Source organism: Anastrepha obliqua, chromosome 1, assembly GCF_027943255.1.
Source record: "Anastrepha obliqua isolate idAnaObli1 chromosome 1, idAnaObli1_1.0, whole genome shotgun sequence".
Lineage (NCBI taxonomy): Eukaryota > Metazoa > Arthropoda > Insecta > Diptera > Tephritidae > Anastrepha > Anastrepha obliqua.
In genome coordinates this window covers 75,092,770-75,381,127 of record NC_072892.1, presented here as the reverse complement: position 1 = coordinate 75,381,127, position 288,358 = coordinate 75,092,770, and the positions used below count along the sequence as shown (strand labels likewise).

The window sequence follows — 288,358 nt, the reverse complement described above, 5'->3', positions numbered from 1 at the left end:
AGCAGCGGGAGTAGAGCGATGGCTCGGTAATGTGGGCTTAGAGCTAGCAGCTCAGAAAACAGAGGCCGTGCCTATAAGCGCGCGGAAGCAAAAAACAATTATGAGGATCACGGTTGGCGGACACGAAATATTCTCACAGGAGGCGATTAAGTATAGCGGAGTTATGCTCGATACGAAGCTAAGCTTCAAGCATCATTTTTCAGCAGTTAATTGTAAAGCAGCGGCTGTCAATAGAACACTCACAAAAATTCTGCCTAACATAAGTGGCCCGCAAGGAGAGAGGAGACGACTCATATCCACAGTGATGGACTCTATGGTATTATATGCACCGCCGATATGGGCTGAGGCTTAACATTAGCCATATGCGTGAGGTGGTTCGCACCCACAGGCGCAACGCACTACGTACTGCATGCGCTTATAGAACGATATCAGACGACACAATATGCGATGGAGTTCAATATTGCATATATGGAGTAAAAGAAGTGAAACCGACGATAGCAGTAAATGCGGTAGAAAGAGAGCGATCGATGGTCGAATGGCGAAGAATGTGGAGTGAGTCAACCAAAGGCCGGTGGACTTACAAACTCATACCAAATCTAGAAGGGTGGATGAATAAGAAACATGGCGATATTGACTATCACCTAGCTAGGATCGTATTATTTAATCTCTTATATATATTTATAGTAATCTTTCTAGAGCTCAGTTCATAATATGCCTGAGTGAAAATTGAAGCTGAGCTGGAAAGATCCCGTCTGGCCCCCACGATTTACATATATGGTTTAAATGACTTTACGACACAAGTTTTCTTCTAAGTAGCAAGCAATTTACATTTATTTCAAGAAAGTGCATATTTAATAATAAATCTAGAGACCCTTCACTTCCAATTTTTATGATGTTTTTGTAAGTATCCTATGGTGGGAGTGGAGCTTATAACCACTTTACGCAATCGTGATTTGTCAGCGCTGCTGTCAATGTCCCCACAGAAATTTTAACTTATCATGGTAACAGTCCCATTCGCTCTCAGTGTGTAACTACTTGGCTAAACTAAGCTGAACACTAGAATACGCTAGAAGCTTATTTAGGACTGGGGTCCGCCAAACGCATTCGCTGTATAGCTTGCAGGCTCCCTATTGTTGTGGTAGCAATATACTTATTCCTGTAAGCGTTGTGTACATCACGGGTCATCTTCATTTAGCTCATCTAACGGTAGGCCCAGGAAACTTACTGTTTCGACAGGTTAGGTCCAGAGGGAAAGCGGTGATAGATGAATGGATTTGATGCGGCATGTGAAAAGGTGGTTAGGTTCGTGCGAAGTGCCTTCACTTGCTGTACATATGTTTAGTATGTCGGGGTCCATTCTGGATAAGTAGAAATTTAACCTGCTACAGTTTCCAGAACCTCATTGTGCCAAGGTTACGCGGGTCTCTCGGGGTAGCTGGATATCTTCATCTGCTATGCTGCGGTGGTTGGACTCTGATTACGGCATTCGGGGATCGGGAGCTTAATGAAGGTGGTAAGTGTCTCGCGATGATTGTCGTTTACAGTCTGTCTGAACACTGCCCGGTCCAGTAATTATCGATCTGTTGTGTCCTGGATCTCGTCGGCGTAGTTGAATAGGTGTCTCCTCACATGCCTGGGAGGCGGCTTACGTTGAAGGAAGGATCTGTATGGATGAGACTTGCTGTAACACCCTATCAGAAATTGCCTGCTGAGCAGTTTATTGTGCTCCATTAAATGGAAAAGCTGTTCAAGCAAGGGTCTGCAAGGATGAGACTTGCGGTAGCACCCTATCAGAAATTGGTTGCTGAACAATTTATTGTGCTCCATTAAAGGGAACATCTGTGCAGGCATGTGAGGTAATTGTTCACTTTGGTGCACGGACCATGAATGTCATTGCTCGATGCCATTATCGTACATTCGTCGGCGTAGGAGACCGTGGAGACTCTCTTTGGTGGCGGGGGGAGTTTCGAGATGCAAAAGTTGAAAAGCAAGAGTGAAAGGACACCACCCTGCAGAACTCCTTCCTTTATCTTGCTCTGTTTAGAGCTTTGGTCTCGAAATTTTACCGACGAATCTCGGCCACTCCGATAGTTCGAACCACTTCTCCAGCTCTGGTGGGAGTGTCGACTGTAAAATGTCACCTAGTTGCGTGAACTGGCTGCCAGTATTGAAAACTTTCCTAAGGTCAAACGTTACTAGGACAGTCCTTTCGCAGGGGCGGTTTTTGTTAAGCCCGCGGTTGATCCGGGTGTTTACGGCGGTGAGTGTTGTGGTGGTATTGTTCACTCGTCGGAAGTCATGCTGACGTGGGGCTAGGGTCAGATGTTTCGCGTACACATCTCGCGCATATTTTTGGGTCCGACGAAGTGCAACCGTTGGAGATGATATCCACCTTTTCGGTGCGCCAGAGCTTACTCACACCAGAGGTGAAATTGGAGGTCTTCAAATGCTATTCCCACCAGTTGTCGAGTCTCCAAATTGAGATCCTTTATGCGGGGATCCCCGGGATTAGCCTGACTTAGGTGGTCACGCTCGTTTTCTTAAACGGCTGCTTCAGCTGGAAAATTGGGACGTATGTCGCAGCAGCTGTGAGCACCTTGCGGAACGCGCGTTCGCCCACTCGCACATCGGTGGGGATGGGAAGAGCGGCAAAGGTGTCCTCAGTAAATTCCGCGAAGCAAGCCCAATTAACTTTGATGAAGTTAAAGTATGGCCGGTAATTCGCGAAAAAAGTTGGCAGGTTTCTCAATCGAGACGATAAGGGGCAAGGGGTCTGGTAGACTTGAATTCCTAAGATCGTGATGCCCATTAAAGTTACCTATTACCAATCGGTTTTCACTTTTATATTTCAAGGTAATATCCTGCCGGGCAGTAGGAAAAAGGGGGTATACATATGTTGAAAATTTCGAGCTCGGCATCGCCTGACCGGACATCTATGGACATTCTAAGGTGCTGTCCCTGCGGTCGATGCCTTCATCGAGCTGGCGTACAGTTTTTCTTCTCACGAAGTCGACTATCTCATTTATGTTGCTTATGAACCCGTTGCAGTTGAGTTGAAGGAGCTTGAAGCTCCGCGGGAGTATTGTCGTAACGCGGGATGAGAAGGACGCTTGAGGTTGTCTACGTTGGTCCTGCTGTGCGTTCCGCAGTAGTTGTTGCGGCCTGATGGTAATGGGCGGCCGCGCTACAAGAGGCGGTTGTGGGTGCAGAGCTCTGCAGCAGGAGGCAACGTAGTCGCGTGTCCACTCACGGGTGATGCGCAGGCAAGAGCACCTCCGAAAGTGCCAGCAGCCATTGCAAGAATTGCACTTGACAGATGTCAGGTTCGAGGAACCCTGGTCTGACACACGGAGCAGTCTGTGCGGAGGACCAAAAGGTGCTGGTTTGTCCCCGCACTAAGGTTGGAGCAAGACCTAACCGTTAAGATTTAATTTATGGCGGCAGCTTGCAGTGCCGGCACATTCGATGGTATAACCAGTGAGGCAGGGGTCGATGATGTGTCTTAAGGCCTGAGCATGCCTTAAGATGGCACCACACGTTGCACTTGTTACACCTAACCAAGGTGGAGCTCAGGTAGAGCCGTTTGTGGCAGATGCAGCAGTGGAATACATGTAGTCCAGGGTTGGGTTTAACACCAGCCCTGGAGAGAAGTATTTGGAGCAAACTTGCTGCGTAGCAGTGATCCTGTGACGATGGATTGGGGGTGGGGTACGGTACATTAGGGCGGGCTATTTTACTGAGGTGGCAGCCCTTCAGGTAACGTAGAACCGGCTGCCATGGGAAGGGACCTACACCCCCGCTCCTTTCGCTATCAGCTGCACTAATTGCATCTAACTCATTATATGTCTTACCTGCGATTTCGGATTCAGCTGCCAATGCAAGAAACTCTGCAGTTTTTTATTGTCTCCCTCCCGTAATTTACGAGACCATTGATCTTCGGAGCTTGTGGTTCCCTAGTCTGAAGATGACTAACTTGTATGGTGGAACGTTTCGCTTCCGCGTTTTCATCAGTTCCTTCAATTTTTATAAACTTTCATTCATTCATGGGGAGTTTAGGGTCACTCGCGTGAAATATTTTAATAATCTCGGAAGGCTTAGTGAGTGGACGGAATCCAAATCCTAGCCCTCGGCCGTGAAAGGATATGATCTTCATCAATGACTCTCAGATTGGCGCCAGGATACATCTCACCTACTTCCGAGATGACAGCTTTATACAGTTCACAAGCCGTCGAAGTGCGGCTATGTGGGTGGTATAAAGGCGAAGGTGAATTCTTGACTATTGCGTACTTCTCCATTTCCGGGTCATGAACGTTTCCCTCAGCTCGCGAAGTTTGTAATCGGCACCAAAGAGGTTTGTGGCGTTGTTGCTGTTGATTTTCTGCGGGATCCACATATAAGAAAGGGCTGTACTGCTCGAAGTCTATTGGCAGGCAAATTTCCCAATATTGGGATTTTGCAGCTGCGACGTATAATGAAAGAAGTGTGTACACTTTCGAGTTGCACGACTACAGGCTTGGTGCTTTCGAAAATATAAGTACTGTAAGTATGTGGTAACGAAGTGCGGTTTCTTGCTTAAGGGCAGTGATATCTTGGCTTCATATGGGACTGGGACATTCAATAGGCGGCCTCCCTTCCAGTGTAAATTAACGGTGTGGAACGACCTAAGCGATTTTGAAGAAACTCAACCGTCAGTACTTTTGTAAATGTCACAGATGGGTCTCTCATACGACTATATACATATACCATATATAATTGACGCGTACACACCCTTTTTGGGTGTTTGCCCGAGCTTCTACTCCTATTTGTGGTGTGCGTCTTGATGTTGTTCCACAAATGGAGGGACCTACAGTTTTAAGCCGACTCCGAACGGCAGATATTTTTATGAGGAGCTTTTTCATGGCAGAAATACACTCGCAGGTTTGCCATTGTCTGCCGGGGGCGACCGCTATTCGCTAAAATATGAAGCAATTTTTGATGAGAATATACTCTTTCCAAAAGTTTCGTAATTTTATGCGATTCAGTCGCTTGAACAACTAAAAATGTTGCATTTCGTTTCCTCTTTGATTCTTTGTCTTTTGGAGAGCTGGGAGTAATTATTTGTCGGCCGGAACGCAGGGTATTGTAGGAGGAATCGAGGAGGAGATAGATCGCTAAATCAGATACAATTATTCACTTCATTCACGTTATAACCCCGCGATACTTGATACGTGGGAATTTGCTTAGTTGTCACATGTTGTCAAGTAGCTTTATCCATCAATTCTTCGATTTCGATGAAGCTATGGTCCACCACAGACTGTGAAGCTACGAGAGAGAGAGAGAGAGAGAGATAGAGAGAGAGAGAGAGTATAGCAGCATTCATATGCTGATATTGAGGCCATGGCATCGCGGAAATATTTTCTGTGGAAGCCAAACTGCAGGTTACGGGACGAGTCAAAGGTTGCGGTTGGCAAAGGACCTCTAGCTATTGACTTTATTGAATAAGTCCTTCTTCTTATTATTTTGCGCGATAACTGATTAAGCGATTCTGGCCGAATTTAACAAAGCGCGACAGTCGTTTCTTTCTCGTGTTAACCGGTACCAGTTGGAAACGCCAAGTGCAAGTAAGTCCTTCTCCACCTGATCTCTCCAATGCAAAGAAAGACTTCCTCTTCCTCTGCCACCACCAGTTACTACCGTATCGAGTACTTTCAGAGCCGGAGCATTTGTTTCCCCTTGGACAACATGAGCCAGCCATCTTTATTCTGCTGCCATCAACGTACAAAAGTCCAAAAATCTTCCGCACAATTTTTCTCTCAAACACTCCAAGGGACGCCTTATTGGATGATGTGACCGTCAAAGCCTCTGCACCATATGTTAGAACGGGCATGACGAGAGCCTGATAGAGTGTTAGTTGTGTTTGAATACGTCATGGGGAACGTTTAAGTAAAGGTTGTATTATATATTTCCCTAAGTTGACAAAAAATCAAAGATTGTGGTTTCGTAGGTCCAGACAAATGAAGATTCATCTTCTCGATCTACTCTTAGCAATGTTGGAAACGAAGCACGGGTCATTTGGTCACTTTTATCGATGCCACAAAAACTTTCTTTGGAAACAAGAAATGTGCCTACTATCGCGTTCAATAAGAATATTGTTGCAATGATATTTGTATTATAGCAAAACAAGAAAGTTCGCGAACCGACTGGCAACAAATACCGAGCGAATGCGATACTACAAAAAAAACAATAATCCGCCTTGGCAAAACAGAACAAAGCGAGACAGAAGTCGCCAGAACATTCCAAGGCCAATGGCCAAATATAGAAATTATGACAATTATTAAGCACATGTAGGTATGTACATATGTATTTACATATATAAGCAGAGATGCACGCACATAGTAACGTATTAAGTAAACTAAAGCGAACAAGGGCTCAAATTAAATAAAGCAAGTTGTGTCCCCACCAATTCTTTACTTTTATTTAATAATCCAGGGATTATTAAAGACGTTTCATTTTGATCAAAACGTAACAATTGGCGTCAGGAACGTAAAAATGGCAAAGGTGAGTGAACTTAAAATTTACTAATTTAGGAAGGAGTTGGAACAACGTGGTATGTCAACTTCGGGAACATAGCAGAGCCACAAACACGGCTGCGCAAGGCTATGGAAGCAGAGGCGTCGATATAGATGAATATGTGTTCCAGCTGGAACCTCTATAGAACGTAGCCAAATTTTTGGATGAGAACTACCTTTACTGATGACGACCACTGCAAACGAAATAAGGAATATGATTTGAGGGCATGCACCTGGAATGTCCGTAAGTTGGCATCACTGCCGTCCAAGAGATGCGATGGACGGGGCAAGGTAAGAAAAACATAGGACCTTGCGACGTCTACTACAGCTGCCTTGTAAAGGAGCGCAAATTCGGTGTCGGATTTGTTATGGGAGAGACTTTGTCGCCAAAAACTGTCGTTCACTCCGGTGGACGAGCGTCTCGCAATAATCTGCTTCAAAGCGCGATTTTTTAACAATTCGCTAATTTGCGCCCACGCCCCGACGGAAGAGAAGGACGATACGACCAAAGATTCCTTCTATGAGCGCTTGGAACGTTCCTATGAGCGCTGCCCCCGCCACGACGCTTGGCGACTTCAACGCCAGGGTGGGCAAGGAGGGAATTTTTGGTCCCATAGTCGGAAAATTCAGCCTACACAACGAAACATCCGGTAACGGACATAGGCTGATCGATTTCACCGGGGCGCGAAACATGATATTCTGCAGCACCAGATTCCAGCATAAAAAGATACACCAAGCTACCTGGCTGTCTTCTAATCGAAAAACGCGAAACCAGATCGATCATGTTGTGATAGATGGAAGACACGCTTCTAGTGTAATAGATGTACGTACGATCCGAGAACCCAACATCGACTCGGATCATTACTTTGTTGCAACCAAACTGCGCACATGCCTCTGTGCAGCAAAAAACGTACATCTACCTACGCAAAGAATGCTCGATATCGAAAAGCTGCAATCACAACAGGCAGCCAGAAGATTCGCCACTCCCAACAAACCGGCATGCACGAACAATGGAGCAATATTTCTCGTTCTCTGCGTACCGCCGCCTAAGAAGAAATCGAAATCCGGCGAGCCCGAAAAAAACAGTTGGTACGACGAGGAATGTCATGCTGCCACAGAAAGAAAGGATACTTGAGATGCTGGCCAATAGGAATAACGCCCGAAAATTCTACCAGAAAGGTTTTAAGACCAGCTTACAGAAGGTTTTAAGACCGGGGCGTTTCCTTAAAGAACAAAGACGGCGATCTGGTGACCGACGTACTGAGCAATCTTAAATTATGGAGGGAACACTTCTCGAACCTGTTAAACAGTGACAGCTGCCCATGTCACAGAGAATGTGAAGATCCCGATACTCCAATCGTTGATGACGGAATTGTCGTTCCGCTACCCGACCATGACGAGGTGAGAATAACGATAACGAGGCTAAAGAACAACAAAGCCGCGGGCGCCGACGGACCTCCGGCTGAGCTATTCAAAGATGGCGGCGAGGAGCTGGTAAGGTGCATGCATCAGCTCCTATGCCAAATCTTGGAAAAGATCCATGAAAAGAAAATCGACACTCACCATCTTTTCGTCGACTTCAAAAATGTATTCGACAGTACGGAAAGGAGTTACTTGTATGCCGCGATGTCTGAATTTGGTATCCCCACAAAACTAATACGGCTATGCAAGATGAAGTTGATCAACACCAGCGGCGCCATCAGAATTGGAAAGGACCTCTCCGGGCCGTTTGATACCAAACGAGGTTGCAGACAGGGTGTCTCGTTGTCGTGTGACTTCTTTAACCTGATGTTGGAGAGCATCGTACGAGCCGCAGAACTTAATCGCTCAGGCACAATATTTTATAAGAGCGTACAATTGTTGGCGTATGCCGATGATATCGATATCAAAGACCTTTGCACGTTGGCAACGCCGAATATTGCAGACGATGGAACGATGAGCTGTATGAGCTTTACGACGACATAGACATAGCGCAGCGAATAAAGATCCAGCGGCTACGTTGGCTGGGTCATGTCGTTCGAATGGATACAAACGCTCCGGCCTTAAAAGTATTCGATGCGGTAGCAGCTGGTGGTGGCAGAGGAAGAAGAAGACCTCCTCTGCGTTGGAAAGATCAGGTGGAGAAGGACTTGGCTTCACTTGGTGTGTCCAATTGGCGCCGGTTAGCACGAGAAAGAAACGACTGGCGCGCTTTGTTAAACTCGGGCAAAATCGCGTAAGCGGTTATCGCGCCAATTAAGAAGAAGAAGAAGTGTTGATGTTCTTTCACAAATAGAGGGACCTACAGTTTCAAGCCGCCTCCGAACGGCAGATATTTTTGTGAGGAGCTTTTTCATGGCAGAAATACACTCGGAGGTTTGGCATTTCCTGCCGAGGGGTTAGCTAGAAAGCTAGGATAAAAAATCCAGCATATGTCTGTTCCCATATTGGGCGGTGTGTTTGTCAGTGTCTGTTCACCATGTTAGGTACGACTGTATGTAAAAAGCATGCCCGGTATGCAACGGGACGCACTGGGAGTCCCTGGATAGGTCCTTATGGCTTTCCACCTGCAACCTCAAAGGGGTGATGTGAGTTCGCTCTGGCGATGAGTTAGCTCCGGTGTATATCAGTAACCAGCCGCCTTGGACCCTGGTCAGGAAGTGTTCATTGGGCGAAAGAGTAGTAGCTTTCATTGCTCCGGGCGAGCGCCGGTCCGTCCGTGTTTTCCGGGATCGGTAAAGCGTAGGTCGGCCTCAGGGATCCGGGGTAGGACCTTTGCCTCCGAGGGTACACCTGCTCTTGATTATTTCGGCAGGCCCCTCTGCACACGATGCGCTGGGTAAATAAAAAAGCATGGAAAAAATTATGGGAAAAATACAAAGAAAAGACAAACAGCAGAAAGCCATTAATGATGACGATCTAGAGCAGAGCGCTTTCGTAAGGAAACCTGGATTGCTTCGCTCGCCACTACAAAAAGCGAATACGCCTCTTACGAGTGGATCATTGCCAAATATAGGACAATCAAAGGCGGTCAATGAAAGAGCGGAAATGACGCTTCAAGAATTAGACGTAAGAGTAACGTCAAAAGAGGCTAAAAATACTGCAAATGCGCCGTAAATACCCTTGTAACTGCAAAGGACGCAAACACAGAAAGGGAAAGAACTCCATCTCCGCGAAAACAGTTTAGTCTCAAAATGCGAGCTGAAGAAGAGGAAGCCGCAGAGAAATGTTTGAGAGTGCTTAGATGAAGAGTTATATTGAAGAGTAGGAATACATCCACCGAAATAAAGGCAGAAGAGGTTGGATTCGAGCTGAGAAAACCGGTAAAGGTCGTCTCTTGCCGGACACATCAACGAAAGAAATCGGAGGTGACACCCCCGCAACAGCTCGAAAAACAGGTGTTGTCCAGGAGAGTACTCCTTTAACCGCAAAAATCGAGCCCAATACCGTGCCAAAAGGAAATGAGGGAGCATAGAACGATGGGGCAAGGAAGGCTAAAGCGAATTAAAAGAAGAATGAACGAATACCAAAACCAAAATCGGAGGTTGTGTTGGTAAAGCCAGTACAAATCCTCAAAACCATCCGATAAAAGACCATGCCAAATGAAACCAGAACGGTGAAAGGCATAAGAAGAACCAAAACTGGCGCTCTTTTGCTTGAATTAGAAAAGGGGAAAACAGTTAACCCAGAATTTTTGAAACAATTAGAGGAAACCGCAAAAGCGGCCGGTTCCACTACAACCCTCAGACCAACTTCAACTGTAGAGATCAGAGACTTGACGCCGTCACGGAGAAGAAGGAAGTTGATGACGCTGTGAGAAAAATGCTAGCCGGCACTAACGAAAATATCGATGCTAAAAGCCAAAGCAAAAAAGACAAATGGGAAGAGCTAAGAAACGATCTAAACAATAACCCATGGGGGTTGGACTACAAAATCGTTACAAAAAAGCTAGGAGCCAAATCCCCTGCTGCTGATATGGAAACCAAAATGGTAAGGAAAATAATCGGCACACTCTTCCCAACACACTATGCTGAAAGAGAAGAACTCGAGTATGAAGCAACGGAACCTGTCCCATTCACAGAAGAAGAACTTATAGATGCTGCAAAAGCAATGAAATGCAATAAAGCGCCAGGACCAGATGGCATAGTTGCGGAAATATTGAGACTATCGGCAATCAAACGCCCTCTTTTGCTGCTAAACATGTATGCCTAAAAGAAGGAATTTTTCCAGAAAAAATAAAAACTAGTACTAATCAGTAAAGGAAAGGCGTTCACTTATAGACCGCTATGTATACTGTATAGCGCAGGAAAACTCTTTGAGAAACTGATAAAGCATAGGCTGAAGCAGCGGTTTTAGCTATCAGCGGAACCATCCCTACAGATATTCTAGCACAAGAGCGCAAACGGAGATGGGAGGCAAAAAACACAGGAATCCCAGTACCACGTTTCTCCGGTATTAGAGTTCAAGCGCTCACACTTTGGCAGGTACGATGGAACTCTGAACGGTACGGTAGATGGACTGCGAGACTAATACCCGATCTGAAAAAGTGGGAAGGTTAGGTGAGGTTAACTATTACCTCACACAGTTTTTATCCGGACATGGGTCCTTCCGCAAGTATTTGTGGCGAATGGGAAAAGTGAGCCTACCAAACTGCATGTATGGAGATACTGAGTATAATGATGCGGAGCACACCTTCTTTAAATGCGAGAGGTGGAACGTAGGGCGAACATATCTGCAACGAGCTACTGGTGTATTTACACCTGAAGAAATTATAGAGAAAATGATGATAGACGAAGAAAAATGGAATGCCGTCGCAAATTTCGTGGAGGATATTATCCGAAAAAAAGAGGTTGTCTGTAAAGTCGGTTTACTGACGATAGTTTAACGTGACAACGTCATAAGAAAATATTGATGAAATGGTTGCATTTTTCAAAAGAAAATTTTAATTTTATTTGTTTGATAGATAATTTGTATGGATATGGAGGAGGAGGTAAATGGAATTGCAATGGAATAGGGCAAGTTACATTTACACAAACGTGAAAAATGACGAAACATTTATCAAATTCATGAAAGATATCTTCAATTTCGATTGTGCATCAGACGTTAATAAGTCAACAACACTAAGAGGCACCATCATCGATTTGCCTTTTTCAAGACACTTTACACTCGAAACACTCCCTTTCATTTCCTACTTTTTCTATCATCGTCCTATTCTCAACAGAGAAATGGTTCATTACCATGCACACAGGAAGAAGGCATATGCAAATACAAATATGTGAATTTTTATATCTACATATGCGCATATACATACATATATATGCTCACTCAAGTAGGACAGAGCCAGATGTTGAACGTTGCCGAACGCGGGGGCCGATTGTGCTCGTTGTCGTTCGTTCCGCGCTCTCGCTTGCAGTTCAAGTACATTAGCTTACATTTGCTTGTGTACGGAATAGATTCGTATATTTGATATGTCCATATGACTTGTGTGCATCTTTACATATAGATTTGTTCTTTTTGAAAATTGCGCGAAATTGTGTATGTATATGTATGTTTATATACATATATTAGTACACAACATATCTTATAAGGTATATGGTAAATATTACCATACATTTTTTCCTTCATATATAATAAAAAAATTAATAATAATAACATTAAAACAACAGGTATTATTAACAAACTTGGTTTTATTTTAAATTCTTCAAGTGAATCAAATTAATAATAATCAATAAGAAGGCATATGCAAATACAAATACGTGAATTTATATATGTACATTTGCGCATATACATACATATATACGCTCACTTAAATAGGAGAGAGCAAGATGTCGAACGTTGCCTTTCGTTTGCCTTGTTTGCTTTGTCGTTCGTTCCGCGCTTTCGCTTGCAGTTCATTCAAGGTAACGACAATGAGCAAGGTAACGACAAATGAGCAAGGTAACGGCAATGAGCAAGGTAACGACAAATGAGCAAGGTAACGACAAATGAGCAAGGTAACACTAATGAGCAAGGTAACACTAATGAGCAAGGTAACGACACATTTTTTCGTGCGTGCAGACTGTTAAATCGAATTATAAGACGTTATCACGTCAAAAAGAAGCGTGAAATGGAAAGTTATGCTGAAGAGCATTGATCATAGGTTTCTCAAAACAGGTGACTCTGGACGCCTTCTTAGGACGCCGTCTTGGCCCTCTACCTCGAAGCAATGCAGAAGCAGTCGCGGGGTGGAGAGAAAAATCCAAGTATGACGAGGACACTACGTCTACGCACGTTAACACTTAAATCAAATTATATATTTCTAATATAAATTCACTATTTTTTTCTATGGATATATACTATATATATATATAATTGGCACGTACGCCCTTTTTGGGTGTTTGACCGAGCTCCTCCTCCTATTTGTGGAGTTCGTCTTGATGTTGTTCCACAAATGGAGGGACCTACAGTTTTAAGCCGACTCCGAATGGCAGATATTTTTTATGAGGAACTTTTTTTTCTGTTTGTTTTTTTTTATGGCAGAAATACACTCGGAGGTTTGCCATTGACTACCGAGGGGCGACCGCTATTAGAAAACACTGTTTCTTACAATAATTTTTTGACCTTTCACCGAGATTCGAACTGACGTTCTCTCTCTGAATTCCGAATGGTAGTCACACACCAACCCATTCGGCCACGGCGGCCGCCGATCTATGGATAGAACTTGTTATTACTAAATACATATGTATTTGGATCCATCAAACAATACGTTATTTGTGATTGAACGTTCCTTTTAGTTTTATTAAATGCAATAAAAACTTGTTTTTTTTTTTTTGCAGCTCTATTTCATAGAAAAACTGTTGTTGACACAGCCAATCAGAGCATGCTATCTCGCCCAATGCCTACTGCATTCTCTGTCACACAATTTATCTGAGATGGTATGGAGCCGGCAATTGCATTGCCAAAGCTTGTCAAACTGTACAATGAAATATCGCGGCCAACTATTCGCTTCTAATAATTAATTAATTATTTCAGTTTGATTGTTTTTCCCTTTGATGGTTCATTTAACTAATTAGTTCACATTTTACTTTGAAAAAATCGCGGATGTGTACCTCGACTAAATATCACGATAAATATCACAAAAAATCTGCAACATCATTAAATTTTTTCTCATTGGTTCACACACATCAGAATGTACAATTTCTAGTAAGTTTCTTGCCTGATTTTCACTAACTTGGCAAATAGTGTAGCACATACAAATATATAATATAATATAATAATACAAAGTTCTGTATTCAAGCAGCTTTCTCGCTCCCACATAAAGAATCGGCGTCTTAATTGATCAACAATGTTGCTCATTCTTAAGTTTTCAGTTATTATAGTAGTAAAACGTTTTCTCTGGCGTTTCATGCCGACGGGCCAAATGTATGCGGTAGGTGGCTTCGAAGGTACATACATATGTGCTTATTCTTATTGGAATGGTGCTTCGAAGGCACTTGTTATGTCGCTAAATTCGCTGATTCTAGAGAAAATACCACATAAAGATAGTAAGTTCGGATTAATTTGTTTAAAAAATATTTTTCTAAATGAATTCCTTTATTATAATTCTTATGTAGTAAAATTGATTTGTGCGACGTTGTCTGATATCTTTGCGCATTTCTTGCCTATATAATGTAAAAAGGATTAAGAACCCAGCAAGTTTGACATTAGTTTTGAGAGATCTTTCCGTTGTAGCACTGACTTAAACACTTTAGTTACATTACCAATGCATGTAATTCCTAAATACTTCTATTAAAACACCAAATTGTAAATTTGCATGAATTAGTAACTGCTAGTGGTTACTCACTATCTTTCTACTATCATTTTCGCAAAGGGCGGTGACATTTTTCCCCTTTCTCTCTACTTCCAAAATTCAACAATAGATTCAAGAGTTTTAAATTTCACTTGTCATTGAATACAGAACCGTGTATATATCACCTATAAATAATAATAATAATATATTCTATATCTAATTGACACACATACATACATCCTTTCCTTGTTATGTGTCTTGATATTGTCCTACAAATGGGGATACCTACAACTTTATATAGCCTCCGAACGTCGGCTGGTTTTTATAATAACCTTTCCCATGGCAAAAATGCACACACTTTTCCTATTATTATACATATTTTATGTTAATGAAAATATTGCGCTACGATCGTGTGCCCCGACGAATGGTAGGCACGTACAATCTAACACCTTTTACGCTTTACGTTAAAACACTTCCTTTACCTTCTCCTTTTTGTCATTTGCGACATATAACAACAAATACATGTTCACATACCGTGCTTATCCACACCAAGTTGCATTCCCGTTCAGGAACTTGCATAGCATTGTTTAACTTCATTCTAAATTAACCGGTTTTTAAATGTGCACACTCGCACTTATTTTCGGCAAGTTATATACTAATTTGGCGTTCTTGGTATGACACAAATAATGAACGGTCAAAACTTATATAGATGCACCTTATATAGTTGCACCTCAACTGATGCACTATTGGTTGCGCTTTAACTCATAAGGAGTAATAAAACCAAAAACAACAAACATTTCCTACCTCGCCGCATTTGTCGGGATTCTCTACATTTCGCAGCAAACGCTTTCTTTCATTGCGGTTTCGGCAGAAAAAGCGGGCCTATGTATGATATTTGGAAACATCCGTCCATTCTTCCCTGCAAAATATAATTTGGGCAAGACGCGTTTAAAGTTTTCAGTACAGTACGCATCGAATTGAGAGGGTTTATAGGAAATTTTGAAGTTAACGTTAAACTCTACTCCTAAACACAGAGTTTACCATACAAATAATTTTCTTTAAACATGTCTTAAACATCAAATTTGTTAGGTATTAATGGACATGCAGCCCTATCTTTCTCTAAATTTAGCGGTATTGTTGAATATTTTTTATTTATATTTAAATATTTATTTTTAAAGGTGCATAAATTCTTAATGATTCTACTCGTCATCCAGAAATCGTTTTTCCAGAAGGCCCCTCATTGATCAATTAACAAAAACCAGGCAAAGTTTATACAGGCTTTCGAATTTCCAATACATTTCAAAACTTGATGAAAACGTTTTTTGTATTATAAAATTGATAGTATCAACTCTTGTTGCTTTATCCTCATCACTAAAAACTCAATGCTTGCATGGCAAACAGATATATTTTTTGCGCAAGATTATCAAATTCTAAATATTTCTAAATTGTTGTAAAATAAGTATATTTTCGCAATTAACAAATCAATCTTTATAACGGAAGGTACTTAGTTATTGTAAAAATAGGGGAATGCGTATAAGAAAAAGTAAACAAACGAGTGTCAAATTAAACTCTGAGTTTGTAAAACACTCCAAGGAGAACGGTTCATCTGTAAAGACAATATGTATTCCAGCTGACAAATGCACGCAGTTTGTGGGCACTGAAGGAGAACATTTAAGAATTAAACTTATGAAGGTATCAGGACACTGTGGTGTTCAGAAAATGAACTTGGAAATAATGGCTAATATTTATAAACATTTTTATATAATTCGTTTAAATTTAATTTAATTTATTTAAGTTTGTTGTAATTTTATTAAATTAAATTTAATTCCCTATGCCGAAAAAATGTGCCTATTTAATTAATAGGTGCTCTATAGGTGTTATCATTTGTGGAAGCTTAATATTTTCACGCTAAAAATTACATTGAATTGAATTAAGATCTCGTCATGACGATGAGACTTAAAAGATATTTTGAATCCCAATGCTAAATTGTTCAAACTATAAGTATTCATATCGCTTTGGATTTTCCACTGTAGGAGAGTTGAAATGTTTCAATATTTCTGCAACCAAGAAATTTTATTTACGGTGTGCCTGAAAACACAGGTACCCAGTGGAGAATAACAGTTGTCTTTGCTGCCGCTGAATGCTATTACTATGGCCTTAACTAGCTTAATATCCTTCTTACATAATGAATACGTTGGCTTTATGTTAGCTTAGGTTATTTGAAAATTTTGTCGTATTATCGAATAATGGCATTGCCAAAACCTACCAAAAGAAGAAAAGCTACCAGAGGAGTATTTGTGATAAGAAAACCCCAAAATCAGCAACATTTAATGGTATTAATACTGTAATCCATAATTTTAATTGGAAAATTGTTAGAGTAAAAAATGCACAATTGGATTAGTAAATGGGGTTTTCATTATATATTTTTTAATTATAAAAAAAGGATGAATATAACAAAAAATTTACTTGTGAACATATGATAATTTTAGGCGTTATACCTTAAATTGAGCAGCTTAGTTATGTAGACGTTTTTGAAAGGTGGAAAAGGATGTATAAAATTAAAATTAGCGGCAACACTTAAAAATTATATCCTGTTTTATCTTTTCCTTTTTTCTAAGAGGTATTTCATTCATATTGTTTAAAATTGGACGTAAAGGTTTATCCAGGAATTTTAAATCAGAGATTTTCTATTTAGAACTAATTTCCAAATGTTGTCTAAATTACTTTGTAATTAATAAAAATTAAAGTAATGAGTTAGGCATGTAAGAATATACCTACTATTTCCTTTTTGTAACTAGTTCTCCCTGAATGAAGTATCATATATGTATATATATGAATGTGAATTACATATCTACGTAAGTATTCACATAAGCGCAAATATGATATGTTTTAAAATGGAGCATTCAAGCCAGGGCAACACATCTTTTAAGCGTCCATGAATAGCCATAACATATGCCAAAGGGTAGAGTGGAATTGTCCAGTTGTCTGTTCTCTTCAGAATACAATCCATTACAATACACAACGGTATTGCCGTCTTATTTTGCTATATCACTTCCTTTGCTAGTATATATGCACATATGTAGAGGAGGGTGTGAATAAGACACTATAGAAAAACGAGTATTGAGCTACATCAGACGCTGTGCTTTTCTGGTTGGCTGCGTGGAATGATATGGCTTTACATACTAGAGCTACAGACGAATGTAAATGTGTGTTTACATATGTATGTATTTACTCTTGCTGGCGCAGTGACTGTCGTCAATGTGTCTGAGATTTTGCTTTCGTTAACTGCTCGGCATCGTTCCTGTTAGTGTTGTTCATACTATCGGCTAGATTTCCGCGCACAATCAATGCAAAGAGATAAACGATGTTAAAACGTGTTGTTGTTAAAACTATTTTGGCTGTTTTACCGTCGGATGATTTGTTTTTAATATCTAATGGAAAATTATGTGTACGTTTTTTTTAAACGTCTAAGCGTGCAAATCAGTTAAAGAAGTGCTTGTTTTCGAAGTCCAAAAAAATGCATTATTGCATACAAAAGTTTAAATAAGTGCCACTTTGAAAGCAGATTTGTTTAAACAGAATTATGCCAAGACCTTCGCGAGATTCATATGGCGATCAAAAGCCTCCATATTCTTATATTTCATTAACGGCTATGGCAATTTGGAACTCACCAGAACGAATGTTACCTCTCAGTGATATATATAAATTTATTATTGATCGGTTTCCTTATTATCGGAAAAATACACAACGCTGGCAAAATTCATTGCGTCACAATCTCAGCTTTAATGATTGTTTCATAAAAGTTCCTCGGATGCCAGACCGCCCCGGCAAAGGTGCGTACTGGACACTTCATCCACAGGCCTTGGACATGTTTGATAATGGCAGTTTATTACGCCGACGGAAACGTTTTAAGCTACACAAGCATGATAAAGACTATTTAAAGGAGGAGTTAGCCACGTTAGCTAATCTAAATCGTTTTTTTTTTAACAGTAGCAGTACAAATAATGCTCCAGTAACACCAGTCAAAGTTCCACTTGCCGGTGATTCTACACTATATTTATCGAATTTTCCTGTTACTCCTACATTGACTGAACATTCTGATGGATCAAGGCACCCTGTTCCGAATTCGTCTCCTCCCACTTCTTCATTAGGGATAGGATATCATCAAACAGCAATGGCCGCGAGTACTCCCACATTTTCGAATTGGTTACCTCAATCTCAGGCACTGTCTCCAATGCTGGATGTAACTACTGTTATCAGCAAATACCGACCAAAACGTTCTTTCACTATTGAAAGTCTTATAACACCTGACAGACTAGATTCAATGTCTATCAAAAGTGTAGAAAAACACACTGTCGAATCGAGCCGCCAAATTTTACCTCATCTCTGCTCTGCTATTAATGAAGAAATGAGCCAAAAATCATTGCCCCCGCTTCATACTATTACTTCGACTGCACCATTTCTGCATTATTCTACTGGAGTTAATAACATGAACGTGGACCACTGCAGAAATCCTACATCGATGTATGATATTCCTGTGCATCCCATTTTAATGATGAAATCGCCGCTTCAAGGCCTAACGCCTTTGTACTATGCGAATATAGATCTCTCAACAAGCCAGCACACAACAACTAGTACACAGCATCGACTGAGTTCCAGTCTACGAACTGTATGACATAACTAATTAGAACTATATATATGTACAAAAGTTAACTCAAGCATCCGTTTTTAGTTCCTAATGGCTGATAATCTATATGTAATGTATTATTTTTCAGATAATGTTTATTTGTATATAAGGTTTATTAAGAATGCAAAGACATAAATTAAATTATTAAAATTCTCGACTTTAAGATACACATACTCGCTATAAAAATGTCCACTTTTAATATATTTAAGAAATATCTAGTCGAATATCTAAAAAATATATATTGAGCTTGTACTTGTGCATGAGTGCATTAAAATATTTTTATGAAAACAATGTTTCGATTCCTTAATTTTTAATTTTACTTAAGTGTAGCGAATATTAACGTTTTAAATTAGCAAAAAAAAAAAAAAAATACAGGAGATAAGCTTTTAGTGTCTGACTTAGCGTTTTATTGTTATGTGTATGATGGTACCTACATTTGGTTATACCTGACAATTTTTGTAGTTCTAATGGTTTGATGCAAAATGCGTATAATCCTACGTACGCAAAAATAAAGTAGCTTCATTTATAATAGCATAACAATAAGCCTACTTGAAAGTCAAAGGTCAAGGTTGGTAGATCGTAATGATTTTCGTACATATCTATATGTAGTCACGAAACAAATCTTGCCTCCATAGGCTTGTATATATAAGAAAGAACCTGTTACGCTATTATTATTGTTTGTATTTGGCAATTACTTAATAAGCCTCTGGTCGCGTAATTGCTTTCATACTCAAGAATCGAGAATTCTTAACACCATATACATATTACTTGACTGAGCTTCTCCTGCAATTTGTGGCGTAAATCATTATGGTTTTCCGTAAACGGAGGCACCTACAGTTACAAGTTATTTTTTATAATAAGTTTTTTCAAGGCAGAAATTCACTTAGATATTTGCCATTGTCTGACGAGGGAGAGCCCTGGTAGAAAAAATCTTTTCTGCATTTGGTGTTTCACGCCCATAGTAGGTTTTGAACCAGGGCTCCACCGTGTGGTAGTCACTCACAAATTCATTCGGCTACTAATATGTATAATCCTTATACCCACCGTCCAAACGACTTAAACTAATGAATTTGCTATAAAAGATACGACTATTTATAAAATATTGGAAAATACACGCGGTACCCTTTTATTAAAAATGACTTATGCGACTTATAGTATATAGTAAAATTAAACAAACTCGATACACTACCATACTACATAATTGTATGTTCACTGCAGTACCGCCTCAACATTGTAAGGTGATGATTATTCATTGCGAATTACAGTGAAAGATCATTACGTGTGTTTATATATGTATATATGATATATATAATTGAAGCTTACACTCTCTTTTGGTGTTTGGCCGAGCTCCAGATGATTTTTTATAAGGAGCTTTTTCACGGCAGAAATATACCCGGGGGCTTGCCATTATCTGCAGAGGCCGCTATTAGAAAAAAAAATCACTGCAAGTAGAAAAATATCAAAAAGCCGAAAATATGCATCAAATTAATACAAGTAAGGAAGCTCGTTTCAATTTGAACTTTATATACCTGTGCACATTTAAGAAAAATTTAACTCGGGGTGGCTGATAATTTGTGGAATCAAACGAAATCATAGATAATAAGAATTGAAAGCATTGTTGCTAAGTTTATTTTTATTTAACAAATAAGAAGTAAATCATCAAAAGATCTTATTAACACTATATTCATACGTACATACTAACCGCCTAATCTTAATTTTTTATTTACAAAATGGCTTATGAAAACTTTAACATAACTTTAAATCTAGTTTAAAACTAATAAGCAATTTGCAATTAACGAAATTCAAGTTCAAATCATCATCACACTATTTACAAGTATATCTTGAGGTTTTTCACTCTTTAATTTCATTAACATAATCATCATTTAGTACGGAAGCTTCTGCTTTAGTGTGTGTTTTTATCCTTTTAACCTGTTTCATGGCAAGGAGAATAATTGTGTCTAATACAGCTTTTCAACCTAAATCCTTGCACATATATTCATTGCGCAGACACTAAGATACTTTTTAAAGTTATACGAGTATGTTTAAAAAATTAAATCTGAATGGCTACCTCGAGCAACTATGGTATAACACCTTCTCATAACATGAATCAATTTCCTGGAGTATTTTATGTCATTGCACTAAAATAATCTCTGCCTGAAAGTTTGAGTGTTTTTTGCAACTTTTTACTTGAAATATGCCACAAATTTTCTATTGAATTAACGTCTAGACTTTGAGCTGGTGTATCCAATACTTAACTGCAAAAAAAAGAAGCCACATTCTGACCACATGAGCCTCATGCTTTGGATTTTTGTGCTGATAGAATTTCAACTGAGATCCATTGTCAAAAATGAAGCCGAATTTTGTTGCACTATTGGTCAAATGGCATTGCAGAATATTCAAATATTATCGTGCTTTCATCTTATCGAATATTCATCTTCTATAAACAAAAAATCACCCATTCCCTTGCTGGATATGCATCCCCACACTATCACCCATGGTTTTACTGTCAAATTTCACTGTCGGTATAGTATTCCACCTTTCCAGTGCGTTTAATGACTACCTCTACACACTGTTGGGTCCATCGTTGTAATACAGTATGATTTTAGTCTCATCGCAGTAGCTATCTGGGTGAACTAGGTACGTTCTAGGGAAAGATAACCACTTTTCAATATGCTGTGCAGAGAGCAAAGGCTTCTTTCAGGTAACTCGTAAAGTATAATTGTACTTTTGCAAAACTTATCGAAATCTGCGGGGATTCGGCTACTTTTCCCAACAAAATACGTTCGGCGCGGTCGTCTTCCTATTGTATAATTATAATAGACCGACTGAGTTACCTCAAATGATGCCCGTTTTTCAGGCATTTTTGCGTTGGATTTGATATTTTGATCAACAGATCATTCGGTCGATCCCTTTATGACTGATTGATGACTAATCGGGTGTAACAATTCAGGGAGATAATGATATATCAAATCATCTTAGCAAATGATGCCGAAAATAGATATGTCAAATAATTTTCTTGATAGCATTCGTTTCGTTTTTGTATTTTTTGTTTCTGCTTGTTTTGATGGATTCATAAATTGTACTGTTACGACGTACATTAAGTTACATAAATAATATAATTTTGAAAGGTTTTAGTTGCAAATAACGTGCATATTTTAGTTTATCAAAACATTTTCGTGACAAACTATATACAGCTTTATACCTTTATGTAATTTTCTTGTTAGTGAAATCCACGTAAACTGATTTGGTTTCATTCAATTTTATACAATATTCCAAATTTCAGGCCATGTAACAACATTGCCAATGGATTTCTGCAATTTCATGATGGATTCGCTTTCGGTTGATCCAACATCTAAGATACAAGCATTCTCAGCAAACGTAACTACTTTGTACGTTTTCGGTACGGAGTAAGTACTGTATCGGACTAAATATACTATCTTGCATGGTGAAAATCCATCAACCTTGACTACCGTGTGATACTCAGGCCGATATTTCTCTCATTTCCGAATACGCTCGTTTTTGCTTTACTCTGAACTATTGCTTTATCTGAACTGCAATGGAAGCAAGGCTTTCAGTTTATAAAGCTGCTCTTCGCGCCAAACTTTATCAAATTCCTGGGCGACGTTTAGGAATATTGTCTCCCGAAATAATTTAAAAACGAAGTTCTTTTCCCGTTTTCCATAACTCGCGACCTTTAATCGTAGTTAAACTTAATACTAAGCACCTGTGTCTATTTACACATATTCTTTATATTCAAATCATTCACTAATGTACTTATAATACAAGTAGGCATACATGAACAGTATACGAGGCGTGTTAAAAAAATAAGGCAAATTTTCAAATTTAATTTAATTTTTTTTAAATACACTCGTCTCGAAGATATGTACACGGTTTTATCAAAATAGCATGTTTAGTTTGTTTCTGAGCGGCATAAATAAGACAAGTGTTTGCGGGTTCGGCGATTTTCTGCAATCGACTCTTGGCTCTCCTGACCATTGGGCTTTGGTTTCACCGTTATATCCAAATACCCATGATTCGTCACCAGTTATGACCAGTTATGATTTTTTTAAAAGCGGTCGCCCCTCGGCAGACAATGGCAAGCCTCCGAATGTATTTCTGCCATGAAAAAGCTCCTCATAAAAATAAAATATCTGCCGTTCGGAGTCGGCTTGAAACTGTAGGTACAACATCAAGACGAACACCACAAATAGGAGGAGGAACTCGGCCAAACACCCAGAAAGGGTGTACGTGCCAATCATATATACATACACATATATATGTATATAAATACATGTATGTAAGACGGAAGAAAGTGCTTCTTTGACTATTTATTTATTCATGCTTTTAATTCAAACTATTTTTTATAAAAATATATTTCATTCTATAATAAATGTTAGAAGGAAGACAGTGCTTGTTTTACCGCTCCCGACTGCTATTCTCTATCCTCGTTCGCCGAGGCTGCCTTACAGGTAGGGTTACCACCCTTCACTTTCGGCCATCCTGATTATCATCTGACTAAGATGTTTCTACTTCATCGACTTCAAATTGAGCCTAGAGCTTTATATTATCTATGCTGGTGGATGTAACCTGTGAACCTTGAAAGTCAGCTGCTTTTTCGACGTCGTATCTGCCGTTGCGTTTGGCTCGTATAATTTTGTATGGACCCATGAATTTTTGAACAGCTTTTTGTTTGAATTTTGTGTGAATTTAATTGCAACCAAATCCCCGTTTGATACCCATAACTACTTTTTCGTTTCTTGTCAAAACTTCTTGTGCTCTCTGAATGTTGTGTCTCGCCTCCTTTTGCAATGCAGTAATCAGCTCTTCTTCCAACAGCTTTATAATTTCAGTATTTGAATCAGTTCTCATTTTTCCCCAAAACATGACCTCAAATGGAGTGAATTTCGTAGACGAGTGAACGTGTGCATTTATTGATTTTTGCACTTGTGCTATATGTTTGTACCATTTGCTTGGTTCTTTCGAAGATAGCTTTCCTAGTATCGAAAGAATAACTCGGTTAACCCTCTCAATTTATCCAATTCTCCTGGGAACTCCTGTTGTAATTTCAACGTGTTCAATATTGTCTGTTTTGCAAAAATCTTTTAATATATTTGAGACAAACGCTGGCCCCTTGTCACTAACAATTCGCTGTGGATCGCCAAAAACTACAACCCATGATTTCATATGCTTAACAGCTTCGTTAGCAGTCGAAGACTTCGTTAGAAATAGCCACACAAATTTGGAAAAACCATGAACTATAGCGAAAACATACTTATAGTTTTTACAAGTTGCATCTAAAATACCCAGATGGCCTACGTGCATAGTTGCAATCAGAGAATCGCCTTTATCAATGCAATGTAAAAAATCGTCAGTTTGCCTTACTTGCAACCAACACAGTTGGTTTATGTGCTGGTTAACTTTATTTTCCAAATGTGGAATGAAAAAATCTTGTCGTACTGCATGCATATTTTCGGTGCACCCATATGCCCAAAATCGTGCGCTTTCCTGATTATTTCTTTTTCCATACTTCTTGGAACTACTAGTAAATCTTGGCCATTAATTTGTTTAAATATGACTCCACCTTTCACTATATAATCTGCATACGGTTTTTGCTAAAGAATTGAAGCAACTGCCATAAGATGAGCATCACTTTGTTGCGGTCTCTCTGACGTAACCAACATGACTGGAAAACGACTCAACCCATATACATGCTCCGTTCTTTCGCCTGCACGATGTTCGATGTTGAAAACAAAATATTGTAAATACATACGCCATTGGAAGGCTTCACGTGGAACTTCTTTCTTGGATGCCGTTTGTTTAAACGCTGCGCAGTCGGTAATTAAATCAAATTCTAGACCCATCAAATAGTGTCGTAGTCTTTTCGTAGCTAAATACGCTGCTTTTACCTCTAAAAAATAACAATGGAGCTTTTATTCTTGAGGTGACGTCTTTCGACTCCAGAAAAACACTGGATGCCGCTTACTATCATGTTGTTGCATTAACGTTGCATCAAACCCAAAATTAGATGCGTCTACATGCAACTGCGTTTTTGCATTTTGCTTCTATATTTTCAAAACAGGCCCTTTGGTTAATGCTGCTTTCAACTCTCTTATTGCTTGCTTCTGTCCAACATCAACTTTAAATTCGGCATTTTTTTTAAATAACTGTGTCAATGGTTTAACAATTATAGCATACCTCTCAATTAACTTTCTAAAATAACCCGCAATGTTTATGTTTTTCGGCACCGGAAAATTTTTGGATGCTTTGGTTTTATCTACGCCAGGTCAAATATTGCTATTTTCCACTTCATGACCCAGAAAGCTTATCCTTTTTCTTTTAAATTGGCATTTTGTCAATTTAATTTGAAGACCATAATTTCCAGCTTTCCGTAACACCTTCTTTACGTTTTGTAAACATTCGTCTGCTGTCCGTCCGAATACCACAATATCGTCCACATACATTTACATAGTGCCCTCGTTTATCAACTGTTGAAAAATATATGTTACATATATATATATATATTATATATACATATATATAATTGGCGCGTACACCCGTTTTGGGTGTTGGGCCGAGCTCCTCCTCCTATTTGTGGTGTGTTGTTCCACAAATGGAGCGACCTACAGTTTCAAGTCGACTCCGAACGGCAGATATTTCTATGAGGAGCTTTTTCATCGCAGAAATACACTCGGAGGTTTGCAATTGCCTGCCGAGGGGCGACCGCTATTAGAAAAACTTTTTCTTAATTTTGGTATTTCACCGAGATTCGAACCTACGTTCTCTCTGTGTATTCCGAATGGTAATCACGCACCAACCCATTCGGCTACGGCTTCCGCCTTATGTTATGTTACATACCTCACAAAAATCGCCGGTGAGTTACAAAAACCAAATAGAGCTTTCTTAAATTTATATAAACCTTCGTTGGTTACAAACGCAGTATATTTGCGGCTGCTTTCTTTCACGGGAACGTGAAGAAATCCGTTTCGAAGATCCATCACCGAAAAAAACTTGGCTGCTTGCATTTTTTCTAAGACTTCATCGAATATTGGTACCGAAAAACGATCTTGTAGCACGGCCGCATTCAATTTACGATAACCGATGAACACTCGGTAACTTCCATCTTTTTTTTATGTTAATACTACTTTACGTTTGATGAAAATTCGCGAATCACGGCCTCCTGCAACCATTCGTCCACTTGCGTCTTTACAACAGCTCGTTCCATAACTAACAATCGAGTAGGATTTCCATTAAAAGCGATGTGTTCCCCTTTCGGAATTACTTTCAACTGGATAAGATTCTGAGTCGGCGTCTTCGTAGGTTTGTAGTTTCGAATTAATTTAATATTTCGACGTGATAACGTCTTATAATTCGATTTAGCCGGCTGCACGCACGAAAAAATGTGTCGTTATCTTGCTCAATGGCCGTTACCTTGCTTGAACTGCAAGCGAAAGCGCGGAATGAACGACAAAGAGCACAATCGGCCCCCGCGTTAGGCAACGTTCGACATCTGGCTCTCTCCTACTTGAGTGAGCATATATATGTATGTATGTATATGCGCACATGTATATAAATTCACATATTTGTATTTGCATATGCCTTCTTCCTGTGCGCATGGTAATGAACCATTTCTCTGTTGAGAATAGGACGATGATAGAAAAAGTAGGAAATGAAAGGGGGTGTTTCGAGTGTAATGTGTCTTGAAAAAGTCAAATCGAGGTTGGTGCCTCTTACTGTTGTTGACTTATTAACGTCTGATGCACAATCGAAATTGAACATATCTTTCATGAATTTGATAAATGCTTCGTAATAGTTCACGTTTGTCTAAATGTAACTTGATCAATTCCATTACGATTCCATTTACCTCCTTCTCGTTAAACTATCGTCAGTAAACCGACTTTACAGACCACCTCTTTTCTTTCTGATTATACTGAGGCATAACATCTATATCAACTTTATCTTCAACAACGTTGTATAAACAATTATATTTCTCTTCAGCCTTTTCACTAATTGCCATTCGCATTAAATTCTAGTTGAAATTTCTGAATAAAATCATAACCAATTATAACCACAAAACTTATGTCTGCATCTGATACCACGAGTAATGGGTGCTCTGTCTGCACGTCTTCAACTTGAACATCTGTTATAAGTGCGCCTTTCACTCTTGTCAAAGTGTTACCGAAGCCAATAATTTCACTGCACTTTTCTGGAGAACAATGTTGCTAAAATGATTTTTGTAGAAACATTCTCGCATGAAAGAAACGTCTGCGCCAGTATCAATCAGACAAATAGCGGTTTTGTTTCCAATCAGCATCTGCTTACTTCATTTGTCATTTCTAACTTTGCTGAACACCTGATTCTGTTTTGCACAGTTTTTTGCGATGTGCCCATTGCCGTTACATTTAAAACATTTTGCTTCTGCCTTGCATTCTGCTCGTGCGTGCGCCGTCAAACCGTAGTTGAAACATTGTTGCCTGCGCGTGTCGTATTTGAAGTCGTTATGCTTCTGCGTATTTCTCTAGTTCTGCTTCTTCATGTGAGTAGTGCTGCTTTTAGCCCGTAAGCAAGGCGTTAATTTTTTTCAATCATTTCTTCATAAAATGCCTCAGATAGTTGCATTATGAAGCGTTGTAAACGTCAGCTGCGGCTCCGAGGGTGAGTTGAGCAGTGGTAGCCGCCCACACACTTAATAAAAAAAAATATTTTTAATCATTTATTCCCGATTAAAAAATTGATCAAATAAAAGTTGGACTAATATTTTGAAGAAATAAAATTGTCAGCTAATTATAAAGTGGTGGATTATATATTACATCAGCTGGTCAAACAAATATGAAAAAAATATATATGTGTTCAGTGATTTGCTCCCAAAAGAAAATTTATCAGATGTTTTTAATAAATAAATAAGTCAGCTGGCTATATGTAGGTGGAATTGTGCCAGCTGATGCCCTGAAGGTGTAACGTAGTAGCTAGTCGGAAACATTTATAGCCTAGGTAAATGTATCAGCTGACGAGTTTTCCCCAAACATACTGACAGCTGATTTGCTTTATTACTTACAGGATCTTGTCAACAATCCACACAAAAATTTTTTTTATTTGTAGTTATTCAACATTACATTTAATTTGCAAACTGAAATGTATAATTTTATGGCAATGTTTCGATTAAATCAAATTTTTTATGGAAACAAAAAGTTATTTAATTATGTTTGGTAATTTAATAATTTTCATTTTCGCTTCTTCTCATCTCACTTTCTTCTCTTTCTGACTTACTATCAGAGTCGCTGTGAGAGCTGTTTTCCACCATGTCTTAAATAACGAATAAAATTAAAAAAAAAAAATCTTACCTTCTTCTGATTGAGTTTTTGATCAATGGATGTTGGCAAATGAGTACCAGAAAACCACATGAATTCATATCTGTTATCTATTTCTACCCAGGCATAGTCAGAAGGCTCATTGACAGTTGATACTTTCAGGTGCGCGTGAGACCAAGACCATCAATACTTTTCTTAGGTAATCAAAACGAATTGGCATTATCAAGAAAATTGTATGTTTTTTGAAACAATGCTACTCTTGCCTCATTTATAAATTTTAATCGTTTCAAACCATATACATTACTTACAAACTCTTGTATGATATTTTGTCAAAAAAGCCAAATTAATTGTAATTAATATAGTATATAAGTACAAGCCAGTTTTGTCTTGCAACAGAATTAAGCTTCTTCTTACATTCTTGCTTTGCGCTCTCCAAAGCCTTTAGTGCGCGTAACAGTCACTAAAGACTCCAATCCGTTTCCCGAGAAGAGATGAATCTCAATTATTCCCTCGGTAAAGAAAATCTTTGTCAAAACTCTTTGAATGCACTCTGGATTACTCCATTTCTCACCTAAGTTTGACATGAAATTTCCTTCCAAGTGAAACTGTGGGTATAAGGTCGCCCTTAGGTGCAAAAAACAGTGGATACTGCTCAGATAGCTTCTTGAAGATCTCTGAGAGATCTCTGTACTCCGTCTTTATGTCAGAAAGCATATTTATGGAGCCTATACACGGCGACCGCCATAGCTGAATGGGTTGGTGCGTGACTACCATTTGGAACACAGAGAGAACGTAGCTTCGAAACTCAGTGAAAGACCAAAATTAAGAAAAAGTTTTTCTATTAGCGGTCGCCCCTCGGCAGACAATGGCAAGCCTCCGACTGTATTCCTGCCATGAAAAAGCTCTTTATAAAAATATCTGCCGTTCGGAGTCGACTTGAAACTGTAGGTCCCTCCATTTGTGGAACAACATCAAGAGGCACACCACAAATAGGAGGAAGAGCTCGACCAAACACCCAAAAAGGGTGCACGCGCCAATTATATACACATATATATATATATATATATATACATTACTTTTATTTCTTACTGTTGTATCTTAAGGTTCAAATGAAGCATATCATTTAGGGCATCTCCAGAGGTTGTACTCATGGCATCCTTAATGCATAAACATACACTTCCTTGCAGCCTTTATAGTTCCCGAAGCGTGGACTTAACCTTAGTCCGCCGCTACTAAGCCAACGAACGATATTTTTTTTTAGTGCTAAGATGGTGGCTGAGTTTGTTTCATAGACTTCACTTTGGAGGTACCCCCACAGAAAAAATTCCATAGAGGCAAGATCGGGCGACCTTGGTGGCGAAACGGTTTATCAGTTTTTTAGGGAAGAAATCTCGCTGTATCACTATGATCTCCATCTTACTAAAACCATGTGTGTGTACTGAGGGAAGGATGTTCTCTCAGTATTGATAGAAAATAATCGTTCGCCGATAAGAGTCACCGTCACAAGAAATAACTTGCCTTCGACGACTTTCACAACAATATGTATCAATTATTTCACTGCTTGACAATGCACACCAAACCGCCAGTTTGGGACTGTGAAGCTATTAAAATCGGCTATTTACCATCGCATATGTTGCTCGGAAACTTGCCACCCATAAATGAATCAAATCTTCACTTGAGCCTTCACGTAAACGTCGAATATTGTAACGTAAACAAAATCTGCGACGAGCTGTTTCACACGAGTCATTGGGCTCCAAATATGCCGATTTGAACGAGAAAGAAACGACTGGCGCTCTTTGTTAAACACGGCCTAAATCGCGTAAGCGGTTATCGCGTCAATTAAGAAGAAGACGCTATTCACTGATGTTAACATATATATACAGGAAATTTCGTGAGAAAACTGCTTTCCAGCAATCCCCTGGTGTTAACTCCTTCGCTAGATAAATTCAAACCGTCCCCCGTTCCATCTCTCAATTGATAAATGATTGATTTGGTCTCGATCTGGTGAATTGCAACGCTTCTTTATCATCCCGTTAATGCAAAGCATTAGACCGGATATTTAATAGGAAAAAGGAAAGTCCATACTATAGTTTGCAGAACTTTAATATTGGATACTAATAAAAAATTACTTATGCTAATTGGTAAATTTTCAAATTCAGTAAAGTGGTTTTTCTATGTTATCTAATTTTGGTGAGTTTATTAGATTGATTTGGCCAGAAATGGTTTATATAAAATTATTTACCCCTCATAGATATTGAAAGGTTGACTTACTTTTGATTTTGGTATGCTATTGTGCTTGGTAATAATTTCGTTAAGTCTGTCTATGTCTGTCTGTCGAAATTAATTTTTATTTGCCCATTTTATTGAATTTTGATTGTCAGTAGTAGCCGAAAAACATCGCAATCTGACGTTCTTGTCACAAATCAAATGCGGATCCTAAAAAATCGATAGATCTCATTATCCGTGGTCAGGAGCATCGCCGCTAGTGGCAATTTTCGATATTTCTGAAATCATTTGATTTGTTTGATCGACTATGGTATTGTATTCACTTAAAGTAGCTGACTTCTCTGTAAATTGATACAACTCCGTCGGGAATTCTCATAATATGATAATAATGAGATATCGACAACCTTTGATTTTACTTTTCCAAGCAAAGTTTGTCTGAGGTTACTTTTATAAATTTCTGTCCTATTGGGGCTTTCATTCCTAAACCAAAGTATTTATTTTTCTAAGAATACTTTATCAAACTTGAATTCTAAAAGTTTATTCCTATGTAAATACATCTTTTGGGTTAATAAATTTGGGCGCGTTAATACATTTTTCTGATTGTATGTCTCCTTAAGGTATTTTTTTTTCCTAACGGAATAAATTGAGTTTTTATAACGATTGGTTGCTAACGGTATTAGATCTAACGATTCTTATATAGGATTGCCATAAAACACTAATACATTTTGTTTGTTATTGCGACTAGCTCATAAATATTTATAAATACAAACAAGCAACTTAAATAATGACAACATTATGCAATTTTTACTCTACATACGTACATAACATAAAGAATTTTTATGTCTGAGCCTTCGTATTAATCCAATTAAATTAAATTATGTTCTTCTTCATGATTCGGTTATTAGCCTCTCTTTACGGGCTACTTCAATGTTGACGGAGTTGATTTTAAGGTCGCGTTCAATGTCGGAACTTCTGCAGTACAATGATGCCTTGACAATGCACATAATGATGTAATTGTGGAACTGTTGGATTTGGTTTTTCGTACTTGGACTGGTGCACCCCAATAGCTGCGCACCATAACTCCATACTGGTCTTAGAATCTGTTTGTAGATTAATAGTTTGTTTTCTATAGTTAGAGCTGATCTGCGATCCACGAGCCCTTCAATGTTTTTGAGTTTGATGTCCGATTTTTCTCTCTCTTAACATGTTCTTTCTATCGAAGTTTACAATCAAGTGTCATACCTAGGTACTTCGCAGATTTTGAGTAAAATGTCCTTTCTCTTTGGAAGAGAACATTTTTGTCTTTGGTAGTATTTAGTTATAATTTTACTAACACAACATAGTTTTCTATAATTTTATTTATATTACAGTACGAGCAAGATCTGTGGGAGTTTTGCACTGTAGTCTTCTTGGTTGAAGTTCCATTTCCGGTATCAGTCTCATTTCATACTTTTTATGCTCTAATAGTCGCAAGATATGCTTACTGCTGCTTCTGTTTTAGTGGCAGTGTCTATGCCGAGGTCGTGGTGAATATCGTCATTTCTTATGTACCAATTTGCGTTTGTGATTGTCCGTAGCATCTCAGATTGACTTCTCTGTATAATTTGTAGGTTTGATTTACTGGCAGTCCCCAAATATCTAGTCCGTAGGTCCATGACGGTCTAATTTTTGATTTATATATCATTTGTTTATTAAATAAGTTTAGGTTAACTGTTTTCCTAGTAGCCAGTAGAGTTGGAATTTGTTTTTCAAGTGTCGATGCAATTGTCGAGAAAAATTATCATTTTTAAACTTCCTTATTATCGGATTAAGGCCTTTGGTAATTTGTTTCGCCTACTTTTATCTATCGGTGCTCGAGCTTTATGAGGTGTGTTCAAAAATTATCGCGATTTTGTGTTTTTTCGAAAATTATTTATTTATTCATTAATATCTATTTTGTCCCCTTCCAAGTAATCCCTTGAGATATTATGCACTTGTGCCAACGTTTTTTCCAATCACTTTTTTATCTTGCTCTGCTCCTTTGATGCCGTCTTTATCTCGTCAATAGTGGCGTAGCGTTGCCAGTGGCTGTGCTATCATTAGTGTGCTGTTTTTGGCCAACAAGTCGCGCACAAACAACGATGTATGAGCAGGGACCTTATCGTGATGCAAGAGCCAATTTTTGTTCTTCCACAAATACGGGCATTTTGTTTTGCGCAAATTGCGCATAACTTGCAGGTAATATTTCTTATTGACAGTTTTACTCAGTGACAAGAATTCGTGATGCACGACGTCCCTGCAATCGAAGGAAACGGTAAACAAAACTTTTACATTCGACCGAACGTGGCGCGCTTTTTTCGGTCTTGGTTCGTGCGGCAGGTGCTATTGAGACGATTGAGCTTTGGTTTCCGCGTCATAACCATAAACCCACGATTCGTCACCAGTTATGACCCTCTGAAACAAATTTGGGTCGTTGCGGGCAGAGTCCAACATCTCATTAGCAATGTTTATGCGATGCTGCTTTTGGTCGAAATTGAGCAGTTTTGGTACGAATTTCGCGGCGACCCGTCTCATGCCCAAATTGAAAAAAGTCGAATGGCACGATCCAATCAAACTGTCTGGGTCCTCAGCAATTTCTCTAACTGTGGTTCGACGATTAGCCAATACCATTTTCTTCACTTCATCAATTTTTTCGTCTGTTGTTGAAGCGTTCGGGCGTCCGGCACGCTTTTCATCGTTCACATCTTCTCGACCGTGCGCGATTCGTTAACTACTCACCTGGAGAGGCTAAAGTTTTATCTTGAATCAACCAGTACATGGTCGATCTGGTTCATTGTTTTACCAGATCCACGTAATTTTGTGTATGTTCCGCCTATCAAACATTGTGCTGCCAAGCAAAATTGATGAGGCGAATACCATTGCCATAGCTGGTGTCGTGTAGACTGTGTATGCCGGTGTGCTTTCTATAGACATATGTGTATGTAACGGGTGATTTTTTAGCTATTATCTTTTTAAACAGTTGGTTTAAACAGCTGACGCACGGTTCGTGTTTTGTTTCACTGTCAAACATCTTCAGTTTGGTCTATAATTCAACCATGAATCGTCGAACAAACGAACAACGCTGCAAATCATTAAATTTTATTATAAAAACGCGCGCTTCTTCCATTTTATGGTCGGTTTAATTGACACACTGAAGCGGCTATTCGAGCTATTGTGACTAAATTTAGAACCGAATTTACTTATTGGACATCAAACCACCAACAATCTTACGTAGAGTGCGAACTGAAGAAAATATCGCAGCTGTATCGGCCAGTGTTAATGATGAGCATCAATTATCGATTCGTCGCCGTTCGTAGCAGTCTGTTACTCAACAACGTGGAAAATTTTGCGAAAGGATTTAGGTGTGAAGCCTTTCAAAATACAGCTGGTGCAAGAATTGAAGCCGAACGACCTACCGCAACGCAGAATTTTTGATGAATGGGCTCTTGGAAATTTGGCCGAAGATCCACTTTTTTATTGAAAAATTGTGTTCAGCAGCGAAGCTCATTTTTGGATCAATGGGTACGTAAATAAACAGAATTGTCGATTTTGGAGTGAAGATCAGCCAGAAGAATTGCAAGAGCTACCAATGTATCCAAAAAAGGTCACAGTTTGGTGCGGTTTATAGACTGAAGGTATCATTGGACCATACTTCTTCAAAGATGCTGCGAATCGTAACGTAACTGTGAATGGTGAGCGCTACCGTGAAATGATATCCAACTTTTTTTGCCCAAAATGCAAGAGCTTGACTTGCATGACATGTGGCTACAGTAAGACGGTGCCACATGCCACACAGCATACGTAACAATGGACTTGTTGAGAGGCGAGTTCGGTGAACATTTTATTTCACGTTCGGGACCTGCCAATTGGCCACCCAGATCGTGCGATATAACGCCTTTAGATTATTTTTTGTGTGCTATGTTAAGGCTCATGTCTATTCTGAACTTGACGGGTTAAAAATCGATTACATTTACAAGAAAGCCAATTCCAAAGATATAGTTTTTTGAGTTGCAGCTGAAGTGAAAGTCGTATTTTGGATTGCGCATAGTTCCTGGCCCTTTCCATCTAACTTCTTGTACTGCCACGATAGTCGCTTTGTAGTGTTAAACAGCGTTAGCCAAATTTTGAAGAGCCCTATTTTGATATAAAGTGCGAAAATTGGAACTAAATTATTTTGTGTCCTTTTCTTTGTGATCCGGGTCGTCCATGACAAAGTTTGTTGTTTTTGTATGGAATTAGGTTGTCAGCCGTGTACCCAAAAATTCTCTCAAGGAGGACCAGATCACTCTACTACCTTCGATCCTTTTCTGTAGTCAATTACCGTACGTAATTTCTCTTTTCGTTTATTTCAAGTATAAATCATATTTACTGTATTTACAGACCACTTAGATCTAATATGAGCTTAAATTACTACAGATAATTATTAAATAAATTAAAAAAAAAGAGTTCAAAAATCTATAAAATTCATTTTTTGAAACCGATAAGTCAAGAGGTATAGAACTCGAGATCTCATTGAATTGGGTAGGGGTCCGAAAGCATCGAACTATAACGCCGTATAAAACCTAAGGTTGAGTAAGAAGTGGATACAATAAAGTTAATGTGACAGTTGAATGAAAAATGGGAGTCAAAGATCACACCTAGATCTTTAAATTCATGAACAGGTAAAAGTAAAGTTTTATCAATGCTATAAATGACTGGAAAACATTTTGAGTGTTGGCGAAAGGGACCTGAAAACCTGTCTTAATACATAGAGAAATGCCAGAGTTACTGCACCAGCGGACGAGCACATTAATTCCCGTTTGAAGCATACCAGGTATACTCGTATAAGGTAGGAACATCCTCATTTTTTCTAATTGCAGAAAATATTTTCAAATCATCAGCACACAGAAGAAAGTTGGCAAATGAAAAGCAGGCAATACTCGTAATATCATTAATAAATAGCCTTTTTTTATTTACCACATGAACTGGTGAGTTATAGTATATGCAGAGGTTGACTTTCTTATTATTCCGTCTTTTACATAGTAAAGTTGCGATTATCATGTGATCGGTCAACAACGTTTGGGCATGAAAACAAAAGTTAGCTCGTGACCGGTCAACAAAGTAATAATATTGGAAGTACCCTGTTTGGTTCTGCAAAATCCTGCAAACTTTCTGATATTACCTGTGTAAATTGAGATTCGACAGTTTCTGGGACAGAATATTCATCTAGCAATACTGTATTCACGGCAGAGCAGGATATGCAACGTATTTTTTCTCGCCATATGCACATGAATAGATGTAGTTCACATTCTCCTTTTATATAAAATTTATGCCCCATATCCCTTACCCAATATCACCACAAAAGGAGCTAAAACGTTAGTTTTCATATAAAATATCAACTCTAAAATTCTCTGCTCTCACCAATGACCGATTTTATTTTAAAAGAAATATTAATATTTCCTTATCTTTATTCTGAGATGTTCCGGTATCTATCAAAAATCGGAGATCTTGCCCCATTTCATTCTTTCTGCTAAAAAAGAACTCGAGAACTCGTATTTTCGTGAATTGTGTCCAATTCATGTATACATGTAATTGACAAAACAGTGGGGAGATCAGGCAGTTTAAATCGCATAGGGGCGACGGAATAGGCCAGAAATATATATACAGGGTGGGATTGAAAAGTAATGAGCCTTATTTTTTTTTAAGCAATTTTATTAAACCTTTTGGCTTATACAACTAATATTCTTCGAAATAGGACCCTTGAGCGTCAATACACCGCTGGTAGCGGTCCTTCCACTGCAGGAAACATTTTTTAAACTCATCCGCCGGAATCGCGTTCAATTCGGCTGTCACAGTTTTTTGGATCGCCTCGATGGAGTCGAAACGCCTCCCATCAAGCTTTCTTTTCAGGCGCGGGAACAAGAAGAAGTCCGGAGGGGACAGGTCTGGGCTGTAGGGAGGATGGGGATGCACCGGAACCCCCATCTTGGCCAATGCAGAGGTGCAGAGGAAGACGGTGTGCGCCGGCTTATTGTCGTGATGAAGGGTCCAATTGTTGACGACGTCGGGACGAACCCGAGCGACGCGGTTTTTCAACCGAAGGAGCACTTCTTTGTAAAATGCCGCGTTTACAGTGCTCACGTAAACTACCACGACGGTCAATGTTCAAAAATTCACGAGCCCGGTTCACATCTTCGTTTGTTCCCGTCGTCGAAGGCCTTTCAAATCGCTGTTCGTCTTCGACGTCCTCCCGGCCTTCCTTGAACGACTTGTGCCACCGTTTTATCTACGCACTGGACAGAGATTGGTCTCCGTAAGCTTCCTTGAGTAGCCGAATGGTCTCGGTACTCGTTTTGTTTAGCTTTACGCAAAATTTGATCGAGTAACGTTGCTCCAACGATCGCTGCATTTTCGCCACTGCAAAATCCTACCACACTTTTAAATCAGCTTTCACGCGCGGAGCGATGTTGACTGCACCGCTGTTGCCAGCGAACTGGGACCGGTTTCTAGTGGAAGGGGAAGGTCCAACGATCATTTTCCCCCACCAGCCGATTCGGTTGATCGCTTGGCAGACGTTCTGCGCGGAAAGGCTCATTACTTTTCAATCGAACCCTGTATATGGTTTCGTGTACTTTTCATCAATTCGACAACTATATACGTAAAGAAACATATTATTTAATTATTTACCTACTGTTAGAGAACTAAAAATGATTGTTACGAAATGTTCTCTAGTGTCGAAATGTCCGGGAGAGAACTTTTTTATTAGCTACTTGTTGCTGTTTTGTGCATCGTACTGTACGCTCCTGCGCGCACTTGAAGCAGAGCAGCTACACTTGCCCAGCACTTAGAAGAGGGTTATGCTGAAAGCAGTGAATGACGGACACGTAGTCCCCTGTCAGCTGTTACGATCAAACTAATGAGAACCTCATGTAAATGAAAAATTCCTTCCTTCCGTATCGTAGATTTTATTTCAAGATATTTGAAAATTCCCGTAAACCCCTGTCAACTGATTGCTCTCTCACCACACAGTGTTGCCAAGCAGTACATTTCGAAATCATTTATAAAAAAAAACTTAGAAAAATTATAATTTTTATTAAAATAACTTAAAAACAATGTTGAATAATGTTAATTATAGATAAATGAACTATTTGCATTTGTTGGTTTTTGGCTTTGGTTTATTAAATAATGAAAAATTGTAAATGATAACGCGGATGTGTGAAAAAGTGTGTAAGCAAAAATATCAATGGCAACATTGTGTAGATACAACCAAACACATACACACACAAACCGATGTATTGTGTAAATATGTAACTAAAAGAACGCAGTTCTTCTCTACGGGATGAGTTTTTGTGCTCGTTAGGGGCTGCGGTAAGGGACTGCGTACGTTTTTCACTGTTTTCAGCATTAGAATAACTGGCAGTCCTTGACGAAAATCCCCATACAGCAGTATCATCATTCATGCATTCTTTTCGAATACGAGTATAAATATTGCTTTTCATAGATGACTAGATGGGAAATTCTTTTTCTCGCGAGAGCACTGAAAAATCTTCATTTTTATAACATTTGCCAATATTGCCACACCGGTAGAAAAATGATTTGGCTATTTTTTAAACAAAAATTGGGAAATTTTAGTTTCCACACCACCATTGTCTTCTTCGCCTGCTTCTTCTTCTTCAGGTCCTTAATCCCTCGTGGGACATCGGGCATCAGGAATATTAAACTTTCTTCCATAATTCTCGAGGAAACGGCACCTGGTTAAAAATTTTAATATTAAGAAAAAATCCTGTCATTAATTTGTTACACAACATAAAACAAAATGGGCCATTTTATAATTCGTGGATGGCGGAGCATAGATTGGAAAGAGTCGATATATCAGCAATATACCCAGCCCTGCAAGTGAGAAGGTTCGAATCTCCGTGCATAAACATCAAATAGAAAAAGCTTTTTCTAATAGCGGTCGCCTCTCGGCAGGCAATGGCAAACCTCCGAGAGTATTTCTGCCATGAAAAAGCCCCTCGTAAAAAATATCTGCCGTTCGGAGTGGGCTTAAAACGGTAGGTTCATGCATTTGTGGTACAGCATCACGAAGCACGTCACAAATAGGAAGTAGGCGAATTTAGCTGTCTCGAATTGTTAGATGCGAATCGCCAGGGAGTTCGCCACAAAATGGGGAACGAGTGTCGAAAATGAATTTTCTGTATTGCCATTGGCGAAAAAAATATATTCGCTTCGCCATTGCTGTCAAAATTTGGCTACGTTTATAGGTCTGTGAAGATGGGTTCGTTCCGTCCGTTGCGGCAACGAATTTGACTGACAGCAAATAAGATTATGTGTATTTGAGTCAATTGGCGCCACATACGTGCCGTACGCAATGTGGGAATGCACAAAAACTGTCAACTCTGCTGCGGCGAAAATTACAACTGTAAAGAATAAAAGTTTTGTATGGCGCAAATTTTTATCGGTGGTGTTTTTTATTAATATATATAAAATTAAATGCAGAAAATATAATAAATGGAATTTACATTATTTGAGTCGATTCAAATGCACCCTATATTTTCGATAAAAGCTTGAAAGAGTAGAGAAAAGGCTAGGCTTAACCAAGTTGTACTGAATGGAATGAATGTGCGTTCCGATTCCGAAGTTATGGTCGCACCCACCGTCTACAACAACTATAAATTCTATTAAAACCCTTTTTCGCTTCAATAAGCATCAGTTTTATAATACATTTCAAAACCAAGAAAAACCTGTTCATTCAAAACGAATTACGATATTTGTTTTCATGCTAAAAATATCTGATTCTTGTTTATACGCGGCAATACTTCCATTGTGGTGCCACGGTACGTTTCATATGTCACGCCAGTCAAATGTGTTGTCGCAACGGTCACAAATTACGATCAGAAATTACAAAAATGGTTAGATATACCAGAAAAATGTACGAGGTAAAAAAGAGGAACTAAACTTATTGGAAAGAAAAGAAGAAAGGAAAAAATAAGAAAACTTAAAAAAAAAACATGGCTCAAAGACAAAATGGAAACTAAGCAAAAGAAGCTTGACCTCAAATACAAAACATAGGCTTAGAATTAAGAACCACAGCGAATGACAATGAAATCAAAAGTAGTGAAGTAATTTTGAAGTATGTGAAGTAATTTTAAGTTTAATATTTTATGAAGTGAATGAATTAAGTTTGTGATTTTTATTTATTTTTTATGAACCTGGAATAATTTTTAACCTGTATATAATGTAAAATTCAAAAGTTTTTAAACGAAATAAAAAAACATAATGAAATAATATAAATGATTTTGAATTTTTGTTTGATTATGTGAATCATACTACAACAAAGCGGCAGCCGTTTGTCTGCTAAGGGCAGCAGCTCAGTAACATGCGTTCCATTTGGTATTCCCGATCCAGAGAAGTATTTGTTCCTTGCTTGTTGCTTCTTTTGTTCGGTCATTGCTGTGCTTATCAAGTGCTCCTTTAAAATAAGCGGAACTTTGAACTTTAATTCATTCCCTACAGTTTGTTGGTAACTGCCATGAGCAAATAATCTTAGCATACAACACAATTTTAGCTTTTTCGATGAAGTTTATCTTTAATTTTGACCAACAGATATGTATATCAGAGAGAGGGACTCAAATGATTAGCTCCTATGATGCTAGACTGAAACAAATTTAAAATATGGCAACCCTTTTCGAGGTGTCTTAATTGTTTTTTTTCGGTGATCTGAAGCAATTATCTACAGTCCGGGATAAATTTATTATTTCTATTATCCTAACGATGCTTACAGCACATGCGATTCTGGATTATGCCAGTTATTCAAATATTTTGAGTTAACCAAAATTATAAAGCAACAAGGAGATCAAACTTTTGCTATCGCATTAAATAATTTGGCATCTGGCAATATGACAAGAGATCACATATCTTTAATGGAAGGCCGCATGACTGATTAATCTTTCGAAGAAGCATCGACCTTTTTTGATTCAACGAGGAATCTAAAAATTTTACAGCACGTAGACTGAGCCGAATTCCTGCAGAGGCCTTTGTGTCAGTGGCAAAACGTGTAACCAAAGGATAAATAAGTTTAAACAATCAAAGGAAAAATCTCAATGAAGGAGTCTCAGTTTGAAAAAGCTATATAGATAAATATTACAAAACTACAAATATTAAAGTTACTGTAGGCATTACTTTTTAGACAAATATTATATATAGGCTTACGAGCGGAACTCTAGGAGTGTCTTAAAGGCCTACCGCGGAATACGTACAAAAAAAGCTTATAGCAATCTTGATGAATGGTGGATTTCCACCGCTAAAGTAAATGCCATAGTAACTGACAGCGACTGCTCAGTTATGAAAGTGAATGTTGTGTTGTTGTTTTAACAGTAATAGAAGCCCCGTCAGTGTAGGGTGTATCACCGGTCGTCTTCGTCTGGCTCATCTAAAGGAAGGCCCAGGAAACATGGTGTTTCGTCAGATTGGGTCCAGAGGAAGAGAGGTGTTAAATGAGTAGGTTTTAAAGGGCATGTGAAAAGGTGGTTAGTGTCGTGCGGGGTACCTTCACATGCCGGACATATGTTTGGTATGTCGGGGTGAATTCTGGATAAGTAGGAGATTAACCTGCTACAGTATCCGGAACGTAATTGTGCCAGTGTTACGCTAGTCTCACGGAGAAGCTGGAGCTCTTCATCTGTTATGGTGTTGGTGGTTGGACTCCGATTACGGCATTCGGTGGACGGTGCCTGGGAGGCGGCTCAGGCTCAAGCAGGTGTCTGCAAGGGTGTAACCTGGGGTAGCACCCTAAAGGGAACTGCTTGCTGAGTGGTTTGTTGTGTTCCATTACAGGGAGCAGCTGTGCCTCATTGTGAAGGTGTTGAAGGGAGGACATCAGGAGGCAACCCGTCGCTGTCCAACGCTATTAGGACAGTCCTCTCGCAGGGGCGGTTTTGGTTAAGCCCGCGGTTTATCTGGGCGTTTATGACGGTGAGTGCAGTGGTGATACTATGCACTCGTCCCAAACCATGCTGATGTGGGGCTGGGGCCAGGTGTTTCGTGAAGAGTGGGAGTAGGAGGATTTCAAGTGTCTTCACTACTGGGGAAAGAGAGTTATCGGTCTATAAGATTCCCCTTGGTTGGCGGGTTTCCCAGGTTTCAGTAGTGGGACCACTCTCCCTGCTTTCTACTCGTCAGGGATAAGGAGAGTGGCCAGAGACAGATTAAAGACCCTTGTGAGAAATCCAACTCCCAATGGTCCCAGGTGCTTCAGCGTCAGTGTATTTAGTCCATCAGGGCCAATGGCTTTTGATGATTTTGATTTGTTGATGCCCCCCTGAACCTCATCACTGGAGAAAGTAAGTGGCGCACTATCGTTCGTCAGTTTTTGCAGCCGTCTGGTGGCACGACGCTGTAAAAAGTCGGCTGAAGCAGCTCGCGAATCTCTTCGGGTCCGGCGAAGTGCAACCGATGGAGGTGATAGCCACCTTGTCGTTTTGCTTCGTCGGGTTCGACAGGGACCTAACGGTGGACCAGGACTTACGCACAGCAGTGGTGAAATTGCAGGTATTCAGATGCTTAACCCATTTGGTCCGCTTATGAAGATCTACCAGTTGCCGGATCCCCAAATTGAGATCCCTTATGCGGGGATCCCCGGGATCGACCTGGCGTTGAACTTTCCAGCAGGGACGAAGCGAGCCGCATCTGCTGTGAACACCTTGCGGAATGCGCGTTCGCCTGCGCGCACATCGGTGGGAATGGGAAGAGCGGCGAAGGTGTCTTCAGTGAATTAAGCGAAGGCGGCCCAATTAACTTTGATGAAGTTAAAATATGACCGGTGATTCGCGAAAAAAAGTCGGCAGGTTTCTCAATCGAGACGATAAGGGACAAGGGATCTGATGCAAACGAGAGCATAGGACGCAAGGTTATGTTATTTATCGGACCAGCGCTAGCAATTATTATTTCAGGCGAGTTGCTGCAATTGCCTACTACCCTGGTATACCTTGACATTCTAAGTGCTGTCCCTGCGGCCGATGCCTTCATCAATGAGACGATACTGCACTGTGTGGTGGACTATGAACGCTAGGCCAACACCATTGTATCGCTCGCGAGTACGTTATAACCATCCCTGGTGATCAGAGAGGACCTAGCGTGCAGCTTGCTTTCTTCTACCACAGCTATGGGGACACTGTGTCGGCTCATAAAATCAACTATCTTGTCGACCTTACTTGTGAGTTCATTGCAGTTGTATTGAAGAAGCTTAAAGCTTCTTGGTAAGTTTGTAGTAACACGGGCGTGAGGGACACGTGAGGTTGCCTACGTTGGGCCTACTGTGCATTCCGCTGTAGTTGTTACTGCCTGATGGTGGTGGGCGGGCGCGCGCGTGGTTGCGGGTGCAGGGCTCTACAGCAGGGGCAACGTAGTCAGTTGTCCACTCATGGGTGGCCTGAACAGGTCTTAAAGTGGCTCCACCCATGGCACTTATTGCACCTAACTGATGTGGAGTTCGGGTGGACCCGTTTATGGCATACGCAGCAATAGAATATCTCTGGCCCAGGGTTGGATTCAATTTAATTTTTTCGATATCGCACATATTGATGCTCTATCTATGATGAAGGATGAAACTGATAAATATTTTCGTCTTTCACAACGTGAGAAAGGGCGTCCAGTATGTATGCTTGGAATTAACGAAACAGCAATTCTAAAAGATATACAAAAATTATAGTTTTCAAGGTATGAACAATGAGTATTGAATTTAATGTTTAATTAATTTAATTCACTAAATTTAATGTTATAAATAAATTTTGATTAGATCAAGAAATTTTTCTTCGTCCGAAAGCGATATCACAAGATGATCCGAAACTTGAAATGATGTATACGGAAGTACTGGGGCCATTGAGAAGAGGAAAAAAAATCCCTTACCCCGAGGCTTCTCGGATCTATGGAGAAGTGAACAATTTCTGATAGGTCGGCTATTCATTAATTTATTGCAGTCGCAGAAGCACTTGGGCATCCCGTTGATACACTTGTAATAAATCGCACAACATTAGAGGAGGAACCTAAGAAAAGTCGATTGAAAATATCTACATGTGTTAAAAATAATTTCAAGGTATGGAAAACTTGAACTTTTAAATGGTTGTTATTTGTATTATTTAATATATAAACATATTTTATTTTTGTATTGGTTGCAGCTGGAGTAGTACACTGGGATGGAAAAATTCTTCCTGAAAGAAAGAAATTGCTGAAGCTGTTCACGAGATATAATATTTGTTTACATTTTTAATATTTATATTACTATAAAATCATTATTTCTTAGAAAGTGACATAGTTTTAAGAACACAATATTCTAATTCTACAACTTCAATATTTCGAATAGTAAACATACATAAACTATTTTTATTTTACTTAACTTGAGATTATTTTTAAAAAATACCCATTTTTCTTTATTTTTCGACTTTAGGCACTAGTCGGAACCTCTAGATTTGTTCCGATTGGCTTAAGATTTCATAATTTGCAGTTTTTTAGGTAGCCTTACTTTTCTAGAGGGTGTCCCGCAAAAAATAAAGGTGTTTTACTTTTTCCACATGAATAACGGCCACCCTAGTGAAGAGCATAAAAAAACTAACAACTGAAAAGTGAAAGAATTGAATAGTGAATATTCATATATCTCAAATATAACACCAGTAATTACAAAAAAATTTACCATTTGTCCCGTGGATTATCATTTTTTTTTTAAATTAACCAGTTTTTTTTAGAAAATGGGTCGAAAGTCGGATTTGACATCGGGACAAAAGCAACAAATTGCAGAAAGCTAGGAACCTGAGCTATGCAGACATAGCAAGAACCGTTGGAATATCTAAGGCGTCTGTGGTAAATGTTGCCAAAAAGTGGAAAAATACCAACAACGTTTTAACTTGAAAGAATCGTCAAAATTGTCGCCGAGAACGCATCACCTCATCCAGACAGGATCGCAAAATCGTCCAAACAGTTCTCTGGAACAGAAATGCTTCAAGTCGGATGATTTTAAGAGAGGTTCAGGAATCTGGAGTAAATATAATACTTCGAAAAGAACGTTACGACGACGCTTATACGAAAATGGATTTTTTTGCAGACGACCAGCAAAAAAGCCAAAACTGATACCGTGTATGCGAAATCGGCGGAAACTTTGAGCACAACTTCACAAAGACTTCGACGCGGAATATTGGAAGAAAGTAAGTTTAAAAAAAACATTTTTTTCCTTTGTCATATAGCAGTAAAAAATGTGAATATTCACACTATTTTGTGGTTTTGTTTTTCTTCTTACAGATCATCTTCAGCGATAAATGCCGATTGGAAACGGTCACAAAAAAAGCAAACAGCGGTCACAAAAACACCGACAGTGCGTAACCTGTATGCCTCAATTGTTAAGGGTATTGAGGAATCCCTGTATCAGAAAGAACTCGCAGTTGGCGCCTCCCTCGACATCGAGGGGGATTTTAATAACGTTCTCCCGGAGGCAATCACTAAATCTCTGGGCAGGCTGGGGGTTGGAGCCGACCTTTCCAGGTTCATCTATAGAATGCTTAGCGACAGAACGGTCGTGACAGAGTGGGGCGGCGTCTCTCTCCGCCGATAGGTGAGTAGGGGCACGCCGCAAGGCGGTGTTCTCTCACCATTCCTCTGGATCATTGTTATCAATGACTTGCTGGAGGAGCTGGTGAGGAGGGGCTATAGCCTGATTGCCTACGCGGATGATGTGTCATTTATTGTTAGAGGGAAGTTTATAGATACCCTTTATGATTTAATGCAGGGATATCTGATTGTAGTTGTTCGATGGGCAGCATACTGCGGCTTATCGGTGAATCCTCTTAAAACAGAGCTCGTTCTTTTCACGAGGAAAAATAAAATGCCCAGAGCTCAACTCCCCTCAATAGGGGGTGCTCCGTTGGTGCTTTCTGACAAGGTGAAGAACGTAAGTCTAATCTTTGACAGTAAGCTAACGTGGAAGCCCAACATTGAGGAAAGAGTAAGGAAGGCAACAATCGCCTTGTATGGTTGCAAGGGCGCAATTGCGAAAAGATGGGGGCTCTCACCTAGAGTTGTATTTTGACTCTATAATACCATAATAAAGCCAATCCTGTTATATGGAGTCGTTGTCTGGTGGAATTCACTGGAGAGGACGACATCAGTTAAAAAGCTAGAGAGAGTTCAGAGGTCTGCACTCATTGGAATCAGTGGGGCGCTTCGAACTATACCTACCCTATACCTATGCTTAATGTAATGTCAAATGTGGTACCGATAGGCATCGCAGGCAGAATTGCCGCTGCACGTACCGCAATCAGACTAAGGGGCTTGGGCTATAAGCTCAATCTCACATATGGGCACTCAAGCATCCTCAGAAACTTTGAGCTCATCCCCTCGTCGACGGATCAGTGTGTGCCCTCGCTTAGTCCAAGCGGAACTTTCTCCATCCACCTTCCACCAAGGGAAGAGTGGACCGGAGGCAACACTTGGGGACAGGACCTAGTTAACCTGTTCACCGATAGACGGTAGGGTTGAAGGAGGAGTATTCTGCAAAAAGTTCCCCATCAAACTTAAATTCACGCTACCGGATCACTGCAGTGTGTTCCAAGCAGAGGTGGCCGCAATTAAAGAAGCAGCTGACTGTCTACTTACTTGCGTAATAACTGTTAAGAAGGTAAATATTTACTCGGATAGCCAAGCGGCAATTAGGGCCCGAGGCTCTATGATGGTGCATTCGAAACTGGTCAGGGAATGCCTTTTCTCTCTCTCGATTGCATCAGAATTCTTCAATATACAGATAATTTGGGTACTTGGTCACAGTAACATTACTGGAAACTGCGAAGCCGACGAGCTGGCCAGACAAGGAACCTGTGAGGTAGTGTGCCCACGAAAGGAGAGGATCGGGATCCCCTTGACAACCTGCGCTCTACTCCTGGAAGGATGGGCTTTGAACCACCTCAGCGAGCGCTGGGCAAGAATACGAACGTGTAAGGTCGCGAAATGCTTCTGGCCACGTTTGGATAGAAGGCGTTCGAGGGATATTCTCATCTCATCTCATCTCTCAAATTTCGTGGGCATCCTCACGGAGCACTGTCCGCGAGGTATATATGTATGTATATAAGACTCAGAATTACTTCGAGTCCTTTTTGCGTCAGCTGTATGGAGGATGAGGAGGAATCATCTCAGCACTTGCTCCTCAGCTATCCAGCTCTCGTGGGACTAAGATTCAACCATCTTGGTTCTCACTTCTTTTCTGCGATAGCAGGTTTCTGATATAGCAGGTATTGAAAACAAAAGTCTGATGAACTTCATCAGCAACATAAAGAGGTTAACACAACCGCAGACTAGTCACCGTTCGTAGTCCACAACACTCAACCTTCCCCCATCCCTTCCCTTTCGTCCTCTTTTTTCCTTCACCTCTTTTCCCCTCTTGCAATGGTATCACAAAGGTTGAACCAAACTTCTTCGTCCAAGTGGGCCCACTCTCTGGGCAACCATCACTACCACTACTACCTGTATGCCTCAACGAATTGCGGCCATCTTAACAGCAAGCGGAGGAACCACGAAATATGAGATTAAAATAAATATTTTTAATGCAAAAATGTGAAGAAGCTTTTAGTAAAAACAACTTTGTAAACTGTTTTTAAATGCTTTAAAATCGCTTGCTTTTTATTCGCTCTCAAAGCCATATATATGTAATTTTTATCATCGGTCATAATTCAATGGCCAGGTACTGTATAAAAACAATTACGTGATGAGCGTGGAATATACGGTTACGGGAAATCAGTTCACTGAGGGATCCGAGAAAGACGATAAATAAATAATTAGCACATAAAAATTAAAAAATCAGTATAAGTGAAAATTACAAAACCAAAGTTGACTCAAAATTTCATATGTTTTTGTCGATACCAATCTCATCTATCGATCTCCATCATCTCCAGATCATCTATGGGATTTCCATAGAAATATGGAGTGACATGTGTACACTATTTTTACACTATAATCATTGATTTTTACCTTTGAAAAATAAATTGAATGTATTGTTGCGAATCGGAAACTTCGCGAACCGACTGGCAACAATAGCGAGCGAATGAGATGCTAAAATAAAAACATGAATTCGCCTTGATTACGTCAGCAGATGGTGGGCAGTACTCGCAAGGAAGATAAGAGCTGCCAGATCTAGAAATTAAGTTATTAAGCACATGTATATAAGCAGAGGTGCATGTGCATATGGAACCAAGTCTTAAGTTAAACGAGTAAGCGAATAGACGAAAAGTAAAAACGTGATTCACTAAAGCAAGTGGTGTTGACATTAATTTGTGACTTTCACGTGATAGTCCAGTGATCGAACTCAGAGGACGTATGTGATGTGAGGGATTTATTTAAATTTGAACGCAACAAATTTGTAACAGTATGTTATATGTGTTCTGGTTATTATTATATAAACAATTAAAACTATCAGTAATTTATTAAAAACATCCAAAAAATATTGATGGATTGTTCATAGACATTGATGTTTTAGTTTTGAACAACATTGGTATTCAAATATTCATGGTTTTTTGAGAGAATTTGCATTCCTTCCGCTTTTCGGCTGAGGTTGGCGATTGGCGGTTGGCTTCTCTTTGTTGTAAGAATTAAAGTAGAAATTATTAACTGAATAAAGATGTTTCGAGAAAAGTATGCCTTAAAATCTTTATAAAAGCAGCGTTATGAGTTTGATGGGCTCTGACAATAATATCAACAGAAAAGTTGGCCATATCTAGTGTGAAAGTATTCGAACCTGATTATGGGAATGCTTCCCTTAATTTAATTAAACCTCTGCCGAAATTTAAGGAGATGCAAAACGTATCTTGCCCAGCGCACGTGGTATTCCTGTATTGAAGGTAAAACCTGCACCAGAGCAACTAAGACTGCTACTAAATAAAGAGATAATAACAATTAATAACGTAACATAACATAACATAATACAACGAATGTTCAAGCGACAATGCTTTAAGCGTACAGGGTTTGATTGAAAAATAATGAGCCTTCCCGCGCGGAGCGTCTGCCAAGCGATCAACCGAATCGGCTGGTGGGGGAAAATGATCGTTGGACCTTCCCCTTCCACTAGAAACCGGTCCCAGTTCGCTGGCAACAGCGGTGCAGTCAACATCGCTCCGCGCGTGAAAGCTGGTTTAAAAGTGTGGTAGGATTTTGCAGTAGCGAAAATGCAGCGATCGTTGGAGCAACGTTACTCGATCAAATTTTGCGTAAAGCTAAACAAAACGAGTACCGAAACCATTCGGCTACTCAAGGAAACTTACGAAGACCAATCTCTGTCCAGTGCGTAGGTAAAACGGTGGCACAAGTCGTTCAAGTCGTCGAAGACGAACAGCGATCTGGAAGGCGACCCAAACAAACGAAGATGTGAACCGAGTGCATGAATTTTTGAACATTGACCGTTGTGGTAGTTTACGTGAGCAGAGTAAACGCGGCATTTTACAGAGAAGTGCTCCTTCGGCTGAAAAACCGCGTGTTCGGCCCGACCTCGTCAACAATTGGACCCTTCGTCACGACAATGCACCGGCGCACACCGCCTTCCGCTGCACCTCTGCATTCGCCAAGATGGGGAGTCCGGTGCATCCCCACCCTCCCTACAGCACAGGCCTGTCCCCTCCGGACTTCTTCTTGTTCCCGCGCCTGAAAAGAAAGCTTGATGGGAGGCGTTTCGACTTCATCGAGGCGATGCAAAAAACTGTGACAGCCGAATTGAACGCGATTCCGGCGGACGAGTTTAAAAAATGTTTCCTGCAGTGGAAGGATCGCTACGACGCTCAAGGGTCCTATTTCGAAGAATATTAGTTGTATAAGCCAAAAGGTTTAATAAAATTGCTTAAAAAAAATAAGGCTCAATACTTTTTAATCAAACCCTGTATATATATTTCTGGCCTTCGTCGCCCCTATGCGATCTAAAAGCCTGATCTCCCCACTGTTTTGTCAATTACATGTATACATGAATTGGAGACAATTCACGAAAATACCGGAACATCTCAGAATTAAGATAAGGAAATATTAATATTGCTTTTAAAATAAAATCGGTCATTGGTGAGAGCAGAGAATTTTAGAGTTGATATTTTATATGAAAACTAACGTTTTAGCTCCTTTTGTGGTGATATTGGGTAAGGGATATAGGGCATAAATTTATATAAAAGGGGAATCTGAACTACATCTATTCATGTGCATATGGCGAGAAAAAATACGTTGCATATCCTGCTCTGCCGTGAATACAGTATTGCTAGATGAATATTCTGTCCCAGAAACTGTCGAATCTCAATTTACACAGGTAATATCAGAAAGTTTGCAGGATTTTGCAGAACCAGGATTTTGCAGAACCAAACAGGGCACTTCCCAATATTTTCACTTTGTTGACCGGTCACGGGCTAACTTTTGTTTTCATGCCCAAACGTTGTTGACCGATCACATGATAATCGCAACTTTACTATGTAAAAGACGGAATAATAAGAAAATCAACCTCTGCATATACTATAACTCACCAGTTCATGTGGTAAATAAAAAAAGGCTATTTATTAATGATATTACGAGTATACCTGCTTTTCATTTGCCAACTTTCTTCTGTGTGCTGATGATTTGAAAATATTTTCTGCAATTAGAAAAAATGAGGATGTTCCTACCATATATACCTGGTATGCTTCAAACGGAAATTAATGTGCTCGTCCGCTGGTGCAGTAACTCTGGCATTTCTCTATGTATGTATGTATTAAGACAGGTTTTCAGGTCCCTTTCGCCAACACTCAAAAAGTTTTCCAGTCATTTATAGCATTGATAATACTTTACTTTTACCTGTTCATGAATTTAAGGATCTAGGTGTGATCTTTGACTCCCATTTTTCATTCAACTGTCACATTAACTTTATTGTATCCACTTCTTACTCAACCTTAGGTTTTATACGGCTTAATAGCTCGATGTTCTCGGACCCCTACCCAATTCAATGAGATCTCGAGTTCTATACCTCTTGACTTATCGGTTTCAAAAAATGAATTTTATAGATTTTTGAACTCTATTTTTAAATTTATTTAATAATTATCTGTAGTAATTTAAGCTCATATTAGATCTAAGTGGTCTGTAAAAACAGTAAACATGATTTATACTTGAAATAAACGAAAAGAGAAATTACGTACGGTAATTGACTACAGAAAAGGATCGAAGGTAGTAGAGTGATCTGGTCCTCCTTGAGAGAATTTTTGGGTACACGGCTGACAACCTAATTCCATACAAAAACAACAAACTTTGTCATGGAAGCAGAAACTAAGCCTCGAATCAAAAACGGAAAACCTTCTTGACGACCCGGATCACAAAACAAAAGGACACAAAATTATTTAGTTCCAATTTTCGCACTTTATATCAAAATAGAGCTCTTCAAAATTTGGCTAACGCTATTTAACCGTACAAAGCGACTATCGTGGCAATACAAGAAGTTAGATGGAAAGGGCCAGGAACTATGCGCAATCCAAAATACGACTTTCACTTCAGCTGCAACTCAAAAAACTATATCTTTGGAATTGGCTTTATTATTTCAAAAATAAGAAAATAGTAAAAATTTAATTGGTCTAATATCGTGGTGAGAGACGTGTTGTGCGTTGAGATGAAAGGTGTGTGGTGTTTTCAATTTTTGTGTGGGCAAACTCGGTGTGGTGTCTATAAAGTCGATGTTTTAAAATCCCTTACTGCAAATCTTTCAAATCTCAATTGTACTAAAAATAGTCAAGAGTAACATTTGCACCTTCTCATCTCATTAACATTCTTCGAAATTAGTACTCGAAAAAAGCTCATTTAACATTTACGCCTTCTTATCTCCTTAACATTCTCTGGTTAAACTTACCATATTTTTTTAAGTACTTAAAATTATATGGTGCCCATTGCCTGGTTTATTAAAAGAAAAAGTACAAAAGTGGCTTGAGAGTAGCTTTCACCTTACTTGTATAACTTATTTTATTTGCTCTTTTTTTTATTTATGCATACATACATTTGATATGAGTAATATTTGTGAAGAAGCTAAATTCAAAAAGTTAGGTCCTATTTTTCAAAGATTTAGCATATTATGCTTTTACGCGTAATACCTTGCATTAATTTTCATCATGTAATATAATATTAATGTAATATTTATCAGAGCAGTCAGAAATAACACATACTCGGGAAACATGGAGAAGATCTCAAATTTATTACATGATTTTATGCGAATGTGTCACCATCAAAGAATTGTGAAAATTAAACAATAATAATAAATTCGCTTATTTTCGAAAAATACAAATATTCGCTTTCCCTGCATATACAAGTATATTCTTAGATACACAGATGCGCTTACAATTAGAAGATAGTATCCATATACTTATACATAGTATATACAGTATAATAATTTTCACTATCTAGTCAAACCGCTTCAATATACGTAAATAGTTTTCAGTTGAGGTTTAAGTTCAGGTGGAATGGTTGGTGTTTCTTCCGATTTTTTGGCAACAAAGCGTTTAAATCGTCCACTAAATTGCTTCCGGAGACCTTTTAAGCTATGTTTTTCGTCGGTAGTGTCTAAAGCCTCCTAAAAAGAAAAATGTAGTTTTAATTATGTGATTTATCTATTATTGTTTAAAGCAGAGCGACTAAAGGTGCCTGCTAACAAATGTCATAAAAGGTTTAATTTATTTGTTGAAATTTACAAACAAGGTAAAACAAAACGAATAATTCCTCGCAATCTTGGGCAAAGATATGAAATTATTTGTACTTTTTTATTAGCAATATGCCAATATTTGTATTTAAATGTGCTTATAAATATTATATATGTAAGAAAGTTAAAAATATCCCATGTATAAATTAATAAGGTCCTCAATGTTGGTATATTTTAAATTAATTTTATTTCCCCGCATGTGCAAGGGCAGTCTGATCAGACGGTTATTAAGCAGTTATGATTAATTATTGTGGAAGCTACCCTTATATCTATCTTTAATGACCTTGAAACCTTGTTATAAAGGATCTTTCAAAAGATGCCTAGATGAGGTTTTAACCATTGAGAAGGCGAGTTTGAATGAGAAACGCTGTTTGGCGCGCGTGAACATTTTGCTCACATTACTTTCCCGTAAAATTATTATGCCTCTAGCTTATGTAGGCATTGTATGATAGTAAGTTTAGTATTGCAAAGTTAGTATTGTTAGTTAGTAGTATACTTGTATTTAGTTAGTATTGTAGGTAGTATTGCTAGTTAGTAGTATTGTAAAGTTATTTTGATAAAGTACTCGTAATAGTTTAGTTTCTAAAAAATAAATTTATTTCGGACTTTCAAATTTTAATAATTGCTTTTATCATAACACTAGCAAACCCGGCCCCCTTCGCTGGGCACACTAAAATAGAATAGATATGGTTTAGAACAGAAAATATATGATTTTCATATTATTTATTTCTTTATTCTTTATTCAATCGCTTTGGCGTAAACAATATTTTTTTGTTTTTCTATTTGTTTTTGAGTAAATCTTCTTCTTCTTAATTGGCGCGATAACCGCTTAGGCGATTTTGGCCGAGATTAACAAAGCGCGCCAGTCGTTTCTTTCTCGTGCTAACCGGCGCCAATTGGACACACCAAGTGAAGCAAAGTCCTTCTCCACCTGATCTTTCCAACGCAGAGGAGGCCTTCCTCTTCCTCTGCTACCACCAGCTGGTACCGCATCGAATACTTTCAAAGCCGGAGCGTTTGTATCCATTCGGACGACATGACCCAGCCAACGAAGCCGCTGGATCTTTATTCGCTGTGCTATGTCTATGTCGTCGTAAAGCTCATACAGCTCATCGTTCCATCGTCTGCGATATTCGCCGTTGCCAACGTGCAAAGGTCCAAAAATCTCGCAGAATCTTTCTCTCGAACACTCCAAGCGTCGCTTCATCGGATGTTGAGTAAATATAAAATATAAATTGAAGAACAGGAAAAAAGAAGATTGTTTTTAAATTTCAAATCAACGCATATGAATAAACAATCGTCTTTTTTCCTGATCATCCATGAATTTTTCGTTTCAATTTATATTTTTTATTAAGCATTGGAGCTTTTTTAACCATTATCCATTTATATTTTTCAAAAAAAAAAAAAAACGAAAAAAAATTTTTTTTCCACGAACACATAATTTCATTCGGATTTCACATTAAATTCTCAAATTTCGTAAGAAATTATTCACTGTTCCAAAATCCACTCCAAAAAAATTCACAAACAATTTTTACATGTTGCACTTACGTTTTTTCCTTATGGCATCCAAATCAGAAAGAAATATTGACACATTGTAACTCACACTGTCAATTTGACAGTTCAGTTCCGCCCCAAGCGCTAAAAAAGTAAGCGACATTATGGCTGGTTCAAAAGAACGCTGTACCCGTTGCCAGTGCTCCGAATTACAACCAAACTTTACGAAACCCATTTTCAATACTCACTTAACAATGTGCGTAAGTTTGGTTTAATTCGGTGCAAAGACACGGCGGGTCCACGTTTTGGCATATATTTCCAGACCCTAGTCATCAATAGGTATGAAATTACCCCGTATTAAAGCACTTATCAACAGCTTTCATTTGATACCCATATTGTACATACACAACCAAAGGTTACCCGGGTCCACGTTTTGACCTATATCTCGAGACCCCAGTCAAGGAGCGGCATGAAAAATACTCTGTACTAAAGCATTCACCAACAGCTTCAATTTGATATCCATATTGTACAAACACATTCTGGGGTCCACGTTTTGGTCTCTATCTCGAGACCCTAGTCACGGAGCGGCATGAAAAATACTCTGGACTAAAGCATTCACCAACAGCTTCCATTTGATACCCATATTGTACATACACATCCGAAGGTTACCCGGGTCCACGTTTTGACCTATATCTCGAGCCCTATTTCCAAAATAAAATATAATCCATGTTACTCGTGGATGATGTAGCTTTCGAATGGTGAAAGAATTTTTAAAATCGGTCTAGTAGTTTTTGAGCCTATTCATTACAACCAAACAAACAAACAAACAAAGTTTTCCTCTTTATAATATTAGTATAGATAACCATAAATAAGAGCATTAAGCATTAGATGAGATTCTTGTTGAAGTTGTTATCGACGCAAGTTGGAACACGTTTTCTGGTCCGTCTCGGACACAATGCGTAAAATCTAATCCGTTCAGAGGATTCTGAGTTGCTTAGTTTTTCTAATACTGGCCTATTATTTCTTTTAATGAATTTGGAATGCGTTTTTATAGGCTTCATTGCAATTTTTCAGAAATTAACTCCAAATTTATAAATAACACGGTGTGACAAAAAAAAAAAATTAAATATACTTTTATGGAGACCTAGCACGATTTGTGGCTATAGAAAAACTAAAAAAAATGGTATAGGAGAAATTTCCAATACACCCCCAAAATCTCATTTTATGGCCATAAAACCGTTTTTCAGTAGGTTGATGTGAACAATCCCTCCTAACTTCGCCAATTTCCATCCGATTTCGAATTTGTTTTTTTAGTTCGAAAGAAGAAAAACAATCCTTTTTGACAGTGTGTTGACATTTTTTCTGAAATGACAACTGACGAGACTGTAGACGGAAGTATTCGGAATTTTTTTATTTTTTCTCTATTTTTTCAACTTTGACATCATTTTTGCGATATTATCCGATATTGAGGATGTTTTTTAGTAGACTACTGTTATAGTGAATTTAATTCTGCGTCGAATGAGCTATATTTGACTGTAATTGAATTAAAATTCATAGAGTTGTGCGAGTTGTGCGAGTTTTAAGATTTTATTTTTTTACTAATTTTATAGCAAGTGTCAGTATAAACACATCATCAGTACGAAACAGTACAGGTTTAAAATTTTAAAAGATGTCGGGAAAAACTAATCTTCATTTCAAAAATGTTTGCTAGACCTGCTCCGTTTATAAGAGTCATCACTTGTTTTACGTTTCAAGGACCAGCAGTAATCAGCAAGCATGTTGATGGAGTTCTTCCCTTGAAAACGTTTTTCGATGACTCTAGCAAACATTTTTGAAATGAAGATTAGTTTTTCCCGACATCTTTTAAAATTTTAAACCTGTACTGTTTCGTACTGATGATGTGTTTATACTGACACTTGCTATAAAATTAGTAAAAAAATAAAATCTTAAAACTCGCACAACTCGCACAACTCTATGAATTTTAATTCAATTACAGTCAAATATAGCTCATTCGACGCAGAATTAAATTCACTATAACAGTAGTCTACTAAAAAACATCCTCAATATCGGATAATATCGCAAAAATGATGTCAAAGTTGAAAAAATAGAGAAAAAATAAAAAAATTCCGAATACTTCCGTCTACAGTCTCGTCAGTTGTCATTTCAGAAAAAATGTCAACACACTGTCAAAAAGGATTGTTTTTGTTCTTTCGAACTAAAAAAACAAATTCGAAATCGGATGGAAATTGGCGAAGTTAGGAGGGATTGTTCACATCCACCTACTGAAAAACGGTTTTATGGCCATAAAATGAGATTTTGGGGGTGTATTGGAAATTTCTCCTATACCATGTTTCTTAGTTTTACTATACCTACAAGTTGTACTAGGTCTCTATAAAAGTATAATTTCACTGTCGCACAGTGTAATCTACGCGTTTATACCAGCAATATTAATAATTGTAAAAAAGCGTATCAGCGAGCAGTTCCAAAGATCGAATGTGTTTCCTTTATTATAATAGGTATATTATAATTCCAGGTTTGACTTGTCATCCACTTTGTCGCCTCCATCGCCTGTATGAAAAGAGGATAACATATATAAGTACAATTGTTTCCCTTCTATTTTATACATATTTATACACTTATATTTTGCCAAATAAAACTTCCGCCTCGCGGCATTTTCATCAAGATGAAATGATGATTAGCACCCAACTTGATGTAAGAAGGTAATTCCGTGTCACTTTGATGATTAGCACCTATACTTTATTTGACGAAAACATAAAATCTTCTTTCACCTTGTCCTCGTCATCCAAAATTTCCTCCAACAAACACGCAATTTGTGAAGTATATATGAAGTATGCCATAGTATATATTAATTGACTTCCATTATAATGTTAAAAAATAAACCTAAATAATTGTAAGGATAAGTCATGTGCGTTAATTACAAACAAACAAAAAACACAAAATACTAACGTAGTTAGGCGAGCAATGAACAAAATGCCGCATACGACTATATACGATCAGCCTCTTTCTTTAATATCTATTCGTACCATGATGGAAAGAATAATGAGATGGCGCCTGTCGTTGTACCGTTACTTTGCTCTCAGCATATTTGGCAATGAGCTACGTGGTTTTAGCACCAGTATGGCCAGATTACCATTTTCGTAATTTGATGTAGCATTTTTTTTTTGTTATTTAGTCTTTCTTTCGCTATTGCAGTATTTCCCAGCTTTGGATATAAAAACGCACTAAAATGCCCATTTAAAGAAAATAAAAAAAAAACGACTTATTTGCTATATTTCAGGTTATTTAACAAAATAAAATACTCTTTTTGTAAAAATGTCGTTTTGGTTTTTTCAGTATTTTCTGGTATTTTTTTGCCTATTTTTACTATGATACTCTTGATGCGCTATATCCCACTACGCATTGAGGACCGGACGAAACGATTACACCTTTATGGTTTTAATTCGCATTCAGTAAATTCAAACGTTTTTTAAAATGTGTAAAAAGGTTTTCAATGTTAGGAAGTGTTGAAAGAAGAACATTTAATATTCTTGCATTAACTTAACAGGAGCAAAAATTAAATTTGCCCTTTCAAAATATCAAATTTTATAAGAACCAACAAATTTTCATTAAGACTAAAATCTTCTCAGAGTGACCTTTTTTAACATTCTTTTGTTTAATAATAAAGTTTTTTTTTTAACTTATAGTTTCGGGAGCTTTAAATTAAAAATAAGAAACAAACACCAAATTAAAAAATTTCGCATATTGATATACATATAAAAGGCACTAAATTTATTGCGAAGAGCAAATGGTTAGCAACACTGCACAACTTGGCAAAAGTGGTGTCACGCACTCTCTGATGGGCGCAATTTTGTTTTTATTATTCTTGTATTCGTACACTAACCGCTTCGAATTATTGCCACACAGGAAAAGCATTTACTTAAGGCACTCAGAGTCGTTATTTTAAAGTTAATCTGACAATTTTCCAATTGCGTGAGCAAATTGCTCATAGCACGCCGGAGGGCTAAAATAAAACACATAAAAATTAAAATTATTTCTGAAATTAATCGTGTGGTTTCTTCTCTCCGACAATTTTGTTTGTTGACAAATCCATCCAGTGTGAAATGAGCTTCATCACAAAAGATGAATTTGCAAGAAAAACCAAAACAAGTATGAGAACCCATTCACGAAATTTTTGCGTTGGTGTGTTGGCTTCAATTCATGTGCTAATTGAATTTTTAAGCATGCAGTTGCAAATCTTTGTGTAAAATCTGCCAACCAAACGATTCAAGATCCTCGAGATATCGATATTGAATGTTGCTTAGCAACACCTTGCGCTGCAGTATCAATATTCTCAACACAAAGTCCAGTTTTTGGTCGTTAGTCTTTCTCCTATCTTCGCCAGAACCAGTTTCTTGAAATTTTTTCACCAACCTTTGAATTGTCGACTGCTTCGGACGATTATTTCCATAAAAGAAAACGCGAATTTCATGATATGAAATATCAACCATTTTCACAATAAGCTTCAATCATTTCTTTACGCATAAATTTAACGCTTAACAAATGTCAAAGATGACATAACGAAGATACCGTCTAGGATTTATTAGCTTCTGACATCTAGGCGTCACCACAATTTTAAAAGACATTTTCGGATAGTTATTCCTAGAACTTGAGAACTTAAAATGATAACTGAAAATAGAAATATATTTGGGATAACTTTTTTTATTATAATTTGGCAGATAATTTCACTGCATTTATTTTTTTAATATGAATATGACATATATATGTCCGCACCGGCTACGAGTTACACAGTCTACTCGGTCGGTCCAATTTTTGATTAATTTTTCAAATAAATCTGGCCGTATGGCAACAATGGAGTTTTGGATATCACAATAAATCGATTGTTAAGCGCTCCGTTGGCAAGTTGCGTCTACCTTTTCGAACCAAATGTCGTCGATGTTAACTGAATAATTAATAATGGAAGCAAAAATTCAGTCAGCATGACTCGTTAGCGCTCGCCAGTTATCTCCTTCCTTATTTCGAAAGAAACAAGAGCCGATGATGCCGCCAGTGCTCTGCGAACTTCGCGAACAGATACATTTTTTTCAAAGTAATACACAATATGGAAGCGTGATTCTGGCGTTAAACGATTCACAATGACTTGATATTATCAGCTGTCAAACAATAGCTATTGATATCGATAGTTCTCATGCAGCTAAAAAAACACCCGGTACGAAGGCGAACAATTTTTGGCTTCATTCTATTATATCATTTCGAGTTATATACCATTCGACTTTAAATGGTAACAATTTCCGGGGCGGTTTGCATTTGCAATTTCGATAAATAAATCCCATCAATAGCTTCTCCTGGACTTAGTTTTTAGTGCTTATTCTTTTCAGTTGCACTTTTTCCTTCTCCAGCGGGTTTTCCGCTGCAGCACCCACCCACTGGTGTTTCCATGTATTAGTTTTTTGCTCCGTCTGAGCCTCCTATGCGCCGAGCTTTGGGGCAGTATGTCTTCGGCCCTTATTAGCTCTCTGGCGATGCATTTTATTAACGGCGTGCTGCATAGCTCCGGTTGCACTTGAGGCGTTCCTTTCATTTCCTCAGTACTAGCGGTGAGAAGATTGCTAAGTACCGATTGTGCCTCCTCCGGGGATCTCCGAGTAACCAAGCTCCTTCCAAAAGCTCAGCAGGTGGCTGTTTCATCGTGTTTATGAGGAGTCATCTCAACCCAATGTACGTGGCCACCAAAGGTGGCAACAGGCATTGAACGTATTGTGAGACTTGCCAAGTTTTAGTGGGACGGGGAGGCAGAGAACCCTTCTGTGAGTCGTTTCAGTTACACTCTACTTACTAAGATCACAGAGATTCAATACCACAGCCCAATCGCAATCTTCTTCAACTCCAATATGCCGTAATCAGGATCTTACTGGAATCTATCGTGATGACTCGCAAGCCCCTCCACATCATTAAAAAGATAGCCGCTCCTAACATGGAGAACAGACGCTGGCCGGGTAGCCGCCCACTATGAGTCAGTCGCTCCAGGATTTTTCTGTTGATCACCATTCTCGTGCATGGTAATGGAGATACTGTTTTTTTTTCTTTTTATTGAAGGCGGCGTCGAATCGCCTTTAACACGGAACCTCATCGAAATAGCTCTTATAGCGCCTTCTCTTATGCCGCGCTCTCCGTTTTTGACGCTTAAGGTAAGAGCGCACTCTGAGGGCTTCTGTTCCTCGTGGTACTGAAATGAAGTCTTCGGTCAGACCTTGCTCCCGAAGACACTACCAGGTGAGCTCCCCTTCTCAGGGACGACAGGCATACCTTACCTCGGGCGAATTCTAACCCATGACCCGCTGAACAATATCTGCGACATGATAAAGGATTGATCTGTAGTCGAGCGTCCGATTCTAAAACCGCATTGATAATCTCCCACGATCTTTTCTGCATACACATTTAGTTTCTCGTGCAGTATGCTTGATAGAATTTTGCAGCTCACGTTGCATGACATGTGGTTACAGCAAGACGGTGCCACATGCCACACAGCACGCGTAACAATGGACTTGTTGGGAGGCGAGTTCGGTGAACATTTTATTTCACGTTCGGGACCTGTCAATTGGCCACCCATATCGTGCGATACATGCCTTTAGATTATTTTTTGTGGGGGATTGTTAAAGCTCATGTCTATTCAGACAAGTCTGCTTCAATTAACGCATTGGAAGGCCACATTAAAGCTTTTATATGTGAGATACCGGCCGAAACATTGGAAAGAGTATGCCAAAATTGGACTACCTGTAATCGGATGGACCAGTTGAAGCGCAGTCGCGGTCAACAATTGCATGGAATAATCTTCAAACATTGAATTATATGGACTGTGCTATCGATTTAAATACAAATTTCGTGCATTTTTCTGAATTTTACGCGTGTTTTTTTGAAAAACTTTCCTATAGCTCTTAATCTAATATTTTTTTTTTTTAATTTCGTTTCGACGTTTAAGTCGTTTTCCCAACGTTTTTTCAATGTAAATAAAATTAGCTGAAATCAGCATTTTAGTTTAACTCTAAGCTACCAATATAAAAGTAATATATATACTAGAGAAAATGCAAAGAGAAACAGGGGGAGAAAGAGGTTACTAAAGCGTTTTTCAGTAAGAGCGCTTCAACTTTTTTTTTGAATAAAACACAAACGGTTTGACTTTTTTAACTAATTTTTTTTATTATCGAGCTTGAACATATACATTTAAGTATGAAATTCGATTTCTTTTGCATGACCACCGTGTGCACTTTTTACGAAGTCCAATCGTTGAACCCAATTTTCGACCAGTCTTTTGCATAAATCGGCCGAAATTCCAGCAATTTCGCGTTCAATATTGGCTCTGAGCTCACAAATCGTCGCCGGCTTGTTACTGTAGACCAATGACTTCACATAACCCCAAAGAAAATAGTCTACAGGCGTCAAATCACACGAGCACGGCGGCCATTCGACCGGTCCATTTCTGGAAATAATGCGCTCATCGAACTTACTCTTCAACAAATCAATTGTAGCGTGTACTGTGTGGCTTGTGGCCCCGTCCTGTTGAAACCACATGTCGTCTAAGTCCATACCATTCAATTGCGGCCAAAAATAATCGTTTATCATGTCGCGGTATCGTTTTCCATTCACAGTAACGTGATGATTTTTTCGGGATGCAACGGTGCCTCATGAATCACGTGTGGATTGCTTTCTGTCCAGTAACGCATATTTTGCTTGTTGACAAAGCCATTGAGCCAAAAGCGAGCTTCATCACTGAAGATGATTTTTCGACTTTAAACTTTCTTAACAGAACACGCATTTTTATAATAAAATTCAATGATTTGCAAGCGTTGCTCAAGTGTGTAGCGTTCCATGATGAAATGTATACTAATGAAGTTTACAAATGACAAGCGAAAAATAAAAAATATTGCGTCGTTCGTCGTCCCTATCGGAAAAGAGTTGAAGCGCACCTATTGAAAAACGCTTTACATAAAGAAGTTTGTAACTGCCGTTTTGAAGCATTTAGTCGATTTAATCTAGTAAAGAATTCAGCAGTGTGACAGCATTGAAAAAGAACAATATAGGGGCTGTAAGTATAAGAATAATATTTTGTATTTTGAAATGACGGAGCATAGTTCAATTATGAAAAAGATAGCCAGGTTGGCGATATCTGATTATCTTGATATTTTTTATCTTATAACGAAAGATGATCAAACTTAGGTTTAAAATATATACATAAATCTGGCAGCATTGTTAAGAGCTAAATTTAATTTAAGTAAGTAAGTAACAAAGTATAAGAGCCTGTACAAGTTAAAATGTTACGTTAATCGGTAGACGGTAACATGTATGCTATAGGTTTTTTTGATCTTCAATGTTGTTTGTACAAGTTAAACGTGCGTTTAAAATCTGGAGCTGTGGTTAGATTGAAAGCCATTCAAGCCATTTGTTTGCATTCAAATGCAACACTATTTGATTGGGAGTACACTTTTCAAAGATTTTTGATAATCACTGATGGGCCTATAATTTGAGGCGCGTATATTTGAGTGAGCCCGTAGAGAAAAATAGTTTTAAAAAGCGCACCATTTTATAGCATAGACACATTTAACATTTTCATCTTCAGTGTTAACATCAGCTGATTGGGATACTAGAGTTGAATTAATCTTGTATTACGAAATATTTGTTTGCTTATTTACTCCTTTAAAATTTGCGTACTGCTCTGACAACCTTTTAAGCAACTCCCTGTGTACTGATCCTCGGATGTCGTGTCACAATTAATGAAAATGCATTGAATCATTAAGTCCAGAGGTAGCATATCCTACTTATGCGTTCATAATGCCTAGACACACCCATTTTTTACAAAGGTTCTCTGATACTGTCCCAAACATTCAGCGCTCGATATACATATGTATATTCAGCTTAACGACAGTTTCCCATGTTAGCTACATATCTAGAGTTCCCCTAGATATTTCACTTTCTCAGAAGGAAGTTGCAGCTAGGAAGGTTGATGAGACCTTCCTTTAATATCAGTAAAGACTTCCATTTACTCCCCTACTTCCAGCTGCAGTCCGACCTTTGTCACAAAGTCATGTACAGCGGAAATAAACAAGCAAGTCAATAATCTCTTCCGAAATAACTGCATCGAACCTAGTTTTTCTAATTATAATAATCCATTGATATTAGTCCCGAAGAAAAATCCAAAGTAGCCAAAAATCTTATTGTGTTTTTGTCACATTAAATCAATAAAAAACTAATTTCCTTTAGCGGGAGTCGTCGACAACTAAGGACGAACAAAATGTTTTTCAACAAAAGATCTGTGTTCTGGTTTCCACCAGATACCTTTACATCCAAACTCTTTGTAGGAAGGGCTTACTTTTGGTTTAAACGTGGCAACACTTCTTTTTCAAGAACTGTGTTAGAAGCATTTTCTGGTATTTCGTCAAACCAAGCGTATATGTACATTGACGAACTTATCCAAAGAATTCAACATCAAGTAATATTCTCCAAAATTTTGCAACCAAACGTAATTCTCTCCGCTGTTTAGGAAAGTATGTACGAGCTTGCATTTGGGCAATTAAAATCAACGTTAATCTGAACTAAAATTTGGCAACACCCAGATTTCAGTTAGGATTTATTTATTGGTGCCTATGCAGTTGCGGTTTTATTAAGTCTAAAACAACTTCGACAGTGTGTTTATTGCTCGTGTAAAGTAAACACCCGACGTACCTTTTATCGTCTCTCTGCGCAGCTCATGTTTTTTTACGAAGGGGAAGCATCGAAAGCCTAACCCAGTCAGTGTGAGACATTAAACCGAACTAAACCTCCTGCCGTGAAAGTACCGATCCCCCCGGTACAACCGTTAAGTATTTCGTTGGGAGATGATTTGAGTATTAGACTGTTACTGTTCTGATGCAAAACGCCACAAGTAACATCTGGTTGTTACCACCCACTGTTTATTCTTTTCATTGCTTTCTACTCCTACACGTACATACTATACGTACATTTGATTAAATGTAACCCAGTAGGAAAAGTAGAAGAAGTAGCAATTGAGAAAACTGTAATCTAAATAAGATAGATATGTTACTAGTAATCTATGATATTATAATAGATTCAACTACCAACCAATTCTATTCCAATATGTTAGAACCGAGCCTAGTAAGGTTTTAATTAATGGTAAACTGGAAACCCATTTTTGATATGTTCATTTTGAATTGGTAAGATTGGTATTCTGTTACCTGAGTATGCAGCAGTGACAATCTGAAGAAATAGCTTTCAGGCTAATGCCAAGATTGCCCCCGCCCCGTTAAAACCCTGGCACGACTCAGAAAACGCTCTTTATTCGTTGTCATTAAGTTGGCCGCGTATGCTTAGTTAATTTAATCCTGACTAATATCAATCTGGTTCTGAACACAATTCTTCATAAAAAGATTGTGTGAACCCTCGCATGGCCTCTCTATTTACATAGATAACCACGGGATCAAATAGGTAACTATGCATACGAGTAAAGATAACGGCTCTGAGGGGACCCAAAAATTTAAATATAGAACAATTAAACCCAAACGAAAACAATGAACTAATAAATAAAGAAACAGAAAATATGCTTGCCTCGGAGGACATGGATCCCTTCAGGAAAAGCTCACGGTTAGCTCATTCACCGGCAAGATCTCCCACAGAGCGGACAGTGCAGAAACAAGATCTGGGAACGAAAAACTTATTTAGCAAGAGAACAAGTAAGAGCCTCGTGAACATGCTAAACGAAAATGAATGAAATCTCCGTATCATTCATCAACCTATGAGGAACGTTATATTTTAACATAAAATCCCTTTACCACCGGGCTGCCTCAGAAATGAGTCGTTGCAACTCGAGCATGATACTCTACCATGAGAGTATCACACACAGTTCTACCAAGCCAAGAATTACAACAGATAATAGACGCAAAAAGTGGAAAAATTCACCCGGTGGGAACAGCAATCTACAGATTTTAAAACTTATGTGGGCGCCACATTAGGTAGCGAAGCAATAGTGAAGGCGCTTACTCATCGCATCATAATAGAATGCAAGGACATCGATGAAATGACCTCCAAGGAAGAGATGCACAACGCGATTAAATCTTTACCTGGTTTTGACGATTTGGAGTTGGCATATATAACTAAACTCCGAACAGCATATGCGGGCACTCAAACGGCCACCCTTAGTTTGCCAGCTAAAAGCCAAACAGCTAATGGAGATTGGCAATGTCAAAATTGGATGGGTCGTCTGTCGCTTGCGAGAACATGTCTCGTTACAAAAATGCTATAGAATGCGGCCACATGTCGCGCAACTGTGCTAGTGCATTCGATAGATCTAATCAGTGCAGAAAATGTGGTTTTGACGGTCACTTTACCAAAAGCTGCCAAAATAGTCCGAAATGTATGCTCTGCGAGACCGACAGAAGGGAGAACATAAATCATTTTATCGGTGCCCGGCATTCAGGAGAGCTCTAACAAATAAAAGTAAATGAGAATCGATCAGATAAACCTTAATCTTTGTGAGGCCTCCCAAGACCTATTATCAGAAACAAGAAATTAGAGCAGATATTGCCATTATAAGTGAGCCTTACAGGTGTGAAAACCACAGCACATGGGCCTCCGATAGCAAAAACTGCGCGGCCATCTGACTGTGTGGAGGGCTCGCTTTCCAAGAGAATCATAGTGCTGGTGAGGGGTTCGTGCGATCCAAAATAAATGGAATACATTTCGCCAGTTGCTATGCAAGGCCCAGTCTGACAACAGTGCAGTACGAACAACTTCTTCAAAACATTGCACTGGATTTTCCACTAGAATCCACTTTAATAATAGCGGGCGATTTCAACGCCTGGGCAACCGAATGGGGCAGCCGGCGTACAAATTAAAGAGGACAGATTCTTCTTGAAGCATTCGCTCCATTCGACATTACTGTTCTAAATTGCGGGTCAACTCACACCTACCGTAAGATGGGAATGGAGTCAGTCACAGATATTACCCTGGCAAATGATTTCCTTGCTCAAAAGATCAAATGAAGGGTGAGTGAGGGCTACACCCACAGTAATCATCAAGCTATCATAATGGACTTTACTAAAAGGAGGCTTAAAATTGCACCAAAGCTGACAGGTTGAAAGTAGAAAGGTTGATAGCGACGTCCTTAAATATATGATTGAGCAATTTCAACTCCCTGCTGGTTCTGCCGAGAATAGGACGAAACTCATAGTAGAAGGACTAAGAGAAGCTTCCGATGAAAACATCAAATCACTAATCTTGTGATCTTTCCCGCCAAAAAAAGCCATTAAAACTAGCAAGCAAGAAAGTTTTAAGAACCTTTGTGAGAAAGCTGATATCAGCAGCTGGGGTACGGCGTACCCGATGGTATTATCCAAAGCGAAAAGCGTACTCACACCCCAAATTACTTGCCCAATAAGGCTACACAAAATTGTTACTACTCTTTTTCCTCAAAGATCTGAAAACATTTTGCCATCCTGCACACAACACGAAACAGGTTACCTCCCTCCTGTCACAGAACAAGAACTCCAAGCGGCGTGTAATAAAATAAAGTCTAAGAAAGCTCCAGGCTCAGATGGTTTTCCAAATAGAGCCCTGAAATTAGCGATTTCCAAACGTCCAGACATATTTCAAGCTGTATTCTAAACCTGCCTTAACGAAGGTACTTTCCCGAAGAGGTGGAAGAAGCAAACATTTGTGCTTTTACTCAAGGGCAACAAAAAACTTGGCGAACCGGAGTCTTACCGACCAATATGTCTACTAGATACAATGGGAAAAATTCTGGATATTATTATTTGCCACGGATTGTGATCTTTCCCTAAAGATAAAGGAATTCTATACACATACTAGTTTGGCTTCAGGAAATGCTGCTCAAATGCGTGGTAGATTTAGCAACAGAAGCCGTTGAAGGTCCGCAATGGTGCGGCGGGAAAAAAGAGTACTGCGCTGTGTTAACCCTGGACGTTAGAAACGCTTTCAACACAACTAGTTGGCAAGGTATACTAGAAATCCTCCTAAAAATAGGGTCGCCTAATTATATTGACCATTATGAATAATTAAGAGCTATTTCACGGAGCGTAAACTGTGGTTTAAAAGCGACAAAGGCGCTGAGGAGTATATCGTGACAGCAGGGGTACTGAACATAAATAGCTGCACAAAAAACTAATAGCCGTCTATCGGCTAAGCGCTGTGCGGACTATCTGCGGCTTCCGCATAATGGAGAAACAAACTTCCATCTAACCCAGTCCCTTTCAGGGTAGGGGTATTTCAAAACTACCTCCATAGATTCGGTTAGGACAGTTCACCCAACTGCCCAATCTGCACGGAGAGGGAAGCAGACGCTGATCACGCTTTGTTTCAATGCCCACGCTATGCTCCTGAAGCCTGTAGCATATTAAACGGAGATAATGTTATAGATTTTATGCTAAGACGCCCCGCTTCTTCCGAGACCGTTCTGAAGGCAGATCATACTCTAAGTGTGCACAAACGGTACGTGGAATTTATGCTTCATGCATATGTGGTGCGTTTAAGGTCACCACTCCAAACTCTCGCACCATAGAGAAGGATAGACCTCACCACTCATATTAATACCTGTCTTGCCAGCTGCCTTGGTCCGCCGATATTTGCTATTATTCTGGTCAATGTTACCCTTGCAACCGCAACTTTGCTGCTAGCGTACTCCTTGTGGTAACGGAAGCTAAGTCTGTGATCTATCAGTACTCCTAAGTACTTCACATATGGCTTAGACTCAATGATATCGTCGCCAATTCTGAGCTGCACCTTTTCTACCCTCTTAAGGCTGCTGATGAGTACGGCCTCTGTCTTATGAGTAGCCAGTATGAGATTTTTCTCGCCCAGTCATTTTTGAGCCGCTTGTATAATATGCTGTGCAATGGTAACTACCTCCGTGAGAGTTTTTGCGGCCACAACGATTGATGCATCGTCCGCAAAACCAATAAGGCCTATCCCTTTGTGTACTTTTAGCCGCAGAATGCCTTCGTACATGATATTCCACAGCAGGGGCCCTATCTTGAAGCCTTGTGGCACGTCAGCTCTGACTTTGTGGTTGATAACTCCAACGTCGCTGTCGTAACGCAAAAATCTATCAAATAAATAGAGATTATTCTCTGTAGGTAGCTAGGCGCTTGTAGCATGCGGAAGGGTGGGAATATTTCTCTCCAACTAGCACTGTTGAACGCGTTGTAATCCAACGTCTAACAGGACGACCAAACAGTTCTCTGTAGTTTCACCTGGCCATCGCTTGCCATCACTCGCCTTTTCGGATATTTGTTTTACAACCTCTGGAGTAGATCACTTTTTCTTGAAACCGAACTGGTTCCTTGACTGTAGTCCATCTGCAAAAGTTTCTTGCCGGTTTTTGATGATTTGCTCGAACAACTTGCCAGTACAGTCCAACATACATAATGACCGATATGCCGTGGAGGACCCAACGCCTGAGGTTTTTGTTATAAGTACCATTTTTTGCAGCTTCCAACTAGTTGGAAAAATGCCTTCTTGCAAGTACATATTGAAAATGTTTGGAAGTATGTGTGGATCAGCGGTGCCCCACAGGGGCCAGAGCCAATAATCGCAATCAGTCCCGCAGGAATCAAGAATTGGATCAACGATTATGTAGGCAATCTACATAAAGAGCGATGGTCCGGTCTGGAACGCTGTAGAACTGCAAAGTGTTTTGTGACAAGTCCGAACAGAAAACTGTCAGCATATGACCACCATTGGAATCATCGAGGACCCGGTATGCCTGTCATGCTTGGAAGAGGCGGATAGCACTGAGCACTTTCTCTGTGAGTGTCCTGCCTTTGCTAGAGCGCGACTACGAGTATTGGGTTCCGATATCATGAGAATGAGTAATATTCGTTCTCTAAAACTGGAGGATATTTACAGATTTGCCAAAGAATCTGGAAAATTCTCACAGGACTAACTATCTCTATCTCTGTCTCTATTTTTTCCTATCTCTTTCTCTGATACTTTTCTTCCTCCCTCCTTGACTATCTACCCCCTTTCCAGAGCTTTAAATACAATGGGCTCTTTAGCCTGAGTGTTTTAGGAGCCACCAAATCTCCTGGTGCTCCTTGGCTCGACCTTTTCAAATTCAAAATTGAATGTGTGGATGTAGTGACACTGCTTTCTTCAGCGCGATGTTTGGAATGCTCTCTGGTCCTGGCGCTTTTCGAGGTGACAATTTGTTGCTTGCTCCGAGTACTTCTTCCACATTTACCGCAGGAATGTTAGTGACTGGTTCACGTCCAAGGTCTCTATCGAAATCAGCCTGCATAGGGAGGAATTCCTGCACAATTTGAGCCAAAAGAGTTCATTCTCTTATATAAGCAGAGCCCCATGGGTTATTATTGAGGTCATCGCATAATTCTTTGAACATTCTACGCTTGCTTTTGCGGATGGCTATTTTGAATGACTTTCGCTTTTTTTTAAAGCTCCTTCTAAGCACTAGCTAGCATAGTCTTCTGGTCCGTTTGCATTGCGCTTGCCATCTTGTAGTCCTACTAAGCCCCTGCTTATAAAAGAGGGCTCGATGGCGGAACCTGCACCATTTCTGCTGAAAGTATTTTCGCTGCCGCTATTAACTACGACCAAATCAAGCTCTGCAAGTGCGTTGGAAAGCTCTCTGCCCTTTGGGTTCGTTCTGCTGCATCCCCACTCTACTGACCACGCATTAAAGTCTCCTAAGGGCCGTACACATTTGCTTAGCGTCATTAACCAGCTCGTCAACAATGGTAATAAAGGTACGCAGATCCCTACTGGGCGGTATAAAGCAGCTGTATTCATACATATCTTACGCATATGGCAAACACGAAGCCAATTTTGGAGACGGGTTTCCCTAGGTGGATCGGGTTGCTCCCACAGCTCCATATAGCACAATTGCTTGTTGCGTAGCCGGCCCGAGTCTCCTCGTATTTATTTTCATACTCCTCACTTAGTATTGCAACATCAATGTCCAGCTCGTAAATAGTTCGGGTAAGCAGGCTTTGTGCTGCTTCGCAGTAGTTAAGATTTAGTTGCGAGAACTTCATACTATGTTCTGGATTGTCGCCCCGTGCTTAGCTTTTGCCCTCTGGAATACGGGACACGTTCTGTCGCCTGAAACATGGTTTGAGTCGCTTTTGCCTTGCTTAAGTCGTAATTTGCACTTCGACGCGTTTGTTCAGCATTTGGTCTGTTGGCCTTGCGCGCCATATCTAAGGCAGCTAGTTGTGTGATCTTCTTCGCTTTTATAATTTCTTGCCACATGATCAAAATCGCAGCATTTGTAGCACCACCGGCAGTAAACCCACCCAACTCGAATTTTGGACAAGCTTAGTAACTTTTGTGTGGACGCTGACGGCAGACAAATTGTGTATGTCTGCATGCCTGTCTGACTTTTCCGTTAGGTAGACTATTTCCTAACGTCTCTAAGACTTCCTTCTTGGAAGTAACCACCTCGATGTCTTTTATTTCGATGGTAGTTTCTTGAGCTAAGGAGCGGACCAAAGCGCTTTCGCCAAAGCAGCACAGTAATCGCTATATATATTTCTTTTTCCGGGATGACGCCCGTGATGAGGAAACTCTCATGAGTACTGCTATACTATATAGCCGTATGCACGACTTGTAGCCTCAAAGCTATACCTACATACGTACTAAACATCTCTCCACTATCTATCACTCTATCGCGGAACTGTCCAAACAGGAATTACCTCACGGGGTTGGTTAGCTCATAGGCTGCTAGTTATTTCATCTACAACCCTCTGTGCGTCTTAGACTATTGTGGATATATTTTGCATACGCGCTGATTTTCTTCCAGTTATCACCCGATTTTAGCAAATCTAAAATATTTTCTACCTTTACGTGTAATATACTACAGGTTCGGGAGCATAGCGTAGGCATTGGAACAATACGTGATTAGCGTCTTCTTCCCTCTCAGTGCAGACAGTGCAATATGCACAGCCAAATAACCACAGTCGTGTCTTAATTTTCCACTGCTACCAAAAAATTAAAGACTATCAGGTTTGGTCATCCGAAGCAAGTGTGAGAGTAACTTCGGCTGCCACGTCATCGGGACTTCGGCAGTAGAATTCCGCCCTCTTATTTCCCGTATTCACACACTTCTCCAATCAGGCATTGTTCAGACGGCAACGAAGTAATATAAGCGATGGCTGCGTTGATGTTTCTTTATGTATCAACAACACAATCTCAGTTTTTTCGTAAACATACCGCCGTTACAACCACCATGGCGTGAGCAATTAAGCTGATTCTTTCGAAATCACTGAAAGCCGGTTAACAATATAATGTTGTCCAAACTCTGCATTCCTTACATCGTAATTGCTACTGTACCTCAAGGTTAAATTAGCGGTGCCATGACCATAACCACATAAATCTGCTGATTGAACCAACCTCTGCAAAGATGATAGAATACATGGTTGCGCCTTCCGCCATGAATAAATGAACAAAATGAAGGGGAATTACTAATTTTTGAAGAGGAAGAGCAGAGAACGTTAATGTATAGAGAAGTCTGAATGACAGGAATGCATGGAATTTTGAGGGGGAAAAAATATACTCAACTGGTCAAATTAAATAGCAGTTGAAACAAACATGGAAAGTGACGTAGAAAGAACAAATCATCCAAAAAGATATATGCACATATATTATGTTTGGCTAAGGCATCCTCTGTTAAAACTTTGTTGAATTCCTTCATAGAGAATTGCTTCATCACCAGGCGCACAGGAAGATGGCATATGCAAATTTAATTATTCTTTTTTATATATAAAGGGTGATTTTTTAGCTGTTATCTTTTTAAACAGTTGGTTTAAACAGCTGATGCACGTTTCGTGTTTTGTTTTACTGTCAAACCTCTTCAATTTGATCTATAATTTAGCCATGAATCGTCTTACAAACGAACAATGCATTTCAAATCATTGAATTTTATTATAAAAGTGCGTGTTCCGTAAAGAAAGTTTAAGATCCCCATTTTTATCGAAAAATTGTGTTCAGCGACGAAGCTCATTTTTGGATCTATGGGTACGTAAATAAACAGAATTGTCGATTTTGGAGTGAAGATCAGCCAGAGGAATTGCAAGAGCTCCCATGTATCCAGAAAAGGCCACAGTTTGGTACGGTTTATGGGCTGGAGGTGTCATTGGACCGTACTTCTTCAATGATGTTGCGAATCGTAACGTAACTGTGAATGGTGCGCGCTACCGTGAAATGATATCCAACTTTTTTTTGCCCAAAATGCAAGAGCTTGACTTGCATGACATGTGGTTTCCGCAAGACGGTGCCACATGCCATTCAGTACGTGTAACAATGGACTTGGTGAGAGGCGAGTTCGGTGAACATTTTATTTCACGTTCTTGACCTGTCAATTGGCCACCCAGATCGTGCGATATAACGCCTTTAGATTATTTTTTGTGGGGCTATGTTAAATCTCATGTCTATTCAGACCAGTCTGCTTCAATTAAAGCATTGGAAGACAACATTAAAGCATTTATATGTGAGATACCGACCGAAACATTGGAAAGAGTATGCCAAAATTGGACTGCCTGTAAGCGGATGGACCATTTGAAGCGCAGTCGCGGTCAACATTTGCATGGAATAATCTTCAAACATTAAATTATATAGACTGTACTATCGACATAAATAAAATTGTCATGCATTTTTTTGAATTTTACGTGTGTTTTTTGAAAAACTTTCCTATAGCTCTTAAAAAATCAGCCTTATAGACGGATATATATATGCTGTGTGTATGTATGTATGGATATATGCTGCGTGCACTTGCCACAGCAAAAAATATTACGGTTGGGTAAAAATTATCAATTCTAATGTTCATGTATGTACATATGTTTTTGTACACTTTTTATCAATTAGAGAACAACATACGTAAACTAATAACTAATTAACTTTTATGAATGCTCGTTTTATGAGAGTACTTTGCTCATAGAAATATGAGCAATGATTTTTTTTTTTTTGTTGTGCTGTAGAATAGTTGAAACTGTTCAGCGCCACCGCGACTATTTTAGACTGCTCAGCACCATGGCACCTAGAATCATGGCCGCTACTGCTGCGCATATTAATTCATTCTCCGTTATGCGTTCTTGTAGTTGCTAGGCATAGAATTTTAACATTGGACGACATACACATTTAGAGGAACAAAGTGAGTACATACAAATATGTACCATTTGTTACATGCATGTTGTTTAGGCCACACCCTAAATTCTCATAAATTTTTAGCCACGAAGACGACAGGCACCCTTGCAATTTTGTACACAAATGCGATCCTCTTCCCTTCACCAATATTTAAGTTCCTCCATTGTCACCCGACAACACTAAATTACACTCTAGGAGCTGTAGAGGCATATTTGTGTCACAATTTCTGGTTGTCTTTGCTTCAACGTTCCCGATCGATAATTACTCCGCATAATCTAATTGAGATCACATGATTTTTAGTGCATTTCAATATATTTTGTTAATATAGGGTGGGCCATGTATAAATTTGCTTTTTGAATCGGCTATAAAGAAAAAACAAATTAATATTTTTTCAAACTTTTTTTTTATTTTGAAGATTGAACATTGTCATTTATGAATGAAAAATAATATCATTCAAATGATTGCCACGACTGGCTTTACAGTAGGCCATTCGATCAACCCAATTTTTAAGCACATTTTTGATTGTTTGGGCTCCAATTTCATGAATGGCAACTTCGATTTCGTGTTTTAAAGCATCAATCGTCTCTGGATGGTTCGCATAGCATTTGTCCTTAACGGCTTCCCACAAAAAATAGTCCAACGGGCTTAAATCACAGCTCCGAGGCGGCCATTTGGTATCGGAATTCAAAAACGGTCGCCAAAAGTTCGAGTGTAACTTTGGCAGTGTGACAAGTTGCACTGTCCTGTTGAAACCAAATGTCGTCCATGTCATCCTCTTCAATTTTTGGAAACAAAACTCGTTGAGCATGTCACGGTAACGCTCGCCATTTACTGTAACCGCGGAAGAAGAAGAAGACTCACCACTTTGGAAATAGGTTTTCAATATTTCCCAATTTTGTTCAAGCGTATAGCGTCCCATTTCGTAAACGTCAAACCTTTAAGTAAATTATGAACACATTTGACATGTCATTTGTGTTACCATTCTAAAAAAAATAGATGGTTCGAAAAGCAAACGCTATATGGCCCACATTGTACTTACCGTGCGAGAAAAATTACTTGAGCACACGTCCTTTGGCCACTTTGCAAAAGTAAAGAATAGCCGTAAAGCGCAGCAATATTTGATTAACATCAACGGCTAACGCTCCATCAAAAGTATCGGCGCCACATTCGAACAGAACACTAGTTTGTTTTAATGCGTTCGAACTGCCCTTGATCCCATCTGTGTTTTGTCCGAGTAATGCATACAGAGCATTGTGATTTATTGCTGCAGCATTTGATAACATGTGTGACGTTTTATACTTTTCTTCCGTAAAGTACACTAAATTAAATAACACGCGCGAATTTTCTCTATTTAATGAAAATAGCATTAACACCGATAACAATGTCAGCCTTGAAATCCAACGTAGAATCTCTCTTGCCAACAAGTTCTACTTTGGGCTAAGTAGGCAACTGAGCAGTTAAGTCCTCTCTCGACGAACAAAACTAACACTTTACAAGACTCTTATCATGCCCGTCCTAACGTATGGCGCAGAAGCTTGGACGATGACAACATCCGATGAAGCGACGCTTGGAGTGTTCGAGAGAAAGATTCTGCGTCCTAACGTATGGCGCAGAAGCTTGGACGATGACAATATCCGATGAACCGACGCTTGGAGTGTTCGAGAGGAAGATTCTACGTAAGATTTTTGGACCTTTGGACGATGACAACGGCGAATATCGCAGACGATGGAACGATGAGCTGTATGAGCTTTACGACGACGTAGACATAGCGCAGTGAATAAATATCCAGCGGCTACGCTGGCTTGGTCATGTCGTCCAAATGGATACAAACGCTCCGGCTTTGAAAGTATTCGATGCTGTACCAGCTGGTGGTAGCAGAGGAAGAGGAAGACTTGGGTGGAGAAGGACTTGGCTTCACTTAGTGTGTCCAATTGGCGCCGGTTAGCACGAGAAAGAATCGACTGGCGCGCTTTGTTAAACTCGGCCAAAATCGCATAAGCGGTTATCGCGCCAATTAAGAAGAAAAATGAAAATGAAGAGAAAAAAAAAACAAATGACTACTTATTTGGCACGCCAACCACCTCCTGCTGACACCTCAATATGCCTTCACCAACAACTAAAAAGCACGACCGTTTACCAATATCACCGAACCGACGCTTACACGTGTCAAAAAGATATTGGCCGGGGTCAGCCATTAGGTTCTAAAAAAATAAAAATTTCCCCACAGGAATGATATAAAAGGATTCCACATATCCAGGAATAGTTTGCGTAAAGTAACGCAAACTACGAATAATAAATACATTAATTATGTAAGAAATAAATGAATTATTCAAACATAATACATTTTACTCTCTTTTAGTGTGCAATAAATTGAGTCATGTGCTTAATATTTATATCTTTTCAGCAACTATTGAGACGACTCCTTCGGCCTCAGGTGTATTACAACAAACAAAACTGAACGTTGGCTGACACCGCCGTCCTAGCATACTCATTGCTGCTCATTTAACTGTGTTTAACCAGAGATTGTTAATGGAATGCGAAGGCGCAAATGTTACTGTTAACTATTTTTAGTACAATTGAGATTTGGAAGATTTGTAGTAAGGGATTTTAGAACATCGACTTGATAGACACCACACTGAGTTTTGCCCACACAAAGATTGAAATCACCACATATCTCTCATCCCAACACACAACGCAACTCTCACCTCGACATTAAATCAATTCAATTTTTACTATTTTCGTATTTTTGAAATAATAAGCGAATACGTAAAATTTATTACACAACATTTTTTTCGCTTACATTAAAAAATAATAAATTAAAAAAAAAATTTCAAAATGCTCCTTTTCTTCCTCCAACCACTGTTGTATCTGCTCGTCACGGCTTTTAAAAGTTCCGGATGGTGTTCTTTTGGGAGAGTGTATCCTTTGATTTGCATTTAACTGCTCCATCAAATCAAAACTAAAAGAAATATAAGGTAATGAAACAATTTCACTGATACGTTGCTCAGGAGGCACTACGAAAATATAACAAAAATACTGAGGTGATTGTTTCTCAGACAAGCCTTTCTCTTCCTCTGCTACGACCAGCTCGTACCGTTCATCGTTCCATCGCCTGTGATATTCGCCATCACCAACGTGCAAAAGTCCATAAATCTTCCGCAGAATCTTTCTCTCAAGCACTCCAAGTGACACCTCATCGGATGTTGTCTTCGTCCACACTTCTGCGCCATACGTTAGGACGGGCATGATGAGAGTCTTGGAGAGTGTTAGTTTTGTTCGTCGAGAGAGGACTTTACTGCTTAATTGCCTACTTAGTCCAAAGTAGCACTTGTTGGCAAGAGAAATTCTCCATTGGATTTCAAGGCTGACATTGTTATCGGTGTTACTGCTGGTTCCTAAATAAACGAAGATTTTTAAAACCTCGAAATCATAACTGTCAACAGCGACGTGAGTGCCGATATCTGAGTGCGCCGACTGTTTGTTTGATGACAGGAGATACCTTGTGTTGACTCGTTCACCACCAGACCCATTCACTTTGCTTCTTTATCCAGTTTGGAAAAGGCAAAACTCACAGCACAGTTGTTAAGACCGATGATTTCAATATCATCGCCATATGCCAACAATTGTGCGCGATCAAGTTTCTGAGGCTCGCACGATCTTTTCCAGCATCATGGTAAAGAAGTCACACGACAGCGAGTCACTCTGTCTGAAACCTCGTTTGGTATCAAACGGCTCTGAGAAGTCCTTCTCAATTCTGGCGCTGCTGGTATTGAGCAACGTCATCTCGCATAGCTGTATTAGTTTTGCGTGGATACCAAATTCAGACATCGCGGAATAAAGGTAACTCCTTTTCGTTCTGTCGAATGTAGTTTTGAGGTCAAAGAAAAGATGGTGAGTGTCGATTTTCCTTTCGTGGGTCTTTTCCGAGATTTGGCGTGTTGTGAATATCTGGTCGATGGTGGACCTTCTAAGTCTAAAGCCACACTGATAATTGCAATGAGTTGGTTGACGTTGGGCTTCAGCCTTTCACATAATACGCTCACTAGAACTTATAGGTGATATTTGGAATACTAATAATTGGTACATATTTAGTGATACACTTTACTGAAAATTAATTATTTCGCTTGTTCGCGTTTTTTTAAGTTGCAATGCGTCGAAGACATTCATCATTGCTGGAGTGGGTTTTGATAAACCACTTTCGATGATGCATAGCACTCGGCCAAACACCCAAAAAAAGTGGTATAAGCACCAATTATTAGTATTATTATATAAAGCCTATCCAGGCTAAAAAGTGAATGTGGTGAATGCACCCTCTATGAAAATTGTAATACATATAAGGCATTTCTACATTCAATACAATTTACTAAATCTTTTAAAACATAATAATATTATATCTATAAAAGTATTGATTGAAGCAAATAAACCTTTTAAAACACGTATTTCAGTACTTTTCTTTTCAATTTAAATATCGATTATACACATTATTTGCAGTTGCAATTCGTCGAAGACTCTCACAGTAGTGATTTATCCATCAAAACTCCTCATACTCTCATGTATCTTCCTCTCTGAGGTTAGGAATAGGGGATGTATCCAACCAGGTTCTCTAGGTAATACAATGAAGATATCAAGAATAAATTAGACAGATGTTGCCGTTGATGTTCAAAAGAGCCATTATGCCTACCTTGACAGATAAAGACGTATGCACTTATGTATCAAAATACAATATTTCAAACTTATAAATTGTTGCCTTGCAGGGCTTGCCGGACTATCTGCTGCCTTTTAATTTCCCTCGCAATCAACTGTTGTTAAAATAGTGTTGCCATGGTAAAACTTGTATAAAAGCAGGCCTTTGCATATAACATGCTCGCAATGAATGTAAATTTTAAATTATGTTAAAAAAATTCAATTAACAGAAATTGCTGGACTTCGGCTAACATTTCGGACTTTCTTCCGCCGGAGCTAAATGTTTGGCCGAATATGGAAATAGAATATGTCCAATTAATCGGCAAACCAAAGTAAAAAGGAAGTGAAAATAATGGTGGTTTAGTCAAGCCGGAGCAATCCCTGTAAGAATTGTGTGAAACCTTAAGCCACATGAAATATGGTAAAGCTCAGAACTTTTGAAAAACCTTGGTATTGACGGTAAGAGAGAACTACTAGAACTTGTAATAAGAGTGTAGAGAGAGGAGTGCTTCCAATAGGGTGGTCATGCGGCGCCATAACACCAATTCATAAAAAAGGTAGCAAACTTGCAAGTGAGATTATCGCGAAATTAACCTACTTTGGTCATATATACCCAGTTAAATCGAAGATACTATGTAGAACTTAAAAACTGAGTAAACATAATATGTTTGTTAAAAAATAAAAATTCTTTTGAAAAAATGGTGTCTTCGATTCTAACACGGGTACATATTGAGCCCCCCTTGTATTGCACACACTAGTATATTTAACAAAACTAACATTTTTCAAGGCTCTCATCATCTCAAGCGTGGACGATGAAAATATTTGATGAAACGTCACTTGGAGTGTTTGAGAGAAAGATTCTGTAGAAGATTTTTGACCTTTTGCACGTTGGTGATGGTGAATATAGCAGGTGATGGAACGATGAGCTGTATGAGCTTAACGACGACATAGACATAGCGCAGCGAATAAAGGTCTAACGGCTACTTTGGCTGGGTCATGTCCGAATGGATACAAACTCTCCGGCTCTGAAAGTATTTGATGCGGTACGACCTGGTGTTAGCAGAGGAAAGATTAGGTGGAAAGATTAGGTGAAGAAGGACTTGGCTTCACTTGGAGTCCCCAACTGGCGCCGGTTAGCACGAGAAAAAAACGACTATCGCACTTTGTTAAATTCGGCCAAAATAGTGTAGGCGGTTATCGCGTCAATTAAGAAGAAAAAGAAGTATATTTAAGTAGGTATTTTTGCTATTTTGTTAATAGGTGGAAGTTCGTGCGTATTTTACCCATAATTTCCTTTTGTACGATTTTTGCATACAAAAAATTATTCGCGGAATATAAGGGAACTATTTATATTTTCTTTGATATAGGTATTGTGCATCCAACAAGTGATTTTAATCGCGGATAGAAGCACGTGTTGTTAAAAACTAAAATGGAATCTTCGAACGTGTATAAGAGGCATATTTTGAATTTTTTTTTTTATAAAAGTGGTAAAAATTCAACAACTGCTGCTGCAGAAATAAACACTGTTCACGGAGAGGATACCGTGAGTGTTAGGGCTGCGCAAAAGTGGTTTTCAAAATTCCGAAATGGTAACTGCGACGTGGAGGATGCCCCGCGCGCTGGCCGTCCTGAAGTATTTAACTCCGACGCCTTGCTCGAACTCGTGGAAGCTGAGCCAAATTTGACAGTGGATATGATAGCTCAGAGTTTAAATTCATCGCATGGAACAGTTCACAGGCACCTGGTTCAGTTGCGAAAGGTTTCTAAGCTGGAAAAATGGGTTCCGCATAGACTTTCCTTCGCCAATCTTCAGCAGAGAGTGAATGTGTGTTCTCAGCTGCTGCAACGGCTTGAAAATGAAAGTTTTTTGAACCGTATCGTTACTGGTGATGAAAAATGGGTCCTTTACAATAATCCTGTTCGCAAACGCCAGTGGTTCGATGAAGATGAAACACCAGAACCGACCCCTAGAGATGTCCTTCACCCCAAGAAGATTCTCCTGTCTATTTGGTGGGATATGGCCGGTATTGTTTATTATGAACTTCTGGAACCAAACCAAACTGCTGATTATTATTCCCATCAGCTATCAAACATGAATGAGGCCTTTAACAAAAAACGACCGTCTTTAGTGAATAGACGCAAAGTTTTCTTTCACCACGACAAACCACAAGGCAAACATTAGGCAAGCTGAACGAGCTCGCATGGGAGCTAATGCCGCATCCACCATACTTTCTGGATATTGCACCTTGTGATTATCACCTTTTCCGTGGACTTCAATCTGATATGAGTAACAAGAACTACTCCTCAAAAGAATCTATAAAAAGGGATATCGAAGCGTATTTTGGCTCCAATGACGAACAATTTTTTGAGCAGGGAATTAAAAATTTGCCTAAATGTTGGGAAAACATTGTAAATAATGAAGGAAAATATATTATTGATTAATAAATACTTTAAACATATTTTTTATTAATTTTAAAACCACCATTAAAAACGCACGAACTTTCTGCTGATATATTGAAAGTTTTCATAGAGCCTTTGAGAAATACTGTTAATGCGGCTGATTTTTTGTTTGTTTTTTATTGCTCCCAAAAAATATTACACCTCTCTATATTTTCAATAAGTAATTTGTTTTAAAGATATGTAACTATCCCCACTGTAAGGCTCTGCAGGATCATTTAGGAATATCTAATTAATTTTTAATATATTTACTATGATATTCTAGATTAGTCCATAAGTATATGTATTTCTTATTATTTCATTACAGAGATCAGTTGGTTTATTTCCTTTAAGTCTCTTCTTATTGAATTTTTCTTCAACAGGAAGTTTCCTCATCGTTGGATTATGTGTGTCTTTTGCTCGCAGTTTGTATTGTTTCGTCAACAGTATCGATGTTTAAGTCGCGGTGAATGTTAGCGTTTGGTGCATGGTGCATTTATTATTCCCCTACTGAGCACATTGCAGTCAAATTGGAAGGCTGTGCCCCAAACTTCTACACCATACTTCCAAGTTGGTGCAATTGTGGTTTTTTAGATTAAGGTTTTGTTTTGCAGCGAGAGCTTTGACTGAGGCCCTAGCAGCCAGTACAGTTGCCGAAAGCGGTTTTTAATTTAATTTCTTTTTTTTATTATATGGTCCTTCCAGTTTAGTTTAGAGTCAATGTTAATGCCTAAGTATTAAGCTTTGGTACAGGTATACGCGTCAGAGTTTCCAATCTTTAATGAGTCTCTGATTACCTTTCTGTCCGTGTAATTGATTTCAATTGTTTTGTCGCCATTAATTTTTATATTCCATTTTTTTTACCAATCCATTGCGAAGCTCATACGGCTTTGCAGAATGACGTTGAGCAACACAACCAGCTCCGTCAAGGTAGGAAATAACCTCTCCGAGCCATTCAGTACCGTTCGAGGTTTCAGACAAGGTGATCCACTGTCATGCAACCTCTTCAACTTCGTGATGGAAGGGGTGCTCCGAAAAGCAGGTGTGCATCGTAATGGCACTATTTTCTACAAATGTGTCCAGCTCCTTGCGTACGCCGATGACATTGACATTATCGGCCGCTGTAAGCGAGATGTCACGGCTGCGTTTTCTGCTATCGAGAAGGAATCATCACGAGTGGGTCTGGCGGTGAACGAGGGTAAAACGAAGTATATGCTGTCTACAACGCGGAACACACGGCGTGTAGGAACGCACGTCATTGCGGACAACTATACTTTCGAAGTTGTGCCAGAATTTATTTATCTTGGCACCGCCGTTAACAGCAACAACGATATCAGCCTGGAGATCAAACGGAGAATCACTCTTGCTAATAGGTGTTACTATGGGCTAAGTAAGCAATTGAGTAGTCGAGCCCTCTCTCGCATGACCAAACTGACACTTTACAGGACGCGCATCATACCCGTGCTGCTTTATGGCCCAGAGGCATGGGTAGTGTCACAAAGCGATGCAGCCGCTCTTGGGGTGTTCGAGAGAAAAGTTCTTCGTAAGATCTTCGGTCCTGTGCGCGTTGGCGAAGACTACCGTTCAAGAATGAACCACGAGCTGTATGAGCTCTACGCCGACATTGACGTAGTTCAACGCGAGCCATCCAACGCCTGCGTTGGCTAGGGCATGTCGTGCGTATGGATGAAGAAGCTCCAGCAAAGAAGGTGTTCGAGGGCGAAGTCCAAGGGAGCCGACGCAGAGGAAGACCATTGCTCCGGTGGAAAGACCAGGTGGAGGAAACCCTATGCTCGCTTGGTATACAGAATTGGAGAAGGCGCGCGCAGAGCAGAGGTGCCTGGAGAGAGCTAGTGAGGTCGGCCGTAACTCGGTAACGGGTTGTTATGGCCACCTAAGTAAGTAAGTAAGTTTTGTAAATTTGTTTGTGCTACATTCGGGTCTCTATGAGATGCCATTAGTACAGTGTTATCTGCAAACGTCGCAATCATGCTGTTTCCTGAAGACGGTTCCGGTAAATCAGCGGTGTAGATGAGATGCAGTGTGGGTCCTAATACGCTGCCTTGGGGAATTCCTACGTCCATAGTTTCAATGCATGAACATGCGTCGTTATATTTAACATAAAATTTTCTATCTTGGATGTAACTTTTTAGCATTAGAAAGTAGTCATTTGGCAACCAAGATTGATGCTTGTACAGTAATCCAGGGTGTCATACTTTGTCGAAGGCTTTAGCTACCATGTCCTTGGGAAGTATTGGAGCTTTATAGCCGCGTTGAAAACATTCTTAAGATAAATTATTGCTCTGTCGGGCATATGCTTTACAATTTGTCCCTAGATGTGGTCATATCTAGGGGATTTGTTTTTTTTTTTTTTCAATGTCGAAATTAATTTTTATCTCTGCTAGCGAAGTGTTTTTTGATGATTTGCTCGTCTTTATTGCTCGTTGTATGAGTTAAGTCGAAGTCGGTGTTATTTTTATTTTTAAATATATTTTTGAAATGTTGAGCTAAAATAGTCGCATTTCCCGAGGATGCTCGGCCACTTTGCCCGTTTGTGGTTCTTATTGGTGGGAGGTGTATTGTATCTCCGACCATCTTATGTGTCGCCTTCCACAATGAATAGTTTGTAAATTTTTGTTGCATCAATATTTTTAAGGTAATTGTTTAGTTTTTTGTCTTTTTCATGTTTCAATAGTTCTTTAATTTCTTAAGTTAATTTAAGTTATCTGGAAATCTTGAAGTCTGCCATGTTTTCCTCAGTTTTCTCTTTTGTTTTATTTCTTTCGTATTGCGTCAGGAATTTTATATTTTATAGTTTTTGGTTGTAGAGTTGGTGTAGATCGGCTTATATATATATATAATTGGCGCGTACACCCTTTTTGAGTTTTGGCCGAGCTCCTCCTCCTATTTGTGGTATGCGTCTTGATGTTGTTCCACAAATGGGGGGACCTACAGTTTCGACTCCGAACGGCAGATATTTTTTTTTTTGTAGATCGGCTTAGTGACGTAAAAAAAGCTATTGTAGTTTGAATATCGTTGGTAATTTTTAATGGGATTTTCCAGGCTATGTTCCATTATTTCCATAAAAGCCTCCCAGTCTGTTCGATGATTATATGGGGTCCGACTAAGAGTTAGTTGCAGGCGTTTCTGAATTGTCGGGGTTATTGGTGAATGGTCAGATGAAAGTTCAAGTTCATTTATTTGTCAGCATTTTTAAATTTACTGATTTTGTTATGAAAAAGTCCAGCAAGTCGGGTACTTTACTAACACAAGTTGGCCAGTAAGTGGGTTCCCCTGTGCTTATAAAGTAACAGTTTGATTCTCTGAGGGCGTCAAGTAAAACTTTTCCCTTAGTTTGGTCAGTCTTGAGCCCCATGTCATGTTCTTTGCGTTGAAATCACCTCCGGCTATAAATTTGTTTCCAAGTATCTTTAGGTAGTCGACATAATGCTTTATTTTAATATTAAAGTTTGATGGACAGTATGCAGCTCAAATTGTCAATAAACCATGAGTGTCATTGATTTGAATTGTCGTTGTTTGGTCCATTTTGAATTCCTCCATTTTGTTATATGTAATATTTTGTCTTAATATAATAGCTTGGTGTGATTTATTTTAATTGTAGATTGGTACAAAAAATTGTAGGAATATCCTGGAATAATTGCAGAGGATTAATCACTAAAATGTGTTCCCGATTCCATTAGTATGTCAATACAGTTTTGTCTGATGAAGTATTGTATTTCCTACATATGTATTTTGGTTTAGTCCGTTTACATTCCACAAGGCTATTTATTGTCAAGTTATTTTCTTTAATCATCGATTTTGGTGACGAGAAATGTTATGATGTTTATCATGTTCGACATTTGATTGATTAGCTGACTTATCATTGTTTTAAATTCGCGTATATAATCGTTTTGAGGCATAGTATTTGTTTTATTTGTTACTTATGGTACTTGTGCATAAGTCCCTGAGACTTTTCTGGTGGGTTCGTTTTGTCGTTTTGATGGTTTGGGCTTGTCTCTGGAGCAGGCATTTCCTTTTTCAACAGAGATGGGAAACATTGCACTCCCAGGGATTTGTAGACCATGCAGCCTTTGTAGATTGCGGTGTGTTTCTCTTTACATAGGGCACATTTAATGTTATCGTCATTTATATTAATAGTACAGTTCGCAGTTTTGTTCGGGCGGGCACATTTAACACAGACTGGACTTCTTGTGCAATAATTATTTGTATGCCAATATTTCTGGCAATTGATTCACTGAGACAAAGTTCTTTTCTTTCTGATGCGGAGGTTCAAATTTTATTTTACAGTGAAGTAAGCTCGTCAAGTTGTATATATCTTAGTTATTTTCATTAAGTTTAAGCTCCACAGAGAAGAAGAAAGAGTTGGTTTTGTCCCGTTTTTAAATATGTTGTGCATATTAGTAATTATATGCCCGTATTCAGCGAGCTCAGATATAATGTCAATCTTATTTTTAGAGTGATGCATATTTCGTAGTAGAACCTTAAATCCTTTTTCTTCTTTTGGACGAAAAGTGTAATATTGTGTGTTTCGTTCTTTTTGTAGTTTTATTGTTGATGTGTAGTGTGTTGATTCTTTTGTCTGTATTTTTATTTCGTTGTTGTTAAGTACCTTAACCCTTCGTTGCACACCACTTTTTAAACCTTCGGTTGTACACCTCGGGTCTAGCTAGAATCCTATGTATTTACATGTATTTGTGTGGGAATATATGGCAAATGCGCGATCATTTATAAGCATCGCAGGTATATATTTAAAATTTCTTACCTTTCTCATTGGTTTTGGCATGCATTGAGCTACCTACAGAAGAAAAAATATTCGCTGAAAATATTTCGGGTTGTAAAGAAAAACCTTTTTTGTTCGTTTTTTTTTTGTTCTTTAGTTTGACTCATTTCTAAGAAGGTTGAAGAAACAAAATACGATAGCAATAAAATTTATGATGAAATATGAAATGATCTTTATTATGGGTTCGGGGTAAGGCAAGCAAAACATGTATACGAGACTTTTGAGTGCTGTTGATATACTGGATTCATGCTTGCAGTACAATAAAAGCGAGTTTTTCGACGAATTTTATCACCCCCCTTGTAAACAATGACGACAATCTCTTTTCGCTGCGATTGTATCGGCACCGGTTGGTTGATTAACTGCGATATTCACAGGGATATATATTTTTTTGGTCGAGAATTGTACTTTTTCATATCTGGTGGAAGACAACGTTTGTTGGATCGTATGGTGACACCTAATGCGAGTCCTATAGCAGCGAGACGCTTAGCTCCATTCAATGCGACGAAAAAATTATCGGCTATTATTGTACGGCCGCGGTTTACATATTGGTTTGATAATTGTAGCCTCACATTTTCCCCTTGATCAATTTCACGCTCTTCTCCTTCTGTTCGGCCACAATACAACTTTCCTTGAAACGGAAATTTTGTTTTGGAGTCACATACCCACCAGATTTGTATGCCGTATTTCGCCGGTTTTGATGAATTGCGTGAATTTTGTTCGGCCTCGATATGGAAATAGTTGCTCATCGATAGTAATATTTTCATGCGGGTCATAATTATCTTTGAGGTTTTCATTCAAGATATTCAATATATCCCGAATGGGCGCAGTTTTATCGGTTCTTTGGCGAAATTCACGAATATATCGTGTCAAAATTCTGAATCGATGATAAGACATAGCTGATCGAAAAATGGGAATGAATCCGAATGCCACAAAACTACCGCTTTCTGCATATTATTGCGTGTTACACCCATGGCCAAAAGAATACCAATAAATGCATCAAGCTCAGTGCTAGTCAAATTAATCCAAACTCTTTGTTTTGAATCAGGATGTGCTTCACTCCATTTTTGAATGGCCTCTCTTGCATATCGATTTGTTTCCGAAATAATAATGAATGAAATATTGGGTGTAAAAAATTTCTTGAATACCTCAATAGCAACGGAGTTTTGGTGCGCTAGCTGAGACCGAAATCGCACAATATTATGTTGACGAGTACGAATAGTCGCACATGGCTTATCTTTCTTTCATTCTGTTCCATCTCTGCCGTAGAAAGAATGCTCATTAGCACTTTGTTCGGCTCATGCAATAAATCGTTCTCGATTTCTTCGTCTCTGTCAAGTATTTCATTTGGTTCGATTATTTCTTCCTGCTCAATATCAGATGCATCTTCTTCAGGCAAATATCAGCATATCGATCATCATCATCACCATATGGATCCTCTTCCTCATTGTCTCCTTCATCTCTATTTTCACGACGAATATCACTCAACAAAGCCAATGAAATTCGGTTATAAAAATCAATACTCAAGGTTTTCCTACGTAATCTTGTGTTATAAACAAATCCCACTTCATCACCCATTATGATCAAAACAAACGAAAAAAATATCGCGGAAATGACACTTTTTTAAATAACTTTTTTTTGTCACTAACGAATTATATGTTCAACGTTTACTGGGCAACTGATGAACAGAAAGAGAAAAAGAAACGGCGAAGAATACTTATATAACCAATCCACACAATCACATAGGGTTCAGTTTCACTGTATTCGTGTTTTTGTTCATTATTTTCGCGCTATTTTGCTATGCGTTTAACGTTCATTATTCAGCACATGAACACAAGTCATAAGCTATAAAGGAAATATGTTAAATTCACATACAAAGGTCACGTCAAAAAGGTCTAGCCAGAACCGGGTGGACCACGGAGGGTTAAGCACCTAGTTATTTTGAATGCTATCATTCAAAGCATTGGTTAATGGGATTAAGTGTTGCACATTCTGCACATAAATATGTATATAGGTGGTGGTTTTGGTACTTTTTTTGTCGACCGTCTTCAATGGTAGCGGCCTTTGTTGTGGCTGATTTAACTTAATAATATTTTATAAACCGCTTTCTAAGTTTCTTATTTAGGAGCCTTCCTCGGCGAGAAAGAAGCAATGTAGAAAAAAGTTGACTGAAATCGAAAAGTCGATCTCAAGTTATGGCGTGACTGCGGAATAGGTTTATAGTGAATTTTAATAACTTCAATGCGTTGTTTAAGAATGTATCGCTCCATTTGTATTAATGGCGTAGTTTCTACTTGTCAAATATCAAAAAATGACAGCTTCAAAAGTGACATCTACCGAAATAGCGGGTTATTCAAAATAACACCTGTTAAGTGAAAACCCTTTAATAATACTTCATATGTAGTAAAATATGTATGATTGTATGCATTTTGAGTTTATACCTGCATTTGATGGGTATATTTAGATTTAAATAAAAAATGGCTTAATTTGTATGTACTATTTGATATATATTTATATGTACATACATGTTTTGTTTGAAAAAAATTGAGCGATTTTTTAATTCAAATTTTCACTACATTGTTAATATTTGATGGCGGCCGCCGTAGCTGAATGGTTGGTGCGTGACTACCATTCGGAATTCGAAGAGAACGTGGGTTCGAATCTCGGTGAAAGAAAAAGTATTTTCTCGGTCGCCCCTCGGCAGGCAATAGCAAACCACCGAGTGTATTTCTGCCATGAAAAAGCTCCTCATAAAAAATATGTGCCGTTCGAAGGCGGCTTAAAACTATAGGTCCCTCCATTTGTAGGGCAACATCAAGACGCACCTCAAAATAGAAGGAGGAGCTAGGCCAAACACCCAAAAAGGGTGTAAGCGTCTTCTAAGCTTTACGTAAATATATCCGAAGAGATTTTTTCAAAAAAATTTTTTTTTCATAATATAAACATAAACAAATGGTATGAAAGGAAGATTAAAAAAAAATTCATGATGTCTCAACGAATTGGCTGGACACGAGCAACCCATCGACATGGGATATAATATAAACAAATATTTCGCAACACAAAATAGCGTGTAATTCAACATTTTTAATTCGTCATGTGATTTCTTGACTAAAACTAACTAAAAGCGGGAAAATTAAGAAATGCATACATAGGTACATATGTTTTAAACTGTCGCCATTTGACTAAGCTTTGCAAAAAAACTCTATTGGCTGGCGAGAAGTCTAAGAGATAAATAAGGAAATGAAAACTTGCAAAAACTGAGTGTTGGGAATAACTTTTATTTTCATCAAGATAATGATCCCAGGCATACCACGGTGTGCGTATGTGGATCGTATATCATGTGCCTCACATTCTTCCAACACCACCATGGTCTTCAGACTTGAATCCCATCGAACATTTGTGGGATGAATTCAATAGGCGTGTCGCTAAAATTAACATAACTAGCAAAACTCAATTAAAGGAGGTACACCAACAGGAATGGCGAAATTTGAGTCCAAATGTGACTAAAATATTTGTTAACTCAAATAGACTTAATGAAGTCATCGGGCAAAATAACGCCTACTAAATATTCAAATTTCATTGATTTTAACATTTCATTTGTAAACTTGAATTGTTTGAATAATCTTGCCCCTTAAAAATATGAAGAATTCTGTGAATTTTGTTAATTTTCCATGCATGGAGTAAAGTTTGTTAAGTTTTTGTTAGTTTTAAATAAGCAATAAATTGTGTTTCTTAGAACAGCATTTTTTATTACATAATTTTTGAAGTGAAAACTTCTTTAGAATCGTTGGGAGTGATTTGAGAAAAAGTGAAACGAAAAAAGCGACACTCTTGGCTACGAATATTACATATAAACGTAGCGACGAACTAAATAACTTTTAGGCCAGCGCCGACAGCATGGCGCGATAGCCGAGCGGCTAGCAATGTGAGCTTCCGATCCAAAATCCTTGGTTCGAATCACAAGAAAAAAATTTTTTTTATACAGTTATTTTATTTTATTTTATGATATGTTTATGAGGAGCTTTTTTTCATGGCAGAAATACACTCGGGGTTTTGCCATTGCCTGCTGACGGGTGAGCGCTATTAGAAAAATAGTTTTCCTTAATTATGGTGTTTTCACCGAGATTCGAACTGATGTTCTCTCTGTGAATTCTGAATAGTAGTCACGCACCAACCCATTCGGCTACGGCGTTTGTTTAATTTTACTGATGCAAAAATGAGGAAAAATATATGAATAAAGTTTGCTTACTGTTTACACATTTTCCAAAGGTGACGGATAACCAAAAAAAAAGTCGATTTTCAAACAAATACGAGTGCATATGTGTAATTGTGTTAGAGTTTCGGTCACGCCCTAGGAAAACCTGCGTGCATATGTGTTTGTAACATTCAAAAAAATGTAATTGTGTTAGAGTTTCGGTCACGCAGGTTTTGCTGGGGACGCTCATAAAGCAACCGCGTGTGTATTTTTATATTCGTAAATATTTTCATTTTTAAATATTTACCGCAGTTATGCCGAAAAATAATGCAGAAAAGTGTCGTGAATATCGACAGAAAAAAAAATCAATAAATAGCATCACGGAATTCATTCACGAAAATTTAATAAAGTATACACCAGAAGTATCGCGGATACTTAGAAAAGATTACAATAAAGTTCAAATGATTTTAAGTGGCGATTTTAACGTAAATTTTGCATTGGACACAGCGGTTCCTTTAATTGACGTTCTCAATACAACATTCAATTTAAAAATGTGTAACAATCGCACTGAATCGACAACACGATCAAAAACAACCATTGACGCGGTATTTCAAAGACATGTTGACAACATCGAAACCAAAGCATTTGTATCATATTTTAGCTATCATAAGCCACTCGTATCATTTGTTGAAATTGAAAACATTGAGGATGAATAATAATAAAATGAATAAAATAAAATATGAACTTTATAGCAATATTATAATGAACCTATAATTATCTTGCTCCTAATGCTGCTTTCGTCTTATTCTCTCTCAGTTTGTTTTACGGAAGGTTTCACTTCTATCGCGTCTAACCGTTAGACTGGTGTTTTTTTTTTCAAGAGTGGTTGTGCGAATAATTTTGTCCGTGTGTGTACATACATATTAGACTGGGCCAAAAAAATCTACTATTTCTTTGTTCTTCACTATATCGAAAATCTTGTTCAAGGTGATCAAAAAAAATATTGCGAAGATTTGAGCCCTTAATATTAATATTAAGAGGTCTATCACCTTCAATTTTGATTTTTTATTTGTGCTTTCAATTTTGCGTCAAAGCTCCCAAGCTACTGAGGTGAAAAAATTTTTGTATAAATAGATTTTTAGTAAATTAAATTCCCATTGATGAATTTTTTTTTTTTTTAAGTTTTTTATTTTGCAATTCTGCAACTTATCAACAAATAAATATAAAAAAACGAACAATAAAGATTTATTTATAGTAAAATTACGTTTTCGTATAATAAATAGCTATTTACAGAAAATAGGTTTGGATATCTTATAAAATCTAGATATTTTAAGTGATAACATTGATAGAGTAATAATTTTTATTTAAATAAAATATCAATTTGTTCCACTGAGTATAAAAAATTGGTTAAACAACGAAAAAAACAATAATTTAATGTTTTTTTCATCTACAATTGCGAATAACTTTTGAAAGAGCGATTTTATAAAAAAATGTTATAGAACCTTTTTTGTATAGAATTGAATTTCCTTACAAAATCTTTATTGTTCGTTTTTATATTTATTTGTTGATAAGTTGCAGAATTGCAAAATAAAAAACTTAAATAAAACATATACATCAAAGGGAATTTAATTTACTAAAAATCTATTTATACAAAAATTTTTTCACCTCAGTAGTTTGGGAGCTTTGACGCAAAATTGAAAGCACTAATAAAAAATCAAAATTGAAGGTGATAGACCTCTTAATATTAATATTAAGGGCTCAAATTTTCACAATATTTTTTTTTATCACCTTGAACAGGATTTTCGATATAGTGAAGAAAAAAAAATCGATTTTTTTGGCCCAGTCAAATACATATGTGCTCCATTAATTACCAGGTAGTTAAATGATCTCACTTTCAAAATGGTTGGCCAAATGGAATCCTACTAAATAACATTTGCTTTTTTACCTCCAAATTTAGATATGTATATAAATTAACAAAGTCTTTGAGCTGTCAATTTGCTCTTAATTTTTGTGTAACAACAATTTATTGATTCGACACATCGGATAGAAACGTCGATGCATCCGAAATATCGAATACCATTCGATGGACCGAAGTTGAGCGATCTATCACTTTAAAAAAAAATCGATATTGGGAGTATGTCGGTCATCCCTACTCCAAAGTAATGCTTGTGCTGGTGCTGTCGCTCTTTCTTCTGAAAGCCAAAGCAAGAACAAAATATATATTCAAGAAATTTTAAAGTTTGAAACTAACAGATTTAAGTATTATTAGTATTTAATTTGAAACAAATATCATATAAAGACTTTGGTGATTCTGCAATTTAGCCACTTATGCTAAAATCGACCTTTCGGAGTGCAATTTTTTGCTAAAACGATGTGTTTCAGTCCCAAATTTAATACTCAAGTGTCGGAAAAAAGATCCTGCAAATATATAGTTTAATTATTATCAATGATTGAAACTGAAAATTTTGAAAATTCTACCAATAGATATATAGTACTTACAAACAGGCTCAGAATATATTATGTGCACATTTATCTGCATTTACTATTTACTACACCACGCGAAAAAGAGTTCTACGCAAAAATACTGTGGATTGCGTACCCGGAGTTGGACTGATGAGCGTTTTTTTTTTTTTAAGCGCGTCCGAAGGCCGCCCACGCGAAAAGGAGTTCTACGCAAAAATACTGTGGATTGCGTAGCCGGAGTTAGACATTTGCCAAGTTTAACATTTAACAATTTCCTATTTGCGTTAGAAATATATAATAATAATTGTAGGCTAGCTACAGGTTATTTTTTAATATGTCCCTTAATAATATACTTAATTTATATTTCATTTACAAATTTGTCTATCACTCTTGCATGCCTACACACATATCTCTCAATACATATGTATCATTCATTCTTTTCTCCACATTAAGGGTTGGTACTTCTTTTATAGAGCACATGATCTAGTTCAAGCCATGTAAGTCAACAATTATGCTATCACAAACGAAATTAAATTTAAAGCAACTATTTTCTGTCTCGTACGTAAACTTTTATTAATATCTTAAATATAGTCCCGCTACCCAAGAATCAAAAGATTGAAATTTCTTTAGTTTTTCTTGGTTTATCTTCACATGGAGGTATACTACTATCACGTGCTTAGCCACATAAATTCTGATATCTACACATATTTGTATGGCTTTATGTAAGTACATATGTATGTATTGTTGTACAAGCACATTTATTAAAATATACTTTCTAATCATTGCGTGCATCGGCTGTAATTATTTTACCATTTATTACTTACATCATCAGAACGATTGCAGATATTTGGCGTAGGAGCTTTTGGTGGAAACACCCATTTATTGTTGATTGAGGTGAATTCTTTAGTCATAATATTTGCCATTGTAATTCCGCTGGTTCTCACAAAAGAAACATGTTTGTGCTCAATAAAGAAACCGTTAGAAACTGTTTCATTAGATGAGATATGTTGTTCATGTTGGTAAGTGTGACTGAAGTCGGATCGAGGTGGATCAAAGTTTATATGCAGCATAGTTGATTTTTCTTTTGTGATCGGCGAAGACATTTCATCACGTTTGTGTAACTTACTGCGAACGAGGCGCATTTTAAAATTCAATCGTGCTATATAGGATTTTGTTTTTAAGCAAGCAATAACTCAACATTCGGTCATACTGAATATAATAAGGCATCTAATTCGTATGCATATTTACATACTTATGTATATGATTTTATTCCATCAAACAAGCTAATTCAAACGTCCGCACTTGACTAGAGCATTTATCGATTTTCTACTTTATAGTATATACATACATATGTGTACATATAAACAATGTCTAGTAATTTGACGAAACAGAAAAATAAACAGTCTGCTAACTATTTGCAACAAAGTATAAATTTAAGGAGTGCAATTTATTTGTTTCATTTAAATAACACTTCAATTTCTGTTCAGCCGTAAGAAACTTCATAGTTTTCCCTTCCGTACACTTTATTTAATCGGTAAAACTGCATCTATTTGTTTATTTGTCCCAGTGTCACACACGTAGATGATATAAATAGAAGCAGAGCTAATGTTGCCAATGCGCTGTAAGTCTTTACCACAAAAGTTATGTATTGAGCTTTTCACAGTGTTAAATATCTATCTCCTTCTATTGAATGGATTTTATGTTATAGAGATCACTGTGTGCGTTGATCTGCTATATAGAGTAGAAACCATGGAAAAGTAGCGCAGATATATTTACTTACGTTTATATGTATGTGCATATGTACATGAACAAGTCATACACTAAAACATGTAAATATTCCAAACACTGTTTCCAAGCACTGAAATCCATGTATCGGGTTTTCAAAAATTTGAATCAATTTGTATCTAACTCGATATACAGATTTTCATATTTATCTGTTTGTGAGCGCTCTTATGCGTATACATACTTACATATACATACCATATATAAAATTGTAGGGTCTCTTTGTGATTTTCGATAATAGCACAAACTTTTCACAATTGGCGAATAGTCATAGTCCAACCCGAAATCCGGCTTTAGTTAATAAAAATTATAAAAAGATTAAGAAGCAAAAACCAACTTTACTTGCCATGATCAGTTTTGTATATCCGTTGTAAAATTTTTAAAAATTGATAGAAGATGAACACCCTGTAAGTAATATTTATTTTCAAAATGTCATACATCGCTAGCTTCGAGTGGAAACTTGCTAAGTCCACTTTTTTTAAAGGAATCTTTTTTAATTCAAAACCCCAGAAAAATTCAAATTCATCGTTCCCTAAAATATCAAACTAACTTTTTATTTATAATCGTTTCTAATCAGCAATAAGTCCCAAATAATACAAAAACTTTTCTACCAGTTACGTAATTCTATGCTGCCAAACTAACGAACATTACCAAAGGGATCATAAATTGCATTTGCGGGCAAAATTTGTATCCGAATCATTATCATTGGCTAATAGAATACAGTTGACTGACGAGTTTTCTTATAGCTTCGGCACACGCTCATACATGTGCTGTCCAGCAGCTTATATGTATGTGTGCGTGTCGAGTGACACACGTACATACTTGCTTCGTTTCACCCATACTTGTTGTCGGCTTTTGCATGATGAAAATCAAAAATTTTAGATTTTTTCGCTTTGCATGACCGTGTCGCAGTCTGCATGACATGCAGTACTGTCTCAGTTTGTGCTGACATTCGAGATGAATAGGTCTGCGGAAGAAATTCAAGTAAAACTGCTGCAGTTACAAGCAACAACAAATATAAGCTGCTGGGCATGCATGCATGAGGGTGTGTCGAGCTATTAGATTATTCAGCTCCCAAGGCTGAATTAAATTTCTCTCCAAATTATAAACTCAAGGCAACTGATTTATCGTCCATGAATCAACACGCGGCAGTTTGTTTTCATGAGTTTGTTTAGTTTACAACTCACAAATCACAAATTACTAAGTTATTAACTAAATTTTCACTAACATGTACTTTCTCCTCCTTTTGTTTGTTTTGAATTGGAAAAGAGCCTGACGTCAGATTTGTCAAAATTGCGAAAAACAAAGTAACTGTATTCAATTCAAACTGAAATTAACATTAGAAGAATTATACTCATAAGTTATCCAAACAAAATTAAACTTATGTGGGCTTATACCTCATATGTATGTTTAATATTTTTATAATTGGTAGCTTTTACATTATCTATTGAGGCGTAGCAGCAACGCATGTTAGGTTAAAGGCTAAATTAAAAAAGATATGTTAATGACAAAAGTTTATTTCATATTAATTTTTTAAAAATCGCTGGAGAGGTGATGTCTGGATGTCATTATCCTCGCGAATAATTTTTTTTGTAATGCTGGTTACCTAATCGCTGGGTTTTCTTCATAGACTTTATTTTTGAGGTGTCCCACAAAAAAAAAAGTCCAGAGGAGAAAGATCGGGCGAATTGGGTATACAGAATATGTTACCGAAGCGGTTTATCAGAAATCACGCAGTATCGTCATAGCCTCTTAGGGCGTGTGCTGCGTTGCGCCATCTTGCTGAAACCATGTGTTTGTACTGGCGGAAAGATGTTCCTTCATTATCAGCAGAGACAGAGACACAAAATTGTTTGGTCTCGACGATTTTTACAAAATTTTTTTCCTCTGTAGGTTTGTAAAGTGGATGTAGATATTTTAGTTGTGGGCTCCGTTCTTTTGGTAAAAATGAGCTTCATCACTCCAACGATCTATTGGCGTACGAATCGCTTATCTTGTCTTGCAGAAATGTTTACGCAAATTGTAATCATTAGGCTTAAGCCCTTGCACGATGCGAATTTTAAAGGGGATCCTTCCTCAATACTTCTTGCGCAATAGTTTTTGGAAGTTCCAAGGCAGCCGATATCTTATGCATGGAATGACACGGATTATCATGCAAACTTGTAACGACGAGTTCAATATTCTCATTTGTTCTCGATGTTCAGCTGGCCTTCGGGTGTGGGCTGTTTGCCCGGAACATTCGCGTCATGAAGGAATGAAATCTTCACGTTGAATATTGCAACGTGAACATAATCTGTGGCAAAAAGTTGCACACGAATCATTGGCCCTCGAAATACGCGTGGATTGCGTACGCACGATGTTCGACCGTCCACTGTGACTAAATAAGAAAGCTAACGCGGTTCTCTACCTGCTTATACACTCAGCGTTTAGGAATAAACTTTAAATTTCGAACCTAATTTTCCCTCCCTTTATGTTAGCGATAGCTGTCCCTAATAGAGCGATTTGTAGTTGTTTTAGCTTCTGTACAGCAAGTGTGCATAGAAGCATACACCAAGATGGACAAACCAGCCACAAGTAGCTTATAAAGAAGTTCTGTCTCGGACATTTCGAAATTACTGAAAATTTCCAAGCCACTATTTATTGTTCTCTCATAGTAGATAAATATTAATACATTAATATATTCCTTTACTCATGGGATTGTCCACTTGATAAAAAGTGTACAGAAACAAAGTTAGAAACTTACTTTAGAATAGAAGTGCGACTTTTTTTGTCTGGTACTGTAAATATATTCAGTCTGTTGAAGAAATCACTACAATTTCTGCGAATTGTATTCACATACAGTAGTGTTTATGACAACAATCTAATATAAATGCCAAACATCTAATATTGAAGAACTTAATAACGCTTCTATGAATTGTATTTACGAACAGTATTATGGAAAACAGTATGCAGCCGCCGTAGCCGAATGGGTTGGTGTCTGACTACCATTCGGGAGGGCGTAGGATCGAATATCCGTGCATGAAACACCAAAATTATAGAAAAAGTGGTTTCTAATAGCGGTAGCCCCTCCGCAGGCAAAGGCAAACCTTCGAGTGTATTTCTACCATGAAAAAACTCCTCGTTCAAACTCCTCGCGTCAAATGGATTTTAGCTCAGAGTCGGCTTGAAACTGTGGAACCCTCGATTTCTGGAACAAAATCAAGACGCACGCCACAAATAGGAGGAGGAGCTCGGTCAAACACCTAACAGAAGTGTACGCGCCATTTATTTATTTTTATTATGGAAAACATAAGCAACCATACCCCCAAAAAGTTAAATCAAAATTTTTTCAATCAATATATACTTTTATTTGAAAAGTTTAATGCATAATTTTCCTCTTAAATCCAAAAATTCATATATCGAATAATAAATAAAAAGTTATCTGGAACGAGAGTCTTTCAACAAGAGCACTTTCTGAAAGCATGGCAAAGCTGCGAAATAGAGTCCGATCCGGCAGAGATGATGGCAGGAGTTATAGAGAAGCGACTAATGGCAGCATATGATGCATCAATGTCCAGATGCAAATCTCATAACAGGAGACAACCGGTGTACTGGTGGTCAGATGAAAAAGCAGATCTGTGAGAAATATGCAAAAAGGCGAGAAGGAGATACCAGAAAGCAAGGGGCAGACCGTTTCACGAAGAATTCCGAGCGCAACGCCGAAAACTAAGAAAAGCCATTGAATCGAGTAAAAACAAGTGCTTTAAGAAGATGATTGATGGTGCTGATGACAATCCGTGGGGTCTTGCGTACAAAGTAGTGATGGCAAAGGTTAAAGGTTTTAAGTCTTCTCAACCGACATGCCCTATTCTGCTAGAAAAAATAGTCGCAACACTCTTTCTTCAACAGGAAGTTAATATTGACGTGAACACGCACTTGGATGTATACGAGACACCTGCAGTATTAGTAGCAGAGGTGCTGAACACACTGGCTCGTATAAGCGATAACAAAACGTCGAGCCCTGACAGTATACCCAACATTGCTTTTAAGACCGCAGTTCGTGCAAGTCCATACGTGTTTGCTAACCTTTATAGCAGGTGTCTGACCGAAGGCACGTTCCCCAAGAGTTGGAAAAAACAGCGCTTAGTCCTTTTGTTGAAGCTCGGTAAGCAACCTTGCCTGCCGACAGCGTACAGGTCTCTCTGCATGCTCGACACTATTGGAAAGGTCTCTGAGCCCATAATAAGTCAGCGAACACAGGAAAATTTGGAAGCGCCTGACGGACTCTCTGACAACCAGCTCGGATTCCGCAAAGCCAGATCTACAATCGATGCTATAAGAACGGTGGTTGATATTGCAAAGGATGCTATCAATAAGGGGAAAAAAATGATGAGTGATTACGCTAGACGTAAAAAATGCGTTTAACTTTGCAAACTGGAAGAATATCCTCGCCGGACTCAGAAGCCTCGCAGTCCCATGTTATCTGATTCGTATCACTAGCAGCTATCTAAGCCAGCGAGTCCTGTTTTACAACACAGAAGAAGGTCCAATAAGATACATAGTAACGGGAGGCGTCCCACAAGGAAACGTTCTAAGGCCAACACTGTGGAATGCAATGCAAGATGGGATTCATAAGATTGTGATGCCAGCAAACGTAACTGTGGTGGGTTACGCAGATGATATTGCTCTAGTGGTAACTGATAAACGTAACGACTGTTTGAAGCATGTGTGCAATGATGCCGTTGCGAGAATCCAAAGGTGGTTGAGCAACGCTAACCTAGAGCTGGCAGCGAAAACAACTGTGCTGGTCCTTATCAGTAAATGTAGGTGGGGCGAGAGCCTCACTATATTGGTTGGAGGACATGACATTGCATCCCAAACATGGGTAAAGTATCTTGGAGTACACATCTATGAGAAGCTAACGTTCAAGGAGTATCTAAAAATAACCACAAACAAGGCAATGAGAGTGAATAACGCACTCTTGCGTATGCTACCAAACGCTGGAGGACCCCAAGAAAGTAGAAGAAAGATTATTTCAATGATCACTGACTCTATTCTCCTATACGCCACCCCAGTATGGTCAGGAGGACGAACGAGACGTTCAATGGAGATACTGCAAGCTAACATACTTAGCGCGTTCAGAACAGAACAGAACAGTATCTGATGATGCCATCTGCGTTATAGCGAGTAAAGTTGCCCTTGATATACGAGCAAAAGAACTTAAGCGACTGTATCACTCACATGGGCACAAACCAACATCTGAGGATAAAATAACCAAGCGCGAACGTACGATAGCAAAGTGGAAAAATAGATGCGATCACTCCTCCAAATTACGATGGACGTATAAGTTGATCCCCAAACTAGACGAATGGATAAGCAGAAAGCACGGCGAAATGGATTACTATCTAACCCAAATCCTCAGCGGAATTGTGCCAGAGCGAAGATGAGGGTGCAGAACACGTGACTTTTCACTGCACCAGATTTTATGAAGCGCCGCTTCGAGCTCGCAAAAGTCCTCGGCGTCGTCCCCAAACCAGATAACCTTGTAACGCAATTCTGAACTCGAAAGAGAAATGGAAAGAAGTAAAACAGTTTGCAGCAAGGATATTAATAAAACTATGAAACTTAGAATGCGAGCGCAAAGTGAAAGAAAAGCGAATGCGACCGATTAGAATACCCAACATATGTCCAGATGCGTCGCCCAAAGAAGCCATTTTGAAACAAATCTCCTGTGGGGAACAAACGACAAGTACGAACGCGTGAGGCAAAGCCTCAAGACGAACCTAAACAGACGACAAATCGATATCGAGTAACGATATTGCAATTTTCCGATGCCCTATTGGTGACAAATGGATGTTATCGACAGCTTATAACCCCAACACGCAATTAAGAGAGAATCCTGAACGCAGGTACCTGGTGTGTCTAAAAGGCATAAATACGGCTCCACCTTGATGAAATAGCTTTTAGCAGTCCCAGGGTGGAATCAGCCGAGAGGGGAGGGATGTTATAGGGTTAGTGGGAGCATGCTCTGCATACCACAGGTGTGACGGCACCTTTGATGATGTTTCTGACATTTTCGATTTTAACCTCCTCTGTCAAAAAAAAAATAAAGGCGGCTGGTTACTGATATACACATATGCTAACACATCGGTTAGACCGCAGGTGAAAAGCCATAGCGACCTTTCGTCCCGTTCCATACCGGTCAGACTTTTTACATAAACAGCCGCACCTACAATGATGATCACACACTGACCAACATACCGTCCAATACGGGAAAAGATATATGCTGGATTTTGTCATCTAACTTTCTAACTAACTCGTACAGTGTCGCTGAAGCGAGGGACATTTTGCCTTCTAAACTAACGGGTGATTTTTTAGCTATTATCTTTTTAAACAGTTGGTTTAAACAGGTGACGCACGTTTCGTGTTTTGTGTCACTGTCAAACATCTTCAGTTTGGTCTATAATTTAACCATGAATCGTCTTACAAACGAACAACGCTTGAAAATCATTGAATTTTATTATAAAAATGCGTGTTCTGTTATATTAGTTAGTTTATTTCGCGCTTCTTCCATTTTATGGTCAGTTTAATCGACCCACTGAAGCGGCTATTCGAGCTATTGTGACTAAATTTAGAACATAATTTACATTATTGGACATCAAAACACCAATACGCCTACGTAGAGTGCGAACTGAAGCAAATATCGCAGCTGTATCGGCCAGTGTTAATGATGACCATCAATTAGCGATTCGTCGCCGCTCGTAGCAATTGGGCCTCTGTTCCTGAACAACGTGGAAAATTTTGCGAAAGGATTTCGGTGTGAAGCCTTTCAAAATACAGCTTGTGCAAGAATTGAATCCGAACGACCTACCGCAACGCAGAATTTTTGGTGAATGGGCTCTTGGAAAATTGGCCGAAGATCCTCTTTTTTATCGAAAAATTGTGTTCAGCGACGAAGCTCATTTTTGGATCAATGGGTACGTAAACAAGCAGAATTGTCGATTTTGGAGTGAAGATCAGCCAGAAGAATTGCAACAGCTCCCAATGTATTCAGAAAAGGTCACAGTTTGGTGCGGTTTATGAGCTGGAGGTATCATTGGACCGTACTTCTTCAAAAATGCTGCGAATCGTAACGTAACTGTGAATGGTGCGCGCTACCGTGGAATGATATCCAACTTTTTTAGGCCCAAAATGCAAGAGCTTGACTTGCATGACACGTGGTTTCAGCAAGACGGTGCCACATGCCACACAGCACGCGTAAGAATTGACTTATTGAGAGGCGCGATTGGTGAACATTTTATTTCAATTGCCACTCAGATCGTGCGATATAACGCCTTTAGATTATTTTTTGTGGGGCTATGTTAAAGCTCATGTCTATTCAGACAAGTCTGCTTCAATTAACGCATTGGAAGGCCACATTAAAGCATTTATATGTGAGATACCGTCCAAAACATCGGAAAGAGGACAAAGCGGATGGACCATTTGAAGCGCAGTCGCGGTCAACATTTCCATGAAATAATCTTGAAAAATTAAATTATGTGGACTTTACTATTGATTTAAATAAAATTGTCATGCATTTTTCTGAATTTTACGTGTGTTTTTTTGAAAAACTTTCCTATAGCTTTTAAAAAATCACCCTTTAGTTTCTAAGTTTGAAAATGTTTAGCATTAATCTGTTTTTCATAGTATGTAAGAAATAATACATTTCTACATTATTCAATAAATAAATTATGAAACAATTTGGGATGTAGGGTGAATCGCCTTGGATAACGCCAATAATCCGTGGCCTTAACGGCCTCTCTCTAAATCTGAACTTTGGCGTCCCTTTTAGATTACCCCTTTCTTTTATATTAACACTTTCTTTACACGGAAATTTGATCATTGATCGTTGGACTGATAGTTGTAGTATTCTACCACCTAAGTACGCCGGGGTGAAACTCAACTGAAATATCTAATACCATGACTATCCTCATCCCGTTAAAACCCTGGCAGGTCTCGGAGTACGTTCTAAACCCGTCGCCAATAGGTCAGTGATATAGGTTTGGTGATGAGGTGAGGGAGAATTCGCTTAACTTTGGCAGGGAGCGACATGTGGAAACGTTTGCGGACCGTGGGACTGGAAGTCATGGGAGACCTCTCGGACGTCTTTTCAGCGCTCCTTTATTAGGCCAATATAGTAGCCAGATCAAAGCAGGAAAGCCCTCTTTGACCGGCGCATAGCTACAAAAATCCCGGAACGCTACAATGGCCAAATATTGGAATCGGAGGTCAAGTAGTAATGCTCTCAAGAGGATGCTTTCATCCAAAACTGATGGAGGACTGTCCAAATCATTTAGCCAAGTCGTTAAGCAGTCGAAGCCCCGTTTCAGGAGAAATGGGGAAAGTGGCATCCGCCGTGTCTGAAATTTGCATGAAGGTGCTAAGAGAGACCCTAGATCTACCTGCTTCTGAGAGTTCCGAGTTGCATTTTGACACTTTTAAACGGATTATATGTGCCAAGCTAACGACGGTTGATAAAAAGGATCTGTCGCTGCGTCAGCGTGTCCGTGTCTAGCTACCTCCAGAGAAGATGGAGGAAACTCTCTGCTATTGTCGCCCTAACAACAACAAAAACAACAACAACAATTATGGCGAGAGAATAGTCCTAAAAGTCCAAAAACCGATGCCAGGAGAGATGTCCCTGGTACAGTAAGCTCCCATGGGTTGGACGTTCAATCTGTCAAGTCAGATGGTAGTAGTGCTGACGACATTCCCTCTTTAATGAGGTCCGGACGGAGGAGAGGCTTCTGGCCAAAAGAATTATCAAAGGTGAATATTCTTCAAATAAATCTCCAGCACTTATCTCTTGCAGCTTCCGCCAATTTACTACTCAACCTGGATGAAGGTGGAGTTGACGTAGTCCCGATCCAATTTTTCAAATTATCAACATAAATATGTGTGTATATAAAAGTAAGAATAAAACATTGTAAATATTATTTCTGCACGTACATATATTTAACATATTTCTTTTATATATCTTATGGTCAATTCCGAATTTTTTGATCCTCAAGTTATAAAACTGGAAAGAGTTATAATGTCTGTTAGATGAAAATAGTTTCAGTGAACTTGAATACCTTTTATTGCAAGCTAAATCCATAAGAGAAGGTGCTACGCATTCAAGAGAGGCCACGTTGATACACAATACACACGATGGGGGGTGGATGTACAAATCCTTTGCACACAACACATCTAATATATTGTTATACACTCGAGAAAATTGCTTGGAACATAATAACACCGGCGGATGTAGAGCTTCATTAAAAGTACCCTGGTTTAAAAGTAAATTGAATAAAAGTGAATTAAATAAAATACTAGACTCGTATGAATATAAATAATAACTAAATAAAGTACACTTTTTGGACTGAACTGATTGAAATAGTAGACAAAATTATTTTCACGTATTCGTAGACAATGTTATGTTACATTGCACTTTATAATAACAACACAAATAATTTAGCAGTTTAAGAAATACATAAGTTGCATGGTGCTACAGTGAATCAGAACTTTTGAAGTGACATGATGAGCACTGTAGATCTAGCCGAGAACGACGCGGAACCGTGTTCAAAAAATTTTTAACACCCTCAAATTTTTTATTTATCGTTAAAAAAAACGTTTTTGGGTGTTTTCCGACACTTAAAAATTCGTAGCTCGTCTGCATTTTATCCGATTACCAATCTTGAAACAGTTTTCTTGAGGTAAATGTTAGTCCTTCTTACGTATGTCTCTTATTTTTCACGCTAAGCAAAAAAACCCACTGATTTTTAACACAAAACTTAAATTGTAGTCAATTTTTCCAATTTTTACGAGTTTAACGAGATGTTGTCGATAATATTGAAATGAAAGGTTTATTGATTAGTAGAAAGTCTTATAGCTGTGTCTATGCTGAATGTAAAAAGCATTTAATTTAAAAATCGATCAAAATGTGTCGAAGTAACGAAGTAACTGAAAGTTTTGTTCACTACTTTCATATTTGCAAATATAATGCGGTTCTCCGTTATTATTCTCGAAATACGTGTATAATTACGTATTTTGACTCATACCTGTGTCCATTCCGAATCTAGCAACCCAAGTGAAGAACGTTTTTGTAAAAAAAAATAAAAACAGAACATTCTTGAGTTGAACAGAGGCCGTAGAAGAATATTATAACGTCAAAAAAAAAAAACAAAAATAATAATAATGAAAAAAGTAAAGCCATTTGCTGACTTACTTCTGCAATTTTCTGACTTACCCGGACGTAGTATTACCTAACTAAACCTCACCTAACCTAACGTTATCGAAATCAATCCAACCGTACAGGATGTGAGACAATCGAACCCATTGTGCTGTTTTTCTGTCTTCTTTGTTGAAATTTTCTCGTCTTGAATTTTTCGTTAAGACTGGTTTGGAGATAGTTATAACGTTCGCATACTTTATACGGTCATGAGTTTTGTAGTGATTACCTGTGATGTTAGTCTGACAAAAGTAGCAATCTTCCTGCTTGGATCTTCTGATAATGCCAAACTATCGGAATCGTTATCGGCAAAAGACGCGTGTCGCGTTTTTCATATCTCCATTTTTTAATTGTAGTAGTGCAAATTGAACAAACATATTCAGGTTCAAACCACTGACTTTCAATGTATGTATGTATGTGCGTTTTGCGAATTCCAAACGATGCTTTGTGTCAACAAACATTCCGCCGATGTAACAAAAATGATTTACTACTTAATACACTTAGATAAGGTTAGCCTTACTTTTAGTAGGTTTTGATCAATCAAGAGTGATGATTTTTCACACCCATTAAATTGTACATGCTTACCAGCAAATTGCAAACGGTTTTGCTGTGTCATGCAAGCTTCGGTTGGTCAGTATGGATTGGGTCAGGTTGGGTTATAATGAGTTTTGATATGTTATTGTTTATTGCTGTCTCCCAACAAATGTGAAAATATGCTATTCCGTCCCCTTATCAAAAAATGCAACACTAACATAAAAAATTGGAAAAATTATAAAATTAAATCTAAGAGCACAAATACCACAATTCAACAAACCGATAAAGTCAAATACCTCGGCATATACTTAGATAAGTTCTTGTACTACAATCACCACATTAACAACGAAATAAAGAAAACAACTAGAGCATATTACGATTATAAGAAAATGTTCTCGACGAAATTTCTGCATAACAGGCTAAAATCAATTATGTATCAGGCATTGGTAAGACCTATACTCACATATGGGTGTCCTATTTGGTATAACTTGTCACAATCTTACATGGAAAGGATAAGAAAACTGGAAAGAAGGATTCTAAGATCATGCACTTACTTATATAGGACAGCAAAAAGCAACTACACCAAATATGTAACGAATGCAAAAGTATATAACACAGCCAAAGTATCCAGAATCGACTGTCATATAATAAATCTAACTAGGAGACACATAATGCGCTGTCTTTACAATAATAATAACACTCTAATAAGGGCACTTTACCATGAAAGCGATGAATATTTCCTGTCAACCATTAAAAATGGATTTACACCACCGGAAACATTCCTCTATCTTGATAAGAACGGTTTTATACAAAATAAGGACCATATACTGATAATTTATCACATTCATAGAAGAGCCAACGTTAAAACAGTCACGTCAAAAGCCAGAGAAAACCAACGTTTTGATACATACATCTCCCCCAGACACAAAATACAGGGTGGCTGATGAAAGCCGCTACCAAAAAAAATTGAATAACTTTTTTTCTTTTTAAGTTATCTGTTCCATTTTTGTTTTAATTTGCAGATTGATCTTTAAAATTTATTAAAATGGATAACTGGGACACGCAAACAAGAATTTGGATAGTCCGCCGCTATCACGCACTGGAGTCCGTAGTTTTGGTACAGAGAGAGTACAGGCGGATGTTTGGCGGCGATCCCCCGAGCAGATGGACCATAATGAGACTGGTGAATAATTTTGCTGAGCAAAAGGTCTTATCATCGAAGGCCGCAAGAAGGCCTTATCATCGAAACCCACCAGTTCGGACGGAGGAAACGATCGCTGCTGTAGCTGCAGCTATACAAAGCAATCCAAGGGTTTCAACAAGAAGCTTATCTGCTCAACTTGGTGTCAGCCGACAGTCTTTGCAAACAATAATGCACAAAGATTTAGACTTATTTCCCTACAAAATTCAAATGGTTAACAAACTGAATGCAGCAGACTTGCCGATTCGCTTGGAATTTTGCCAGAAGATCCTGCAAATGGTGGAAGAAGACCAAAACATGTTAAACTGCCTTTTCATGTCTGATGAGGCCCATTTCGATTTAAATGGCAATGTGAACAAACAAAATTGTCGAATATGGAGTACTTCTAACCCACAGATACTCCACGAGACGGAATTGCATCCTCTTCGCGTGACAGTGTGGTGTGCGGTTTCTTCACGCTGTATTGTCGGGCCTTATTTTTTTGAAGAAAATGGTCACACCGTTACGGTCACTGGACACCGTTATTTGAAAATGCTGAAAGAATTTTTCTATCCAGAACTACACCGAAAGAGAATTCCTTTCAACTCTGTGTGGTTTCAACAAGATGGGGCAACGTCTCACATAGCCCAGACTGTTATGACAGAGTTGCGACGAAAATTTCCCAATAAACTGATTTCAAGAAACTCTGAATTTCGTTGGCCCCCCAGGTCGCCTGACTTTACTGCACCTGACTTTTTCTTGTGGGGTTTATGTAAACAAGAAGTTTATAAAGCAAAACCAACAAATTTGGATGAACTAAAACAATCCATTCGGGCAACAATTGCGGCTATTCCTGTCGAAACTCTCAAAGCAGCAATGAACAACTTTTTACTAAGATGCCGGTTTTTATTGTAGCAAGGACTTCCTTCCATTTTCCATACAAATTTCATTATCGATTTTAATTTCAAAACAATTTTCGCACAGTTACTTTTTTTACGACAGCAAAGTGAATGGTACCGTCTAATAAAGTAATAAATTCCTAATCAAGAATTATGCAACCTGATCGTCGTTATTTTAAGAAGAAAGAAATAATAATTTAAAGGTGAAGTCAGCCGAAATACAAAATTAGATTATCTTACGATTTTTTAACTGTGAACTCCAAACTAATCATCGCTTATTAAAGATGTACTAGCCGAAAGTAATAACATATTTATTAACATCGTAATCGCCAATGGTGTCAAAATTTACTTACATCACGAGATATTCCGTAGTATTGCACTAATGGATGATAACTAACAAATTCATACTTTGCTTCTGAAGATGGAAGGAAGTACCCTTGTAGACAGTATGTAATGCCGTAAGGTATATTTTGCACATTTCCAATTGGCCGGTCCAATGTTCTATAAACAATTCGAGCTTCTTTAAGTGATTCAACGAATTGTGCAGCTTGTCGCAATTTATCATTAATATATTCCATACCATTGAATTCAGTGGATGATGATGACTGTAACTTTTTAGAAAATTGTTTGTCTTTTAAATTATATATGTACATGTGTGCGTATTTTGAAAATATGTATTCATAAAACAAATGAAATTTAATTTTGGATAGCTGTTAATTTTTGGAATCGAACAAACTTATAGATAATGAGAGTTTAAGATTATACCATCGGACGGGCGGATGGAAATTTAAGTTTTAATAGTCGGCTCCAGTAGCTGATGTGTTGGTGTGTGACTACAATTCGGTAGTGCCCGTGTTCGAAACAATGTGCACGAAATGATAGAAAAGGGTTTTTTCTAATAGCGGTCGCCCCTTAGCAGGCAAAAATAAACCCTAAAAAACCATGTGCTGTTTGGAAGCGGAAAAAGCTGTAGGTGCCTCCGTTTGTGGTAAGCCATAAAGACGCACACCAGAAATAGGAGGAGGAGCTCGTCCAAATACTCAATAAAGGGTGTGGCGCCAATTATATACATATGCATATTGTTACGAATCCTTTTACGTTAAAATTCAAATAAATCTCTTAAAATAACCCTCTGAGTTCGATCACTAGATTGTCAAATAAAATCATGAATTAAAGGTAACATACTTGCTTTACTTTTTTTCCAACACTTACTTTGTACACGTACACCTTAAGACTGGCTCACTCTATTACTTTTCGTTTATTCACTTACAAGCTCAATTTCCAACTGAATACCCCATGCGCATACATGTTTTAAATAACTATCGTAATATTTAGATGTGACAGCTGGTATCTTCTGGCGAGTTCTGTTGTAGCAGCAGCTTACTAGTCACTAGCCACCTGTCTTCTTCGTCTAATGCTGAAAACAGTGAACACCGCACGCAGTCCCTTACCGCAGTCCCTTACCGTGCACAAAAATTCACCCCCGAGAGCAACTGCGTTCTTTTAATTACATATTTACACAATACATCGGTTTGTGTGTGTATGTGTTTGGTTGTATCTACACAATGTTGCCATTGATATTTTTGCTTACACACTTTTTCACACATCCGCGTTATCATTTACAATTTTTCATTGTTTAATAAACCAAAGCCAAAAACCAACAAATGCAAATAGTTCATTTATCTATAACTAACATTATTCAACAGTATTTTTAAGTTATTTTAACAAAAATTATAATTTTTCTAAGTTTATTTTGTAAATAATTTCGAAATGTACTGCTTAGCAACACTGTATGGTGAGAGAGCAATCAGTTGAGTTGGTATTACGGGATTTTTTAACAATCGTGAAATAAAATCTGCGGTACTACGATACGGAAGGAAGGAACTTTTCATTTACATGGGGTTCTCATTAGTTTGATCCGAACAGCTGAGTCGGGATTACGTTTACGGTGTTCACTGTTTTCAGCATAACTCATCTATTGGTAGACGCAGAAAGCGTGCACTGTCTCGCTGTCGGTGGTCGCTCGCCATTGCTGCCAGTCGCTATTGTAACAATATATAGTACATATATACATATATGGGAGCTGTTATATGTTTTACTGTTAAATAAGTAATGGGTGCGTATCTTCTGTTAGGTGTTTGGTCGAGCCACTCCTATTCGTGGCGTGCGTGGAGGACCTACAAGCTGACTCCGAACGGCAAATTTGTTTTTTCTGCTTTTTCATGGCAGAAATACACTCGGAGGTTTGCCATTGCACGTCGAGGGGTGATCGCTATTAGAAAAAACTGTTTATGTCATTTTGCAATTCCTTGCTTGATTAATCAATTGAAAATAGAAAAAATGTAAGCGGCTTAAAAATCACGCCTTCCCGGCGCGCGTCAGTCCACTTCTACTGCTCCTTCTCCGCACCACTCGTCTATGCTATATTCAATGTTGTAGTTCTCAGCAGGATTTTGCCACCCGGTAGGGACGTAGATATTTAGCCTTCAATTTGAGCCCACCACCGAATTGTGTCCGTTATATTGCAACCAAATCATCAATCGCATACTTCCTAGCTTCTTAGCGTCGAATATTGTATGCTTTTTTTTCAGCCAGCATATTCAAAATTTGTTTTTTTTTGCGTGTTGACTAATTTCAGCTCTTGTCTCTTCATATTGTTGTCGCATATCTCCTTCTATTACGTTTTTAATGTCGAAGTCGTCGGTTGTCCGCATTTTAAGGCCTACCAGCAACTCAAATGACGTCATGTTGATGCTTCGATTATATGTGGAGTTAACGATATGTTGCACCCTGCCAACGAGCTTACAAGTATACCACTTGAATGAATCATCTTTACTCAGCTTTGATAAAATACCAAATATTACGCTTGAACCTTTCCACTTGGTTTTTGACACGTTAGTTGTTATTTTGCAATCTGAATGTTTTCCTCTTCGCAGTATAGTCGAAAATCGTCAATTCAATTAACTAGTTGTGCTTCAGGGCTTGTTGAAGAAGTAAAAATTATAAAAAACAAAAAATAAATACAATTTACCTTCAGTAAAAAGAGTGACTTTTTAGCTGATTTTGTTTCGTTAATTTTTATTAAAACACAGTTCGGTATTATTACATACATATATAACAAATATCATGTAATTCAGAGTTTCAAACTTTGTACAAAACGTATAAAAAATCGGTAAACTCATTCATTCATGTATAAAATAAGCCATCTTACGCCTTGGTTGGTTTTCTATGAATATTATCTTCTATCGCAATGTCGGTCGCACAGAACTTTATCTTCATATCGTGTAAAATCAAACGGGATTTAATTATATTCACTCGCAGTCTCGTGAAAGTAATGCAGCACCCGATGTTTGAGTAAGCATTTGAACCTTGTCTTCAGGACACCAAACGTTCTCGCTATACAATTTCAATGGCATTTTAATGACATTTTCTTCCTGAATTGAACTGTTATCATATTTTGTTATCAAAAGTCCATCACGATTAATATAAATGTCGTCTTATGAGCAAAACTCTTTTCCACTCACTACATCAAAGGCCACACACTTAACTTTCTAAGTTTATTTTGTAAATTATTTCGAAATGTACTGTTTGGCAACACTGAGTGGTGAGAGAGCAATCAGCTGACAGGCTTCTACGGGATTTTTCACAAATCGTGAAATAAAATCTACGATACGGAAGGAAGTAGTTTTTCATTTACATGGGGTTCTCGTTAGTTTGATCGTAACAGCTGACAGGGGACTGCGCTTACGTCGTTAACTGTTTTCAGCATTAGTATTGCAGTGTCATCATGGGTACTATATCGCCATAATTATCATTGGTTATGCCATCATTATATAGTATTGGTGATGTTTCGCTATTGGGTGTAAAGATTTTTGCTAGATAATCTGAAAATATGTTAGCTTTTTCTGTGTTTGTTTTCCCCCATCAATTATTGTCTATTATGGATTATGTTTAGCTGGCTGTTTAAGCTTTTTGGTGCATTCCTATAGTGAGTAGTTTGTGTCTCGTTTATTATTTAATTGCTGTGCGTAGTTTGTAAATGATTGATTTTTGTATTCTTTAATTTTGTGGCTGAGATCTTTAGCTGCTTTGTTCAAAAAGCTGCTTTATCAACAGGTGATCTTGTTTGATGCCTCCTACGACGCATTTTTCGCTTCTTTAGCACCATTTCTTTTATATATTTTCTGTATTTGTGGCCAGCGCAAATTTTCATTAAAGGAGGTGTGCTCGACCAAGCAGAGTGTTGTATTTCTCTCGTCAATTTTAAAACTTCGTCATCTATCTTTGTTGTTGAGTCCATTGGGAACGTATTGTCTTCTGATTCTTCTAACATTTTTCGGAAATAATGCCAGTCGGTAAATTGATTAGTTAGTTTGAGAACTGGATCACGTAACACTACCGTTTCGCTGAGAGTTAGATTAGCGATCACTCATTCACTCATAATTCATGTCTATATTATTTTCAATATTAAAATATGCACTGTAAACTTTTCTGGTGATGAAGAAATCGATAAGATCCGGATTTTTTTGTGGATCAGATGGCCAATACGTTGGCATCCATGAAGATGCAGTGTTACCGTTTGTTTGTTGAAGCGCCTTGAAGAGCTCCCTTCCTTTAGTGGTTGTGAGTCTAGATCGCCAATTGATATGTTTAGCATTAAAATCGCCGCCCATAATGAATTTTGTTTTATGACGCTCAATAAGATGGACATATTGATCGCATTTGATTTAGCGCCTTGGAGGACTATAAACAGCTGTCAATGCTAGATGACCTCCAGCATTAATTGTGATGGTGGTAGCTTGGAATTCATTGGTGCTGACTTTTTCTTGTTCGTAGTGTTTATTATTACTTCTAATAATTACGGCACTTGCGTCTCGTGCATTGTTGTGGTGGTAAGTTTCAAAGTTTTTGATTTTGAAACAAGTTTGATTAGTGAAATGCGTCTCAGAATTTAAACAAATGTTGATTTTTTCTGAATTGAGAATCATTTCCAATTCTTGCTGGTGCTTTGGGAGACCGTTCGCGTTCCATAGCATTAATTTTAAAAAAATTGTGCATGTGTAATTAATGTGTTATATTTTAAATTCAAGATTTTGCAACCTTTGCCCCAGAGATTTGTTAAGTTCTTGTTGTTCTGTTAGTTTTTGCAATATTTTTGAAAGTATATTTTCTTCATGTTCATGTTCTTGTGAATAGGTTGGTAGGTTGCTTGGCGCTGGAATTGGTATTGGTTTATGCGATATTGATTTTGTACTAGCTTCATCTTTATTTTTCTCGCTTCCTTTAGTTTGGCTTTCAGTCTCAGTGTTATTTTTCCGCTGTCCGATTTTTTTGTCGCGAATTTTTTATAGTTCTTTGGCTACTATGCAGCCTCTGTAGCTAGCAGGGTGTGCTTCTCCACGGTTGCAGCATTTTGGCAGCTGCTCCTTTGATTTTGTGCAGTCGATTGTTTTGTGCTTCTGCGCACATTTGACACAGCGTGGCTGCTTGCCGCAATAATTTTGAGTGTGTCTGTAGGACTGACATGACTTGCATTGAGGAATTAATGTTGTTTCTTTAATCGCTTCAATTCTGACAACCGCATGTAAGATTGTTTTTATTTCAAATATCTTTTTAATATCTTCAATTGACTCGAATGTGAGTAGAAACATATCTAGTGGTTCCTTCGTTTTCCATTTTAGTTTTTTAACTGCATTACTGATTTTTAGGCCTTGTTTTTTAAAATCTTGTATGATATCAGTAGGATCGCATGAATGACGAAGATTTTTTGCTTTAACTTTTATTAGCCTTGTTTGCTTATTTTCATAAGTCTACCAAGAAATGTTTTGTGTAGATAGCGACTTCGTAGTCTTTCTATAATCATCTGGATCAAATGTATTTATTTTATAGATCTTATTGTACAGAAGCTTAATAGAGAACGCATTGCTAGACCCGTTTTTTACGATGTTGAACAGTTTTTTGTATGAATGGGAGCTGTTACCATAATTGGTGGCTTTTTTATCATCTTGTGGTGTTTTATTGTTGGCTATTACTGTATTCAAATTAGAGTTTGAACCTAATTGTTCAGGTGAATTGACAACTTTTCTTTTTTAGATGGACGCTTTTTTAAGATCCAGCCCGTCTCTCGATCTAGCTCTTCTTCATCGGTTTCGTATTGAGAATAATTTGTGCAGTTCCTCTTTAACCACTGTCAGACGGATTCCGATGACCGGGTAGGAGGTCTTTAAGGCCAATTCAGTCCCCTTCCTGGCAAGCTCATCAGCAATTTCATTTCCCTCTATGTTACTATGTACTGGAACCCAGATCAGAGAAATGTTATCTGCACACCCAAGAAATTTGATCTCCTCCTTACAGCAGTTTACTAATTTCGTTCTGCACCATGGCGTCGTCAGAGCCTTAATCACGACTTGACTATTGGAGAACATCTTAATATCTCCCTCGCTCCCGCGTTCCCTAAGCATTTTGCATTCCTGCAAAATCGCAAAGATTTCTGCTTGAAAAACACTAGCAGTATTCGTCAGATTAAAGGAGATAGATACATTGGCTGATTTAGAGAAAACCCCGACTCCGACTCCCGATCCTAACCTCCGATAAGAGCTGGAGAACGTGGTTGTTTAATTTGGGAAGTCGAGACGTTTTTTTATTGTTCTGGTAAATGGCACCAGCTTAGAGTTGACTCGGCGACTGAGTACAGCCAGTGACCTTTCCGAAATCCTAGCTATGACTGAGGGAAACGATACCGATACCATCAGGATCAAGTCATCGTCTTATGCTACTACCTTAACCCCCCCATTATTTAGCATTATCAGAACTTCGTCAGTAGCAACTAGCCAAAGTAGGGGCGAAAGGACACCACACTGCGGCGTCCCCCTGTGAACGAATCTACTGACTTTAGCCCACTTGCGACCGCAGAAAGGTCTTTTCACCTCTAGTCTATCTAACGCAGAGATACATTTTCAGCGCTCTCACGAGAAAAAGAATTTCGAATATAGTCATCTATGGCAATAACTATACAAAATATTAGCAAAAGCCTAGGTATTGAAGTAAACAAGTAACACACTGAAGGAAGGTGACAAAACAGCTGGCGCAGTGAAGACAGCATAGTTGCCAGATAGGGGAAAATAACAAATTGTTGAAAAGTTGAAGAAGGTTAACACTAAAATAAAGATAGCAACCAAATAAAAAGATAAAACGTAGCACAGCCCCCAAGCTGCCGATCACGACTTTAACTCATATCTCGGTGCATGTTACGAAATGGCGAAAGGACAGGGAAACAAAGGCGGAAGCAAAGCGAGACAGATTATGACACAGATAACAAATGACTACATAGTTATTTTGGTCAAGATGTATTCGGATTTAGGGTGTGACTCCGGGTTATGCGCCCTACCCGTTACCTCAACCAGAACTTTCTAATGCACAATATGTTAGACCTCGTCTTATCCAACTTCTGCCGTTCCGTTTTCGGCTTTTGTTTATATTAAAACAACTTTCTTTCTTCAACGCCACAAAAAGTGTGTTCTCAATAAAAATAACATCATCTGGTTCGACTCGCTCTTGCGAGTTTTGCGTCCACATATTTTCCTTCGCCGATCCGTTGAAAATTTTGGTTTTATTTATTTTATAGCATGTTATATTAATATTTTACAAGTCAGTAATACTTATATTTTCATGTTTATTTGCTTTCATTTTTGTTGTTTGCATGTTTGTTTAATAGTTTTGTGCGAACATATTATTAACTTTCGCTGTTCATTTTGAAAATACTATCTGCTTCGAGCTTGCGGTATAGTTTGGATAGTACCTTGTCTTGTAATAATTTACTATACGACAAATTGCTATATACACATATGTAGACAAGGAATTCATTAATCAAATAAGTCAACCCACAGAATATAAATAAAAATTAATATGAAACAATTTCCTTTCCTTTCACCTAATCCGATAAGTAAGCATATTATTATTGAGGAACATTTGTAAGCTTTGATTGATACTAGGGCTAAATAATAAAATCAGTCTGTTCAGAAATCTTCTAGTTAAGTATATGTTTTTCTTTTTTAAAACCCCCTAAAACCCCTGCTAAAGTAGAACTAAAATTCGCAAGTAAGAACGAATCACAATAGTATGGACGCACACACATAGTAGAGAATGTAAACAAAGACTTGGACGAAAAAAGAATTGAGTGACTCAAAATTCGCTGACGACCAACTTTGTTGAAAGCGAAAGACCGTTTACACCAATCAACTGTTGTATTCAACATTTTTAGTTTTCCACTCAATAATTGCATTTAATCGACATCAACGATACCTCGGCTGCTGGGACGCAACCATGATTACAAAATTTGTATCAAGCGTATTACATAATATACATATATATATCATATATGGGGCACAAATATATGTAAAATTGGCTTATTCACCCTTAATTGAGTGTTTGGCTGGGCTCCTCCTGCTATTGTGCTATGTGTCTTAATGTTGTTCCACAAAATCTAAGGGCCTACAGATTTTATAGATTGCTGGATCACTCTTCGTATGAGTTGAGCACAGCAGATTTAAATTCATATCACACTTTCATCTGATCATATTTTGCATAGAACCTGATACGTGCTCTTTACCAGCCTTCGCCTCATTGTTTGAAAGAGACAATCGGTAATCCGGCGGTTCCCGGTTTATTGTATTCTAGCCGTGTTATTGTTATTCTCTAAAAATATTACTAATCGAATTAATAACGAAAATCGTTATATAGAAAAGGCTTACACGATATATTTTTATGTAATACTTTCGTGTTGAGTTGTTCAAAATATACTTGGCAATTAGAGGGAGATTTTTTTTTTTTTTGTGTAAGTATTTTATTTGCAATCTATCTTAATATAATGATATTCAGCAAATTAGGTCTTATAATCTAATAGCAGCGGTAGTATTTGCACAAATGCAAAACTACATATAAAATTACGATATTTGTTCTAAGATTTGATCTTAAATGTATTAAATTTCAGGGAGATTTAAGGCGAAAAAATCGACTAGATCAGATTGTGTAAATGAGCGAAGGCAATCAGATTATACATATGTATACTCGTATACATACATCATTATCGGGATTTGTTTCTTACCAGTTGTTTTAAAGATTCTCTGCTTTCAGTCAAGGTCTGCAAGACATATTTTGTATTTTCTTCTTCATCAACTTCATTATTTTCGATTTCGTCCGAAAATTTATCATAAATCGCTCTTTGTACAATATTTAGATGATTTTCAGTTCCACAAGAATTCTCACCAGCGCTTAGTCGTGTTCGGTAATTAATGCAATTGGATGAATCGTGGTTACTTTTCGAAGGGCAGCCAACATACTTGAAAATATGCAATTAAAATAAAGTTAAATTTTAAAATCACACTTTCACGAAATTTGCAAAAGAAATAAAAATACATGTACAAACTCAATTCTGACTTTAATATATTAATAAAAAAGTATCTGAATCGAGAATATATCATGTGAATAACGTGATGTTTATTAAAAAAACAAAACATTGAAAAATATTGGCTTGTTGCAATATTACGTTTGTTATTAGTTTCAGGTTTAGAGATACATTCCAACCTAAGTATCCAAGTGAACACAAGTTTTTCAAATTTGCCTTGCCCACTACGATTACAAATCGTAGAAATATATTTCCAGTTTCATATTTTGTGCGCCAATTGTGAACTAATAAAATTCAAATCAAATAATGTTAATTCCATTAATTTTTGAGAGGCCTACTTAATAAACCTTAAATGTCTCGAAAAAGAAATCCGCTTTATGTTCTTCGTTGTAAGATACCATAGAGCATTCATGACCAACCTTTAAAATGAAATCATATGTAGAAGTCACGAAACATATAGTTTTTGCCTAAACAGAAAAATTCAGAGCAATAGAAATATAATCTCTATATGTGACCTGGTCTACGAAAAGGTACCTTACGTGCGAAAACAAGTTTTCGAGAAAACAGCAGTTAAAGTTTAAACTTCTAAAAACCCTTGTAACTTTTTTAAATATTAATATTTTTCAATCCGGTTTGGCTTATTTTCTTCAGCATAGATCACAGTATCAATAAAATCACAGAAGCAGTGAAAAACATTTTTTTTATATATAAATAAATAAGAAAAAGTTAATGCAAATCGCAGAAATCGTTTTAAAAAATAAGTTAGTTTTTGTACCGACATCCATGCCAAAAAAAACTTATAAGACCCGGTGACAAAAATTTTTTGAAAACAGACTTCAGTATCGTATTCATTACACCTCAGACTGTCCAGGAATGGTTCAGTTTTTAATTTGCACAAATTATTGTCTTCGTTATTCTAATTTGTATCATGACAAAAAAAATTAGCCTTTTTCGTATTTGTACTTTTCTTTTTTTTTACTTTTAACAAACTTTTAAGCAAATTAAAATGGTTTTCACCATTTTAAAGAGCCTTTCACACACTATTCGAATCAACAAAAAAGTGAAAAATGATTTTTTGACACGTAAGGTACCTTTTCATAGACCAGGTCACATATACTAAGTTTTTGCCAAATTGGTCGAATAGCGATCGAATAATCATCATACGTAATATTATGTACCATTGGGCTCATAATACTTTTTACTATGTAACATTCTTTGGGCTATTTTTAAACGATAATTTCGCAACATAAGATTTATTTCTTCGCAAAACGCGAAGACTACCAGAACTGACTGGCAACTAAAACATTAATGGTGGAAACAGTCATCAACGTAAACGCAGTCCCCTGTCAGCTGTTACGATCAAACTCCCCAAACTGAGAACCCCATGTAAATGAAAAATTACTTCCTTCCGTATCGTAGATTTTATTGCAAGATTTTCGAAAATTCCCGTAGAACCCTGCCAGCTGATTACTCTCTATTTACAAAGTAAACTTAGAAAAATTATAATTTTTATTAAAATAACTTAAAAACAATGTTGAATAATGTTAATTATAGATAAATGAACTATTTGCATTTGTTGGTTTTTGGCTTTGGTTTATTAAACAATGAAAAATTGTGGCTGATAACGTGGATGTGTGAAAAAGTGCGTAAGCAAAAATATCAATGACAAAATTGTGTAGATACATACAACCAAATACATACGCACACAAACCGATGTATTGTGTAAATATGTAACTAAAAGAACGCAGTTGTTCTCTACGGGATGAGTTTTGCTCAGTTTTGTGCTCGTTAGGGGCTGCGGTAAGGGACTACGTACGTCGGTCACTGTTTTCAGCATTCGCCTTGACATCAGATCACAAAATAGAACAAGGCGAGACAGAAGTCGCCAGAAGATACGAGTTGCCAAATCTAGAAATTACGATAGTTGTTAAGCACTCGTATATAAGCAGAGGTGCATGCGCATAGGGTATTCAGTCGTAAGTTAAACGTGCGAACGTGTAAACTTAAAGTGAAGCAGTTAGGTGCTGAAATTAAATGAAACAACTTGCGTTGCCATTGGGTGTGAGTGTAATTTAGTAATCCAGTGATCGTACTTAGAGGAGATATTGTGAACTGTTTTAGTTGAATAAATATGTAAAGTATTGTAAAACGATTGCACAAAGTAGATGTGAAAATGGCAACAAGAAGCGATCAAATATGATACAACATATAAAAATTAAACACTCGAAGGTGGGAGGAAAACTCCAAAAGTAAAAGAAATAATTGTGAATGTTATTTTATTAAATTGTAATTAAATTAAATTATTTATTTTGCATAGAGCAGAGTTACGCTTCAGGCGGTTTTAAGATCCAAAAAATTACATAGTCGAAATGATTGTGGCAGAAAATTTTCCATTTTCGCATGTTGAAGGTAGTTGGAATTTTTCTGATAATTTTTCTATATTTGCCTATTTATGGTACATATCTATATCTAATGTTTTCTGCATGGAAACGTACAATAATATTAATCCCATTAATGTTTTTTTTTGGATCCACTTTTACAACCATACCTATATACATGCATATATAGTGAAAAAATGATTTCACAATTGGAATTTGAATTTATAAATTAAAGTCTATTTAAATATTATTATTTTTTTGATATAAATAACATTTTCGATAAACAATTATAACGTACCTTCTAAATATTCTAAAAGTGCTGTCAAATTTACATATGTTTGGAAGCACATAATGAGTATTAGTACGATCGCGTTCGTGTAGGCAAACATTTGTTGCTTCAACACGTCTTTTAGCTCGTGTTCGAAGGTTGTTAGCCCTTTGTGTTCTCGTTCTTCTCAATGTTGTTGTTGGCTATAAACACTAAAAGAGAATTCGCAATGTTGTACCGACAAAAGTTTGCACCTATGAACGTGGCCTAATGCAACTTGCCAAATATCAGAAAAAAGCCAAAGTTGGGAGCATTGAAAATAGTGAGTTATACCAGAGTTTTGAGATATAAGGCTTTTAACGCCAAACATTAGCAAGTGGCGAATAGATGGAGCAACTGGTATAAATGAACAAATCTTGGCAACGCTGATAAACGACTGGAAATTAAGGCCCGTGATCTCCACAACATTTAGTTCCAACAAGACGGTGCCACTTTCCATACCGCCCGTGAAACAATGAATTTGCTACGTCGTCGTTTCGGTAGATAGTCCATCAAGATCGTGTGATATCACACTTTTGGTCTTTTATTTGTTGGCCTTTTAAAGTCTGAATGCTTTGGGGATAAATCAGCTTCGATTTAGGCATTGGAAGACACCATTACTAAAGTTATTCACGAGATACCGACCGAAGTCCTCCAGCAAGTCATTCAAAATTGGTACTTACGGATGTCCGAATTGCGGCGCTGTTGCGACCAATATTTGAAAGAGATTATATTTAAAAAATAAATGTCATGAATGGTTCTACACAAAAATAAAAAATATTGACCAATCAATTTGAATTTTCGTTGCTTTATTTCAATTGAAAATCCGAGTAAAGTAAAGTAAATATTTCGAAGTGTCGGGCACACTACAGATACAAAATTATTATTGAAAGTAAATATTTATGCTGTTTTACGTGGGTTGGAAACATACCTATCTTCCTTCTAATACAATTTTATTGTTTTCATTATTTCCTAAGGGCAGCTGATCTAAAAAAATATCTTACCTTTTGAGATACCCGCTTAAAATCAGGTCCTGATTTCATTGTATTTGTATCTCAGTTAGTTAAATTTAGGTTGGGCTGGCTGTTAATCGTCGGATCTCAATGAGGTGGTGCGCAATACATATATACATATATATAATTGGTGCGTACACCTTTTTTGGGTGTTTGGCCGTTTTCCTCCTCCTAATTGTGATGTGCGTCTTGATGTTGTTCCACAAAGGGAGGGACCTGAAGTTTCACGCCGACTCCGAATGGCAGATATTTTTATAAGGAGCTTTTTCATGGCAGAAATACATGCGCAGGTTTGCCATTGCCAGCCGAGGGGCGACCGCTATTAGAAAAATGTTTTTCTTAATTTTGGTATTTCACTGAGATTCGAACCAACGTTCTCACTGAGAATTCCAAATGGTAGTCACGCACCAACCCATTTGGCTACCGCAATACATATACTAAGTTTTATGAAGTTGTTACCGAGATATACGCATTTACCCAAATTTGGTGTGGCTCCGCTCATTTCCTTGCAAGGTATTTATTTTTTGGGTACATTATTTGCAAAAAAAAATTGAATAATTTTAATTAATGTATATCAGAGATATGACCCTTTTTTCCTTTTTAGAAACTAGCATTATATGGATGGACTATTTTGCCCCATTTGCAACCTACCTTGAACAAAAAGTAATATGTGTGCCAAGTTTCATTGAAATATATTACGTGTTGCTCAAGTTATGGTACGCGCGGGCGGACAGACAGACATGACTAAATCAACTCATTCATCAACATTCTGTGCATTTTGGCATATATAAGTAAGTACTTAAATGCCCATATTTATATCGATTCCTTTATAACGTTAAATAAGCTGATAAGCTAATAAGCTGGTGCTTTCGCAGGAGCTTGAAACTTGAAGCACTGCCAAAATTTGTGGAAACAAATGGCACAATGTATTATGATAATTTTTGGATTAGTCTAAAGGCAATCAATGCGTTCCAATGGAATTTTGTCGATTGTTTCGTACATTAAAAAATTTTAAACAAACCTGAGATAATATGGTATCCTCCTTCTCATCCAAATTTTCGGAACAGAACTGCTTATTTCGATTATAGCGATTTTTATTTCCTGATAAGTCTGCATTACACACATCATTTGCACATTGCCATTCCATGCTTGCTGCTAGCAGATCCAAATCAAATGCTGTAAAACACTTACACCAGAAGGAAAACGGTAAGAGTATGAAAAAAATTATGTTTATAAAAAAGCGACGCCAGCATGAAGATTCATCATATTCCTTTCCAGGATGTACATAGTCGAATCCGCAACGATCAATAGTGGACGAACAAAAACGTCCAAACAACGCTTTTAGCAATCCTGAAAAAATAACATGTTATATATGTAAACATAATTAGAAATTAAGGAACCAGCCAAAATGTTCTATATACATACAGTGAATGCAGAGAATATTTATTGCCGTAAGAAATTTCATGGACTATAAAAAGAGAAACATGACAAAAATGAAGTCGATTGGCGTGGCTTAGTCGCCACATCCCATGATGTAGAGAATACAGAATTCGGCGCCCTTCTAAAATCTTTAGTTTTTTTTTTGACATATTTGACAACTGAGGGACGTTAAGAGGACAAATACACTTTTTTATTACTTATGTAGTTGTGAATATTTTATGAATGCCTTAATGAATATTGTAATTTTAAGATTAGTATGATAGTTTTTAAATTGAAGAAAGTAATCCATTGCAATAATACAATATTAATAAAAAAATAATACATTGTGAAATCACAAGTGTCAACAAAACCTCCAAATGCAGTTCTTATACTTCTCCTGCCGATGACGCCATGGGTAGAGTGCAAGCGTAATTTACATGAAGCACCTTACGAAAACAATCATACAAATCTTGTTAAGTACAACATAACTGCATTTTGCAATATTTCATTCAATAAAGTTTTAATCAAAACATTTAGCATTTGCCGAAAACCGATTACCGAAATGAGGTTCCACCATTTTATAATTGTGCTTGTGTGTGTATAAATACAATTGTTGGTGTTTGTAAGTTTCCACTTACTTTCGCTTACTCTTCTCTACTGACGCAACGGCTAACTTCTGCTGCACGTCACAAAACTACTCAGTAAGACACTAAATATGGCGGTCATCTTTGGTTCGACGGTAAGAACTCTTTTGCAAGCGTGGTATTGCCTATTTCTGAATATTAAGTTAATTTTTAGTTTTCGTTAAAGCTAAAGCGAAACTCCGCTAGCCACCATAGCGAGTATTCATGGTCTCCTACGCTGACGATTGGCGTCGGGCAACGTCATTGATGGCCTGTGCGCCAAAGTACGATTACACTACCTGTCTTTCTGGCTTTTTCACTGCGAGGAATCTATAACAACAACCAAACAACCCCAAAATTTTGGGAGCTACCTTGTACAGTTTGCTCTCCTTCTCTGCACAAACAACCGCAATTGCTACTAAAGTCCAAAACCGCAAGAAGGTTCTCAAATCGCTAGCTGGGAGCAAAGACAAAGGAATGTTACTTGCGACTTTTAAAGCAATTGACCGGCCAGTTCTAAGTTACGCTGCGCCTGTCTGGGCGCCTAGAACTAGTGATATGCAGCGCATAAAGCTTCAGGCATGCTAAAACACTGCTATTCAGAGAGCGATGGGAAGCCTCCGGATGCCCCCTCTACAACACCTACATAATGAGGCACAGGTGCTCCCTGAAGGAGCTTCACACACTGCTTAGCAAACAGTTTCTACTAGGGTGCTACCGCAGGCAGATCTTCTATCAGCTGCAAAATATTTTAGTCCGTAGAAAACGGTCTTTAATTCAAGTAGGTTAATGTGGTTTTGTAATTCACCTTATCGCTGCACCAAACAAGTGAGGATTTTTCTCCGCATGAAATTCCCATCCAGAAAGGGAAGCATCGGTGAAAATTTCTAAAATAAATTTCCTCTCTCTCTCTCTGATGGGGTTATTTACTAATCCATCACTCAAGGTCTTCGTGCAGGTGAGAATCAATATGAACCTTCTGTTCGTAATCTTCATTGTTGTTCTTTAGAGCTAAAAATTTGTGTCTTTCTAGTTGTTTTGTATAAAGTATCCCATAGTTAACAAGGTAACTTATAAATTGAGTCAAGTCCTTGGCTGCTATTTTGATTTTTTTACGTTTCTATAATGGGAGACTCTTGCAAACGCTATGTGTATTTATTAAAAATCCTAAAAACTTGCAGATCAGAATGGGTTCTAATTGAGATTTGTCTTGAAACCTAATTCTTGTTTCGGCAGACTAAAGGTGAGGGGCTGATCGTCAACCTCTCTATCGTAACTGCCTGATGACTAGTTTCATTACTCTGGAAAATACCAGGTTGTTCAATGAGTTTTGCGTTTTTAGTAGAATACCTAGCCATCTCAATGGACGGTGTGAGCAATATTTTGACTGAAGTATTGGGTTTCAGAAAGCTGTGTGCACAATCGGTGCCGCATCTGCTAACAATGGAACAAAACCACATTCGAAAGCGACTTCTCAGCAACATTTTGACCGAAAGGATAAAGTGGATTTTGTGCATCGATTCATCACTATGGATGAAAATCGGATCTATCACCATGAACCTAAATCAAAACAGGAGGCTAAAGAGTAGTGTGAACCTGACTCTTCGGCTCCGAAAGAGTTCGTGTCTATAAATCGGCCAAAAAGATGTTGGCAACCATTTTTGGGGATGCGAAAGGAATTTTTTTTTTCGTGGATTACTTGCCAACTGGTAAAACAACAAATTTTAAATATTATTGTAACCTTTTCGAACAACTGAAGGAAAAAGTTCGTGAAAAAAGACCCAGTTTGCAAAGGAAAAAATTATTTTTCATCAGGACAATGTACAAGAGCATTTTGACAATGGCTAAAATCAATGAATTGAATTTCGAATTGTTGGACTTCCATCTGTTTTCAGACCTAAAAAAAGCTTACATGGAAAGCGTTTTTCATCAAATAATGAGGTCATAACAGCTGTGGAAGCGTATTTTGCAACCTTTCAAGATTCTCAATTGAGGGATGGAATTCATAAATTGGAATCTCGTTGGAAAAAGTGCATTGGAGCTTAGGGAGACTATACTGAATAATAAAGTGCATTTCAAACCAAAAAAATTCTTTTTTTTGTCGAACCGATAGAAAGTGCCCTAGGAATAAATCTCAAAAATTTTCAGAGATCCTCATGAACCGGCATCAGAAAATAAGCATCCTAAAGGTCGATTGAGGGCAGAAAAGCGTTTCTGGAAAGTATTTGTATGCTTAAAATGAAGAGCAGCAATAAATTCATAAATTTTTTTCAAACGAAACGCATTGATCCTCACTTGGGATGCATGCACTATTTAGCCCTTTGCTCAGAAGATGTTTAATTTCAGCTTCACAGCCCGCAAACATCTCAACTTTAAAGCGGGTACCTGGTTTTGAGATAATCGTGAGCAAAATTGAATTTGCCCGCCTTTTCTAGCGTTGAGGTTATCTTAACTCGTTCAATGACTGACTCACCAAATAGAAGCGTATCGACCAGATCCTCAGTTGCAACGCTTTTGAACAACATGGTTAGCGGATAATATAAATGAGCGCCTGGTTGAGGATAGTTTTTAATGCAAGTCTGTTCAAATTCTGCTTGTTTCTCCTAAAGCTGCATTTATGATCTAGTTTCATCTTCCGGTCTTTGTTTGAATGTTTTTGAAACGCTTGACTCAAAGCGCTTAACGCCTCACCATGGTGTTTTTGAAGCGCTAATGGGAAACGGTTTCTGTTCATTTCAACTCTGGGCTGGTCAGTCTCGCGACACGCTCGCCATTCTGCTCGAAATTTCTTTGATCAGTCATGTGGCGTATTCTGTTAGAATTTTCACAAACTTCTCGAGCGGAAGAGCGGGAAGTACCCGAACTACAGGATGAATCCGAACGACATCTGGAACATGCCCATAATCTCTGCGATACGACTCTCGAATTGATTGATGCGAAGCATAACCGCTGCTTGAACTGGAGTTTCGGTTAACGGACCTGCGTCTACGTCGTTTGTTTTGACGATTTTTGTGCTTCAGATCGTAATGGCTCCTTCGACCATCACCGTCCCTAATCTACCTAATTCTCATAGAAAGGAGCAGATGAGAAAATCTTTTGAGAAACGAAATAAACTTAATACACGAAGAAATTTGGATACCACTGAGGTTATGGAACAAATCGGCGTGAACAACATGATTCAGCAGATGGCCAACTTGCAAGTAGTGCTTCAGAATATCCAAGCAGAAAATACAACATTAATTGCCCGGAAAGATCAGATCCAAGTTAACCCAGCAATAATTCCACAAGCAGCAGAACAATTGGAACCAGTCAACATAACTTATACAAATCCAACCGATATCAACCTGGATGTTTTCAAAGCATGGAATTAGTAATCATAGGAATTCCAACAGATACGCAGAAGCTCTATCAATTATAAAAACTAAAATACAAGGTGCAGCAGCTGTCGCGTTGACCAACCATAACACAATATTTACTTTTGATGCAATCAGGAATAGATTGGACTATACCTATGCTGATCAATGACCTTTATATGTGTTGCAGGACGAGATGAAGAGACTCACACAAGATAAACACAATTTAAGTGAATTTCATGACAACGTGAATAGAGCCCTGACGCTAATCACGTCAAAAATATCTATGTCTGGTCATAGCCAAGAAGTGACCAAAGTAATGACTGGTGGGGCAACACAAGAAGCGATGAGAGTGTTTAAGAATGGGATAAATAACTCATATATTCATTTCACCCTATACGGAAATCCTAAGAGGGATTTAGAGCATGCAATTGCAGTAGCCCGTACCATAGTGCATGATGACGAACATCGAAAGTTACGTCTAGGCTATGCACAACAGAATATTCATCCAACCAACACTAAACACTACTGTTACAACGCAGTGTTGGGTGCTTAAAAATGCATACTTGCCCTGCACTTCACGAGCTCGGTTCAAAGTAAAGCGAACGAAGAAAGCTCGTTCTTTTACTTTGGAGCCATCGCCGTGTGCAGACGAGTGCGCTAAAGCACAAATGTAAGTAACTATATACATATATATATATAATATATGCACTTATCTATATAAATTGTAAATGTATGAATTGTAAATTTAAACGAATTGTAAACTAATTTTCTAAATAAAATTGTAGATTTTAGCTGGCGTAAGCGCAAAATATTGAAATAAACAGCCGACGTTTCAACAACTACTATGAGAAACAACATCACCAGAGACGTCCCATGTATCAGCAGAAATACAATTATAACCAGCCGCCATCACAATTACCAAAACCAGAATTCATGGACCTAACGCCTGGAAACACAACATTAAGGCAACCAAATCAGTATCAAAACAACTACTACGACGTGAATAGAAACAATAAAAATTGGAAAAGACCCCGAGGTAACAGTGGCCAGTTCACCAATCAATACCAACAACCAAAACTCATGCGGAACAACATCCTAACATCCGAAGAAGACAACTCTAGCACAATTGTAGAGACAAGTAGACAAAATCGTTTAGTAATTAAGTATTTAAACTAATAAACGGGTTGCCCAGTATAGTAATGAGTGATGGGAAAGTAAATTATAATGTTTTAGTAGATACAGGCGCAACCCATAACTATGTTAAAAAAATATTCAATATAACCAAAAAAGTAAAACCATTACAAGTGATATCAGTGCATGGTAATTCTATAATTAATACGAAACAAATTATTAAGTTTATGAATGAAGATTTAGATTTTTTTGAGGTAGATGAGATAAATAGATTTGATTTGATACTAGGATGGAACGGAATAAAGAAATTGAACGCGATTATAAATTTGAACAAGATGACATTCGAGGTGTTAAGAAAGTCGGAAATTAGTGAAAAAAAATTATGCAAATTACAAAAATCGATAGGTTAATGAAGGACAATAATGTTTTAGAACGTTACCCTTCACTACAAGGATTGAAAGTAGCACAGGATCCTATATGGACCAAACAATATACAAGTAATGTAAATGACGTAGAATTCATAAATAAGGTAATTGACAAATTATTGAAAGAGGGAAAATACAAAAAAGCTACAGCTTACACTATTCACCCATGTTAACCGTTGTTGTTGTTGTTGTTGAAGTGGTTGAGTATTTTCACTGAAATAATCCTAATTAGTGACCAGCACCGTTTTTTTTTTGTTTTGTTGTTCTAAGTCAAATACATTTAGTTAGGTCCAAGTATAGCAACAAATTCTTTATCTTGATGTCTGAGATCTCATTAATTTGCTGCAGGAAAGGCTTACCAAAGGAGCGGAGTCGTGCCCTAGCTAGCCCTGGACATTCACATAAGTAGTGGAAAAGACTTTCCTTCGCACCTTCCGCTTGACAGCTCCTGCAGATAGGATTGAAGGGTAGATTGAGTCTAGCTGCATGATCCCCTACTTTCCAGTGGCCTGTAAGGGTTGCAGTGATGCGTGAGATGTTTGGCCGGGAGCATCCTAACAGATCATTCGTCCTTTGGATTTTGTATGACGGTCATGTGTTTCTTGTTGTAATACATGTAGTTAGTTGCTTCCATCTTCTTTTGGCTAAAGCATGATAGTGTGAAGCAATGGATGCCTTTAATCTGTTAAGTGGGGTGGAGACTGCTGCCGCCTCTGCTATTTCTAGTGTCGAGCCTCTTCTTGCTAGCTCATCCGTTATCTCATTACCTCGTATGTTCCTGTGACCAGGAATCTATATCAGCATGACTAAGCATTTCCAGCTTCTCTCTACACTGTAGGGCTAGTTTGGATGAAATGGAGTTGGAGTCCAAGGCCTTTATAGCTGCTTGACTGTCTGAGACGATAGCTACTCTGCACCAACTTACTTGTAGAGTTTTAGTGATTTGCATGCTTCTCTGATCGCTAACAGTTCTGCCTGGAACACTCTGGCATAGTCAGGAAGACGAATTGACTAGGATAGGTTGAGCGGCTCCGAATGGAAGCCAGCTCCCATACTACAGTTCATCTTAGAACCGTCGGTAAAGATTTCGATATCGTATCTTCCAATCACCTTCCCTTTGCTCCATTCGGCTCTCGGTGGAAAACGTATTGTAAAGCCTTTCTTGAAGTTTAGGTCGGGGACTGTGTAGCCTGATCTGTTTTTGAGCAGCGGGGGTCCCTTTAGGAGGATCTTACTGTGACAGTACGACCTTGTTGTCCAGCTTCCTATGTGTGAGTCTCACCGCGCTGCAAGTAGCTATTGTTTTAATGTGTAGATCTAATGGTAGCAGATGAGTTAGTACATTGAGCGCTTCAGTAGGACTGGTGCTAAGCGCTCCTGTAGTTAAGATACACGCTGCTCTTTGTATCTTGTTCAGCTTAGTTTTGTTGTATTTCTTTTCTGTTGCAGGCCAGCAAACTAGTGCCGCATATGTTAGTATCGGCCTTACAATGGCTGTATAGGACCAATTGGATAGTTTTGGTTGGATACCCCATTTTTTACCCAACATTCTCTTACACGTGTAAAGTGCTATATTCGCTTTCTTTACCCTGTACTCTACGTTGGACTTCCAGCTGAGTTTGGGGTCTAGGATAACACCTAGCTATTTTCCCTGTTGGGTTAGCGTGACACTGACGCCGTTTAGTTTTGGGAAATTAAAGTTTGGTACCTTGGTTTTCTTGGTGAATAGCATAACATTCCTGAGACCATAAGCACTATGTCGTCCGCGTACCCCACTACTTTTATTCCCCTTCGGTTGAAATTGGTAAGGGGGTGTTAGCGACTAGTAACCACAGCAGAGGGGATAAAACTCCTCCCTGAGGGGTTTCCCTGTTGACAGAGCGTTTCACCGTGCTGCTGCCTACCTCACCTATGTTAACCGTACATAAGAAAGCTATAGAAGAGAGCGGAAAACCCAAAAGACGTAAACCAGACATAAATATTACGCTGTAAAACTTAGGTAACTCCAAATTTTTCACTACACTTGATTTGGAGTCCCGATTTTCATCAAATAAAGATAAAAAGTGACAGAGAGAAAACAGCGTTTTGTGTGAATGGAGGTAAATATGAGTTCAATCGAATGCCTTTCGGATTGAAGAACGCCCATCTATTTTCCAAAGATATGTGGATGATATCTTGCGCGACTTCATAGGTAAATTCGCATATGTTTACATTGAAGATGTAATTATTTACTCCCCATCCTATGAAGAGCATATGAAACACATCCGAACTATTTTTAACGCATTAAATAATGCCTCTTTAAAAGTTTCCAATGAAAAGTCAAAATTTTCCATGGAAGAGGTGGAAAGAATACTTAGGTCATATTGTAAAGCACAATAGAATTTTAACTGATCCGAATAAAATAAAAACGATAGAAAATTACCCAATACCAGAAACCCTCAAAGACCTTAGAGAATTCTTAGGACTTACTGGATACTATACAAAATTCGTAAAAAACTCTGCAGCTCTAGCTAAACTCTTAACTTTACATCTTAAAGGAGATAATTCTCATATCGGAAAAAATAAAAGTAAGATCGCAAACAATTGTTTAGACCAAACGGTCATAGAAGCCATAAATATACTGAAAAACTGCATAAAAACTGCAGGTGGAATTATACCAGCCAAATTATGAGAAGGCTTTTGAACTCACTACAAACGCTTCCAATATAGCCATTGGGGAGCTGTATTGAGTCAAAATGAAAATCCAATAACAATCGCTTACTTACGCCATATCGGATAAGAATCCAAATCATAAACTAAAGAGATGGAAACATATTATCGAAGATTATGGAGCAAAAGTCGTGTATAAACCAGGTGCACAGAATGTTGTAGCTGACGCCTTGTCACGACAAATAATTAACACATCTTCTATAGGTACTGTACACTCATCTGATAGTTCATACAACGACATAATCAAGGCAGTACGCCAACCGCTAAATGCCTGCCGTATGCAAAAGAATTGATACCAAACACACAAAAGAATGAGACAAGTTCGCGTATTATATTTCAAAGTAAAATACGTCACACAATAACCTTCACTGACCAAAATTATCTGATATCTGAATTAAAAAGGTTTTTGCAGCCGAAAGAAATCGCAGCAATACATACAACAGCTGTGGATTTATTTAGATACGGACAAATTATAAAAAACACGTTCACAGATATAAAATTCGTATTTGGTGTATAGGCATAAACTCGAAGACATAACACAACCAGGTAGAACGTTAGAAGTTTAAAAAAACACACGAGCGAGTTCACATGGGATACCAAAATAATGTAAAAGAACTATTAGAATAATACTATTGGCCGAACAGTAAACAACAATGTAAGGCATACAACAAAGAGAACCATTAAAAGAATCAGACGTACCAACACAACCAGGGGAGTACATAAATTTAGATATTTATTTTAATGAACATAAAACATATTTAGTAGCAGTAGATTAATTCTCAAAACACATAACTATCAGACAATTAGACACAAAAACAGAAATGGACAAAAGAGTAGAAGAAATTCTTATCAACAGATAACGAAAGTTGTCTGAATACACCAATGTTAAAACAAATGTGTATAAAATACAATATCAACAAAATACAGACACCAATATATAAATCAAAGGCAAACGGTCAGGTACAATGATCGCACAATTCCATATCAGAATTGGCAAGAATATTAAAAGTAAAAAATTCAACATCAGCCACCGAGGAGCTATTTGTAGCTATAAAGGAATTGAACAACACAACCCATACCGTCACAGAAAAAAACCAAAGGATATACATTTTAACCTAATAACATACAGCTAGGACAACATAAAAATATATAAAATTCGCATCGGATAACACATTACAACGTTTAAACCAAGGAACTAGACACCGAACTTTCAAACAAGGAGACCAGATATTGGTGTTAAGGACTAACATCAGAAGTAAAAGCGACAGTCGTTACAAAAAGTACGTAGTGCGGGAAGATCGTGAGGACACGATTTTGACTAAGGAGGGAAGAGTAATTCACAAAGACAGCGCAAAAAAATTGCACAGTTACAGGAGACGAAAATGAATTACCTGATATTACTAGCCGTGGTCATCGTAATCGCAATTCAATCAGAAGGAGACACCAAATTAACAACCGACGATGCATATTTATTTGACGAATTCACATTTGCTTTCTATGTAACTAATTGACAAAAAATTAGCACATCATACGAACCAATATTTAATAAGAACTAAAAATCCTATCATTGCTAATTACAAATATCCTATCATAAATAATCATTGTAAACTATTTAAATTTACGCCGCTTAGTTCATGTAAAAATTTTCACCGATAAGGAAATTGCCCTTTGCAACAACACTGAATAATTGTAAAAATTATTTAGGCAAGAATAAGGAACAAACATCAATTCGGTATAAATCGGGACGATTTTATTTAGGAAGAGGAGAGTTAAGGAATGATTTCATTCACAAATAATAAATACAAATATCATAGTTAAGTAAATTCTAAGTATAATCATGCAGGGCTGAACAAATCCAAACATATTTTAAGAATACCAAAAGAGTTCTGTGTATGCCGCGATGTTTGAATTTGGTATCCCCACAAAACTCATACGGCTTTAGAAGATGACGTTGCTCAACACCAGCAGCCCCATCAGAATTGAGATGGACCTCTCCGAGCCGTTTGACACCAAACGAGGTTTCAGATAGGGTGACTCGCTGTCGTGTGACTTCTTTAACCTGATGTTGGAGTGCATCGTACGAGCCGCAAAACTTAGTCGCTCAGGCACAATATTTTATAAGAGCGTACAATTGTTAGCGTATGCCGATGATATTGACATCATCGACCTTAACAACCGCGTTGTTAGTTCTGCCCTCTTCAAACTGGATAAAGAGGCAAATCGAATAGGTCTGGTGGTGAACGAGGACAAAACGAGGTACCTCGTGTATTAAAACAAACAGTCGGCGCACTCGCGTATCGGCACCCACTATTGACAGTTATAATTTTGAGGTTGTAAAGGACTTGGTGTATTTAGGAACCAGCATTAACAACGATAACAATGCAGCCTCGAAATCTAACGTAGAATCTCTCTTGCCAACAACTGCTACTTTGGATTAAGTAGGCCATTGAGTAGTAAAGTCCTCTCAAAGTCCGAACAAAACTAACACTCTACAAGGTTCTCATCATGCCCGTCCTAACGTATGGCGCAGAAGCCTGGACGATGACAACATCCGATGAAGCGAAGCTAGGTGTGTTTGAGAGAAAGATTCTCCGTAAGAATTTTGGACCTTTGTACGTTGGCAACGGCGAATATCGCAGGCGATGGAACGATGAGCTGTATGAGCTTCACGACGACATAGACATAGCGCAGCGAATAAAGATTCAGCGGCTACGTTGGCTGGGTCATGTCGTCCGAATGGCTACAAACGCTCCGGCTTTGAAAGTATTCGATGCGGTACCAGCTGGTGGTAGCAGAGGAAGAGGACGGCCTCCTCTGCGTTGGACAGATCAGGTGGAGAAGGACTTGACTTCACTTGGTGTGTCCAATTGGCGCCGGTTAGCACGAGAAAGAAATGACTGGCGCGCTTTGTTAAACTGGGCCAAAATCGCGTACGCGGTTATCGCGCCAATTAAGAAGAAGAAGAAAAGATAACCATATGTATTTTAAGAATAACAAGAGATAAACATGTTTTTCCTAAACAGCAAACAAAGAAACTAATATACAGGTCGTGTAATTTTTTGTCGGACATTTTAAGGAGAAAATTTCGAAACAATTAGTTTATGTTCTCTTATAGTAGGTAAATAGTTAATTACAATAGTATATTACTTTACGCATGTATGTATATAGTACTTCCATTGATAAAAAGTGCACGAAAACATATGCATACCTATATCTGCAAGGTTTGAAATTTACTCTGAAGTGAGAGTATTTGAAGGTTACTGTACATATTTGAAGGTTACCATAAATACAATTCTGTGCCTATGCATGTGCGCTGGATTTCTAGAGAAGTTTTAGGGAATCGTAAAATATTTTGCTGTGATATGCTTGAAGAATTTAAAATAAAACCAATTGTATCATCATCATCCTTACCGAATTGATAATTAGTGACGACAAGTTGTTAATAATACCAATTGTTTTAAGGTGTTTATTATTATATATGAAGAAAAAAATGTATGGTAATATTTAGCATACACCTAATATACCTACATATGTTGTATGCTAATACATAAAAACATGCATACATACAATTTCGCGCAACTTTCATAAAAAACCAAAAATAACTAATCTGTTAACGTGCATACAAATCATATGGACATATAAAAAGAAGATATCTATTATGTGCGCAAGCAAATGCAAGCTAATGTAAACCACATTTTTTCATATTTGCGTGTCACTCTCTGCCTCTCATTTCTCTCCGGCAGCCATTTTAATTAATTTCCTACTGTTAACTTGTGGTGAAGTAATTCCTGAGTAGAATTTCTTACCTTAGTTTTGTTAGAGCCCAAAATGAGGAACGGGCCGGGACTGAACCTTCTCTATGAATTTCTCTGCGAGAACCTCATGAACAAGGAGAGCACAGTAAAATACTAAATATACATACATATGCATGTACTCTAAGTCTAAAATACTTTTAAATACAGAAAGAAACCAATTCTGTGTCTATTAGAGAATCCTAGAGATGAGAAATATTTCTTACCTAGTAAAAGCATAATAAGCAACAATATGCAAGCGTTTTTAATTAAAAAGAAAATCCCATCGATACCATTTTCCCGGAAATCTTTTCCGTCGCTGAAAGCAGTGATACATGAATCACTTTCTAAATTTTCATCATATGAACAGTTTAGAAGCATTCCTGCCTTCCGTTTTTCGTCATACTCCATGTTTTGACAATTGTTAAAATTTACATGTGTTTCCAGCTTTGCTGTACAATGACATTTACATTCCCAAATACAGAAACAACGCCTTTCTGTTTCAACAACCAACGTTCGTAAAGCGATCATTATAACTTTTTCTATGCCGGCATGGTCTAATTTATTTTTGGATGAATATGTTACTGGTTTACTTTGTTGAGCCCAATGTGTTTTCGTTTTCATTTCGCTAACCTTAGCCACAACTGAAAAGTAAAAAAACATTATTGAATTTTAGTTTTACATATGAAAAAAATTTAAAGACATTTTTTAAATATAAGAAAATGTGATTTTTTATATAACTACAATATTTATTTGCTAGTTCTGTGTATGGTGCTTAAAAATCTGACTATTGTTTTTAATTTGAATTTATAAGTTGGGAATAAAGATTTTTTCGTACATTCGTTTAAACTCAGGGCTTGCTATAATATTTCGTGCATTTTTTATTGATGGGATAACCCCATATGAGAGGGCAAAAAGGAATGGATTTAAAATTTTTAATATATATATGTAGTACGATATGTCGAAGGCGTAACCTTGTTTTAAGCCAGCGGCAACTTTTTTTTACATCATTAGTGTATGATTCTGCGCGCACTTGACACAGCAACTAAAACAATCACCATTCACGACTGTTGCTATTCTGTCCCGCGCTTAGAAGACATATTTACATACACATGTATGTGGCAGGCATTTGCCATGGTTGGTTCACCAAATATTTTTCTCAAGAAACATAGGCTTATGGATAGCTCAGACGCATGAGGGAAGATGTAGTGGGCTCGCTTTAAGAATGAACGAGCCTTGCTTTGACAAATTCTCTCTGGCGTTTACGAACGAAATATCTGTGACATTTGGGATGCCATTTCCGTTGATATTTGGGACGACTGCGATGACATTTGCGATATTGCAGCCATAATCACATTCATGTCTATTCCTGGTGACGGTCCTGGATTTTCTGCCTTCTCTTCCAATTTGGTCGATAAACAGTTGAAACACATATTCGTCTACATCGCCGCCCTTCCTCGCGCAGCCGTGATTGTAATTCTGCTTTGTTTTCAGAAGTTGACAAGTCACTTTGCCTCAAGTGTTTCATAAGTTCACTCAACTTGGCCATTTTTATTTTTAGCATCTCGTTTTATGGAACCTTATTCAACAATTCCTATTCTGAAACCAATTGCTGCGAAATCGTCCAATAGTTCCTCTGAGTTCGGTCACTGGATTGCTAAATATGTAAAAGTCACAAACTAATGGCAATACAATTTGTTGTAATTTAATTTCAACATTTAATCGTTTTACTTTAGGTTTACACCTTCATGCGCCTAACTTCATTAAGTAACACTGATTACTTTGTGCGCGTGAACCGCTCGTGCAAGTGCTTAATAACTATCGTAATTTCTAGATGTGGCCACTTCTGCCTTGCTTTGTTTTGTTTTGTCATCTGCTCTGAAGGTGGATTCATGTTTTTGTTTCAGTTTCTCACTCAATTGATTTTTGTTGCCAGTCGGTTAGCAAACTTTCGCGTTTTGTCACAATATTTTATTTCCTTAAATTTTATGACAAGAAGCTTTTTTATGGCTTTTCTCGTATATAGAGTAAACGACCCACAGCGACTCCATATAAAAAATTAGAAAAATAAGGGAAATGGATGGATTTTGCTAAAAGTGTATTCCTTAGTGAAAACCTTAGTGTGTTCCTCCCGGAAGCCAAATTGGTTTTTTTTTATAGATTTTTAGTTTTCGATGAAATTAAGCTTAAACTGCATAGTAGAAACTTTTTTCTTTTTGCAATATCTTCTTCTAAATTGGTGCGATAACCGCGTACGCGATTTTGGCCCAGTTTAACAAAGTGTACCAAACGTTTCTTTCTCGTGCTAACCGGCGCCAGTTGGACACACCAAGTGAAGTCAAGTCCTTCCCCCTTACCAATCTTTTGAACGCAGAGGAGGCCTTCCTCTTCCTCTGCCACCAGCTGGTACCGCATCGAATACTTTCAGAGCCGGAGCGTTTGTATACATCTTTATTCGCTGCGCTATGTCTATATCATGGTAAAGCTCATACAGCTCATCGTTCCATCGCCTGCGATACTCGCCGTCGCCAACGTGGAAAGGTCGAAACATTTTCCGCATAATCTTTATCTCAAACGCTTCGAGCGACGAAGAAGATTTTGAAAACCTCGAAATCATAACTGTCAACAGTGACGTGGGTGCTGATACGCGAGTGCGCCGACTGTTTGTTTGATGACATGAGGTACTTCGTTTTGTCCTCGTTCACCACCAGACCCATTCGCTTTGGCTCTTTATTCTTTGAAAAGGCAGAACTAACAGCGCGGCTGTGAAGGCCAATGATGTCAATATTTAGTTTTGCGGGGATACTGTACTGTCTAATGCAGCTTGGAAGTCGACGAAAAGATGGTGTGTGTCGGTTCCGCTTTCATGGGTCTTTTCCAAGACTTGGCGTATTGTGAATATCTGGTCGATGGTGGACTCTCCAGGTCTGAAGACACACTGATAAGGTCCAACCCGTTGGTTGATTGTGGGCTTCAGCCTTGCTAGAAACTTATAGGCGATATTTAGAAGACTCCTGCCGCGATAATGGCAGCCGTAGCCGAATGGGTTGGTGCGTGATTACCATTCGGAATTCACAGAGAGAACGTTGGTTCGAATCTCGGTGAAACACCAAAATTAATGCAATGAAAAAGCTCCTCATAAAAATATCTGACGTTCGGAGTCGGCTTGAAACTGTAGGTCCCTCCATTTGTGGAACAACATCAAGACGCACACCACAAATAGGAGGGGGAGCTCGACCAAACACCCAAAACGGGTGTATGCTCCAATTATATATATATATATAGTCCCGCGATAATTGGCACAGATTACAGAATCACCCATCTTATGTATTGGGCACAGCGCACTTAAATTCCAATTGGCGGTCATGCTTTCATCCGACCATATTTTGCATAGGAGCAGATGCATGCACCTTACCGGCTCCTCGCAGCCATGTTTAATAGCTCCGCCGGCAGTCCGCGTTATCGGTATTCTCACCTCGTCATGGTGCCATAATTTAAGTATGCTCTGGATGTCGGTCACCAGATCGCCGTCTTTGCTCTTGCAGGAAAACGCCCCGGTCTTAAAATCTTCTGTAACCCGCCGAATTTCCTGGTAGAATTTTCGGGCGTTTTTCCTATTGGCCAACATTTCAAGCTCTTCGCACTCACGTATTTCGGCCTCTCGTTTTTTCTTTCTGATAATACGTCTCTCTTCCTTTCTTAGCTCTCGGTCCTCGTATCGTACGTATATCTAAATCTGGTGCTGCAGACTACTATGTTTCGGTTCCCGGCGAAGTCGATCAGCCTCTGTACGATACCGGATATTTCGTTGTGCAGGCTGAATTTTCCGACTTGGGACCAAAAATTCCCTCATTGCCCTGGCGTTGAAGTCACCAAGCACGACTTTTATGTCGTGCGGGGACAACGCTCATAGAAGGAATCTTTGTTCGCATCATCCTTCTCTTCCGACGGGGCGTGGGCGCAAATGAGCGAGATGTAGAAAAATCTCCCTTTGATGCGGGTTACTGCGAGACGCTCGTCCAACGGAGTGAACGGCTATATTTGGTGTCGAAGTCACTCTCCTACACCAAATCCAACACCGAATTTGCGCTCCTTTACATGGCAGCTGGCGCTTCGCAAGGTCCTAAGTCTTTCTTGCCTTGCCCCGTCCATCCCTTGGCTCGCTCCCGAATGGGTGTTCGGAAGGTACCCAGAGGATACTTGGGCTAATCCCGGGAGTTGGGAGCTGCTTGAACCATTTGTAGAAGAATCGTTCTGGCCACTCTCAAGTGAATGGCGATCAGTAACTTTCCTGCGTGGACTTCTACATATGGAACCATCCTTTTTACCATATACCATATTTTAATTTTTATTTTTACATTAGTTCAAGTGCTTGAGAAAAAATATAATGATCTTATTGATTGTCGAGCGTGTCCATTTTTTCACACCAAAAAACCCATGCTGAAATAATTTTCCATAAATAATTTTTAGCTACGACGCGCCTGCAATTTATCGTTTAAAATTGTAAGTTGATAAAAAAATTATAAATAAATTTAAGCAGTTCTTTCAAGTGGTATAAATGTAAATGGACCAATAGCAATAGTTCAATTAAATTCCTTCTATCGTATATAAATTAGGTGCAGAACGAGGGTTTTGAAGTTGGCGAAGCCAATTATTTGGAATGGAAGAAGATATTGAATACAATTAAAATGATGTAGCGCAATGAAATATTTCATCGGTTTAGGGCCAATAGTTATACTTTAAGTTAAGTTAAGACTTTTAATCTCCTCTAGAAGGCTAATTTGGAATAATTGTGAACCTCTTGTTTTTTAGGTTTAGAATGGTCAACGGACGTGGAAGGTTTACATTTTTTGGAAAATTTGTTTACATTTCAATTTTTTTTAGTATGATTTTCAATTGCACTTGAATTCATTTTTGTCAATTTTCCCTAACTTTTCTGAGTTGGGCAATTAACCGGAAACTTATTGGCTATTAAACAACCGTCAATACTACTCATAGCCAAATGCTAGTATATAGAAATGTCTGTCTGCTTCAGAAGTTCCGTATTCAGTAGGCTTTTCAATTCGTAGAATAAACAGTAACTAGCTTGTTCTGCAGATTACGCGTTTAAAGGAATGGTATTTGACCGGTATTTTTGCAATGAAATCTGGTGGTTTCAGACAAAACAACTACTTTATTCAACAAAAGATAACTGAAGACGTTTTGTTCTTATTTTTGAAGATACAGTTGCATGCATGTTTTTATTCTCAAAATTGTGAGAAAAATGTGACGATGCGTATTTACGAAAAACACAAGTATTATTACTATGATATGAAATATACATGTAAATATATATATACAATAGTTATTAACGAATACATAAAAATAAGTTTTTACCGTCACAATTGAATTTTCTACGTTTTTGTTGAGTATCAATTAGTAATGGGAAAAAAAAGGTAATGGTCTCGCCAACGTATGGTAGTAAATTTTTCATGACATTTGATTTGGCAACAGCCCATGGTACTCCGCAGTTACTCACATATATTGAAAATGTTTTGGCTACTAAACTTTCGTTAATAACATCTATAGAAATTTGGAGAACATCTTTGGCTGTTGCATCCGTAATGATTCTTGCTATTTTCAATTTAGAGTTTTTTTGATGAATAATAACATTTTCTTGAAAGGGTATCTGTATTTTGATGCTGTATCCTGCAACGGATGAAGGATTTTTTGTTAATGAGAACATATACTCGTATAAGTTAGTGTGTCCCTTATATGACACAAATTTTTTTTCTAATCTGGAACATTTTCTACTAATGCTATAAGATACTCAAATATAGAATTTCATATATCCAACATAATTGTAACCAGTTCAGACTGAGTTCCAAAGTTTAGTAAAAATTGTGTTTTGTCCTCAAATTAAGTGAATAAAAGTAAAAATACGATTAGATGAACATCAATATTTAATTTAAAACCTAAAGCTGATAAAAGACATAAAGCTGATGATAAAAGTCCTTTAAAATCTTGCATTAGTTTAATAGCCCTTTCAGCAGTATCATTCATAACTCAAAAATGCCTTATTCTTCTTTTAGCTTAAAGAAAAGCAACATTATTATCCTAAAAAAATACATCAAACTGTCGTCGATTTGCAGCCGTGATAGAAAATGTTTGCTCTTCTCCAATATGAAATCATCCAGTGTTTTATCTGAAAAAAATAAATAACAAAACTAAATAAACAAAAGATTTAATGTCACAAAAAGTCAATTTAACTTACCATAAAATTTTGAGTCAGTTCTTCCTTGGACGGGTCATAGCGTTTGCTAAAATCTGAGGTTTTGTCCCTGTTGCAATCATTTTCTTTTTGGGTTGGTTATGAACTTCATCAAGCAGTGATAGAATGACTGTCTCTTAACACAAATACCACACGTGATGACTAAACTTGTTTATAGAAGCTTTATAAATTGTTGCGTCAACTTTTCCGTACTCTTTTAAAATCTTCAAGAAGTGCAAATCTTGGTTAGGCGCTTTGGTCACCACTATGCATTCGAGCCAAGTTTTAACATACAACATCACGACAAATATGCAAACATCTTGTAGAGCCTTTTTGTCCTGCATTGTGACTGAAGTAAACATATTTTTTAAAGAAGAGATCACTCTCACCACCCAACCTGCCTGAGGAAGGCCTTAGTTTTAAATGTTCTTTCATGATATTAAGAGATGGTTCAGTGTTACTAGAATCAATTTTTCTCACAATTATTTTCCAAAATATTCCCTTTATATATGTACATATGTACATATTTCTTTTCAATCAAAGCCTACTTATTTTCACAGAAAATTATAACAAATAACAAGAGTTGAAAAACATTAAAGTGTTTATAATAAAAACATATCTCACAAAAGTGGTAAGTTCTATGCATGTATGTAGGGGAAACAAGGACTTATTTTAATCGAATACAATAATAGGACTCAACACTTGGTTTTAAAGCTTTTAGGCCCAATTCATATCCATGATGAGGACAGGCGAAAAGCAGCAGTTCTCTTCCTAAAGTTTACTCCAAAATAGCACGAGCTCCATTGAAACGGTCAGTATTGGAAGCTGTTGTGTCGCAGCACATTATTTGTACTTTATCGTGAAGTATATGAATATGCGTATGTGCGTTATTCAGAACAGAACACACGTGTTTTTAAAACGCTCTTGAAAAAAATAGCTTATATTTATATTTAAAACTAATTCGCAAACTAAATCGGTCGTGTTTCACTTTAAGTGCGATTGGTTTGTTATATTTATATTATTAACAAATCATCTAAAGTAAACAAAAGTAAAACAAAAAAGTAAACTAAAAGTTCTCCGCGGACAGTGCGTGTTCGCCCAGCCAGTAATGATGGGAGCAGCAGCTTTCTGCAACGGGAAGAACAACGGGGATACAATTTCCCCGCTTGCAAGTAGAATTAATGCAACCGAAATTGCCCCTCTCTTGTAAACGAACGGAAAAACTACTGATCAAACTATGAGTACACTAAATACACAAGACTCAACAGAGGGAATCAGCAAATGCGTGGTCGAAGCAAAATGTTTCTCTAAGCATTATTCGAAGCAAGTTATTAGATGCAAACAATTTTCATGTTGTCGCTATTATGTCGCTAAAATCCAAATTTATGAGGAAGCAAATTTTAGGAAGATAGTAAACAATTTCGACAAGATGCAAGTGTTAAAGAAAGTGCGTGTGGCGTAGTACACATAACAGAAGTCAACTTTCAAGGCAGACAAAGAAAGAGGGAGGGACCCGAGAGAGAATGAGAGAGAGAGAGAGAGAAAGAATATATATATGTATAAATAAATTCACAACATTTGCAGAGAATACAAATAGACAAAATTTACAAAAATACAATAATTTTTGACGAGAATTCATAGAGCATACAAGTAAGTGTTGCTCAATATATATACACATATGTACATTATGTTAGTTATGTTTGTGCAAAAGTTCCATTACATCTCCAATTCTTATAGTGTTACATAGTATGTGCATACGCACTGCAGCAACCATGACCTACATTTTTTTCAATTTATATTTGATTACAGGGAATAATATATGTATGCATTTTCTAGATAGTATAAAACTTTGAAATTTAGAATAAATCAAAGAAAACGTCAAAGAAACGTGTTTGCATATATGGGACAACTAAGTTAAATTGCATCTTTATTAAATATACATATTGTTGCACGCATATGTATGCACTGAAGCAACGTGACCTACCTCACGAGCATCGCCTTATCATATTTCATGCAATAATTAGGAAGTATCCTAATGATAAAATTCCTGCTAACAACTGCTACAACAATTCTATTGTACATATGCATGTGCATATTTGTACGAGTATGTGCATATACACACTTGATGCCCTAGCCCAGGGGTCTCCCAACTACGGCCTTGGATTAATTTTATTTGTAGCAATTATTAAAAGAGATTTAAGATGCTGATCGGTTAATTCATTCTTTGTGTATTTCATCTTGGAAAACGTTTTCTCACACAAGTACGTCATACCAAAAACAGAAACAACCCACGAGCAAACTTATGCAAATTATCAAACTATGCCAGTGGAAGACTCTTATAAAATTCCAACATAGATGAATTTTGATATTTGTTCTTAAACATATCACTGCACTGTAAATCAATAATTTCCATTTGGATTTCCAGAGCCAGGGTTTCAATGTCAGAATCAAACGGATTTTGAAAAAGCTTAATTTCATTCGCAATGGCATGAAAGTCTGAGAAACAAATATCGAAATTATTGTTCAAAGCAAAGGGTGATTTTTTAAGAGCGATGCGAAAGTTCTTCAAACAAACACACGTGAAATTCAGAAAAATGCATGCAAATTTTATTTAACTCGATAGTACAGTCCATATAATTTAATGTTTGAAGATTATTTTATCCAAATGTTGACCGCGACTGCGATTCAAATGGTTCATCCGCTTAGTCCAATTTTGGCATACTCTTTCCAATTAAAATGTTCACCGATCTCGCCTCTCAACAAGTCCATTGTTACGCGTCCATTTCAGGCAAAAAAAAGTTGGATATCATTTCACGGTAGCGCTCACTATTCACACGTTTCACTACGTTTCATTACGTTACGATTCGCAGCATCTTTGAAGAAGTACGGTCCAATGATATCTCCAGCCCTTAAACCAAACTGTGGCCTTTTCTGGATACATTTGATCCAAAAATGAGCTTCGTCGATCGTTCGGCTTCAATTCTTGCACCAGCTGTATTTTGAAAGGCTTCACACCTAAATCCTCTCGCAAAATTTTCTACGTTGTTGAGTAACAGAGGCCCAATTGCTGCGAACGGCGACAAATCGATAATTGATGGTCGTCATTAACACTGGCCGATACAGCAGCGATATTTTCTTCAGTTCGCACTCTACGTAAGCGTGTTGGTGGTTCGATGTCCAATAATGTAAATTTGGTTCTAAATTTAGTCACAATAGCTCGAATAGCCGCTTCAGTGGGTCGATTAAACTGACTATAAAATGGAAGAAGCGCGCGATAAACTTTCTTAACAGAACACGCATTTTTATAATAAAATTCAATGATTTGCAAGCGTTGTTCGTTTGTAAGACAATTCATGGTTAAATTATAGACCAAACTGAAGATGTTTGACAGTGAAACAAAACACGAAACGTGCGTCAGCTGTATAAACCAACTGTTTAAAAAGATAATAGCTAAAAAATCACCCTTTACTTACAGTTTCGACTGCAAATTCTGTCTCTGGAGTGTGAATATTTCACATGTTTTAAATTTTGTGAAACATTTTTTAAGTAATTGCGATTGAAATAGTATTATTTTCTGCCTGAACTATTTGATATTGGTATATAAATCAGGGAGAAGATGATTTTCTCCTTGCAATCTCAAACTCAGTTCATTCATATAATTTGTCAAATCGACATAGAATGCAAATTTCCAAAGTATGCCACCTGTTTCCTAAATATGCCACCTGTTGTGGATAGCTGAAATAGATATGACGTAGTATAGTACATAGTAGCACTACTTGCCACTAGATGCCTGTTTGCTTAGGTGTGCAGAAAAATTAAGATTTTTTTGGCCGTTGGAATATTCCGAAGAAATTATTATGGGCCTAGGGTTTCAAAGTTGCGAGACCCCTGGACCTAAGGCTTCAAAGTGTGAAGACCCCTGCCCTAGCTTATGCACGTATATATTTGTATTCTGAACTTTCAGCAAAACAATGCTTATTAATATACACATATACATGCACATGCTAAAATTCTATGCCTAGCGACTACAAGAACAAAATGCATTAATAGGCGGAGCCGTAGCGGCCATCATTCTAGTTGCCATGGTGCTGAACGGCCTAAAATAGTTGCGGCGGCGCTGAACTGTTTCAACAATTGTACTGTACAACAAAAACTAATCATAAAATATATATAAGGTATAGCACTCTCTCTAGCTGGCGACCGCCGTAGCCGAATGGGTTGATGCGTGACTACCATTCGGAATTCACAGAGAGAACGTAGGTTCGAATCTCGGTGAAACACCAATTAAGAAAAACATTTTTCTAATAGCGGTCGCCCCTCGGCAGACAATGGAAAACCTCCGAGTGTATTTCTGCCATGAAAAAGCTCCTCATAAAAAATATCTGCCGTTCGGAGCCGGCTTAAAACTGTAGGTCCCTCCATTTGTGGAATAACATCAAGACGCACACCACAAATAGGAGGAGGAGCTCGGCCAAACACCCAAAAAAGGTGTACGCGCAAATTATATATATATATATATTAGGCCGGGTCGATTTGTGGGGAGGCAAAAAAAATCGCCCATTACTCTGTGAAAATCATATTCTAGGGATCAAAATAAGAAACTTTGCCGAAGGAACCATACCTCTAAAACGAATTCTGATGCCCCCCAATTTGGGTCGAACTTTTTAGTTTCTTTTCTCATGTAAAGGCCAAAAATGGTGATATTTTGAAATGATTGTATGGGAAACCCCCCAGGGGAGTTCCAGGGGGTGTGCCACTGGCATGGGTGGATCGGCCGTCGAAAGTTAGTGCGGGTCGGTCATACATTTGGACTCGATTGGAGCACTCTAAATGGGTCAAAGTGGGATTTTTCGTTCGACCCAAATTGGCGGACATCAGAATTCGTTTTAGAGGTATGGTTCCTTCGCCAAAGTTTCTTATTTTGATCCCTAGAATACGATTTTCACAGAGCAATGAGCGATTTTTAAATCTACCCGCCTTAATATATACATATAGCTCTCTCTCTCCTTTTCCTCTACGTTATATCTTTTTTCTCTCTCGCGGAACGAAAATGCCCAAAATGTTGCATGGCCTTGAAATTTTACTCTCCATTCTCGCTCGTCCATCGACGCCTGAGAAGTTTCACTTCAAAAATGTAGTAATTGTGGTGAAAACCACACTGCGAATTATAGGGGGTGCCCTGTATGTTTAGCGATAAAACAAAAAGAATTACTGCCAAATAAAAGACCTGTTCCTTCTATAACAGTAACAGCTGTAAATTCTATTAGTTGCCTACCATCAATATAGTCCAACCACAAATCCAATCATATGCAATGGTCTTAAAATCCAATCCAAATGTCGAAATAAATAACATGAATAATGACGGTATAGAGACAAACCCTCGTGCAAAATATTAATCAATTTATGGTTGGAATGCAAAGCATGATACAGTTAGAATTCAAACCCTTTTAAACAAACCATAATGTACACAATCAAAGTTTGTCATTGCAACGCTAACGGTCTCACCAAGCACAAGCTCGAAGTCTATAATTTCCTATTATTAAATAACATTGACATTACGCTTATATCCGGAACTTTCTTACAGATAAAAATTATTTTAGAATTCCGGAATATCTTTTCTATTCAGCAATCTTATTAAAAAACGTCTAAAGCACAGTATATTAGAGGAGTTTAGAGAAGTTCACTATTCTTCAACTTCAATTTTCCGGTACGATGACTATCGCAGCTGTGTACTGCCCACCTTCTCAAATGTTAACTGAACAACTTTTTTGCCAAACTTGGGTCAAAGATTATGGCTAAAGGTGACTTCAATGCCAAACACAACTACTGCGGTTTTAGGTTAGTCACACCTAGAGGGAAAAAAATTTTTAGTTGTATATTAAGTGCAAAATTTGATATTGTATCTACAGGACAGCGAACATTTTGGCCATCTGACCGCCAGAAAATGCCTGACCTGATTGATTTTGGCATTATAAAGGGTATTGATCGCAAGATTGTCACAGCATCTTCATCCCTAGCATTGTTCTCCGATCATTATCCATCTAGTATATTCATGGAAGGTAGTCCTTGCAAGAGAACAGCCCAATCCCAATCTTATAAACTGGCTTAAGTATAGGAAATGCATTAGTACTCATATAAAAACCAATGTTCACTTAAAGAATAATCATGAAATCGATAGGCAGGTACTTACATTGGCCACAAATAGCAAAAGTCGTGTTATCTCCCAGCGGAACGCTGATGAGACTATAGAATACTTAGTTAAAGAGAAACGAGAGCTGAGAAGGTCTGAGCAACAATATCGTTCTCCAAAATACAAGAAATTCTTGTCTGAATGCACAAGTTGCGTTGCGCTCTTATTAAAGAAAAGGAGAGGGCTTTTCATGATTTTCTTTCTAATCTTACTCCTACTGACCAAACAGATTATGCATTCTGGAAAACAACAAAAAATATAAATCGGACCCATTCCTATGGTAGTCGGTTCTACGTTACCGGAATGACTCGGGTTTTTCCCGACCAAGGGCTGCCGCCCCAGAAAACTAGCTCTGTCTAGTGTACCGTACCCCACCCCCAATCTTTCGTCACAGAAGCAATTCCTCGTAGCATGTTTACTACAAATACTTCTCGTCAGGGTTGGTATTGAACCCAACCCTAGACCAGAAGTATTCTATTGTTGCATATGCCACAAACGGCTCCACCCGAACTTCACATCGGTTAGGTGCAACAAGTGCAACGGGTGGTGCCATGTTAAGACCTGCTCAGGTCTTAACACACACAGGGAGGGGTCCACATGGTATATGACCACGGGTTGCTCCTGCCACCAGGTGGCCCCTGCCTCAACGGATATATCGTCAAATGCGCCTGCACGTCACACTGCCGCCACAAAAAAAACCTTAACGGCCCGGAGCCCACAGGTGCAACACAACTCCCTCATCGACCCACAACCCTCCTGCTCCAATCCCAGCACCGAAGTGCGCGCAGGCGGACGCGCATTCCGTAAGGTGATCACAGCTGCCGCGGCTCGCTTCATACCTGCTGGGAGGATCCGAGACATACGTCCTAATTTCCCAGCTCAAGCAGCTGGAGCTTAATCACCTACGCTAGGCCGATTCCGGGGATACCCGCATAAAGGATCTCAATTTGGAGATCTGGTAACTGCTAACCCAACACAAGCGGACCAAATGGGAAGAACACTTAAAGTCCTGCAACTTCAACTCTGGTGTGAGCAAGCTCTGGCCATGCTATTTTAGTCGGGAACTTATTCTGCATACTCTGACCGACAGATCCAAGCCTAGTGCCACCAGACGTCTGCACAAAATGACGTACAACAGTGCGTCACTTACTTTCTCCAGCGATGAGGTTCAGGGGGCCATCAACCAAATGAAATATGCTGGTGAGGAAAAGCTGGGTCCATTGGAAGTAGAATACCTCACTTGGGTCTTCAATATGTCTATGGTCACTCTTATTTTTTCTGACAAGTGGAAATCAGAGGGAGTGGTCCCTCTACTGAAACCTGGGAAACCCGCCAACCAAGAAGATTCTTACCGTCCGATAACCCTCCTTTCCCCAATAGTGAAGACTGTTGAAGCCCTTTTACTCCCACTCTTTACGAAACATCTGACCCCAGCTTCACACCAAGATGGCTTCCGAAGAGTGCACAGCACCACCGCGGCACTCACCGTCATTAACACTCAGATAAACCGCAGACTCCACCTAAACCGCACTTGTGAGGGGACTGTCCTAGTAGCCTTGGACCTAAATAAAGGCTTTCGACACAATCCGCCATGCCACGCTACTAGATGATATTTTACAGTCGACACTTCCACCAGGGATGAAGAGGAGAATCGCGAACTACCTGAGTGGTCGAGACCAAATCTCAAAGCAGAGGAAAATAAAGTAAGGAGCTCCGCAGGGTGGTGTCCTTTCACCCTTGCTGTTCAACTTCTATGTCTCGAAACTCCCCCATCTACCAGAGGGAGTCTCCCTGGTCTCATACGCTGACGACTGCACGATAATGGCGGCCCGTGCGCCAAGGTAAACGACTACCTCGCCTGCCTTTCTCGCTTCTTCACTGCGAGGAACCTACTACAGGTCTCATCCATGCAGACACCTGCTTGAGCCTGAGCCACCTCCTAGGCATGTCAGGAGACATCCCCTTAATAACGCAGACGAGAACCAGCACAGAACAGACTGACAATTACTGGATCGGACAGTGTACAGACAGACAATCAACAACATTCATCGGGAGACCCTTACTACCGTCTTAAGTTCCCGACCCCCGACCCCCGAATGCCGTCCTCGGAGTCCAACCACCACCCATTGCAGACGAAGAGCTCCAGCTTCATTGAGAGCCCCGCGCAACTTTGGCGCAATTACGTTCTGGAGACTGTAGTAGGATCAACTCCTACTTATCCAGACGACCCCGTCATACTAAACATATGTCCGGCATGTGAAGGCACCCCGCTCGACACGAATCACCTTTTCACATGTCCCATTAAACCCACTCATCTAACACCCCTCTCCCCCAGGAGCCAAACTGCCGAAACAGCAAGTTTCCTGGGCCTACCGTTTGATGAGCTAGACGAAGACGACCGATAATTACACTATACTGACAGGGCAAAGTTACTGCTACAACAACAATGACATAAATTGGCCCCAATTCGATAAGGGAATGGTAACTGTATGGAATGGGAAAAAGGGTACGAATTTGCTGAACATCTAAAATCTCTTATCACTCCCAATCAATATTATGCAACTACTTGTATACCACTAGAAATATTGCAACCACATAAAAGTCAATAAGATTTACAGCAAGTAACATAGTTTCAGCTATTAATCAACTTAAACCTAAAAAAGCACCAGGTTACAACAAAATCACTCTAAAGATGCTAAAAGAGCCTCCCAATATTGCCATGAAGAACGGTCACCCACATATTTAACGGCATCTCTCGTACTGCCTGCTAGCCGGAAGCTTAGATGATTAGTAAACCTGGGAAAGATTTAAGCCAAGCACCCTCATACCGGCCAATTAGTCTTTTGTCTGTACTCTCGAAGCTTTTCGAAAAGTTGGTCTTGCAGAAAATAATGCCCTTTATTCATGAAAACACTATTATTCTGTAACACCAATTTGGATTTAGAGCAAAACTTAGTACAACTGAGCAAGTTTATCGCATAGTGTCCTTTATAAGAAAGTCCTTTGAAAAAAACTGCGCTGCACTGTTCTTAGACGTAGCACAAGCAACGTATGGCACCCCGGCCTAATTCACAAAACTACTTGTTTACTGCCTTCGAATGTACATATATCTCTTGCTGCAAAACTACATTACTAATATAGAATTTGTTGTAAAGCAAAACTACTTCTTCTCTCGGCATTGTATGTAGAATAGACACTGTTCCATAGGGCAGCGTTCTCGCTCCTATTTTATACGTATTATATACATCTGACATGCCAACGACGAGCCAAACAATGATATCAAAATTGGCCGATGATACTGCAACACTTTGCACTCACAGAGACCCAAAAGTAGCAAAGTCTGTCCATACTACAAAGACATATTGATGCAATAGAAGCTTGGCTTAAAAACTGGAGAATAAAGGTTAATGAAACCAAATGTGTGCATATTACTTTTACTCTAAGAAAAGAAACTCTTGGAATTCAATTAGATAGAAGACTCACATGGCGGAATCATATTGAAAAGAAAGTGACTAATATCAAGCTTAAAATGAAAAACCTATATTGGATGCTTAATTTGAAATACCTCTAAAGTATAAAGTGTTACTATGATATTATATATTTACTTATGTGCTTAACAACTATCGTAATTTCTATCGTATCTTCTGGCCACTTCTGTCTCACCTTGTTTCGTTTTGTCATCTAGAGTCAAAGCGAATTTTGTTTTAGAATCACAATCGGCTCGGGAACTTTAATGTTTTGCCTCAATATGTACATACATATGTAAAAATATATGAATTAAATCCAATAGCAGTTTTACTTAATTGTCCCATATATATAATATATTTAAAGAACTTTATACTAACTAGAAAATCCATGTTTTATTACCTGTAATAATATGTGAATAAATAATATTTCCTGTTTAAAAAGGGCATAGAAATAAATACATATTAAAATGCCTTACAAAATGCCGTGGGCCTTTAGTCAATTTAGTTGCCCACAGAAGCACAAAATTCTGCACAGCCAACATACTTGGGATGACATCATAACCGCCGTTTGTGACAATTCCCATTATTTGTAGCCCTCAAGCGCTTCTGTATACCATTAACGTTCTCTGCGCAAAACAACCAATCCAGAAAGCTCAAGAGAAGCAGAAACAGCAATACAACAAATTGGAAAGCGTTGCCGGAGAACGCAATCCACTTTGCATTTGGACTCTTCGAACTAAATGTTTTGAGCTTATAATCTAACCTAAACAGATTTTAATCGAAATCTGATATTATTCACCCTAAATTTAAATAAAATCTCAGTAAAATTGAAATATTATATTAACAATAATAAAACCCAAATACTATTATATATATACTTGTTTACATAGATGGCGGACAATACGGCGAAGAAAAGCACTAATCACATCGTAATGTTCAACAAACTTACCTGGAACCTTGTCACCTAGCATATTTAAACACAAGCGACTGGAATTACTCGGACATTGATTTAAAATACTCATTGTTGAGGGGAGAATACCTACATCGGTTATGTTTCGTACACAATTTTTTATTAATTTCCTTTTAATACGTCCTTTTAATTTGATTGATTTTTCAGCTGAGCTTGAAGAAAATATTATTTGATGTACATATATTCAAAAAAGAGCATGGTAACTCGTTACTCACCGCTAGTATCACATATTTTAAAAATATTTCTCGACCGCAAATCTTTCGGGTTGAGTATATGGGCGTTGTTAATATCACCCAAATAGTTTATGTTTTTTAGGGCAGCGTTATCTTTCGGAATGAAAAGTTGTTGTAAACGAAGAGATTTCTCCAGCTGGATTATGTCCACATGGGAAGAGAACAAAATCGAGAGATTCGCGTTGGCAAACACTCCTGATAAGCTGGTCAGCCTATTTTTAATGAAATAAAAATTAAGTTAACTTTTATTAATTCTTCAGCTTGCCTCTAAGATTACAGTTCAATTTATCATGCCGATATAGGTTAGTTGATGTGCTCTTAAAAACTTGTAGTTTTGATCAAAGTGAAACAAAGCTTTTAGACAAGGATAGTTTTATGACATAATATAGTAACCTTTGTGAAATTAAGGCTGAGTACAAACTTCTTTGATACTGAATATTCTGATCTGAAATTATTTAACGTATTCCATAAAGATCGCGAGTTAACAGAAGGGTCTTACTTGTGGCGGTTGAATTCTTATTACAGTTCGGCTTTTAGTCTGCCAGATATTATTTTGCCTCATAATTTATCTAAACAACAAATGAAACCTAACTCAGTGATCGATTCTTATATCGTTGATAACATTTGAAGCCTTAATTAAGTTCAAATTAATTGTTTTCAAAACAAACTCAATATAATCCTAGACCTAATTTTTTCAGTGACTGTATCGATTTTAATATTTCAGTGTCTCAATTCATTTTTACCTACAGAAAAACATCATATGCTTTGGTAGTTAAATTATATTTTTATGAATTTACGACTAGTACGCATGAAGAAAAATTAGACTTTAACTAAAGTGTTTTCCAATAACAGGTATTTTGAATAGCCCGCTATTTCGGTAGATGTCACTTTTGAAGCTATCATTCTTTAATATTTGACAAGTAAAAACTACGTCATTAATAAAAATGGAACGATACACGCTTAAACAACGCATTGAAATTATTAAAATTCACTATAAAATGGTAAAAATTTTGCAGAGACGGTTCGTAAAACTCGAACATATTTGGGTCATCGTGAAGCACCTTGCCGGACTGCAATACAGAAATTGGTGAACAAATTCGAGCTGTTGTGGCAAGTTAGTGATGTGAAGAATAAAACCCGTGCACGTCGCTCAAGAACAGCCGAAAATATTGCTGTTGAAAGAAAGAAAAGAAATATTGCTGAAGAAAACCCAGGTGTGTCCATTCCTCGTCGTTCTTAGGAATAAGGCATTCCACAAACGTCATTACACCGTATTTTGTATAAAGATTTAGATCTTAAGGCTTATAAAGACCAATTAACACAAGAACTCAAGCCGACCGATCATCAACAACGTCGTGTCTTTGCTAATTGGGTCGTTGAAATGCATGAAAATGATCCGGAATTCGATCGAAAAATCATCCTGAGTGATGAGGCCCATTTCCACCTCGGTGGCTTCGTCAACAAGCAAAATTGTCAGATCTGGGGCTCAGAAAATCCAAGAGTTTTTGTTGAAAACCCTATTTATCCTCAACGTGTGACTATTTGGTGCTGTTTATGGTCCGGCGGAGTCATTGGACCTTAATTTTTCTCAAAAATGAAGCGGGAGCAACAGTTACGCTGAATGGATTGTGCTATCGAGAGATGATTAACGATCTTTTATGGCTGGAATTGGATGGTATTGTCGGTTATTTTCAACAAGACGGCGCTACGTGCCACACAAGCAACGAAACCATTGATCTTTTATCTAAATAATACCTCTTATTGGAAAACCCTTTACAATAACTGTGAGTCTTCACGCGTCGATACTTCTGTACTTGAAATTAACTAGGACATTTTGTAATGTTTCTATTTTTAAGTCTAAATATCCCTTTAACTAAAAACAGCGGTACAAGCTTATTATTTTAACTTAAGAATCAGGGTAACAAATTCTTTAAGAAGTTTAAAATAAACAATAAAGTTTAAAATAACAATAAGAATAACAATGCTTAAATATATTTCTATATGATAGTTATATTCAAAGCGCTGAAAACAATATTAAATATAGTCCCAAGTTCTTTGGCAATACATCAAATCTAGTCCAGTTCTGGTGTCCTATCTACTGTACTTCTGTATGATAAATTAGCTACCAGACCTTTTGAAGTAGTAAGCCTATTTGCTGATTGTTTTAAAGTATCACCAATTTGTATAAGTATTAAAAAAAAAACGTACTACCATATATAATTACAGACCAGTCTCGAAGCTCTCATAGGTATCTGAGTTATTTGAAAATATTATCGAAGAAGAAATGCATTTTCTAACTAAAAGCATCATATTACTATACCAGCATGGTTTTGTTACAAGTAACTCCACAATTACCAAGCCAGTCGTTTTCATTGAATTCTGTATTGCTGCTTCCTCAGGAGGACATGAAGTCTACTGTATGCACATATACTAGCTTTTCAAAAGCGTTCGATAAAGTATATTGTTACGAATATGTTACGTTTTTATCCAAATAAATCGTCTCATAATAATTTCATGGGGTTCGATCACTGGATTGCTAAATAAAGTCAGAAATTAATGGCTACACAACTTTACTATTCGTTTACACGCTCACACGCTTAACTTGAGATTGAATAGCCTATGAGCCTGTACAGTCCAGTTCACTCGATTAGGGGCAAATAATATGTACGGAAGAATATGGGTATTAAAAGTTATGAAAACGGATCGGTTTTTTAAGCATTCATCGTGTTTGTTAGACAATTTCATAATTCTAATAAAATGGGAAAGAAAGGTTTAACTGAGAGCGGAAAAGGATAAAACGATATCTTGACCTCAGAGAGACGTTAAAATCGGCAAATTGCCAAAACGAAGTCCAAACGCTGGGGATCCTTACCCGATACAAGGTGCCTCCTATGGTAAGAAATACAAAGGCAGAAGTGCGATGGCTTTGGCACCGAACGACATTCGCAAAACCTTTAGGGTCGCATCGAATTCCGCCCTTCCCACAACAAAATTTTAACAAATGGCAAAGGTGGCAGCCAGCTAATCCACCGTTCGAAGGGCTATTCTAAGAGCGCCACATCTGAAGCAAAAATAAATAAATTGAATAAATTTCACAAAGAAACTGGTGCAAGAAACTACAGGGCTTGGAGTTCTGTTGCAAATAACGATCCCCGTGAATGGAAAAAAGTAGTAATTAGTGACGAAAATAAATTCAATCTGGATGAGTCGAATGGATACAATTATTATTTCCATCACGAAAGGAGGAAAGGTACTTTAGTCGACATCACAACCGCAAACGTAGTGTTATGGTATGGGGAGCAATATCGTAGTATGACGCGTTCGAATTCAGATTAAAGCGAAACAATTCAATTAAAAATAATAATTTAACATAATTTAACATTCCTTAAAGTTTACAAATGAATAATTTTAGAGAATAGTTAAAAAGTTATTAAAAAATTAATTTAGTAACATTTTGAAGTGGTATTTTGTGGAAGAAAAAAAAATCTCGGTCAGTATGGTTTGAAAGCATAAGGAATTCTCTTCTTCTTCTTGTTAATTACGCGATTTTGGCCGAGTTTGACAAAGCGCGCTAGTCGTTTCTTTCTCGTGCTAACCGGTAGCAGTTGGGCACACCAAGTGAAGCCAAGTTCTTCTCCATATGACCGTTCAAACGCAGAAAAGGCCTTCCTATTCCTCTGCTACCACCAGCTGGTACCGTATCAAATACTTTCAGAGCCGGAACGTTTGTATCCATTCGGACGACATGATCCAGCCTACGTAGCTGCTGGATCTTTATTCGCTGCGCTATGTCTACAATGTCGTCCATCGCCTGGGATATTCCGCAGAGTCTTTCTCTCAAACACTCCAAGCGACGCTTCATCGGATATTATCATTGGAAGAAATTGGATCAGTGAAACGCCAAGAATGCAAAGCGTAGCTGGCAAAGACTTTGTGTACACGTTCAAGCCTACTGATATGGTCTCCAAATAAATGCGGCATATTCCAACTTCGAATGCACGGGAGAGGTATAATACATACTAATTTTAGAGTGTACAGATCTGGCAACGTACCAGTCATGCTGAGAAGGTGTAGCAGCTCTTTTAATAAGGACCGTTTCCCGGCCGACGTTTAGTTGGTTACCTGGAAAGTGAGATTCCATCAGCACGCTGAGTGCCTCACTTTGCCTCTCGTTACATCGTTAAAAAAAGTGTACGGAAGCTATTCTGCAAAACATTTTCGAAACTATTATTTTAGCTAACATAACGAAACACTGACTATGCCTATGCCAGCATAATTGAAAAAATCGAAAGACGTCTTCTGTTTCTAAATTGGCGCAATAACCGCTTTCCAACGCAAAGGAGACCTTCCTCTTCCTCTGCTACCACCAACTGCTACCGCATCGAACACTTTCAGAGCCGAAACGTTTGTATTCATTCGGACGACATGACCCAGTCAACGTAGCCGCTTTCTTTATTCGCTGCGCAATGTCTATGCCGTCGTAAAGCTCATACAGTTCATCGTTCCATCGCTTGCTATTGTATAATCGCCGCTGCCAACGTGCAAAGGTCCAAAAATCTTACGCAGAATCTTTCTCTAAAACACTCCAAGCGTCGCTTCATCGGATGTTGTCATCGTCCACGCTTCTACGCCATACATTAGGACGGGATGAGAGTCTTGTAGAGTGTTAGTTTTGTTCGTCGAGAGAGGACTTTACTACTCAGTTGCCTACTTAATCCAAAGTAGCACTTGTTGGCAAGAGAGATTCTACGTTGGATTTCCAGGTTGACATTGTTATCGTTGTTAATGCTGGTTCCGAAATACACGTAGTCTTTTACAACCCATATGGCAATTTTCTCGACCATTCGCTAATTTTCTCGACCATTCGAAAATAGTCAATATAGGAATATTACGCGTAGAATTATTTGCCAATATTTGGTAAATCTTGAATTTTTGTCAAGTCGAGTGCCTGCGGCTCCGTACATAGTACGTATGCATCAATTTACTATGTATGTCAATATGTCTTCTAAATGCTCGACAACCGCAGCTGCTGTGCGTCAAGTGCGCGCATAAGCATATAGTAAGTTGCAGAAAACTACAAAAGTAGCTTATAAAAAAGTTCTGTGTCGGACATTTCAATACTAGGAGAAAATTCCGAAACAATTATTTTATGTTCTCTGATAGTAGGCAAATAGTTAATTAGTATATTACTTTACGTATGTAGTACTTCAATTAATAAAAAGTGCACAAAAACATATGCATATATCTGCAAGGTTAGAAACTTACTATGAAATCAGAGTATTTGAAAGTTACTGTGCTTAGAATGCTGTGCCCATGAATGTGCGCTGGATTTCTTGAAAAGTTTTAGGGAATCGTAATATTTTTTGCTGTGAGAAGTGCACATACATACATACTTACAAGCAGCATATATTATATTTTTATATGCTCATATGTACCTACGTTTACGTCGGTGAATGCGGGCAGTACTAATAATTTGAACTTTTTTACAGTAAATTATGGGCACTGTTGGTGCAAAGGGTTCATATGAGCAATACAAAAATATAAAAAAAAGAAAAGTTTATTCATTCAAACATTAGCCACGTAATATAAAGCTCAGTTTTGTTTTTTGTTACATTTGTACGCAAATTTCACTTTCACTTCTCCTCATCCGACGTTTCCAGTGTAATTTAACAATTGAGAATCCATTCAGAGAAGAAGAGACCCTAACCCAAATTTTGAAGGTGTATTTGAAATTTCATGTGATATGAGGCATTGTAAGTTAATTTTCATTGTTACCTAGTGAAACTAAAATAATTTTAATTTGTCGTGTAAAATGTAGAAAGGTTCGGTTTTGAAATAATTTATACTTCTTACGTTATCGCTGGAGCAATTTTGAACCATGTGTTCTTCCTTTTGCGGAATATGCGTAATTTCGTCGTTAGGAAGGGCAAGGGCGCACTCATGTTGAATACTGAGTACCTGGAAAATATAAAATAACTTATCGAAATTAATTCAAGTTATTTATAAGGTCTACCAAGTGTCACAAATTGAACGTGGCAGCTTTTTGAACGCACAAGAGCATTCCTTTTTTTGTTTCTCACAGTTACATTCATTATCCATAGGCGCAACTTTGCGATCACTTTTACCCGGAGGCTTCTTGTTCTTTCCACCACATGAGTTACAAGGTCGAACATCTTCATCTAAATATTGGGATTTCGACTCAGATATTGAATTTGGATATTCAACAGCCCCGGAATTGTAATCGTTATCGTTTAGTATATTTTGGATTGTTATGCTGTCGAAAAAAATAAAACTTCTCTTATGTTTAGGGCCTTCAACAATTCCTTGCAAATCTATCGTATCAGCAGGCAATGAACCTAGAAGGGGACTCAGCTTGACAGCTTGTAAAAAGTTCTTCAATTTCGTTTCCGTTTCTTCATCATGTGGATTTATAACTTTTATTATTTTAAGTTTATCATTTATACTTAAATGTGGATCGTTAGTAATTCTTTCAAGCAGTAATCTCTGAGGATGATATTTGTAAGGTTGCTGTTTATGGAGTTTAACGGAGATATCTTCTGTTGCGGGTGGAGACGCTTTGAAATGATGGGAAGGAAAAGTCAATCATGTTATTTTAAAAGCCAATTAAATAACTTACAGTATTCTCTATAATTGCTATTAGAATCATCAGAATTCAATGAGTTATTATTTGTTTCGAATTTTTCTGCATTTATGCATTTTAAAATTTCACACGGGCTAAATCTATAAAATAATAATGCATCTATAGTAATTAACATATACGTATATATAATTCAGAAAATCAGTTTTGTTGAATGTACATAATTTAGTATATGAAGTAATAACAATATGATGTGACAGCGCCATTTCGTACGCTCCTAACTTAGTCTTGCATTTTCGAATTACCCGACACGGGAATCGGGGAAAAATTAATCCCGGATAGGAAATAGTAGTAGATTATTACATTTTCGTAAACTTATGGCACGTATTCTTCAATGAAAAATAGGAAATAAATATTGAATAACATAATATTTTCCAATTTTTCTTATCCAATTAAACTAATGATTTAATGACTTATTAAGTGGCGTGATACGAAAATGTATCCGGCTTTGAAAAAATAGTTTTTTTTGTCACTGGTGGGAGTACTCGTTTCGCTCATTTTTATTACATTACGTTTCAAGCAACGATCTGTCAAAAAAATAAAAAAACTTGTTCAAACTCTTTGCCGCCCGGGTACCCGGGTGCCCATCGGCGTACATTTTGTTGAATAAAAAAATCCAATCTCGATAACTCCATGGTTTTATACTTTTTGCAATTTTGTTTGTTATTTTAGATAAAAATCTTCAAGAAGTATACACAAATTTCAGAAAATACGCCACACAATATAAAGTTACACTAATAAAATATTAACACACGCGTGCTCACGTACGCTAAAGTAGCCAAACTATCTTAGTGATGACTGCGCACCGCTACGTCTTGTTTCTTCGACGATGAAAACTGAACTATACTGATTTTCAAAATGTTTAACCATATTGGTTTCAAAAGTGTTCTCGAACATAACTTAGGTATAAGAGATTAGGAAGACCGATCTTTTCGCTTACCTTTCAAGTTTAATCCACCTGACCTTCATAAAAACGAGAAATTTAGGGTGCAGCTGCCTGCGTTTTATACCTAAAATACGAGTACGAAAGTTGCTGTATATAATATTATTAATGTATTCAGTTAGAAATATGTTCTTACAACATAAATAAATAAATGCTTATCGAATGTATACAACTATTTCGGGATATAGAGGACTTATACCCAAAAAATTTTCGTCGGAGGCAGTCGCTGAGATGTTACGCCCTTTCTTTCATACAAATTACACGGCCGAATTTTTTTTATATGGAAAAAAAGCCTAGTCATCGTCACTAAAAACATTGTACAAATCTTAAAACTTTACGTTATATGGGTTTTGTTATAGTTTAAACTAATTTTTTGTAAAAAATAGTGGACTATTTATAATTATGCAACGGGATGTACATATATGAGAAAAAATCGTGGGATACCAATTCATATTGGTTATGGCAAGTGTACGTATATAATTCATTGTATTGATATAGATACGAAGGGCCACCGAAAAATGAGAACTTATCCCACATATCTGCGTCCCTCATCCGTGTTAGGAGGGCCCTCGCTCAACTGGACAAGGTATGTTCTATTGAGGACTCAAAATTAATTATTTTCTTCTATAATTCGCACAAAGCTAGTCACGAATACAGTGTTTTCGTCTATTAATTCTACAATTTCTCCTTCATGGGGCTCGTAACGGCAACTTGCATCTCCACCCTTGAACAGCCGCGACAGGCATCCATTTTCAAGAAACTTTTCGACAGAGTATATCTCGCAAGTGCCGAGGTTTAAATACGGCAGGACTTACTTTTCCAAAATTATTCGGTCAATCTCGCGCTGATTTAAAATGTTGGTGTTCACGACTCCCGTTCCGCCATTTGAGACGCCCTCACTATTTTATATACGGAGCAGGATTCAGGATTAGAGTTCTCGTTAGCATTAACATTTCTGGATTACCCGCATTGGTACCCTTCTCAATGTTATTGACGTAATTAGTTAAATCATTAACTCTTTCGATGGCTTCACTTGTAGCGTTGAAAAGGTATTGCTGATTATGGTTAGATATTATTTTGTTTCGGCTGTGAAATATGGTATCCCAATCGGTAGCATCGAGAGAGCCTGCAAGCCATTTTCACGCCGACGCTAATCAGTCTATGAGCGAGTTCTTCCTCTTCATGCTTTATTTATGTTGCAGTGCAAGGCTTCTAACGGGAGTTATAACTGAAGTTGCTGAATCTGCATGGATTGCTATCAGCATATCCTACAAATCGTTTGAAAAGGTAAACATGTATACATCTTAGAAATCTCAATTTCTAGTAATATAATTATATTAATAGTTAAAAAGTATGTCCTTCTTTTCGTTTTACAATTTGGTGCCTTTTAGAAAAATTTTACTTTAGCTTTTACATTCGTTTCTCATATATTTTCACATTATCTTGACCTTTCCTTTTACCTTTTTCCTCCAGTCAAATCTGAGTGACTTGGAAAAATTTTATTTTACTGTTTTTCTAATTCGTGTTTTATGGACCCTTTGCCCTTCATTTGTTGCTATTGTCATTCTGTTGTTTCTAACTACGATTTTGTAAAGCGCTTTCTGTTTCCCTTTATTTGCTTATATCTCAGATACATACACTACACCACCTTACTCTACTTCTTTTCTTATTGCCGCATACGTTACGTAATTCTTAATTCCTTTTAATTTGCTCTCTTACCTCGGAAAACGCCTCAGCCCGAAAGTCTGTTAGATTTTGGTATTTTATACGTTGAGTCCTGCTAAAGAAAATTTCGCTAGGCTTTTGCTAGTTATTGAATGAACCGAGTTTTTATAGCGATCAACTGTGAAAAGAGCGACCACGTGAAAGAGAAGGTCTACGCCAACAGCCCAGGGTCGATTCAAGATCTTCAAGATGGAATTCGTGAGGCTTTCGAGGACATGGGGCAGCCACTTTGCAATTCGGTTACACAAAATTTCATGAAAAGGATATAGTCCTGTAAGCATGGTCGTGGTGGTCATTTGCCTGATGTTAGTTTTCACTATTAACGGCATACCTTCATCTTAATAATGAAATAAACATCCGATCATATAGCATTTTTCTTTGAATATCAAAATAACACCTCTTATTGGAAAGCCCTTTATAATATCGACATTCCTGAAATGTTCGTCCTCTGAAGACATTTGATGTCGTATATGTATGCGTAGTAAATTTTTCGAATGAATTCTTTTAATACGTCCATCCGCTGAAAGATAGCGGGTGTGTTTTTTAATCCGAATGCAAGCCTTAAAAATTCTTATTTTTTAGATTTGATGTAAACCCGATGTAAGATCAATGGTTGTGAAGTATTTGGCACGGCCTAGACTGGAGAGAGTCGCATTAATATTCGGAATCGGATAAGCGTCCGATATCGTCACCGCATTCGGACGTTTGAAATCCATTACCATCCAATATTGTTTATCGCCTGAGGGCTTCGGTTTTTTTGGCACTACTCATATTCGAGAGTTGGCTCAAATAATAACCTCGTTCAACAATTCTGCCACCTGCCTCTATACTTCTTCCCTCATGGAAGCTGGATAAGGATAGCTTTTGGTGTATACGTGGTCATTTGTTACCGTTGTGATTTCGGGCTTAACCTTTGATCTCATTTTTGCACCAGCGCTTAAATAATTCGACTATTTGGAAATCATCTGGTACTTCGGATATGTAGATACCATTCATGATGCTATTCTTCAGAAGAATATTAATATTAATGGTTTGAATGTAAGGCTATGATTCTTGTGACTCACGACAGCGCCAAGTTGTTTTAAAGTATCGTACCTTATAATCCCATCGAAGGATATAAGGGAGTACATAGAAGGTGATTATCGTGTCGTTCCTTAGTTTCCCAACAATTTTTTTTGATTTGTCTATCGATTAGTATTAAGCCTGCAGCTGTTTGAATGAGAAAGGGTGTTCCAACGGGTGGTTGAACCATAGGCGAGTTCTTTTCTAACGAAAAGCTTGTTTGCACCGATGCCGATAAAGAAATCCAATGGCTTGCCGTCAGCCCCGCCGCAAGTGAGATACGGTATACTAGAGAATCGCGTGGATTTTACTAAATGACGAATTCTAGAGGACCGTCCTGCATAAAATTCGACTCCTCCTTATTGGCATCATGATCGTACTCACGGACGACTTGCTGCTGCAAGTTCTCCTGGCTGTTTGTCACTCTATCGCAAAACTTTTGGTCGTACTCATCGATAATCTGCTCGCGTAGGTCTTCGTCAATGTTTGCTCTCATGTTGTATAACTTATGATATTTTGGGAAAGCTCCACTCGTCGAGGGTCCTCGTTTGAAAGGATTATTTACCCTTCGTTAGTATAAAAAATTTATGTACCTTATTTCGCAAGCCTGTCGACTTCCAACTTTACAACGGGTGCTAAAGCCCTTAGTCCAGTTTGAAGAGCATTATTACTTTCCTGGTTTCGGAATCTAACCAGGTCCTATAATCCCCCGAATGTTTAGGACGATTTTTCCAACTTTGATTGATTCATCCACCTGGAGTGAAGTTCGGCTTCTTTGCGAGCACTTTGTGAGGACTGGATGTCTCATTTACTGGTACCGTAATCATGTTCCGTGTATTCGTTCCATGTATGGAATGCCTTCTACAGCTCAGATTCTGATTATCGAGGCATGCGGTGTAGGCCTCCTGCAGGGTCCTTGGTTTTTGGACTATTTCCATCCTTGTCAAGTCACCACTTAATCCTCTTATGAAATCGTCTAAAGCCCTATTTCGATATTTCGACCACCTCTGCTGAGGAATTCCCTGACTTGATTTTACTAATAACTAGAGATAATTGAACCGCCGTAGCCGAATGAGTTGGTGCGTGATTACCATTCGGAATTCACAGAGAGGTCGTTGGTTCGAATCTCGGTGAAAACACCAAAATTAATAGCGGTCGCCCCTCGGCAGGCAATGGCAAACCTCCGAGTGTATTTCTGCCATGAAAAAGCTCCTCATAAAAATATCTTCCGTTCGGCTTGAAACTGTAGGGCCCTCCATTTGTCGAACAACATCAAGACGCACACCACAAATAGGAGGAGGAGCTCGGCCAAACACCTAACAGAAGTGTACGCGCCAATTATTTATTTATTTTTTTATTTTAGAGATAATTGATGATTGACCCTGGCGCAAAATTCATGAATCTTTGAATTTACTTTGGTCAGCTGGTGGTGAATCGTTAAGCATTTAACTTTTTTTATTAAGGAACCTCCGTTCCACATTCGATTTTCATTTAATTTATTTCACGCTGCACTCGCTGCGGAACCCTTTTTATTATAAATTTTCTTTTTCCCAGATTTAAAAAATTGTACCATTGAGCTGCCACGTAGAACTGGCAGCTTGTTTTATTTGCTCTTTGCCTTTCCGCTTCTCTTTTTATCCTATCCATTTTATATAATTTTTATTTACACAGCGCAACACTTTTCCCCATCTCGCATCACCGACTCAGTCAACCAACAAGGATATTCACCACGCACTTTCGTTTGAAAGGAGGTCCCTGCTCGGGATGATCACTATGATGATTTCATGTAATCCCGAAAAGCGCTGAAACAAGCAATCATCACTTGTAACGGAAGAGCTAAACGCCAACTCCACGGCCCCACATCTAGACTGCGAGGCTATTAGCAAAATAATGGATAGATTGTTTCCCACATACTCTATGCTGTGCGGGGACCTGAGGAGGATCTTAAAACCGTGGCAAGAAGCCTCAAAAACAACAAAGCTCCAGGCCCAGCGGAACCGTCAGCCTGGCTTTCGCTTTGCAGGCTGGACAGCGCCAGTAAATTGCTTGAGAAACTCATACAGCGTAGGCTTGCAGAATCCGTTGAGAGTCTATAATGATTGTCAGCAAGGAAATACGGTTTTCAACGCTGAAAATCTATCCTTAGCGCAATGGAGGAGGTGGTAAGCAGCGCAGACCGGGCTTAATACAAATGCTACTACCCGAAGCGCATCGTCGTCCTTGCAACGCGTGATGTACGAAACGCATTTAATAGCATACAATGGATAGACAGTATAAAGACACTACCATAAATGTTTCGAATGCCTGCATACCAGCTAAGTATTCTCCAGAGCTATCTGAGTGAGCATGAAATGCTGTACAACATACCAGGTGGTTAGGAAACAAAAGCGTTACGTTTGGCGCACCCCAAGAGTCCAGAAATGCCAGAAGATGCATACCTAGTGGAATACGCGGACGACATAGCGGCTGTCATACCAGCCCGAGACACTAAGGACGCTAGGAAAAAGCTGGACCAAGTTATGATGATGAGCAAATATGGCTGAGTACCATGTCCTGGAACTCGCCAAACATAAGACGACGTCATCTTGATCACAAGCAAGGTCCCATGGGGTGATTTGCTAAATTGCAAAGCCAAACGCAAAGCACGCCGCGCAACGAACAAAGACACTCAAATTTGCCTTGGCCTGCCGCATTGTTTCTGGCGCAGCTGTCTTTCTGATTAGTGGGAGGTACCCGTCGGCTTTACGGCCAGGAACGAATGGATACTAAGGGCTCCAAGAAGAAAGACGCCATTATTACCATCGCGTAACGGAGATGTCACCCCGTGCTGCAGTGGCAAAGCCGATAGGGCACTGAATCGAGTGGCAGATAGACGGCGAAACTCATTCCATCAATAGGCATATAGGTCGAAAGGAGCTTTGAGGAAGTGAAATATTACCGCATGGGCAAGGTAAGCGATCCTAGTTGTGATATATAGATTGTGGAAGGAGATGCTCTGAGGAACCAGATTGGTGACAACGCGTCGAGCAACAACAATAAGCAAAATGATCGAACGCGAGGACAGCTGGAACGCGGTAAAGAGATACATTGAGGACCTACTAGGGAAAAAAGATAGACCTCGACACAGTGCAATAAAGCGATGCCTCACATACAGGGGCGCAAGAAGACGAGCGTACAGAATAAAACTTGGCTACAAATTGGCTGGACGTGAGTTTTTTATAGATGTCGTTCTGAGCACTCCCAAAGTATTGCAGATAGTAGTCCCGGGAAAGGTGTCTATTATTATTATTTTATATTTATTTTTTTTTTCGAGGACAAAGCATCGAAAGGTAAACCTCGTCAGAGTGGAACGATCTAAACCTTCTATCGTCAATGTACCGATGCCCCGTTACCGCAAACCACCTTCTGACGAAGTAGTACTACCGTTAAGTACTTCGACAGAAGGTGGTTTGCGCATCAGATTCAAAGTTCGTTTTCATCCTGATGCAATACCTTGAAAGTAGCAACTGCTACTGGATGGTAACCACTGATGAGTGAAGGGTAAGTTTCTATGTCAGGTATCGCCAATTTGTCTGCATTTTCGCGTTTGTTAGCTTAGACGCTTTCGTGGCTGTGCGTCGTTCTATGCGACGTTGCTTCTCAGCATCAGTGGCACTAGATTCTTAGACATTCCGATACAGCCGAGGTTATCTTCTTCTGTTTCTCTAAGTCTTCTGAGCAAGGTAGTAATCGACTTCTTCGTGCTTTCTTTCAAGCCATTCTTCAACTCTGGGGATAACGCGGTCCACCTGCCTTTTGTTGGACTATCCCATCGTGCAGATTTACCAGTTTTATGTGTTTCGCGCGCCGCGTCTTCCGAGACCGTTTTGACGGCAGAGCAGACTCTAAGAGCACACAAGCTGTATGTGAAATTTTTGATTCGTGCATGTGTAGCGTGTTTAAGTGTACCACTCCTGTCTGGTCTTGTCTTGCCTTGGTCCACAGATATTTGCCATTATTCTGGCCAGAACTACCGTTACAGCCGCAGCACGCGTACGGTAATCGTACATATATACGTATATACATATGTATATTCATTCGGGCATTTGCATGTACGCACATATGTAGCATAACATATTTGATGCTTTGGTAATATTTTCCGGTTTCGCGGAATATAGGGAGTTTGCGGGGGCTTAGCTGAAGGGGCCGCAGTCCCGGACAATCAGCGGGTGTTGGACCATAGATGTGAAAGGCCGAACAGTGGGTACTGTAAAGCCTGAATTACAAAACCCAACAATGCCAAGCTCCACACTGACGAGGCGAGTTGGTGTCGCCCCAAAATAAGCATCATGCCCACTAGCATCCATAAGCAGTAAATTCTTAGGAGTTCCTGCACATACAGATGGAAAACTATCAAACCTTTTAGAAGGCAACGGGAAGCCACTGAAGTATTATCCCCAATAGATTACATATAGATATTCTAGGAATAAGCGAAACATGGTGATCAGACTCTGGTGAATTCAAATCAGAGAACACTAGAATTTTCTATTCAGGAAATCAAAATACTAATCACAGAAATTGCGTCGGCATCATTTTAAAGATCATGTAGCTAAATGTGTTATTGGATTTATCTCTAAATCAGACAGAACACTTTTATTAAAAATTAATGCGAAGCCACTCATTACGCAGTCCTGCGAGGTACAGTTTCTAAAACGGCTATGGGTGTTTCTTGAAGGTTTTTTTGTGCTGAAAACGAATATGACCTTGAAAATGCTCCAGCACGTCAGGATTTTTGGCAATTTGCGGTTAAATAGTCAAAAAATGCAGATTTTGGCCATTTTTTTTAATTTTTTTTTAGCAAGGTAAAGTTTTTCTTACTTTTCCACAACGGCATCGCAAAGTACTACTCTTCAGCTTTAAAATCGATTTTTAAAAATATTTTTGCGATTATAATAATATAAAAAAGTTATACTATTTCAAGGTCAGCTAGAAGGGAAATAAGAGGCTTTGAGAAAATTTTAAAAACAGAATTAAATTAAAACTTTAATTTAAATTATTTCGTTTCAATTCGATTTATTTCAAAACAAATCATTATAAATATGTATAGCGCGGCACTTTTCCATTAACGCAAAAACCCACTGTTTTCGTAATTTTGGTGCCTTTTTCTGGCAGCCCGCCATTTAGTTCACCATATGGTAATCAGCTCAGTGATTGGCCGTGCTAAGAAGTACTCATAGCTTCCAGGGCGCGCTCTCACATAAAATGAGAGAGTTTCGCATCTTGTCATCTATGTTTCTGGGCAGGAGCGCAACAAATGGATGCACCATTCCACCTATATTCAGGTATATGTATGTATCTGGTGCTGTTTTAACTGCATGAGAACTATCAAACACGAAAACTATGGTTTGACAGCTGAGAACGACAAACAGTGTTGACATTTCTTATTTCTTTCGAAATGAGGAAGGAACTGCCGTTACAGTGAGTGACGAGCGCTATTGAGCCAGGACGTCTGAATTTTTGTTTCCAACATGACGGCGAAACTTAACATACAGCGCGCTGAACAATCAATTCATTGCACTATTCAAGATCCTATTGACGGCCAGATTTATTGAAAGAAGTAGGCAAAAATTGGGCTGATCGAATGGACCATGTAACTCGTAGCCGCGGCGCAGAAAATTGCATTGACGGTTTGGTCCGTTGGCACGAACCCTTGTAGACAGTTCCCTTGGAATCGTAAAAACAAATGAGCATCGAATTGATTTTTGATATCTCCAGACGAGATCTTTTGGGTCTTGGCTCGTCTGGGGCCTTCCATTCGACACTTTCACGCTTAGTTTCAGGTTCATGTTGGAAACACCACGTTTCAACGCCAGTTACAATGTCTTAAAGGAAGTTCTCGTCTTTTCTCGCCTCTTTAATGAGGTTTCTCAAATGTTGAATTGTGAGCAATTTTTGGTCCACGGTTAACTTGGGCGGAGTGAAACGTGCACAGACCTTTCGTAAGCCCAAATAATCAGTTGAAATGAATCGATAAATCGATGTTTTGGAGATATTCAACTCATATTCCATGAATTTCAACGATGATTTCGGTTCATTTTTGATCAATTTATTATATTATATATATGATTACTGATTTTGGACCCGTATGTTCATTGTCATTTATGCCCTCCCAACCACCTCTGAAACGTGTAAACCACTCATGAACTCTGGCACGAGACAATCATCGCCATAAACGTTTTTCATCAATTCGTTAGATGAGTTAGACTATGACGATCGGTGAATAAACAGCGTTAACAGGGCCTAGTGAACTGCTACAACACATATGTTGACCGCGACTGCGCTTCAAAAGGACCATCCGCTTAGTCCAATTTTGGCATACTCTTTCCAATGTTTCGGCCGGTATCTCACATATAAATGCTTTAATGTTGTCTTCCATTGCGTTAATTGAAGCAGGCTTGACTGAATAGACATGAGCTTTAACATAGCCCCACAAAAAATAATCTAAAGGCGTTATATCGCACGATCTGGGTGGCCAATTAAAATGTTCACCGAACTCGCCTCTCAACAAGTCAATTGTTACGCGTGCTGTGTGGCATGTGGCACCGTCTTGCTGAAACCACATGTCATGCAAGTCAAGCTCTTGCATTTTGGGCAAAAAAGGTTGGATATCATTTCACGGTAGCGCTCACCATTCACATGTTTCACTACGTTTCATTACGTTACGATTCGCAGCATCTTTGAAGAAGTACGGTCCTATGATACCTCCAGCCCATAAACCGCACCAAACTGTGACCTTTTCTGGATACATTGGTAGCTCTTGCAAATATTCTATCTGATCGTCACTCCAAAATCGACAATTCTGCTTATTTACGTACCCATTGATCCAAAAATGAGCTTCGTCGCTGAACACAATTTTTCGATAAAAAAAGTGGATCTTCGGCCAACTTTCCAAGAGCCCATTCACCAAAAATTCTGCGTTGCGGTAGGTCGTTCGGCTTCAATTCTTGCACCAGCTGTATATTCAAAGGCTCCACACCTAAATCCTTTCGCAAAATTTTCTACGTTGTTGAGTAACAGAGGCCCAATTGCTGCGAACGACGACGAATCGATAATTGATGGTCATCATTAACACTGGCCGATACAGCTGCGATATTTTCTTCAGTTCGCACTCTACGTAAGCGTGTTGGTGGTTTGATGTCCAATAATGTAAATTTGGTTCTAAATTTAGTCACAATAGCTCGAATAGCCGCTTGAGTGGGTCGATTAAACTGACCATAAAATGGAAGAAGCGCGCGATAAACTTTCTTAACAGAACACGCATTTTTATAATAAAATTCAATGATTTGCAAGCATTGTTCGTTTGTAAGACGATTCATGGATAAATTATAGGCCAAACTGAAGATGTTTGACAGTGAAACAAAACACGAAACGTGTGTCAGCTGTTTAAACCAACTGTTTAAAAAGATAATAGCTAAAAAATCACCCGTTACTTACCGCTACTAAGCCAAATTGCATATGTATCTATGTATTATATATAGATTCTGTTAGGTCTAAGCAATATAATTGGGTCGAGAGGCAAGCGCGACCGGCAAGTGGAATGAATTCTTTAGTAAACTAGCGCACTAAATAGAGACTAGATTTTCAGGCACTATTCATTCAGTTTTGTAATACGAGGGATGTATGATACCAGATATGGTGATATAGATTTTAAAAGCTAAGTCGCTGCGCGTTTTAGTTTGAAATTGATAGCCAATTAACAGAAATAACTTTTATGATTTTACAGCGATGGAAAAACTGGAGTATCGAGCAATGATAAAATATTGTTTTTGAACAAGAAAATCATCGAAATTAAAACGGAACCAAAAGCCATCGTTATCAACTATTTACAAAATATTGGACAGTTGAATTTCAACAAGAATTTTTATTCAAGACCGATCAGGCCCTAACTGGTGCTTTCATTTAATATTTTATATTCAATTACATACATGGTCGTATCACATAATAGATTAAGTCGAATGAATGTTTAATTTGTATGTTTTCTCATTCCAGTAAACAATCTTAACGTTAATTTCTTTTATGCCTATAAGAAGTACCTATCATAAATAAAAAAATTAGTTAATTAAGCATTTTAAGTTAGCATTTAATATATCACACCGTTGTTGGTTTATTAAAAACTATTTTCATTTTACTCTTATCTATTCACCTTATAGTATAGATGTGTAATTACTTACTTATGATTTTCTTTGAACCGAATATATTCCATATCTTTATTATCCTTTTTTCGGCTTTTTATTTCATTACTAATCCAGCTGGTTTCTCTTTGTTTAAGAAGATTATTTGTCGAGTAAACATTCTTACTATTTGGTTTACCCAAATTATATTTGCTGAAATCTTGTGAGATCTTATTTTTCAAAATCGGAATAGTAATAATTCATAATTATTATATAAATTTATCAAAAGCGTGACCACGAACCTGCTGTAATCGCTTCCTTGGGCATTGATTTGTGTTAATTTGTTTGATAGCGTCAGTCAGGTTAGAGTAATTTTGAAAAATTTCACTGTTTCCTTTATGTGCTTGCCGCAATTTTTCATCAAAAATTTTACTTTCTTCATTCAACGATTGTAATGATGCTGATATAGGGGCTTCATTATTTAAAGTAGAACAAATATTAGGCCAGGACTTCTTTGCAAACTAAAATTATGAAATATATATTTGAAATAAATATATACCCGAGGTGTGCTCAAAAAATAAGGCGGCTTTCGATTACTATTTGTTTTTATGTTGGTACACTCGTCTCGAAGATATGTTCACGGTTTTAGCAATATAACATGTTTAGTTTGTTCTCGTATACTCGTATAAGACAAGTATTTTACGTGTTTGGCGATTTTCTGCTATCCAAAAAATAGATCAAAGAAGTTGCATCAAATGTTGTGTAAAAAATGGAATTAAGTGCTCACTTGATATGTTGACAGTGGCACACGGTGAGAGTACTTTGAGTCGAAAAAATGTTTGCAAGTGGTACAAGCTTTTCACAGAAGGTCGAGAAGATGTCAATGACGACGCTCGCTCTGGACGCCCCAGCATATCAATAACCGAGGAAAATGTTGAGAAAGTGAAGAAAATTGCTTTGGAGAATCGTCGATTCACAATTAGAGCAGTTGCTGAGGATGTCGGCATAGCTATTGGTTCATGCCAAGCAATCTTTTCGGAAATTTTAGGCATCAAGTGTATGGCAGTGAAGTTTGTTCCAAAATTGCTGAATTTTTACCAAAACCAACGTCGCATCAGCATCGCTCAGGAATTGTTAAGTAACGTCAACGGTAACGGTCAAAGTAACGATCGGAGGTGGCGAGTGGAAACTATTATACTTGCGTTACGACCAGACAAATCTGGCCATCCTACAATCTGAAACAGACAAAAACCCTTATACGTCTTTCGAAACACGAACTAAGGCATATAACATCTCTTATCACCGGCCACTGCCTTTTGGGCACTCACGCACGTCGGCTCGGGGTTCCTCAAAACGACCTGTGCAGATACTGCGAGGACGAAGATGAGGAAGTATCGAGCAGACATTTGCTGTGCAGTTGTCCGGGTCTAGCCAGAAGTCGACTCGCTCTTCTAGGCTCTCCAACAATTGACAATCTTTCAGTACTCTCGGACCTGAAAATCGAATCTCTCATCAAATTTTCGAAACGAATTAATATCTTTGACCAAAATCTACAATAAAAATCTCGGTTAGGTGGGAAAATCATTTAAAATAATGAGCTCTAGGGCAACACAACGGACCCAGCTTGCGGTCTATGCGGGGTCACCCTTAAACCAACCAACCAACCCAACGTCAACGGTGATGCAGATTTGCTTAACAGAGAACGTTAAGGTATAGAGAAGTCTCAATGATGGGAACGCGGAATTTTGAGTGGTACTCGTTTTGCGCCCATGGTTCACCACATACATATTTTTCAGAAAAAGTTAACAGAAATATACTCAACTAGTCAAAGTAAACAGCAGTTGAGTAAAAGACGTTTGTATGAAGGAAGAAAGTAAATTAACGCTATAGGCTGCAGGGACTTATCATAAAAGACAAATATTCTAAGTTCAATAGTGACTTAGAAAGAGCAAATCATCCAAAATACATATAAACATACATACATGCAGTGGCTCAGAGCTATTCCATGCAGGCGAGCTACTAAAACTTCGAATGATATATTTTGAAAACTAAAACTTTTTCTGAAAAAATTTTAAATTCAAAGAATTTATACGCAATTGCAATATAAAAAAGGTACTTCATATATATTTTTAAGCTTTAAAAAAAAAATATGTATAAAAAACGAAAACACTGAACAGTACAAAATTTTATGTCACAGCTTATTTCATGCAGTATTAATTTTTTCTTAAATTTAAGTGAAACTAATGATTTAAAAATGATACAGTACTTTGTATGCTATCCATTGGCATTATTAACAGCTTTTAACCTTTCTGGCATTGACTCCACTAGCTTTTTCGTCACTTCCGGTCCGATTTTGTTCCACTCCTCCAAGATTATGGGTTTTAACTGATCTCTATTACTTAAGTGATGTGTGCGGATTTTTTTTTTGCTGTAATGACCATAAATTCTCGATGACATTCATTTCAGGCGATTGAGCCGATGGTTGCATTAAATGTGGACAGTTCCACATGAGCCATGTCTGCACGATTGCCGCTTTATTGTTAGGGTCATTATCTTGGTAGAAACGGAAATCGTGAGGTTTTCCAAGTTTCGCAGCACCTTGGAGTAAATTATCTTTTAGAATATTGAGGTACATTGTTTTGCCCATTATACTCTCGACAAACACTAAATTTCCTACTCCGGATGCTGACATACATACCATTACACTGCCACCACCATGATTGACAGTCGGTTTTATGTTGCTTTTGTGGAGCTCTGTATTAGGTCTCCGTCAGACGTAAGACATTCCATCTCAGCCGAATAGGTTGAATTTGGGCTCATCAGAAGATATTACCGTTTTACAGAAATCAAAATCTGTAATTTCGAGCTCTCTGGCGAAGGCAACTCGGCTCAATTGTTTTTGTTTGTTTACTTATGAATGGCTTCTTTCGTGCTACTCGACCATTAAAGTCCTTTTTACGTAGTACCCGTCGCACTGTTTCGATTTCGTTTAGCAGTTCTCGCGCCGATGGCATTGGGTTTTCTTTTATTTTTCGAACAATTAAGCGCTTATCACGTTTGTCAAAAATTGTATTTGGGACACATTGGTCTTTGTTCTGCACCCTATTTTCATGAACGAAGCGTTCAATGATGCTTTGTACTGTAGTACTATTCAAACAAACTATTTCCGCAATTTTTCGCTGCGACTTTCTTTGATGACCAGTACTCGCTGTTTAATCGTAGTACGTCGGCCCATTTTTTATTGTCCACTTGGCGATCTCAAAGATACTAAAAATTGCATAGAACAATAACTGTGCGCTAGTCACATAAACTAGAAATTCAAAATACCGTTAACCAAGCGACTAGCCGCTGCCACAAAATAAATAAGTGCTTGCATGAAATAAGCTGAGAGCAAAGATATCGCATTGTGGTTGTTTTTAATCCCGTAGTGTGATATTTCCACGAATTCTGCTGTACTCATTATGTTAGCAAATCATTTAACTAAATATTTACATTTAATTTTTTTTTGAATTGCGACAATTTTTCATTCAGCAATAATTTAAATTCATAAACTGAGACTGCATGAAATAACGGGAGATTTTTTAGCTATTACTTTTTAAACAGTTGGTTTAAACAGCTGACACACGTTTCGTGTTTTGTTTCACTGTCAAACATCTTCAGTTTGGTCTATAATTTAGCCATGAATCGTCTTACAAACGAACAACACTTGCAAATCATTGAATTTTATTATAAAAATGCGTGTTCTGTTAAGAAAGTTTATCCATTTTATGGTCAGTTTAATCGACCCAATGAAGCGGCTATTCGAGCTATTGTGACTAAATTTAGAACCAAATTTACATTATTGGACATCAAACCCCCAACACGCTTACGTAGAGTGCGAACTGAAGGAAATATCGCAGCTGCATCGCCCAGTGTTAATGATGACCATCAATTATCGATTCGTCGCCATTCGCAGCAATTGGGCCTCTGTTACTCAACAACGTGAAAAATTTTGCGAAAGGATTTAGGTGTGAAGCCGTTCAAGATACAGCTGGTGCAAGAATTGAAGCCGAACGACCTACCGCAACGCAGAATTTTTGGTGAATGGAAAAATTGTGTTCAGCGACAAAGCTCATTTTTGGATCAATGGGTACGTAAATAAGCAGAATTGTCGATTTTGGAGTGAAGACCAGACAGAATATTTGCAAGAGCTACCAATGTATCCAGAAAAGGTCACAGTTTGGTGCGGTTTATGGGCTGGAGGTATCATTGGACCATACTTCTTCAAAGATGCTGCGAATCGTAACGTAACTGTGAATGGTGCGCGCTACCGTGAAATGATATACAACTTTTTTTTGCCCAAAATGCAAGAGCTTGACTTGCATGACATGTGGTTTCCGCAAGACGGTGCCACATGCCATTCAGCACGCGTAACAATGGACTTGTTGAGAGGCGAGTTCGGTGAACATTTTATTTCACGTTCGGTACCTGTCAATTGGCCACCCAGATCGTGCGATATAACGCCTTTAGATTATTTTTTGTGGGGCTATGTTAAAGCTCATGTCAATTCAATCAAGTCTGCTTCAATTAACGCATTGGAAGACAACAATAAGGCATTTATATGTGAGATACCGGCCGAAACATTGGAAAGAGTATGCCAAAATTGGACTAAGCGGATGGTCCTTTTGAAGCGCAGTCGCGGTCAACATTTGTGTTGTAGCAGTTCACTAGGCCCTATCAACGCTGTTTATTCACCGATCGTCATAGTCTAACTCATCTAACGAATTGATGAAAAACGTTTATGGCGATGATTGTCTCGTGCCAGAGTTCATGAGTGGTTTACACGTTTCAGAGGTGGTTGGGAGGGCATAAATGACAATGAACATACGGGTCCAAAATCAGTAATCATATATATAATATAATAAATTGATCAAAAATGAACCGAAATCATCGTTGAAATTCATGGAATAGGAGTTGAATATCTCCAAAACATCGATTTATCGATTCATTTCAACTGATCATTTGGGCTTACGAAAGGTCTGTGCACGTTTAACTCCGCCCAAGTTAACTACCAAAAATTGCTCACAATTCAACATTTGAGAATCCTCATTAAAGAGGCGAGAAAAGACGAGAACTTCCTTTAAGACATTGTAACTGGCGATGAAACGTGGTATTTCCAACATAAGCCTGAAACTAAGCGTGATAGTGTCGAATGGAAGGCCCCAGACGAGCCAAGACCCAAAAGATCTCGTCTGGAGATATCAAAAATCAATTCGATGCTCATTTGTTTTTACGATTCCAAGGGAACTGTCTACAAGGGTTCGTGCCAACGGACCAAACCGTCAATGCAATTTTCTGCGCCGCGGCTACGCCTACTTCCTTCAATAAGTCTAGCCGTCAATAGTATCTTGAATATTGCAATGAATTGATTGTTCACCGCGCTGTATGTCAAGTTTCGCCGTCATGTTGGAAACAAAAATTCAGACGTCCTGGCTCAATAGCGCTCGCCACTCACTGTAACGGCAGTTCCTTCCTCATTTCGAAAGAAATAAGAAATGTCAACACTGTTTGTCGTTCTCAGCTGTCAAACCATAGTTTTCGTATTTGATAGTTCTCATGCAGTTAAAACAGCACCGGATACATACATATACCTGAATGCAGGTGGAATGGTGCATCCATTTGTTGCGCTCCTGCCCAGAAACATAGATGACAAGATGCGAAACTCTCTCATTTTATGTGAGAGCGCGCCCTGGAAGCTAAGAGTACTTCGCAGCACGGCCAATCGCTGGGCTATGGTAATCAGCCATGGTGAACTAAATGGCGGGCTGCCAGAAAAAGGCACCAAAATTACGAAAGCAGTGCGTTTTTGCGTTAATGGAAAAGTGTCGCACTATACATATTTATAATTATTTGTTTTGAAATCAATCGAATTGAAACGAAATAATTTAAATTAAAGGTTTAATTTAATTCTGTTTTTAAAATTTTCTCAAAGCCTCTTATTTCTCTTCTAGCTCCTACTTTTAATTCATCTTATGTACATACCATATATGTATGTATACATTATAGTATGCTTTTTATAAGAGCACTCTAACCACACTTTCCTGAGTACATTTTCCATATACAGGTACATTATGATTCTATTGTACACTGAATATTGGTTTATGTAAATATGCCCTTATATAACGGGTGGGTCATATAGCGTTTGCTTTTTGAACCACCTATTTTTTTGAAAATGGTAACACAAATGACATATCAAATGTGTTCATAATTTACTTAAAGGTTTGACATTTACGAAATGGGACGCTATACGCTTGAACAAAATTGGGAAATATTGAAAACCTATTTCCAAAATGGTGAGTCTTTTTCTTCTTTTCTGATGAAACTCATTTTCACATCGGTGGCTACGTCAATAAGCAAAATTGTCGGATTTGGGGAAGAGAAGCAAATGCATCCACAATGAGTCACTGTTTAACAATTTTACCAGCGAAACCAGGCTTGTACATAAGCGTGCGTTGCTTAGAAAGGCATCGCCAGAATTCTTAGCTTTACATAAAGCCTCATTATATAACATTGCGGAGTGACTTCTCTTTGAGTTTACAGAGGTGCCATCAACCATGGTTCCAATGGTGGACCTGAGCCTCCTGTAATTTATTGATAATTTAATTGAATTACAATTTTTTTGTTAATTTAATTGAATTATTGTACAATTTTATTGTTTGCGATCTCCTCGATCGCGTGCTCGTTTCGTAGCTCAGGGCATGGAGGAAAAGTTCCAAAGATTCGCATCATGGTGTGCACCGCGAAATCTCTCATTAACATTTGAAATTTGGGTACACACCTAGAAGAAAATCCGGCTTAGAGTATGTATAACATTCTTTGCAGTCGTTGCGGCCAGTTTGGGAGGAAGATGTCATTAAGAGGAAAGGAAAGAATTTCGGGATCATTAGAGTTGAGATCTGTAGAAAGCTTACCACTCATTTACAATAAATCAGTTTCAACGAACTTATTATTTTCCATTTAACTGAAGTAAACATTGATATTATATGAATGAAGTAGCACCAATGCCTTATTTTGAAAGTACAATTAAGATAAATAAAGGGTGTTTTTTTAGAGGTTAGGTTTTCAAGATGAAATAAAACGTATATAATTTAATGTTATGGCCAAGAATTTAGCTTTATTATAAAGATATGGGTTTGCCATTATGTTTTAAAAATGATTTCGGGCAAGTGGCCGCCGCGGCTGGCTCGAATAAATTCCAGCCGAGAGTCCCAATTTTCGACCACTTTTTGCAGCAATTGGGGCCGTATGTCAGCAATAACGCGCCGAATATTCTTTTCCAAGACGTCAATCGTCTCGGGCTTATCTGCGTAGACAAGCGACTTCACATAGCCCCACAAGAAATAGTCCAGCGGTGTTATATCGCACGATCTTGGAGGCCACGCCACAGATCCACGGCGCGAGATAATACGCTCACCAAAAGTTTCCTTCAATAAATCGATTGTTGCGTTGGCTGTATGGCATGTAGCGCCGTCTTGTTGGAACCAAAGGTCGTCCACATCAACATCGTCCAATTCAGGCACGAAAAAGTCATTAATCATGGCTCTATAGCGCTCTCCATTGACTGTAACATTATGGCCGGCATCATTTTTAAAGAAATATGGACCAATGATTCCCTCTGCCCATAGAGCACACCAAACAGTGACTTTTTGAGGATGTAACGGCGTCTCAGCAATGGCTTGTGGATTATGTTCACTCCAAATGCGACAATTTTGCTTATTGACATACCCATTCAACCAAAAGTGAGCTTCATCGCTGAACAAAATTTTCTTCGATGCGTCGCGCGAACCGAACCATTATTTTCGTAATAAATTTGCACGATTTACAAACGTTGTTCAGGTGTAAGTCTATTCATTATGAAATGGCAAACCAAACTGAGCATAAATCAAGTGCCAGCTGTCAAAAAGACCATCCACGAAAAAAGTAGTGCCAACATGAAAACCTAACCTCTAAAAAAACACCCAATATAATCTAAAAGTATAAATAAGAGTAAGTAAGTATTGCAAAAGGGAGCAATAATTTTTAATTCTAAATCTCCCACATCATTTATAAAACATTATTTGAATAGTTAAAATCAAGCTACGTACGAATTGAAAGTTTTCCATTTGATCTGCGGTATCTATGTTATATGTAGTATTTCTGCTTTTTGGAACAATTGGACGTTGACGAGATTTTGAAAATTTATTTTTGTTAAGGCGCTTCTTATCATTACGGTGTCTTAGCCTCATTCGTGTTTGCAGACTTCTTGATGCTGAATTTTTGTTTTGATCTAAAAACTTAGTTTCATGTTCATACTCATGGCAATTATCATAAATATCTGGGAATAGGTCTCTGGATCTTGGCACAATGCTAATTTCAGATGCACATTGTTGACTTGTTTTTCGCTTTAAATTCATACAAGTATGCATTTTAGATTCAATAACGCCCTTACTTTTATTTTTTTTATTAGTTATTTCAACATTTTTCATCCTTGACGGTATTGCTACCACATTTTTATTTTCATTGTATTTTCTGTTCGCTGTTGGTATTGTAATTTTTCTTTTAGGTTTATTTGCTCTCAAGCCATTGCCTTTGATTAAATACTCTATATCTGGTGTAATATCTTTTTTTATTACTTTATCCGTTGTTACTAATGAACTATTAAGTTCTGATAAGGAGTGACATTTGCCGCTGAATTTCGGAGCATTGCCCACAGTTTTTCTTTTCTTAAACATATTCTTAAATTCTATAAAAAGAGAGATAAAAAATACCTTTAATCTCATCTTATCTAGATATGTGCAGAAAACGTTAATAATATAAAGAAGTTTCACGAACTACGAATAGTGTGTATTCTCAAAAATGAAGTGTAACCGCGAAGACTTTTTCACCTCGCCTACTCGACAGCGGAGATATTCTTAACAGAGCAGATTATGTACATTGGCTCCACACAGTTTTTGGCTTCTGTATGAAATCAATTTGACTAACGGCACTTGGCATGGCATTTAAATGTGCAGTTACTTGTTCCTTTGTCAACTGAAATTTTATTCACTCTACATTTTATTACAGGGAATAATATACAATATGTATGCATTTTCTAGATATTTGCATATATAGGACAACTTAGTTAAATTATTATCATACTTACATACAATGTTTAGGGAGTTAATACCGGAATGATCAAATTCCTGCCTAACCTAATATAGCTGCGAAGCTAGAAATTTACTCTGAAATCACAGTGCGGCTTATTTGGAATTTACTGTACATACATTCTGCCTTTGGATCAAGCCCAAAGTGTCAAATATTTAATACTGAAGCTTCTGCGAGCTGTGCAACGCTGTTCATAATAACAGGGACCAGAGCCGAAAATTGTTAAACTAATATTTTTCAATCAATATGCTTTTTTATTTCCAAAAATTTTTACATACTTTTCCTCTTGAATATTAAAATTCACATATCCAATAATAATTTATTACGTAGATTTAGCCTGGGTCATGTTTGCCCAGCAATCGGGTGATACCCCCATAATATTATTTATTTTCGGCATACATATACCGTTTTTTGCAAGTTAGCCAGCCTTACAGTTCCCTAGTATATATCTGTGGCTTGGAACCCAGCGTAAGATAATACGATATTGTTTAGCTATCTCATTAAGAGATTGGCGACAGTGTAAGGCACTCCATTTTGTTATTTGAAATTCATTCAGGGCCCGTTGGGTAGCTTGGTTGTCTGATAGAATGTATGTAGATATCTGTTGATGATATTCTGTTCATGAACCTTCATAACCATTCCACGCGACAAGTCATAGGCCAAATATTCGAAATACATATTCGCGTTGTTCTTGTAAGTTGTTGTTAATATAATTTCATAGTTTTTGTTCAAACTACTAATTCCGTTTTCTCGTTTAATTTAACCACCCCCGTTTGGGGTGTTTGGCCGAGCTCCTCCTCCTATTTGTGGCATGCGTTTTGATGTTGTTCCACAAATGGAGGGACATACAGTCTCAAGCCGACTCCGAACGCAAGAAATTGTTCTATTATGGGAAGCTTTTTCATCGCAGAAATACACTCGGAGGTTTGCCATTGCCTGCCGAGGGGCGAACGCTATTAGAAAAATGTGTTTCTTTATTCTTGGTGTTTCGCCGAGACTCGAACCTACGTTCTCTCAATGAATTCCGAATGGTAGTCACGCACCAACCCCTTCGGCTACGGCGACCGACGAATCGATAATCGACAGATTAACCAAAGAGCTGATTTTGTTTATCGATTATCGCAAATAGCAAAATCATTAAAATTGTGGTTAGGGAAAGAAAACAACGCGAATATCGTTAAAATGTGTTAGTGAACCGCTGGTATGTGTACATATAAAGGGTGATTTTTTAGCTATTATCTTTTTAAACAGTTGGTTTAAACAGCTGGCGCACGCTTCACGTTTTGTTTTACTGTCAAACATCTTCAGTTTGGTCTATAATTTAACCATGAATCGTCTTACAAACGAACAATGCTTGCAAATCATTGAATTTTGTTATAAAAATGCGTGTTCTGTTAAGAAAGTTTAAGATCCACTTTTTTATAGTATCGAAAAATTGTGTTCAGCGACGAAGCTCATTTTTGGATCAATGGGTACGTAAATAAGCAGAATAGTCGATTTTGGAGTGAAGATCAGCCAGAAGAATTGCAACAGCTACCAATGTATCCAGAAAAGGTCACAGTTTGGTGCGGTTTATGGGCTGGAGGTATCATTGGACCATACTTCTTCAAAGATGCTGCGAATCGTAACGTAACTGTGAATGGTGCGCGCTACCGTGAAATGATATACAACTTTTTTTTGCCCAAAATGCAAGAGCTTGACTTGCATGACATGTGGTTTCCGCAAGACGGTGCCACATGCCATTCAGCACGCGTAACAATGGACTTGTTGAGAGGCGAGTTCGGTGAACATTTTATTTCACGTTCGGAACCTGTCACCCTGGCCACCCAGATCGTGCGGTATAACGCCTTTAGATTATTTTTTGTGGGGCTATGTTAAAGCTCATGTCTATTCAGACCAGTCTGCTTCAATTAAAGCATTGGCAGACAACATTAAAACATTTATATGTGAGATACCGGCCGAAACATTGGAAAGAATATGCCAAAATTGGACTACCTGTAAGCGGATGGACCATTTGAAGCATCAACATTTGCTTGAAATAATCTTTAAATTATATGGACTGTACTATCCATTTTAATAAAAATTTCATATATTTTTCTGAATTTTACGTGTGTTTATTGGAAAAACTTTCCTATAGCTCTTAAAGAATCACCATTTATATACATACATAGATGATATAATCATTTTGGGAATACAGGGCCAGAGGATAATGAAGCCATCAAAAGAGTGGTGGAGGTTTTCAAAAGTAATAATCTACAATTAAAAAGTACGATTGGAAAAAGACATAAGGTTTCAGGACATTTTCTATCTGAATAATGAATAGCACCCGACCCCGCTAAAGTAGAAACAAGCCTGCCAATTGGAATTTATGTGCGCTCTGCCCAATCCAGCAGCGCCGTCAGAATTGGGAGGGACCTCTCCGAGCCCGTTTGATACCAAACGAGGTTTATCTCTGTCGTTTGACTTCTTAACTTGTTACTTTAATCTGCTAGAGATAGTGAGAGCCGCAGAATTTAATCGCTCAGGCACACAGTTATGTTTTCGAGATTGCAAAAGGCTTCGTTTATCTAGAACTAGATTTAACAACGAAAGCAATGTTAGCCTTTAAATCCAACGTAGAATCTCTCTTGCCAACAAGTGCTACTTTGGACTAAGTAGGCAATTAGTAGTAAAGTCCTCTCCCGACGAATAAACAGAATAAGCAGAAGTAGAACAAATAAGCAGAAGCTATGAAGATGGCAACAATTGACAATGAAACAATCAGCTGTAAGAGCTTTAAAACGACATACACATTATTATTATTATGCTACTGCGCACTGCGATCAAAGTAGATCTGTCACTCCAGCAGCATTCCTCGTATGTAAATATGGGGCATGTTTATGCTGCTACAACAACAACAACATCAAAGTAGATCTATTGTGGAAAGCCTGCTGCGGTACCCTCTAATTTGAGGCTTTTTAAAAATTTTAACATATTCTGGGGTTTATTGATGTGTATAGAAGTCCATGTATAGAAGTCCACGCAAGTGGGGAAAGTTATTGATCGCTATTCACTTGGGAGTGGCCAGGACGATTCTTCTGCATATGGTTCAAGCCGCTCACAACTCTCGGGACTAGCCCAAGTATCCTCTGTATAGTTCCGAACACCAGTTCGGGAGTCAGCTAACGTGAGAAGGCGAAGCATTCCAGGATAGCGGTTGTGCGTTGGGTTTGGGAATGAAAAGATTAAATAAGCCTCGGATGAGAACTACCTTTACTGATGACGACCCCTGCAAACGAAATAAGGAATATGACTCCGCACCTGGAATGTCCGGTCCCTTAATGGGGAAGGTGCCTTTATCCGGCTGGTTAATGTCCCCGTGAGAGTAAAGGCTGACATCACCGCCATTCAAGAAATGCGATGGACGGGGCAAGACAAGAAAAATATAGGACCTTTCGACGTCTACTACAGCTGCCATGTAAAGTGGCGCAGAAAGACAGACCATAAAACTGGAATTTCTGGGTGCGGTCTACAAAGCAGGGTAATTGATCCTGCATTGTAAGAATGGCGCTTCCACGGACTGGTTAAAAGCGGCTATCACTGACGCGATACCATGGGAGGGTGCTTCATTGAGGGCCACAGAGACATTAAAAATACCTCACCCACGGATCGCAGTCTGGTACTTTCCTAATTCCCAGTCCTTGGAAACCCCGAAGATACTGGGCTTTTTGCAGGGTCGAAATAAAAGCCTCCACGTCGACATCTGGCGTACACTAAGAAGAGTTGAAAGAGGCTCGAACGTAACACTGGTTCTAGCAGTAGACCAGAAATCACCAGCCAGTTTGATGGAGTACGATGAAAGGTACAATGAAAGGGTAAACTACCGTTTCAATCAAGTGACCTTCAAGCTGAAGGCTGCACCCGTCAATGCTGATGCAAAATCTAATCATAAAGAGTTAAAAGCGTAATGCTGTACAGAAGTCTGGAGCAAATACTCAAGGTGCCTTGAATCCAAACTAACCAATACATGCCTTCTATAAAATCGAACGAAGAATTGGATGCCTCAGTTGTAAACCTGACTGACTCCATCACATCCTCATAACATGAAAGTAGTCCACTCAAGACGAAAACCTCAACAAAGAGAGTTGGTGGTACAAAGACCGTGGAAATTTGCGTCAACTAGCAAGATCAAAAATCAACGATGCAAAGAAATATCAAACATGGGATGAATATAGGAAAGCCCTTACATTGTACAAAAAGGAACTGAGTAAATTAAAAAGGAACTCATGGAGAAAGTTCTGTGAGGAACTTAACGATGTCCCAGGCACTGCAAGAATACAAAAATCATTCACCAAAGGAGTGATAAATACAATTGACCCACTAAAAGTACCGGATCACTAGAGCTTCTTCTCAGAAGTGATTTTCCTGACTGTAGGCTTGACGCAACCTGTGACACTGATCAAGGATTGCCAGCGCACACTCTGTTCAGATCAAAAAGTCCTACTATCTACAGAATAGTAAACTACGAAAGGATAGAGTTTGCAATCAGCTCGTTCAAACCCTACAAATCACTCGAACCCGATGGTATTTTTCCAGCCCTGCTCTCCAAGGGCACTGTGAAATTAATACAAATTCTGGTTAAAATATTTAGATCAAGTCTTAGTTTGGGTTATGTCCTTAAGATTTAGCGGGAGGTCAAGGTATTATTCCTACCAAAGGCAGACAATAAGCTTTCTGAATCTCCCTAAGTTTCCTGAATCTCCCTAAGCTTTCTGAATCCTATAAGCCAATCAGTCTTTCATGTTGGAAACCATCGAAAATCTACTGGACTGTTACCAAAGAGAGGAGGTTATTTCGATAACTCCACTCCATAAGCTGCAATTGGCATATCAAAAAGGGAAAGCCACAGTTACAGCACTACACACAATTATTCGCGATAAAAGGCCCTTGACCTAAAAGAAATAGCCCTCTGTGATTTTATGGACATTAAGGGTGCATTTGCTAACGTGAACTTTCACGCAGTATAACTGGCACTCTCCAATAGGGGAGCCGATCCAACAATTGTTAAATGGGTAAGCAACATGCTAAACCAAAGGATAACCACAGCCTCTCTAGAGCAAGTTAACCTAAGTGTTACAGCCGCGAAAGGATGTTCACAAGGGGGATACTATCGCCATTGCTCTGGTCTATCCTGGCTGACGATTTGGTACAAGCCCTTAACAATAAAGGGTATAAAACAATAGCGTATGCAGATGGCATATCTGTAATAATAAAAGGCAACCACGAAGGGACCATAAAGGACTTAGTGCAGGATGCCTTAAAAATAACCTGGGAGTGGTGTAGAAAAGAGCACTATTATCCCATTCACCAGGAAAAGGGTTCTAAATAAGCCCACCCTGGGAGTTAATGGAATAGATGTACCTCTTAAGGTAGGCGTTAAATATCTAGGAATTATCTTTGATAAAAAAACTCACTTGGGGGCGCACCTCAACTCTGTAATAAAAAAGGCAACGAAAAGCCTTTGAACAACATAACAAATCTTGGGTAAATTCTGGGGTCTGATCTCTAATATTTCCTTCTGGATGTACACCCAAATGGTAAGACCTATTGTACTATATGGAGACTTGGTATGGTGAGTTAAAACAAATCAAACTTCTGCTATATCAAAACTGTGTAAACTACAAAGGCAGGCGTGCCTAAGCATAACAGGGGCAATGAGAACTGCCCCAACTGCTGGCATGGAAGCGCTTTTAGATTTACCACCCCTACATTTAGCAATACAAGAGGAAGCTACTATGCAAGCACTCTCGTTTCATATGAAAGAAAAACTTAAACCAGGAGATCTTACTGGACACCTCAACATCTTGAACAGGGTTAACATGCAGTATGCATAACCCAGGCAAATGACCACACGGAACCCGTACACATTTTTATAAAAAGATACAAGGTTATCTTCCCGTCTAGGGAAGAGTGGAACACTAACCCAACATGGTTAAATGATGACTCACAAAAATGGTACACAGATGGTTCCAAAACGCTCTAAGGAATTAGAGCAGGAATAGTGGGGCCTAAAGCCCACAAATCCCTAACACTAAGTACAGTACCACGATTTTCCATGCGAAGCTCTTCGCCAACAGTGGAAATCACATCCCTAGAAGGTTCGAGAAAGTAAAAATTAAAATACTTTCGGATAGTCAATCGGTTCTCAAAGCCTTGAATAGCTTCATATTTAACATCAACAAACTGACCACTCATAATCAGGTCTCACTGATTTGGGTACCAGGACATGAAGGACACAAAAAAAACGAGAAGGCAGACTTTTATGCCAAAAAAGGGGCAGAAGGCTATTTATTGGACCAACTCCATTTTTGGGTTTTAACAAAAATAATATAAAACAGGAAACCAAAAAAATAGATCCAAACTAAAATCAGGGAACACTGGAACGGCACAAGCTGCTCAAAAATTTTGAACTTCAATGCCAACAGAGCAAAATTTGCTCTAACCATCGATAAAAGGGCATAAGATTACTCTTTGGAGCACTAACAGGTCACTTTGCTGTAGGGTTATCTAGTACAAGATAATTAAGGTTCTGCTGTGATGAAGAGGAGTCTATGGAGCACTTAATCACCAACTGTGGCGCATTAGGACACAGGAGAAGAAGAAGACCTACAATTGCTCCCTCCTAAGGAGCTGGTTCGATTCCTCGGTATACTAAATAATTAAAATTAAGTAATTAGAGGCGGACTATAGCTCAAACTGGGCGCAGTGCATAAAGGCCTTAGCCTAACCCGTACAACCATGACCATTATATTCGTCACTTGCTAATACTTGGGGCAAAGAAGAGGCCTATGTAACAACGAACCACATTATCGATCGTCGCCCAAATTTTTTTTTTTTTTTTGAAAACGAGCATAAATACATACCTCGCTTTAGAATCTCCAACTTAGACCCGTTTTCCATATGATGAGGAGATGACGTAGTATTACTTGATATTTCATTAAATTGCTGATTGCTCTTCACATCATTTAGTTTCAAGGACTAAAACACTATCGTTATTTAAAACCACACGTCTACATTTCTTTTCCACTTTACCTTAGAAAATTCAAGAGGGTACATCATAATAGGTTCGCCTCTGCTAATTTCAATCAAATAAGGCGACATTATCTTTGCTTTGGATCTCTTTTTCGTGTCAAATATTTCATCAATAATGAGAAATGTATCCACTTTTTCCACATGAAAGCTTGGGTTTACCCGTATGCTCACCATTATTTGTCTTCCATTCAGGCAAGATTTTCTTGTTCGTCCCTGATTATTCTCCATGCATAATTTGGGACGTTCTAGTAGTATGGCACTTATAACAGGAGCTGGACTTTTATCTGAATAATTCTCAAGACCACAGATATCCTTAAAGAGCGACAAGGTAATTAACAATACGCTGCCTCCTATTATCATTTCTGTTTGTAAAAAACTTTTAATGTAAAGTGTCACAATAATAGAAGCAAATAAAATACTCTCATTGTATCGAAGTGACTTTAAAATCTAGGTGGTGTACGAGTGAAATATTTTTTTTATTGGTTTAACCCAAGGCGAATTTATTGTAGGTGACAGCAACTACATATAAGTAAACCCCTACATGTATTTGTTGATGCCTTTGGTCCAAGCATCAAGTCAAAATCAGCTGTTCATTTTCAGTGTAATTTGCTTGTGAAACGTACGCTAGAAATAGTCACAAAATAAAAAGTCGACACATTTCCCACAGTTCATTGAGGATTTCGTATGTAGCTTATGTGCAAGGTGGATTTATTATATTTAAGAAATCATTTGAGCTTGCGGTATTTTAATTGTTAATACATACAAATTTCAGAATTTGCCACGGGCATGCATAAGGTGAAATTGAATGTGAGAGAGTGAAGTTTGGACGCGGAAAAGTTTAAAATAGAGAAGCATAACGCAAAAAAACTTCGAAACAATGGCAAAATTAAAGTCTCACTGCGTACAGAAAGTAATGTATGAAATATTGGGCTCAATTTTATTTGTATCACATTTTTAATTTGCAATTTTTACATAGGTAATTCTATATCCTCATAAGATATTGATGGCTATCAGAAATCCACCTTGGCTGCTAATGAGTATGATGACTTCATACTAAATACTGTTGATATGCGCATACCATATTGCATAAAAATGTTTGTTTCATGTTTTTTGTGGAAAATCGATCGCTATGATTGACATCTAAAACTGAACACTTAAAAATTCTGGATAACAAATTTGTAACATGCTTGTAAATTCATTTTATATAGCCTGTATTTAGAACATAAGTTCTTGAACATTGAAAAATTGATTAAAAATAAAGTATTTAATTTAATTAAATTTCATCTATTTGGATATTTTATTTGCTGTGCGCTGTATGGTATCGTCCTCTAAATTTGAGAGCTCCTATGATATAAAAAACAATTAATTATTTATGCCGATTATTCGAATTATTATTATGCATACCTGTTATACTCGATATCTGAAACTGAGTATTCGCTTTTAGCTTCCAAGAGTGCATGTGGTAATTCGGCAGCTTTAATTAAGGAATTATGTTTGACGAACAAATACAATAGCTCTGGACAGTTCGCCAACTGTTGGTATGCATGTTTTTAATAAATTACGTCAAACGTTTTCATAGCAAATTTCATACCTTGTAGTCATTATATAGCCATTGCGGTATAAAAGCGTTGAGACTTAGCAGCTTGTTTGTTATACTCGTATATTTACGTACGCTAGTAGAATTTTCTAACTCATAATCATAAATGAGTTTTTGTTACAGTGACCGGGCCATATTGGTTGCTTTCTAAATTATAGAAAAAATCATATAGGAAAGAAAATGTTTGTATAGAAACTGCTTTTTCTCACCAGCCATTTCATTTTCTTGTGACCAAGCTCACGCTTCATTGGCTTTCCTTGGTAATGTGGCGTACCCATATGGAAAGAGGTGATAATCCGAAGCCAGTAAGCAACAGATGCTTTGTATGATGTTTTAATTTTCAAATCCTGTAGTTATTCGACCGACAGTTTTCGTGTTTTCACCTGCTAATACTTCACTGGACAGCTACTTTATTTGAGCCTAAAACACAAATTGAATTGGATTAGAAAACATGTTTAAAAACATTACTTTAATAGGGTCTGCTTACTATTCAAAGATTAATTTTAATGAACTTTTTGTAGCCCATTATCCTCTGTTTCGCTTTCTTAATTTTCAACCGCTTGTTGAGATTGCGTATGCGGAAGAAAATCCTACATTTGAAAAAAAAAACATCTTCTGGGAAGTTCAACCTCCGCGTACAAATGTAAACAGACGAATGTAAACATACCAATACATACAAACAAAGCACATCATTTTGACGTAAGCCATATCTACGGCGAAAAATTCAGCTGGGTGAATGCTGTCACCTATGTATATAAATCCACCTTGCCTGAAAGCTTGTAGAGCTTTTGGTCACTGCGTGCTTGTAGAACTTTTTACGTTTGTATTTATGGTAGAATGTTTATGCCTGTCGCAATACTGTGATTTCTTCTGACTATAAGGGTTTAGGTACGGAAGAAAAATTCGTTCCAAGTTTATAAAGAAATTAAATCCATACAGAGCTAAATTTCGTTAACTGTTTCATCATATTAAAAAAAAAATTCAACCGGCTTTGAGAAATGTTGACAAGTGCAATTTGTGGTTTAGTTGAGGATTAGGCAAACACATAAAAATTCTGGTTAATGTAAAAAAATCGATGAGTTGCTCGACAAACTTTTGAATATAGTGTAGCTTGTACAACATTTAGCTTTGCTATGGCAGCTACAGGAAGTTTTAACAGTGCTAGCCATACTGCAACACTACATAAACAAATGTCTTTTGGTGGCAGTTATATATCAAGAACTGATGAAAATGAAGTTTCCGATGGCAGTAATATCAATAGTTCAACAAAACATAAGGTAAAATCGTTAATTTTTATTGACTTGTTGGATTGTGCCTTAGTCACTGCACTTATTATCAAGTGAGCTATGTTACCAAAACAACCATGTAATAATAAAGCGCAAAAATATATTTTTTTAAAAGAAAATTCAACAATAGTTAAATTAAATAAAAGTAATAAATATATATTTCTAGTTTTTTATTTAATGTCAAATACTCATGATTATTTTCTTTGGTGAACCATATACCTATATACAATTATAAATATGTATGTAAATACATATCTACATAGGTATATACAAGGTTACCATCAGTGAGCCTAGCTGCCTTTCAAATTTGTGGCGTGCGACTTGATGCAATAATATAGTACAAATGGAATGGTCTACAGTTATATGACGTCTCCAAATGGTAAATAGCTTTTATGACCAACTTTCTCGTAACACAAATGACATGTCAAATGTGTTCATAATTTACTTAAAGGTTTGACATTTACGAAATGGGACGCTATACGCTTGAACAAAATTGGGAAATATTGAAAACCTATTTCCAAAGTGGTGAGGCTACTTCTTCTTTTCTGATTTTCACACCGGTGGCTACGTCAATAAGCAAAATTGTCGGATTTGGGGCTCAGGAAATCCACGCGTTAGGGTAGAGAAGCAAATGCATCCACAACGAGTCACTGTTTGGTGCGGATTTTGGTCTGGCGGCATCATCGGGCTATTTTTTTTCGAAAATTGAAGAGGATGAGATGGACGACATTTGGTTTCAACAGGACCGTGCAACTTGTCACACTGCCAAAGTTACACTCGAACTTTTGGCTACCGTTTTTCAAAACCGCATAATCAGCCGAAATTCCGATATCAATTGGCCGCCTCGGAGCTTTGATTTAAACCCGTTGGACTATTTTTTGTGGGGAGGCGTTAAGGACAAATGCTATACGAACCATCCAGAGACGATTGATACTTTAAAACACGAAATCGAAGTTGCCATTCATGAAATTGGAGCCCAAACAATCGAAAATGTGCTTAAAAATTGTGTTGATCGAATGGCCTTCTGTAAAGCCAGTCGTGGCAGTTATTTGAACGATATTAATTTTCATTCATAAATGACAATGTTCAATCTACAAAGTAAAAAAAAAATTTTTTAAATATTGATGTTTTTTTATAGCCGATTCAAAAAGCAAATTTTACATGGCCCACCCTATATTAATAAAAGTAAAGATTATAAATAAATAAGCTAAAAGAAAGAATGCAAAATATTTATATACGCATTTTTTAATGAATTATAAATATCTTAGAACTAGAGCTCGTTACCGACTGTAATAAATACCTTACAATTAAGACTATAAATATATATTTATATACATATATATATAATTGGCGCGTGAACCCTTCTTGGGTGTTTGGCCGAGCTCCGCCTCCTTTTTGTGGCGTGCGTTTTGATGTTGTTCCATAAATGGAGGGACCTACGTATAAATACATGTATATAACAGATAAAGCAATTAAACTAAATTACAACAACAGTTAGTACAGTGCGCGGATCGTAGTCCTTGGTAGGAAAATATCGAAATCTTAAGAACTCCGATATATTTGAATGGGGGACGGAGGGAAGGGGGCGTGGCACCACCCACCACACCCATTAGAAAAAGCAAGGTCACACCATTATAACTGTGAAAGTCCCAACCTCCTAGGGTTCCTATAGGACCCCCAGGAGAAGTTTAAAAATAAGGTTTTTTCCGACCGCATTTGCAGCTTGTACTGAAATACAGTTGAAGAGAGGAGTATATACCAGTCGTCAACCCAGCAAGCATTTAATTTAGGTTTTATAATTGATAGCACTTATAAAAATGTTGTTTAATCGTAAAAGTTATGAGTGCCGCTGGCGAGAATTTAGGCTAAAAATTGTCCGATTTTGCACTATTTCACTATTTATAAACATTTTTTTCTGTAACATGTTATTCCAAATTTTCAGTATTTGTAAAAATATTTTTTTTTAATATATATGTACTATATTCGAAATCAAAAAAGCGCCCCTATAAATAAAAAAAACAATAATAAAAGAATTGTTCCCTTTTGATTGACTGGGTTTTTTTTATTTCGCTTTGTTCTTCTCTCTCTCCTCGTTCGTTTGACAGTTCGCTCCTCACAATTATTGGACACGGTATTACAAACGCAGAGAACGTTAATGTATAAAGAGGTCTCACGAGCTACGAATAGTGTGAATTGTCAAAACTGAAGTGAAATCGCGAAGACTTTTTCACCTCGACACCGGGGAACTTCTTAACAGAGCTGATTACAGTAAATTATGTACAAGTACATTGGCTCTGGTCAGTTTGTGGCTTCTGTATGAAATCAAATTGACGAATAGCTGACGGCATTTTGCAAGAAATTTCCTTGTGCATTTCTATGTTCCCTTGATAAACGAAAATGTATTCAATTTATATTTTCAAACAAATACAATGCAAATAAAGATTTGAAATTGTGCGCCAACATACTATAAAAACAAAGTAACTTTAATGTTTGTTGATTTAATTTAAAACGAAGAATTGAAACAAAATACATTATAAAACGACCTCACATTTTGTTGCGTGCGTTTTAGTAAATTTCATATAAATTTGATGAAAATTTTTATTAATTTTTCGAGTCGAAATTAATTTAAGACGAGAACTCATAGAGCATACAAATGCTGCTCAATATATACATGTGTACATATATTATGTTAGTTATGTTTGTGCAAAAGTTCAATTGCATGTTCAATTCTTATAGCGTTATATAGTAACTGCATACGCACTGCAGCAACCATGACCTAATATTTTTTCCAATTTACATTTTACTACAGGGAATAATAATATATATGAATGCCTTTTCTAGATAGTATAAAACTTTGAAATTTAAAATAAATAAAAGGAAACTTCAAAGAAACGTATTTGCATATATGGGATTAAGTTAAATTGCATCTTCAATAAATAATTATAGTGTTGCACGCATATGTATGCACTGAAGCAACCAAGCTATATTTGTATGTGCGCATGCACACTTGACGCCCTAGCCTATGTACGTACATATTTGCATTTTGAACTTCCAGCAAAGCAAGCTTATTAACATACACATATACCTGCACATGCTAAAGTTCTATGCCTAGCGACTACAAGAACAAAATGCATTAATAGGCGGAGCCGTAGCGGCCATCATTCTAGTTGCCATGGTGCCGAACAGCCTAAAATAGTCGCGGTGGCGCCGAACAGTTTCAACAAACACTCATCATAAAAAAATGCATCCGTAAATTCGAGCTCATGCTTCTAAGAGCAAAGTACTTTCATTCATTAAACAATGCGCCCATATGCCAATTTTCTCGACCATTCGAAAATAGTCAATATTGGAATATTTCGCGTTGAATTATTTGCCAATATTTGGTAAATATTGAATTTTTGTCAAGTCGAGTGCCCGCGTCTCTGTACATATGTATGCATCAATATATGTATGTAAATATGTCTTTCTAAATGCTCAACAGCTGCAGCTGCTGTGCGTCAAGTGCGCGCATGAGCATACAGTAAGTTGCAGAAAACAACATAAGTAGCTTATAAAAAAGTTTTGTGTCGAACATTTCAATACTAGGAGAAAATTTCGAAACAATTATTTTATGTTCTCTGATAGTAGGTTAATAATTAATTAGTATATTACTTTACGTATGTAGTTCTCCAATTGATAAAAAGTGCACAACATATATGCATATATCTGCAAAGTTAGAAACTTACTCTGAAATCAGAGTATTTGAAGGTTCATGTACATATTTGAAGGTTACTATACATACAATGCTGTGCCTATGAATATGCGCTGTGCCTATGAATGCGCGCTAGATTTCTTGAGAAGTTTAACCATTATTTTTTTTGATGTGGCAAGTGCACATATGTACATACACACAGCATATATATTGTATATGCGCATATGTATATAAATTCACAAATTCAAATTTGCGTATGCCTTCTTCTTCTTCTTAATTGGCGCTATAACCGCTTACGCCACTTTGGCCGAGTTTAACAAAGCGCGCCAGTCTTTTCTTTCTCATGCTAACCGGCGCCAACTGGACACACCAAGTGAAGCCAAGACTTCTCCCACTGATCTTTCCTCTTCCTCTGCTACCACCAGCTGGTACCGCATCGAATACTTTCAAAGCCGGAGCGTTTGTATCCATTCGGACGACATGACCCAGCCAACGTAGCCGTTAGATCTTTATTCGCTGCACTATGTCTATGTCGTCGTAAAGCTCATACAGCTCATCGTTCCATCGTCTGTGATATTCGCCGTTGCCAACGTGCAAAGGTTCACAAATCTTACACAGAAGTTTTCTCTCGAACACTCCAAGCGTCACTTCATCGGATGTTGTCATCGTCAAAGCTTCTGCGCCATACGTTGAAGACAGGAGGTACTTCGTTTTGTCCTCGTTCACCACCAAACCCATTCGCTTTGCCTCTTTATCCAGTTTGGAGAAGGCAGAACTAACAGCGCGGTTGTTAAGGCCGATGATATCGATATCATCGGCATACGCCAAAAATTGTACGCTCTTATAAAATATTGTGCCTGAGCGATTAAGTTCTGCGGCTCGTAAGATGCTCTCCAACATCAGGTTAAAGAAGTCACACGAAGGCAAGTCACCCTGTCCGAAACCTCGTCTGGTATCAAACGGCTTGGAGAGGTCCTTCCCAATTCTGGCGGCGCTGCTGGTGTTGGGCAACGTCATCTTGCATAGCCGCATTAGTTTTGTGGGGATACCAAATTCAGACATCGCGGCATACAAGTAACTCCTTTCCGTACTGTCAAATGCAGTTTTGAAGTCGACGAAAAGATTGTGTGTGTCGATTCTCCTTTCTCGAGTCTTTTCCAAGATTTGGCGTATTGTAAATATTTGGTCGATGGTAGACTTTCCAGGTCTAAAGCCACACTGATAAGGTCCAATCAGTTGGTTGACGGTGGGCTTCAGCTTTTCACACAATACGCTCGCTAGAACCTTATAGGCGATATTTAGAAGACTAATCCCGCGGTAATTGGCACAGATTGCAGGATCGCCCTTCTTATGGATTGGGCAGAGCACACTTAAATTCCAATCGGCAGGCATGCTTTCATCGGACCATAATTTGCATAGGAGCTGATGCATGCACCTTACCAGCTCCTCACCTACATATTTGATCGGCTCCCTCGGCTTTGTTGTTCTTTATCCGCGTTATCGCTATTCTCACCTCGTCATGGTCGGGTAACAGAACGACAATCCCGTCATCAACGATTCGGGTATCGGGATCCTCCCATTCTCTGTGACATGTGCAGTTGTCACTATTTAGCAAGTTCGAGAAGTGTACCCTCTATAATTTGTGTATGCTCTGGATGTCATTCACTAGATCGTCGCTGTTGTTCTTACAGGAAAGCACCTCGGTCTTGAAACTCTGCGTAAGCCTCCGAGCTTTCTGGTAGAATTTTCGGGCGTTTTCCTATTGAGCAGCATCTTAAGTTGCTCGTACTCACCTATTTCGGCCTCTGGTTTCTTCATTCTGATAATAAGTCTATTTTCCTTTTTTCCCTTTCCTTTTTTAACTCTCGGTAGCGATCCCACATGGCTCGCGATGCATCCGATCGTGGCATAACCTTATAGGCAGCGTCCTTTCTTCCTTATCGGCCAATCCGATTTCTTCTTCGGCGATACATAAAGAACGGAAAATGTTTCTCTATTGCTTCAGCATGCCGAATCGTTGGGCAGTACTCTTTATGAGCAGCAATGAAAGTCGAGTGGCGAATCTTTTGGCTGTATGTTGTGATTGCAGCTTTTCGATGTCGAACAATCTTTGCGGAGGGAGATGTACGTTTTTTGCCGCACAGAGACTTGTGCGCAATTTGGCTGCAAGAAAATAATGATCGGTGTCGATGGTGTGTCCTCGGGTCGCTCGTACATCTAAAACACTAGAAGCGTGCCTTCGATCTATCGCAACATGATCGATCCTTCCTTAAAGTCGCCGAGCTCGATTTTTAGGTTGTGGCGGGGTCAGCGCTAATAGAAACGTTCAAGGTGCTCATAAAAACAATATTTGGTCATATCGTCCTTCTCTGCCATCGCAACCATCCTCCACTCTTTTTTTAAACCATTTAATATCTTTTTAAATTTTTATAACGATATTAAAGGCAATACAACAATGTATTCCTACACTATTTGTGCAATTTTTGCGAACGAAACATATTTTTCTCGTTTTAACCACGAATGTTAAAAATATATATATACAACATTTTGTTTCGCCCCCAAATCACCAAAAAAAATTGTATTAAGTAATAATTTGTTCTTCTTATTATGTTTGCAGAAAGATACTATGGGATGGATTTGTTGCGCTCCTTGTATTTGGTTACGAACGTCCACAACAGTTCACAAAATTGCGATAACGGCAGCTACTTTCTTGGTAACGTCTTTGTTAGTTGCATCACCGATTTTGTTTCTGATAAGTACTGCTCCCTCGCGCCTTCCAAAGGAATGCTTTTCTAGCAATGATGAATGCAACCCCACGTCATCTCCACCACCAGAATGTTCAGAAGAAATATGTAGAAGCGTTGCTACAAGTATACAATCGAAAATTGATTGGAATTCGGAACCTTGTACAGATTTAAAGAATTTTAGCTGCTCATCTAATCTCCATAGTAATAAAGTAAAAGCAATGCAAAGTATTCAAGAAACTGTTGACATTCAAATGCAACGTATGTATACAAATTTAGTTATCAGTTTTTAGATATCCGCTAAGCTTAGTTGGGGTACACACCATTTGATAAATTTACTGTAACTTTACAGCTTATTTATATACGCTATTTGTTGGTTATTGTTGTTAAGATTAAATATATCTCTTATAAAATTACTCTTTAATGCACCCAAGTACGCTCATTGTTGTTATCAGATAACTTAAAACGTCATCTGCGCACTATATGGATGTCGTTCTAAAAGCAGCATAAACCTCTTGTGCCATGCGATGCAGTTTCAGGGAGTTTCCAACGTCACTAACTAAACTTATCCTTGGTTCATCGAGATTATCGGAAACCAAATTAGAATCACAGACTCTGATAATGACCAATCAACATACTCTAAACGATATTTTCATAAAACTGTTTCTAGCACTAAAAAAAACTACATCGTAAAGGGTACTGATGACTCTAAATCCTCAGACACCCCTCCATTTGCTGTTGTCATTAACACAGGAGATACAATCTGCCACTGATTGATTCTTAATGCCAATGACAATAATATCAGGTCAGTCCATAAGTTCGTGCGTATTTTACCCATAATCCCACTTTTGTACGATTTTTGCATACAAAAAATTATTCGAGGAATATAATGGAACTATTTATATTTCCTTTGATATATTGTGCATTCAACAAGTGATTTTAATCGCGGATAGAAGCACGTGTTGTTAAAAAATAAAATAGTATCTTCGAACGCGTATAAGAGGCATATTTTCTATTTTTTTTATAATATAAAAGTGGTAAAAATGCAACAACTGCAGCTGGAGAAATAAACACTGTCCACGGAGAGGATACCGTGAGTATAAGGACTGCGCAAAAGTGGTTTTCAAAATTCCGAAGTGGTAACTGCGACGCGGAGGATGCCCCGCGCGCTGGTCGTCCTGAAGTCTTTAACTCCGACGCCGTGCTCGAACTCGAGGAAGCTGAGCCAAATCTGACAGTCGATATGATAGCTCAGAGGTTAAATTCATCGCATGAACCAGTTCACAGGCACCTGGTTCAGTTGGGAAAGGTTTCAAAGCTGGGAAAATGGGTTCCGCATAGACTTTCCGTCGCCAACCTTCACCAGAGAGTGAGTGTGTGTTCTCAGCTGCTGCAACGGCTTCAAATGAAAGTTTTTCGAACCGTATCCGCATCCACCATATTCTCCGGATATTGCACCTTGTGATTATCACCTTTTCCGTGGACTTCAATCCCATATGAGTAACAAGAATTACTCCTCAAAAGAAGCTATAAAAAGGGAATAGGGATAACTTATGGACTGAGCTTATATTTTATATTGAAAACTAGTGATCAGTTTGATAAAAAGTAAATAAGCATAGTTTCGTTACAATATCATTAGAATCCTTCAATCATTGATTAAGTAATAAGATAAAGTCACAATCACAAAATTTTTAGCAAACGGTCTGTCCGAGGGAAGTCAGTCGGCGAGAAAAGTCAAATAATCGCGAAAAGTGCTGGAAGCGACGAACTATGACTTTGCGTGGACTTTGTTCGTATACACAAAAAAATTGCCATGAAGCAAGTGCAGTTTCGATTTGTTTTCGCCAAAGCACTGAGCAAGCGTATGCTAAACGTACATACATACATATGTACTTATATATACAGTCTGTTTAATGGAAGAGTAATCGGCAAAATCAAGCTTAGAGTTCCGTTATAAAAAAAATTAAACGCTGCTAAATATCGGTGCGGCCTCGGTAGTCTAATGTAAGTGCCCTGGCCTGCCATCCCAGAGGTTGTGGGTTCGAATCCCGCGTAAAGCACGTTCCTCGCACTTTCCAAACTTACCTGCTTTCCTTGTTTCTAGTTTCTAAAACAAAAACAAAAAACAACAAAAAAATTTCATTCCTCAACCCCAAAAACCTTGCCCTTACTCCCACACAAAAGTCAGCGCACAGTTACACATTGCATCAGTGGCGCCAGCAGGAAGGAGCGGGCAATCGCGGTAATAGAGCAGACACACCAAAATTTAGCGAAGTCCTCAACCATCTGTGTGATCCTTTTGACAGAAAAATGTGAAACACAGATGGCGCCCTAAACAGTTAGAAGGCGTTGTACAGGGTGGGCCATATAGCGTTTGCTTTTTGAACCATCTATTTTTTTAAGAATGGTAACACAAATGACATGTCAAATGTATTCATAATTTACTTGAAGGTTTGACATTTACGAAATGGGACGCTATACGCTTGAACAAAATTGGGAAATTTTGAAAACCTATTTCCAAGGTAGTGAGTCTTCTACTCAAACTGTGAGAAATTTGAAAAAAAAATTCTAAAAAAAAGATTTGCCAACAAGACAGCTTGTGGATCAATTTGTTAATCGTGTTTGTGAAAGTGGATCGTTAATGGATAAAACAACACGTGAACGTGCTCCTACATTGCGTACACCCGCTGCTGTAGCCGAAAATGTGCATAAACATCCAACAACCTCAACTCGTCATCGTTCTCAAGAATTGAACATTTCACGCACTTCTTTGAGAAGAATTTTGCATAAAGACCTCGGTACGAAAGCTTACAAAGTTCAATTGGTGCAATAACTGAAGCCTAATGACCATCCAATGCGTTTTTGGTTCGCTCAATGGGCAGAAAATCGTTTGACCGAAGATGAGCATTTTTACCGAAAAATCATATTTTCTGATGAAGCTCATTTTCACATCGGTGGATACGTCAATAACCAAAATTGTGGAATTTGGGGCTCAGGAAATCCACGCGTTAAGGTAGAGAAGCAAATGCATCCACAACGAGTCACTGTTTGATGCGGTTTTTGGTCTGGCGGCATCATCGGGCCTTTTTTTTTTAGAAAATAAGCGAGGAGCCGCGGTTACAGTAAATGGCGTGCGTTACCGTGACATGCTCAACGAGTTGTTTCCAAAAATTGAAGAGGATGACATGGACGATATTTGGTTTCAACAAGACCGTGCAACTTGTCATACTGCCAATGTTACACTCGTACTTTTGGTTACCGTTTTTGAAAACCGAATAATCAGCCGAAATTCCGATATCAAGTGGCCGCCTCGGAGCTGTGATTTAAGCCCGTTGGACTATTTTTTCTGGGGAGCCGTTAAGGACAAATGCTATACGAACCATCCAGAGACGATTGATGCTTTAAAACACGAAATCGAAGTTGCTATTCATGAAATTGGAGCCCCAAACAATCGAAAATGTGCTTAAAAACTGGGTTGATCGAATTGCCTACTGTAAAGCCAGTCGGGGCAGTCATTTGAGCGATATTATTTTTCATTCATAAATGACAATGTTCAATCTTCCAAATAAAAAAAAGTTTGAAAAAATATTGATTCGTTTTTTTTTATAGCCCATTCAAAAAGCAAATTTTACATGGCCCTCCCCATATTACGTAAGGACCTGATAGGGACCGAAAAGTTTATTATTTCTAGACTAGAGGACCAGTCAGTTTTCTGCTGATAGTATTAAGCAAAAAACAGCGACGAAATCGATCTTCTAGCTTCTAGCTGTTTGGGTTTAATTAGAAGTAAACGGGATTTACATATGTGATGGGACCGGATTAGAGAAATTAAGGGAGTTCAATTCTGTCAAAAGAGAATTGGTGGCAAAGCCAAGGTGGCCAAATGTATGCGGCATATTCTAATGTAGCTCGAACAAATTCCTCTGAAGTCAATCATTCGATTGTCAAATAAAAGTCACAAATGTATGGCAACACAACGTGCTTTATTTTATTTCCAATAGTTGTCTTCTTTATTTCACATGTTCACGCTCTCCTTACGATTGAATTATACTTATATTTATATATGTATATATAATTGGCGCTAACACTCTTTGTGCTTTATCCACACTCGAGAGTGCTTTATCAAAATCACGAGTCTACGAGTGGCATAAGGCTTTTGCAGAGGGCTGAGAAGTCGTGGAAGATTTGCCCGAATCTGATAGCTCATCAACGTCTTCAACGGTTGAAAACGTCGACAAAGTCAAGGAAATGGTGCTGGAAAACCATCATTTAAGTTTGAGGGTGGTAGCGCGTGACCTTAGCGTGCCTTTCGAATCAATTCGCAACATTTAAAACCATCAATTGGGCATGAGATAAGATTTAGCTTTACGCTTTTTGGATGGCCTTTTTTTCTTTAGGATCCAGTCGGTTTCTCCGGCAAGCTCTTCTTCATCAGTTTCATAAACTTCAAAACATGTTTTTTTGTGATGTTTAAATCAGTTTTATTATCATCAGCACATATAGCAGATTTAAGTTTGCCGTTTTCTAATTTAAGATGGGATATCTCGTTTTGTAGTGCGGAGCATACTTTTTCTAAGTCAACAATTTTTTTGCATTATGTCTTTATTACGCACTTCACTGTTTGTGTTGGAATGATTGGGCCCACCACCCTGTAGTGGAGAACCCATTTCATCTCGGTATTGGCCGTATAGTAACACTCTTTTCGTTGGTTCGATAATGCTGTCAACGGTGACAGCTGCTTGTCAGCCACACGAGACCGGCAGACTTCGTACTGCCTCAATCGATAAATAGAATACCTAAACTTTTGCATAAAATAATTTTAAAACAAACAAAACGAATCCGCATTTAATAAAAAAATCATTTTTTGAATTAAGTATGAAGTTTTATTATTATTTTCGACACATCATGTTGCTTAATTATGAACTAGAATTTTCTTGAAATACTGGCTATTTATAAGGTTTAAATTTGATATTGACAAACACACACTGTTACGATATAGTTTGTTAATCAATTTAAAGCTTTCTCATAAATTATATTTTTTGTTTTGTTTCGTGGTGCGTAAATAAACAAAGAAGACGACACGCGAACAAGCGACGTATAATTGTCCATGCGCGAAACAGGGAAACTCCAATCTGATTCCGCAAACTTCTAACGACTGTCCTTGCGATTTATTTATGGCCATCGCAAAGGCCAGACGTACTGTCCTTTAAAATCGAATGGTAAACCCGTTGGAATCATCGGAATCTGCGGTATCAAGGCATTCTCTCCTTTGTATTTTCCTTTTACGATTGTTGCTTTAATGACGTTGTTCATCAGCTTTTTCACAGTCAGTCTTGTTCCATTGCACAGTCAAGGTTGATTAATGTTAAATAGCATGATGACAACTGATCCTATTTTTAACTGCAAATTGTGAGGTGGTAATCCAAACAATTCCAGTGAATGTAAAAACTCCGTGGAATAGTTGACTACGTGATCTTGGTTCATAACGATGTCGCCTGATTTGAAGGAAGCCAACGGTCCTGAAAGAAAATTCTGAATGGTCGCATTGAGATTCTCGAGATTTTTATTTGTCGTTGCCAATATTGCTCGTTCACCCAGCCAATTATGGTTATTGAACTTTAGCGCTATATCTGGGAAAACACGCTGAATAAGCTCCTCTTTTGAGTCTGTGATTTGACAGAAATCTGTGGGTAACGTGATGAATCCGGTCGAGGTGTCCACTGCAACTTTATTATTTCCAATGTCTAACAACTGCTTTGGAAACACATTCGCAGTTTCATCTTGTTGCAAAAATACTCGCATGTTAGTTGTTAATTGCATTTAGTTCATTAGCAAAAGTTGATCGGGGAATTACTGAAAGAGTCTGACAAAAATCACCTGACAACAGTTTCATGACCAAAAATATTTAGGTTGTCACGACGATCTTTCAAAGTTCTGTCCAGTGACCTCTTATGGGCCCTTGTGCATACATCCCAAACAATCCATTTGCATACCTGTAAGATCTTGGCCATTGCGCTATTTTTGGCGATGTTGCAAATTGGTATTTCGGTGATTTGCATGTTTAATGGTAATTTCAAGGCAGAATGTGCAGTTCGCCCGCCTTCTAGCAGAGTCGCAGCTATTCCAGATGAAGCCAACGCTAGAGCTACATCATTTCGCTATCTGATCCTCGCCAAAAACAAAGAAATTAAGAACGTTTATTCGGTTCCTCCGAGAGCATCAAGGAAATAAATTGCACCAGATCCACTGTTCACAGCTTCTATTAAAGTGTTTTACGCAATTTTGTGTTATTGATTTAATTATGGAACATATGTATGAACTGTTTCGGCCAATGCTTCAATTTCGTACTGTTGTTCTCTTTGCAACTCATGGTTTAATGCATCGTGCATATGACGATTTGGCGCTGTCATTCCCAAACACGACAATAATTTATTTGCCATCAATAAACACACATATCTTCTATCATGATCAATATCTCATTGTGAATTCTGCAGTCATTTGTAGTATAGTATTCAAAGTTTGACGGCGCACACGATGCAAAACATCCTCATCCTTTGGATTCGAGGGAAAACATATCGATATGATAATCGCAAACAATGTACGAATTTGATGCGGCAATGAAGATATTACGGAATCCTTGAGCATATCATCCCAGTGCGAATCGTTCTCAAGTAAATGCAGTAGTTGACATACCTCACGGTAAGTCGCACACAGCTGTCCATTAACTGTTCTCAGTTATTCGGACCTTATATCGGACCTCGAACATTCACCAACAACGACCGCTAATAATAACATTCATCGTTATTTCGATGTACTGTGTAGATCCGACCCAGAGCGTCTAAAGAAAAAAACATTTGGATGTCCTTCAACTGGTGTTCCTTGTTTTCGACGCTGAAACGATTTCTATGGTGCATTCCAGGTGTAATATCGTGGCATGTCAGCATACAGCAAAGTGCAAGCAAAATCATCAGTTTGACAGACTGTGAAGAAACTTGTTAATGTTGTCGACGGTGGACATGCCGCTCTGTCTGCCGCGTTCGAATCATTACAATAAACTCCTTGACCGTTTTCTAAATGGACTACCAAATGGACTACTGTAGGGTGTCTTTCATGGATCGCAAATTAAAAGAACGCCAAAGTGCTTCGTTGCTACTTACATAGCAGCCCATCTGGTACTGTGATATTTCATCATTTGCATTGGTTACAGCGAAGACAGCCATATCGCTATCTTTGTTAACATATTTACATATGGACTTTATCGACTTCACAGAGTTACAATATTCTACATTGATGTGAGTCTCAAAAGCTTTGGACAATATTGGCGAGTATGGCACAATCCAACGATTATCTATATCAACATTTTGTCCTCTTATCGTCACAACTACCGATCGCCCATTATCCGCAATTGATCGCCAACGATACAATGGGTATCCATCATTTCCCGTTATGGTTTCAGCAAGCAGGTCTCTTGGTTATCGCTTGGAACACTGCACATGTGTTTGGTAAGTACTGCGTGCAATTTTGGGTCAACTGTTTCATCTGGAATTTGTCTGGTTTTATTTTGTCCACTAACCAGACTAATATGTGCGCTTGTGGCAATCCACACTTTTGTCATTCTACAGAATATATGCTTTATTATTATATTAAGAAATTCATGAGAAATTTTAATTTTTGTTTAAAAACTCTGGCAGTTATGTCATGTCTATCAACTGGTGTTTGGCTATGTAGCGATTCCCTCTTTATTTCGGAATATTTTGGGTTACATGTGAATGTAACAAATAAGTCTGGGCGGCCATAATGCCTAACATACGACATAGCATCCTGAGCATATTCATGCATGTGGCGTAGGCTTCCTATATAAGTGGCTGGCACAATTGTCATTCATCCCACATTATTCACGGAGATGAATGTATTCGTCTGATCGTAGCTGTCGTTGGCTCAAACGGATGTATGCCAATCGTTCAGTCTCAATTTTGACATATGTACATGTCAACTGATATATGAAATTATGTTTTACTTCACCTTGACGGATCATGAGTCTGTATGAATAGAAATTCATAGCATTAACTTTTTTGTTGGTTTCAGCACCTGCAATCAAAAATAATAAATGTTTAATTTGTTACTTATATGAATTGAATTAAAAATATTATTTAACCTTCTTCAATTTATTTACCTGTTACTTCATTTATAATTTTGATATTAAAATGGTATCCATCTTCCCCCCGCCAAAAGACCAAAGGATATTGTGATGCATTATAACTCCTGGTTGTTTCAGATACACGTTTTAAATCACTATTCCGACGATGAAGCACAATATCTCTAGATTGTAAATTTTCTCCCACAATGACAACAGCCACTTCGTCAATGGTAGGTGAATTAAAGCTCGAATCATAATTTTATGGCTATCGATCCAATGCTATGTAAACATGTTTACTAAATTGTTATTCTGATGAAGAAACATTTGTAATTCATGGACAATGGTTCTCTTCAATGTTGGATTGTGAGCACAACGATTATCAACTTCCGCATCTGAATTGCCTATAACATAAATTTGTAAAAATTGATAATCTGCATCAGGTACTGGTAACAGTGTCCCCAGTAAGTGATAAATTTGTTCTTGTATCTGTAATTTTTAAAAATTTGTCGCTTAATTATGTGCCATATATATATTTTAGTACATATTGAATATTATAAAAAAATATTCTCGTATAATGCCTTGAAAGTGGGCATGACATTGTCCTGTATAATATGTGCAGCGCCAAATGATGTCATCTGGAAACAGCTGTTATATTTCTGAATGTTGACCAAGAAGTGCTCAGATCCATTCCAATCCCAGAAATTAAAGATCGTAAAGAATCTGGTGGTGGGACCAATTGTGGTAATTTTACTTTGCCTGCAGCACAACAAAATCCAGTAGATTCTTGAGTGTATTTTAACGCCTTACAATATTTACAAATTAATTTCATTTCCCCAATTGTTACCGATTTGTCAGCACAATAATCGATTGCAGGATCATAGTGGTATGCAGCTCGTTCAAGAATAATAGGAGCATTCCGTCTGCGGATTCGCTCATTTTCATTATGTCGTGCTTGCTGTTGTTGTGTTTGATGTGCACGAACTCGTTGCATTCTAAGCCTATCTATTCATTATCACTCACTAAATAACGCAATTCTGACAGCAATACGACTATTTTCTTGATCCGTCTCTCTCTGGTCATCAGTGCGGTTAGCACGTTTGGCACATTTGATTGTCTGCGACGACCTAAATAAGGTCGTCTTCTCCTCGGCATCGTAAATTGTAAATAATCAAAGTGAGAAAATTTTTCGCTCGCTTAGCAGTAAAGTGTCACAATCACAAAATATGAAAAAAGAGCACATTACTTGGAATGTCACTCAGTTTCATAGGTGTAATATGTGGACCACGTGGATGAACACCGTGAGTGATTATAATTTAATAAGAACTTTATTGATATTCAAATTTACTCTAAATTTTATTTAGAAAACGTTTATATGGGAAGAAGAAAAGTGCTGCTTTTAGGGCTTCCCCGGCAGTTATTCGAATTTTTCTCACCTTTTAAACCTTCCCTAGACCTCCACGGACATTTCAAGACCAAGATAAGATAAATCCGTTCAGCCATTCTCGAGTGAGACTAACGAACAGCAATTGATTTTTATATATACAGATTTTTTCTTTACAGTTTTTTTTGTTTGGTTTATTAACGTTAATTTTCCACTAAAAATGAATGTCGCGATTTTAAATGCTTGTTATGTATTGTTATTCGTTTGCAGTTTCACACGCCTACAAATTCAGTCCTTGCAGTTGTAGTTTTTATTATTCCTTTTCTTCACCCTTTTTTCAATTCTCTTTGACATAAATTATATTTGTAACACTTTCACCCTATCGTTTGGCAGCTGCCATAATTTATGGGCTTTTCAAGTATCTTATTGTGGGGTTTTCAGGTATCTTAAAATTTTTTTCACAATTTCGCACCCGTCTGTTATTTTAACGATTTGTTTATATTATTGCGATATTTTTTCACCTATTTCAACATTAATTTTGCAAAATTCACGCAGTTGAAAACACAAAGACTACTTCGCACGACCGTTCAGTATCGTTTTTCCATGAGAAGTGGGAAACTTTTGCTTTTCACCAAATTCGTAAATTTAAAATTTTATCAAATAGGCATCTTTAATTATCAGAGCTGGATAAATGTGTTTGATGATTTTTATTAATTCGAAGATTCTTTAACTAAAAATGTACAAAAACTGACATATAGAACAGAGTGGGCTTAAGTTCAGTAAAAAATATAATAATTTTTCTAATGTAATATCTCGAAAACGGTTAACTTTTGGACATCATGTCACATAAAAAAATTAATCAGAAATCACCGAGATGATAGTGTCTGTTGTGTAGAAAAGTTGCAATGGCAACACATCGCATTCTGATATTTTCTCATTCCTCCCACATTCGCAAATTAAAACCGGCACAGCTAACGTTATTTTTCTCTTATTAATTTTCCGGTTGTTACATAAGGTATTTATAATAATCTTTTGTACATATTTAAATTTGTATCAATTGAATTGAATAACGATTTCAGCTCATTGAAAAAGAGACAATCGCGGACCAGAAAATGCCGTTTTCAATATATGTATATAAAAAAGGGCGCATAATTTAACATTTTCGTGGCTTGATAGTGCCTCTGGTATGTGTGTGTATATATTATGCTTCTCGTCCCCCATATCAACATTTTTGAAAATTAAAATTAATCCATTCTTTCCCATTTTTTCGAATGCTGATTTCCAATACCAGGGGCAAATCATTTTTAACGCTTAATAATATTTATCTCGCCATGCAATATTTTCGGAACTTAACTCTTATGGTGCGACATAGAATTCGAATACCTTTATTATTAGAACCATTTACCTATCAGAAAATCAAAAACAAGATTAAAATATTTTTTCATCGCGTTCTAGATCTTCTACAACACAATACCACAACTGGCCCTTTTCGAAAGCTTGGCCGCCTTTTTAGCAGTTGCCTTCGACAGACAACAAACTCCTCAACAATTAAATTGGTATTGGAACAGTTAGGTGGTTACCTTCCCATTGGAGCAGTTGGTCCTACATCAATTTCTTCTTTGATTTCGAAAATTTATACATTGGGTCCAACTCCTCTTGTTGATATATATTACGATTTAAGCTACGGTCGACGACCACAAGTTTTACTAATAATAGGCGGACCTGTATTATCAGCCCCAATACTGGAGGTAAGTGTATTATTCCAAGTTAAAAAGTAAATTTTTACGATGTTTTCTTTCTTTGAAATTAATAGAATAATATACGTTGGTTGGGCCCAAAAGCACCACCATATAAATATAGGCAAGGAGAATACCAGCAGCTTAATAAGCTGTTAGATGATTTTTTACCGAATGATCTTTCGCTTGACCAAAAGTCTGCGGAAAAGGAGGCGATATCAACCTTTATCAACGAACTTAATAGCGTAAGTGTTTAAAATGTTCATATAATTTATGACGTATTTGTACATAATGATATTATATAACACCGTGCGACAAAACTCTTCTTTTTTTGTTACCTGGGAAAATTGTGTATGCACTATGTATATACATATATGATATATATTATCTTATATATATATATTATCTTTCATCTATAGTTTCAGATTGTATACAAGTATAGTATACTCGGCTTTTTATTTTTTCATCAATTTAAATTTTAAAGAACTTTAAAGATGCTGTAATGAAAGAACTAATTCATACGGACAATAGTCATGTACTGTAGAAGGAGTGGTGTTAAAACAGTATGTGAAGTATTGTAGCCACTCATCCCAGTCGTTTTTGTCAATCGATATGTAAGATCTTATGTATTGATTGAAAGTTTTATGTGATCTTTCTATTACTCCTAATGTTTGGTGGTGGTAAGCAGTTGAATTAATTTTCTCTATTTTTAGCAATTCACATAGCTCTGTTAGTATTGAATTTTTGTATTCTGTACCCATGTCCGAAATGAACGTCTTCATTGGACCGTAGGTAAGAATAAACTTTTCAAATATTGCTTTCGCCACTGTCTTGGCGTTTTTGTCTTGGATGGGTATCGTGACTAAATATTTTGTCATGTCGCATATTATTGTGACTGCATAAGTATTGCCATTAATTGTTGTAGGTAGTGGGCCTATTGTGTCTACCATAACTGTATCAAATGTACCTGTAGGTGTTGGTGTTATAGTCATTGGGCTTTTTAAATGCTTTGTTATTTTGGTTTTTTGGCATTTTTCGCAAGTTTTTACGTACTTAGCAACATCTTTTGACATTTTATTCCAGAAGTAATGTCTTTTAATTTTCATAAGTGTTCTGAAAATTGCGCAATGACCGCCTTCTATAGGGTCATCGTGGTATCTTTTTAGAATGTCCATTACAGTTTTAGCATCATTGATCTGGGTCACCTCATTCAGTAGCGCTACTTTTACTTTATTTAATATCATATTACCCTTATTTTTAAAATCATTTATCGAGACAAATTCGAAAATTTTCTCGCTAGGTGCCACTTGTAAATTATTAATGCCATATTTGTCGGCCACTTCGTCGAGCCTAGAGAAGAATTGTCCTAAGTCAATTTTCCCATTAACAAATAAGTCATCAATTTTTATATATGCCATTATAGATTTTCCTCGTTTGATGTAACATCGCGTGGGTGTAATCTTTAATTTATTGTATTTCCTGACGTCAGTGTTATTAATTGGGACATATATTTTGGGCTTATCATATGTTTTAATGTGCTGCTGTGTAGTTGGACTGTTGTTATTTTTCGACATTGATCTAGTCACTATTTTGTATAAATTTTGATTCTTTTCATTTATTTCCTTTAAGTCATTGATTGTAATGCGAGACAAAGCGTCCGCGACGTGATTATCTTTTAAGTCATTTATTGTAATGCGAGACAAAGCGTCCGCGACGTGATTATCTTTTCCTTGATTTTTTTTTTTTTATGCATAGCATATAATTTTAATGCTAATTAATAGGGTTACGACTGTGATTATAATTAAGCAAATTTCTACTAAATTTAAGCCAGTATTAACGTCTACTTCGTTTACTACATTGGCATTGGGTTTATCAACTTTTGATAAAAAAAAATTAGCTATTGGGGGCCTTATACCGTAAATCAAATAATGTAAGGATATATAATTTTGTTTTTACATTACATATTTATTTATTTATATATATATATATTTTTTTTTTTTTTTTTAAACGACAATATGTGTATAAACATTTTGAAAAATTTTGTTTTTTTTTTTTACATTGGATTTATGATTTTTTTTTTTTTCAAGTTAATTCATTTATTAAGTAAGCATATTAGAAAGTATATTATATCAAATTCAAACATTTTCATAATTTAAAATGACTTTCCGAATCATTTTTTTTTTGCTTAATATATTCATTTACAGTTTCATCTCTAAATTTTTATAAGGCAAACATATAACCAACAGAAACCAAAGTGGTTTAATTCTCGCCATGTAAAGAAATAATTTATTGTATTTTTTTTTTTTTCTGCGAGCGGTTAACGCTTGTCAGCCTATACTGTCTGCATGAAACACGCACAGTTTTTTTTTGTTTTTATTTATTTAATTTGCTTACGCTGTTGCAGCAGGAATTCCAATTTTGAGATGCGTTCCCAAATGGAGCAAGCCTTTTTCCAAGGTGGTGGTGGCTGAGTGTTGACTTCTCGGAGGAGATATCCAATCTCTCGCTTAATGCGCTGGGTATAGCCGCCTCTGCGCTTTGGCTTCTTTATGATTGGGATGACTGGTTCTTGATCGGCTGGTTTCTTTAATAAATGGTTTCTTCTCCTGTACTCCTCAATGGAGATAGCTTTCGGCCCTTCTGTGGTCATCTATCTTCTGGTCTATTGGCCAGACCAGGAACTTCACGCAACTGGTAGATCTTATTGGCTGATCAATACCAGGACTTTGTTATTAGTATTCGCTTTCCGCCACTTGTGCAAAAATCTTAGCACCAAGCTGGACTTTGGAATAAGCATTTGAGCTTTCCGCCACTTGTGCAAAAAAATCTTAGCACCAAGCTGGCAGGATCGCCATGTAATGAAAGAATATTTATTTGAGTTAAATATATTTATTTAATTTATCGTTCCAAGCTAGGCATCCAGCTTGGCGAACGATTATTTTCTTTATTGTGTCTTACATACTAATTACAAGCGTTTTTATAGTAACTTTTATCAATGCAAGCCAACAACAATTTTTCGGTGTTTACTTGTGTAATATGATTCTAGCATTCACGCGCCGCGCATATAATAATTACGTTAGCTATATTTGCGTTTACTTTCAAGTGTAATGAACCTTTTAAGAAATATGATACTTTATTTAAACGGCACAGCACAGTGAATGCATAAGTGGACAATAAAATAAAAACCAAAACAAAATGTTTATGAATATTAATGTTAAGGCATATCCGACTTATAATCATACTACAATGCAAAGGGAAAAACGTAAACAAAACGCGGGTACCAGATGTCCTTAACCAATAAAGAAAACGAAACATTGATAACAGAATAATACAACTTGTTAAGTATATCGACAAAAATAATAGTACCTTCATAAGTATGATATTATTTTCAAGCCTCAATCAAAAAACCAAGGGGGTCAAAGATTGACATTAAGACCAGGGCGTGGTACCACGGTCAGTGCGTATTATTAAGATAGGATAAAGAAAATCAACAAAAATACCTATATCTATCAGGCAAGGTGACATTTTGAGCCCAGTTCTATTTAATATCATAGATGAGATCATCTCAACTGTAAATGGGCAAAGACTATTGTATATTTTCGAGCAATCGGCAGCTAAGTTTAAAATGCACATGCAAACAAGAATTTGGATAGTCCGCCGCTATCACGCACTGGAGTCCGTAGTTTTGGTACAGAGAGAGTACAGGCGGATGTTTGGCGGCGATCCCCCGAGCAGATGGACCATAATGAGACTGGTGAATAATTTTGCTGAGCAAGGAACAGTCGCAAGAAGGCCTTATCATCGAAACCCACCAGTTCGGATGGAGGAAACGATCGCTGCTGTAGCTGCAGCTATACAAAGCAATCCAAGGGTTTCAACAAGAAGCTTATCTGCTCAACTTGGTGTCAGCCGACAGTCTTTGCAAACAATAATGCACAAAGATTTAGACTTATTTCCCTACAAAATTCAAATGGTTAACAAACTGAATGCAGCAGACTTGACGATTCGCTTGGAATTTTGCCAGAAGATCCTGCAAATGGTGGAAGAAGACCAAAACATGTTAAACTGCCTTTTCATGTCTGATGAGGCCCATTTCGATTTAACGGGCAATGTGAACAAACAAAATTGTCGAATACGGAGTACTACTCCACGAGACGGAATTGCATCCTCTTCGCGTGACAGTGTGGTGTGCGGTTTCTTCACGCTGTATTGTCGGGCCTTATTTTTTTGAAGAAAATGGTCACACCGTTACGGTTACTGGATACCCTTATTTGAAAATGCTGAAAGAATTTTTCTATCCAGAACTACGCCGAAAGAGAATTCCTTTCAACTCTGTGTGGTTTCAACAAGATGGGGCAACGTCTCACATAGCCCAGACTGTTATGACAGGGTTTCGACGAAAATTTCCCAATAAACTGATTTCAAGAAACTCCGAATTTCGTTGGCCCCCCAGGTCGCCTGACCTTACTGCACCTGACTTTTTCTTGTGGGGTTTATGTAAACAAGAAGTTTATAAAACAAAGCCAACAAATTTGGATGAACTAAAACAATCCATTCGGGCAACAATTGCGCTATTCCTGTCGCAACTCTCAAAGCAGCAATGAACAACTTTTTACTAAGATGCCGCACTTGTGTCAACGAGCATGGGGGGCATTTAAATTCAATTATTTTTAAAACTAGTTAAGCTACATTTAATAAAATTTAATGACCTTCAACTTGAAAAAAAAAATAAATGAATTCCATACACTAAAAAAAAGTTATTTGAGTTTCTTAATGTAGCAAAATTCATCAGCCACCCTGTATATAATTGGCGCGTACACTTCTGTTAGGTGTTTGGCTGAGCTCCTCCTCCTATTTGTGGTGTGCGTCTTGATGTTGTTCCACAAATGGAGGGACCTACAGTTTCAAGCCGACTCCGAACGGCAGATATTTTTATGAGGAGCTTTTTCATGGCAGAAATACACTCGGAGGTTTGCCATTGCCTGCCGAGGGGCGACCGCTATTAGAAAAATGTTTTTATTAATTTTGCTTTCACCGAGATTCGAACACATGACCTCTCTGTGAATTCCGAATGGTAATCACGCACCAACCCATTCGGCTACGGCGGCCGCCGTGAGAGATATAGTGTGGAGAAATAAGAACATGAGTGTTAGGAGTAAAACACTTACATACAAAAGATGTACTCGCCCTATCATGACATATACAGTCGAGACCCGTGCAAATACGACCATAACACAGCGTATCCTTACCACCACAGAAATGCAAACGCTGACCGTATAGCCAAAATCGCAATGGAGAATAAACCAATTGTCAATAGACCACCTGGAAGACCACCGACGCGATGGCATGAGTGCTGGACGTCTGAATCGCAAAATGATTTAATTGTGATATATTAAATTGCTTACTAATTATAAGAATTGTATATTGTAATGTATAAATTTCCAACATTAAGAGAAATTTCTTAAAAATAACAAGATATAATCTTAAATAAAGTGGAAGAAGACAATGTTATTATGGAAATTATGGAAGCCCAAGTTATAAGCATGCATATTTCGCTTATAATAGGCCAACGACACAGTTACGGAAGTACTTTTTGTAAATCCATAGTATTCGCAGAAATTTTCTTTGGCTTTTTTCTAGTCCTTCGCAAGACAGTTCTTAGTTCTTTCGGCATTTGGTAAATGTACTATACATCAATGACTGTCTTTAAGATGTACTTTCTCTTCCTCATTCTTGCTTGGATTTTTCCATTCAGTAAATATAAATTATATGTAATTTCTTCAAATTTTTTACTATACCACTTTCATAATTAACACTAAATGAATTCCGTGTAACGTTGAAATTACATCCACTATCTATAGATTCATTTTTGACGATATCGTAAAAATTACATTAAATGCATATAGTTTATGATAATGTGGATGTGAAATAAGAGATAAACTCATTTTTTGGAAATATGACTTAGACCACTTTCATAATTATGGGTACATAGGTATAACACTGCGTTACAAAAACGAACTTTTTTTCTGTCCTATGAACCAAATATACTTTTTCGGAAAGGGGAGAAAAAAATAAAAATATACGTGTATCGGCGATTTTCATGAACAAGTCAGAATTTTTTTTTTATGTATAAAATATAGAGCTCGTAGTCCGCCTGTGTGAAAAACTTTGGATCAATTTTTAACCCTTTTTCCGTGATCCAATCGCGCTGAATTTCTGCAGGCAAACTCATGGAAATGTTTTTATTATGTAAAATTAAAAAAAAAAAATTATGAATTCTCAGATTTTCTAAATTTCGGCATAACTTGAAGGGACTCCAAATTTTCTGTTGCGCGAAAACGTCTTTCTGTATATTTCATCTTACGAAAAATGCAGTGCCCGACTCGAAATAACTTTTGTTACGTTTGTGGCTTATTCGCACCAAGTAAAAATTTTAAAAATATTACGAAAACAGTGGTTAATTCGTTTCAGAAAATATTCAAGACTGCTTATGTTCCTTACTTGTGGTATACTCCGGAAGTCGTGTGCGACTATTGCTATAGAAATTTATGCAAGTTTACTGATGAAAGATCAACAATAAAGTACTCTGTACCAACAATTTGGCTACCACGTACGGAGCACTGCAGTGAACTGTGCTAAAGGATGTTTTTTTAGAGGTTAGGTTTTCAAGTTGGCACTACTTTTTTCGTAGATGGTCTTTTTGACAGCTGTCACTTGATTCATGCTCAGTTTGGTTTGCCATTTCATAATGAATAGACTTACACCTGAACAACGTTTGCAAATCATGCAAATTTATTACGAAAATAATGGTTCGGTTCGCGCGACGCATTGAAGAAAATTTTGTTCAGCGATGAAGCTCACTTTTGGTTGAATGGGTATGTCAATAAGCAAAATTGTCGCATTTGGAGTGAACATAATCCACAAGCCATTGCTGAGACGCCGTTACATCCTCAAAAAGTCACTGTTTGGTGTGCTCTATGGGCAGAGGGAATCATTGGTCCATATTTCTTTAAAAATGAAGCCGGCCATAATGTTACAGTCAATGGAGAGCGCTATAGAGCCATGATTAATGACTTTTTCGTGCCTGAATTGGACGATGTTGATGTGGACGACCTTTGGTTCCAACAAGATGGCGCTACATGCCATACAGCCAACCCAACAATCGATTTATGGAAGGATACTTTTGGTGAGCGCATTATCTCGCGCCGTGGACCTGTGGCGTGGCCTCCAAGATCGTGCGATATAACACCGCTGGACTATTTATTGTGGGGCTATGTGAAGTCGCTTGTCTACGCAGATAATCCCGAGACGATTGACGTCTTGGAAGAGAATATTCGGCGCGTTATTGCTGACATACGGCCCCAATTGCTGCAAAAAGTGGTCGAAAATTGGGCCCCTCGGCTGGAATTTATTCGAGCGAGCCGCGGCGGCCACTTGCCCGAAATCATTTTTAAAACATAATGGCAAACCCTTATCTTTATAATAAAGCTAAATTCTTGGCCATAACATTAAATTATATACGTTTTATTTCATCTTGAAAACCTAACCTCTAAAAAAAACGCCCTATACTTTTGCGTAACTTTTACTCAAACTAAAGGGTACCAATACTTTCGCCGCAACAAAATTCGCTACGCTAATGTAGAATCGGTTATTCCAGCGGTTCTGTACTCACCAGAAGAACGTATAGCGGCTTCAATGGAGATTTTTGGCGATGTTCCCGAATTAAGGGATGGAGAACCAACAGTAGCACCAACAATGCTATCAACATATCTTGCATCGAATGCGAGATGCGGGGAACCAGAAGTATCGGAATTTGTACCAACACCCAGTGAGCTTGGGACTGCAGTGCCGCATTTAGTAACGCAAGCCGACTTCAATGACCTTGTACGAGAAGGAAATTTGTCAAAGAGAACAACCGAACTCTTTGCATCACGCTTTAAGCAGTGGAATATAGTGGCGGCTGATTTGAAAATAACAGCCGCTCGTGATCGACGTAGCAGTATTCCATATGACGAATTTTTTAAATTGCACGAAGATCGGGGAAAAAAACCTAGCTTATTGTTGTGATATTGATTCGATGTTTGAAAAAATTGGTTACCCTCATATTTCAGAGGAGTGGCGACTTTTCATCGATGCATCGGTCAACAGCCTTAAAGTAGTGCTGCTTCATATCGGTAGCAAACATCCAGCTGTCCCGATCGCATTTGCCACCAACCTCAAAGAAACATACGAAGGCATGGAATTAATATTATAGCTGATAAACTACCAAGAGCATAATTGGAAAATATGCTGCAATCTAAAAGGGTCGGATTACTCATGGGTGTTAAGCGTGGATTTCCAACCCACCAGTGCTTTTTTAGGAGGATGGTTCCATGTGTAGAAGTCCACGCAAGTGGGGAAAGTTACTGATCGCCATTCACTTGGGAGTGGCCAGGACGATTCTTCTACATATGGTTCAAGCAGCTCACAACGTCCGGGATTAGCCCACGTATCCTCTGGTTAGCTTTCGAACACCCGTTCGGGAGTGAGCTAACGTGAGAAGGCGAAGCATCCCAGCATAGCTGGTTGTGCGCTGGGTTTGGGACCCGCCACTTAAAAATCCCCCCCAATGAAAACAGCAACAAAGCCTCGGATGAGAACTTCCAAAACTGATGACGACCCCTGCAAACGAAATAAGGAATACGATTTGAGGGCATGCACCTGGAATGTCCGGTCCCTTAATGGGGAAGGTGCCTCTGCCCGGCTGGTTGATGTCCTCGTAAGAGCAAAGGCTGACATCACTGCCATCCAAGAGATGCGATGGACGGGGCAAGGCAAGAAAACCATAGGACCTTGCGACGTCTACTACAGCTGCCATGCAAAGGAGCGCAAATTCGGTGTCGGATTTGTTGTGGGAGAGAGACTTCGTCGCCAAGTACTGTCGTTCACTCCGGTGGACGAGCGTCTCGCAATAATCCGCATCAAAGCACGTTTTTTTTTTTAACATATCGCTAATTTGCGCCCACGCCCCGACGGAAGAGAAGGACGATGCGACCAAAGATTCCTTCTATGAGCGCTTGGAGCGTTCGTATGAGCACTGCCCCCGCCACGACATAAAAATCGTGATTGGCGACTTCAACGCCAGGGTGGGCAAGGAAGGAATTTTTGGTCCCACAGTCGGAAAATTCAGCCTGCACAACGAAACATCCGGTAACGGACAGAGGCTGATCGACTTCGCCGGGGCCCGAAACATGGTAGTCTGCAGCACCAGATTCCAGCATAAAAAAATCCACCAAGCTACCTGGCTGTCCCCTGATCGAAAAACGCGAAACCAGATCGATCATGTTGTGATAAATGGAAGACACGCTTCTAGTGTAATAGATGTACGTACGATCCGAGGACCCAACATTGACTCGGATCATTACCTTGTTGCAGCCAAACTGCGCACACGCCTCTGTGCAGCAAAAAACGTACATCTACCTACGCAAAGAATGTTCGACATCGAAAAGCTGCAATCACAACAGACAGCCAGAAGATTCGCCACTCGACTCTCACTCCTGCTCTCAGAGAGCACTTCCCAACAAACCGGCATGCACGAGCAATGGAGTAACATTTCTCGTTCCCTACGTACCGCCGCCGAAGAAGAAATCGGATTCCGGCGAGCCCGAAAAAACAATTGGTACGACGAGGAATGTCATGCTGCCGCAGAAAGAAAGGATGCCGCCTATAGAGCTACGCTGCGATCGAGCGCAACGCGAGCCATGTGGGATCGCTACAGAGAGCTGAAAAAGGAAGAGAGACGTATTATCCGACAGAAGAAACGAGAGGCCGAAATACGTGAGTGCGAGGAGCTTGAGATGCTGGCCAACAGGAACAACGCCCGAAAATTCTACCAGAAAGTTCGGCGGCTTACAGAAGGTTTTAAGACCGGGGCGTTTTCCTGTAAGAACAAAGACGGCGATCTGGTGACTGACGTACAGAGCAATCTTAAATTATGGAGGGAACACTTCTCGAACCTGTTAAACAGTGACAGCTGCGCATGTCGTAGAGAATGTGAAGATCCCGATACCCCAATCGATGACGACGGAATTGTAGTTCCGTTGCCCGACCATGACGAGGTGAGAATAGCAATATCGCGGCTACAAAACAACAAAGCCGCGGGCGCCGACGGACTGCCGGCTGAGCTATTCAAACATGGCGGCGAGGAGCTGGTAAGGTGCATGCATCAGCTCCTATGCAAAATATGGTCGGATGAAAGCATGCCTGCCGATTGGAATTTAAGTGTGCTCTGCCCAATCCATAAGAAGGGCGACCCTGCAATTTGTGCCAATTACCGCGGGATTAGTCTTCTACATATCGCCTATAAGGTTCTAGCGAGCTTATTGTGTGAAAAGCTGAAGCCCACCGTCAACCAACTGATTGGACCTTATCAGTGTGGCTTCAGACCTGGAAAGTCTACCATCGACCAAATATTCTCAATACGCCAAATCTTGGAAAAGACCCATGAAAGGAGAATCGACACACACCACCTTTTCGTCGACTTCAAAGCTGCATTCGACAGTACGGAAAGAAGTTACCTGTATGCCGCGATGTCTGAATTTGGTATCCCCGCAAAACTAATACGGCTATGTAAGATGACGTTGCTCAACACCAGTAGCGCCGTCAGAATTGGGAAGGACCTCTCCGAGCCGTTTGATACCAAACGAGGTTTCAGACAGGGTGACTCGCTGTCGGGTGACTTCTTTAACCTGATGTTGGAGAGCATCGTACGAGCCGCAGAACTTAATCGCTCAGGCACAATATTTTATAAGAGCGTACAATTGTTGGCGTATGCCGATGATATCGATATCATCGGCCTTAACAACCGCGCTGTTAGTTCTGCCTTCTCCAAGCTGGATAAAGAGGCAAAGCGAATGGGTTTGGTGGTGAACGAGGACAAAACGAAGTACCTCCTGTCTTCAAACAAACAGTCGGCGCACTCGCGTATCGGCACCCACGTCACTGTAGACAGTTATAAATTCGAGGTTGTAAAGGACTTCGTTTATTTAGGAACCAGCATTAACACCGATAACAATGTCAGCCTTGAAATCCAACGTAGAATCTCTCTTGCCAACAAGTGCTACTTTGGACTAAGTAGGCAATTGAGCAGTAAAGTCCTCTCTCGACGAACAAAACTAACACTCTACAAGACTCTCATCATGCCCGTCCTGACGTATGGCGCAGAAGCTTGGACGATGTCAACATCCGATGAAGCGACGCTTGGAGTGTTCGAGAGAAAGATTCTGCGTAAGATTTTTGGACCTTTGCACGTTGGCAACGGCGAATATCGCAGACGATGGAACGATGAGCTGTATGAGCTTTACGACGACATAGACATAGCGCAGCGAATAAAGATCCAGCGGCTACGTTGGCTGGGTCATGTCGTCCGAATGGATACAAACGCTCCGGCTTTGAAAGTATTCGATGCGGTACCAGCTGGTGGTAGTAGAGGAAGAGGAAGGCCTCCTCTGCGTTGGAAAGATCAGGTGGAGAAGAACTTGGCTTCACTTGGTGTGTCCAATTGGCGCCGGTTAGCACGAGAAAGAAACGACTGGCGCGCTTTGTTAAACTCGGCCAAAATCGCGTAAGCGGTTATCGCGCCAATTAAGAAGAAGAAGTGCTTTTTGTGTACATGGGAAGGTCGCAAAAGAGATCAGCATTACACTGAATTTAAGTGGAAGCCGCGAACATGCTACAAAGTAGGCGTAGAAAGTATAGGAAATCTACCATTAGTGCAGCCATCTCAAATCATTTTGCCATCACTGCACATTAAGCTCGGTGTCGTATCAAATTTTGTTAAAAAACTGGATCGTGAGGGCGAGGCGATTGCAAGTTTGCGCAATATTTTTCCGAAACTGAGCGGCGCAAAGTAGGTATTTTTTACGAAGGCTTTTAGTAACTTTATTTTTTTAATGATGTGTATAATTTAAGGTGTTTTTAGTGGTCCGCAGATAAAAAAAATAGTTGCAAGTTGTGAATTTTCATCATAATTGAATGCTATCGAACAATGTGCATGGAAAGGCACAGTTGCCGTTATTGAGCAGTTTCTTGGCAACAAACGAGCTGACAATTATAAAAATATTGTTGCAGAAATGATTTCGGCATATGGCGAAATGGGCATATTAATCTCGCTAAAGATCCATTTCCTTCACAATCATTTAGATTGTTTCCCTGGTGATTTAGGAGCTTGTACCGATGAGCATGGCGAAAGGTTCCATCAGGGCATTGCGGCTATTGAAAAGCGCTTTAAAGGACAAGACATTACGCATATGCTTGGCGAATACTGTTGGTCTATTTGTCGCGATACTGACACAAATGCTTACAAACGCAAAAATAAAAGGCCTAAGTTATTATTATTATTAGAAGGCCATTACGCACTGCGAGCAGAGCTGATCTATTGTGAAAGGCCTATTTTTTAACCCTAGAGTTTTAGGCTTTTGAAAAATTTTAGCACAATTTTGGGTTTGTTGTTCCAAAGATTGCATGGAGATACTACGATACCACCAAGGTTATGAAGTCTCTGTCTGCCCAACGCAGGACATTCACAAAGCACATGTTCTGAGCTTTCTATGTCCATTTCGCAAAAGCGGCAGACATTGGTCTTAGATAGACCAATATTATTTAGATGATACCTCAGGCTGCAGTAACCTGTAAGATATCGTGTTAAAAGACGCAGATCTACTCTGTTTAGTGAGAAAAGTTTGTCAGATATTCCTTTGTTGTGACTTAGGAATAGTTTGGCTTGACGCTGACCGGCAGTTTAGCCAGTGTGCAGCAAGTTTTTTTTCCTCCCATTTCCTAAGGAATTCATTAATGTGGCCTTTTGTGAGTCCACAGAAAGGCTCAGGACCAGTAAGTTGCATATTTGCTCCTTGTTTTGCAAGGTCATCAGCCATTTCATTTCCCTCATGTCCTTCATGTCCCTTTCCCTGATTTGAGTCGATGCAGGGGGAAGTTGGCTAAGTTGTTTTCCCTTATATACTGATCTACTATATTTTCCATTGTTTTAAGGAAAAACGAGTTGAGTCTAATTGGTTTCTATGGTTTAAGCAATTGTTCGGTTTTTTCCATGCCTTTAGAATAAATACAACCTTAACCACAGCCCATTTTGTAGGCAAATATCGTAGCAGTAAGCTTGCTTTGTATAGTCTGGTCAAATTAGGGATAATGTAGCTTGCACCCTGCTGTAAAAGACAGGGGAATATCCCATCAGGGCCAGGAGATTTGTATGGGCTGAATGTTGATATCGCCCATGGTACCCGCTTTTCAGGGAATAGCTTGTTTGCTAGTTTTAAGTTCTCAGCACTCGCAGATGTAGTGGTTACTTCTGGCACAGAGATCCCGTCCAGCACTAGTGATCTAGGCCACCAAATCCTCCGACCTGGCCTTTTCAGGGTACTAATACCGTTTGAGTGATCTTTTAATAAGGATTTTTGGATGCGAATAGCGTTTGGACTAGAAAGATGTTCAATGATTATTCCAAGTAGCTCTTTTAGATCTCCTCAATTCTTTGTTGAAGTTGGTTAGGGGAAGGAGGACCAAATCCCCGTTTCTTTAGCTCTATTCCATAAAGTTCTTGTTTCTTTACAAAGGTCGGAAAGTGTACTATTCCACCAAGGAACATTTCTTTGTGTCTTTTCACTTTTACTGGACAACTTTCATGAAACGCAGGCGTTATGTTTGAGTGTAATTCGTTTGATTCGAACTCAAGCTCTGATATAAGCTGGATATGACGCCTAGAGCAGCTAACACTTTGCTCTAAACTAAAGAGAAAGCAGTCTCAAATAGTTTTTCTGGGGTTTCTGTAAAATGTCATTTGTGGTTTGGTCGCATCTATATCAAACCTGATATGTCTGTGATCCGACATAGATGTTTCCTCTGACAGATGCTAATTTGAGACTTCAGACAAAGCAATATGACCCGAGAAAGTGATGTCAAGGTCTTCTCCACTGATTGCATTAATGAAAGTCGGTTCATTACCTCGATTTACCCCCGCTATATGGTGAGCATTTGCATTAAAGTGAGGATCAACCAGAGACTTGTTGGCAGTATTCCGCTAGAGATATAACCGCAGTAATCTCATCTCCTAGAAGGTAAGCGGAGGCAAGTACTACCTCATGCTCAGCTTTGCTCGTTGGCGCTTTTACTCAAATTGTCACCAGGTTTTTTGTAATAAACTGTGAAAATTGGATAAAAGTTAGTTGATTATTTATTATCACCGCCAACTCTGGGGCGGTTTTTGTTAGCAGCATATATAAACTTACAGTTTACGTTCTGGAGTCCCACAACGATGCCTTGACATACCCATGGTTCTTGAATGAACGCTACATCCAAGAGTTCTTGGTTAAATCTCTTCGTAAGCACGTCCGAGGCTGCTTTCGCGTAATATAGAGATTTATTTGAAGGCATCCGAGTTGCCTTTTGCTGTTAGGAGGTTTTTGGATTGGCCAGGTCATCTAGCGATCCTTCGTTTGGCAATGACTGTTTTTTTCTTGCCTCAGCTGCTTTTTAGTAAGGCTGCTTCCTCAGCGGAAATCTGGTCCCTTTTTCGAGCCTTGTTATGGCTGTGCGCTCTTTAATCGGCCTTCAGCGGGGGTCAAATGCAAATGCCGTCAGCCACTTTATCGCGATATGTGCTGGCTGTTGTTGGTTTACCAGCATCGTGCCTGGAGCAACTAGCTTTATCGCCCTGGGCTATTGAAGCCGTTGCTTTCGAAGTGCCTACTTCCTCCGAGCTCTGTTTTACCGAAGGCTCAGAATCCCTTTCGGTCTTCTTCGGCTGATTTTGGCTGCAGTTGAATTTCACCGAACCCATAATTCAGCAAGTTGTGGAAGGTTTTTATGACCTCTGCGGAGATTCGGTCGATAGCAACGGTAATTTCTACCACAGAACCCTTGCGCTTTCCGTTAAGCACCCGCCAGTCATTCGTTTTGAGGTCTTCATTTTGGTCATCGAGGAGGCTAATAATAACTTCAGTTGAGGAGCTGTCCAATTCAGGAAAGTGACCAACGAGGATTTGTGGGCGCGGTATATAATATTTACCTCCTGCACAATCTTCAGCTGTGCATCTTTCCACTGATTCAGCGTAGGAACTGCTTCCTTTAGCCAATTGCCCGTATCGTCGCAGCCGCATGGTATGTTTTCTGGACAAAAAGTCCAGCTATTAAATTTTTTAAAGAAATTGTATCTTCTTTTTATTTCCCTCTTCCTCTCATATTCTTTATTTCCGCTACTTAAACTTTCTCTTAACTCCTGTTTAACCATACTTCCTGTCATATTCGGTAATATTCGATTTTTAAAGGGTTTTATATGCACTGTTCTCTTCTTCACTTCTGTCGCCAATGATAGGTAAGGATAAAGAATTTCGCACGGGCAGAGATACCACTTTTAATATAATTCGAGTACTAAGTATGCTAAAATCTGGACTGAAAATATGTCATCTCAACGCTCAGAGTTTGCCATCTAATAGTCTTTCTTGCTCCCTGAAGTGTATTTCGGAAACTACGAACCTAATAGAATATATTTTCCTTGAAATTAAAACTAAGTATGAAAAAATCCTTATTGGCTGTATATATATATATATATATATATATATATATATATATATATAATTGGCGCATACAGCATGGGTGTTTGGCCGATGTTGTTGATGTTGTTACACAAAATGGAGGGACCTAAAGTTTCAAGCCGACTCCGAACGGCAGATATTTTTATGAGGAGCTTTTTCATGGCAGAAATACACTCGGAGATTTGCCATGGCCTGCCGAGGGGCGACCGCTATTAAAAAAATGTTTTTATTAATTTTGGTGATTCACCGAGATTCGAACCTACGTTCTCTCTGTGAATTCCGAATGGTAGGTACGCACCAACCCATTCGGCTACGGCAGCCGAATTAGATTAATTAGATTAAGTAAACTAAAATACTATGAGCAACAGTTTAGTACTGCAGTGGGTTCGAAGCAGACGTGGAACAAAATTCGTGCGATCGGGATTGGGAACAAAAATCAATCTATATTCGATTTATGTGATGTTAATGTAAATGTACTAAATGAGAAAATTGTGTACTTGCCCGGCTCTGTTTATAATATTTGTTATGATAATTACAATTCTAATCTTAACGTTGTGATGTCCAGTTTCTGTTTCGAATGTGCCGATTAGTGTGAAGTCGAATGTGGCCGGTCATCCAAAATTTCTAAAATGCCTGTCACGAAAGTTCTTAAAATATCTTACTTATACTCTAAATACCATCTTAACCACGTCAATCTTTCCCAACTCTTGGAAGAGAGCCAAAATTATACCAATTAAGAAACCGAAAAGAGACTACCGCCCGATTGCAATATTGCCGTTCTTATTTAAAGTTCTTGAGCGTATTATGCATCGCCAGATAAGCACGTTTCTGTATAACAACGCCTTGGTGAACACATTGCAGTCGGGGTTTAGATGTAGTGGAAGCTGCATCACAGCACTCCTGAAAGTGTCTGATGACCTAAGGCTCAACATTGACAAAAGGCATGCGACTTTTCTAACTCTAATTTGCCGTTCCAAGGCATTTGACTCCGTAGACCATAAACTTTTAATCTAGAAGCTTAAAAACGTATTTAGTTTTCGGCTTTAACTCTTATGGAAACATATCTTAGTGACCGATTACAAGCAGTATCAGGGGATAATACCATACCCAATTTTCTACCTGTAACCAGAGGTGTATCTCAAGGCTCTATCCTTGGCCCTCTTTCATTTGTCTTGTACATTAATGATTTGTTCAGTGTAATTAAATATGGTGATGTTCATATATACGACGATGACGTTCAATTATCTATATGTTAGTTGCGTCAGTAATTTCAGTATCATCAGTAATTTGAATTCTTACTTGAGCCTCACAAGCAAGTGAGCTTCTGACAACGGATTAATTCTTAATCCTGATAAGTCCCAATGTGTCGTTATATACAAAAAATATATCAATCTCGATAAAATTGGTAAAAATGTATGGGTTACTTTTAATAGAACTTTCACATGGAGCAACGACATCTTTATTGCCATAGGCAAAGTTTATGGCATGCTTCGAAATTTATGGACAACTCCACATTTTACACCAGTAAATATTCGACTGCTACTAGCTGAAAAGTATTTGTTACCAAAGTTACTGTATGGGTGTGAGTTATATACTCCTTGTGATAGTGTGTGTCATAGTAAGGTTAATGTATTGTATAAAAATATTTCAAGATACGTTTAATGTAAAAAACGTTATGACCATATTTCTGTTTTTGCGAAAAAAATTTATTCCGTATATTTTTACGACATTACTCCAGAAGATCAGAAACACTCAGGAACCCAGATACCTCAAAGATCAACTTATGTTTTCAAAGTCCTGCCGTTCGTTAAACTTAGTCCCGATGAAATACGGTTGTTTGGTGACTGAACGTCAATACTTTGTGTTCTCTGTCCGTCTTTGGAATACCTTACCTTACAAAATTCAACAGATAAAAGAAAGCTCGTGCTTCAAAAATAAATTGCTTCGCTACCTTGCCGAAAATTGCTGAATGCACTCAAATGGTTGCACTTCTACTACTACTAATAGGACTATGAATAAGTTCGTGCGGTTTTTTTTTCGAAATTTGAAACTTTATTGACGTAAAATGGTTACAAATTTAATATTCAAAGTATTGTCCATCGCTTACTACTACTTTTTCCCATCTTTCTGGCAATTCACGGATTCCCTTTGTGAAAAATTCGGTCGGTTTTGCCGCAATCCACGAATCGATCCATTTTTTGACTTCATCGTAATTACGGAAGTGCTGGTCAGCCAGGCCATGTTGCATCAATCGGAAGAGATAGTAATCGGATGGCGCAAGGTCTGGACTATACGGCGGGTGGGGTAGGACATCCCATTTGAGCGTTTCTAAGTATGTTTTGACCACTTGTGCAACATGTGGCCGAGCATTGTCATGTTGCAAAATAACTTTGTCGTGTCTATCGGCGTATTGCGGCCGTTTTTCTCGCAGTGCTCGGCTCAAACGCATCAATTGTCGTCGGTAGACATCCCCCGTAATCGTTTCATTCGGTTTCAGTAGCTCATAATACACAACACCCAGCTGGTCCCACCAGATACACAGCATAACCTTCAGGCCATGAATATTCTGCGCCGACGTCGATGTTGAAGCATGGCCAGGGTATCCATACGTTGCCCGACGTTTTGGATTGTCGTAATGGACCCACTTTTCATCGCCAGTCACAATTCGATGCAAAAAACCCTTTCTTTTGTGCCGTTGAAGCAGTTGTTCGCATGCCATAAAACGGCGTTCAACGTCTCTTGGCTGCAATTCATACGGCACCCAATGGCCTACCTTTCGGATCATTCCCATGGCTTTTGAACGTTTGGAAATGGTTGATTGATCAACTCCCAAAGTTTTTGCAACCTCTTCTTGCGTTTGAGCCGGATCTTGATCGAGCAATTCCTCCAATTCGGTATCCATGAACTTTGGCGGCGCACCCTCGCGTTCTTCGTCTTCCAAGCCAAAATCACCACTTTTAAAGCGTGCAAACCACTTCTGGCACGTTCGCTCAGCTAGAGCATGCTCACCATAAACTTCCACCAAGATACGATGACTTTCGGCTGCTTTTTTCTTCATATTAAAATAATGAAGAAGAATTCCCCGCAAAAACACATTATTTGGCACGAAATTCGACATTTTCAAGTGTGGTAAAAATATTGTTGTTTACGCTTCAAATAAAAAACTTATACTGACGTTTGTGCCTTACGACAGTAGCTCTCCAATGAATGTTTGGAAATGTGGATCGATGGAATAATAATCAAGTTACGCCATCTGTTGTAAAACCGCACGAACTTATTTTTATCTTACTTTCTTTTTTAATACCTTCTCCAACTTCACGTATAAGACAGTCTAACCAATTATGCAAACATTTGGATATATTCTCTAACTCACGAGAGACTTTCAAATCAAGACTTAATCTGGAGATACACTTAATCTGGAGATACACTTTTTGAATTGTGACACAGTATTGTTTACCATATATTATATTTAAGCTTTAATATTAGTAATCTATTTAAGTTATACTTTAATTGATGAAATAAATAAATAAATAATATGTGGTTATATGTTTTGCTATTCTTATCTACAGATTCGTGTGGAGCATTCTCTTCGGGGTTTCTGGAATAGTTCAGTTTTGTACAATATTTCGTCATTGCAGGAAATCTATCCATTCGTAAGTAAATTTGAGAAATGAACAACACATAAATATGTTTAACGTCCGCAAATATTTCTGGCAACCATCTGGACCATCCAAATTGAACTTTTATTCGTCCGAAAATACAACGTTTCGGAATTCGTTAGCCCAAAATGTATATTTTCCGGCAAATGCTAAATGAGCCTTAATGTGGCGTTCTAATAGTCTTGGTACCGGCTCTCGCAAACAATATTTAAGTGTGCCGTCCTCGATGATGTATTCGACTATCGGTGACCTTAAGACTTAAATGGTGTTTGATTTCCTTGCAAGGCATTCCTTTTTGAGCACCGTCGAATTTCTCGTTTTAGTCCGGGAGCCAAGGGTCATTTGGACCTCATCATTTCATGCCGACTGATTTTAATACTGAAGACAGAAGCCATCCAATGGATGACGAAACCATTCGTCAGCTGATCCAGTAGCGGTGGGTACGTGCGTGGGATGCTGCGAAACGTGTCGAAAAAAAAGTTTTACAAACTCATTTAATACCGGCGGAAATTTTTTTTGTGTATTGTTGACATTTAGTAGAATAAAAAAAAAAGGTCAGTTGCGCCGTAGAGGGGGGAAAACCAGTCAGCTGAACAGGTTAACTTGTAAAAAAATTGAAAAGTAAAACTACTTTATGCCGATTGAAATTTTTTTACAAAATTTTGGACACATATGAAAATATGTATTGTATAATAATGATGGTCAGCTGCGTTTATAGCCGTGGAAAGACCGGATAAATGTCTTCAACGTGGTATTTCACGGATTAACCCATCAATAATTAAATTATTCTTTGTTCAAAAGAAGTATTCTATTTTACTTACATTTTTCTTTATGATACCAATGCAAATAATACAAAATTTTTTGATAACTTGCTCTCTATGCTTGCCAAATCAATACTCATCTCTGATTGCACATACCATATACTTATTTTATATGAAAACTAAATCTCGCAACACAAAGTTGTAATAACGGTACTAAGAATAATGACTAAAGAAGAATTTTACAAGCGAATAGTTAAGTTGAACTGCAAAGACATACTTTGGCATACTAAACAAAAATGTACCGTTACTATCAAGAAAGATATCGGTATAAAAACTTTGCAGATATACTTATTTCTGTGAGGTACATATATTGTTATTATAGTTGTTATATTGTAATATGTTTTGAATAATGTTTTTAATCGTAGCTTAATTGGACTAATTTGATGCCGAAGGATTGGAATAAACCGATTATTGTCCGAAGCCCGGATTATTTAAAAGCAGTTGAAGAATTACTCTTAAAATATTCCTCACGCGTCGCTCATAACTCAATTCTTATACTCTTTACCCTTGGAATATTGCCACAAGAGTACCCAAATCCAACAGTTTGCACGCGAGCTACAATGTGGGCACTACCCGATATAACCTCTGCGCTTTTCGTGGCTCATCATTCAAACAGTGATCTTCAAAGCACTGTAAAAAGAGTATGGAATTTTATAAACCTACGTAATTTGTATTTTAATTTCAACTTGTATTTTAGACAGATCTTATTTTTAAATCGCTCAAAGCTTATCTGAAGAGAGCGCCTTCACTTAAAGGAGCTGCCTTAGTTAAACTATCTTCACTGCGAATTCAATCGGAACCCTGGAAAGGTTTTACAAATATCACAGCTGCTGCGAAGCAGTTGGAATCCATGGATATAACTTCTGACAATTGGTTTGAAAATATGCTGAAAATATTCGGAAGAAATAAACTCGACCCTAGTTCTGTGAGCGTGGACATAAATTCACATGATGCGTGAGTATAAAAGTGCAACACATATACTCGTACAGAGAACGTTAAAGTATAGAGAAGTCTCAATGACAGGAACGTATGGAATTTCGAGGGGTACTCGTCTCGCGAAGACTGAGCACCACAGACACATTTTTCACCAAAACTTAACAGTAAGGGACTGAATTATGTAAATTTGTTGGTGATTAGAAGGAAAGAATGTTAGGTAGCTTTTTAATATGACCTATATATTATATTTGATTCTTTTCCCAATCATCCAAAATTATATACATATGTTATGTCTGTCTGTCTGGTGGTGTCTGGAAAATTTGTTAGTTAATTCCCTTCAACTGAATCAAAATCCTCTATAGAAAACGCTTCATTACCAGGCGCACAGGAAAATGGCATATGCAAATGTAAATTTGTGAATTTATATACATATGCGCATATATAATACAATATATATGCTGTGTGTATGTACATATGTGCACTTGCATTAAAAAAAATAATGGTTAAACTTCGGAAGAAATCCAGCGCGCATTTATAGGCGCAGCGCACATTCATAGGCACAGCATTGTATGTACAGTAGCCTTGAAATTGTACAGGCACCTTCAAATGCTCTGATTTCAGAGTAAGTTTCTAACTATGCAGATATATGCATATGTTTTGCGCACTTTTTATCAATTGAAGTACTACATACGTAAAGTAATATACTAATTAACTATTTACCTACTATCAGAGAACATAAAACAATTGTTCCCAAATTTTCTCTTAGTATTAAAATGTCCGAATCAGACCTTTTTTTAAGCTACTATATTAGTTTTTTTCTGCAACTTACTGTATGCTCATGCGCGCACTTGACGCAAAGCAGCTGCGGCTGTCGAGCATTTAGAAAGACATATTTACATACATATGTACGAAGCCGCGGGCACTCGACTTGACAAAAATTCAAGATTTACCAAATATTGGCAAATAATTCAACGCGAAATATTCCAATATTGACTATTTTCGAATGGTCCAGAAAATATGAGCTCGAATTTATCAATGAATTTTTATATGATGAGTTTTTATTGAAACTGTTCAGCGCCGTCGCGACTATTTTGAGCTGTTCAGCACCATGGCAACTAGAATGATGGTCGCTACGGCTCCGCCTATTAATGCATTTTGTTCTTGTAATCGCTAGGCATAGAATTTTAGCTTTGAACGCCATACGCAATTTGAGGAATAAAGTGAGTGCCCTGTGTGTGCGGTTGTATGTACATGCAGATGTGTATATTAAGGGGGGAGCCTGGTTAATACCTAAGGTCAAAAAAATCAATTTTGTTTTTTTAGTTTTAAGCGATTCCTAATATATTTCAGAATATTCACACAAAGTTACAGGGCCTAATTCTCAATATTTCCGTAGATACAAAGCCAAAGGGAGGCGAGCGTTAGGTAGTTACGCTGTGACCGGACAGCTATAGTACAATCTTTATCTTCTTTTCTCGACTTTTGATTTTTATGATTTCTTTGAATTGGCGTACATGAATGAAAAAAAAACTAATGAACCTTTTGAAATGAATCATAGCTTGTTCCCTTCAGTATTAAATTCTCTTCTATTTGAACTAACAAAATAGACAAAAAAAAATTTTCAAGATTTTTATACCAAGTTGAAGTGAATTTTTTTTTTTTTGAAACCTCCAAAAAGTTGAAATTTTGGAATTTCTCTCAGTTTTCTTAGTTCATCTAGAATAAAAAATTATGATAATTAGAAATCCATTTGAATTTTTTGCTTTAGATAATAATTACGAGCTGTATCTTGTACGCCAGTTCGAAACACCAGCGTTCTACTAATTTCTATGTTAAACATTTTTTTCAACTCATTTTAACCAGTACAAAAATTTTTTATACTTTTTAAATGTTCATTAACAGATAAAAAAAACTTTGCAGTGCTAAATTAATTTTTTCCTTAAAAAAAAATCGCAAAGAGATGCAATTTTTAGACCTCATAAACCAGGCTCCCCCCTTACTAAGCATTGTTTTGCTTGAATTCAATTGACATATAGTATTTATATTTGTATATGCCACCTTTCTGTGTGCCTGGTAATGAAGCGTTTTCTATAAAGAATTTTTTAATTTGATCAATTATATATGTACATATGTATATGTCAAAACACATATGTATATGTACGTACATAGGCTAGGGAATCAAATGTGCATATACGCACATGCAAATACGCCGATGCATATGCAGAAGAAATTGTTTTAGCATTTGCAATAATTCGATCATTCGAATATTTACTCCCTAATTATTGCATGAAATATGATAAGGCAATGCGTCGTGATATAGGTCATTGTTGCTGCAGTGCGTGTGCACATACATTTGTAACACTATAAGAATTCAAGATGCAATTGAACTTTTGCACAAATATAACTAACTAGCAAACCCGGCCCCCTTCGCTGGGCATACTAAAATAGAATAGATATGGTTTAGAACAGAAAATATATGGTTTTCATATTATTTATTTCTTGATTCTTTATTCAAGCGCTTTGGCATAAACAATATTTTTTGTTTTTCTATTTGTTTTTGAGTAAATATAAAATATAAATTGAAAATCAGGAAAAAAGAAGATTGTTTTTAAATTTCAAATCAACGCATATGAATAAACAATCGTCTTTTTTCCTGATCATCCATGAATTTTTCGTTTCAATTTACATATATGTTTCATTAAGCATTGGAGCTTTTTTAACCATTATCCATTTATATTTTTCAAAAAAAAAAAAACGAAAAAAAAATTTTTTTCCACGAACACATAATTTCATTCGGATTTCACATTAAATTCTCAAATTTCGTAAGAAATTATTCACTGTTCCAAATCCACTCCAAAAAAATTCACAAACGATTTTTACATGTTGCACTTACGTTTTTTCCTTATGGCATCCAAATCAGAAAGAAATATTGACACATTGTTTGTTGTAAGTTTGGTTTAATTCGGTGCAAAGACACGACGGATCCACGTTTTGGCATATATTTCGAGACCCTAGTCATCAATAGGTATGAAAATTACCCCGTATTAAAGCACTTATCAACAGCTTTCATTTGATACCCATATTGTACATACACAACCAAAGGTTACCCGGGTCCACGTTTTGACCTATATCTCGAGACCCCAGTCACGTAGCGGCATGAAAAATACTCTGTACAGGCATTCACCAACAGCTTCAATTTGATATCCATATTGTACAAACACATTCTAGGTTCAAAGACACGGCGGGTCCACGTTTTGGCATATATTTCGAGACCCTAGTCATGAATAGGTATGAAAATTACCCCGTATTAAAGCACTTACCAACAGCTTTCATTTGATATCCATATTGTACATACACAACCAAAGGTTACCCGGGTCCACGTTTTGACCTATATCTCGAGCCCTATCCACCAATAGGTATCCAAACTATACGGAAACCATCTTCAATATCTTCTTAGCAATGTGTGTAAGTTTGGTTTAATTCGGTGCAGACACGGCCGGTTAGCGAACACACACTAAAAGTTGACTTTATTTTATTTTATATATAAGATTTTTTTCAGTTTGTGTCCGAAAAATCCAAATATCTTACGGAACCCTATCTTTTCCAAAATAAAGTGTAATCCATGTTACTCGTGGATAATGTAGTTTTCGAATGGTGAAAGAATTTTTAAAATCGGTCCAGTAGTTTTTGAGCCTATTCGTTACAAACAAACAAACAAACAAACAAAGTTTTCCTCTTTATAATATTAGTATAGACAAAATATATGTATATAAACATATATTGATATACATATATATTCATCAATATACCAATATGCTCTTTGAATTCTTGTCTAAAATTAATTTCGACTCGTAAAATTAGTAAAAATTTTCATCAAATATACTAAAACGCACACAACAAGATGTGAGGTCGTTTTATAATGTATTTCGTTTAAATTCTTCTTTTAAAATTAAAGCATCAATCATTAAAGTTACTTTGATTTTAAATGTTGGCGCACAATTTCAAATCTTTATTTGCATTGTATTTGTTTGAAAATATAAACTGAATACATTTTCGTTTATCAAGGGAACATAGAAATGCACAAGCAAATGCCTTGCAAAATGCCGTCGGCATTCGTCAATTTGATTTCATACAGAAACCAAAAACTGAGCAGAGCCAATGTACTTGTACATAATTCAGTGTAATTATCTCTGTTAAGAAGTTCCCCTCTGTCGAGTTGAGCGAGGTGAAAAAGTCTTCGCGGTCAGACTTCATTTTTGACAATTCACACTATTCGTAGCTCGTGAGACTTCTCTATACTTTAACGTTCTCTGACATATATTTACATATGAATGCGTTTATATGATATATACTTATATACATATTTTATCGGTAAATATATACTTAATGCGATTTTCCGAACTTTCAAGTTTGTATCAAGATAAAGCCTACGAGATATATTTTATCAAAAATTTAATAATCCGTTTGGAGAGGCGGAACAAATTTAGCACTTTTGCGAGAAACATAATTTTTTTTATTCATAAACTTTGGAGTTTTTTTCGCAAATTATTGCATAGCTAGGTTTTGGCTACCTCTCCTAAAATGAGTGGCATTCTTAATGGCTAACAATCGTTGATTTCTTTGCTGAAAATGCTCGTATGTATAATCTCATCCCCGCTGTGCGTGAAAACAGTAATAATATAAAATGGCTGATAGCAAAAGATTGATGCTGCAAACAGCCACCGACGTAATCGCAGTCCCCTGTCAGCTGTTTCGATCAAACTAATGAGAACCCCATGCAAATGAAAAATTACTTCCCTTCCATATCGTAGTATCGTAGATTTTACCGCAGGATTTTTGAAAATTCCTCTCAGGATTGCTCTCTCACCATACAGTGTTGCCAAACAGTACATTTCGAAATTATTTATAAAATAAACTTGGACTAATTTTAATTTTTGTTAAAATAACTTAAAAACAATGTTGAATAATGTTAATTATAGATAAATGAACTACAGGGTGGCTGATGAAAGCCGCTACCAAAAAAAAATTGAATAACTTTTTTTCTTTTTAAGTTATCTGTTCCATTTTTGTTTTAATTTGCAGATTGATCTTTAAAATTTATTAAAATGGATAACTGGGACACGCAAACAAGAATTTGGATAGTCCGCCGCTATCACGCACTGGAGTCCGTAGTTTTGGTACAGAGAGAGTACAGGCGGATGTTTGGCGGCGATCCCCCGAGCAGATGGACCATAATGAGACTGGTGAATACTTTTGCTGAGCAAGGAACAGTCGCAAGAAGGCCTTATCATCGAAACCCACCAGTTCGGATGGAGGAAACGATCGCTGCTGTAGCTGCAGCTATACAAAGCAATCCAAGGGTTTCAACAAGAAGCTTATCTGCTCAACTTGGTGTCAGCCGACAGTCTTTGCAAACAATAATGCACAAAGATTTAGACTTATTTCCCTACAAAATTCAAATGGTTAACAAACTGAATGCAGCAGACTTGCCGATTCGCTTGGAATTTTGCCAGAAGATCCTGCAAATGGTTGAAGAAGACCAAAACATGTTAAACTGCCTTTTCATGTCTGATGAGGCCCATTTCGATTTAAACGGCAATGTGAACAAACAAAATTGTCGAATATGGAGTACTTCTAACCCACAGATACTCCACGAGACGGAATTGCATCCTCTTCGCGTGACAGTGTGGTGTGCGGTTCCTTCACGCTGTATTGTCGGGCCTTATTTTTTTGAAGAAAATGGTCATACCGTTACGGTTACTGGAGACCGTTATTTGAAAATGCTGAAAGAATTTTTCTATCCAGAACTACGCCGAAAGAGAATTCCTTTCAACTCTGTGTGGTTTCAACAAGATAGGGAACGTCTCACATAGCCCAGACTGTTATGACAGAGTTGCGACGAAAATTTCCCAATAAACTGATTTGAAGAAACTCCGAATTTCGTTGGCCCCCCAGGTCGCCTGACCTTACTGCACCTGACTTTTTCTTGTAGGGTTTATGTAAACAAGAAGTTTATAAAACAAAGCCAACAAATTTGGATGAACTAAAACAATCCATTCGGGCAACAATTGCGGCTATTCCTGTCGCAACTCTCAAAGCAGCAATGAACAACTTTTTACTAAGATGCCGCACTTGTGTCAACGAGCATGGGGGGCATTTAAATTCAATTATTTTTAAAACTAGTTAAGCTACATTTAATAAAATTTAATGACCTTCAACTTGAAAAAAAAAATAAATGAATTCCATACACTAAAAAAAAAGTTATTTGAGTTTCTTAATGTAGCAAAATTCATCAGCCACCCGTTATTTGCATTTGTTGGTTTTGGTTTATTAAACAATGAAAAATTGTAACTGATAACGCGGATGTGTGAAAAAGTGGCAAAATGGCAAAATTGTGTAGATACAACCAAACACATACGCACACAAACCGATGTATTGTGTAAATATGTAACTAAAAGAACGCAGTTGTTCTCTACGGGATGAGTTTTGTTCAATTTTATGCTTTCTAGGGGCTCCGGTAAGGAACTACGTACGTCGGTGACTGTTTCCAGCATGATGCTACGCACACTAACCGACGTAAACGCAGGATCGTGTCAGCTGTTACGATAAAACTAATCAGAGCTCCATGTAAATGAAAAATTACCACCCTTCCGTAGCATTGTAGATTTCATTTTAGGATTTTGGAAAATTCCGTAGAATCGTGTCAGCTGATTGATCCACTCAGTGTTGCCAAGCATTACATTTAGAAATCATTTACAAAATAAACTTAGAAATTTTAATTTGTATTAAAATAACATAAAAACAATGTTGAATAATGTTATTATTATTATTATTATTTATTAAAATATAATTAAAATTATAGATTAATGTAATATACAGCTACCAGGGCTATATTTCTCAAATGAAATGAGAGCACCCAAATGTTTTGACCATTCGTCCAAGGCGCTTAGAGCTGTACAAATGATTTCAATATCAGCTATTTTCTTATTATTGCATATTCAAAATAAGTCGTCAGCGTATAGACAATGCTTAATGTTTGGTTGTAGGCTCATAATTTTGCTAACTTCGTCAAAAGTTATTAAGAAAAGAGTCACAGAGAGGGGAGATCCTTGAGGGATTCCATTGTGAAGAGAAAAAATGGGAGAAAAGCTGTTATTTTCTTTGCAACGAAATTAGTGATTGCTCAGAAAAAATTTTATGTAGTTAATTGAAGATTTTAGGTCCAACTTTCCAGCCTTCAAGCTTTTTGAGAAGTATGTGACAAAAGCATTAGCAAAGTCGATTGCAAGAACAGATGAGTGTTTTTTTTTTTTGGAGAAATTTGAAGATAATTATGTAGTGGTCAAGAAAAGGTAAGGCATCCAATGTGCTGAAACCGGCTTTGAATCCAACTTGGAATGATGATAGATGCTGATTGGTCGTTAAAAACCAAATTAGCCTTTTTGATATACTAATTTTCTCCATTATTTTGCTCACACGTGGTATTAGGGAGATGGGCCGATAACTTTCGATAAGCGATACTTTTTCTGTGGTTTTAATATAGGTACTATGCCAAGATTAAGAATTGAGTTGTAGAGTTGGAGTAGTCTATGTTTATTTGATCAAAGTCCAGGGTCTTACCTTTACATAGTTTTAAAGCAGAATCTATTTCATCAATGCTGATATTATATTAAAGGAAAGAGCAAGGTGGTCGGTGGCGTCGGTTGCACGCATGTAACGCATATTTTTGGAAGAGGCTATGAATTGGGGTGGAAAGTTGGATGTTTCCGAAGATTTTGAAATTTTCTATGCAAATTCTAATGAAATGGAGTAGGGATTTGTGATTACTGTGTTATCTACAGTTATTGAATTAATAAAGTGAGGATGATATGTTTCCGTGAGAGCTTGTATACCCTTCCTTATGTATCGAGTAGGGGAGTTAGGGTTTAGTTTTTTGGCAATTTCTTCAAAGCTTATGGATTTTGCCTTTCTGTTCTCCCTGTTAAAACGGGCGTTAAGCTTTTTGTAAATTATCAGTGAATCAAAAGTTAGGCACCTTTGGTAATCCCTAGGGGCTACCATTTTCTCCAGCCGTAGTTAACCTAGTTTTGGCGACCACCAGGGCACATTACTTGAGGGTTTACGGGGATGGCTCCGTGGTATTGCTAGGTTCGCTGCTATCCTCATAGCCTTGTGAATTGTTGCTGCTTCTTTATTAGGGTTGATGTTGTCGAAGTAAGCAAAATGCTTGTCACTTAATATATTATTAAATTTCTCCCAGTTAGCTTTGGTAGTGATGTACCTAAAGGGTTTTCCAATAAGAGGTGTTATTTTGATATTCGAGAGATAACACGGTCCGGAAACTTTTCCCGTAAAAGATCAATGGTTTCGTTGCTTGTGTGGCACGTAGCGTCGTCTTGTTGAAAATAAACGTTGTCCAGATCAATACCCTCCAATTCCGGCCGTAAAAATCGTTAATCATCTCTCGATAGCGCAATCCATTCACCTGTAATACCTGTTATTGGAAAACTCTATAGAAGTAATTTTAATGCTGGGGGTATTTGGAGTATAGATGGAAAAAGAGCAAGCTATCGGAAAGTGGTCACTGTTATGTAGCGGGTGCCAGGATACAATGGGGAATAGTTTTGGTGAACAAATAGTCAGGTCGACATGTGTGAATGATTTGTGGGTGGAGAAGTGTGTTGGGCTATTATTGTTGGGAACACACAAGTAGGAAGCAAGAATGAAATCTTCGACTATAGTGCCCCTTCGATTAGCGCTTGGTGAACCCCAAAGTGGACTCCAGCCGTTGAAATCGCCACATATGATTATAGGAGTACTTATTGAAGAGGTAAGTTGCAATATGTCTGAGTGAGAGAATGTCTGGTTTGGGGGAATGTAAACAGAAATAACAGTGATTGGATATTTAACATTGAATTCGACAGCAACGGCTGATAAATTGGAAGTTATATAGACTCTTTTGGGTGAAAGATTTTTGTGGATTAAAATTCCACAGCCTTGTTTAGAATAGTTAATGTTAGAGAAGTTATGAAAATATGGCGAATATTGTTTGGGTCAATATGGTGAGTAACTGGGTTTAATATGGGTTTCTTGTAAACAAAACTATATGTGGCTTGCGACTTTTGATTAGGGTTTCTAGTTGTAAGTAATTATTTTGATAACCTTTAATATTCCACTGAAGAATATTAACTATCAATATTGTACCTTTTATGCTTGCTATTAGTGTTATTTTCAAGAAAAAATAACCTACAGCCCTGGTTCTTTAAGCTCCCAAGGTGTAGTAGTGTTGTGCATCACGGATATTGTTGTTAGTAGAGACTGAGGGATTGTGTTGGGAGGAGTTGTGGATTCAATGTTTGCGGTGTTGTAGGAATTGTAGGGTGTAGTAAGAGGATTTAAGTGAACAGAAAATTGATTGGAGTGAGTTGTTGATGCATTAGTTTCGTCGTTGCTATTGTTTTGATTACAGTCCATTGTATTAATAGTTGGTGTAATTGGATAATGAATTAGAGAGACAGAGCGGATATTTGCTGTTGAGTGGATGCTGTTTTGATGGTTTGAGTTAGCTGAGAGAGATTGAGGTGTCGAATTGTGATGGCTATTGAAGGAGTATGAGTATGATCCAATGAGTGTTGAGAGATTGAATGGGAACTTGAAAAAGACGTGTTCGTAGATGTGTCGGATTGGTTAGTGGAGTTGAGTGGTTGAGTGGTGACTGTAGTGCCGTTTGAAGAGGTATGATCCATTGAGTTGTGAGCGATAATGTGGTGAGAAACTTGTGTTGAGTTTAGAAGAATTTAGAGTAAGATTGCATTTGGCTTAGGTTGATGGGGTTCGATAGTTTGTATAGGCTTCTTGCTTCAGCATAACTGCATTTGGAAATTTCAAACTTGAAATTAAAGAAAGTCCAGGATATATGACTTAACCTCAGCCAGTCTGCTAAAAAATATATCACCTAAAGCATTAATAAAACTAACTTCAATAATGAATGCATGCTTGAAATTCAAATATATACCCATGCACTGGGAGATTTCTGAAATTAAAATGAATCCAAAGCCGGGAAAAAACCCCAATGTTGTCACATCCTACCGCCCAATTGCATTACTTTCAGCAATCGGAAAGCTACTTGAAAAATTATTTTCCAAATACTTAAAAGAAATAATAGAATACAAGCAACTAATACCTACTCACCATTTTGGTTTTCTAAAGTGAAACATTCCACGATCGATTAAATACATCGCTAAGTATACACCATTGAGGAAGCTATAGAAAACAAACACGTTTATTCATTCGGTAAAGTCTGGCATGGAGGCCTGATCTGCAAAATAAAAACGATGCTGCCATACCAATACACCGAATTACTCGAATCATATATTGCTGAAAGGTATTTTATAGTAGAACAAAATCAGGCTTATTCAACCATTAAAAAAATCGAAGCGGATTCAGAGGTTCAAACAGAAAGTTACAAGCTTCAGTAGATGGCATTATAATGTGGACTAAAACCTGGAAAATTAAACTAAACGAGAGCAAATGTGTACACGCAGCAGGCTAAGGAACACGTCAAAATAAAAGCTAACAAAATTGACATAAAACCCTAAAAGGTTACCATAAGTGGTTGATTGGCAGAAACTCTGTCAATACAAAATAAATTACTTCTTTACAATCAAGTTTTAAAGCCAGTATAGACATACGGCGTTCACTTGTGGGGATGTACCGCTGCATCAAGCAACGAAATCATTCAACATAAGGTCCTCAGAGGCATGATCAATGCTCCTGAGTATATAAGGAATACTGATCTGCACAACGATCTGTCGATGGAAAAGATAGTCAACATTACAACTATCTTTGCTACAAAACATGAAAAAATGCTGGAAGAGGACATAAACCTAAGCGTGAGCACTAAGAGAAGCCATATACACAAGAAGACTACGAAGAACCAAGCCTCACATCATAGTTATGTTGTATAATCTTAATTGTTTGTATTATTATACCGAAAAATATTACTTGCTAGCTTTGCTAGGTGTAGGTAGGTAGGTAGGTGAAATGGTTGAAGTGCACCTGGCACTCCTCAAGTAGCACTAAAGCGCCGTTTTGATACCATTATGAGACCTTCAACAAGCAGATATCTACAGCCAACCAGAGCTGTTGATATAATGGAGAATATTGATTGGATTTAGGTTGGGGCACTGCCCTAGGCTGTCGAAGAAAGGAGCTCCCAGTGACCTTAGTCTTCTAGCTGTCAAACCCGGGCATTTACAAAGAAAATGCTCTACAGTCTCCTTCTCTGAAAGGTCCCCAAAGCTTCTGGATAACCCTAGCTTTTCCGCGTTTGTGCCGATCGTTCAGTGACCGGTAAACACAGCTACGAGTTTGGAAATTGAATGGCGTGAAGTTCACATGAAGAAATGGAGCCCCATCTTTTCTGCGCTTTCCTGAGAAATAATTTGCGCAGTTCCCCTTTAACAACTGTCAAGGGGATGCCGATGACCGGGTAGGAGGTCTTTGAGTCCAATTCAATCCCCTTTCTGGCAAGCTCATCAGCAATTTCCTTTCCCTCTGTGTTCCTATGTTTTGAAACCCAGATCAGAGAAATGTTACCTGAACACCTAAGAGATTTGATATCTTCTTTACATGAGTTTCCTAATTTCGTTCTGCACCATAGTGTCGTGAAAGCCTTAATCCCGCGTTCCCGGGTTCCTTAAGCATTTTGCATGCCTGCAAGATCGCAAAGACTTCTGCTTGAGAAACACTGGCACTGTTCGGAAATTTAAAGGAGATAGATAAATTAGCTGATTTAGAGAAAACTCTAGTTTGCAGATAGAGAGGTCTGTTCGAAGTTCGGAGAAATACGGTGTTAACTGCCCGAAAATGCTACCATGTCCCTTGAGAGATTGTCTCCATAGGCCAATATCCTTTAACCTGATTGCACTTTGAGCTGCGATGGAAATTACGGAAAAGTCGATGGGAAGTAAATGCAAAAGGGCATACAGGGCTGCACTGGGGCAAGTTTTACATGCTCCGGTGATGCCAATGTACGCAGTCCTTTGCACCCTCCCCAGTTTAGTGATACTATAGACGGTGGATATGATAGCTCAGAGGTTAAATTCAACGCATGGAACAGTTCACAGGCACCTGGTTTAGTTGGGAAATGTTTCAAAGCTGGGAAAATGGGTTCCGCTTAGACTGTTTGTCGTTAACCTTCAGCAGAGAGTGAATGTGTGTTGAAAATGAAAGTTTTTTGAATCGTATCGATACTGGTGATGAAAAATGGGTCCTTTACAATAATCCTGTTCGCAAACGCCAATGGTTAGATGAAGATGAAACACCAGAACCGACCCCTAGAGATGGCCTTCACCCCAAGAAGATTCTCCTGTCTATTTGGTGGGATATGGCCGGTATTGTTTATTATGAACTTCTGGAACCAAACCAGATGATAACTGCTGATTATTATTCCCATCAGCTATCAAACCTGAATGAGGAACTTAACAAAATTCGACCGTCTTTAGTAAATAGACGCAAAGTTTTGTTTCACCACGACAACGCAAGACCTCATACCGCAAGGGAAACATTAGGCAAGCTGAACGAGCTCGGATGGGAGCTAATGCCGCATCCACCATACTCTTCGGATATTGCACCTTGTGATTATCACCTTTTCCGTGGACTTCAATCCCATATGAGTAACAAGAACTACTCCTCAAAAGAAGCTATAGAAAGGGATCTCGAAGCGTATTTTGGCTCCAAGGACAAACAATCTTTTGAGCAGGGAATTTAAAATTTGCCTACACGTTGGGAAGACATTGTACATAATGAAGGAAAATATATTATTGATTAATAAATACTTAAAACATATTTTTTATTAATTTTGAAACCACCTTTAAAAAACTCTCGAACTTATGGACTGACCTGATACGTCCACAGCACGACCTGTGGCTTGAGTCCCAATTTTTTACCGAACATAAATAGATTTGCAGGACTAGAAGGCTATACTGGCCTTCTTTACCCGATTTTTAATGTGTAGCTTCCAATGGAGTTTGGAGCAAAATATCACTCTAAGATACCTAACTTCCGATGAGAGCGGGAGAACGTGGTTGTTTAATTTGGGAAGTCGAGAGGTTTATATTTTCTGGTAAATGGCTCCAGCTCAGAGTTGACTCGGAGGCCACAAGTGGCAGCCCAGCGTCTGAGTACAACCAGTGACTTTTCCAAAATCTTAGCTATGGCTGAGGGAAACGGTATCGATACCATCAGGATCAAGTCATCGGCGTATGCTACTCCCTTAACCCCACCCTTATTTAGCATTATCTTCACTTCGTCAATAGCAACTAGCCAAAGTAGGGGCGAAAGGACACCTCCCTGCGGCGTCCCCCTGTGAACGAATCTACTGGATTTAGCTCCTCTTGCGACCGCATTAATTTCCCTGCAGCCAAGCAGGGGCGAGATCCAGATACAGATAGGTATTTCCATCTCTAGTCTATCTAACGCAGTGATAATTTACTCCGCCCTGATGTTATTAAAAGCACCTCTCTATAACTATGAAATTTTTCCACAGTCCCTACGGCCTTTTGTAAGGCCGATTCCGTGGATTTCCCTTTCAGGTAAGCGTGCTGCGCTGGAGATAATTTGGATTTGATGTACCCTCGGATATGATAATCAATCAATCTTTCAAACTCTTTTAGGAGAAATCAGGTAGGACTTATAGGCCTCAAGTCCTTGGCCGAGTCGTGACCCCTCCTCCTTGCTTTGGGTATGAAAACAACCCTCGTTTTCTTCCAGTTGGCGGGAACGTGATTAAGCACGCCAAGTATATTTCTTGCAAGACAGGAACCACCGAGGTACTTGTTTTCTGAAGCATCACAGGCAAGATATCGTCAGAACCAGGAGATTTAAAAGGAGAAAAACTATTTATTGCCCACGTGATTCTGTCAACTGACAGAATAGATTCCAGAGAAACATCAAGTAGCCCTACCTGTTGACTCGTGTCGACAATGTCACGTGGGGTAATAGAATTTTCCGGAAAGTGATTATTCACCAGGATAGTCAAAGATTCTTCTGCAGATTCAGCTCACTCCCCGTCCTCTCTTTTTACAAGAGTTCTGCAGGAGTGATCTCTCGAAAGGATCTTGCTTAGCAAGGCCTTTCAGGAGTTGCGTTTCCCATATTTAATAACTTTTTTGTATTCATTCAATATTACACGGTAATTTTTAGTTTGGTAGCATAGGTTAAAAACCCTGCTAACCTTCTTTTTCAAGTCAGTCAGCGGTGTATTACTATAAAATGTCATAGGTGTAATACTATGAAATGTAAAGCTACTTTTTCTTCGATAAAAAAAATTGTCTACCAGATTATAATAGAAAAATGCATTCCAAAAATATTTTTTTTTGTATTATCATTTTAAGTTCTCAAGCTATAAAAACACCTACCATAGTAAATATTATGAGAGTTATTAATTCATCATACGATATAAATCGAATGTATGTTACAATTTATGTAGCAACAGGAAGCAATATTAACTAAATATTTTGTTTTCTCTTTATTTAGTTGGGCTTACCCGATTGTCGCCAGAATATTTTATGATACACTTAGTCATTCTATAGGTAAGTATGATGTATATGGCTGTTTTGGACAAAATAACGAAAAGAATTGAACAAGAAATAACTAAAATTTTATAAAACGGTCTTATTGGTGCATAGATTTTAAATTTGTCTACCATATTTTTCTGACTACCTGGCATTGTTTTATTTTGGAACCAAACACCATAGTTTTAATGCAATACGCAAAGGATGTAACTGTGCATAATACAGTATATGAGTTTGAAGAACCGATAATAAAAAAAACTACATATAATTTTACCATACAAACGTTTTACGTATCTACATTTTATCTTTTAGTCCTTGACCAATATGTACGAGTATATATAATTGACTCTTACACCCTTTACTCAGGTGTTTGACCGTGCTCCTCCTCATATTTGTGGTGTGCGTATTGATGTTGTTCCACAAATGTAGAGATCTAGAGGTGTAAGTCTTTTTATTTGGAGCTTTTTCATGACAGAAATATACTCGAAGGCATGCCATTGTCTGCCAAGGGGCCACCGCTATTAGAAAACACGCTTTCTATCATTTGGTGTTTCATGCACTGAGATTCGAACCTGGGCACTTCTGAACGACGGTCACGCACCAACCTATATATCTTCCTCTTCTTGATTGGCGTGATAACCACTTACGCGATTTTGGCCGAGTTTAACAAAGCGCGCTAGTAGTTTTTTTTCTCCTGCTAACCAGTCCTTCTCCACCTGATCTTTCTAACGCAGAGGAGCCTCTCCTCTTCCTCTGCTACCACCAACTGGTCATCATGATCACAATAACGAAAGTAATGAAAGTTTCCTTTTTTGGCTATCCTGTTTAAGCCCAACCGACGCTTTTTTATTCACTACAAAACCATCGAGGCGTACACACGCGTACACGACACTAAGTATACAGGATATAAGCAAATCAATTAAGGGATCATTATTTTGGGTAAGATTTATTTCCATCGACATTTTTCATTAATAACCCTTAAAAAAAATAAGTTTTTACGACGAAAACAAATAACCATTACGGGCTTCAGCTAACGCCGGTTCTTGCGGTTCTTCGAGCGCACAACAGTAAAGATATGTATATATATATATCATATAAAGGGTTTTTCAATTGGCGCGGGTCGATTTTGGCGCCCTGTGGCAGCCATTTTGTTTTGGTGACATCTGGCAAATCTTTTGTTTATTATTCAGTTGTTTATGGCAAATCATCATGGCAAGTTACACGATTGAACAGCACGTTCGAATGATAAAACTTTATTATGAGTGTCCATTAACGCAAACGTTGCGTGCATTGCGCCCAGTTTTCGGTAGACGTGGTGGCCCTTCCAATTTCTTATGGCCCATATTGAACCATATGGACCTAGACGACATGTGGTTCCAGCAGGACGGCGCTACGTGCCACACAGCAAACGCCATTTCATTCCATTTCAACATCTACCCGCCTTTATTGAAAAACCCTTTATGTATGTATAATATAAGGTTGTCAAAAAAGTCGTGCGGTATTTCCGGAAGCTTGTCTTTGCAAGCGCGTAGTTCTAGTTGTATTCGTCGCATCGGTTCACGCTAGAGCTTTTTGGAAAGCTATTTTCACGTGCTAACACGTGTTTGATTAATTGTTGTTTGCTTTTAGTCGTTCGTGAGTTATAGCGGCGCAAACATGGAGCAAAATAAAGAGAAAATACGGCATATTTTACAGTACTTCTACGATAAAGGCAAAAATGCATCTCATGCTGCCAATAAAATTTGTGCAGTTTATGGACCCGACACAGTTTCCATTTCCACCGCACAACGATGGTTTCAACGTTTTCGTTCTGGGGCAGAGGTGATCGAAGATGCGCCACGGTCCGGAAGGCCTGTTGTCAAAAATTGCAATAAAATCGCTGAATTGTTCGAAAGAGACCGGCATAGTAGCAGCCGTAGCATCGGCCAAGAGCTGGGCATAAGTCATCAAACCGTTATAAACCATTTGAAGAAGCTTGGATTCAAAAAGAAGCTCGGTGTATGGGTGCCACACGACTTGACGCAAAAAAACATTTTTGCCCGTATGGATGCATGCGAATCGGTTCTGAATCGCAACAAAATCGACCCGTTTTTGAAGCGGATGGTGACTGGCGATGAAAAGTGGGTCACTTACGACAACGTGAAGCGCAAACGGTCGTGGTCGAAAATCGGTGAAGCTGCCCAGACGGTGGCCAAGCCTGGATTGACGGCCAGGAAGGTTCTTCTGTGTGTTTGGTGGGATTGGCAGGGAATCATCCACTATGAGCTGCTCCCCTATGGCCAAACGCTCAATTCGGACCTGTACTGCCAACAACTGGACCGCTTGAATGCAGCACTCATGCAGAAGAGGCCATCTTTGATCAACAGAGGCCGAATTGTCTTCCTTCAGGACAACGCCAGGCCACACACATCTTTGGTGACGCGCCAGAAGATCCGGAAGCTCGGATGGGAGGTTCTTTTGCATCCACAGTATAGTCCGGATCTCGCACCAAGTGATTACCACCTATTTCTGTCCATGGCGAACGAGCTTGGTAGTCGGAAGTTGTCCACAAGAGAGTTCTGTGAAAATTGGCTCTCCGAGTTTTTTGACAATAGGGAAGCGAGCTTCTATAAGAGGGGTATTATGAAGTTGGCATCTCGTTGGGAACTTGTCATCGAACAAAACGGCGCATATTTGACTTAAATCGCATTATTATAACCAATTTTATGAACAATTGAAAATTCAATAAAAATACCGCAAGACTTTTTTGACAACCTTATATATAAAGGGTTTTCCAATACTATTTTTAATATACCATAAATGATCTGATGTTTATTTCATTATAAGAGGAAGGTATGCCGTTAATAGTGGAAAATAACATCAGGCAAATGACCACCACGACCACGCTTAGAGGACAATATCCTTTTCATGAAATTTTCCATAACCGAATTGCAAAGTGGCTGCCCTATGTCAATGATAGCCTCACGAATTCCATCTTTGAGGTCTTGAATCGACCATGAGCTCTTGGCGTAGACCTTCTCTTTCACGTGGCCCCAAAGAAAAAACTCACAAGGTGTTAAATCACAAGATCTCGGTGGACAATTGTGATCACCTCTTCGAGAGATAACACGGTCCGGAAACTTTTCCCGTAAAAGATCAATGGTTTCGATGCTTGTGTGGCACTTAGCGCCGTCTTGTTGAAAATAAACGTTGTCCAGATCAATACCATCCGGCCATAAAAAATCGTTAATCATCTCACTTGTTATTGGAAAACCCTTATATATGTAATATATATGTTTGTATATATATGTATAATAATTAAGAGTTGTTAACTGTTAACAGCAACAGTAAAAAAAAATGTAATTAAATTAAGATTCAAATTAAAGTATTAGTGAATTTTTATGGATTTTGGGAAAAATTATCAAATAGTTAAATACTTTTTTTTTTCTTAAATTTTTTTGCATACATATATTAACATCAACCTCCCTCAACATAGTTCTTGGTTTTTTTTTCTTTTTTTTCACGTCTTTAAAATATTTTATATTAATATTTTTTTCTCTTAAATGAAACCGGAATAGAATTAAAAAAAAATAGTTTTTTTTCATAAGATGATAATAATTTTTTTGAAATAATACGAAAGCTCATAATAAAAAGGAATAACCTAAAGCACGAAAATCTAGCAACACAAAGCGAGGAGGCCTTCTACGCATCGTTCGGCTACTATATCGACACCGAAAATATGTAAGTGCAATTGCTAATATTATTATTTTTTATGTTAAGCCAACCAGATCATCACAAGACCGATGAATCAGGCCATTGCAGCTATTTTTCATATTTACATTTTTTTTTTGCTTTTGATTAAAGCAAGATGATACAGAATGTTTTTTTCGCAACCTACTTATTTATAGCTTTTCAAGAATAGTTTTGATTTGTTGTTTTTTTTTTTTGCAAAGTAATCTTTATTGGATTTATGATAATATCGTTGAATTAATATTTTTTCAATACAGGGTATCACCAAATTTGATTGAGTGTACCACTTATCCCGTATATTTTTTTTAGTTTTTCTTTGTTTAGTTTCTATACGAGACTACGTGATTATATTGAATCGGAATTTTTGGAATTTTTGGAATTAGTACTTTTGTTTTGTGAAAATATTACAATTTTTTTTTCCAAATGGCCTTGTGTCATAGGCTAATGTGTGTAAAATACGCAAAGTCAGCTTTTCAGAACGTGATGATATTTTAATTACAGTTTGTTCCCATCGTTTCCACCGATCATGTCTTTTAATCTGGCTTGAAAGAAACTCGTCTTGTCAGATTACCGTGCCAAATGTAATATCAGAGATTTTTCACAAAACACTGGGGCGCGTACTAGGGCTAGAGCATTTCAATCAGACAATCCTATCAGCGACTTAGAATTGCCTGCTGTAGAACGTACTGAAAAACATCACTCTGATGGTGCAACAAGCTGGTAGATAGCTTTTTGTACCGCATTGAGTGTCAAGTGATCGATACGATAGGGGGAAATTTTGTCTTTCTGTGTGAGCATGTGCAAAGTTTATTTATCAATGAAGCGAATGATTGGTATTTGAGAAATCGTGGCTCAGTTGTTATATGTACAAATATATTCTATACCAGAATTGCGCAAAGATGAAAGCCTGGCAAACAAAATCAGTCAATCTACCTATTTTAAATGAGCCACAATACTCACGTCGTTATGTTAATGAACTAACAGTCGAAGATGAGGCTCGAGAGCAACTAGAATACGAAATCGATGAGATTACAAATTATCCTAGTCATTCTAAATTAATTTCGTGGAACAGCAAAGGCGAAGGACACAGATATTTTAACTGTCTTGCTGACAGAACTGTCTTTTGCTATGGTTGTGGAATGCCTGAAGTTTATCGACCAAAGTGCCCATCGTGCAGTCCGGGAAACTTGAAAAAGAGTGAGGTTTCAAAATAGAACTCTCGCAGCGACAAAAATATTCAAAGGTGAAGAAAGTGCTCATATGACGGGGCAAGTCCCAAAACGATGATTACGCAGCGTCACTCATACCTGCCGACAAATTCAATAAAACTAATCCGTACGTGCATACAATTACTGCATATGACGTTCGACTTAATATTTACTACGAGTATAAGATATGAAAAAAAAATGGTGATACTAACCATCACCAATTAGTAGCCGTTCTTCGGTATGCTGTAATAAGTTTTGGAAAACAATTAAAAATAATCGTAAAATCGTTAATCACCTTGGTTGTTCTATTAAACCCAAATCTTTCGACTTAAGGCGTTATGCCAAAATTAAAATTCTGGATTCCGAGTGTTTAGTACTTTTAGATGGCGGAGCTCAAGTTTCTTCTTCTTTAGCGGAAGACATTTGCAAACGACAAAAAATACTCAAGCGCAAAACATCTGTCTGCTATACTGCAGACGGAAATAAACAAGTAGTTTTTGGTACGGTAGACTTAAATGTTAAATTTGAAGACAAGAATCATATTATACAATTTTTTGTTGTACCGAGCGTTTCCCAAAAAGTTATCATTGGAGTCGACTTTTAAGGTAAATTTAAAATTGCTCCATATGTTATCTCTGAAATTTGTCTTGAAACAAAACGTGAGGAAAATACACTTTCTTTAAGTAGAACAGCATCGACAGCTAGACGTTGTTAAAAATAGATTTCCAAGCTTCGAGAAAGAAGGATTAGGAAAAACTTCTTTGATGGAATATGCAATTGAACTTCAATCTGGTGTCCGTCTGATAAAACAACGATACTTCCCAATATCCCCTGCAGTAGAAAAACTTGTTCACGCTGAAATCGATGAGTTGCTCAAACTAGGTGCAATTGAAGAATCTCCGAATAGTCCATGGTCTGGTCCGATTGTTTTAGTGAAAAAGTCTAACAAAGTCCGTCTGTGTCTGGATTCCAGTAAAGTGAATAGCGTTACTATCAAGGACACATATCCTCTTCCTCACATTGATGGCATATTAAGTAGGATACCGAAAGCAAAATGCATAAGTTCATTGCATCTGCGTCGTGCGTTTTGGCAGATACCTCTCTCGGATAGTTCTCGCGACTTCACCTGTTTTACCGTGCCTAATCGCCCGCTTTAAGGATACTGTGTCATGCCTTTTGGATTATGTAACGCCCCTCAAGAACTCTGTCGCCTAATGGATACCGTTATCCCTCCGCAATTAAAAAACCAAGTTTTTGTCTATTTAGATGATCCTTTAATTGTGTCAGAAGACTTCAACAAACACATGTCCGTCTTATCCGAAGTTGCTTATCACTTAAGGAAAGCTGGTTTCACAATAAATGTAGAAAAAAGTAAGTGTTGTATCAAAGAGGTAAAATATCTTAGATATATCCTTGGAGATAAAACTCTCAAAACTGATCCTGATAAAATTTCAGCTGTAACAAACTATCGCGTACCAACGAATGTAAAACTATTATATTACTACGTTTCTTAGGAATAGCTGGTTGCACCGCCGTTTCAAGGACAACTTTGCCGCATTACAAACCCATTAACGAATTTACTAAAGAAAGGTAAACATTTTTCTTGGAATGAGGAAGCACAAAAGTCTTTTGATCAATTGAAACGAATGATCAATTGCTCCAGTTCTAGCCAGTCTAAATTACGAGAAACCCTTTGTAATTCAAAGTGACGTCAGTAAGCGCGGCGTTGGTGCTGTGTTGTCACAAAATAGTGATGATGGTGTCGAAGTACCGATTGCTTACTAATTAAGTAAGGCTCAAAGTAACTACAGCGGGGGGTGAAGGGCAGATCGCCTCCACGTGGTGCACCCTGGGTAGCGCTAAATGATCTGTGGCCTCAACGGCCTCCTGAACCCAAAACCACCTCTCTCAGGGCAGGAGGAGTGAAATCATCTCCTAAAAAACTTACGCCCCGGGGGGTAGTCTCTAGACGTCGGAATCGACGTGTAGGGCAGTGGCCAAGGGGGACACCAAGGGAAAGTCGTAACCGAGCGCTACGGTGGCCAGAATGATCCTCAGTTATCTGAGAAGCATTCCCAGACGCTCGAGTGGGCCAGGAAGGTGATCAGAGGAGCAGAGGAGGGCAACGGAAAGGGAGTGGAAGCGAGTGCGCCACACCTGGAATCGGGAGTAAAAAGACAATGCTCCGAGGAGGATGTCTCCCAAGGAAAGAGACCCAAGATTGGTTTTGGCCCGCCAAAATCGTTTAGCAAAGTCGCTAAACAGGCGGGCTCCACCTCTAGGGAGGAGTGGAAGAGGGTAGCGTCGGCCATCTCCGCAGTACTCATGAAGGTAGTGAGGGAAAACTCTGGACCACCCCCAAGCTGTGAAAGTCCCGGATGGCACTACGATTCTTACAAGAGAATCGTCTGCGCTGACGAACGGTCAGCCTCAATGTATAGGGCGGCAGTGGCCTTGCTGGGAGAGATATGGGAGGGAGCTAAGCTGAAGGTAGTAGACAGAAGGGATCTACCTTTGCGTCCGCGAGCACGTGTCTGGCTCCCCTCCGAACCCTCTGCTCCGAAGGAGATGGAGGAAATCCTCCGCTATTGTAACCCCAAACTGGTTAAGGTGGAGAAGACTGAGGGATCCTACCGGCAAGCGCTGATTCTGCTAAATGCAGAGTCTCTCAGTCCTCTCGCTGAAGCAAAAGGGGTCATCAACTATAGCTTCGAGAAGGTAGTCCTTAAGGTCTACCAAACCGACGCCAGAGGAGATGACCCTGTACATCCGGAAGTGCTGGGAGAAGCAAGGCCCACAGTAGAGGGAGCTCGGAGGTTGACAATGCTGATGATGCCCGCTCTTTACCGGAGTCCATCATAAGCATCGGGTCGTTCTTCGACAGGGCGGAGGAGGAGAGACTCCTGACCTCGGAGAGCGAGAGCGCTGTCCTTGAGGTGATGGAGAGGATCTTGGGGGATGAATATTCTTCAGATAAATCTTCAGCACTCTAAGGCGGCGTCCGTCAACCTACTTATCCACCTTGAGCAAGGTGGAGCTGATATAGTCCTGATCCAGGAGCCGTGGCTGAACAGCAACGGCATTTCTGGGCTCAGGACGAAAGGCTAGAAACTGGTGGCGTATAGCAGGACAGGTAAACCAAGATCCTGTATACTCATCAGGAGGGAACTTAACGCATTTATTTTGCCTAATTTCAGCTATGAAGACATTGTGACGGTGAGCCTGGAAAGCTGTGGCTAATGTCCGTCTATATGGCACATGACGCCGAGGTGGAACTACCTCCGGCGCTGTTAAGAGAAACCTTGGCTGAAGCAAAACGCAGGAAAATCGTCGTTATCATAGGCACTGACGCGAACTTCCATCACACCTGCTGGGGAAGTTCAAACATCAATGCACGAGGTGCGTCACTTTTTGATTATATTTTAAACGAGGACTTGTTTATATGTAACAGGGGTATGGACCCCACTTTTATTACCGCAGCCAGAGAAGAGGTGCTTGACCTTACTCTGGCTTCTTCTTGACTGATAAACCGAATCTCCGATTGGAGGGTGCTAAACACTCATTCCTTCTCGGACCATAGGTATATTTAGTTCTCTCTCACTCAAACTCGTCCAATAAAATCCCCCTACAGGAACCTGAAGAGGACGGACTGGGATGCATACTACAGAAATCTGCTGAGCCTACTCCCCAAAGCACCAGGAGGAAATCTAGATCTATCGGAAGAAACGATCGACGAACTGGTGGAAACTTTCACCTCAGCTTGCAAGAAGGCCTTGGAAACCTCTTGTCCAATAACAGCTTTTTCCAGGAAGGAAAAACCGCCCTGGTGAATAACGGAACTATCTAAGCTTAGGGCCTCATGCAGACGCCCTTTTAACAGGGCTAAAAGAATTAGGTCTCCCTCGGGATGGGAGCTGTATAAAGCAGGGCTAAGAATATACAAGTCTGAAATTAGGAAGGCTAAGAAGGACTCTTGGATAAGCTTCTGCGAGAGCGTAGAGGGCTGCCATGAGTCCTCCAGGTTTTGGGGTACTTAAGAGACGAATTAGGGCGTTGAGCGATGGGCGATGGGCGGCGAGGAGTCACTGAAGTTACTTCTCGACGCCCATTATCCGATGAGCCCAGCACCTAGCAGCACCGGCCTGGATATCATTTCAACTTGCATTCCGGACCGGGGCTGGTTGCTGGATAAGCGTCGCCTGGCTTGGGCCAACTCCTTTAGGCCTTTTAAGTCGTCTGGTCCTGACGGCATCATCCCTGACCAACTGCAGAAATCTGTGGAGGTATCATGCCGTTGGTTGAGCCCTATCTATGCGAGCTGCGTAGCCAGGGGCTATATACCAAGATCATGGAGGGCCGTGAGGGTTGTCTTTATACCCAAGTCAGGCAAGAGCTCGCTTGTCTCCCCTAAGGACTTTAGGCCAATTAGTCTCTCATCTTTCTTACTGAAAACCCTTGAGAGACTGATTGACCTGCACATAAGAAGCGAAGTTCCTCGGGGTCAGCTGTCGCACACTCAACATGCTTATTGCAAGGGCAGATCGGTGGAATCTGCCCTACATACAATCATGGAACAGATCGAAGAGTCTCTTTTTCAGAAGGAGTTGGCGGTAGGCGCCTTCCTCGACACTGAGGGGGCTTTTAACAACATCCTCCCGGAGGCAATTACCAGGTCTCTAGGTAAACTAGGGGTCGGAACCGACCTTATAAGATTTATCCACAAAATGCTTAGTGACAGAACTGTCATGGAAGAGTGGGGCGGTATCTCCATCCACCGGTAGGTGAGTAGAGGCAATCCGCAACGTCCGGTTCTCTCACCATTCCTCTGGGTTGTTGTTTTAAATGACCTGACGTGACACTAATTGTTAGAGGAACATTTTTGGACACTCTGCACAACTTGATGCAGGGATATCTGAATGCAGTTGTTAGATGGGTAACGGATTGTGGCCTGTCGGTGAATCCTCTTAAGACGGAGCTCGTCCTATTTACGAGGAAACATAAAATACCCAGAGCTCAACTTCCCTCACTCGCTCCTCTGATGCTTTCTGACAAGGTGAAATACCTAGGTACTATCCTTGACAGCAAGCTTACATGGACGCCCAATATTGAGGAAAGAGTGAGGAAGGCAACAATCCCCTTGTATGGGTGCAAGGGCGCAATTGGAGTTGTTTTCTGGCTATATAATACTATTGTAAAGCCTATCTTGTTATATGGAGTCATAATCTGGTGGAACTCACTAGAGAATACGACATTGGTGAAGAAGCTGGAGGGTGTTCAGAGGTCGGCACTCATTGGAATCAGTGGGGCGTTTCCAACGACTCCTACTCTGGCGCTCAACGCAATGTTAAATGTGGTACCCGTAGACATCGCAGGCAGAATTGCCGATACACGTACCGCAATCAGACTGAGGGGCTGGAGCTATAAGCTCAACCTCACTTATGGGCACTCAAGCATCTTTAGAAACTTCGAGTTCATCCCTCTGTCAACAGACCAGTGTATACCCTCGTTTAGTGCAACCGGAACATTCTCCACTCACATCCCATCAAGGGAAGAGTGGACGGAGGGCTACACTTGGGGGCAGGGCCTGGTTAACTTGTTCGCGGATGGATCGAAGTTGGAAGGAGAGGTTGGCGGAGGAGTTTTTTGCGAGGGGCTCCCCATCAGACTCAAATTCAGGTTACCGGACCACTGCAGTGTGTTCCAGGCAGAGGTAGAGCAATCAAGGAGGCAGCTGATTGGCTGCTCAAATGCGTACTAACAGTCAAGAAAGTAAATATTTACTCCGACAGCCAAGCGGCAATAAGGGCCCTCGGGTCTATGACGGTGCATTCGGAATTGGTCAAGGAATGCTTGACCTCACTTTCGGCTGCGTCCGAATTCTTTGACATCAGCCTTATCTGGGTTCCCGGTCACAGCGACATTGTGGGAAACTGTGAGGCGGATGAGCTAGCCAGACAAGGGACATGTGAGGTGATTTCCCTGCGAAGGGAGAAAATTGGGATCCCCCTGACTACCTGCGGTCTGCTTCTGGAAAGATGGGCATCGCGCCAACTCAACGAGCGCTGGGCAAACACACAAACGTGTAAGGTCGCGAAATCCTTCTGGCCCCGTGTGGACCGAAGGCGTTCGGGCGAGCTTCTGAGGCTGACAAAATATCAGCTCTCCAATCTAGTGGGTTCTCTCACAGGACACAATGCGCGAGGAATGCATGCTGTGAGACGTGGAATCACCTCGAGTTCTTTTTGCGCTGGATCTATGGCGGATGAGGTGGAATCATCTCAGCACCTTCTCCTTAGATGCCCTGCCCTGGCGGGGCTAAGATCCAGGCATCTTGGCTCTTACTTCTTTGCCACGCCTGCTGATATAGCTGGCGCTGACATTAAAAATCTGATGAATTTCATCAGCAGCACAATGCGGTTGACGCAAACATAGTCATCGTTCGTAATCCGCACGCTCCTAACCATCCCATCACCACCTCTCCCCGCCCTCTCTCTGCATCCCATCGGTCTTTCCCTTTGGCCTCACCTCCTTCACAATGGTATCACAAAGGACGAATCTTTCTTCGTCCAAGTGTGCTCACTCCCTGGGCAACCATGCCAACCTAACTACAGCGTCACCGAACTAAAGTGCCTTAGCGCTTAGTTTAAAAAAGTTTACAACTTATGTGGAGGGGCAAGACTTCACTATTCTAACCGATCACGCCAGTTTGCAATGGCTCATGCGTCAAACCGATTTATCAAGCAGACTAGCGCGTTGGCCACTTAAGCTACAAGGGTATAGGTTTAAAATCGAACACCGAAAAGGTTTACTAAATGGTGTGCCAGACTGTCTGTCCCGTCAGAATTTTGATGAGATTAATGAGCTAGAAGTTCATCCGCTTGTTGACCTGAATTCGTCCAATTTTTTAGCTAACGAATATAAAAATTTAATAAATAATATTCGAAATAATGAAAGCCGCTTACCCGATCTTCAAATCATTGATGGTCATGTTTACAAACGAACCGAACATGTAGATGGAAACCCAGCACGCGATGCATTCAATTGGAAATTGTGGATACCAAAAACTTTAGTTCGGTAAGCAGTAGAACATGCCCATTGCCCGCCAAATAAATGCCAAGGAGGAATTGCAAGAACTTTAGAGCGATTACGGTTGAATCTCTATTGGCCTAATATGACTGTGGACGTAAAAGAATTTGTTGGTCAATGCGATATTTGTCAACAACGCAAAGCGCCTAATGTTACTTTACGACCACCGATGTATGTTCAATATACGGTCCAACGCCCGTTTCAAAAGTTATATATTGATTTACTTGGTCTATATCCCAGATATAGGCAAGGAAACACGGGAATTTTGACTGTCCTTAATCATCTCACAAAATTTCCCTTATTAAAGGTTATTAGGAATTTTAATACTTAAATTATCTGTAACTTTTTAAAAGAACATGTTTTTAGCATTTTTGGAACTCCGAAGATTATTCTAAGTGAAAACAGAAAACAATTGAAATTCTCCCAATTCTACTTGCCGAACGTGGTACTAGATATATGTGTGTACCGTGGTGCATGCACATTTTTCTTTTCTTCTACTTTCCATCCTCCTTATTTTTATACAAACAAAAGAAAAACAGGTATGTCTTTTATGTACAAATTAAACATAGCGAGAAAATGTCGCATCCGATCATGATCACAATAACGAAAAGTTTCCAGTTTAAGCCCAACCGACGTTTTCTTATTCACTACAAAACCATCGAGGCGTACACACGCTTAAAAATTAGAATACGCTAAAACAAGTCCATACGGCAATGAGCATACAGGATATAAATAAGTCGATTAAGGGATCATTATTTTGGGTAAGATTTATTTCCATCGATATTTTGCATTAACAACCCTGGGCCTTAACAACTGCGCTGTTAGTGCTGCCTTCTCCAAACTGGACAAAGAGGCAAAGCGTATGGGTTTGGCGGTTAACGAGGACACAACGAAGTACATCCTGTCATCAAACAAACAGTCGGTACACTCGCGTATCGGCACCCACATCACTATTGACAGTTATAATTTCGAGGTTGTAAAAGACTTCGTTTATTTAGGAACCAGCATTAACACAAATAACAATGTCAGCCTGGAAATCCAACGCAGAATCTCTCTTGCCAACAAGTGCTACTTTGGACTAAGTAGGCAACTGAGCAGTAAAGTCCTGTCTCGACAAACAAAACTAACACTCTACAAGGTTCTCATCATGCCCGTCCTAACGTCTGGCGCAGAAGCTTGGACGATGACAATATCCCTCGAAGCGACGCTTATAGTGCTTAAGAGAAAGATTCTGCGCAAGATTTTTGGATCTTTGCACGTTGGCAACGGCGAATATCGCAGGCGATGGAACAATGAGCTGTAGGAGCTTTACGACGACATAGACATAGCGCAGCGAATAAAGATCCAGCGGCTTCGTTGGCAGGGTCATGCCGTTCGAATGGATACAAACGCTCCGGCTCTGAAAGTATTCGATGCGGTACCAGCTGGTGGTAGCAGAGGAGAGGAAGGCCTCCTTTGCGTTGGAAAGATGAGGTGGAGAAGGACTCGGCTTCACTTGGTGTGTCCAACTGGCGCTGGTTAGCACGAGAAAGAAACGACTGGCGCGCTTTGTTAAACTCGGCCAAAATCGCGTAAGCGGTTATCACGCCAATTAAAATCGGTTTCACCTAACAGAATTTCTTCGAGGGTGTCGGCCGTCACTATACACCGTTACACCGGATTCATTCACACCGTCATGCATTTATAAAACGTCATGCGTTCATAAAATATCATCCGATCATAAAAGTTTTAACCTTAAAAAAAAATCAGTTTTTCAGCGAAAATAAACAAACATTACGGGCTTTAGCTAACGCCGGTTCTTGCGGTTCTTCAACCGTACAACAGTTAAGATATGTATATATGTATGTATATATATCATATATGTAGGTATATACAATACTATATAATAATTAACAGTTGTTAACTGTTAACAGCAACAGTTAAAAAAAATTTAATTAAATTAAGATTGAAATGAAATTAATTAGTGAATTTTTATGGAGTTTGGGAAAATTATCCAATAGTTTAATAATTTTTTTTTTTCTTAAATTTTTTTGCATACATATACTAACATCAACCTACCTCAACATAGTTCTTTGTTTTTTTTCTTCTTATTTTTGTCACGTCTTTAAAATACTTTATTATAATATTTTTTTCTCTTAAATGAATCCGGAATAGAATTAAAGAAAATAATTTTTTTTATAATAATGTTTTTTAAATAATAGGAGAGCTCATAATAAAAAGGAATAACCTAATGTAATTTAAAGCACGAAAATCTAGCAACAACCACATAGCGAGGAGGCCTTCTACGCATCGTTCGGCTGCTATATCGACACCGAAAATATGTAAGTGCAATTGCTAATATTATTTTTTTATGTTAATATTCACTCTCCCTCTCATTTAAATTCATGTAGACGTATGGAAGTATAGTATGTAACAATTTGCAATGACAGTTTTTTGTCTTTTTCCTGAGAGTACATAAATAGGTACGCATCGTAATGTCCATCCATACGTAGGTACCTATGTATTTATGACTTCATCTTTCTGCATATTCCATTTCATTCCTTCCGTTTCCCTTTTACATACATTGAATATAACTTAATATTTTTTCTTCGGGTTAATGACCACATATATATTATAGAAAATGTTGACGTAGGGCAGTTTTGGTTAGTTAATGTACCCTCACAAAATTATGTTAGTACACCATTGTTTTAAATATACTTATGTATTGGTGCGCAACTAAGGTCTCGCTGTTTTTTTATGAAAATACAACTTTAATCTCAAAAAATAATTACAAGTGAGTCATTGAAAGTATTGCCCATCGCTGGCTACTACTTTTTCCATCTTTCTGGTAGATCTCGTATACCGTCGCGGCAAAACTGTTAATCTTTTGAGGCTATAAGAGGATCAAGCCATTTTTTGATGTCTTCATATGAATGGAACTGCTGGTCAGCTAGACCATGTGCCATCGATCGGAACAGGTGATAATCGGACGGCGCAATATCTGGAAAATATGGCGGGTGGGGTAGGATTACCCATTTCAGTGTTTCCAGGTAGATTTTAACTGGTTTGGCAACGTGAGGCCGAGCGTTGTCATACTGTAGAATCACTTTTTCATGCCTCTCCGTGTATTCCGGCTGCTTCTCGCGCAATGCTCTGCTGAATCGCATCAATTGAAGTCGATACCGATCCCCACTGTTGGTTTCGTTTGGTTTTAATAGTTCATAATAAATAACACTAACTTGGTCCCAAACATAGCATAACCTTCGCAGCGTCAAGCATGACCGCGCAGTCCCCATAACTTTCTTTTCTTTGGATTGCTGTAATGAATCCATTTTTCATCACCCGTCAAGATGCGATGAAGAAAATCCTTCCTTTTTTGCCGCTGGAGCAGTTGTTCACAGGCGAAAAAACGACGTTCAACATCCTTGGTTTTAACTCATAAGGAACCCAAGTCCCCTGTTTCTGAATCATTCCCAAAGCATGCAATCGCTTGGAAATGGATTGGCGGGTAACTCCTAATTCTGAAGCAAGCTCTTCTTGTGTTTGACACGGGGCCTCATTGAGCAATGCCTCCAATTCAGCATCTTCGAAGGTTTTTGGCCTTCCGTCACGCGGACGGTCATCAACATTAAAATTACCGTCTTTGAAGCGACGGAACCAATCTCGGCACGTTGTTTCACTTAAAGTAGCATCTCCATAAAATTTTTGTAGCTCTAGAGGGTAGAAAGAGGAAAATCAACACTTTCCGCAAATGACAATTATTCGGCACAAAATCAGACATTTTCACAAAACCAAAAGTATATGATACCAAAAGAAAATCATAATGTGTCGAAGCAGTTTGTTTACCATATGTCTATGCTTGGTTTATGACGTTGAGGTTATGTTAGAATAGACTTGCACACACTGCTGGCGGCATCTATTGACAAACAGCGGGAACTTAGTTGCGCACCAATATTAATGTTGAATAGTTGAGTTGTCATGCTATGGAATCTTTAATAAATATTGCAATGAAAATGATTCACGAAGTTTTGCATAATTTTGGTCTGATTTCGAAGGAAGTGTAGATGATCTAATGGGGCTTTATTTACATCTACAAAACCAAAGTAGGGTACAGAGCAATCATACATAATACGCATGAGCTGCCAGGCTTAATCCTTAAGGCCTAGGCCTTATAGGACTATAGGTGAAAGTTATGAATGTTGACAAATTTTAATTTTCCCCGTGTGCAATTTATTCAATTTATCTTGTGAGGCGATAGTTATGATGTTAGCTGCTGCGTTTTCGAACCAACGTACTGAAGCTCCGGGACACAAACGAGTGCACACGGCGCAATGGCAGAACATCATCACAAGCAAGCCTAACAGAACTCATCTATGGTCCCATAACAAGCTTCTGCACCATGCGTTAGGATGAGCATAACGAAAGCTTATTAAAGTGTTAGTTTTGTTTCGTCGAGAGAAGACTTCACTACTCAATTGCCTATTTAGTCCAAAGTAACACTTGTTGACAAGAAAGATTCTACGTTGGATTTCCATGCTGCCATTATTATCGGTATTAATGCTGGTTCCTAAATAAATGAAGTGTTTGACAACATCGAAATCATAACTGTCAACCTCCAACTCATAATTGTTAAAAACTGTCGGCATACGCCAACGATTGCACGCTCTTATAAAAAATTGTGCCTGAGCGGCTAAGTTCTGCGTTTCGCACGATCTTTTCCAGCATCAGGTTAAAGAAGTCACACGACAGAATTACACTGTTTGAGACCTTGTTTGGTATCAAACGGCTCCGAGTCCTTTCCAATTCTGATGACGCGGCTGCAGTATTAATTTTGCGGGGATACCAAATTCGGACCTTGCGGCGTATAGGTAACTTCTTTTCTTACTGTCGAATGCAGCTTTGACATCGACGAAAAGATGATGTTGTCGATTCTCCTTTCATGGGTATTTTCCAAGACTTGGCGAATTTTGGATATCTGGTCTGTGGAGGGCTTTCCAGCTCTAAAGCCATACTGATAAGAAATCAGAAGGTGGGCTTCAGTCTTTCACACAATATGCTCGCTAGAACCTTATAAGTGATATTTAAAAGACTAATCCCGCGATAACTGACACAGATTGCAGGATCACCCTTCTTATGGATTGGGCAAGCATGCTTTTATCCGACAGTATTTTGCATAGAAACTGATGCATAAACCTCACCTTGTCCGTCGGTTCCCGCGGCTTTGTTTGTTTAACCGCATTATCGGTATTCTCACCTCGTCATGCTGGGGTAGCGGAACGACTGTCCTGTCGTTAACTATTGGGTGATCGGGATCTTCATATTTTTATTATTATTTAATAACTATCGAATAATAATAATAATAATTCAAGTAAGCTCTAAATGTCAGTCACCTGATCACCGTCTTTTTTATTACAGGAAAACGCCCTGGTCTTGAAACCTTCTGTAAGCCGCCGTACTTTCTTTATTTTATGTCTGATAATACGTCTCTCTTCCTTTCTTAGCTCCCGGTAGCGATATCACATGGCTCGCGTTGCGCCCGATCGCAGGGTGTCTCTATAGGCAAAATCTTATCCTTCTGCGGCAGCATGACATTCCTCGTCGTACCAACTGTTTTTTAGGGCCAGCTGTAATCCGATTTCTTCTTCGGCGGCGGTACATAGAGAGCGAGAAATGTTGCTCCATTGTTCGTGCATGGCGGAGAGAGTAGGAATGAGAGTTGAGCGGCGAATCATCTGACAACCTCGTTGCTTGGTGTATCTTCTTATGCTGGAATCTGGTGCTGCAGACCCAGCCAAGACGATCAGCCTCAGTGCGATACCGGATTTTTCTTTGTACGGGCTAAATTTTCCGACTGTGGGACCAAAAGTTGCCTCCTTGCCCACCTTGGCGTTGAAGTCGCCAAGCAGGACTGTTATGTCGTGGCGGGGCCAGTGCTCCAGGCGTCATAGAAGGAATCTTTGGTCGCATCACCCTTCTCTCCCATCAAGGCATGAGCGCAAATTAGCGAGCTGTTCAAAAAGATGATGTTCATTGTATCAGCTCGGATCAGTGCCGCATACAAAAGGATCAAGCTGACAACCCTTTTATACAGTATTCATGCTATGACTAGAGCCACCGTTGTTTGGCATTATTCGTACCAGACAGGCACACTCAATGCCTTCTTCACAGCCTAGGCGTTTTCAAATTTAGACGACTATCAATCATCACCCCTAGGTATTTAGTGGCTGGTTTTGAAATGATAGTTACAGTTCCAATTTTTACCTTCATGGAGTCTACTGCCTTCCTGCTGCTTATTAACTGATGTGGTTAGTTTTATGGTCAGCTAATACCAGGTTCATGGACGTCAACCAAGTCCTGATTCTACTTACTGATTCGCTGACGATCCTCTCAATTTCTTGTAAGTATTTTGCCACTATTACCACCGCGTTATCATCCGCGAATCCAATGACTTCGTTCTTGAAGGCACATCTAGTCTAATTACCCCTTCGCACATAAGGCTCCATAGTAATGCACCTAGAACTGTACATTGTGGAATCCCTGGTTTCGCATTGTACTCGTCAATGCCTTTGTCGGTTCTAAACCTCAGTTTTCGGTCCGAATTATTCTCGCAATATAACTAGGAGCCTCCACTTGTATGAGATCTTCTAGTATACGCTGTGTCAGAAGCGTTTTTAACGTCCAAAGTTACCACAGTGCAATATTCTCTTTTCCTTCTACGCCAACTCTTGCCCTCATTTGATTGTATCCACTGTTGAGCAGGATCTCCTGGTGCCGAACTGGTATGTGGACAAAATACCTTTAAATTCTGCGAAAGCTAATAGCCTCATAGATGATAGCGCCGCAGATATCTATGTCTCTCCAGCATTTTTCACATTGTATATAGTGGGCATATCGGTCGATCTATCGTGGGTTTACCAGGCTTTTTGTTTCCCTTGAGTAAAAGCACAAGGTTTTGCATCTTCCACCTCTTTGGGAAAGTGGCTTCGTTAAGGCAAGTTTGGAATACCACTACAAATATGTCTGGACGATCAGAGATAACGTGATTTGTAGAGGCGTATTTGGTATACCATCCTGGTCTGGAACTTTCTTGGATTGAATTTTATTGCACGCCTCTCGGAGTTCTCGTTCGGTAACGCAAGGGATGTCGCCTACTTCGTGTTGAATACAGTGTGGCAATATGTTTTCGTATCTTTCTCGTAAAAGAGCCTTTCTAGGCAAGTAATTTGGGGGGCTTGTGCGCTTTTTGTTTTGGATAATACCACTCGGTAAACAGTTCCCCAAGAGTTGGTATCAGCTACTTCCCAAGGTTTCATGAAACTTTCTCGTTTGCTAGTTTTTATTGTTCTTTTTAATGACGGCCTTGCGGATCTGAAATTATGGACATTGCCAGCAAAATCGGGTCTCCCTCTACTGCGTTATGGTGGGGTGTGTACGTGACTACCACTCGGTAGTTGAAAATAAACCTCATATTTATCATTCTATATAGTAGGTATAGTAGTATACAAGTATTTCTATCAGCTCAGATAAAAGGAAATTTAGAGAAACACGTTTTGATAAAGTCCAATATACAGCTTGACCATTTATCCATTACCGAGACTTCGCTGAAAATTCTTGTCATAATCATCAACCTAGTGCAACGCAGAAAATTTCCCATCAGAGTGTAGTGCCGGTCCGGGTCGAACATTGCTTCTTTGAATGTTTCTCAGTAAAATCGCTTCATTCTAAAGGGGTTGAGTATTGCAGCGTCCAGTCTGGGCCACGACTGGATGAATAAAATTTTAGTGGAAACGGTCTCCACCATAAAGCATCGGTCATGGTATTGATTTTAATATTTATAAAAAAAGGTATACTTGTAAGCAACTGCGTGCTACAAAAATCAACTTCTCCGTGTTTTTGCTCAATCCACCTCGCAATGTTTGGAATCAGTTCAAAAGTTCACATACCTTTCTCAGATTGCACCGCATCTGCCATTCTTCAATTGTTCGCAACCTTTCCTCGTTTTTAGCCACGCTCGACAGTTTCTGCCCAATGGTGTTATGTAATCTATACATCTCAACCGCGAGAAGGTCGATAAGTACCATTCCCGTTATTACATGGATTACGTCATATGAGACAGTGCAATAGACACTGGCTACTCTCAAGGCGCCAAGTCTGTGTGCGGCTCGTATCTGTTGGAGGTACGATGGCTTCATGTTTGCCCAGATTGGTGCTGTGTACAGAATCACTGAGCTCGTCACTGTTAACAGGAGTTTTCGTATACTTGCGCGAGGGCTGCCAATATTATAACGTGTTATTTATTCCTATGGCTTTTTCCCTGACTGACTGTAAATGATGCTTAAAACTGATTTTCGAGTCAATGAGTACTCGCAGTTTTTTGATATATGGCTGCGAACTTATGTCATGGTCAGCTACCGTAATCACTAACTCTTCACGTACCCGTCGTGTTGTCAGTAATATAACTTCAGTTTTTTGAGCTGTAAGTTCTAACTTCACATTACCAAGGCAAGACCCTGTTATCAAAGTAGCTTGATATGATTTTTTGCAGGCATGTCGGCACCGCGAAACCTCTCAGTGCACTAATAACACTGGTTTACAGCCAAAATGCACCAGAGACGCCGTTATGAAATTCCTATGTAAAATCACCGTCTGATTCCGAAAATCAAGGTTATTTTTTATTCTATGGTAACGTTTTTGAGATATTTACGAATTACCGTTATTTCAAAAAAAAAAAAAATTCGGCTCACTTAATCATATATATCTCGAAAACGAATTGAGCGATTCCAAAACCGTTGAAAGCTTTTAAAAGGTAATAAAATTTGCTATAAACTGTGTGTAAAACACTTTTTGCTAGGCCCTGCAGATTTAAAGATAACGAGCTATCATAACGGATTTTTTTAATTTTTTTTGTAAAAATATAAAAAAATTTGTACTTTGAGAGAAAGGATCTCGAAAACTTTTTACTTTTTCGTATATTTTTTGTTTTCACTCTAAGCTCCGTTTTATTACAAAAAAAATAAACTTTGATTAAACAAAATCGATGAACTAATACAAAAGTTACAAGCATTCAAGTAAATATATCCATTTAATACTTAAGTACCCTACAAATAATACCATATGTACATATGATTCTGTCTTAACTCTATGATCTTATTTTATAATTGAAAAAGTTATGTGTCTTGTTTTGACGCTTATTTATAGAAGGATCGGTTTCTCTTATGAGAAACCAACAGTAATCACCCATCATAGCGACATCCCAGAATCCTTGATACCTACTTTCAATCATTTGCATTTGCTGGTGAAACCTTTCGCCATGCTCATCACTTTCGTCGCCAAGATTTTGCGGGAAAAAATTTAAATGGGAGTGCAGAAAATGAATTTTTAAAGACATATTTACTCCTGAAAGAAAATTAAAAAGGGAATTAGATAAATACATAAGTGACACATTAGCATATAATTTTCTTAGGCTGGATTAATCTTCCAATTCAGAACAAATTTTGGTGGTTCTTGTTTGTTCGGAGCAGGGCAATAAATTCAGATTAAGGGCTATATGTTCTCATGTAAATTTAAAAATTTGCTTTCAAACTTTTTGTTTAGTTTTAAAGTTAACTGAGAAAATGGTCTTATATGTGTTTTTTATTTACCCATTTCCGCATAGTTTTTGATTAAATCGTTTACTATCAGCTCGAAGTTAGGACTTTTGTGTTTGCCTAAAAAAGAAGTAACGACCTTTTCAAAAGAGTCCCACGCCGCTGCCTCCACTGGTGACAATAATTCTTTGAAATGGGTATTGGCCATTATTTTCCTTATTTGCGGCCCCACAAAAATCCCTTCCTTTATTTTTGCTTCTGAAATCTGTGGAAAGATTGTTTTCAAATAATGAAAAGCTTCGCCTTCTTTGTCCAAAGCCTTGACAAAGTTTTTGATAAGGCCGAGCTTGATGTGGAGCGGAGGTAGAATTATTTTTTCCTTCTTTATAAGTGGTGAGTATTTTATGTTATCCACCCCAACTTGAAACTCGATTCGTTCTGGCCAATCCTTTATGATGTAGTGGTCTTGACGTGCCCGGCTATCCCATTTGCATAGAAAGCAACAGTATTTTGTGTATCCAGATTGTAGACCACATAGCATTCCAACGACTTTTAGATCGGCACATATTTTCCAATCATGTTCTTCGTATTTAATTAATTTAAGCAATTTTTGCATTGTCTCATATGTTTCCTTCGTATTTACTGCATGCGCGATCGGGATAGATGGCTTTTGGTTGCCAATATGCAATAATACGGCCTTTAAACTTAATTTATTGGCGTCTATGAACAATCGCCACTCTTTTGAATCATATGGTTCACCAAACTGTTTAAATAGACCAGCAATGTTTTTGCAATAACAAATACTGTCCTTCTTCGTATAGTACTGGGAGAATTGTTCGTGACGAGTCCTATAATATGTTACCTTAACATCGGATGAAACAAATTTAAATTGTTGCATACGAGAGGCGTGTAGTTCGGCCTTTTCTTTTGACAATTCCAAATCCCTTATCCAATCATTGAGTTGTGCTTGTGACAAAGGGTTTCTTTCGTTTTCCGTTTGCAATTCAGTACAACATGATGCCGCGTAATCAGATACTGCTGTTGACAATGAAACTGGAGCCGGAACTAAAGTTAAATTTGATGCTGGCAATCTAGCTTCCGTTGAATTTAGTTCTGGTAATGACACTGTAGATACGCTCGCATAGGTTACTTTTCTTGACTTTCCAACCCCAAATACTTTTGTAGTACAAATATAGCAGTCCGTTGAATGGCAAGTTGGTTCCCTCCACTTCATTGGTGTAATAAATTTCATATGTCGTCTAAATAGATAGTTTAAGAAACTTGTCAGATATGCATTAAAAGAGAGCAAACTCCTAATTTTTATGATGTACCTTTTGGTTCCGGTTTCCGAAAATATCAATTCGACTCGACATGTGGTGCACACAGTATTCGGTGTCCATGGTTTTTCATTGTTTCTAGGCTCAATTCCATAACACTTATGGTATGCAAATTTCAAAGGATTTGAAAACACACGTCGCATCCTTTTAACGATAAACTCCCCGCAGATGAAACAGAACATATCTGGATCATTTTTACACTCAAATTCTCGCGCCCTTTTATTCATATTATATTTTTAAGCAAATGACGGATTATAAACTGCAATTAAAAAATGAACAGTATCCGGCGATCCCTGCAGAAATTATGAAGGAACGAGGCACATGTACTATTATTTATACTTACATAGATCACCTACCTATACAAAAAGGTTCCCTAGTTATACATAGAAAACACTACCTGCCTTAAACATATGATCTTCCTTGAAATGTGTCTGTGCTTGAGATAACGACACTAACAATTTTTTGTATCTAATAACCCTTCCAAAATCTACCTGAAACTAACTGATCTGCGAATACTAACACATATTACCAGTAGGGTACTTAACACGTTCCCTGTCCGCTGAGCCACATATGGTTCAGGAAACGTGCGCCTGATAAGCACTGATACGTTCCTGAGCCATATGTGTGTCAGCATAGAAAAAATTCCCAGAACCACATGTGTTTCATGAACATGCAGAAGCAAAAATGGACCATATGTGTTTCAGGTAGAAATACCCTACATCCGTTTTTTTTTTAGTTATTATTATTACTAAAGCTATCCTATGACTACAGAAAAAACCTTGTTGGACTTGACGGTCAATTTTGCATTTTTGTATTGGGACAGGGAACGTGTTAAGTATTAAATGGATATATTTACTTGAATGCTTGTAACTTTTGTATTAGTTCATCGATTTTGTTTAATCAAAGTTTATTTTTTTTGTAATAAAACGGAGCTTAGAGTGAAAACAAAAAATATACGAAAAAGTAAAAAGTTTTCGAGATCCTTTCTCTCAAAGTACAAATTTTTTTATATTTTTACAAAAAAAATTAAAAAAATCCGTTATGATAGCTCGTTATCTTTAAATCTGCAGGGCCTAGCAAAAAGTGTTTTACACACAGTTTATAGCAAATTTTATTACCTTTTAAAAGCTTTCAACGGTTTTGGAATCGCTCAATTCGTTTTCGAGATATATATGATTAAGTGAGCCGAATTTTTTTTTTTTTTGAAATAACGGTAATTCGTAAATATCTCAAAAACGTTACCATAGAATAAAAAATAACCTTGATTTTCGGAATCAGACGGTGATTTTACATAGGAATTTCATAACGGCGTCTCTGGTGCAGAAAAAAAGCTGAAATTTGTGATCCAGTGTAATCTGGGGCCAGCCTTCGGAGTTGAACGCATTTTTTATGTCAAAGGTAACAACAGCGCAGTATTTCTTCGTGTCACCTTTCCATTTCCTGTCGCTAGTGGCTTGACGAGCTATACCCATAGCAGATTGAGTTGCATCCAAGCCTGAACGGCCTTTTCTAAAACCATATTGATTTGAGGAAAGCCTGGTTGGTTTCTCTAGAAACTCTTGCATTCTGTTACATATGATGCACTCTAGTACTTTGCCGAGTGTATCTAGCATACCCCGTGGACGGTATAACGATGGATGGTCCGGCGGCTTTGAGTGGCAGTATCAACCTCTGTTTCTTCCACACTTTTCGAAAAACTCCATCGGTGAGACATGTGTTATTCAATTAAGCAAAAACCTTTGTTGACTTAATTGTTGCTTTCACAGCTATATTTAGGAAACCATCTAAGCCCGGAGCTTTGTTTCCAGCAATGCGCTGTACTGTGTGGTGACTTCTGGGATGTTAACCGCCATCACCCTTGAGTCTGTTGTGGAATTGACTCCACCTGATATGAGCACGTTAGCTGTGGTCCTCTTGGATTCTTAAGGGTCGTCATAACACCCTTATATCCCATTTCCTAGGGAAATTAAAGCAGCGATTTTTGCTAGCCTGTATAGGTTCTTTAAGCGCAGCTTTACAGGTTTTATGTTCCGCTATGTCGACGGCTGGTATACCGCGTGCTCGCTTCAGCTTTCTGTGCACCCTATTGCAGTCTCCTGCTTTTTTCGCGATGTGACTATTCCACCAATACACTGATTTTCTGTGTGGTCTCCCCAATAAGCCAGGCATGGTCGCGTCGCTAAGACAGTTGCTTATGACATTGTTTTCTTATGGTGCTTATGTTTTACGTTTTTGGAGTTGTCTGTTGCTTCTCATATACTTCCATCGGTGTGTCTCCTTTTTATAAGTGCCGATCTTTGTTATTTCATGGTGCACATTGTGACGGCCTTTGTAGTACCCCAGAAGAGAGTCACTAGCTTCTCCTAGACTCATCATTTTTACTTGTAGTGCCTTCTCCTTTTCAGTTGTACTTTTTCCTTCTCCAGCGAGTTTTCCGCTGCAGCACCCACCCACTGGTGTTTCCATCTCTTTGTTTTTTGTTCCGCCTGAGCCTCCTATACGCCGTGTTGTTGCGTTATCACGCTGCTTTCGGGAGGTATGTCTTCGGCCCTTATTAACTTTCTGGCGATTCATTTTACTAACTGTATGCTGCATAGCTTCGGTTGCACTTGAGGCATCCCTTTCGATTCCTCAGTATTGCTAAGTACCGATTGTGCCTCCTCCGGGGACCTCCGAATAACCGAGCTCCTCCTAGAAGCTTTGATGCCACCTGCTGTTACTATTTCAGCGTTTTTATTTAAAAGTTTAAAATTTTTGTCCATGCTATAAGGGTCCCAATTCACGACCGCTATCTCCGCTAGTATATGTAGTTTCCGTAAGTCCCATGGATATCTATGAATTCAGGGAGCCCATGCGAGGGTTGACACTGCCCTTTATGGGGTCCAGTGTTCAGAGCCAGACTTCAGACCGGAAAGGTGGCAACATGCATTGAACGTATTGTAAGACTTGCCTAGTTTTAGTAGGACGGAGAGGCAGCAAACCCTTCCATGAGTCGTTTCAGTTGGATTCCACTCCACTTACTAAGATCACAGAGGTTCACTATCCCGGCCCAATCGCAATCTGCTTTTGTACGGGCGTTCTCTTATACCGAGCTCTCCGTTTTTTACGCTTAGGGTAAGAGCGAACTCTAAGGGCTCCTGTTCCTCGTGGTACTGAGATTAAGTCTTCGGTACGACCTTGCATCCGAAGGCACTACCATTTGAGCTTCTCTACTGCTCAGGGACTGGTCATCCTAGATTTTAGACGCCTTTTACGACAGGCATACCTTACCGTGGGCAAATTCTAACCCCTGACCCGCTGAGTCACAACCACACAGTTTTTGGGAAACGAACATATTTATGCTTTCGGTCCATATGCCCTTTATGCATTATTTATTCAATGAAATTTGCCGTTCCCCAAATATTATACTAACAAAAGCAAAATATTTTCATCGCACACGCAGCGCGATGGCCGCATTCGCCGCGAAGCATTCTAAAATGTTCTTTAATATAACAAAAACTACTTCATTCATAAACGCAAGCGGATATTTCTCAAAGCTAGGCTCGATCATTCATTCCCTCACACGCCTAAGCCGTTCAACACCATATTTCTCTTATTCTTAAAAGATTTTGGTGAGATGTCAAATTTAACGATTTTATTTAAAAACAAATATGCGAGTAAACGCTGTCCCCAGGGTTAAGTGGGTTAGCCTGCTTGCAGTATGATAGGGGTGGTTTCTAGGGGTTAGGGCTGTGTGTGACTCGGTACCCAAAGGTTAGATAGTGTAGGGATTTGGTGAGTTAGCACACTTATGGTATAAGAAAAATAAGACTCAATTCAAGAAAATTAGTAATCGACTATATCATGTCTATGTTATCTTAATCGATTTTCAGGTGTAGGAAAATTTAGAAACATGAAAATTTCAAAATGCGATATCTCTGCGAAAAAAAATTATATTTGAGCAAACTCAACGCCATTTGAAAAAAGAAGGCTTGTATTAAAAGATGTCATCCTTTAATTATGGTGAAAGAAAACATCTGCAAGGCTACATAACCTCAAATATGGGCAAAAACGGTGTTTTTTGCACTTTTAGGTTAGGATATCTCGAAAACCAGAGCTGATAGAGCAATTCTGAGGCCAGGTTTGGATTCAGCGCATCATAATCCTTCGGAAATATATAGTCTGGTTTCTGGGTCTGAATGTTGGTTAAATTTTGTCGGCCTGTGTTATTGTACAGATTTCGGCTGGCGTTAAGATTGTGTTAGTGATATACAAAAAAAATCAACACGGTCTCTTCTCATTTGCTTCGTTCAGGTCTAAACATCGATTGATTGGACGAGTGTGTGAATACATGTGATATGATCCTGCAGAATTCGGCTTTCGAATACCCCCGTGCCGTGTCAGCAGAAGTTCCCCTCACAATTTTTTTTATCACCATAGTTATTGGCCAAGCCATGGAAATCTATCAGAGGTATATCAACAAGCTCATGAGAAATTTGGTGAGTGCAGTAGATAAGAAGCATCAGAGAGCACTTACCATGCACAACATAGCAATGCCACACAGTGTGTGCACCAATAACAGAACTGAATAAGCTGAGAACAATCTCAAAAAGCCCAAAGAGAGCCCGCACTGCTCACGATAGTGACCGAGATGCGCGACCGAAGTTAAAGTGCATTCGTTTAGAATTGCCAACAGAGCCAATAATCGCGAAACTCAATCAACAACAACGACATATCAACCAATCAAAAGGTGACGAGGAGGCAAGAAAACATGGCGCAGGAGCTAAATGCATGAACGCATCTATAGGTGTGAAAACCACCCAATCACATGAAGGCTGGACAAAATTTATAAGCTTAAGACCAAAACCAAGCAAAGTAAACCAACGGAATCACATACATTACTTCTGAAAGAAGTCGATGAACTTTCATACGCGGAAACTTTTAAAAATATAAAATAACAACCTGAGCTAAACGAGATCAGTCAAAGCTTGAACGGCATCAGTAGGAGAGCAAAGTACTAACTCTTGTTTGAACTAAAACGGCAACCAGATCTGACCACTGACAAACTCAAAGTAGGAGCTGTCAATGAATTTTTTGATGATGAGTTTTTGTTGTACTGTAGTATAGTTGAAACTGTTCAGCCCCGCCGCGACTATTTTAGAATGTTCAGCACCATGGCAACTAGAATGATGGCCGCTACGGCTGCGTCTATTAATTCATTTTGTTCTTGTAGTCGCTAGGCATAGAATTTTAGCTTTGAACGACATACGCTTTTAGAGGAATAAATTGAGTGTCCTGTGTTTTTATGTGTTTTTTTTTATTTTTTGTTTTTTACGAGGAGGGAGCATCGTCAGTGTAAGACCTTAACTTGAACTAAACCTCCTACCGTTAAAGTGCCGATCCCACCCGGTACAACCGTTAAGTATTCGTCGGGAGGCGCTTTGAGCACTAAACTCAATGTCAGTTATTGTCCTGAAGCAATACGTCGGAAGTAGCATCTGCTTGTTACCACCAACTGTTTAGGTCATTTGATGAGAGTGCCACCCCTGTCATAACCCACCATGTCTCTGTCCATGCCATAGACTGGTATCGTCAGTTTACCTGAATTCAAATAAGTTAATCTAGGAAAATGGTCTTACCGTTAGTAACCGTAAGTTACTACATCACAGGAAAAGTGGAGACTATTATATTACAGAACTTCAGCTACTTAGTGCTATGCTTTCGCCCTTTCGCCTTCTCTCCATGTGTCTCCGATCATTGAGTACGAACGCTGACAATTTTTTAATACAATCAGGGCCATACTTGGGGAGATATTCTCTAAAACAACCATGTCCTGTCAGGAACTACGTCATATAAAATTCGACATTACCATGTTTTCTATCGACCCATGCCTGCACATTAATAATGAGTCGATATGCCCATCTCCCTTTGGTTGCTATATCTCAACGTCTTTGCCATTTAGGTAGAGTCTCGTATCTGATTTCTTTGCGCTCCTCTGCTATTAACGATCTGCCAAGACTTCGGCTTTTGTCGTATATCCTCTTACTTTCCAGAGCCATTAAATCTGGGGGCATTATGCCAGAAATTACCCCGATAGCTTCATGTTATACAGTGCAAAAAGCGCTTTCAGCTCTTATAGCACTCAGTCGAAACAGAGATTTTGTAATCTTACCGTATGTTTCGTATTTTAACGCTTGTCCCCACACAGGTGCAGCATACTTTACAATGGATTGGGTAACTTTTGCCAGTAGTATCCCTCTGTTCTGACTTGATCCTTCTATGTTAGCAATTATTCAATGTGCGCTTTGAAGCTTAAGCGTGCATCAATCATGACTCCCAAGTATTTCAAATACGGTTGGGTGTTGATGTTATGCCCGTCTATGATTAGTGTGATATTTTGAATTTTCTTCCTGCTTGTGATCAAAACTGCTTCAGTTTTTTGGCCGGCAAGCTGTAGGTTTGACGATGTGAGCCAATTTTTTAGTTTGTGAACTGCCGCACTACATATGGCCTTGATTTGTTGAAGCTCTTTTGCCACTATTGTCAACGCAATATCATCCGCGTAACCGATTAATTGGGCTGAGTTTAGTATTGCGAAGCGGAGGATTCCGTCGTAAAGCACATTCCACAATAGAGGGCCCGGAACGGAGCCTTGTGGTACTCCCCCAGTAACTCAATATTGCTTAACTCCTTCGTCTGTCTCATAGAGTAGTATTTTATCTGACAGGTAGCCTTTTATCAATCGCAAAAGCTATGGTGGCGTTTCCAGGTTCCCTAATGCTTGCATTATGTGGGACCAGCATGCAGAGTTAAATGCATTTTTTACGTCCAATGTTATGACGGCACAATACTCCTTGGTACCAAGCATTTATCTTCTTCCTTCAATGGTATTTTCCGCAAATGATGTAAGCTTTTTTATTGCATCAATAGTGGAGCGTCCCCTGCGGAAACCATATTGGTTGTCGGACAAGCCTTCTTTTTCACTAAAGTGCTGCTCCAAATGATCAGCAATAAGCCGTTCTAAAATGTTGCCCATCGTATCAATCATACAGAGTGGTCGATATGAGCTTGGTTGACCCGGCGTTTTATTAGGTTTCGGTAAAGAACAAGTCGTTGCTGTTTCCAAATTTTTGAGAAAACACCAACTCGACAACACTTTTGATACGTCTCCTTGAAGGGTTTTGCGTCTTCTTTCAGCGCAAATTTAAAAGCTCCGTTTGATATTCTGTCTAGTACAGGCTCTTTGGTGCTTCCAAAACGACCCAAGACTATCTTTACTTCTATTTCCGTGATTGTAGGTATATTTTTTAAAAATTATGCGTCTGCTGTTAGTCGGTATTCCCGCTGGCAGGGACACGCTTGGGGAAAGTGTTTCCACAACCTTTTTTTTTTGATAACAGGACAAGTCGGCGCTTTTCCTTTGCATCCACTAATCTTAGACATCGCCAACTTATACGCTCCTCCCCACGAATTTTCATCAGCTGTGGCACACAGTTCTTTGAAGCAGGAATCCTTGCTTTTTTAACCGAATTTTTGAGGCCCTTCCGTTTCATTTTGAAAGTTTTCCGTAACCTTTCATTTTCACTTGTTCCGCTGCTTCTTTGACATTGTCGTCTAGCTTTGTGGCAAGCGCCTCTGAGTTCAGCTATATCGCTGTTCCACCAGTATGCCGGTTTCCGCACGTAAGTAGGTTTTTTCCTGATCATTGTAGCATCACAGGCTTTGGTCAGGCGTGTTACCAGTTGTTGTGCTTGCTCATTGGCGTCGTTTATGTTGGTTGGATGAGCGTTTAGCATAAGCTTAAAAACCTCTTCGTCCATGGTTTCGATCTTCCACCCTTTCGTCGTTTTTAGCAGACTTGTTCTTTCCTTTACCTTGTTTCGGATTTTTATTGAATTCAAGCAAAACAATGCTTGTTAATAAACACATCTGTATGTACATACAACCGCACACACAGGGCACTCACTTTATTCCTCAAAATGCGTATGTCGTTCAAAGCTAAAATTCTATGCCTAGCGATTACAAGAACAAAATGCATTAATAGGCGGAGCCGTAGCGGCCATCATTCTAGTTGCTATGGTGCTGAACAGCTCAAAATAGTCGGCGCTGAACGAGTTTTAAACGGCGCTGAACAGTTTCAACAAAAACTCATCATCAAAAAATTCATTGATAAATTCGAGCTCATATTTCTACGAGCAAAGAACTTTCATTCATAAAACGAGCCGCTATATACCAATTTTCTCGACAATTCGAAAATAGTCAATATTGGAATATTTCGCGTAGAATTATTTGCCAATATTTGATAAATCTTGAATTTTTGTCAAGTCGAGTGCCCGCGGCTTCATACATATATATGTAAATATGTCTTTCTAAATGCTCGACAACCGCAGCTGCTTTGCGTCAAGTGCGCGCATGAGCATACAGTAAGTTGCAGAAAAAACAAGTAGCTTAAAAAAAAAGTCTGATTCGGACATTTTAATTTACAATAATTTAATTTTAATAAATTTGGAAACAATTGTTTTATGTTCTCTGATAGTAGGTAAATAGTTAATTAGTATATTACTTAACGTATGTAGTTTTCAATTGATAAAAAGTGCGCAAAACATATGCATATATCTGCATAGTTAGAAACTTACTCTGAAATCAGAGCATTTGAAGGTGCCTGTACAATTTCAAGGTTACTGTACATACAATGCTGTGCCTATGAATGTGCGCTGCGCCTATGAATGCGCGCCGGATTTCTTCAGAAGTTTTACCGTTTTATTTTGAGCTGTGGCTAGTGAGCATACATACACACAGCATATACATATGCTCATATGTATATAAATTCACAAATTTACATTTGCATATGCCATATTCCTGTGCGCCTGGTAATAAAGCGTTTTCTATAGAGGATTTTGATTCAGTTGAACGGAATTCAAAAAGTTAGACACCACCAACCAGACAGACATATAACATGATTTTGGATGATTTGGAAAAAAATCACATTATAGGTCATATTAAAAATCTACCTAACATTCTTTCCTTCTAATCACCAAAAAATTTACATAATTCAGCCCCTTACTGTTAAGTTTTGGTGAAAAATGTGTCTGTGGTGATCAGTCTTCGCGAGACGAGTACCCCTCGAAATTCCATACGTTCCTGTCATTGAGACTTCTCTATACTTTAACGGTCTCTGCTTTATATTAATTTGTGCTTTATCAATATGACACACACAGCACTTTACTTTCATTTGTTTGATTAGTTTAACTCTCACAAATCTCAATGCTACCAAGTCATGCACCAATTTTCATAAGGATATAATTTCTTCCCCTTTTGTTTGTTTGTTTTATATTGCGAAGGGAGCTGACGTCAGACTTGTCAAAATCGCGAAAAATAAAGTGGCGCCACCTTTGATACTCAATTCGCCTTGTCTATGACCTGTATTCCTGTGAATTCGCCTTGACAGAGTATAAGCAAGGAATGTATGAATACTATTAATTTTATAAGCCACTCACTTCAGTACCCATCTTGTAAAGGTGTTACATCTCTTCATTTCTGCGAAAAAGGTGTTAAGACCGGAGCAAAAGTATACCAGGGGGATATCCTAGAAGGCGTGGTGAAGCAGTTGAGGAGTACTCTCTTCAATGGAGAATGTTGGATCTTCCAGCAAGATTCTACTCCAGCCCATAAGGCGAAAACCCAAGCAGTGGTTAAAAAACAATATTCCTGGGTTCATAGTCGTAGAAGATTGGCCGGCTTAAAGTCCAGATCTTAATCCATTGGACTGAATCTCAGACCTCACAGAAATTTAGAGAGTCTCAAACAATCTGGTTCCAGCTGCGACATCAATATCCATGAAAACCGGGAATGCTGCAATAGCTGAATACCATAATCGTTTAAGGCTTGGTTAAAATCAAATGGTTACCATTTCGAATGAAAATTTAAATTTTTAATATTTACATGATTAAATAAAACTAACTTCATAAAAAAAGTATTATAATTTCAAATCTATAACGGACTTATCTTGTAACAGAACTTAAGACAGGACTAAGTATATTCTTTTATATATATGTATGTACATTCGTTTCAAAGATTGTGCTTCTCAATTGAAATGTTCTTATTTAATTTTTATCATAGTGGTTCCCCTGTCTGTTATAATGGTGCCTTATTTCGACGATGGACTACCGCCATACCTGCAGTATGCATCAGTTGGCGTGCACATTGCTAAGGAAATTTTGAGATCTATCACAAAAAGTTTCGAGGATAAAGCGATGCATTGTGTGCCTGACTCTGTAAAAGTTTTCTCTAATCATAGCCAAATGGACATACTTATTCACTCTGGAGGTATGCAGATATCGTACCACTCCATGTTGTCAATCACTGGACCAATGAAAGGAATGGCTCGTTTACCAGGTTTAAATTTGACTCCTACGCAAATATTTTTTTTACTGTTGGCGCAAGAGATCTGCATGGAATCCGAATACATAGGAATAGATACAGAAGCAGCAGACTTTGAGCACATGTAAGAATAAAATAATATTTATGTTAATTTAACCTTTTTTAGCAGCAAAAATATTATAAAACAGTTATTAAATTTTATATGGGAAAGATGGAAATTATTTATAAAGCTAATGAGAGCTCAATTGAGTTTGAGTCGCGACGGAATTTCCATTTTGGAATAACAATGATGGAGTAAAATTTGTGTAAAATTAACATAGAAGAAGAGTCCGAACACTTTATTAGCTACACAAAAAAAAAAAATAGGGTATCATGTACATACTGCATTTAATCGGCGCATCCATGAAAGTCACTATTTTATGCTTAGGGTATAAATTACTCATGTGCAGGCTGTTCGGTGGCAATATTAAGAATTACAAGCTAAATAAAAAAACAAAAACTTTAATATGGGAGGTTGAATTAGTTTTAAAGGCTTTTTTCGAAGATTTGGGGCTTTATTGTGAAAAAACGGTACAAAATATTTTATTCGAAGTATTGGCCATCGCTAGCTACAACTTTCGCCCATCTTTCGGGCAATTTCCGGATGCCGTTTCTCCAAAATTCTGGCCGCTGCTTGGCTATCCATGACTCAACCCATATTTTGGTAGCTCGTACGAGGAGAACCGCTGGTCCGCCAAATCGAGACTCATATGCCGGAACAAATGATAATCGGAGGGAGCTATGTCTGGACTATACGGCGGGTGGGGTAACACTTCCCAGCCAAGCGTTCCAAGGTATTTTTTGACAGGTTGAGCAACATGCGGCCGAGCGTTGTCATGTTGCAAAATAACCTTGTCGTGCCTTTTTACCGTTTCCGGCCGTTTTTCTTTCAATGCCCGGCTTAAACGCATCAATTGCAGTCGGTAACGATCCCCCGTGATTGTTTCGCCCGGTTGGAGCAGCTCAAAATATACGACGCCGACCTGATCCCACCAAATGCAGAGCATGATTTTCTTGCCGTGAATATTCTGCTTGGCCGTCGACGTTGATGCGTGGCCGGGCAAACCCCATGATTTTTTGCGTTTTGGGTTATCGTAGTGGATCCATTTTTCGTCGCCAGTCACCACCCGATGCAAAAAACCCTTCCGATTTTGTCGCTCGATCAGCAATTCGCACGTAAAAAATCGCCGTTGACGTCGCGCAGCTTCAACTCGTACGGGACCCAATGTCCTTGCTTTTGGATCATTCCCATTGCTTTTAGACGCTTGCAAACGGTTGATTTATCAACGCCCAATAATTCACCAAGCTCTTCTTGGGTTTGGCACGAGTCCTCGTTTACCAATTCCCCCAATTCCGCGTCCTCGAACTTTTTGGGCTGGCCAAGATGCTCCTTGTCTTCGGTGTGAAAATCACCACTTTTGAATCGTCGAAACCAGTACTCACATGTTGAAATCGACGGAGTATGGTCTGGGTAGGCCTCCTGTTGCAATTCACGGGCTTGGGCTGTATTTTTTTTTTTCAAATTGAAGCGGAAAAGCAAAGCTTCCCGCAAATTGCGTTTCGACGGCACGAAAGTTGACATACTCGGAGCACGAAAACACTGCGTTGTTTATACTTCAGCGAAATGACAGATACTGATAAACAAAGCCTAGGGATGAGGCTTTGTCATGAATACATATTCAGTATTGCCAACGCGATAAAGTGATAAATAGCGCCATCTGTGTGTCACCTTTAAAACTAATTCAACCTCCATAAAAGTTTATTTCAATAACTTTTGCTTAACTATTGCTACTGAAAAACTGCAGCAATACACGAACGCATAAAATAAATGGTAAAGCAATTACAATAGAGTCAAACTACTAAATACCTGGGAATTCATTTGGACTCCAAACTATATCGGAATCACCACATAAAGCAAAAGGTCAAACAAATAAAAGAAAAACTTCGACAACTTCATTGGTTAGTCTGCACAAAATCCAGACTTATTATACAGAACAAGCTGTTAGTGTCCAAAACTATGATTAAACCGATCTGGCTATATGGACTACAGGTATGGGAACGGCTAAAAAAAACTCATATAGTAAAAATTTAATGACAACAATCGAAGATTCTTCGAATTTTAACCATGTCTGACTAGTACACAAAAAATGATGACATCCACAGGCCTTTTAATCTAGCAAAGGTAGACGAAGAAATAAAAGAGATAGCAACAAGGAACTTTGAAAAAATACTCAAACGCAATAGTGCAGACACAAACTTATTGAAAGGGGGAAAGTAAAGCGTTTTTCAGTAAGAGCGCTTCAATTTTTTTTTTTGAATAAAACACAAACGGTTTGACTTTTTTAACTAATTTTTTTTTATTATCGAGTTTGAACATATACATTTAAGTATGAAATTCGATTTCTTTTGCATGACCACCGCGTGCACGTTTTACGAAGTCCAATCGTTGAACCCAATTTTCGACCACTCTTTTGCATAAATCGGCCGATATTCCAGCAAATTCGCGTTCAATATTGGCTCTGAGCTCACAAATCGTCGCCGGCTTGTTACTGTAGACCAATGACTTCACATAACCCCAAAGAAAATAGTCTACAGGCGTCAAATCACACGAGCACGGCGGCCATTCGACCGGTCCATTTCTGGAAATAATGCGCTCATCGAACTTACTCTTCAACAAATCAATTGTAGCGTGTGCTGTGTGGCTTGTGGCCCCGTCCTGTTGAAACCACATGTCGTCTAAGTCCATACCATTCAATTGCGGCCAAAAATAATCGTCTATCATGTCGCGGTATCGATTTCCATTCACAGTAACGTGGCGATCGTTCTCGTCAACGAAAAAATATGGGCCAATTACGCCGCCGGCATGTGAACCGCACCAAACAGTCACTCTTTGTGGGTACATTGGTTTTTCGGCAATCTCTCTTGGATTATCTTTCGCCCGAATACGGAAATTCTGCTTATTGACGAAGCCACTGAGGTGCGTCCTCACTGAAGATGAAGTGCGCGATATGCATTTTGATTTGAACGCCCGTTTTCATAATAAGCCTGAATAATTTTAACGCGTTGCTCAAGTGTGTAGCGTTCCATGATGAAATGTATACTAATGAAGTTTACAAATGACAAGCGAAAAATAAAAAATATTGTGTCGTTCGCCCTCCCTATCGGAAAAAAGTTGAAGCGCACCTATTGAAAAACGCCTTATATAAAGACGTCTAAATAGAACTCGACCAAGCGACGCTAGAAAACAATGAATATGTAAAAATAGTTAGACTGCTGTTATATTGTTGCACAATTATAATTATGCAAAGTGAATCTTGTATTGTACTATATGCGTATTATTTAATTGTACAAGGTCCCGCACTCGAAGTGTAACCGACTTCAGACCGCTCGTGCAGCTGACACACGAGCATCAGATGTCTGATAGTTGGCTAAATGACAGTCCAGAGTATTGTTTACAAGAAGCATTTTTCCGAAAGTAAATGCTAAAAGAAATCAGTAATGGATTTCCAACTTAATAGTGTGATTGCATTATATTTGGCTGGAAAATCACAACCAGCGATAGTTCGTGAGCTCGAGCAAAAATACCTTTACTTTTTCTCATTGTGTCTTGAGATAAATCGGTCTGTAAAATCGGGTTCACCAGGCTTTTGGTTGTCCTTGGGTAAAAGCACGAGTGTTTGCATCTTATTAACTTTCTTGCTTGCTAGTTTGATTGCCTGTTTTCAACGACTGCCTGGCTAATCTGAAATTATGAAAATTTACAGCAAAATTACACACCTAACTAAAGACATCGAGATACCGTCACCTCTTAAAAAAGGCACAGAAACAGCGAGACCCCCAGTGCGTGTAACCAAATTAATCCAGAGATGGAGGTTATCAACGTGGAGACACCGAAGCCGATTCCTGCCTCCACTAGAGAATGCTACACAACGCCAAGGAGTACTCCTATTGACAGCTTTTTCGGGGCTGTGGACGTCAGAGCTGAATTGGGCACACAACAAGATATGGAACGTGGTGGATCCACAACCCAAGAGATGAAGGCTCCCCTTGCAGAAGGACTAGTGGAGATCACCTAATCCGCTAGGAGAGTCAAGACAAAATCTAGCCCTAAGGAAGCAGGAAAAACTAAATTCCCAGCTACTAAGAAGCAAAAGTCTCTTGGCGCGAGGACGGAGATAACTTCAATAATAACGGCAAGAAGGAGGAGTGGATCAAGGTTCAAAAAAGGCCCAAACAGAAACCCTCGAAGAAAATAATTCGGACGAAAACTAATGCAATCCTCATTGCGACTAAATCAGAAAAGATGTCATAAACTGATATTCTACGGGCGGTCAAAGCCAATGATGACACAAAGTCGCTGATTGAAGAGGTCCATACATTGAGGCGTACCCAAAAAGGAGAGCTTTTGCTTGAGCTTAGCAGAACAAAAAGCACTAGTACCCGTATACTACAAGCAGCAATACAGGACGTACTAAAGGAAGACGCACCGGTGCAGGTGAAGACCCACATGAGGACTATACGCTGTAAAGGCCTGGTAACATATTAGCAGCAAGGAAGAGCTGCTGGATGGCCTGGAGACACAAACTAAAGTCAGGATTAAATGCTACAAATGTGAGGAGTATGGACATGTAGCTACAAAATGTTAGGGAATTAATAGATCAAATCTTTGCAGAAGATGCGACGAGGTTGGCCACAGAGGTGCAACATGCAAAAACCTAGAAAGAGGTGCTCTTTGCTGTGGTGCACATAACGAAGGGAGCAAAAATGTTCTACAGTTCAGGGGGCAGTAAATAAAAGCGTGCATGAGGATAGTACAAATTAACCTCAGCCATTGCAAAACTGCTCAAGATATATTGTGGAGGAATATGAGCGAGCTTAAAGCTGACATCGCTCTAATCTCCGAACAATGTTCTGCTATTGACACCTATAACTGGTTAGCCAATGCAATATACGGGGCTGCGATCTGGATACCTGGAAATAAAGCACTGCAACGCAAGCCAGATGGTCCACAGAAGGAATATAGATGGGCGCAAGTACACGACCTTTCATTGTAACCTGCTACGCACCACCGAGAATGACCTAGGATGAATTCGCGGATAGCAACAGATTTCCGACACAGAAGATGTATCATCATTATAAGTGTCTTTAATGCGTGGTCGACCACGTGGGGAAGCCTACGGACCAACCCCAAAGGAAGAACACTGGAAGAAACGTTTCCTAGTCTGGATCTGACGCTTTTAAACACGCCAGGATGCCACACGTTCGATACAGGTACTAGACGATCAGTCATAGACCTTGCCTTCGCCGATAGATCCACGGCAAGTCGCGTGCAGTGACATATTTCAAGCATGTACACCCACAGTGATCACCATGCAATCATAATGGAACTTTACAAAACTCGCATGCCAAGCCGACAAGAAAAGTGCAAAGAGTGTTTTGGAAGAGGAATGCTTTTGCCTTTTACATCCCTCCCCTCGCAGTCAGAAGAGTTTACGGTCTCAAAAGAAGAGGTATTGCCCGGCCTTTCGAGAATCAGCGACGCAAAACCTCCAGGCTCAGATGGTGCCCCCAATATTACTTTCAAAGCAGCGGTCCAAGCGAGTTCAGAAATTTTTGCTGAACTTTACACTGAGTGTATCAAATCTGGTATATTTCCCAGGAGATGGAAGCGACAGCGTTTAGTACTACTTCTAAAACCCGGCAAATTGCCAAATGATCCATCAGCATACTGACCCTGATGTCTGTTAGATACAATGGGGAAGGCACTAGAAAAAGTCATCTGTGGGCGATTGCAGAAATACTTAGAGGGGCCAACAGGACTTGTGGAGTGACAATTTGGCTTCAGGCGAGCAAGATGCACTGTCGACACCATTCGACTGGTGGGCGAAATAACAAGCGAGGCTATTAACAGGACAGGTGGGGCATCCTTGAATACGACACAGACGATGAACCTCAGAAATACACAGTGACAGGCAGAGTACCGCAAGGCTCGGTTCTTGGCCCTACTTTGTGGAACGCAATGTACGATGGCCTCCTTAAAATGGAGCTGCCCATGAATGCGACACTGATAGGATACGCGCTGGTTGTAACGGGGAAACAGGTCACTGATGTGGAACTCACCTGCAACAATGTAATATCGAGGATAGAGCGCTGGTTATACAATGCCAAACTCCAGTTGGCAGCGCAAAAAACTGAAGCAGCCTTATTGAGCAAAAACAAGAAGAGGGAGAGTTTGACAGTAAATGTCGGAGGTCTCAACATCCCGTCCAAGCCGGCTATACAGTACTTAGGGGTTATGATTGCCTCGCGCATGACATTCAGACAGCACGCGGTGAAAGTCAGTACGAAAGGCGCCGTAGTTGCGAATGCTCCATGGGGGAGTCCAAGGTGCAAGAAGGAGACTTCTATCTACTGTGCAGACTCCATTCTGTTATATTCCGCTTCCATTTGGTCCCAAGCCCGAGAAATACTCCTACGAGGGGCCAGGAAGGTTTATAGAGTGTGTGTGCTTTTAGTCTGTGCATACCGGACAGTATCTGATGATGCAATTTGCGTGATTGCGAAAAAATTCCACTGGATATCCGAGCACGTGAACTAAACCCTCTCTATCCAAGGCAAGGTGCAAAACCAACAAGGGCCAAAAGTTGGCACAGCGAATGGCGCCACTATCACCGTCGTATAACCTCCATACGTCATAGGTAGAGAGCCTGGATGCAGGTTTCTTTTGTGGTTATTATCCACAATCACGGCTCCGCCCTGGATGTAGTGAAAATGTGGTCCCGGGGTGGAAGTCAGCCGAAGTCAGTCTGTTTTAGTGGGAGCGTGTCCCACATATCCTTGGCGCGACGGCATCAATTGAATGTTTCTGACATTTTTATCCTCCGCTCTCACAAAAACTCAAAAAACGTCTAGCGCGGAATGTATTCAGATCTTAGTAATTGGATGTTTTCGTTCCGTCATTCACCCTATTCTCAGCAGAATCATCAGAGGAAGGTTCTTCTGTATGTTTGGTGGGATTGGCAGAGAATCATCCACTATGAGCTGCTCCCCTATGGCCAAACGCTCAATTCGGACCTGTACTGCCAACAACTGGACCGCTTGAATGCAGCACTCATGCAGAAGAGGCCATCTTTGATCAACAGAGGCCGAATTGTCTTCCATCAGGACAACGCCAGGCCACACACATTTTTGGTGACGCGCCAGAAGATCCGGGAGCTCGGATGGGAGGTTCTTTTGCATCCACCGTATAGTCTCGCTTGCAGTTCAAGCAAGGTAACGCCGCATTTTTTGGTGCGTGCAGCTGGCTACATCGAATTATAAGACGTTTCCACGTCAAAAAGATTTCAATTTTAAGAATGAGTGGTTTGATTGCCAGTGTTATAACGTCGAAATAAAATACCGGAGTACTTTAACCTCTTAAGAGCATTTAATCTGGAATCCGATCGAGTACTGTATATTAAAAGCCGATCCTCTTACTTCAAGTTGTGTAGTCAAAAGAAATTGGAGTGGTATTTCGGCCAGATCGATACACTTGAAAACGGTCAAAAATAGCAGTGAGGTGAGGCGTCTTGCAAATTCTTTGAAAAAAGTTTCGTCCAATGTACATAATTATCCTACTCTGTCTGATTTTTACAAACATTTTCAATCACTCTTATTCCGCCAGGATAATGGACTTTCTATTCACTGGCTGCTTTTGAAATGCACAAAATGTTACTTGGACTTAGGAAAGCAAAACATTATAAAGCTCCTGGCCTGGATGGGACTAGATATGAGTTTCATAAATCTACACCAGTAGCTTTCTTGTTCCAGATACTAAAATTGTTCAATTCGATATAATTAAGGAAATGAACTCCCACCTCATTCCGAAAGGGAGTGATGATTTATCTATTTAAAAAGGGTGATCCCGGTCTCGCGGGATTGGAGGACTCTCTCTTCTTAACACTATATATAATATTTACTAGGCTTCTGTTAACACGTATTAATGCTTGGATTGATTTGAATACAATCATTACGGAATTTCAAGCTGGAGATACTCGCAAAGGATACTCTACAATAGATACCCTTTTCAACCTGCCGTCAGTTGTGCATTTAGTTTCAAAGCAAAAAAGAAAATTTTTGCCTTCTTTGTTGACTTTTCAAGTGCCTCAAGTGATACGATACCTAGACGCATGCTTTTTTACAAACTAGTATCTTATGGCCTCACGACCCATAATGATAGAAATATTAAAACTATTATATGAAGGCACTTCAAACCATATCTCGCTCAATGACGAACTTTCTTCCCATTTTACACAACTCAATGGGTAGACAAGGTTGTCTGCTAATCCCAATCTTGTTCTCTGTATTTAAGTGATTTGAACGGTTTTAAGTAGGCGACAATAATATCGAGATTGTTAACGAATATAAATATCTGGACGTGCTGCTTACATACAAACTCTCTTATGCGAAACACCTAAATCTGAAGCTTGCTGATTCTAAAACCACTATCACTGCAACTTGTCTTAAATATTATATATTAATACTCCTCGAATCTGCATTTCAAAAAACTAAAAATCTATGATGCGTGCTCAAGGTCGATCATGTTTTATAGGGCGCAAGTTTGGGGTGTCGACGAATGTGACTCAGTGGAGAGACTTCTACGTTTCGTTTTTTTGCCCAAATCCTCCAAATTACATGACTCACATCAATAGAGATTTGGTTCCGCAATGTCTACATACACTCCGAGCACGTACATATGTATTTTGTCTTGCTCATGAGGCTGTACGCCTCGGCGCTCTTTGCGTAAAAAAGTGCAAGGACATCTCCTTAAATATGGAGCCCCTTATTGCTTTTACTTCTCGAGTCTTTGACTGCGTTCATACCTTCGTTTTTGACAATCTTAAGAATAAAAGACTTTCGGCTTTTCCGGACTCTGCTGTTAAATCAGAATCACACGGTTTGTATGCTAACTTAGCACTTAGAGACCCATCCAGTGATGATTTTTCTGCTTGGCTATTAGCCTAATTTTTCGTGCGAAAGGAAGTCTTCTTAACATAAATGTAAGAATATACTTTCTACCGTCTGTACAGTTTGTAACTTGGGTGACCCCGAAAACGTCCAAAGCCTATGATATCTGCCCAATTTATAAAAATTTTCGTTTAGGGCATTTTGATTAAAAGATGTTACATCTGTATAATATTAGAAATATCTTAAATGGCTGTAACTATAGGGCTCTGTATTAATATTTATCCTGCTGTCTCAAGTATAGGGAAATGGTTTGAAATTAATTTTCATAAATATACTTTTGAGTTTAAATAATAATACGTTGTGCAAACTGAAGTTTAAGTTAATGTTTACGTCTTATAATAATACTTTTGCACCTGAATCCTTTGATTCCATATCAATGCTATAGTCGTACGTTCTACTAGTTATAAGTAAACACTGTAAATATATAAGTATAATTATCTTTTTAAAATAAAGAGCATAATATACATACATACATACACTTTTTTAAACGAGGTATAAAAGCAATCGGAAGACTTAGTCAATGTTGGACTTTAACACCACTAAAAGCATCTCAAGTCCCACGGTTCATCCTACAGGGATACCGTTTTGGTAATTACGTCTGGAGGCCGTCGTGAGCAATAAGCTCAATCGTCAGTTATATTCGTCTGGTGTTCGTCTCGCATCATTCCTTCACCTCCAATCAATGTTGCGAAAATCCACGAGAATTCGTCTTGCAAAAGCTTATACCGCCCTCCATTTCATTCGGCTCAAACATTTGTGGAACTAGGTTATTGGGCGTCAGAAACACACCAGTTTTTCTTGCTAGGCGTTCTTTAACGAACCTGCTGCAATAAATACCCACATGTTCGACCGTCTTCTCTTTGTCCAAGCATTCTGGACAATAAGGACTTACAGCCAAGTCTAGGCGATGCAGATATTTTTGGAAGCATCCGTGTGTAGCTGCTTTAGGAAGAAATCAACGTCTAAGTGTTTTCGACAGATCCACTCGTTAGTCCGTGGGATCAACCTATGCGTCCACCGGCCTTTTGATGACTGGTCCCATTTTGATTGCCAATCAGCTATCCAGGGCGTCCTCTGCTTGTTTGAGTCCCTCTGTCGGCTTCATACCTTGCGAGCAGTACAACCTCCTCTGTAAGTTTTCCCGGATGTTTATAGGCATTTTGTTAGCTATGACGCAGATTGCATCGTCCGACACCGTTCTATAGACACATGCGATCCTCAACGCATTTGTTCTACTGAAGTATTCTTTAAAAGGGCACTTTTTTACTTCAAGCCAGATTGGAGAGGGGTACAGCATTATGGGGTATGTCACAGTGGAAAGAATTTTTCTTCTGGTGCCCTGTGGTCCCCCCTCCCATGTTCGGTAGCATGTCATCATACATAGCGTTCCACAGGGTTGGTCCAAGAACAGATCCTTGCGGTACACCATCTGACCCGCTGTAGCTCTTTGGGCTCTCCTCTGTATCATACTGCAGTACTCTCTGGTTTAAGTAGCTGCGGATGGTTCTAATAAGATACTTTGGTACCGAGAAGCTGCTGAGTGCATTCAATATATAATATTCCTCCTATCCTGCGGAGGAAAGAGTGAGATGGCCATCTTTTCAAGCAGTTCTGAGCAAGTTGGTTGAGGAGCTTGGGGACCTCTTACTTTGTATATGACTGTCACGACTGTTTGGCAATACCCCATGGGTTGTGATCCGCGTCGTCGATCAATTTTTTGAAGCCACCACTTTTACTTGCTTCTATAGCTTACCTTAACTTCAGTCGATGTGCTCTAAATTATGCCCGTAGTTTTTCGAACACTGGTCTTCCCCTCGCTTTTTGAGATCGTTTTCTTGCTTTACAGCATGTTTCGCGCAGCTCAGCTATCTCATTCACTCAGCTATCACTAATACACCGGTTTTCTGTTGGCCGGTTTTTTGGATCTAGGAATCGACACATCACAAGCTGCTTCCCTATAACCCGCTATCTGGTCGGCAATAAAATCTGACGTGCCACCGGTAATTTTAAATCCTTCCCATTTTTCATTGAAGGCTTTTATGTTAAAAGACCAGGCCTTCCATGTCTTCGCTAGTACTCTGTGGCAGCTTGTGTTTTCAGTGGTCTTGCAGATATCTAACTCTTTCAGCTCAGGTTTGGCTTTAATAGCTTTTAAGATATCGGCATATGACTTCTGTCCGGTTTTACGACAGGACGTCCTTGTTCTAGTTCGTGAAGCCTCTTGACTGTATTTTTTTGTTCCACATGCTGCCAGTCATTTGTTGTAGCTTGGCTCTCCGTGTGATGTTCGCTTGTTGTCGTTTCGGTTTCTGCAGCTTTCTGGCTATAAAAGTATACTGCTTAAACACTCTACTACTTTGCTTGCCCAATGCAGCTTGCTGAGCTTTCCCATTTTCTGTCTGCACTACCTTCGTGTTCTACATTACTGCTATTGGTGTTTCAGCGTCCTTAATAATTGACAACTCTTTGTGTAACTGCTGTATTTTACTTGCCAGGTCTCTCATTGCGTTCGATTAGTTCGGCAATTTTATTCCGTAACGTATTGTTTGTATCGTATTCGATATCGATAGGGCCCCCGTCGTTGGTTGCAGTCCTGACGTCTTTGCCTATTGGTGTACACGAGGTGATGTTGTGTCCTTGTAAAGGATCATACATCCTTGATGCTTCACACTTTGTTACCACCGCTTCTTCAGAAATAATTGGTGATTGGTGTACACGGGGTGATGTTGTGTCCTTGAGAGGGATCATACATCCTTGATGCTTTACACTTTGCCACCACCGCTTCATCAGAGATAATGGTCATTTTGTCCCTTCTCTTTAATGGATCGTGCATTTTCGCAGCAATCTCTTCTAATATACATTATGTCAAAAAAGTACCGGGAATTGTTCAATTAAACGTAAAATAATTGTTTAATCATCAAAATTTATTATGTCTCCTCCAAAATTGGCTCCATATGGCACATATGCCAACTATTAGTCCAGTCATCAGCCTTTCTTCAGCTCCTTCGGCAAATTCTTCTTAATGGCCTCTATCGACTCAAAGCGGCGTCCGCGGGGTCAATTTAAGTTTTGGGAAAGGGATAAAATGACAGGGGGCTAAATTCGGTGAATACGGTGGTTGTTTGATGTTATTTGTCGAGTTTTTGGTCAAAAAAGTGTTCACAATATTGGCCTTGTGAGACGGTGCGTTCTCATAGTGCAAGATCCATGAGTTTTCTTTCCACAAATTGGGCCGTTTCCTTCGTACATTCTCTGTCAAACGTCGCATAACTTCTAAATATTATTCTTTATTTACCGTAGAACCATTTGGAATGAATTCCGAGTGCACAACACCGTACAACACCATGATAATTAAAGAAAACGAGTAGCATGACTTTCACTTTTGATCGACTTTGACGTGGTTTTTTGCGTTTTGGTTCATGTGGATAGCGTCATTCCGCCGCCTGTTGACTGGTTTGCATGTGAAACTTATATACTCACGTCTCATCACCTGTTATGATGCGCTGGATAAACGTCGCTTGCTCAAGCATGTCTTCAGCCACCTTCTTCCGATGAATTTTTTGAAAGAAATTCAACTCTCTTGGAACGAGTCGAGCGGACACGCGCCTCATGCCCAATTGATGGTGTAAAATGTTGCAAATTGATTCGTGAGACACGCTAAGGTCACGAGCTACCTCCCTCAAACTTAAATGATGGTTTTCCAGCACCATTTTCTTGGCTTTGTCGACCTTTTCATCCGTTGAAAACGTTGATGGGCTATCAAATCGGATCCAATTTTCCACGACTTCTCGCCTCTCTGCAAAATCCTTATACAGGGTGGGCCATATAGCGTTTGCTTTTTGAACCACCTTTTTTTTTAAGAATGGTAACACAAATGACATGCCAAATGTGTTCATAATTTACTTAAAGATTTGGCATTTACGAAATGGGACGCTATACGCTTCAACAAAATTGGGAAATATTGAAAACCTATTTCCAAAGTGGTGAGTCTTCTTCTTCTTCCGCGGTTACAGTAAATGGCGAGCGTTACCGTGACAGGCTCAACGAGTTTTTGTTTCCAAAAATTGAAGAGGATGACATGGACGACATTTGGTTTCAACAGGACGGTGCAACTTGTCACACTGCCAAAGTTACACTCGAACTTTTGGCTACCGTTTTCGAATTCCGATATCAATTGGCCGCCTCGGAGCTGTGATTTAAGCCCGTTGGACTATTTTTTGTGGGGAGGCGTTAAGGACAAATGCTATGCGAACCATCCAGAGACGATTGATGCTTTAAAACACGAAATCGAATTTGCCATTCATGAAATTGGAACCCAAACAATCGAAAATGTGCTTAAAAATTGGGTTGATCGAATGGCCTACTGTAAAGCCAGTCGTGGCGGTCATTTGAATGATATTATTTTTTATTCATAAATGACAATGTTCTATCTTCAAAATAAAAAAAAAGTTTGAAAAAATATTGACTAGGTTTTTTTTTTATAGCCGATTCAAAAAGCAAATTTTACATCGCCCACCCTATACCACTCGTAGACCCGTGTGCATATGCATGTCGCATACAAGATCTTTTAGTAAAAATTTTAAAAAATTTCCCAGCGTTATTAAACATAAAACTATTTATTTTGCCTCTATTCAACCTCTGATTCAAAAGAAAACTTGGATTGGAACCACCGACAAAAAAATAGCTTAAGTTATTTCAATTGTTTTATTTATATGAGACAAAAGTACTAATCTTTAATAACTCAAAAATATTATTATATTGCATATTTTTAGATTGATTTGGCTGATCGCACAAGGTGGAAGTGCTTCCGACGTATTTAAATGCCAGCCCGGTTCTGTAATGTACGATCAAAAAACCTGCAATGTGTTGTAAAATTACTATCCATGTTACATATGTACATATGCGATTGTTGAACGATTGTGTAAAATATGATTTCGTAACAAACTGGTTAAATAAAATAAATAGAATAAAGTATTTCAAACGATTGTGTGATTAGTTTATGTTTCTATATTATATTTTATTCACATGCATTAAATAAAGCCATTATTGGTTTGAATGTTTTATGCCCAAGTTTAAATATAGTTTAGAAAATCAGTGTAAGTTAAAAAAAAAAACAAATTGAAAATATTAATGTACACTCATGAAAAATTCATGAAATTTTTATTTAATATAATTTAATTTAAAAAAAATTCCATATAATTCAATCTGTGAAGATTATTTCATGCAAATGTTGACCGCGACTGCGCACAGTGGTCAAAAAGCCAGACGTTTTGGTCATAAAACAATAAGTCAAAGAGAAATAGTACGATTTTGATGAAATTTTTACATATAGGGTTTTTTGTGTCGCTGATTCT

General features: G+C 38.6%; 4 protein-coding genes and 1 long non-coding RNA gene across 7 annotated transcripts; 3 read left to right on the top strand and 2 right to left on the bottom strand.

The window, feature by feature from the left end:
* Nucleotides 1-17,878: 17,878 nt before the first annotated feature.
* LOC129235411 (fork head domain-containing protein FD4-like) lies at nt 17,879-18,970 on the top strand. The gene has a single exon (XM_054869240.1). The coding sequence runs from the start codon at nt 17,879-17,881 to the stop codon at nt 18,968-18,970; it is 1,092 nt and encodes a 363-aa protein (XP_054725215.1).
* A 32,476-nt stretch (nt 18,971-51,446) lies between these two features.
* On the bottom strand, nt 51,447-93,105 carry LOC129253290 (uncharacterized). Its single transcript, XM_054891596.1, has 2 exons — nt 92,289-93,105; nt 51,447-52,090 (listed from the first exon to the last, which is right to left on the bottom strand). Exons 1-2 carry the CDS (start codon nt 92,604-92,606, stop codon nt 51,935-51,937), a joined length of 474 nt encoding a protein of 157 aa, XP_054747571.1. The 5' UTR covers nt 92,607-93,105; the 3' UTR covers nt 51,447-51,934.
* Nucleotides 93,106-102,202: 9,097 nt separating this feature from the next.
* On the bottom strand, nt 102,203-184,952 carry LOC129235403 (uncharacterized). Its single transcript, XM_054869228.1, has 17 exons — nt 184,524-184,952; nt 184,355-184,469; nt 176,414-177,051; nt 168,593-168,811; nt 168,351-168,529; nt 156,390-156,493; nt 155,766-156,327; nt 155,606-155,710; nt 149,735-149,964; nt 149,499-149,666; nt 138,019-138,330; nt 132,870-133,286; nt 120,210-120,538; nt 115,191-115,424; nt 106,441-106,698; nt 102,339-102,532; nt 102,203-102,283 (listed from the first exon to the last, which is right to left on the bottom strand). The coding sequence occupies exons 1-17, from the start codon at nt 184,881-184,883 to the stop codon at nt 102,271-102,273; spliced, it is 4,437 nt and encodes a 1,478-aa protein (XP_054725203.1). The 5' UTR covers nt 184,884-184,952; the 3' UTR covers nt 102,203-102,270.
* Nucleotides 184,953-185,301: 349 nt separating this feature from the next.
* LOC129236457 (uncharacterized) lies at nt 185,302-185,801 on the top strand. The gene is made up of 2 exons (XR_008581671.1): nt 185,302-185,438; nt 185,500-185,801. It is a non-coding gene; the product is annotated as an uncharacterized LOC129236457 (long non-coding RNA).
* Nucleotides 185,802-186,952: 1,151 nt separating this feature from the next.
* LOC129252326 (endothelin-converting enzyme homolog) lies at nt 186,953-287,985 on the top strand. 3 transcript variants are annotated; one of them, XM_054890920.1, is made up of 11 exons: nt 186,965-187,397; nt 193,715-193,810; nt 193,880-194,102; nt 204,815-205,107; nt 205,173-205,340; nt 224,252-224,335; nt 225,528-225,803; nt 225,860-226,116; nt 240,637-240,692; nt 273,699-274,083; nt 287,777-287,985. In XM_054890920.1, exons 1-11 carry the CDS (start codon nt 187,254-187,256, stop codon nt 287,874-287,876), a joined length of 2,082 nt encoding a protein of 693 aa, XP_054746895.1. In that variant the 5' UTR covers nt 186,965-187,253; the 3' UTR covers nt 287,877-287,985. The 3 variants fall into 3 exon arrangements, with proteins under 3 accessions (XP_054746896.1, XP_054746895.1, XP_054746894.1); XM_054890921.1 differs by having other exon boundaries at nt 186,953-187,008; nt 193,715-194,102; XM_054890919.1 differs by having other exon boundaries at nt 193,715-194,102.
* The last annotated feature ends 373 nt before the right edge of the window (nt 287,986-288,358 follow it).

Excerpts from the sequence above, each read along its gene's own strand:
- LOC129252326 (XM_054890919.1), top strand. The coding sequence starts at position 187,254 with ATGGCAGCTACAGGAAGTTTTAACAGTGCTAGCCATACTGCAACACTA. Across the intron at positions 205,108-205,172 it reads TATCAGCCCCAATACTGGAG|AATAATATACGTTGGTTGGG; the intron begins GTAAGTGTATTA and ends TGAAATTAATAG. Across the intron at positions 240,693-273,698 it reads TACACTTAGTCATTCTATAG|TGGTTCCCCTGTCTGTTATA; the intron begins GTAAGTATGATG and ends TTTTTATCATAG.
- LOC129235411 (XM_054869240.1), top strand. The coding sequence starts at position 17,879 with ATGCCAAGACCTTCGCGAGATTCATATGGCGATCAAAAGCCTCCATAT.
- LOC129253290 (XM_054891596.1), bottom strand. The coding sequence starts at position 92,606 with ATGCGCCTCGTTCGCAGTAAGTTACACAAACGTGATGAAATGTCTTCG. Across the intron at positions 52,091-92,288 it reads TCTGCAATCGTTCTGATGAT|GAGGCTTTAGACACTACCGA; the intron begins GTAAGTAATAAA and ends TTTTCTTTTTAG.
- LOC129235403 (XM_054869228.1), bottom strand. The coding sequence starts at position 184,883 with ATGATAATAGGAGGCAGCGTATTGTTAATTACCTTGTCGCTCTTTAAG. Across the intron at positions 184,470-184,523 it reads ACCCTCTTGAATTTTCTAAG|TCCTTGAAACTAAATGATGT; the intron begins GTAAAGTGGAAA and ends ATAGTGTTTTAG. Across the intron at positions 133,287-138,018 it reads TAGAAAATTCAATTGTGACG|TTGTGGCTAAGGTTAGCGAA; the intron begins GTAAAAACTTAT and ends TTTACTTTTCAG.